The 288,358-nt window shown below is 42.5% G+C and overlaps 7 protein-coding genes and 1 long non-coding RNA gene across 12 annotated transcripts; 4 read left to right on the forward strand and 4 right to left on the reverse strand.

Moving 5' to 3' along the window:
• Positions 1-2,982: 2,982 nt before the first annotated feature.
• Positions 2,983-32,224, reverse strand: TBK1 (TANK binding kinase 1). Its single transcript, XM_080971079.1, has 21 exons — positions 32,069-32,224; positions 27,390-27,508; positions 25,873-26,013; positions 24,958-25,087; positions 22,920-23,101; positions 21,940-22,100; positions 19,910-20,020; positions 17,744-17,923; positions 17,364-17,560; positions 16,978-17,036; positions 16,403-16,494; positions 14,798-14,899; positions 14,125-14,203; positions 12,410-12,531; positions 12,231-12,307; positions 11,210-11,249; positions 10,439-10,540; positions 10,246-10,342; positions 8,685-8,791; positions 6,515-6,586; positions 2,983-5,567 (listed from the first exon to the last, which is right to left on the reverse strand). The coding sequence occupies exons 2-21, from the start codon at positions 27,474-27,476 to the stop codon at positions 5,516-5,518; spliced, it is 2,190 nt and encodes a 729-aa protein (XP_080827205.1). The 5' UTR covers positions 27,477-27,508; positions 32,069-32,224; the 3' UTR covers positions 2,983-5,515.
• A 2,604-nt stretch (positions 32,225-34,828) lies between these two features.
• On the reverse strand, positions 34,829-59,377 carry XPOT (exportin for tRNA). Its single transcript, XM_080972052.1, has 25 exons — positions 59,090-59,377; positions 54,693-54,823; positions 52,581-52,663; positions 51,938-51,994; positions 51,398-51,467; positions 51,037-51,255; positions 50,185-50,369; positions 49,793-49,961; positions 48,679-48,915; positions 48,085-48,123; positions 47,588-47,650; positions 46,538-46,662; positions 45,971-46,112; positions 45,764-45,883; positions 45,469-45,563; positions 44,480-44,549; positions 42,514-42,752; positions 41,587-41,872; positions 39,932-40,121; positions 39,417-39,533; positions 39,108-39,223; positions 38,451-38,498; positions 37,530-37,601; positions 36,561-36,617; positions 34,829-35,445 (listed from the first exon to the last, which is right to left on the reverse strand). Exons 2-25 carry the CDS (start codon positions 54,750-54,752, stop codon positions 35,419-35,421), a joined length of 2,886 nt encoding a protein of 961 aa, XP_080828178.1. The 5' UTR covers positions 54,753-54,823; positions 59,090-59,377; the 3' UTR covers positions 34,829-35,418.
• Positions 59,378-61,322: 1,945 nt separating this feature from the next.
• RPL18A (ribosomal protein L18a) lies at positions 61,323-67,362 on the forward strand. The gene is made up of 5 exons (XM_080972053.1): positions 61,323-61,481; positions 62,412-62,591; positions 64,752-64,881; positions 66,101-66,210; positions 67,214-67,362. Exons 1-5 carry the CDS (start codon positions 61,464-61,466, stop codon positions 67,304-67,306), a joined length of 531 nt encoding a protein of 176 aa, XP_080828179.1. The 5' UTR covers positions 61,323-61,463; the 3' UTR covers positions 67,307-67,362.
• Positions 67,363-69,253: 1,891 nt separating this feature from the next.
• On the forward strand, positions 69,254-76,149 carry KICS2 (KICSTOR subunit 2). Its single transcript, XM_081022377.1, has 3 exons — positions 69,254-69,576; positions 72,762-73,050; positions 74,844-76,149. The coding sequence occupies exons 1-3, from the start codon at positions 69,342-69,344 to the stop codon at positions 75,658-75,660; spliced, it is 1,341 nt and encodes a 446-aa protein (XP_080878503.1). The 5' UTR covers positions 69,254-69,341; the 3' UTR covers positions 75,661-76,149.
• An 8,220-nt stretch (positions 76,150-84,369) lies between these two features.
• Positions 84,370-132,173, forward strand: LOC308486086. 3 transcript variants are annotated; one of them, XR_013990934.1, is made up of 4 exons: positions 84,370-84,426; positions 120,696-120,761; positions 129,401-129,536; positions 130,765-131,734. It is a non-coding gene; the product is annotated as an uncharacterized lncRNA (long non-coding RNA). The 3 variants fall into 3 exon arrangements; XR_013990935.1 differs by lacking the exons at positions 84,370-84,426; positions 120,696-120,761; positions 130,765-131,734 and adding exons at positions 123,874-123,991; positions 131,747-132,173; XR_013990936.1 differs by lacking the exons at positions 84,370-84,426; positions 120,696-120,761 and adding an exon at positions 123,874-123,991.
• SRGAP1 (SLIT-ROBO Rho GTPase activating protein 1) lies at positions 95,606-209,787 on the reverse strand. Of its 3 annotated transcripts, XM_081022309.1 has the most exons (23): positions 209,701-209,787; positions 208,248-208,472; positions 148,195-148,390; positions 145,328-145,490; positions 137,065-137,127; positions 129,369-129,551; positions 128,849-128,977; positions 127,198-127,419; positions 123,859-123,960; positions 121,958-122,155; positions 121,767-121,851; positions 119,524-119,551; positions 118,474-118,507; positions 114,893-114,953; positions 114,203-114,280; positions 110,825-110,959; positions 109,531-109,636; positions 107,895-108,119; positions 105,330-105,409; positions 102,755-102,935; positions 101,476-101,610; positions 100,333-100,678; positions 95,606-99,109 (listed from the first exon to the last, which is right to left on the reverse strand). In XM_081022309.1, exons 2-23 carry the CDS (start codon positions 208,312-208,314, stop codon positions 98,732-98,734), a joined length of 3,195 nt encoding a protein of 1,064 aa, XP_080878435.1. In that variant the 5' UTR covers positions 208,315-208,472; positions 209,701-209,787; the 3' UTR covers positions 95,606-98,731. The 3 variants fall into 3 exon arrangements, with proteins under 3 accessions (XP_080878435.1, XP_080878434.1, XP_080878436.1); XM_081022308.1 differs by lacking the exon at positions 209,701-209,787 and having other exon boundaries at positions 208,248-209,043; XM_081022310.1 differs by lacking the exons at positions 137,065-137,127; positions 145,328-145,490; positions 148,195-148,390; positions 208,248-208,472; positions 209,701-209,787 and adding an exon at positions 132,688-132,758.
• LOC308486042 (tigger transposable element-derived protein 1-like) lies at positions 149,485-151,863 on the forward strand. Its single transcript, XM_081022350.1, has 2 exons — positions 149,485-149,499; positions 150,129-151,863. The coding sequence occupies exon 2, from the start codon at positions 150,155-150,157 to the stop codon at positions 151,856-151,858; it is 1,704 nt and encodes a 567-aa protein (XP_080878476.1). The 5' UTR covers positions 149,485-149,499; positions 150,129-150,154; the 3' UTR covers positions 151,859-151,863.
• A 19,420-nt stretch (positions 209,788-229,207) lies between the features above and the next one.
• Positions 229,208-243,030, reverse strand: RXYLT1 (ribitol xylosyltransferase 1). The gene is made up of 6 exons (XM_081022386.1): positions 242,598-243,030; positions 237,291-237,452; positions 235,873-235,975; positions 235,108-235,422; positions 232,933-233,103; positions 229,208-231,729 (listed from the first exon to the last, which is right to left on the reverse strand). The coding sequence occupies exons 1-6, from the start codon at positions 242,740-242,742 to the stop codon at positions 231,309-231,311; spliced, it is 1,317 nt and encodes a 438-aa protein (XP_080878512.1). The 5' UTR covers positions 242,743-243,030; the 3' UTR covers positions 229,208-231,308.
• Between the last annotated feature and the right edge of the window lie 45,328 nt (positions 243,031-288,358).

Genomic DNA, 288,358 nt, shown 5'->3' on the forward strand with positions numbered 1-288,358 from the left:
ACACTGAAATCCAACAAATGAATAAAATATATACAGTAGTGGCTTACTTTTGGCACCTCAAAATGAAAGTCTATAAATAAATGACATGCTTTTATATATAGATAAGAATGATGAATCTGTGCAACCGTGATGCTTATATTTTCATTGTGCTTTTAGATAATTACACTATTCTCATTAAACAAAACAGTGTCCAATTGAAAAGGATGCCCATATTTTTTACATTTGCTGCTGTTTAGAGTTTATTGCCTCCAGCTATCTCGTTTAAGTTGACATTTTCTTGGCTAAATCCAGACACAACAGCACACAAAACGTTATAGGAACAAAGATGTTGCATCAAAATTGTAAAATGACTTAAAAGCATTTGTGTAACACAGTGCATAGTACTGATGTTTCAGGAGATATTTATGTTTCACTCCTCCATACTAAAACATGTAAGATATTTAGACCCCCACTTTCAGATATTTTTAACTTACTGCCTTTTTCCAGTCTGAATCTTGATAGATTGTATTTCCTGCGTCAATGTGTCCTAGAAGATAAAGCAAACATTTCCACAGATATTCTTTTGTCTGTGTCTGTTTGAATATAAGAGACAGATATCCAACAGAAAAACTGTTTCCTAGTTTTCACTATATTGCATGGAAGCCAGAAGGAATGTCGGAGCAAAGTATTTTAATGCAACTGGGAAGCCAAGGACCACTGAAAACATAATAAAAGTTAGGGTGTTTTGTATCTCAACAGCTAGATTGTTTATTAAACTCATAAACTTCTTAGAATCCCATCATGATTTAAGATGCTGAGTATGTCCCATAATACCCTGAGTGATGTATCTTCATGTGTTGTTTATTCAATTAAGATTTTAATTCTTGGCTAGATCCATACTCTACACACTGTGAAAGCAGGATAATAGACTTGATGGGTCTTTAGTCTTATCTAGAAAAGGTGTCTTCTTATATTTTAAATTCATTATTTTAAATTAAAAATGAAATGTACACCTTTTTTAAAAATACTTTTTCAGTGATAACTTAAAACACTGGCTATCCCTTTGTTTCTTTGCAGAATATTGGAAACACAAAGGACTGGAATTTCTATGATGGAATTGGAGAGTTTAAAAATGTAGGATGTGGCAACGTTCAGGCGAACTTGTTCCCAAGACTTGTTAGGGACAAACGCTAGTTTCAGTCATATTGTAGCTGCGAGACTAAGATAAAGAACAAGTATCAGAAAATGGAATGCAGTTTGGTTGTTTTATTTTCTAGGTCACTTCTGTGTTTTCTTCACTCCTCACTTTCCTCTGTGGCCCTCTAGTCTTGTGCCATGCTCCCCCCATTTAAGTGATTTTCACCTGTGGAATATCCTGGGCCCCCCCAGGGAGCCACGTGGCCCTCAGTTGAGAAACGCTGCCCTACCAGATGCATGGTTTTATTATTTGTGGTGACCTAAGTGGGTGGCGCTGTGGGTTAAACCATAGAGCCTAGGGCTTGCTGATCAGAAGGTCGGCAGTTTGAATCCCTGTGACAGGGTGAGCTCCCGTTGCTCGGTCCCTGCTCCTGCCAACCTAGCAGTTCGAAAGCACATCAAAGTGCAAGTAAATAGGTTACGCTCTGGCAGGAAGGTAAACGGCGTTTCCATGCGCTGCTTTGGTTCGCCAGAAGCGGCTTAGTCATGCTGGCCACATGACCCGGAAGCTGTACGCCAGCTCCCTCGGCCAATAAAGCGAGATGAGCGCTGCAACCCCAGTGTCGTCCGCGACTGGACCTAACGGTCAGGGGTCCATTTACCTTTAAGCCATATTTTGGTGTGGGGCCCCGCTTACATTGAAATTTCCGCCTTCATATTTGACCATTGTTGGTAAGCACAGGAATGCCTGACTGGGCCTTGCACCCAAAGAAAGCCCTAGACTGTATGGGATCTCATGCAATCCTGTAGAGGACACTCTCCTGAACACGAGTGCATGATATGTGGTGGTACAAAGCAATATTGGAGTGGGCAACCCCAGTTCCACCCACCCCCATATTTTGGCTATTGCTGATCTGCATAAATGTGTTTCATAGTGCCATGTGCCAGCTCTAGGCCAGGTGAGATTTCAATGGCATCTTGTAGAGGACATTTTCATGGTTGTATCGGTGTATGATTTGTGGTGGAAATAGCCATATTTTGCAGTGGCCACCTTCAGTTACCTGTTTTTTTTAAAAAATGGTTGCATGATGTAATCACATATTTATGAGCATTTCACAAGCATGTTGTTGACTGAAGAAAATTACCGTTGGGCTCAAAGGAGTGTGTCCTCTGATCATGGAGATATATATCATGTAAAAGGTAAAGGTAAAGGGACTCCTGACCATTAGGTCCAGTCGCGGACGACTCTGGGGTTGCGGCGCTCATCTCGCTTTATTGGTCGAGGGAGCCGGCATACAGCTTCCAGGTCATGTGGCCAGCATGACTAAGCCGCTTCTGGCGAACCAGAGCAGCGCACGGAAACGTCGTTTACCTTCACGCCAGAGCGGTACCTATTTATCTACTTGCACTTTGACGTGCTTTCAAACTGCTAGGTGGGCAGGAGCAGGGACCGAGCAGCGGGAGCTCACGCGTCGCAGAAATTTGAACCGCTGACCTTCTGATCAGCAAGCCCCAGGCTCTGTGGTTTAGACCACAGGGCCACCTGCATCCCTATATATCATGTAGGGTATCCCAAATATTATTTTGCAATTCAGAGACATACTTTACTTCGGAGTTCAGAACATATTAACTTTTCTTCTTTTTTCAGTGTTTCAAACTTTCAACCAAATAAGGAACTGGGAACTAGCAACCAACTTCAGCGTCCTGCTCATACCTTGTTGTTTTTTTAATTATTTCTTTCAACCCATTATCTTTCACACACTCTTAACAATGTTCTATAACACTGTGAGTATCCAGTCTTGAAGTCCAATGATGTACATTGCTTACGTACCAAGATCAGCAATTCCTCATATCAAGGACAATGAATTAGAAGTGTGAAAAGAGATTTATTTCTCATGCTGCTGCCTAACTTGTGGTACATTGATTTGAAGAGAATTTTCGCAAGACCCACAGCCGCTGCCGATAGAGTTACTATACAGACTAAGAATGGTAGAGTTCCCTCTACAAATTAATATGAAAGCACAATGCAAAATATTGAACACTACAAAAAAGCAAGCTGGTATATGTCATATTGTTTACAACTTATCTTAATAATTTACATGGAGGAAGGGGGAACAGGACCTTTTTTCTCTTGAGTGCTGCGTACCCTGTAATGTAATCTGTTGGGGGCTGTAAGCAGGGGCAGAGACAAAAGCAATGTAGATTAATCCAGAATAGACTGTACTGCTTCAATTTTCACCATGGCTACCACGGATTAGAATTCTCAGTCCTATAAAGGTGTCCTCAGAAATAAGCCCCTCTGGGTTATTTGGGGTTATTTTTTATTTTAGTATAGGAGACTAATATAGGTAATTTGAAAAGCAAGTAAAAGTAATTCCTTTCTTATTTTAGTGTGCCATATGCACATAAACATATACGATAGAAAGCTATCAATTTGTTCTTGGGCAGCTGAGAGAACCCCCCCCCAAAAAAAAAGCCCAGAAGAAAAGCTTAAAAAAAGTATTTTAATCAAATAAAACACTGCCCCTCACCGTTATTCTGAAACTTCATAGAAAGACAGCAAAATCCTTTAAAATAAAATAAAATGAAACTAATAGAAAGGAAGGAACTCTGAAGGGATGGGAGAATGTGGCAGAAGTGCCTTCAGCAACATAAAAGCTGTCATCCATGATTTACACTATTTGTTTAAAACTGGTTTCAGTATATGGAAGAAAAATCGACCCTTCTCCAATTCCTCCCTTCAAAAATTATGTTATAGAGTAAACAGGATTATGCAAAATGATGATTCTGTAAAACAGAAAACGATAGCATAAAGTAAACACGTTACAGAAATATAATCTCAACATTTCAGAATAGACATTTACATACAATAAGGCAGCAAAGTTTCACATAGATTTACTACCTATGATTTCCGTAGTCCTTCCAACTAGGTTATTGGAAACTTGGTAATGAAAATAAGAGCTGCAACAGTGAAATAATATTTCTTTATCCATTTGAGACTATGTAGAGACGGGTGATTTTTATTTGTATTTTGGCATGTCAGAATGGAGGAGACAGAAGGTAGAGTTGATTAGAAATTTGATTAAAAGAAACGAAGGCCTCAACCCACAGAAATCTAGAATAGTCTCAGATCAATTGGGTCTCTCCTAGAACTTATCCAGAATACTCTGGCTTAGAACAACAGCCTTACTTTCTAGACACGTTGGAAAATAAGTTCCACTAAAGTCAGTAAGACTGAATTAGACTGGTTTTGTATGTGTGCATGTCTGTTGAATTAAAAAAATTTAAAACACAGTGTAAGGAAGGTAGCAGAAGCTCACTTCTCTACTACCTCCTCCCCATGATAGCTTATCAAATGCTGAACTAAATTTTGGGCCTCTGTGCTGAATGAGGTTGATGAGCTGTAAGGAAGATTCCCCAAAACTGGGCCAAGGCACTTTCAGTGAGTGAGGAAAGTGCCAACTCTTCAGGGATCCCCTTTTCCAAGGCAACTGCGTAAACACCTGTGCCAATGTTTTACCTCAGTGTCAAACGCTTCACAATAGCTTTAATAAAAAAAGGAAAGAATTCTCCTACTTTAGTAGAACTGACAAAGATTAGAAACCAGTATATGGGCCACACCAGGCTCAATGTTTAGCATGTAAGAAAGTAAATGCTACTTTTGAAATTGTATGGTGTTTGGTTTTTTTTTTAAATGCCAGTAAGAATTAATAACAAGGTTCACTGATTTTGAGACACACTCTATGCTAGCGAACATGTTACAGCTTTTCCGTCACCTGTTGATTTAGCAAATAGAAGATTCAATTTGTATGTGCTTTTAAATCCCAAACTGGCAGATTATACATACTCAAACTGAACATGATTACAAACTCAAAAATATTTCCTTCACCATTAGTTAAGAGAGATACTTTTTCAAGAGGTAATCATACTTTTCCCTGTCTCTTTTTTTGTACTTTGTAAGAGACATCTGCTCACAATGAAAGACAGCAGGAAACAATTTCAGAGGATCATAAATGAGGTACTGTGCATTCAGGTGACTTAAGGGGAAGCCCAATTTCCTTGACAAAAATGAAGTAGGGTTTTTCCAAGACCAGTTTCTCTAGCAACATTCACAAGTAAACAGGCAAGGACAGCATTTGAAGCAATTGCATTGTGTCGATGTGCTCATCACAATATGCAGCCGTCATTATTTCACACGGAGGAAAGTTCTGATGTTACTCCAAATGTTAAGACCACTTGTAACGTTACCAAAAGAAATATACTTTCTATTATATACATTATGTACATATTTACATGCTTTTATTAAATACTGAGGGGGAATGCCAAGTTCAGAAAACTCTTTCAATGGATATACGCTCTTTCTGTGCAAATTCAGATTGTGTTGTGGTAAATTGTCCAGCTAAATACAATCCACATTCCTTGGGCCACCATCCATCGTCAAAGCACCAAACCTAAACAAAAAAACACAATCATAGCATTTAATGCTGTCTCTGGTACACAGTATTGAGTGATTGTGCTGCAGTGCAGTGGAATGAACTCATTCTGTTGATTTCTATGGGATCAGAGTTCAACTGACTTAGCTGGATCAAGCCCACTGGCTTGAATCGAACAAGTCTTTAAGACGCACCACAAGGAGTGCACCTGGAAGTACAAAATGAGTTTTTTTTTTAAAAAAAGGTAAAGGACCCCTGGATGGTTAAGTCCAGTCAAAGGCGACTATGGGGTTGTGGCGCTCATCTTGCTTTCAGGCCGAGGGAGCCAATGTTTGTCCACAGACAGCTTTCCAGGTCATGTGGCCAGCATGACTAAACAGCTTCTGGTGCAATGGAACACTGTGACGGAAACCAGAGTGCACAGAAACGCCGTTTACCTTCCTGCCACAGAAGTACCTATTTATCTACTTGCGCTGGTGTGCTTTCGAACTGCTAGGTTGGCAGGAGCTGGGACCAAGCAACAGGAGCTCACCCTGTTGTGGGGATTCGAACTGCCGACTTTCCGATTGGCAAGCCCAAGAGGCTCAGTGGTTTAGACCACAGCACCACCCACGTTGCCTTTCACCACAAGGAGTGCATTTGTGTGAGTACAGTGGAAGGGTCCACTGTGTCGGTCATTCCTAACTCTCCTTCCTGGTGGGATGCCAATTACATGGGAAACACTCAAGCGACCAGCGTCTCTGCACAGAATTCACACGTGCGCCTCTGCAGGGTGGGAAAGCACCATGCAGAAGTGGCTCCTTTGCTTCTGGTTGCACACAAGACGCCACTTCAAAGCATGGATCTTCTGCAAGCCGTGGGCCAACCCTCTTCAGGTGCACAAGAAATTCTCAAAAGAGATGCACAGCTACGTGTTCACCGTATATGCTTGCTGCCAAACTAAGTTCCTTAAAACCCCCACTTACCTTTCCAAAAGGTGATTATTCTCGGCTAATTCTTTAACGACACCTTCCATTTCTTCTTTCAGTTTCTTCATGCTGAAAGTTTAAAAGAAAGAAAGAAAAGAAATGCACAGTGCTTAATTCTCAGTTAAAAATCTTTCTAAAACTACTGGCTATTTCTTTAATGTAAGGAAACTGGAAGTGAAACAGATTTTTCAAAAAGACACCCAAACTGTGTATAATGACTATTTAAAGAGGACGACTATTTAAAGAGGAACTTTCAGCTCGGCTCACTGACTACTAGGCTCTTCCAGGGTTCTAAATCACATGAGGAGCCTACATGCAGGGAGGATAAAAATCAATGATTTTTAAAGTGGTTTTTAAAAAAATAAATCAATTTTTTAAAATGTAAATTGGATTTTTAAAATAAAATACTTTTGGAGGGAAAATCTTTGTAAAGATAGTTTTCTATTTAAGTTACATTATAGTCCAAAGGCTATTCATCAGGAAATAAGGATTTCTTTTAAGTTTTTAATGTGTGCTAAAACTCAGTCTAAGTTTTTTTTTTTAATTGTTTAACCACATCAGTTAACAAACATAGATATATATGCTATAATGTTATTGTTATTAAGGAAATGATTATTTTCCTCCTTCCAATAAAGTACAGCAGAAAAGTTGTCCAAATATAAACAGTTAACTTATTAAACCTCACAATATTTCCATAATTATCTGTCTATATGTATTTCTAATTGTATAACCAAATCAGTAATTTTTGATATAACTGAAAAAACTACTCTGGAAATTTATTATTACAAAAATAAAACCTTCATCTGGTTGTAAATATTAATATAATACCAGCAAGAATGGGTCTTTCTGTTAAAAAAATGATTTAAATCAAATCCACCCTGCCAACTGTTAGTATTTCATGCAGTCGATGCTGCAGATGTAACTGGTGTGAATAACACGCCTGTCTGAGAAGACTGTGGGAACGGAAGACAGCCTTATCTCTCTTCCTCTGTATGTACTTTGTAATGTACTTTCATTTTTGTCGTTCTCTCGGAACTGGAGAGAACAGATACCATTATGCTGTAGTCAGTATATAGCATGTAAATAAGTCGTAGATTAGATCTACGATGTCTCACTCTTCTTACTGTGTTATGCCAGAAGATTAGTGTGCATATATCAAGCTGATATATGTTGCTGGAGCGCCCTGGAGAAGGAGGGAGATGTCTTTTCCAGTGCTGGACACATCAGAGGACGCTTGGAATTCCATGGGCTTGCAGGCGGCCCCGGGGTGTTTTCCAACACTGCTTACAGGAGTAGGAAAGGCTCCCCATGGCAGATGTTTGGAGAAGAGGGAGAGGAAGGAAACAACTGCCCTTGTCCCTACTCTACTTTATGCGATTCTTACTCCATGAAGGATTTTAAAAAACACACCAAATAGGGCTAGTGATGGCAGCACCATAAGAACAGCTGACACAAGAATAAGAAACACAAATGTTGCATGGCAATACTGTTTCTAGAACTATGCCATCTTGGTCCTCCAGATGTTGCTTGACCACTAGTACCTTCAGCCTCAGCCAGCATGTGCATGTTGAATGGTCTCTTTAAATGTGAAGGTTCATTATTGTGTATGTCTTTAAGGGCCAGAGCAAATAACGAGACCCAGTTTTACAGCTGTGAAACAGTATAGCAGGTGCTGCTAAGTTGTGTTAATTAAGCTGTGTCAGCAATTGGGTATAGTATATAAAGAGCAGCACCTAACTCTCTCAGTACCCCGGGGGATGGGTGGGTCATGCTTGTTGATATATTTAATGTAAAAGGAGTTTTTGTTATTAAAACCTTGTTAAAGTTATTTTTGAGTTCCTTGTAATGCGTGGTCTCCCCAGCAAGCTTTCTGCAGCACAACTAAACTGCAAATAGCCAACAGTGCAATGGTCAGGGATGATGGGAGTTGGACTACAACATCTGGAAGGGCACAGATTAGCCACCCCTGGGTTAAAAAAACAACTAATAAAGCTTGGTGTCAACATTCAAATGTGACTATGCCCAGAGTGGCTGGGGCAATCCAATCATATGGGTGGGGTTCAAATAATAAAAAAATAACAATCTTAACAAAAGCTTGGCATTTTTAAGTAGTTCTGTGAAAAGCAGGTTAAAAAGCATTGCATTCATCCAGGTGAGAAATTCTTACCCAAGAGTCATTTCTACCAAAGTGTTTGAACTTGGATAAACTGGGTTAATTGTATGTTTGATCCCACCGGAAGCCGCAAACATCTTATGGGGTAAATTTTCTTGTAACTGTAATAAAATACACAAAGCCCATCTTAATAAGAAAAAAACAGGAGACATATTTCTAATAAATACTCACTGGATTCAAGGGATGACATTTGGTACCCAAGAGTTGAAAAGAGCATGAGCTCTTGCTCCCAAGAGACTTAAGAAGACCAACTGCGCCTCCCCCTTCACCCCACCTTGACTAACAGTGCTACCCTGACAGCACCGCGGGACCCTCATTAGTCAGTTCCTGAAGTCTGTAGTTGCATAACTCTATTTAGTAAGTTTTCCAGATGTATAGTAAGTCTAATGTTAACAAAACAGAATTTATGGAACTGTGAAGATTGCACTAAAAAGGAGTTCTATTAGCTGGCTATCTAAACTGGGAAGGTATTTAGGCACAAAAATAACATATCATAAGGATTACCTATACAATGTTAATTTTCCTCTTGTTCTCGAAGCTTTTTTTAAAGATCTAAAGAATTGGGAAGTTTTGGGCATTCTGGTTATCAAAGAGAGTGAATTGTTCTGGACTCTGTGGCAAATAAATCCTCTCTAGCTTTTCAATGCTCCACTGGTGGACTTAATAAAAAGGGGGGGAGGGACAATGTTTTTTTGGAAAGAGATCTTATATGTTAGGGATGGGAGGCCTGTGGCCCTAGAGCAGCCTTTCTCAACCTGTGGGTCCCCACATGTTGTTGAATTACAACTCCCATCACCCCTAGCTAGCAAGGCCAGAGCTCAGGGATGATGGGAGTTGTAGTCCAACAACATCTGGGGACCCACAGGTTGAGAACCACTGCCCTAGAGCCTAATTTCAATGAACTCCAAGCAATCTTCCCCCTGTCCACAGATGATCAAAGCTGGCAGCAGAAATTGCTTGGTACATCTGGAATGGAGTCAATCTTTTCTAAATTGAAATGTTTATGATAACTGTTCTCTTCCTTAATACATTTCTCACAGTAAGACAACCACTGAGCTCTAGTAATTTTATATTGCAATCCTATGCACACTTACCCGGGAGCAAGCTCCACTGTACTCCATAGGGCTAATTCTGAATAAGCATGCATAGGATTACAGTGTTAATGGAGCAATGTTGGGAGACCTTGTGTATGCAATAAAATTTAAGGGGAAAATCTGTGCAGGTTATTACGAATTTCTGCAAAGCACTTATTCCTCTTTTGACTATCCCTCTTTAAAATACTGATACAGTCTTATCTTGGAAGTCAAACGGAATCCATTCCGGAAGTCCATTCAACTTTCATAATGTTTGGAAACCAAAGTGCGGCTTCTGATTGGCTGCAGGAAGCTCCTGCAGCCAATCGGAAGCCATGGAAGCCACGTCGGACATTTGGCTTCCAAAAATAGTTTGCAAACAGGAAGTCACTTCTGGGTTTGCGGCATTCGGGAGCCAAAACGTTAAGAGAACTAAACTGTTTGAAAACCAAGGTATGACTGTAATTAAGGAGAACACTTACATCATTTACATAGTCCTGATATTTCGACACCTCTTCCTCAATATCGAAGCAGAGTTTTCTGAGATTCATTAGCTGTTTTCTTAAAAGAAGCATCTTCCTGAAAAGGAAAACCAGTTTTAAAATCATGTTTTTGTGTCACTATGACTTGCTCTTGTAGAGAGAGTCCAATGATACACAAAACAAAAAATCTTGCCTCATCCAGTCCTCTGCCTTGTCAAAGAAAACTTCGTACTTGGTGACGCATTCTTCCTTGAACAAGGTCATGGCTTTTGTAGCATGTAGAAAAAGCTTCTGCCTGCAGCACAGAAATAAGAACCATACTGTCATATTGCTCCCAAATATTCCATTCCTCACAATCCTGGACCTTAAAAACAGTATCTCTGCACTCCAAAGAGGGAGAACGTTGTAGAAAGAGTACACAGTAAAGCACACAATTCAAAATGTTGGTGCTGACCTTTAAAGCCCTAAATGGCCTTGGTCCAGTGTACCTGAAGGAGTGTCTCCACCCCATTGTTTTGCCCAGACACTGAGGTCCAGCGCCAAGGGCCTTCTGGCGGTTCCCTCACTGCGAGAAGTGAGGTTACAGGGAACCAGGCAGAGGGCCTTCTCGGTAGTGGCACCCGTCCTGTGGAACGCCCTCCCATCAGATGTCAAGGAAATAAACAACTATCTGACTTTTAGAAGACATTTGAAGGCAGCCCTATTTAGGGAAATTTTCAATGTTTGATGTTTTATCGTGTTTTTAATATTCTGTTGGGAGCCACCCAGAGTAGCTGAGGAAACCCAGCCAGATAGGCGGAGTATAAATAAATAAATAATAATAATTATTATTATTATTATTATAGTAGAGGAATCCCACATATAGAAAATCACACATTGTTTTTTTTATTTTGTCATTTTGTGTCCACTGGTGGGATGCTGGACCTCACCCAAAATATTTATAGAATTTTAAAAAGAGACTTACTTGTCGAATTTGTGGATTTGTTCCTCGTTATATGGAAGTCCTAAAGAAAATAAATGAATAAAATGAAATCGGATAGCAAAAGTAATGCTCAGGGGGTTGTGAAGCTTTTTGGGTTCTAGGGCACACGGGCAAATTGGAGAAGCTGTCTGTGTGTGGACACAAGGACCCCAATGAGTCCTACTGCCTACAGAAGAATGATTATTTCAAGCCAAACGTCAGTGGGGGGGAGGGAAGGAGACCCAGTGAGAAACAGGGAGGACCTGCATGGGAACAAATGAGCCTCTGGGCAGCACAGTGGCAGATCAGAATTGCTTTCTCTACTCACCGTTTGAAACACAAATTGATTTTATAATCGATGACCCCCCATCAAGTCAAATACAGTCGTACCTTGGATCCCAAATGCCACAAACCCAGAAGTGAGTGTTCCGGTTTGCGAACATTCTTTGGAACCCAAATGTCTGACGGGGCTTCCGATTGGATGCAGGAGCTTCCTGCAGCCAATGAGAAGCAGCGCTTTTGTTCCTGAACATTTTGGAAGTCAAAGAGACTTCCGGGACAAATTCTGTTCAACTTCCAAGGTACGACTGTACACATATACTTAGCCATGATCATTTTAACTTTGAACATTATTATTACCAGGGCTTTTTTCTAAAAAAAAAAAAAAATGTTTAAGGGTACTCTCATTTTCCTACTCATATTGAAATACTGCCCTTCAATGAGGCCAAACTTAGATTCACGAAATGTTTAGGGGTATGTGTACCCATGTGGCCCTCCAGGAAAAAAGCACTGGTTATTACTATTACTTATTATTACTATTATTTTAATTTATTACCCACCCTTCACCCTAAGCCTAAAGTATGACAATTTAAAATAAACGCAACATTAAAAACAGTTTACAATCACAACTTACAGTCACAAAAAATAGGATGGGTCTTAAAAAATATACACCTCAGGTGGTAAAGAGGCAAATCTGCAGTACCTCATAATTTAACTCAGCTAAATATAAACTAAAATTACTTACGGCGTTCTGCTTTGTCTTTTTTGAACTGATAATAAATTTCTGTAATGGAACTCAGTAGGACTTGCAACCTTTCTGGGCTAGGAGAGAAAAAGTAAAGATATAAATCATTTAACACATGCCAGTATGCATGAACTTGAAAACGAAGCACAGTAAGAACTTTACGTGGAAATGCCACTCACTTTCTGTCTTTCGGGTGCGTGCCTTCCTGGTTGGTCCAGCCATCAGACAGCAGGCCATTCGGACAGAGTTTGCTTTTGATATCCTGAAGACTGCTCTCTATTGTTCCCCGCGAACTTGAAAGCTGAACGAATGCAAGAAATTCAGCTTTACCCAGCAAAAATTTGCTGAAAGCTGAGTTTTGGAACATATATAGAAAGAAACCTTTTTATCTTTTATAAATATAAGATAAAAGATTGTTTATGTATGCAACAACTGTGGCAAGAATTCTTTTAGCCCCAAAATGGAAACAACAAGAAGTACCAATGAAATAAGAGTGGCAGATGAAGATGATGGACTTTGCAGAACTGGCAAAGCTGACAGGAAAAATCCGAAACCAGCATGATCAAATATTCCAAAAGGACTGGAGTAAATTTAGACAATATTTGAAAGATTATTGCAAGCAATTAACATCACTAGCAGGGTTGTCTGAAGACTTGTAATGAGAAATTTTCTACCTTTATTTATTTAAATTTTGAGTCATTTTGTAATGAGTGCAATTAGAATTGGAAAACGTACAAAATGCAATGATATAAAGGTTAATTTTGAAAGCCATGAGGCAGGAGGGAAGGAAGTCAATAGGCTCTAAAGAGCCAGGGCAGTAAAGTGGATAATGATGATGTGAATGTATATAATTAAATGGAAAATAAATAATAAAAAAGTGGAACCTTGGGTTGCGAACGTGATCCATGCGGGAGGCACGTTCACAACCCGCAGCGCCGCGTCTGCACAAGTGCATGATGCGATTTGGCGCTTCTGCGCATGCGCAAAGAACGATTTGGCGCTTCTGCACATGCACCGAAACCCAGAAGTAACCCGTTCCGGAACTTCTGGGTTCGGTGCGTCCGTAACCCAAAAACGCGCAACCCACAGCGATCGCAACCTGAGGTATGACTGTATATATAGAAAGAAAGAAACCCTGGTTACTTTAGAATAGCTGAAAATGTCTCAATGACAGAAAATTGGCCAGAAACCTGCAACACCTCATAATAGCAGCAAGCCAAGCCACATTTCCTAGAATTTACAGACGTCCACCTTAACATACTTTAAGCATCCTTGCATTGGAGGAAAGAGAGACTTTCTACTGGCTGCCAAGAATCTGTGCTTACAGGCAACATCCCTACATTGCTGTCACTGTAAATATACACAAAACACCACTGACACAAAAATAGAAAGTCAACTACATTGAAAGAGATCTTTTTATTTTTGCTTTTAGGGTGTGCAATAAACTTTACTGGAATATTTCACTAGCACATTAATGCTCAACACCTGTATTAGTTTGATTTCCCTGCAGTGCTGTTGTGCAACTGGTTCAGCATCACATTTGGGGGACGTGTTTCTTCATGCGAACACCCATGCATGTGAACAAAGCATGGCTCGCTATTCTCCCCACAAGAATTCTGCCGTATGCCACTTCTACACACACACACAAATATCAAGCCAGAAATTTGAGCGATTTCCCCACGACTGTTCACATCTCTCCACATCCAAATTGGAAAGAAATAACACATACACTAAATAGATTCATATGAAGAAAATACCATCAGCTAATGAACATGCTCAACAAACATGCTAAAAAAAAAGTGGTTTTCCTTTACAGGAAAACACTAAACATACCAGGAATTTGCAGTACACCCTTATTTCAAGTACTGTAATGCTGCAATGTTAATATGCTTACCCGTAACAGCTTGGAGTGTATGTCTGAAATTTCATCCACTTCTGACGGTGCCAGGTTGTTTTGATACATATTTTGATATCTGTTCGCCAGAAGACAAGACACACAAAGTCAACCTACGTACAACAGCCCACAGATCTGTTTAGCATGATCAAATAATTGTTAACAATAAAAATAAAAAACCCTATTTGGTGATATGCCAAAATAAAATAAAAACAATTATTCTGGATCCAACAGAACAGTACATCCACAAACACCTGAAATAGGGAGACCTGGGTATACAATTGAGCACTAAATGTGCGTGGAGATATTTCTGTAGACCTTGAAAGCAGTTTTGCTGAAGGCTAGTTAAAAGTAGTTTATGTAGTTAACCTACATTTTAGGGTAACAAAAATTATTTTATTTATGTTTTATATTTATACCCCACCTTTCTTCCAAGGAGCTCAAGCTGCCATACATGCTTTGCCCACCCCCCCGTATCCCTACAACAACCTTGCGAGGTAGGTTAGATTAAGTGACTGTCCAAAATCAGCCAGTGAGCAGGGTGGAGGCATTCTGTAGCAAATGCCCATCATTGTTCAACAAGACTAAGACTGGATATTATCCAGTGACATGAGAAATGCAGACCTTCACAGCATGCAGCATTCGTTCTAAAAAAGAGCATTTATATACTCACATTTCCCCAGCTTTTTCTATGTTTCTGTTGCAAAATTCCAGCTTGATAACCACCTCTGTCTTTTTGTGTAACGTTTCATTGTAATCCTCTTTGATTATTTCGCTAGAATGAAGACCAACTGTGTCAGCACAGATATGAAAAATACCGGATATGCTAGCCGCGTGCTACAATAGAAAACGTCTGCTCTATATAAAAATTGACACACTCCCACCAACCCATGGAAAATAAATATGCATCGCTCAACTTCTTGTTGGTTGTCTTATCTGTTTTTATATGTTATTACAGTGGTACGTTTCAAACGCCGGAAACCCGGAAGTAAATGCTTCCGTTTTCAAACACGCCTCGGAAGTCAAACGGCTTCCGCTGAGGTTTTTTCAATTTTCTCTATTGAATTTGCAGGCTGCCCTTTGCGCCTCAGTTTTTGAACGTTTCGGAAGTCGAGCGGTCTTCCAGAATGGATTACATTTGAAAACTGAGGTAGCCCTGTATATTGTAAATCATTTCAGTATGCCTCATAGGAAATGATTCATAAATGAAGTAAGTGATAAGTAATGAACATCAACTTATTCCTGAAAAGGTTCTATATTCTAAGAACAGGTGGTGACCATTTTTGGCACGATTGCCGACCTGCAGGTCCTTTTGGACCCAGGAGAGGGCAGAACGGAGACAGAATGGGGCATAATGGGGCAGGGCGTGGTCTGCTGGTACGCAGGGGAGCCGGGAACGGAACCTCCATGCAAAATGGCAGCTGCATGTAAACAAAGGCCACAATTCTAAGTACTTTTAATCGGGCGATAGTCCTCTTCTGAGTAAACAAGCTTAGAACGCCATCATCCTGCATACAAGAATTGCATTTGTAGATGGAATTTGATGATTAACAGAAACTTAAGTTAATAGTTTACTGCAAGGAACAGGAAAGCCTGTCACGCTGTAACTACCTCCTATGCAGCACCAAAGGATACACCGTATTTTTCGCTCCATAAGACACACTTTTTTCCTCCTAAAAATAAGGGGAAATGTCCGTGCGTCTTATGGAGCGAATGTGTGGTCGATCGCTGGCTCCCTTTCTGGCCCTGCCCCCTTGCCCAGGACTCCATTGTTGAATGTTCTGTAGACAGAGGCTGTTTGTTTCCCCAGCAACATGTGACTGGCTGATTAGATTATCTGTCTGGAAACTGTAGAAACGGCTCCCTTTCCTTTCCTAAAGAAGCTGCAGAACCGTGAATTGAACCCCATAAAAACAGGATTTTTTCCATTGCAAAGTAAGCTCAACCACTTTGAGCTGATCCTCAAAAAAGGGGGCTTTTCCCCTTTGCAAAAGAAGCTGCACAACTGTGAGCTGATCCCCCCGAAAACAGGGCTTTCCCCCTATCCTCCTCTAAAAGCTAGGTGTGTCTTATGGTCAGGTGTGTCTTATGCAGCAAAAAATACAGTAATTCTATTACAGCTCAGGTTTGTCTATAGCTGGATGTGCATGGCAGTTGTTGGGCAGAGATCTCTCTGGGGCTTTCCACCTTTGTAACTGGCACTTGGAATACCCGGGGTCAGTAAGTGCCAGAGAAATGAATCACTCTGCCCGATCAAGCAAATCACAGCGCCACTTACATTAACCATCTGATTCCCTTCCGCATCAGTTCCTGGTACAGCAGTAAAGCATGGGCAACTCTGCAGGCGTAACAAACAACCCCTGTAACTGCCTGGAAGACCAAAGAAAGGTGTGAGCAGCATACACTACAGTTTGTCACAAGCAAACAGACTGTGATAAAACTGTAGGAGTAAAAGAAGCATATTTTTAGGAAGCTAAATCATGAAAAGGCAGGTGGGAATACTGAGCAACATACTTATCACCAAGACAGAATTAAAGTTTGAGGTTTCTAAACTTTAGTTTTACAGTTTGGACTTCCTAGACATCTGTGAGGTGCAAAAGGAGCACATACTCTTTAGATATTTTGGGATATTGGGCTGGGACAAAGGGTAACAAAGGCAGCAAGGAACTCAAGATACTACCTGGTAGGCAGGATACTGTATATTAAAGTTGGGGTAGAATATTTGGGCTGAAGGGGAGACTCCATCTAGAACAGGGGCTTATCGGGTGTTCTGCCATATCCAAGTTCAGTACCAATACATGTATTTCCCTTCTAGGAAATGGTTCCATGACACAATTATGAAGAGATACTCACTTTTGCCATGCTTGCATCAGTATCTAAGTCATAACGTTGATGGACCTTTGGAAGCAGAACTAGAACAGAAGTATTTTTTTAAAAATAAGCAAATAGTACTCAAACAAATGCAGAATATAAAAGAAAAATTATAATTAGGATTGCTTTATTTCTTACAATTTCCATTCCACCCTTCCTCACATGATTTTCCAGGACAGCAAACCAATTACTTGCTCACAGTTTTTAAAAAAGTAACTTATCTGGTCACATAGGGGGCTGATGTTCGAAACAGGATCCAACAAAGTAACGTGTTTAAAATAATAATAATAAAATCAAGTAATAACAATTCAGTTCAAATAAGTCAGCCATTAAAAAAGAAAAGAAAAAAACAAGAGACTCCATCATACTTTCGTCATAGAGTAATCCTGTGATTTTCACAGGCTCCCTGCTCACGACGATTATGGGATTTTCTTCAGTGGTTCTGGGGAAAGATTGTGCCAATCTGCTGGGCTCTAGGACTAAACGCCGGCCTTCATATATCAGTTCTTGATTAACTGAAGCTATTTTTGTCTGTTTGTATACCAAATCATGAAACATGGCAGCACTGTTTAAAAAGAAGAAGCAAAAATACGTTTTAAAAATGGCTCCTAATGCAGTAATAAAGACAGAGTGAAAGGAGAAAGAATTCAGAGTTAATAAGCAAAACTGTTCTATTCAGAGGAAACCTGATCCTATCAGTTTGAAATGTCACGTAAGAATAAAGATATGAAAATGCTGAAATACTTACTTATTATGGATGTGAATATAAATTTTGTGTGCAGTCATTTGTTGCAGAGAGAAAACATGAATAATTATTCGGTGGAGTATATCGCTCGTCTCTGCAAAAAACTGATCAAATCCCCAACACTTCTCTTGATCTGCTTCAAGAATATTTGCAAGAACGGGTGTGAGTAGTACTTGCAGGCCCCTAAAATAGAAAAATAAACACATTTGTTTTTAATTCTGAGTAAGTACGACATTCCTTCTTTTCCTTCTGCCCACTCTTGAATCTGCTGGTTTTTGTGTATGTATAACAGCACTGCCAACAGCATAAAACTCTCTAGGCTGCCTTGCCTAGGATCCGACTGGTCAATGATTACTCATATCCTCTATGAAGCAGGGAAGACATTACCCACTGAGATATTTCCTCAACGCTTGCTAGGTAAAGATCATCTAATTAATCAGTATTTTGTACAGTGCGAAGGGTGTCAACTATTTTTTGTTAGTGGTGGGACAGTTGGTGGCAGCAACAAGAGAGACGTTTGCTGAACACATGCCCATCATACTATATTATACTGCAGGATTCATGCATGAAATGCATTTGCACCTATACTGCAACAGAATATTCTTCACTTGGGTACATCATTTCTGGAATTTCTCATAGTAATTTAATAGGGGGGAGCAATGTATTGCAGAATATGCAGCGACAACCCAAAGGCAGAAAAGAAAAGGAAATCCACCAGCAGATTCAAATGTGAAAACTATAATTCTAAGGCAGCAAACCTTAGGGCACTTATTTGAAAGTAAGTTCTATTGAAATTCATAGGTTTAGTTTCCAAATAAAACTCTATGTGGACCATACATTTTGCTTTCCTGGTTAAGTGTTGCAACTAAATAGCTGAACCATGGATGAGGATGGGCCACAAGCCAGGATGTGAAACTATGGTTTGCAAGCCACAGTTTGTGCTGATTTAAGCATTTCATCTGTACCTTACAAGGCACAGATGGCTACAGCTGTTTCCCCAGCTCCTAAGCTAGAAAAAAAAGACTTCAGCTGTACAAACAGAACCTTGGCTTCACTAGTTAGGATCTTAACCAGGATTAAAGCAATGAACCATGGTTACTGCCAGACATATTGAGTCTAACCATGCTCCAAGTTGGGGCAGTGATATATCATCAACAACTGAAGCATAATGAACAAAAAGCCCCAAAACCTTGGGTTTCCAAGAAGAAGTTGTTTCTTAGCATCCTTAGCAGCAACATGAAAGAGAGATATGGTATCAGGATCATGAAGTTGAAAGAGTTATTGGAGGTGACCTAGTCCAAACCCCCTGCTCAGTGCTAGCATCTTCTTTGAAACCCCTTAGGGTAGTGATAAAGCTGGGTATCAAATCCAAACTCCTTCTTTACATCTATGTTTCACCTACACCAATTTGTCTGAGCTCTAATGTTGTTGTTGTTTAGTCGTTTAGTCGTGTCCGACTCTTCGTGACCCCATAGACCAGAGCACGCCAGGCACTCCTGTCTTCCACTGCCTCCCACAGTTTGGTCAAGCTCATGTTGGTAGCTTCGAGAACACTATCCAACCATCTCATCCTCTGTCATCTCCTTCTCCTTGTGCCCTCAATCTTTCCCAACATCAGGGTCTTTTCCAGGGAGTCTTCTCTTCTCATGAGGTGGCCAAAGTATTGGAGCCTCAGCTTCAGGATCTGTCCTTCCAGTGAGCACTCAGGGCTGATTTCCTTAAGAATGGAGAGGTTTGATCTTCTTGCAGTCCATGGGACTCTCAAGAGTCTCCTCCAGCACCATAATTCAAAAGCATCAATTCTTTGGCGATCAGCCTTCTTTATGGTCCAGCTTTCACTTCCATACATCACTACTGGGAAAACCATAGCTTTTACTATACGGACTTTTGTTGGAAAGGTGATGTCTCTGCTTTTTAAGATGCTGTCTAGGTTTGTCACTGCTTTTCTCCATCTGCAGTGATCATGGTACCTTTCTAATAACAACCTTGGGCAATAAAACAGTGGCAATAAAATAGCATGTGTGGGAAAGCAAACAAAATGCACAAAAATGGTTTCCAATACCAACACAAATGAAGTGAAATACGTCTTATATCCGCTAAGGAAAGCAGAGGGAGAAAATACACTCAGCGTCCAATTACTTAAGTGAGTCAGCAATTTGATGAACTTACTTTGAAAGACTGCAGGAAACAGGCATGTCACGACTCCATTCAATGGGGCCATTTTCTGCTTTTTGTACTCCAGATATTGCACCGGAAAGCTTTCCAGTTATAATTTTATACCTTTGGGATATTAAAAGGTAAAGTGCAGTCATTTGAAAACATAAGAATTTCTTTAAAAGCTTAATCATAATCTTAATAGGAATTATCTGTTTGTGACCTTGGACCAGATTACTGCTCAGTTAACACTGTGTTAACAGGCACATTTCCAACGCACAAGAGTTTTCCAGAATCTTTTCTCAGGAATGTGAAGTAACTTATGTTGTATAAATATCTGAGACAAATTCATATTTGGGGGGGGGGGAATAGAACATGCCTCCAGAACCAGAACTATTAGTTATTAGAAACAGCAATCAATCATTACCATTTAAATAATAATGATTATACATGATTATTGGACTAGAGGTATAGTATCTGTGTAAAACAAACAGAAGTATTTCATTAAAAATTGTGGATGAAGAAAGCTTGTGTCTTTCCTGATAAATTTTTGCAAGGTCCTTCTTCCCCAGGCAGTCCCTAATGACACCTCCCTCACTTTTCCACAGAGCCCTCTAACCCTTTGGAGCAGCTTATTGGGTGGTACATAAGGAAGGAAGACTCAGCAAGAAAAGCATACTCCAACAGGAGCATCCCTTAAGCCAAGTTCCCCTAAGCAGAACTCTGGCTCCAGTCCATTGGCTTGCTTTCTCTAACTTGCTAAAGCGAGTTGGAACTCAAAGCAGTTCAATTTGCAGATATGGCTAATGATTTACCATATTCTCTCTCATACTAAAAGACACGATAATGCGCACCGTATTTTTCGCTCTATAAGACGCACCAGACCATAAGACACACCTAGTTTTTGGAGGAGGAAAACAAGAAGAAAAATATTCTGAATCCCAGAAGCCAGAACAGCAAGAGGGATCGCTGCGCAGCGATCCCTCTTGCTGTTCTGGCTTCTGTGATAGCTGTGCAGCCTGCATTTGCTCCATAAGACGCACACACATTTCCCCTTACTTTTTAGGAGGGAAAAAGTGAGTCGTATAGAGCAAAAAATACGGTAATTCAGTGGCATGACTACTGCATAAATGTCACTCCCAGATTCTGAATGACAGGCACTGCTGATGTGAAAATCCTGCAGGGCATTAAATTATATTAAGGTTGCCATGTGAGTTGCTGCCATGAGTGACACTTTTTGGAAGTTTTCATCTGGAAGCTGAATGTATGGGTTGGATCTAGGGGTGAGGGGAAGGCCCAACCCACAAGCTGGTGGAAGATTATTACGGGACAAAAGAGAACTGAAATCCTTGGTGCGCTTACTTTTGCAACAAGGTCTAATATAGCATCTCAGGAGACACACTTGGGCTATGTCCATGTTTTACAAAGTCTCCTGCTATCTCTTCTGCAACAGGCTGCACCAAGCCAGGAACTACTACCACTTGGGATGCTACTAAGTGGATCTGCCCTAAGTTGTCTTCTTTTAATGGATGGCCACAACTTTGGAAACAAGGTAAGAATATAAGGAGAGCTTGCCTGCTGGATCAGGCCAATGGCCTATTCAGTCCAGCATCCTGTTCTCACAGTGGCCAACCAAATGCCTGTGGAAAACCGACAAGCAGGGCTGAAGCATAGGAGCACTCTCTACGTTGCCCATGTGGCTTCTAGCAAGTTATTTCCTACAGGGTATTAACACATATATTCCAAACACAGTTCTCATGCTTTGAGGAAGATGCCAAATCAAATCTGCTCTCAACACAACTAGAATAAAAAAACCCAGTTCTACATGCTTGTAAAAAAGCAAAGTAATTTGACAATAATTTAACAAATTCACTACAGCTGGTAAAGAATGAGGAAGTGGCAGTACATGTAAACCCAGTGTTAGGTATTCAAGAGTTTACCCAAATCACACAAGATTTTTCTTCCCTCAATTCTTACGTATTCGTTTTCTATTTTTTATTTGATAGCATAATTTGTGGATAAAGCATTTCCTCTAAATTACCTACATCACTTCCTTGTTTCTACGAGGCCCTTCGAAAGGTCGAAAGGGTAAACTTCCAGTTGCAGCGTGGTAAAATGTCACCCCTATGCTCCACAAATCAACCGTTGCCCCGTATTTTTTCTGATGTTCTTTTCTCAATACTGCTCGTTCGTACATATCGGGATGCTAAAGGAGTAAGGGACAAAAAGAAGCAATATTAGAATAAATTGCTTCATCAGCAAGCGGCACAACGTACTACGTGTCTGTCAGGGAACTGCCATCGACTCAGGGGCAAGAGGGGAAAAGCCAGATGGATTACAGAGAGCCCCCAAAGATCGTGGGAAGCAGCACCTCCTCAGCAGAGGAGAGTAACCACGCCTCCAGTGGAGAGGAGCTTCAGGGCTCAGAGGAGGCAAGGCAGTGCCAGGACACCTTGCCTGAGCAAAGAGGGGAGGAGAGACGTCCTCCATTACCCACGCCCTCCTTGCACAGTAGGCTTCCGCGCAGAGAGGGGAAGCACAGACTGGGCGTCAAGAAACTACTTTGCTGGGGAAGGTTTAACGACTGCCCACTCTCAGATTCTGCCAGTGAATGAGCGAGACACGGAATAGAGGCACTCTGCCTGGTGAAGGTTTTTTTGGCACCAGTAACAAGGCTTTACAACAGACCAGGGAGGCATTTGCCTGATTGCTCTCGAGCAACCCCCTGATACCCTTACAGTGTCCAAACTTTCCAATTGTTACATTCAATAAAGGTTGACATTACCCTTGAATGTGCCTTTGAATGTGTGCCATGGACAAAACTGGCCTCTGTCCCTCTTTTGTTCCCTCCCTCCTCCGACGCCCACACGCATCTCCATCACAATATGTTGCTGATCAATGAATTCACAACTCAGACTCTGCTAGCAGCCATGCAGGCTGTTGCTAAGATGTTTGCCCCAAGTATCAACAGATTACAGATTACACAAATAAGGCTAAGTAAAAAATAACATGTGTCTAGGTTTACCAAGTATTCTTCTGTACCGTAGAGGGAGACAAATTGTTCATCATCATCCAGCTCCCTAGCAGCCCCGAAATCTGTCAGTTTATAAACAGATTGACCATCTTCACCTATAACTCGCATGATATTGCCTGGCTTGATGTCACGGTGCACTATGCCATTCTCACGAAGGTGGTTCATGCCAGCCACTTAAATGCACGGGAAAATGAAGAGAAATATATGTAAATTTTAAAAGACAGTTATATTTTTATTGGATTTCTTCCTCTAAATCTGTATTTATAAGCACTGAAAGAAAGCATGCAAATATCCCGGCTGAAATTCTAAATGAGTTTCCACTGAAAGGAGCGTTCCACTGAACAGAGTTCCACTTTCGGCATTCGCTTCCCAGAAGCAGCAAGGGAGGAGAGAGTGATTTCTACTGAATCCCTTCCCACCTTTGCCCTGCAGTCCGTTGGAAATCTGCCCCGTAAGGTCGGGGAAAGCTCGGGAATAGCATGTGGTGTGGCACATGGGCAAAGAGAAATTAGCAAAAAATATCACCCTACTCCTCCTCTCCAGTGAGAGCTTCTGCTGCATCACAGCATGAATGGAAGGAGTCCTGCTTAGGGCTTCCAAGGTGATAACCAGCAACTTTGAATAAGGCATAGAATCAGACCAAAAGTCAATGAAACAATTGCACCAATTGAATAGCAGGATCCTGATAGCTGGTTCTATAGTCAATGTTCTAAATGCCCCATTTGGACCAGCTTTAGATTCCAAACATGGATCAAAAGTACGTTTCCGAGCACAATTCAAAGTGTTGGTGCTGACCTTTAAAGCCCTAAACGGCCTCAGTCCCGTATACCTGAAAGAGCGTCTCCACCCCCATTGTTCTGCCCAGACACTGAGGTCCAGCGCCGAGGGCCTTTTGGCAGTTCCCTCGCTGCGAGAAGCCAAGTTACAGGGAACCAGGCAGAGGGCCTTCTCGGTAGTGGCACCCCTCCCATCAGATGTCAAGGAAATAAACAACTATCTGACTTTTAGAAGACATTTGAAGGCAGCCCTATTTAGGGAAATTGTCAATGTTTGATGTTTTATCGTGTTTTTAATATTCTGTTGGGAGCTGCACAGAGTGGCTGGGGAAACCCAGCCAGATGGGCAGGGTATAAATAATAAAGTATTATTATTATTATTATTATTAAAGAAGCTCCATGCAGAGTGCACTGCAGTAGCCCAGTCGTGATGTAACTAAGATATGTGTCACTGTGGTCCAGTCTGTTTTCTCCAAGAAGAAATGCGACTGGCACACCAGCCTTCCTTAACGGAAGGAATCGTGAGCACTCTTGGAGGACCACTTCCTGTTAGCTTATCGACTCCACAGTCTAGTAGATGGGAGTGGCATGTGTACATTTAACAGCAAAAGTTAACCCTGTGTAGCTTAGTACACCTGCATGCGTCAAAACCAAACTTAAATGAGATTGCATCCATCCTATGGTTCCATATCTGCATGCAAACATGCTCTAACTAGGCTAAGCATTCGAAGACAGTGCCATAAACAAAGTACCGTATTTTTCACTCTATAAGACGCACCAGACCATAAGACGCACCCAGTTTTTGGAGGAGGAAAACAAGAAAAAGATTATTCTGAATCCCAGAAGCCAGAACAGCAAGAGGGATCTGGCTTCTGGGATAGCCTCTTGCTGTCTTGGCTTCTGGGATAGCCGCTCGCAGCCTCTCCTGGGCAGCGGGAGGAAGGCACCCCCAAGAGCCATGCTCCCTTTAAAGAGCGTGCGGAGCGTGTGTGAGGCTCTTGGGGGCTTTTCCCCAAGGAGGGAGAAAGGCAGCCCTTCTCCCTCCTCGGGGAAAAGCCCCCGAGCCGCACACACGCTCCACGCGGCTCTTTAAAGGGAGCGTTGAGCAGAGCCTCCCGCCTGCATTCGCTCCATAAGACGCACACACATTTCCCCATACTTTTTAGGAGGGGAAAAGTGCGTCTTATAGAGCGAAAAATACGGTAAGCCCATTATGTGACATTAAAGTACATAAGGAAACAACTTTCACCTACCAACATCTCTCAATACAATTAAGAATTCTGCTTCTGGCAACCCGTAGGCATTAGCTGGCTCTTCTAAAACTGTATATAAACTGCCACATGGGCAAAATTCCATAACAAGGACTTTATGTCTAGATGTTGTCTAGAATAGAAAAACAAGAAAGGTTTGCAAGTTAACATGCAACAAGTCCCAGTGCCAGAAAGAAAGCAAAAAAGCTTCACTACCAAAAAGTTTAGCCAGACCCCCAGTTAATCAAGAAGAAAGATGTAAGTTCCTTTCCTATGGGTTAAAAAAGAAAAGCAAATAAAATTCTCTTGAGCAGAGATAAAATCAATGTAATTTACAACTTATGGTCTTTAAAAATCAAAGAGAGAAGAAATGGAAAACTGCTAACAAGGATTTTTGTCCATTCTTTTCTCCACCACTCAAAAGTTCAGTCTTTTCGGCTGCCCAGAATATACTTGATTCCCCTTAGAAAGCAAATGATACTATGCACATTTCTTGGAAGTTTTTCTGAAACTGATGTTAGTTATTGCCATCAGATATTAGGAATGACGAGCAATTTTAAGAAGGAAAGCTTCAAGGATGAATTCCTTTATGTGTGTCTACCACACCATTATTTGGAAGCATTATTTGAAAGCAATTCTATTCTGTACTGAATGCAGTCGTTAAGGGAAGACTTTTAAAAAAGAAGGGCCATTATTAAAAATCAAACAGGTGTTTCATAATTATATACATCATATGCAATAATGCAATGCAACCTGTTCTAAGGCACATTCATAAATGTTCAAAAACATATCAGAAATCATACACTGTCCCCGTGAACCTCAAATCAAAGAAAAGGCATTCTGATCACTGGAACCCGAAATAAAATAATAAGACAATGCTCAGTAGGCTACCAGAGCAATAGAGTTTTTTAAAAATACCTCTTCTTCTATGGCAAATAATTTGACAATGTTCTTGTGATTCAATTTCTTCAACACTTCAAACTCTCTCATCTGAACATCCACGGGACGAAGGAAGCTAAAGTTATTGAACACTTTTACGGCATACAAGTCTCCTGTTTTCTGTAAAACAAATAGAGAGTATTTAAAAAAAGAAAGAAAAAGCATTTCACACAATTGACTAGGGAATAAAAACCTTGTTCCTGCATTCATTACAATACTATAAAAATGTACTATGCATATGAATAAAATAAAATAAAAACCCTCAACACAGTGGGATTTACTTCTGAATAAACATGGATGTGAGTTTGCTTTAAAAATAATGTGGGGAGGGGTTTACACTTTGAGTTGTATCCAACAAACTCAAGGCACACATGGAACAATTTCTGTGGCCACAATGGAACCTCTGCTCTCTTTCCTCAGGTAAAGGTAAAGGGACCCGTGACTATTAGGTCCCGTCGTGGCCGACTCTGGGGTTGCGACGCTCATCTCGCTTTATTGGCCAAGGGAGCTGGCGTACAGCTTCCGGGTCATGTGGCCAGCATGACTAAGCCGCTTCTGGCGAACCAGAGCAGTGCATGGAAACGCCGTTTACCTTCCTGCCTGAGGGATACCTATTTATCTACTTGCACTTGACATGCTTTCGAACTGCTAGGTTGGCAGGAGCAGGGACCGAGCAACGGGAGCTCACCCCATCGCGGGGATTCGAACCGCCAACCTTCTGATTGGCAAGTCCTAGGCTCTGTGGTTTAACCCACAGCACCACCCACATCCCCTTTCCTCAGGAGGATTGGGCAAAAACCCAGAGAAGATTTGGGGGGGGGGGGATGTGGGAAGGGGAAAAGAGAGAGAAGTGGGGAAAGGAAGTTTGGTTGTGCTTGTTTTTAAATACTTGGTAACTATGAAAGATGACAGAAAACTTCAAAATGCATGTGTTGAATCCAACGGTGTCCATACATGAGTGAATAAAATTTCCACTTGCAGAATGGGATTTCCCTTCCCTATTCCCCAAAATCTGAAGGATTTGGGGCCCTTCCAGAGCAGACTTGGTAGTGCAGGGGTTTACAGTGGGAGGAAAGAAAATCCATTCCATGTTGGATTGAACACTGTTACTTCTATACCCAAACAAAAAAAGGAAATAAATGTCATTTTCTAAAGGTTCCATTTTGAATAACTTGCTAATTACTGTACTAACTAGCACTTTACCTTCAGATTAAGAAGGGATGTGATTTCAGTTATCTCCAGTAAGATTTTCTTATACTCTACAGTATGATAAATATTTTATATTTCATGAGCCAAGCAGTTACATGGGAAAAGGGTATTATAATTAGACCCTCTTAGTCATGCCTCCTGTATTTCCAATAATTTGCACTGCTCATTGTATATTCATAAGAGAAAAAAACCCATCCCATTTAATTTTACAATGACAACAGAGACTACTTTAAGATCGTATAAAAGCCTTTCCAGCAGACAGCTAGAACTTCCGTCTCTATACAAACCTTGTGTCGTCCACGAAAAACATTTGCAGTAGCTCCTTGTCCCAGAATGTCCGAGAGAAGCCAGAGATAATTCGAAGTGCTTTGCATTTTTGCTCCTGATTGGGCAATTCTTGTTTGATCTGAATAGGGAAATAGATACTCCGGAGTTAATTGCCACAGTGCATGTGACAGTAGACAAAAGTTTCATGTTTTATTCAAAACCTAAGGGAAGTACCCTAGGAAGATTAGCCTGAATAGTTTCAGAAATTCCTTTTCACTGAAATCCTGGAAACCACAGGATGAAGTAATTCTAGTTCAAACCTATTAATGGAAATGGAGTTTGAAAGGTTTATTTCTGACTTCTGAATATGGATGCAGAATAAAATGGAGGCCAATAACAGAACTCTATGCGTTGTTTTCAGTCCCCATAGGATTTTTATCATTTTCTACATTTGTTTTCAAATTTAGTCATTTTTATCATTTTCTACACTTGTTTTCAAAATTAGTCAAGTTGTTCACGTTTAAGTGTAAAGTCTGCAAAAAGATGATACAACTGTACAAGTGACCATGGAAATTATGTTACCAATGGGATCCACAGTCCAAAACATTATCACAATATTGCTTCACAATATCAGCTTGTAAAAGTAACTGCCCATGTAAAATTCAAAGCAAGACTACATTCATATTAACTCCATTCTGATCCTTTCTTCTGCTTTCTTACCAGCTTAATTCATTTTCTGTGATATATTCACAACTAGCCTTCCATGCTAGTGCTCCTTTTATTTCTATCACTTCTGATTTTCTTTTCCAGCTTTCTGCCCATTTTGTCTTATATGCGCCAAGAATGGCACACTTATTATTTGCAAGGTGTCAAGTAGCAGACTGGGATGCTTATAGATTTAACACTTGCAGAAACCTATCAAAAGTGAGAATGGGGACAAGGCAATTCCAACATGGATCCTTCTCCCTGAATTAAGAAACACATGAGAGAATTGGCAGTGGTTCTGGCAGCTGAAGCTAGCTAATCGAACAGTCACAGCCCAGCCTGCCTCTGAAAGTCTTAAGAATGGTTACCACTGAATCAGCAATTGAGATAAGTCAGGGGTAGGCAACCTAAGGCCCAGGGGCCAGATGCGGCCCAATCACCTTCTCAATCTGGCCCGTGGATGGTCCGGGAATCAGCGTGTTTTACATGAGTAGAATGTGTCCTTTTATTTAAAATGCATCTCTGGGTTATTTGTGGGGCATAGGAATTCGTTCATTTCCCCCCCAAAAAATATAGTCCGGCCCCCCACACAGTCTGAAGGACAGTGGACCGGCCGACGGCTGGAAAAGGTTGCTGACCCCTGAGATAAGATTAAAAAAATCTACCCATGTTTGGGTAGATTGGCTTGCTTCTCCCCACCTGTCCTGTTTAGGCAGCTTAATGGTTCTCCTCCAAGTTTATTTACGTAATTCAAGTCAGTTGAAGTGTGAGCTAACATTTACCCTGAGTAATAAATCTTATGTTTTCTTTATCGCTTCAGCCCAAAGGTTTTACAAGACTATTTCTTTCTGCAAGCATGCCGCAATATATTTACCAAACTCCAACAGGGAAAAGAGGTGCAACATGTAGAACTTTGATTGATTGCTCTTTCTATTCTCCTGTAAAAGCGGCCACAGACTTTTCAGCCCTTTCTTGATCTAAAGCTTTGCATGCAATCTCCTGCTGGAGACAGGCAGGCCTTGTCCTTGCAACCATCTGTCTCTAGCAATGCAGCTTGCAGATTTCTTTTAAAAAAAGCATTTACAGAGATTTATAAATCCAAAAAGGGTTTTTCCCCTTCTTATGCGGCTTCAGTTCGAAATAGCTTAGGAACAATTGCGGTTCATTATGATACACCTCCTCCTCCTTTTTAAAATGTATTTTATCGATTTTCAAGATGCACTTCCTTCTTCATCAAAGTTGACATAATAGAAGGGTTAGCGTATTGTTACTATAAATAATCACCACCATACTACTGCCCACTTGCAAAGAACTTTACAATCTATATGGTGAAATTCTACACAGATGTGCTCAGAAGCATGCCCCTTGACATCATAGATCCAGCTTGGTATAGAAGTTAAGAGTATCAGACCATCGCTGAATACACAATGTACCTTCAAAGCACACTTTCTCCTTCAAAGAATTTCCAGCTGACGAGTTGCAATCTACCAACCTAGCCTACCTCACAAGTGTTGGACAAATCTGCCCCAGGGATCTTTCCCAGAGGGATTCAAATTTCTCTCTGAAAGAAGGAGTCTACATCACGATCAAACATAAGCAGATTTATTGTGGGTCGACAGTACTGTGGGCAAAGAACTCCCCCCCTCCAGCAGCTCCTGCTGGAAAGAGGGGATTGCACATTCCAGTTCACATCACAGATAATTTATACCCTAAGACCGTTCAATATCCCTACTACAATTCCTATTGGTTAAGAAATTGCAGTTTACAGGCTTCCCGATCCGCCTACATCATGTCTGCTCCTAAACTGAACATGTAAAACAGGTATCCCCAACAATAACATATATCCTATGTCTATTCAAATTAGCAGGTTTTTACAATAGGGGTGTGTTTTATAATATTAATGAAGCATTTGAGTATGCGTACTAGTGCTTAAACTATCATCTACTATTTCTCCTTGTTATCTCGGCTCACCTCTGAACTATAAATCTGTATGATATTTACAACTCAGGTAGTAAAACACGCTGATAAACAGTTCTGCAAAGGGGGCCTCCTTGGGGCTCCTTTGAACCTCTTTGTTCACAGAATCGGTCTTAAGGCAGGCATGGCCATCCTCACCATACCTTCCTTAAGAATAAAACTCATTTTCATTCATTTATCCCACAACAAGGAAGATAAAATGGGGCTTGGTGAGCACACAATATGCATTACCTTGAGCTCCTCGAAGGAAAGATGAGAAAGAAATTTCACATAAACATGCATGCATGTATACATACATATGTACATTATCGCAGCCTTATTCTTCCTTCCCCATTCTGTAGCCAGCTGATGAAGCAAAGTCATCATATTTACCTTTTCATGGAACATTAGCTAATTCTCATGACTACCCAATGAGCCTATCAGCACAATCATATGCATATTTATTTTGAACCCCAGGTGAATTCACATGGGGCTTACTCTCAAGTAAGGAAAAACAGGATTTAAGTCTTTGACACCAGCCCCCCGACACAAGGGGGGGGGCCTGCATCACTCCAGCTGTTTTGTGATTTTATATTGCGAATTTACATTGTGAACCACCCTGAGACCTGCAAGTATAGGCCAGTATACAAGCTGAATAAACAACAACAACAACAACTCATCAGTGCCAGGCAACGATCTGGAACAATGGGAGTTAAGAGTCCTGCAGCAACACCAGGTTCTAGATTATTTCATTAAGATATACAAAAGAAAAGTTAACATTGAGTGGCCTAAGTCTATTTGTGAGAGGGTGAAAGCTGAATCTAAGGCAACAAACCCGTCATGGAACTATGGAACGCTGGCCACAGATCTGCAAATCACCCAATGCTCCACAGCTGAGCCCATAAATGATCTTTACTGCCAAAATGTTATGATTGCACTCGGGCAACAGGAAACTTCCGCTTCCATGCGCAATCAGAGAAAGCCGCTTCTCTGTACACAAGCTCTTCAATTAGAAATATGCAAATCACACACCTCACAGTTGAGCCCATAGGGGGATCTCCACTGCTAAATATTATGTTTGCATTCCAGGAAGCCGAAAACCTTTCTGGTGATTGATCCACGGCGAATGCTGCTGCACACAAGCGATCCTGTTATAAATGTGTATCTGTGTGACTACACCCTAGTAAGTAAGTGCTAGGTCACGAGGGGCAGGAGGACAATATCTGGGGTGCTCAGTTAAGAGCTGGAGGAAGGAATTACGGAATTGTAGAGTTGGAAGGGGCCACAAGGGTCATCTAGCCCAACCCCCTGCGATGCAGGAATAATTCTTGCCCAACATGGGACTTGAAGATGAAGAGTCTGATGCTCTACGGATTGAGCTACAATGTGACACCTGCCATCTAAAGAAAATGTCAGCGGGGTGATGGGTGGAGGAGAACAAGAGGAAGGTGGCAGCAGTGCCACCGAGTCCCTGAATAGTCAAGGAGGGCCGGCTAGATGCCCAACAGAGGCTCCTGGATCTTTTATATTATTTTATTTTCCATTTTAACAATCCAATCCAATCACATTAAATATTCCAAATTATACAAATACATATCAAATAGTCCGAATATTCTGCAAAATTATAAATTTTGGCTCCTGGATCTTTTAGATATGCACACATCGGGCCTGGCTCCTCGCTGGGCACGTCGAGAAGACTGCGCAGCTCGGAGGGCGAAATGTTTAGAAGGCAAAGGAGCAAAGACGCCGGGCAGCTGCAACGAGGGAAGGCTCAGGATTCGAACCCGGCTCCCGGGTCGCTCTGCGTTGCGCGGGGTCGCCTCTGTTTTGAAGCGCCCCTCTCCGGAGGGTTGCACCAGAGCAGGGCAGTGCCGGGAAATCCCCGCTGCCGTCGGGCCTGCAGAAAGGCTGGCCGAAGCCTCGTCACTCGCTCGCCTGGGCGAAAACGAAAGCCAGGCAGCCACGTTCCCCGCCGGCTTCGCCTCTGCCCTGCGCGCGCCCCTCCCCTCCACCCGCGCCGGGGCCCGCGCCGCCTCACCTGGGTCCCCTCGACAGGCCCCTTCCGACGGCGAGCGCGGGAAGCAGCCCCCGGCCGAAGCAGCCCCGCTCTCCTCGCAATCGGCGCGGCCCGCCGAGCAGCCTCCCTCCTCCGGCTCCCGCTCGCCTGCTTCCGGCTTCCTGACGCTTCGGAGGCGGGGCAGCTCCGTGCGAAAGGACCCGGGCGAGGCGGGAAGGTCCCGGGGCTCACGCGCTTGCCTGCTTGCTGCCGGGCGAGGCAGGAAGCAGGTTTACTCGGGAGTAAGGCGCGCCCAGCCCCTGCTGCAGCCTTCGTGGAACTAGGACAGGCCCAAAAGACTCAATGGGAGGCGGAGACATTTTCACAAAGGTTGGCTCTCGGCGGTGCATCCTGGGGTCAGCCAACTTCAATTCAAAAAACGGGGTAGGGGCAGCCCTGCCCAATCTTTTTTAATTTTTTTTATTTCTTTATACATTTCACTGGTTTTACCATCATTTTGACATTTCCAAACTTGACTTCCTTCCCCCTCTTTCTGTGGTTCCTTACATTTATTTTTAATATCTTCTGCATATCCAAAATAATTTTCTTCATTTATTCATCTTCTTTAAATATGTACTCTTATGAAGCTGCAGGTTATTACAATGTTCCTGCCAATGTTTTTATCTTGTTTACAATTTATCTGTAAATATTCAATACGTAAACTGTTTCCGTTCTTTTACAAAACGTTTTGTTATCTTGATTTCTTATTCTTCCGGTAAATTTCACCATTTCTGCATATTAAGTTTTTGTATCCATTCTTCCTTTGCACAACCGATCACAAGACATGGTGCACACAAATCATTTGAATGGTAATGCCCATCCACTTGGTGCCCCCCCCAGCCCCCTCAAAAAAAAATTGGGGGGGGGGGAGGAGTGAAGAGAGCCAGTGTGGTGTAGTGGTTAAGAGCGGTAGTCTCGTAATCTGGTGAACCGGGTTCGCGTCTCCGCTCCTCCACATGCAGCTGCTGGGTGACCTTGGGCCAGTCACACTTCTCTGAAGTCTCTCAGCCCCACTCACTTCACAGAGTGTTTGTTGTGGGGGAGGAAGGGAAAGGAGATGGTTAGCCGCTTTGAGACTCCTTAAAGGGTAGTGAAAGGTGGGATATCAAGTCCAAACTCTTTTCTTCTTCTTCTGAAGGGACCTTGGCCCCTACGAGTTGGCTCCTATGCTCTCAGCCTAATCTACCTCATAGGGCTGTTGTGAGGAAAAAGGAGGCCTCATGGATGCCGTGCTGAGTTCCTTGGAGGCTTAAGGGCAGGAGATAACAACTCAGGGTTCTTGCCAAAACAATGTCTTATACGGATAAGCCTGCAAGTTAGGCCTGCAGTTGCCATAGCTTGAAAACTGCAGGGCACAGTTCAAAACGGAATTGTGCCTAAAGGAGAAATAGAAGGGGCTGGCCAGGGTGGAAGGACATAAAGTGCATATGTTGTGAGCAAGTTTTGCAAAGACCAGATATACAGGTGGATGCAAGAGACAGGCATCCCCAAACAACATTTCCAATTGTTTTAAAATGAAAGAAACTGCCAGTAAATGAGCAGGAACAGAACTATTTACCCTTCTCAAAGAAGGCAATCGTAGATTTCAGCAAATTCACCTGCCTGACGAAAACTTAGCAGGCAGCATCTGTGTGCATGTGGAATGAGCTTGCGGACTTGTTTTGTGGAAAGGCAAGCAATACGTAGAATCAATACAATTGGAAGGGACCACGAAGGTCATCTTGTCCAACTCTCTGGAATGCAGGAATCTTTTGCCCAACGTTTCAAATAGTGCTGAAATTAAACCTAGCGCTGGAGTGTATTAATGCACTTGTCCCTGCTGTTTCAAAGTTCTGAAACACGGGCAGATACAACACAAAACACTGGAATCTCAGTTCAATGCTAACTACTGATCGGGTCTCAAAAGGGCAGCTCAATGATGAAGATACAAAAAGTGTGATGACCATAACAACTTTATTTTGTAATCACCACCGACAGGGGTCAGCAAACTTTTTCAGCAGGGGGCCAGTCCACTGTCCCTTAGACCTTGTGGGGTGCTTAACCATATTTTTGGGGAAAAAATATGAACGAATTCCTGTGACCCACAAATAACCCAGAGATGCATTTTAAATAAAAGGACACATTCTACTCATGTAAAAACACGCTGATTCCTGTACCATCTGCGGGCCGGATTTAGAAGGTGATTGGGCCAGATCCGGCCCCCGGGCCTTAGTTTGCCTACCCATAACCTACTACGACATTACGACGTGGCTTTTAGGCATGGTGACTATTATGGTACATCCGTTATCAGAGATGGTGTGCCTCTGAAGATCTTGATGGCAACTCAAGGGGGAGAGGACTACTACACTCATATAATGTGGTTTGTCCTCTAAGAATCACAAGATGGGATTTTATGGAGATAAGCATGTGGCACAGTGCAGTTCACCAGCCATAGCTTATCATATACCTATCTCAGCAAGACCACTTGCCCCTAGAAGTTACTGCAGTGCCTATACTTGTGTGTGGTCAAGGGATTGTCAAGGATAATGGAAGAAAACTCCATTGAGCCCTATACTGAGACTTCCCCAGGGGTACAAGAAACTTGTAAACACCACCAAATATCTGCTCAGTCATGATTTTGGGGGGGGGGAGGGTTAAGACCCCCCCCCGAAAAGACCATTCTATGTAGTGTGTATAGCACAGACACAGCCTTCCATTATTTAACCACAGATGCCAAGAAAACAACCAATGACTCATGAGAACTTGTGGATTTCATTGAATAAAATTTATTTTTCTGTATAAAAATGTAGAACCAGATCTTCTTGTAAATCTGATCCATTAATAACTGTTTTGTAGCATACACTTCAGCATTAAGACCGCTCCAATGAAACATCTATCTACAAAACCAAGTTTGATTGCTTTATTTTATATCACCGTGCATGAACAAATGAATTTCATTTCTAATATGCAAATATCTTACTCAGTATTTAAAAATGTACACAATTTATAACCATTCCTATGGGCTTGGAAGGAATTTATACATTTTTTTAAATTTCAAAATAAAAAAGGATTTTTCTTTTTGCTGTACTAATTACAGCATACAATTATCAGAGTGTTTCTGAGTAGGCAGGCAAGACGTGTTGCCCATATGCCGCATGTGCATCAACCAACACAATGTAGGGCATTTCATTTGCACTTTTACACCAAAAGGCTAATACACATACTGATTGAAGCACAGAGCAATGTCTTCCAAAAGAAAAAGTAAGCCTGAATGGCACAGGAGTTTGCATTCATACAAATTAATATCTGGAGATCCTGATTAGGGGAAACAGTCAAAGGTTTCAGTAGATCTCTTAGGGCTTTGCTCTTTGAAAGAATACCTGTTTTTAAAAGAAAGTAAATATCGTTTTAGAGAAGAAGAAAGCACAGAAGAACAGTACCACTAAGCTAAGAATAAAAGTACATTGCCAGTAGCAGAAATCAGGTTTAAATGGGACCATTTGCAGCTAACAAAGAGACTATCAAATCTCTGGGAGGAATTCAGCGTAGCGCTACAGAAATGTGAAAGTATTGCAGCTTGCCAGTCAAGGCCATCTCCCCCCTCATTCCCACATGAACTGGGAGATACCCCCAACCTCCCAGAACCATTTTGAGGGTATGTGGGGGGAGGAAAGCCCCATTGTGCTAGTGGAAGTCCTTGAGCAAGCTTCCGCTTATGGGACTAATTTCTTAGACACCATGAAGAGCAGTAAGTAAGTTGGCAATGGAGTCTCCCACCTGGACAGGAAATAGATGCGATGCTTATATTGTGTGCTATTTGCCTTAAGGGTGGTTTCAACCCTCCAAGATAAGTTGATAAAATGCTTCAGCAACTTTTCACATGCTATTTTTAAGGCAAGTCATCAACACAGCTATCTTGGCAATAGTTAAATTGAAAAGTCATATAAAATACTGTAAGCTGCATATGAAATTAGTAATTCAACCAACGCCACCTAAAACGTTATTTAATGAAACTTACATACTGCTTGACTAAGAAAACCGCCGAGCGAAAAGAAACATTAAAACTATCAATTGAAAACACACACCTAAAATATTCAAAAGATGAGTAAAATGGAAAGGGGTGAAAAGCTACAACCTCAGCCCAGATCTGTTCAAGGATGTCGCTCAATTCCCCTTACATGGATTCCCTTCACATTATTAACGCGTGAAGGTGGTTTCTATGTTGGTATAATAATAGCTTCCTGTAGCAAGCAGTATTGTTCAGAGTTAATACTGGTTTGGAAAATCTATAGCCTCCCAGATGTTGGGACTCCCACCAGCCCCAGCCAGTAAGGTCAGGGAAGATGGGAGCTGAAGAACATCTGGAGGGCTGCAGGCCCCCGCCCTTAATTCAGAGTTTATGGTAAATGCAAGCAGATACATGCAAGACCTATTTAATCCATGACAAAATGCCTTCACCCGTGAAAGATGGAATACTGATGCAAATTTAACCTACCTTTAAGTAATTTTTAAAAACTTTAGCATCCGGCTGCTGAAGTGCTTGACAAAATTCCTATAAGAAAAACAAGAAAAGCACCATAATAATGAGCAAATAGTTTACACTGTTGTGTTGAAGTAACATGGTTATTTTTTTCAGCAACTATGAAAGTGTTCCTTTCAAAATAAGAATAAGAATAAGAATAAGAATAAGAATAAGAATAAGAATAATGAAAGATTCAACAATAAAAATGCTGTATGTGGAAACTGTTTCCATTGTACCTGGAAATTGTTTCCAATCCTAATGAAAATGTAACCATTTAGAAATGGGATCTATCTATAGATCTGTGTGTGAGGAAGCAGGTGACTATGTGTGTTTGGGCTCCTGCATGCAATGATCTCTCTGTCACCACAAGGATAACTGTGTTATCTCTGTGAAACCTTAAATTCTGGTGGTGGCTTTGTTTCTCCCTGCACAAAACCTTCTACAAGCACAGTTCTCATATAGCAAGACAATCTGTGTGCAGAAGTATCTTCTCTAGTGCATATAAAATACACCTTGCAGATACAAGTTAGTTCTCAGTCATCTTTTAGAAAGTAAATGACACTTACTGTTTAGGATAAATAGACTAATGACAAGAACAGTCATGCGCTTTTACCTCAACTATTAGATGCGCTGTGCGCCTTGAGCACCAGATTAATAATCTGCTCCAGCAAAATCATCAAACTCTCTTGCTATAACTTGCAATCATACTACAGTATGTTTTGCTTGAAAATAACAAACGTTGTTACCCACAGGAAAACCCGAACTGGATTAGCTCCAAGGATTTTTGGGATCTCCACCTTTCCCCTCAGCTTAGCATGCTACCTCATTCAACAGGATCCCACCGCCCTCGGGGGAACTGTGGAGCTGCCAGGAAGATGGGATGTAACCTTCACTAGTCCTCTTAGATCCAATCCTATGCATCAGCCAAATAATAAGTTTTACCTGTATTATTTCAGGAGCTACCTGCAGCGAAGGTAGATATTCTTGTTGGAGATACTGAATACATTCAAGGCCCTACGAAAAGGAACATCCAAGCAGTGTTTTTGCAGTTAGGTATTTCATCATTTGAACCTGTTCCACATTACAGGTTTTTATCCAGTTAATAAAATCATAGATTGGCTTTGGCCAGTGTAGCCAAAAACTGGAAGAGGGGGATCTTAAACCAAATTGATTTAAGATCCTGACTTGTTCCAAAGCTGGGAACTATAGTTTTCTATTTCAGATTAAACAGGAAACAATGGCTAATTAGAAACTTCATAGTTTAAGCATGGCTTGAGCAAAGGGGCTGCATGTGAGGGCAAAAAGCTTGTTCATATCTCAGCTTATTAAATCAAAATATGATTGTCTGAAGTGGGGCTGTATCACTTCTACATTCAAAAAGGCACCACACAGGCTAAAGAAAAGCAAACATTAAAAAAAATGTAACTGTGTAAGTTCCTATGTTAGATAACACCACACCCCTCCGATCACTTTGCATATACAGACTGTCGTAACTCTGACATATGACCATTTTGAAAAAAAGCAGGCTGCAAGAATGGCAAAACATTTTTAACTAATCAGGAGGCTCAGTATTTTTGCAGCCAGAAGGAATGCAAACTCAGCTGAAATGTGCAAGTACCCTGTTCCTGTGACTTATTTTTAAAAGCAACATTCAGGAAGTTTACTTGCAGAATTTTCTTCCTGGATTTCATACAGGAGTATGACCAAGCCAATACAGACTAGGGGGAAAACACAAGCAAAACAGGAAATCCGCCCTCCACAGAGCCTCCCTTCTACAACCTGCAAATTGTGAACTGAAACAGTGTTTTTGACAAGGTAAAAAAAGGCTATTAATAAAATAGTCACTATTTCCAAAAGCCTTACCCTTTTGAGATGAATTGTTTTTAGTGTCACTGCACACTCGGATAAAGCCTTATAAAAACGAAACAAAAATACTTCAGCACAAACATTTGAGTATTGAAATTTCGGTAGTTTGAATTACATGCTACATTTACACTTTCTGGGGCTAATAGTTCATTGTAAAAGTAACCTTTGTTAGCAGCAGAAAGGCTTCAAAATAAAGCCAGAGCTTTGCACATTCTTCAAGAGAGCTTTAAGCTTACTAGAGTGGCTAACTATTTCTACCAATGCCAGAATTCTAAGCCAGATGGAATCTGCTGCCAGATTTCAGGATTGCTGAATTCTCTTGTGGAGTTTATCAGGAGCTCTAAACAATCTACATTTGGCAGACTGAACCCAGCGGAGGCCCTGAATTCTACTACTTGTGTATGTTGGCATTCAGGGTATCAGCCATGGAGACATGATTTACCAAGAAGCCACATGGCTCCAACTGCCTCTTATGTATAGGAGTTCTTTTAAAAAGCCCCAAAGGCTTCCATATTCTGTGAACAGGCTTTCCAGATTCCTCTGAGCTCCTGCATCTTAGAAGACCTCAGGAGAGCCACCCACCGCCCAATTTGGTGTGCCTACAGGACATTTAGCCATTCACTTCCCAATGTTGTCAGGCTTCGGAATACATACCAATACTGTCTGTGCATCTGCTAAGTCAAAGGTTTGCTTTAAAGGTGCTAAGAAACATGCAGGAACAATGTGTTTGTAGACAAAGTCAGCAAAACCCACAGGTCCATCTTTGCCTCCTAAAAAAGCCAAACAAGAATATTCAGACTTTTCTCTGGTTCTCATCATCAAGGGTAAGCACCACACAGTATGAAGAAAAGGACACATCCCCACAGTGACTACGGCAACATTTGAAGGCGGAACACAAAAAACTGAAAATCATTTTTTTGTGGGTATCAAACTTAAGCCATTATGGTATGAAGGCAACCTTACCCCAGAGTTCCACTAATTTTGAAAGAATAATAAAGCATGTCTTCTGAGAAATAGGATCTGGGTAATCAACTGCTCCTTGGATGATGGTGAACAACACGTGTTCTACATTCTCTGCACCTATTGGAAGGAAATCTCAATTAAATCTTATTCAAACCAATGAAGTGGCAATAAATAACAAATTGTTCTGGTCTGTCAAGAGCAAAGTGCGAAGCTGGCCAATTTGTTTTCCATATATAAATCATGTGTTACAAGGCATTTCCCCTCCAAGGAAGACACACATAATAATTGTACAGGGTTATAGCTGACCTAAGGTGTACTCAGAAAAGATCTACTGAAATAAATGGACTTGGTTAGATACAACCCACATGCATTTTATCTAAGCAAAGCACTTTAAGAACATTCTAGAACTGAACTTCTGAACTACACAGTTCTTTCACTGCTAAAGAACCAACACTTCCATACTAGAAGAATTATATGGCTACGAAACCAGTCTCCCATCATGAGCCATGCCTTACCCTGATTGGCTATGACTTCGCTCATTCCACTACCAGTGACGGTTTGCAAAAAGGCAAAGTAACTTCTTCGTAACATCTGCTTTTCTAATGAAGCGGATTGGTCATTTTCTTCAGCTGGGCGGTGCAGGACTTCAAAAATAGCACGCAGCAGAGGCATAAACATTTGTTGGAGAAATGGGGAGACCTGGTTCTATTGGGACAGGGAATATATAAGTTGACAAAATTAAATTTATGGATGAGCAAGAGCAAAACATACCATAAACAAAAAGGCAAGCAACTTGTCTTTAGTTTATTATACTTCCATATTAAAGATACAAAGTTCTAACGGTAAGTCTATATATCTAAATGTACAATGATTAACACTGCTTATTTCTCTCAACTCAAACTTATTAGATCAATGCAAACTTCCCAAGATAAATCCAAATTTTGTGATAACAGAGAGCATCTACATTAAGAACTTCCTCTGCCTTTTTAGCAGGGATTCCTGGAGTTGAAATACAAAAACTGCGCTTTCACATAAAAGACATTTGGGGCTTGAATGGATTTCTGCAGTACACAGAGTGCTATTTTGGATGACACCATGATGATGGCCAAACGATTCTCAAGTCTTAGTTTTAAGTTAGTTAATTTAGTTATAATTACCCATGTGGAATGGCACTTTCAGCCAGCCAAACAAGCGACACAAGATAATTTATTGCTTTATGTTCACAAGGCATTATATTAAAAATAGTGTTGAAAAGCCTATGGAAACTGCTTTACATTCCTTCCCTTTGAACCATGCAATTAACTGGATGATGCAGATCTACTCCTGTTTTACAGAGAATTAACTGCAGCCAACCCATTGGGCTGGTCCGTTGAGAACCCCATCTCTTTCCTTCCCTTGGTTTGACTAAATTCATAGCTTGCTGTTGAAACCAAACTGGGTAATGTCTGGTTTGCCCACAACCTGGGGACTAAAATATGATCTGAAATGGGCTTCAGTCCCCTATTTTGGAGCAAATTACAGTTTGCACAAGCAAGGGAGAGAATCTCATTATAAGAAGGAAGCAAGGTTTTTTAAAATGTTGAAGGCTCAACTGCACAGCATCACTGACTGTAGCTATTATATTAGAATTCTGCATCTACCACTAACACTTGAATACCCTCACTTGGATACAGTCTCTTTTTCAAATTCCTTTTCCAAAAAATCCACTTTCTAACAGAGGGATTAAAAAGAAAAGAAAAGAAAAACAGGCTTTTCTGCAATTAGACATCCTGCTTCGGAAGGTATCTTTTCAAACGTCTTGTTTCTAAAAGGTAACTGCTGCCCATCAATACAAAATATTTCCAGGGCAGCTTGCAAATACAACCGACAGGTAAAAAACAAATGACACTAAATGAATGATAAATTCTGGTGCTAGACCGATAAAATTTGTTAAGGGTCTGGAAAAAAAAAAAAAAGGGTATTTGGCACAGAAAACACACTGAAGTAGGTGCCAGGCATTCCACAATTGGGGCACCATCACCAAGAAGGCCCTTCTGACTGCCACCATCCACCTAACTTCAAATGGTAAGAACACTCAGAGCAATGCCTCCGGTGATGATCTCACTTCGTAGGCCGGCTCAAGAGACACTTAGTTTAGTTCCTCGCCTTTTACATTGAGGGAGATGCCTACCTTGAACTTAGCTGTGATCTGGTTTATGAGAGGGATGAACTCTTGAAGGTCTTTTGCCTCACAATCCTTGAGCATATGTTCAGAGGCTGATGGGATAAACGGAAGAACTTCCTCCTCTAAGCAAATAATCATTCGGTGAAGGAAGGTGCGGACACCGCTTCGGAGAACTTCCTTCTGCAAGGGGCAGCTGAGAGCCGGTAAAAAGGTTTGCAGGCAGTCCAGATACACTTCCGAGCAGCCACATTGCTTTACTGTCTGCTTGTTGCTGAAAGCTTTGCTAGTACGGCTGTGCAAAAGAAGAAGTAGTCAAGGTTTTTGCCATACACAAGCAGGCAGATCCTTAGGTTGAGCCATTTAAAAATATTTCAGCTATGCTATTCTCAAATCAGACCAGTACTAAAAGCAAATCTGATGCAACAGCTAAAACATTTTTATCATCGTTGCCATGTTTTAGTTAAGGTCACACTTAATTGCACTTTGAATTTACAGGGACTTTTCTGAAGAAATTTTGTAAATCTATGCCCAATAGGCTCTTTGGGCTACATCCTACACTATTCGAAGGCACTGATAGATAAATATTTATTAACAACACATTTAGTCATAAGTCTTTTTTTCCAGATTTGGGAGCAACAGAATTCAGTTTCCACAAGGCCTTTTTATTTTTGTAGCTCTCAGTATTTCTAGTCACAGAGGGATGTACTTTTAAGAGACTTCCTTCCACCACCAAATCAGATTCCCAAGCTTTATTCCCATAACAGGGTAGGAAATTAAGCAATATCAGGAGGGGGAACCCATCCCACAAGCTTAAGACTTTAGCAAACATGTGAACCTCTGCTAACATTGGAGTTTGCAAACAGCCGTCCGCAAACCTCTTCTTTAAACTTATACCTCTGTATGCATGTTGAATAAACTATATATTGTTCCCACCTTGCAAAGCCAACAGCATGATTCAGACAATCAGCTAATGCCATTTGTCTATCCTCATCTTGTGCCATCATAAGTTTTTCTAACAGCACTTTAAACTTCTCCATTAGAGGAGTCAAAAGATTTCTCATTAAAGCCTGCTTCCGTTCTGCAGAGTAGTCACTGTTCACTATTAGTACTCCAGCAGTCTCATAAATGAACAGTTGGTCATCACTGCTTAAAAAAGCCTGGTAGCCATTTTCCTGGAACCAGAAAACAAAGGAGAGCTTTATGTTCAGATATTTCCTGTTAAATTCTACTTGCAGAAATCTAGAATAGCTTAAAAAAAACAACACACACAAAACAACCTATTTGTACAGCAACACTCCACGCTACCTTACCCCAAACTGCTCAAATCTTTCATGAGGCTGAGTTACTACTATGGATGCTACTTATTTGGAAATAAATCACTTCTGATACTATATTCCACCTACTTTGCATGCCACAACAATGTGAAGTTGATCTCAAAAGTCTCAAACGCCTATGGGACTGTCTATGGGTCTGCAATGCAACATTCACTCTGGTCTGCACTGGAAGTTCCCAATGTAAGAGATACTAAATGGGTCCAGGAACCAATGAGAGATTTACATTCTGAAGGACTTCTTGTTAAATGAAGAAACAATTGTTTAGCTGGTCAAGTTCCATGAATTGCACATAAAATAGTGCTGAGTAATGATTCCCATCAGCGCAAGAATTTCCACTTGCACAATTGGACTCCCCCCCAAAAAAATCTGTTCTAGGGGTTCCCCCAACTTTCTGGAGCAGATTTGGGGAAGGCATGGGGTATGCCTAACGGGAGGGAATGGGAGAGGTCCCACTGCACAAATGGAAATCTCTGCATGTTAGTTGAATAATGCACATTGTACCCTATTTAGGGAATCTGTCTCAAAACAGTTAGAGATGTGAAGGCGGGGGGGGGGCGCGCGCAAAAAACCTGGGAAAATGGAGGTGGGGAAATAGTCTCCATAGGTAAAAAGGTAAAGGGACCCCTGACCATTAGGTCCAGTCATGACCGACTCTGGGGTTGCGGCGCTCATCTCACTTTATCGGCCAAGGGAGCCAGCGCACAGCTTCCAGGTCATGTGGCCAGAATGACTAAGCCACTTCCGGCGAACCAGAGCAGCGCACGGAAACGCCGTTTATGTTCCCGCCAGAGTGGTACCTATTTATCTACTTGCACTTTGACGTGCTTTCGAACTGCTAGGCTGGCAGGAACAGGGACCGAGCAACGGGAGCTCACCCCGTGGCGGGGATTCAAACTGCCGACCTTCTGATCGGCAAGTCCTAGGCTCTGTGGTTTAACCCACAGCGCCACCCGCTACTCCATAGGTAGTACTATGCTATATGATAAGAAGGGTATTGGAAAACAAAGGATGGCTCAGAAGGTTTAAGCAGCTCCAGGGTTCTAGAAACCCGGGTCATGAACAGCCATAACACCCAGTCTATAATCTGACATTGTATCTATGGAGTGCTCCAGGAAGCTTCCGACTTAGGTTTTTATCCTGCCATTTCTCCTCTAAAAAGCTTAGGGCAGTAAACATCATCAATACCACCCTTCCTTTATGTTTACAACCTCTGAAGGCTGGGAAATAACGACAAGCCCCAGGTTACCTAGTAAGCCTTGTGGTCAAATGGGAATTTGAAGAAAGCATCCGGCCAGTCCAAGACCACTAGCCCACGCTTAAGATGTGATACGGCACTTGCCACATGCCAAGATCATTTAAAGAACAACCCAAACAAGGCATACATTGGTAAGTTGCAGACTATATGCAACATGACCTAATAATCATGCAAGCAACATGTGTACATTTGCATCATCTCCTATACATCGACAGCAATTCAGAATGTATAATGTTGTCCTGCCTTCCTCCTCGCTGTTATGGGCCCAGCCTCTTTGCCCTTTTCATTCAAGACAAAAGGAAATACTTACAGGTGGAGAAAGTTCTAGCAGATCTTGTATTCTGTTCAGCACATCTTCAATAAAAGGGTTCATTTGTTTGCTGAAACATAGGAGTGGACTATGCTTACAAACATTTTACAGTAATGGATGTGTTGAATTGTGACAGTTGAACAGTATTTTTCAAAGTATCAATTTAGAAGTTATAACATCTTGTACTGCGAGAGTACAAAGGGAAAAAATAAGTACCCTAATCTTCTCTATTTATTGGAATGAGTTGTTCACCAGTAAATGCAATCTTAAGCCAAAAACGCTTAATTTGTTTATTTAGAATTAAATTTGTAACCTAATAGAAACACATTTACGGAAAACACATTACCAGAATTTTGATGTCCTGGAGTAACAGTGAACTGATTTAGAAGAGGTGGGTTAATTACTGAACTTTTCCATAAGTCTCCAGACTCAAATTTTCAGATCAGTAAACCTCACTTCTATTTTTGTTTAGAAAAGATCCTTCTGTAGTGTCCTCCAGACTCTGCCCAAAGTGCCAAGCTTATTATGACTATTTATATTCTGTTGCGCCTTGGCGTTGCTAGTGAATTATCTTATGTAAACTTTTTGATGTTGTGAGCTGCCTTGAGCATGGCTGGCCATGGAAAAGTGGTTTGCAAATACAGTGGTACCGAGGTTTATGAATTTAATCTGTTCTGAAAGTCCGTTCTCAAACCAAAACTGTTCTTAAACCGAGGCACGCTTTCCTTAATGAGGCCTCCGGCCGCCGGTGCCCTTCCACCATTTGGATTCCATTCTTAGACCGAGGTAAAGTTCTCAAATCAAGACACTATTTCCAGTTTTGCAGAGTTTGTAAACCAAATCGTTCTTAAACCGGACTGTTCTTAAACCGAGGCACCACTGTAAAGAATGATGATGCTTATGCAGCTTCATTTTCCTGGGGGGAGGGGAAATAGCTCTTTTATTTCTGAAAATATTCCCATTAAGTCTCTAGGTTTCAAGCAACTTACTTGAGGGATTTGACAAATCTGGAGAAAAGATAAGCTGCTCTGCTTCGCACTTTTGGATTACTATGGCGAAGACCTCTGTGATCCAAGAAGGCCATCTGCAATTAAAGACGGGGAGAGTTTGATCGCTTTAAGCCACACTGCATGATGGAAAAGGGTAATAAATTGGGAAAAGAGGTAAAACCATTTCCCAAACTCCTTTTACAAAAAACTGTCCGGAGGGGGAAGGGGTGTAGAAGCGTTACTGATAACCAACGCACATTAAAAAAAGAAAAGGAAGCAATTACTATGGACTTACTAAAACATTTGGAATGTGCTGAGGTTCAATGGAGAAAAACTTTTCATATCTGACCACAGTCTCAAAGAATTCCAGGGTTACTGATGTATGCTGATAGGTGCTAATACCCGATGTAACCAGCTGCAAGAGGGAGAAAAGGATGATTCACCTTGACTGAAGAAAGGCTTGCTCAAAAGGAAAACTGTCTTGAGTTCATTTTGTACTTACAGTCCGCATCATGTCCTGCAAAGCCCCGGCTTTTGTATCACCTGAAAAGTGAGCCCCGTGAGATACTGGAAGAGCTTCAGCCAGCATATACAGCAGCCTGATTGCGACTTCCACTTCCATAAACGGCTTAGTTTGCCAATTCCTATAAAACAGAATAGAATAGGCCCAAGTAAGGCATATGCATGCATACACACACACACACACACACACACACACACATATATTTAAAAAGAACCCAAAATAGCTACAATCAATCTTATAGTGAATGACTTATTCGTCCCACACAGATTGGAACAGACTGATAGAAACACAATGGCCAAATTAAGAACCAACGAATGAATCCTGACTTACCAGGTGTTAATAAGATTATATTGGATACCAGAGACTAGAAGCTCCAAAGGAGCATACAAAGATTCAAGTATTTTCTCTGTATCATTTAATGTGGACGAGACAAGTAATCTCTGGGGTTCTTAAATGTCAACATAAATTTTTGATGCTTAAAAAAAAAAGCAACAAATGACCAGGATGGACTAGAGAAAAACTTAACAAAGCCAACACAAAACTTACTGCAATGTAGTGTTAAAAACCCTCCGTACGGAAACCAGGAGTAATTCAGGCGAAACCTGTGCAAGTCTGTCCAACAACAGCTTAAGTTGCTTCCGATATTCTACAAACATCGCTTCATCTTCACCCTGTCAACGTGTGTATTGGCATGAACAGGACCAAAGGTGTTACTTTTTATTCTTTGAAATAAGAACAGATAAAACACAAACATACGTCTGATCTTTTTGACTGCAGGGACGTAAAATTTCTTTGTGTAACAATGAAGTGTTTAGCTAACTAACTTGTGATAATATTCTCTCACACTGGCAAGAGTCATTCATTCCGAATCATGGAAGTTTGCAAGAGTTGAGTTAGTACTTTTGTCAAGCTGCACACACCACCGTCAAGTGGTCACATGGAAACTAACCAGAAGTTAAGTCTTTGAACCATCACCCCACTGCAAAATCCAAAGAGCCCTTATTTGGTTTCACACTGCTTTTGGTCTTTATGAAGACCACCAAACTGGATGGGCCTTCTCAACATAAAGAAAGGAAATGGGCAGTAGCTGTTTATCCTCAAGTTTCTTCAGGGGGTTAGCATAGTATTAGGGGAAAGTGTGGCTCCATAAAGGTAGGAGTTTCACTTCAACTGAATCTACTCAAGAAGGCATTTGTACAAAGAAAAGAGCTATGCCTTAGAATGAACAAAGGCCCTTCCTCACTGCTTTGGCTTCTTATGCCTGCCTGACACAAGGAGAAGAAGCACAAAAAGCTCACCCACTCCTCATTTCTACCAGGGTTTGATAAAAATAAGATTTCTGCTTCACATGTAGATGAGGACGCATGCAGAGAGCTTCAAACACATGCATTTAAGAACACATGTCCATGTTTGCTGCTTGGCACTGTGGTCCCTAGAAACTAAAGTGTCCCCTTCTCCCTGTCCTATATGGAATGTTTACATTGGCACGTATTTGAATACTAAAACAATTCCTCAAGAGTTACCAAGACATTACTGAACCACTTCTCGAAAAGCTAAACCATGAAAAGCTAAAACCTGCCAAATGTGACAGCTAACCTCATTTTCAAAGTTGTATTCTTCATCGTAGGTTAGTTTCTTCATAACAGCCAACATAATTGCCTGTAGTAATGGAAAACAGTTGATCAGCTAGCATCAAACTCTCGACTTAAAAAAAGAAGAAGTATGCATTGCATCATCTCTTTTAAAAAGCAAAGAAGTCAATTCAAAGGGTTGTGTCCAACAAAGCAATCCCATTAATGCAAGGACTTCCTTCCACCTATGCAACAAAACTTCCTCTCCCTGTCTACTCTCTCCAAAATCTGCTTCACAGGGTATGGGGAACGTCCAGAACAGAAATATAGAGGGATACAAGGAGCATGGTGAGGAGAGGAGGTGCTGTTGTGCAGGCACAAGTCCTTGCAGCAACAGGATGACGTCACTGAATAGAGCCCAATACATTTTAGTCATAATGAGGTTTTGGGGGATAGAGGACAGAAGAGATCTTTCTTTTCAGTTATAAGCTGGGGGGGGGGGGATATTTTAATCACTCTTACCTCTACATTAGCTTTTTGCTGTTCTGAAAGCATAGGAAGCTGCAAAAAAAAAAAAAAAAAGAACAAACTTTACTTTTGAAGTGTCTCAAGCTATTTATTAATCATAACAACAACAACAACAACAACAACAACAACAACTTTGGGCGGCTTCCAACAAAATATTTAAATACAATAGTCCTTCAGATATTAAAAGCTTCCCTAAACAGGGCTGCCTTCAGATGTCTTCTAAAAATCTGGTAGTTATTTCCTTGACATCTAGTGGGAGGGCGTTCCACAGGGCGGGTGCCACAACCGAGAAGCCCCCCTGCCTGGTTCCGTGTAACTTCACTTCTCGCAGTCAGGGAACCGCCACAAGGCCCTCGGCACTGGACCTCAGTTTCCGGGCTGAACAATGGGGGTGGAGACGCTCCTTCAGGTATACTGGACTGAGGCCGTTTCTGCATATTAACACTGGTCATTGGTTTCAGAAAGAAAGCATAGCGATGTGTTTGGTTTTTTAAAAATCAGATATTTCAGAGAACAAGATTTCACCAGGCTGCATCTCCTTCAAAATGAAGCTCTAGTGTTAGCCTTCATGCAAGAAGAGCAATTTACCTGCTTCAGTATATGCAGATAGTCGTAACAAAACCCAATAATATTAGAAGAAATATCATCATCCTCATGAACCAGAAGCTGCAACATTAGGGCCACTTTTGCTTCAATAGCTTGCAGAGTATCCTGGGCATTCTTCATATCTCCAATTTTCACAAGTTTAGTCCAACTAGCTATCAGTGCTTGTCCCATCCCATTCACCAGTTTGGAGAACCTGGCTAGAAAGTCCACATCTTCTTCCTGTCAAGTTGGTTAATCAAATTATTATTAAAATTTTAGTTTATGTCACCAAAGCAACTAATCTACCTGAACCTCTAATGACATCAACCAAAATGGCATACACATGGATACGGTTATGATAGACTTATAATTGCATTTATTATATTTACTTATGCTGCAATCCTAAACACACTTCTAGAGAGCAAGCTCCATTGAGCTTAGTGGGATTTCTGAGGAATTATGTGCAGGGAAGGTATCAGAAAATGCCAAACATGTTTCCTGAGGATCAGAGGCAGAATATCCCTACATATCACTTGCCGGGGAACGATGGCAGGAGACTATTGTCCTCACTTCCTGCTTGTGGACCTACCATAGACATCTTGGTGGCTGCTGTGGGAAACAGGATGCTAAGGAGGCCTTTGGTCTTGTCTAGCAGGGCTTTCCTTATGTTCCTGCCAGATGGAAGCATCCTATTCAGCCCTGCAGCAGCTGGAGCTCAGCTAATGATGCAAGCAACTTAACACAGTTTGCACGGAAGCCCTGAAACTACCAACCCAGTAGGACTTTCTGTCTCACCCTCTGTGCACATTTGCTAGCATATTTATATGACTAGCATCAGATATAATTGCCAATCTCTACATAAGTAGGACTAGGTGCGACTGGGGTGGTGAGAATCAGTTCAGAAACAAGACAGAAATAAGAGTTTGGGATGGGAGGGAAGAGAAGCAAATTATACTGGCATAAGGGGAAGAACCACCAGCAGCATACTAAACATCTGATGGCATTGGCAAAGAAATAAATGTTACCTATTTCTTATGCACACAGCAGCTGCCGACGCTATCACACCACAGGCCTATCAACACAAGCTTTTTCTCTCTCTTTACGGAAGGCAACTCACCTGGTCAACACTGAAGAGGCCAGCCGACTGTAACACTTGACACAACGTCTCCACCAGCTTCGTTTTATCAATTGGGTCCATTCCTTTATTTACAATTTCAAACAAGCAGTCACACGCTTCTTCCCGTAGAACCTCTACAGACATGTGACCTAGCAGCATGTTTATAAATCTAAAAGGGATACACAAAAGTTTTACTCGGTAGATGCAAACATCTGAGTGTTATTTACCAATTTGCTATTGCTTGTTTTGGACAGGAAATAATATAACCCAGCTATAATGCCCAAAGAACTTCAAGACTGTTGCTTCTGGAATTGTGTTTGGTTTTTTAAAACCAAATTTTATTTAAGAAATTGAGTTTAGTCTGTGCGTTCCTAATTCAAAAGAAATGTTACCTTTCATTGGCGATCAGGCTCAATTCTATCCAAGAGACGTAAGCTCCAACTACTTCAAGGCACTGACATGTCAACTCTGAATTTGTGTACTGATACGTTTGTAAAATTTGGTACCATGATTCCACCAAACTTGGAATGCATTGCTCCCTCATAGCATCTTTTAATAAGGTATTTCGGCGGGCTTCCTGTAAATGTAAGAAGTTTGTCAGTCTTGGAAGGGAAAATGCTGGTGTCAGTCTAGACACTAACATTTAAGATTTTAAAAAGGAATATCAAATGCCAACTTTGGGGGTAACACCCTCACTGCTTTCTTATACACCAAAAAATGGAGGTAGTGGCTGCAAGAATGCCAAAAGGTTGTTTTTAAAAAGTGTTAAGTGGAAAAGCTGGCTGGCAAAGAATCTCTGCTTTGAAATGTCTGTCTAAATAACACGGTTTTTAGAAGGTGTCTAAAAACAAGCAGCCATGACTTCTGCTTGAAAACTCTATTGGCGAGGCATTCCACAAGACCTGCCACACTGAAGGCTTGGCCCCTGGTAAAGGCCAGCTGGCCCTCAGGGGCATGCGGGACCACCAAAAGTGTCTCATCAGAAGGCCTCTGTGTTTGAAGAGGAGCAAAAGGAGTCAGGCAGTAGCTGGGACTGTCCTATTGAACTCAGTAGGACTTAATTCTGACTAGACATGTGTAAGATTGCACTGTGAGTTTACTTAAACTGCAGACAGAAACTTCAGAACAGAAAACACCATGAGAGCAGAAATCATTTTTTTAGAAATGCTTTTCACAGGCAAGGCAAGTTAGGAAAAGAGGACTTACAGAACAGGGTACATTTGAATTGTAAGAAGGGAACTTACCTCTGATGTATGAACAACATCCCTATCGACCAGTTCGGCATCGACTGCCATAAGGATTCGAAGGTACAAGTCCACACCTCGAGGATTGAGACCCACCACAGACAGGATATCAAAGAAAAACTTGGGCCATTTCGTGAGATATTCAGTGACAAACAGCAACGCGAAGACTTGCGCAGCTTTGTTCCGTATAAATGTTTTCTCCGATTGAGAATTCACCATCTGAAAGGAACCAGCATTTTATAGTAACATTTCAAGATGCGGTAGGTTCAAAATATGCAAGAATATATTGGAAAAATTTTGGGAACAGCGGCAAGCAGATATTTGCATACAATATTAATAGCCAAATTGTGAAGAAACCTACCTGGGCCTGTAGCCATGCTATGAGTGTTTCCCTAATTAGCTGATGTTGTACCTCAGTCAACTGGGAATACCTGAAACACAGGACAAAACAACATTCAACTTGCATATGTATATTTTAAACCCTGGAACCTGAAGCCCATCAGCATCATCTGTGCCGTAGCTGCTGTGTGCTGGCTGATGTTCAGTTAGTGGGATGTACCATGCGCTAAGAAACCACACAAGGATTAATATACACCCTCCAGGAAAATATGCAAGCATCAGGAACCACCCCAATTGTCAGGGAGCCCCAAAGGTTTCTCATCAAACCGTCCAGCACAAAACCTCAGTAGCCCTTTGGATGGCACAAAGTGAACCTTTGGCTGTTTCAGTGCAGCTAAATTAGACAACTGAGAGTGAAATAAATGCATTAAATCGGGGGTTTCAATATTCAAGGAAGAAAATAAATGAGACACATGAACTACTAGAAACGCAAGCAGTTATAATTTCTCTACATTTACTTTCCGTTTGCTGCAATTCTATAAATGTAAAGATGCCGCCTCACTTGTATTTAATTTGATGTTCCAGGACTTGAAAGCAGAAGAACTTGATGTGATCGTCGCTGAAACAAAGAAGAACGGTACAATCAATGCACAATCAAACAATGTATGTAATAGTCACCCGGCGTGAAAAGTGGATTCTGAAAACTGGATACAAGCACCAAGGTTTTGTGGGTAGATTCCATTTGGTATCATGGCAGAAAACTAAACCCTTGGGGTGGGGACACAGTGATTCCAGTTTCAGTGGGCTGTGTATTCTAGGGCTACACTGAACAAACCTAAAATTCAGTATTTAGCATCCTGAGCACCTGCGCTTTCACTCACAAAATCATTCCTTTTTAGAGAGCTGCAAGTTGTATGAAGTCTAGGGGAGCTGGGCATGTGGAAAGTGGAAGCTGATACCTGATAGTTCTGCTCTTAGCTACCAGCTGTGCATATTTTGTGGTGGGTCTAGCTGTAGCCGTTAAGCTGGAGCAACAAGCCACCCATCAAATTCATCTGGTCTAGTGACCTCCCTGAAATTGCTTGGTTCTTTAAACAGAGACATGTGAATCATCAAAAAAATAAAAAATAAATCTTATGTCAAGGTGATGTAACTTCAGAACATTCTCAGATTAAATGTAAAAAACAAAACTATTTATTATCTACCTGTAGATTCTTTGGGCTAAAGCTTCAGCACACACTTGCCAAGCATCTGGAGAGATCTTCAGCTGTTCAAAATAGGCCAATGCCTAAAATGAATGAATAAATAAATAAATAAATTCCTTTATACTGTAAAGTTTCCAGAAACTGTAAAGAAAGTTGCTAGAGTAGCCACTTGAGGAATCATCTCCAAAATAATGTAAACATATGGGGTTGAACTCAATGAAGTCTTCCCATTAGTGCATGGACTATAAGACTCTCCCTCCCTCTCTCTCTCTCTGCCTCTTACCCCAATCTGGGGTGGGAGAGTCCTCTGGAGCAGATGAAGTGGAAATGCGGGGGGCATGTGAAGAGAGGAGAGAGAGAGAAGTCTTGTTGCACAGGTAATTCTGGGCACTGGGCAAGGGACAACTTTCCTGGACACAACCCTGAATACATTAAGTTTCTCTGTAACTTTAAATCAAGCAAGGTGGGGTACGGGGGAGGAGAAAAATAGTGATGACATTATGCCAGTTTTGCAAGTACAGTGGTACCTCGGGTTACATATGCTTCAGGTTACAGCCTCCACTAACCCAGAAATAGTGCTTCAGGTTAAGAACTTTGCTTCAGGATGAGAACAGAAATTGGACTCCAGCGGCGCGGCAGCAGCAGGAGGCCCCATTAGCTAAAGTGGTGCTTCAGGTTAAGAACAGTTTCAGGTTAAGTACAGACCTCCGGAACGAATTAAGTACTTAACCCGAGGTACCACTGTACAGGGTTGCCGATGGAAAGGGAAACAAAGGGGACAACTACTAAGAAAAAGGAATTGGAGGGAAGGATGAGAGGAGGAAGCAACTGAGAAAAATGAATTGGGGGGCAAGGCACAGGAGGTAGAGCAGGCATAGGCAAACTCGGCCCTCCAGATGTTTTGGGACTACAATTCCCACTGTCCCTGACCACTGGTCCTGTTAGCTAGGGATGATGGGAGTTGTGGTCCCAAAAGGGCCGAGTTTGCCTATGCCTGAGGGAGAGAGTTGAGAAAGAGAGACCAATATGAAAGGGGAAGGGGTGGGGAGGAATCCCTTGGCCTTGTGTGAGGTTAATAGCCAGTATGTCACTACAATAACTAGAGAAAAGAAGGCCTAGGTTACAAGAAAAATAAGGAGCCAAGAAAAGTGAGGAGGGATAGTACATTGGTGAACAGACAATAAGACTGGGGTCTACTAGCTGATCACTGGATGAACTGCATAGATTGGCAAGAGATTCTGAGTCCCAGCAGCTTAATAACAGCAGCAATGAAAAGGTTACACGCACACAAATTGGTCTATTAGGGTCCCTGGTTGGCAGTTAATGTGGATATGTATTTGTTCTTATATATTCAGGTTATCCCAGTGTATGGCTCACGAGGTGCAGAAGGTAGCTGATTCCATCTTCTGAACACCAATCTAAAGGTAAAGGGACCCCTGACCATTAGGTCCAGTCGTGACTGACTCTGGGGTTGCGGCGCTCATCTCGCTTTACTGGCTGAGGGAGCCGGCGTACAGCTTCCGGGTCATGTGGCCAGCATGACTAAGCCGCTTCTGGCGAACCAGGACAGCGCATGGAAACGCTGTTTACCTTTCCGCCGGAGCAATACCTATTTATCTACTTGCACTTTGACATGCTTTTGAACTGTTAGGTTGGCAGGAGCAGGGACTGAGCAACGGAAGCTCGCCCCGTCACGGGGATTCGAACCGCCAACCTTCTGATTGGCAAGTCCTAGGCTCTGTGGTTTAACCCACAGCGCCACCCGCATCCCTTTCGAACACCAATCTACATCTGGCTATATTTCCCAAGTCACTATTTTGCACCCAAGCCCAGTTGGTGAACCTCAGATGTCTAGAACAAAGTAGATCCTAGACACCTGGAATCTGCCCACACCCGTGATAACATGGATAATGCTTCTCAAAAAAAAACAAAAAAACAAGGTACCAACAGAAGGTGGAAGCCTCAAAAAACATCTCATACACTTTCAAACCAGTGGAATCTTCGACTGCGGGTCTGAACTATTTACTCTAAGCTGAAATCAACATCCTGTTCATGTCCAGTGAGCTACCTGTTGTCACATAGATTATGAGAAAAAAGTATAATTAAACTTACTCGTTGCCTGAAATCTAAGTCAGCATTCGGGTTTAATCCCAGAAGAGCTTGTTCATCCATTTCTGCTATGCTCCAGCTTCCCTATTTTTAACAGGATTATCCCATTCACTCACAGCAGAAGCTGCATACATCTGCAGAGAAAACAAATCAAGAAAACAAGGAGTCTGAATCACTGGCGCTGATCAATACAATTACTTATTTTCTCATATCAGGTGCTGAAGCCTAACCATGTGAAATGCAACTGCCCTGTTTATTAGAACAGGAGAGAGGGACCTGTGGCTCTCCCGATGCTGTTGAACACCAACTCTGATTAGTCCTCGCCAGCATGGCCAATGATCCAGGGCAATGGGAACTGAAATCCAGCAACATCCACAGGGCCACAGGATCCCCACTCCTGTTGTAGAACTTCTTGTATATAAACTCAACAACCACATGAAAGCTTGAACTACAATGGGAGAGATGAAGGCTCTGGGGCAAGGAGGGCGGTTAGAGATCATAAACACAGCAACTGTGTTCTATATTAAATAATACAGTTGTACCTTGGAAGTCGAATGGAATCCGTTCCGGAATTTCGTTCGACTTCCAAAGGTTTGAAAACCAAAGTGCAGCTTCTGATTGGCTGTTGGGTGTTCAGCAAACTGGAGCAGTCACTTTCAGGAGTCAAAACATTTGGGAACTAAGCTGTTTGACTTCCAAGGTACGACTGTATGCAATTTAGCCCAGAAAGAATAAAGAATGAAGACTTGCTGCCATATTGTTGCCACAGAAATCTTTAAAGGGTTACCAAACCTCCTTGTACAATTCTCTTCCTGAATAAAATAAAATAAAAATGAAGGTATGGCCTGGCTGCCAGGTTCAGATTTTTACTCAGGCAACAATGGGCTGTGTGGTTTGTCTGTGCAGTGCATATGAACTGAAAGGTGCAGAGATGAATAAAAGGTTTGTATTATCGGGGGAGCAGTTCATTGTTCCACTGCTGCAGGATCTTCAACCAACTCATCAGGTTTCCTAAAGGACACTCTGGTCCCAAGGCAGCAAGCCGAAGAACAATTGTTAATCACACCCTTGCTTGGTGCTAGTTTACGGGCTTTGGAAAAGTTATATTTAGAGTGGGATGGCCTTTAATGTTCATTTGAAGTGTCACAGAGATGATCATTTAAAACAAGTCCTGCCACTTGCTAGGTCTGTGGCGTCCTGGGGCCAGATTCTTTGAGGCTCAAATGGGGAAGTATGGGAAATCACCAGAGCTCAGAAGCTCAACTACAAGTGTGTGCCTGGAATTGCGACCTGGTCTACATCAAGCACTGCATGCAGATGAGATACTTCAGCCTGCATATCAAACTTTGGGGTTGGGAACGTTTCCAAAAAGCAAAATCATTATATCAGCCCATTTCAGCTTACAAAAACATATACTTCAATGTGCCAATATCTGGATACCCATGTGAGCAAGACATTTTTTGCACAGTTTTATTTGGAATGTAACAAAGCAATCTAGTTGCTTCACAATTTCATTAGACGTTTATACCACTGCATTAGAAACTACTCGTTGCTCCCCAATATAAAACGCACTTGACCTACATCTTTTGGATTTTGTGAAGTTGACATCTGTTTTAAATCCTTACATTATGTTGGCCCCTGCCCATCAAGTACCAGTCAGTAGGACCAGTGGTCAGGAATAATTGGATTTGTAATCCAACAGCATCAAAGAATTCCACAGGTTAGCCATCCGGAGATAAAGATTTATCACAAGAAAGCTTTCTGCCCTTCATAGAGATTCGACGAAATGAGCAATGTATTCCTCTACATGTTTATCCAAAAGTTTGACTCAGTTCAGCAAGTAAATGCGTATGGAGTTGTATTCCAAGTTGTTTTCATTTTACAGTACTTCCATTTTTTAAGAAGATATAGTGACCCAGTATCCTGTACTGGAGTTAAGTTTTTGATCTGATGGATTTCCACCCTCTAGAGCGGGGCTAGGAAACCTTTAGTCCTTCAGCTGCTAGCTACAATTCCTATAATTCCCTATCCATTGGCTGTGCTATCTGGGACCGAAAGGAACCAGCAGTCTGGCATGACTAGTGAAAGAAGACACATTTTCATTTTAGTGCTAGAATGTTCCTTGAGTAAGCACACCGAAGTTGAATGGGGCAAGAACTAGGCCTCCCGATGTTATTGTAGGAAAGAAGGAACACTGGTCTCTACCTCCTGGGGCATCTCATGTTTGCAAAAGACAGTATGACACTGTGCTGAAATTCTTGCAGCACACAGGATTTTATGCAATATGTAATTTTACTCCCTCTACAGACTTAAGGGGAGGAAAGAGCCCTACTCCTATACAAAGCCCTGGTAAAGACTACAAGACCTTAAAGGATTGAATAATTTGAACATGCACCTCAGTAGTAGTGTGAATTATCCACCTTATTTATACCAAAAAGTTCAAAGATTTCTAGTGAAAAACAAGGTTTTAACTCCTGGACTCATAAGTGACACCCCTTTTAAAAAATACAGTACAAAAAACATCTATTTTAGACAGACTCAAGACACAGCCATTTTAATTCAGGAGCAAATCTGTGCCAACAACATCAAATATATCTATTCCCACACAGATAAATAAAGCGGGACACAAGACCTTCCATTAAAAGCGAGGATTGCCAACATGTGCCCACTGAGATCTTCCCAGTCACTTACATGGTCCCCTTCTCTCATTGGAATAAGGCTTGAAAGAAGCATTATACCCTAGCCAATAGAATAGGTCGCAATGTGTGCTTGGTTGGGGTGAGTGTGTGGTGTCTGTGTGGGTTTCTCCTAATTGCAGATGTACTCAAGGGCCCAAAACAGCTGTCACCCCCTGCACTGAAGCAACTTTAACCGTCATACAGAAAGAGATCAAAGCAACAAATTTTAATTTCCCCTTTATTTAAACTGACCTAGGGAAAAAGAAAAGAAACAGTGAACCAAAAGCCTAAAGAGTTGTTCACAATCAGTCTGACAGCACAATCCTGTACTTGTTTCCTTAGAAGTAATTCCAGATGGACGGGGTATAAATAATAAATTGTTATTATTATATTCCTCCTGTAGTCAATGGGCCTTACACAGTAGCAACTGTTTTGGGATTGGAGGGTGGGGGAAAGTGTCAGCCTACATCTGGTTGCTGCTTCCTGCTACCTTATTAGTGTCTTTTGGGTCCTGTTTGCTGTTATTATCCAAACAACCAAACTCACAGGCTTTCCCTCTGCATTATTTATTTACAACATCATGGATTAGACTAGAAATAAATGAATCATTTAAAAAGTGAAAATGCTGTCATTCATTACTACAGTATTCAGCTTTCCCAAGGTGGCTATATTAAGGGATGGTGAATTAATGTCACACATGCTCCTATGTAATGTGACATCACTTTCAACACTTGATCAGGGTGTGTGTGTGTGTGTGTGTGTGTGTGTATAGGTGTGAACTGTCACCACTATAAACTGCTGTAGTCAAGGAGATATGGCGCTTCTATCTATGGTGATTCCTACACATGCAAATATTACTAATTTAGGGCTATCAGTGAGCAAAGAGGTGTTTTAAGGGTGTGTTCAGAACACTAACAGGCTTATCTTAGGTGTACTGTTCAGTGTACTGCAGTTTTTTAATTTCAATCCATTGCAGCCCACTTGACTGACTCCTATCCCTAGGAGCACATTCACAGCTCAACTGCACCATCACGCAATGACTCGCACGTTATGATGCACAACAAAGGGGGGGAAAGTTTGGCGTCAACTGAAGTATTGCTTTTGGATGGCTGTAAAGTTATGAAACATCAAGCAACGGATGGGCATGTGTGAACCAATTCTTAATGCAAATTAATTACCCCTTTTTTTAAAAAAAAAGACGATTCCTGCCCTTGATGCTTCTCACTAGCTACCAACCAGTCGATCGGGCTAAGAAACCGGCCCGAGCCCCACTCCGTACCAACCCAGCAGCTGCTGCGCAACGGGTTCATGTGCAAGAGGCCTTCGGGCGCAGCATTGCTTTTATTTCTTATTTAAACCATCCTCTCCCCTTCACGCTAAAAAGAGGAGATTAGCCCCCCCCCCCGCAACACGTTCCCTAGTAGGCACGACCATTGGCCAAGTGGGGATTTGCGAGAGCAGGATCACCCACCCCGAGGGCGAGGAATGGGGTCCACAGGGATCCCTCAAGCGGGGTCCCAGCTACTTTCGCCCCCGAGGGAAGAGCAGCGCAACCCCCGAACCTGCCCGACGGGTCGACCCCGCCACCACCCACCGAGGGGCCTGCCGGGGCCAAGCGCACCCCTTTGCTGGCCCACCCCCCCACCCCAGCCCCGCGCCCCCTGGGGGCCACCAGGTGGGCCACGCGGGAACGAGCACGCGCCCCGCGCCCCCTTTCGTTACCTTCCCAGCTAGTCCATCAGGGAGGGGTGGCGTCGTCGTTCGGCACTCCCGAGAGGCCGCCACAACCGCAGGGGAGCCGGGCAGAGGAAGAGCAGCCCGCTGCAGAGTGTGCGAGGTCCGCCGCCGCGGGGCCACTTGCGCGCCTTGGCTGGGTTGCGGGGAGACGCCGCGTAGCCCACCTCCCCCTTTCCGCCCGGGAAACTGCCACAAGCCCAGCGAGACTACAGCTCCCAGCCTGCCCCGCGGCAAACCCTTTGAACAGGCACGCGGTGCGCCCTGTAATAACCCAGAGCAAGGGAAAGCCCTGAACCCAGGAACAGGTTTTTCCCGACGCTTGCTTTGGCTCCTACCAATCAGGGCGGTAGGCCGGGGTGGGGCGGGGAATGCTTTCTCCGGGGCGCAGTGCATGCTGGGACTTGTAGTCATCGCGCAGAGATCGAGAGCGCCGCATGTCCTGTAGGTTTTAGGCTGGTTTTTTTGTCCGTAAAAGAGACAGTCATCGCCACAAATAACCTGAAGCTCCGACTGGGATCAGTGGCTATTTTGGTTTCGTGTGTGAGATCCACAAGTCATTTAAACAGACTACCACCCGCTTAAGCCTGTCCGGTTGCATTACTTCCTCTCGACCGCATGCGAGCTGACAACCGGGGACGCTCTCCGGGTATGCCAGCGCTGCACACATTTCTGTTTAGCTATCATGGCTCCCCCCCCCAAAGGGACGCTGGGAACTGTAGTTCTGTAAATGAGATTCATTTACTGTAATACATTCTGAAGATCCTCAGCTAAACACTGTGGAAGGAAAAACACAACAGTGCAGCCTATGTTTACGTAAAGAAGACCCACTGATTTCAACGGGGCTTTATTTCCAAACAAGAAGCTACAGTGTTTTAATCTTAAAACTTGTATAAAAGCGGATTCTTCTCTGGACTGTGGTTGGAAAGCAAGTGAATGAAAAGTTGGGGCAAATATTAATGGGAGAGTTCACTGCAGGGTAATCCAGAGGGTTTACTGTTGTTGTTACTGTTTCTGAGTCTCTGGGCTTCTGAAAGACATGCTGTCACATTGCTAATTCCTGTGTTGATCAATTACTGCTTATCCAAACAATGGACTAGGATCTAGTCGCTAGATTCTAGTTACATCATCAGTGGGTGGCAAGTTCTAAACACTCAAACTCCCTCCCCCCCAAAAAATTAGTTGACAATTCTACCCATCCTTCCTAAACCCTCTAAATTGTGTGAGAAGCTGCCTTCTGGATGTGCTCCTTAATCTCTCTGTCTTCTGCAGCTGTGTTTAAAAATTTTACTTACTCAAAATATTTTTACTTACCTTTTACCTACCGCTTTTGGACTCTCTATGTATTTATGAAGGCTGTTAATTCTTGGGCAGATTAAGCCTTAAAATGTAGAGAAGCATATTCATGGTAATACTTGCAAGCCATGCAGCTGCGTTTTCGATAGCAGTGATTACCCTATGCTACCATCTTCCCAGTCAGTAGTGAAAATTCAGGAGAAGCGCCACAGATTTGAAGTCAAATCCAATTGAGCATATACATTTCAAATGAGGGAAGGTGGGAGGTGCAAAGTGCCTTGCAATTTGGACTGCGTAGAGATTATAACATCTCTAATCCAGGAAAAGGGGAATGTATGTTTCAATTAGTTCTAGGTCAAACAGAAGTATATCACTTTGAATTTTGTTGATGGAGGACTGAGAATGCATTTTCACTAGGCCAATCTCTAACGAGGTGGTTGTTGATTCCTGCTGGGTGCTGGATAATTTTCTGCTCCATCATGTGACGATCCTCAAAAGATCTCTGGGAATACAAGACCTATGGCATCTTCCTCTCCGAAACGTGTGAGAATAACTGTTGCTGGCTGGAGTGGAGGGGGAAGAAGATCCAGCATCGGAATTGATGCTTTTCTCATGCCATAATTTACAGATTATGGCATGAGTGGCAGCTGCCCTGCCTTGAACACAGGCTACTGGTGGACTGTAAATTTGCTAAGCATAGCAACGCCATCATTTTATCCTTTCAGAATGACAGAAGCACCCGAATTTAAACTTTCAGCTGCCTTATTTGCAGCGACGTGCCTATGAGAGACCTACGCCATTCACGTAGATTTTGTCGCGCAACGAACCACAAGCTATACCCCACCTTGAGGCCGTTCACGTCAATTCCGTTGGAAAACTGACCAATAAGCGACGTGGTTCGTCTCGAGACGGACGTTTCTCGCGCCCATTCAGAAGGCCTTCCGCGTGAAACCAATAGCGGGCGGCAGCTCCCCCGGAAAGGCGGGGCGTCGCGTCGGGTTGGTGACGTGCGGGTGTCGCGCATGCGGGCCTTCCTTTTCTGGGTGGCCGCGAGAGAGGCAGCACCATGAAGGCGTCGGGCACCGTAAGCGAAGCGCCGGTCTCGCGGGCTTGCGGGCGTCTCGGGCAGACGCTTCTAATAAGGCGAAGCGGGCGGGGGGTGGGGGGAAAGCGGCTGAGGGTGGCGGGAGCGACGCAGGGAGGCGGCGGCTCTCCGTGGGTCTTTCCTCGGCCTTGTCTGGCTCAGGCCACGAGCGAGCGCCCAATATGGCGGCCCTGGCGCCGTCAGCTCCTCGCAGCGTGGAGCCTCCGGGAGACGCGCTTGGCTGAGAAGCCCCGCCTAAGGCGGATGGTTCCCCCCCACTCCAAGGCCGTGGAATAGGGAGGCTTCCCCTTTATATCAGGCCTACTCCTCTCGCCTCCATTCCACCCTCATGGGAACATGCAGTTTCCAATCGGGGCTGGTCTTTCTGCATCTTTTGAACTGGGCAAACTACTGATCGTTGAAATATACTTTCCCTGTATGTCAGGGATGGGCCGATGTGTGTGCGCACAATGTACAGAGCTCAGTATGATTAACGTCAAGATAGCGTTGCACAGGTGGCGCTGTGGGTTAAACCACAGAGCCTAGGACTTGCTGATCAGAAGGTTGGCGGTTCGAATCTCTGCAGTGGGGTGAGCTCCCGTTGCTCGGTCCCTGCTCCTGCCAGCCTAGCAGTTATAAAGCACGTCAAAGTGCAAGTAGATAAATAGGTACCGCTCCAGCAGGAAGGTAAACAGTGTTTCCGTGCTGGCCACATGACCAGCACTGTACGCCGGCTCCCTCGGCCAGTAAAGCGAGATAAGCGCTGCAACCCCAGAGTCGGTCACGACTGGACCTAATGGTCAGGGATCCCTTTACCTTTACCGTTGCACAAGTAATTCATTTTTTACAATCATCTTGCAGGTAAAAACACCCTGGCTCTAAAAGCAGTATGGATTTTTCATGTTTGTTTTATCTTTTTCTTTCTTTCAGCTGAGGGAGTACAAAGTTGTTGGGAGATGCCTCCCCACTCCTAAGTGCCCAACACCACCTCTCTATCGTATGCGCATCTTTGCTCCTAATCATGTTGTTGCAAAGTCCCGTTTCTGGTACTTTGTCTCTCAGCTGAAGAAGATGAAGAAATCTTCTGGGGAAATTGTGTACTGTGGACAGGTAAGACCACGAACAAACTTAAATCTTAAAGACCTGTTTAATTTTGTTGTTGGAATGCTTGCTTATTTGCTTAACCCAACATTCCCAGGTACCTAGCTTGTATATATCACCTGTGGGAAACTTCTGTCCCTCCAGATGTTGCTGCATTACAACTCCTATGTCAATTGGCCATGCTGGTTCAGCAGCCTTTGGAGGGCCAAAGGTTCCACATACATATATTTGACCAATGCTTTATTAATAATTTTCAGAATGTCTGTCTCCTATCTTTTTTGGCTTCCTCAAAAGTATTAAAGTGCTGTAGTTGGCTCAAAATGTTTCACTGCTCATTGTCAGTGTACTAACAATGCTTACTCAGAAGTAACTCCTATTGAATGCAGTAGGGTTTACTTCCAGGTAGGTGGGAGTTAGGATTGCATCTTGAAATGCTTTCCCTCCATTTTGAAAACACTTAAAATTAATGTTACTGTGTTTCTCTGTAACATGCTACTACTTCTTTGAAAAATCTAATTTGTGTAGTGTGTGGATTTGGCAGGATATTCTGTATTACTGTAATGTTTTGGGCATTTTACAGTTTTAAAAGGGGTAGACATAGGACAAGGACATAGAAAAATATTCCTTATAAATTTCCAAAGTATTCTCTTGATTTCAGCGGAATTTACATAGGGTAGTCGAATCCCAGGTGGTCAGGTTTTTGGGAGTTTTTGTCCAACAATATCTGGGAACCCAAGATTGAGAAAGCCTGGTCTAGAGATTGTTTCTAATTTAAAAGAATCCAAATTAGCCTGGAGGGGTTGAGATTGAAAATTGGTTATAAAATTCTAATTCGCATGGAGAGATTTCTTTCTTAAAATACTATAATTTGAGTTCACCCAGTAGAGCTTATTGGCAATAAGCTCGAGTCAAATGAAAGAAAGTGAAACTTAACACTTAATCTGCAGCTAATTTACCATCACAAGATGTGTTGATGACCGCTAGTATAGTTACATTAAATGGTTATGATTACTAAATGAGTCTTTCATGCTACAAGACAGTATACTTCTGAAAATCAGATACTAACCTTCGTATTTATATACTATTTTGAGCTTCTGAAAGCATCTTCTGGCATTCTGTCCACAGTAGTTTTTAGATTAATTCTGCAATCATAAGCACACTTACAATATAAGCCCTTCTAAATGCAGTGGGGCTTCTGAAAAAACATGCATAGGATTACACCAGGATCTCTGAAACTGGTACCATCTGGATTTCAGAACTGTATCTCTCATCAGCATTTGACAATACTTGATGGGACTGATGAGAGATGGAGTCCATAGGAGTTGACGAGCCACAAATTAGTCTGTCCTGCTGCAGATGGACATCGGATTGCTGTACCAAGGAAATTTTACATTCTTACTAGGTTGTTTTGTGATGCCTGCATATTCGTTCCAGGCATGATCCACATACAGTACTTAAAGCAGTACTTTGTACTCAGCAGCATTTTGTAGTAATGAAAGCCATATATACCATATAACAGAGGTGAGGAATCTGTTTCCCTCTAGATGTTGCTGAAATAAAACTCCCATCATCCTAGTGTTAGAAACTGAGATATGGAAGCCAGGAGCTAAATGGCACCTTAAACCTTGGTTATGAGCACAACAACAGAATGTCTAGGCATGCTTTTTTTAATAACTGTACAGTGCTGAAAATGAATGAACAGCTAAAATATTATGTTCATTTTTCACATGGTCTAGTCCTTCCCCTGCCCACCCCCCTGATACTCTTAAGAGGGTCTCTTCTCCAGTCTTCAGAGAGTAGCTGGAAAAGGGGAGGCAGAAAAATGTCCTCCTTTGCTTCCACTCTGCAGTTTTAATGTGAAATCTTAGGTGCTGTACTGTGCACAGAGCTCAGAAACTGCTCGCACTAATGAAATTTGCTGCCTCAAAATGTGCCTAGAACAATGGGAGTTTCGAACAGTCCATCATCCTGAAACATTGACCATGAAGGCTGATGGGAGTTGTAGTCTAAAACATCTGGAAGTTAATAGGTTCCCTATTCCTGCCATATAAATTTAACAGCAATGAAATCTCTCCATTCTGATCCATTTGTTGATGCTTTCACTTGTTATATAAAGCACTGATAGTCTGTAATGTGATTTTTCTGACAATGTTATTAATGCAATCATAGGTTTTTGAGAAGTCTCCGTTGAAGGTGAAAAATTTCGGTATCTGGCTGCGCTATGATTCTCGTAGTGGAACGCATAACATGTACAGGGAGTACAGAGATTTGACAACTGCTGGAGCTGTTACACAGTGCTGTAAGTAGAGACCCTTTGGAATGTTTGGTTTCCTTTCGATACCACTATTGAAAGATAATGAAAAAGAGGAAATAATTCAAAGTTTTTATCGTGTCATCCATTTCATTATACATTTATTTTGATTAGTTATGCGATCCAAATTGACAAAGCATTTTATATGAAGCCAGGTTATAGTTGGCTGCAACCTATATTTCTGTGACTTAAGAGTTGTGGTAGTTTTGCTCCACCCATGCAGATTCTTTAATCATTAAAGGTTGTTTCCAACAAATGCCCTACCACAGACTTCTATGTGTGCAAAAGAACTTTCTCTCCTGACCCTCCCCTGACCCTCCTAGCACCTCCTGTTCCCTCAAAATTATCTGCTGATGGTTGGGAGACCCCCGCTCAGGGCAGATTTTTTTTTGGGTGTGCACTGGGGGGAGAATAAACAAGTCCCGCACAAGTGGAATTTTGTTCATGCAGTGTTGGATACAACTCTTAAGGTTTTTTGAAAAATAAGTTGCAGCTTTGTGTGCTCTAGTCATAAACAAGTTTGGGACTGATGCACATTCCATTGTTCTTGATGGGTCTTAGTTATGGATAATGTGTCTGGCATTCTTTTCATTGACCCAAGCCAGGTCAAGATAAGTTTCATTCTTTTAATCTGTTCATAGCCAGACTTATCTTGACCTAGTTTGGGTCAACGAAGAGGCTAGCATGGCTCAAAACCAACCTGCTGTTGTCGGACTTCAACTCCCATCACCCCTATCTCCAGGACCAGTGATCAGGGATGATGGGAGTTGTAGTCCAACAAAAGCTGGGGGCCAAAGTTTGAGAAACACTGTATAAACTGTACTCTGTCACCTAATTCATGTGATTTGTGGTGTGAAAATTACTTTTAACTTTTTTTTTGTCAATTGGGAACTTTGGCTGTCCTTTAGTACTATCCACATGTACAGTTTACATGATGGAAGAGCCACAAATTGTTACTGGTGTTGAAATTTAAAACTGCATACAAACCCAAAGAACATTGTTTATAATAAAATGTTCTTGCCGTGTGTGCAGATATTAAATGTACCTTGTCGCCTTTCAAGAGCTGCTGTGCCTTTGAAAGTGAAATTGAAGGTCCTACAAATAAATACAGCAAGATTGTGTATTTGTGTATGTATAGATATCTAGTTACAGGGCTCAACCTTGTTTATGTTATTAGAATAGTTCATAATTGTCTGGCATATTACAGATCGCGATATGGGAGCCCGTCATAGAGCTCGTGCTCACTCAATTCAGATCATGAAAGTTGAAGAGATCGCTGCTAACAAGTGCCGCAGACCAGCTGTCAAGCAGTTCCATGTAAGTAGATTAAATGCGTACTTTTGACATCTCTACAAAGTTGAGAATGGAACAGTCTTCATCAAAGTGATGTCAATAAAAAATAACTTTAGGGGATGGATCATGAGCTGCATATTTGTCCTGGACCTTAGTATCTGGTGTGTTTTGAGCCCCCCAGTTCTTACATCAGAACTACAGTACTAAACCAGATCAAATTTTAATCATGTAAAATTGCCTATACTGGGTCTGCATGAGCAGATCTTCACTCAAGAGAATCCCCCATCCTCCTAGAGCAATTTCTGGGACAAGAGGGGGTGCAGATTGTAGATGAGGGAGGGAAAACGCATTATAGTCATGCATGGACCCATTTTCTTTTACTGTAAAAATACTTTTGTGTTATATAACATGAAACAACATGCTTTTATTTAATAAGAGAAACCTATTTCTCCTCTTGCTGCTTAGTTTCAAATTTATAGTATTATGTATACACACCTTGTTTTGTTCTTTAAAATGTTCATTTGCAAAATGTCCTCTAAGCATTCAGTCTTTGTTTCTTCTTTGCTGATTAAAACATACAGATGTTTGTTTGGTTTTGGCTTATTATAAAAAAATCATATAATTTTAGTGCAGTGCAGTGTGTCCCCCAGCTGTTTTTTTACCACAATGCAGATTCTGGTGCAGATATGTAAGTGGTACCATAATATTACTGGGAAAAATGGATTTATATATTTTTGTAGTCCCATCAGAAAGGGTATGGAGCCTGAAACGTATCTGATATTGAAGGACACCTAAAGACATTTTGCACTAGTGACTTTTTAGCAGCTTTGGGATGCTGCCTTTATTACATGTGCGTGGGGATTAGAAAGGTGCATCCCTGTTGCTATTAACATCCAAGATGTTAATTTATTTTTACTAACTCTATTTTTCTTGTGTAGTAATGTCAATTATTAAAACATAGTAGCCATGAATTAATTTTACTAGTTAGTGTCTAATGAACATTTATTAATGCTTTGTTTTCCTACAGGATTCCAAAATCAAGTTCCCTCTGCCACATAGAGTTCTGCGTCGTCAACATAAGCCGCGCTTCACCACCAAGAGACCAAACACGTTCTTCTAAATGCAGACTTGGTTCATTTGCTCTGAGTTTCAATAAAGTTCTTTTTGAACTTCTGATTATTTTTGTTAGGTTTGGAACATAATTGTCCTAACTTTGCAAATACAATGTTGAGAGAAATTGCACATCTGCCTGTCATCCTCTTCCCACCTCTCTGCTGTGCATCTGTGGAAGGACAAGGGAGTTGATGGACCTAGAGTATCATTCACAGAACAGGATGCTCTCTGATAGACCCATACACAGACTGGCTTCGTCACCTTATCACAAAGAGCCTTGCTTTTAAGTTTAGAAAAGAGAAGAGCAAGGTTTCTCAGGTTGCTGAGGAACAGGTAATTGTTATTGCCACAAGTAGTCATTTGCTACCTTAAATTGCTAGGCACACGACTGTGGCAGATACAGAAACTACATATAGAAAGTTATATTTTGTACTTTTTATTATACCTGTCACTTTCCTTAACATGTAAACAGACTCCAACTCAACAAAACTAGCAAAGAAGAACACACAATACTTCCATTATGAACACAGGAAAATGCTAGGTTGGTGTAGCCTACACATATTTATTGCTCCAATGTGTAAACTGTGTACAAAGAAAAGCAGTCTTGCCTTGTTCTTAGGAACAGCAGATGAGGTACAGAGGCTGGAGGTACCAGTTGGCTGCAAGTAGGTGGGTGGAATGCCAGGCTTAGTGGATCCTGCCAGGACATAGAGGCCTCCCCAAATTGTCCACTATGCCGGGTGCTGAAAGTGTCCCTGCCTATTTGCACCAGAGTTTGTGTGGCCTATGTCAGAGTTGAATACAGTCGTACCTCGGGTTACATATGCTTCAGATTACAGACTCCGCTAACCCAGAAATATTACCTCAGGTTAAGAACTTTGCTTCAGGATGAGAACAGAAATTGTGCAGTGGTGGCACAGCGGGAGGCCCCATTAGCTAAAGTGGTGCTTCAGGTTAAGAACAGTTTCAAGTTAAGAACAGACCTCCAGAACGAATTAAGTTCTTAACCCGAGGTACCACTGTATTTTGACTTGACAGACTCACTATAAAAATAGTTGAAAACATTGGGAAGGGTAATGTGAGGCGCAAAAGTTGTGGCTATAGCAGGTGTGGAGAACTTTTGGCTGACGCTACACAAAATGCCAGATACGGGGCAGGTGGCGTTACAGCTGACTGACTTAAAGGCAACCAGACAGGCAATGCTGATACCATGATAGTCATCTTTCGCCTGATGTTTCTACTTTTAAGTTTGGAAAATTTCTCCAGAGTTTAAAAAACAAAACCTGGGGTCGGGGGCTCTATGTCTTTCCTATTAGTTCTTTCTCAGAATCCAAACACAGGAAGCAAGGACAAATTGACCAATAATCTTGATATTAACAGAAAAATATAGGACGACTAAGAAAGCTGCAAAACAGACTGGTGGCATGTCTTTTGGTAAAGAACTGGGTGCTGAGTTGTGTAAGTGTGTAGCATGGAAAAAGGAAGCCTGATACAGTCTTGGGCATCGGTGGCCAATCCCCAGCCTGACTGGGCCCCAAACCTGGCCATTATCAGTGGATGAGTAGAGAAGGAACGAGTTTCAACCCCATCGACGATGTGCCTGAACATGCAGCTGTACAAGGTTGGCGACTGCAGCCTTCGGGCCGCCGCTCTAGGACTTGAGCCCTTCTGTCCTCGCTGCGCTCCTATGGAAATAAATTTGTCCCCGCCCCGCCGATTGTTGGATTCAATAACCAATAGGATTCGTTTCCCTGATTCCTCGTCCCCGCCCCTCACCAGCCTCGCTCGGGTTCCCCCGCCCTTTGGCTTCCCTGATAGATCACGTGGCGCTGCACCTTCCCTACAGCCCGATTGGCTCTTGAATAGGGAAGGGGCGGGCGCGCGGGGGGGGTTATGATGGCCGCCCTCCGGCTCACGTGACTTGTCCTGTAGGTGTATATGTCTGGCGCGCGCGCGCGCGTGTGTTTGTGGATGTCTCCGCGGCGGGGCGCGGGAGAGGTGGCTGCCGTGCGCGTGGCGGCGGCGGCGGCGGCGGCGGGCGAATGGGGGAGTCTACCCCTCTGGGCGCGCCGGTGCCGGTGGAGCAGGCGGTGCTGGAGACCTTCTTCTCGCACCTGGGCATCTTCTCCTACGACAAGGCCAAGGACAATGTGGAGAAGGAGCGCGAGGCCAACAAGAGCGCGGGCGCCAGCTGGCTCTCGCTGCTGGCCGGCTTGGCCCACCTGGCCGCGGCCGAGAAGGCCTATCACAGCATGACCTTCCTGGGCCAGAAACTAGGTACCGACCGGGCCGCTGATGCTGCTTTGGGGCCGCTTTTCTTCTCTCCTCCCCCCACCCCCGCCGCCCCATCCCACTGAGGCGCAGGTCTCCCCTTGACAGAGAAGGGCAGTTCTTCCTTGACGTGCGGAACTTCTCCTCAGGCCCGCCAGCAGTTGGTCCCGAGGTGTAGATGTTGAGTGAGGGCAGGGGTGCCAACTTGAATAAAATATCTGGGTGGGGGGCAGATATTATGTGAACTGCCCTGAGACCCCCAGCTATAGGTAAAGGTAAAGGGACCCCTGACCATTAGGTCCAGTTGTGACTGACTCTGGGGTTGCGGCGCTCATCTCGCTTTATTGGCCGAGGGAGCCGGCGTACAGCTTCCGGGTCATGTGGCCAGCATGACTAAGCTGCTTCTGGCGAACCAGAGCAGCGCACAGAAACGCCATTTACCTTCCTGCCAGAGCGGTACCTATTTATCTACTTGCACTTTGATGTGCTTTCGAACTGCCAGGTTGGCAGGAGCAGGGACCGAGCAACGGGAGCTCACCCCGTCGCGGGGATTCGAACCGCTGACTTTCTGATCGGCAAGTCCTAGGCTCTGTGGTTTAACCCATAAGAATAATAAGCCGCATCCCCGCCATAGCTGTCAACTTTCAGATTTGAGAATAAGGGATCAGCAGCCTCGAAAATAAGGGATCAGCAGCTTCACCTGTCCCTAGGGACAGTCTACCGGATATCTAACAATCCGGGATAGCAGCGGGAAGCAGTGGGAAATGGCGCTGGAATAAGGGAATTTCCCATAAAAAAAGGGAAGGTTGACAGCTATGATCCCCGCATAAACAAGGTGTGGCGCACGCACCTCATTTGAATGGCAACACCCATCAACTTTGGCTGCCCCCCCCCAGTTCCCTCAGGTATTTTATTTGGGGGGGGCAAAGGGACCTCGGCCCCTAGGAGTTGGCTCCTCTGCTGAGGGGTTGGGCCCATGTCATCCCCCTTCTGCACTTCACTCACCCCCCCCACACCTTTCCAGACATCCATATCCATGACAGCCTTGGGATGTTCAGCAGAACAAACAAAAGCTAGGGACAGCTCAAAGGTATATTTGCAGGCAAAGGTGTACATGTTTCATGGAAGAGTTGCTTCAGACTCCCAGTGTTCATCACAAGCAATACATCCTGTCATCCTGCCTTTATAGTTCCCGTTTCTTCTCTGGCAGAAACTGAATTCAATAATAACAATATTGAGGGCCCCCTTTTTTAACACAATACATCGGCTTTTTGTTCCGATGCAGCCTGATAGTGAAAGCAAGTGCTGGAGCAACTGCTTTGCAGGCAGTTAGAGCTGAGGTTCAGTTGGAAACACTGGTGTGGAGATGTTGCCAGTTAATGTAGGCCAGTGGTGTCCAAATTTTTTTCAAAGAGGGCCAGATTTGATGAAGTGAAGGGCCGTGAGAGCTGGCCAAAGGACCAACCAAAGTTGTTGAGCTTTTTTTAAGTTGGTGAGCTTTTTTTAGGCAATACTACTGAGCTAGCTAGAACAGAAATCTGATTAATGCAAGGTGCAAGGCAGTCTGTTGCCGAATGGAAACTAATAGGCAGGAATCATTTTGGGTGCTGGAATGGCCATTTAAATGTGATAGAAAGAGTCCCAGTTAATAGACTTGGGAAGGAGAGGGTGGTGAATGGGTCCTTCATGGCATGTGATGAAATTGGGTACAGGCTGCAGATTAACTTTCAAATCACTGAGCAACTTAAACGTTTGTTCAGATTTATAAAGCTACTCTAAAACAGCATTCTTTGACATGGCACTGGCAGTCCAGGTAATGTGCTGATATCAGTAACCTGTTAGGGCTTTCTGGTTCTTCTAATGCTCATGTTTGCAGAACTAGGTTGTCACATGGAACTGTCAGCAACACCAGTTTAATAAAATCACCCAATAGGCACTGTCCAAAAACAGAAAAGCATAAGTCCTTCCTGAAGTCTCATATTCTGAAAAAAGCCGTGAGACAAAAGGAGAGAAGAGTTGCAGAGGAACTTTGCACTTGCTGGAGTGGGAAAAATAAAAGCATGAAAAGAGTTAAAGAATTTTGGAGGGATTTTTAGTCCTTGCTTTCAAAATCACAGCTGGTTACAAATAAGAATTATATTACTCTCATGCACTATGTTCTTTGCATTTGATTACTTAACTCTGCTTCCTTCCCTTAATGGGTCTTGTGACTCCCTTGAGGTGTGATGTGGCTCTTGGGAAAATACATGCTTAAGCTTTCTTAATCTTAAATAATTTAAAATGTACTTGCTTGTGTGCTTTTAAGGACTAATGAGCAGGTCTTTGAGTTCATCTGTTCTCTTTGAGTTCTGATTTGCAGTTAGAATGTTGGTATATTCATGACTGTACGTTTCACGTTTCAGGGTTTAAAAAACTTAAAAGTGTTTCGTGTTGTTTGGTCAAAAACACATTCAAAAGTCTAGCTATTAATAGCAGCATGAGTTATTAACATTTAATGATGACAATGCTGTGTAAAATCCTTAGAGAAGAGGTTACTTCTAGGTTGACTATATTCTTCCCAGCAAACTTAGAAGTAGTATCTAGACCTTTCTGAAAACAAGGCATGGACAGTGAAGCAATGTGGCAGAAGGCCCCTGATGAAAAATTAATTTGGAACAAGTAGAGGTTAAACTGGGACGCAGGTGGCGCTGTGGGTTAAACCACAGAGCCTAGGGCCTGCCAATCAAAAGGTTGGCGGTTTGAATCCCCGCGACGGGGTGAGCTCCCGTTGCTCGGTCCCTGTTCCTGCCAACCTAGCAGTTCAAAAGCACATCAAAGTGCAAGTAGATAAATAGGTACCGCTCCGGCAGGAAGGTAAACGGCGTTTCCGTGCGCTGCTCTGGTTCGCCAGAAGCGGCTTAGTCATGCTGGCCACATGACCCGGAAGCTGTATGCCGGCTCCCTTGGCCAATAAAGCGAGATGAGCGCCGCAACCCCAGAGTCAGTCACAAATGGACCTAATGGTCAGGGGTCCCTTTACCTTTAGAGGTTAAACTTGCTAAAATGCAAACTTCTATTACGTAATAATGAAATCTCTTACAAGTCATTGTTGCTGCTGAACATGCAATTGCTAATTAACTACGGAGGCATATTGTTGTGCATTTTTCATCCATAGTATCGGTAATATATACTTCTTTTCAAAAAAAATACAGGTGGACAGTCTTTCTTCAGCCGAAAAGACTCTATACGAACCATATATACATCTCTGCATAATGAACTGAAGAAGGTGGTGGCAACGGGTCGGAATGCATTGGGGGGAACAGCCCCCCACCTAGAAGAATTGCTTTCTCACCTGTCTGAGCAGCTCTGTTATTTTGTTCAGGCTCGAATGGAAATTGCTGATTTCTATGAAAAAATGTATAGCTTTAGCACCCAAAAGTTTATCAACTCCGAGGAACTGGTAAACATCTTGGAATCCATCCTTAAAAAGTACAGCTCAAGGTCAGTGTGTCCTTTTAATGTCATTGAGGTTTTTATTTTAAGCAGAAGGATTGAAAATTTGCATTATAGCTTTGTCAATGTAAAAGCAGTCCGGAATCCAAATGGTTTAGTCTTTATACCATTTTACATATTAGCAAAAAATGAGTTTAACATATATGAACAATGCCAACAAAGTGTCTGCAATTCCCCCCAACCCCGGTGTTTCATATGACCAGCTGTTGGAACAGGGATCTGGCAGTTTCTATCATGTTTGCTATCCAACAATTTCATTAACTTTCATCTTCCCCTACCCCTTAATTTTTTTTTGATGGGCTCAGGAAGCCTGCAAATTTATACATAGTGTCTAAATTTAAGAACATAATCCCAGATTTAGGGTTGGTACAAAATTGTATCAGCCTTATCATCATGATTTTTCTAAACTGCAACATCTAATTAATTTTAAATAGTTCCCCATAATTTAATTTTTTTAAAAAATATGGTTTCATATCTGTATTTCTTAATTGTCACTGTCAGGAGTAGACATTTTTGTGTGTGTAGAAAGCAGGTGTGGAAACGACATTGTAATGGTGTCTGTGGTAAGGCTTTTAATTAGTACACATTTCTGAGACAGTGTAAGTTTTGTCATTTAGCCGCCTTCTTCATCATCATCATTCAGTTGGCAATTTTCTGGAATTACAGTTTTTCACTAGATGTCCCCGACAAGGCTTGCATTCAGTTTAAATTCTGCTTCATTTAAACTTGGTTAGCTGAGAGTCTTATATGGTGGACTGAAGGCACATTGTCTCCAAGTAGGCAACGTTTTTTCAGACACAATATCAGGAATGTTCCTCTCATTAGGAAACAATTTGAGCACTGGTCTGTGCTTTTTCTTCGTTATCTAGTTTGCAGTAACAATAAAATGGCTGTTGACCTGGTCGTTGGAACCAACTGGAGCTGAAATTTTGTAAAAATGAGTAGTGGGTCACTTTCAAGTGGATGTTTATATAATTTAATTAGTATAACTTATTCTGACCAAAGTTTTCTGCTGCATCCAAATGTGAAGCATTCTATGGTGAGTTGGAGGGGCTTTGTTTTTTTTTGCAGAATTTGGGAATAAATCATATATTATCCAACACTTGGAAGTATTGGCCCACTTCACATGTATGCTATAATTAATGGTTTACCTTGAACATACATTTCTGGTGTGTTTATGTCCTCTCCACTACTGTGTGGAGGAAACAAACCATGATCTCTGGCTTAATGTTCTGAACTCTGCTTTGTTTTGCTCCCAACAACCATAATCAGTAAGCCAAGAATAAACCTTGGCTAAGATTATGGTTTGTTAGGAGCGAAACAAACCATGGTTCCTTGTTCAAATACAACGCCTAGCTGGGGATTATGGTTTGCTTTCTGCTGATGTGATCCAAGAGGAGTGAAGCAGGCATAATTTATTATGGTTGATGGCTTCTTCTGATGTGTGAATGCGGCTGTTGTGCCCCTTGGAGACAAGCATAGAAATTACTCAACTTGGATACATTGGTGAGTGGAACATGGGTGAATTGCTTATTCGGTGTACCTGGTACATGATTGTAACATGCAGAGTTGCCAAGATCTTACAATGATTGTAACATGCAGAGTTGCCAAGATCTTACAATCCTATTAGAAGTAGTGACAAAGCTCTTCCATTCTGTTTTGTACCATGGTGGCAAGCATGCTCTAGAACTGTACACTCTCTCTGGATTCTTGGCTGATTGAGAGAATAGCTTTTCTGTGTAATGCGTCTCATGCATCTCGAAATGTCTTCCCTTCTCTAGATTTCATCATCCAATCCTTAGTCCTCTGGAAAGTAGCTTCCAGTTAGAAGCGGATGTGCTTACCCATCTTTTGAAGGCTCAGGCACAGATCTCAGAGTGGAAATTCCTCCCATCCTTGGTGCATTTGCACAATGCTCACACAAAGCTGCAGACCTGGGGACAGATTTTCGAGAAGCAACGAGAAACCAAGAAACACCTGTTTGGTGGCCAGTCTCAGAAGGCTGTGCAACCGCCACACCTTTTCCTGTGGCTCATGAAACTCAGGAATATCCTCCTTGCCAAATTTAGCTTTTACTTTCATGAGGCACTTAGTCGGCAAACGACGCCATCTGAAATGAAGACATTGACTGCAAAAGCCAATCCTGATTATTTTGGGAAAATTTCCAGCTTTATCAGGAAATACGATGCTGTTAACGTTTCCTTAATCTTTGACAACCGTGGATCGGAGAGCTTTCAGGGACATGGTTACCATCATCCCCATTCCTACAGAGAAGCCCCCAAAGGTGTTGATCAGTATCCTGCAGTAGTATCTCTGCCCAGTGACAGGCCTGTTATGCACTGGCCCAATGTCATCATGATTATGTCTGACAAGGCTTCTGACCTCAACAGTTTGGAAAAGGTGGTCCATTTCTATGATGACAAAGTTCAAAGCACATACTTTTTGACTCGCCCCGAACCTCATTTTACCATTGTAGTTATTTTTGAATCCAAGAAGTCTGAGAGAGACTCTCATTTTATCTCTTTTCTCAATGAAACTTCCTATTCCCTTAAGAACTCAAAAGCATTCGCAAGTCTGAAGCCTGGATCCAAAGGATAAAAGGATTTGCTATTAAAATTGTTTATTGGACTGCAAGGAAACTGGCTTTTAAGGCTTCTAGAAATGCCTGTTTGTGTATGTTGGTCATTTTTTAAAATATAGAAGCTATTTTAATATTAAGTATTTAATGTTTAATATTAATATTCAGCATTTTTGGAATGAATAGCTTGAATGATATAAAATTGAATTGGAAGGTGGCAAACTCCTCAAATGTAGTGCACTAAAACTATCAGGATGGTGTTTTGCTCAACTGCTGTATTTTTTTTTAAGTCTATATGACACTTGTTTGCCTTTACCTAAATGCACTTTATCTGTTGCTGGTCTGTCACTTAGCATTTGCTGGAAACAGATTTGAATAGGAATACGGAGTGTGAATCCCACCACCAAAAGCAATTGCCTATATTAAAAGTATTATTTGGTCATATTCACTGGAAAATGTTGGAACTTGAAGCAAATAATTGCAATAAATTAAATGCATAATGGAAAAAATACCTTTCTTTCTCAGCTCTGTAAAACCTTGGTGTGGAATTCCATAACCCACATATAAGGCCCCATTTCATCATCTTGTGGTAGTGTCTTTACAGATCCCTTTCTCTCTAACTCTTATGCTTAGTTGTTATGCTATAGGAAGGTGTATATACTTGTTATTATTTATTAAAAAAAATTATATCCCATATCTTTCCTTGAAAGCGCTCAAGGTGGCTAATAGTAAAAATAGCTCATGGTTTGTATCCAGTAGTGCCACCTACATCAGCTCTGGAAGGTTTGGGGGCTCCAGAGCAGGTTCAGGGAGAGTGCTAGGGCAGAGGAATACATTTCAAGGGGGGACAAGATGAAGAAGTCCTATTGTACTTGCAGAACTCAGCTTTTACAACCTTCGATCCAAACTCAAATACAGCAATTTAAACCATCATGCTAATACAGATACATGAAAGCATTAAAACGTCACCAGGAAACAACAACTGCAGTGAAATGAAAATTAATCAGCCTTGGGCATTTAAGGATAAGCAAATTTCTTAAACTTATTTTCCAAGTCAGCTATGTACCTAACCAAGGACCTTAGCTTTTATAGAGGTATTGTTAACTGGTTTTTCTTTTCTGGCATGCTGCCACATGCTGCCATTCTTCAGCTACTATTCAAAACAATGTACCGATACTCAAAATGTTTTTTTTCCCTTCTAGAAATGAAAAGGTCCCAACATTTGCAAAAGATGCAGAATGGATCCTCAGTATTATCATTTGTATGGCACCACCCCACTTTCTGGGCGGGGGCTTGTGCGGTGTGGTTTTGGAGATAGCTGCTTCATGCCACTCCCTCTGACCAGTGCAAGCTGTCAGTTTGCGAACTATTCAGAGACATGATGTCAGCTTAGTGAAGGGAGTTCAGGGATCAGCTGTAGCTCAGGCAGACACAGAGAGTTCCTCCTGTCTAACCTTTTATAATTTGTTAGAATTCCAGAATACAAGGTATTACAGTGGTACCTTTGGTTAAGTACTTAATTCATTCCGGAGGTCCGTTCTTAACCTGAAACTGTTCTTAACCTGAAGCACCACTTTAGCTAATGGGGCCTCCCGCTGCTGCCGCGCCGCCGGAGCATGATTTCTGTTCTCATCCTGAAGCAAAGTACTTAACCTGAAACACTATTTCTGGGTTAGTGGAGTCTGTAACCTGAAGCGTATGTAACCCGAGGTACCACTGTATATACCAAAAAATCCAAAGAAAACTTGCAAGTGCTATCTCCATGCACATGCTTAGAAATCCTACGTTTACTGGCTGGCAGGACACAAGGGAAGGGAAGGTGAGGGGTGTGACTACAACCACAGACCTTTTCTCAGTTTGGGTGCAACCTGCCATTAGTGTGGGAGGAGGAAAAAGGCACTCGCTTTGTAAAAACAGCAACCATGTGACAAAAGGTGTAGAATATCAGCTCCAAATGCACTTAAAAATGGATCCAACCGCAGCTATAGCACCATACATGGCAAGTGTGGAAAAGCCCTGACTAATGCATGACTTTTTTATTTTCTTCTCTTTGGAGAGGTTAATCATACTTCTCTCTCGTGAAGAGATAATAACACTGTGCAAACCACCGGCATGACTCTGTTGGCCACTTTGGAATATTTGGGTATGGAGGGAGATTTTAGGAACAATTTACTTTTTTTTTTTCCTCTTAGAAGATGAGCCATTTTGTATGGTTGGATGCTATCCAGACCCAGTGTTTTGCCAGTTTTAATGTCAGTAAGGCCTAGGAAGTTGTCTCTTGTCACCACCATTTGCCTGAGTTCCTCAAAACTCATTTTCTGTGAAAGGGATCTGCCTTACACCCTCTGCTGTGAAGACAAAAGCAATGCATTCAACTTCTCTGCAATCTCCTTTGGTTGAGATGGAAGTACATTCATTCATTTTTTGCAGCGCAACAGTGCCAGGAAAAGATAAATGTTCCAGTATGGGAAGAAAGAGCATATATCTTTCAGAGAAAATTAACAATAAAATAAAGACACAGTATGACTAGAGGGGGAATTTTGTTATTGATACCATGGGATCTATTGGTAGGTTTCTATGACACCCCTGCAACCACCGTCCACGCACCACCTCAAATTGCAAAAGCCTCACTGGCTGTGGATTTAATTGCATTTTCCCAATGGTGATATATTGCAGCTAAGTGCTGCAATAATTCAATATCCTGAACAGAAGCCCTTTCTTGAAGGAAAGACAGTTGCGTCCTGCAGAACAAATGAACAGCTGTGCTACATTTGTTCTTTGAAAAACTGGTTGTCTGGGAAGATCCTTGGGGACCGGAGAATATAGTGTGCAGGTATTGTCAGGTGTGCGTGCAGGAGACAAGCCCCGTGACCAATAGGACTTTGCAGGACTGGGGCCTTCCTAAGTTTGTTCTGAAGAGGCAAGGCACAGCCTCACAGGTGAGGCCGATTGGTAACTCACAGCACCTGGTGGCAAGAGCTGGGAAGGGATAGAAGGTCAGCATTTCCGTTCAGCTCTTTGCTACAACAACACGCTTCCTGCCTTGCTGCATTTGACTTCTTGCTTCCTGATCCCTGAACCTCAGCTTCTTGATTCCCTGCTTCTTGATCCTTGGACCCCTGACTTCGTGATTCCTTGCTTCCTGACCCTCAGACCCTTGGCTTCTTGACTCCCGGCTCTCTGACCCTCGGACTCTTGGCTCCCGACTCCTGGCTTCTGGACCCCTGTCCCTGCTCCCACCCTGCCATCTTGCCCCCGGTCCTGACGTCCCCTGCCGGGACTTCGATCACCCGTGAACCGGACCGTGACAGGTATGGTTTAAGTGTTGTGGTCTCCAACTCTCTTTACTCGCCGTTACAGCTACGCATATTACACTGATGGCATTAGCAATAGCCTTTAGAACAATATAAATGGAAGGTTAAAGTAATAGACCTTGCACTGGCATTTAAAATCACTGTCCGTTTTCAAAAGAGCAGTTGAAAGTACACCTGTGTACACTTTGGGTATGGTATAAAAATAAAATGGGTTTTAAAATAATTTTGGTTTGAGTGACCTGGGAGCTTCATTAAAAAGCATCACATACTTTTATTTACAACTTTACAATGGCAAAAGAACTGTGGTAACGTTTATTACCGAAAGAACTACTTTTGGTTGTGTCACTAGGTGCAATTCAGCTGCATTAATTGTAAGCACTTTGATGTAGCTTTCGAGACGATTGCACTGACAGTCTCCGGTGCAGTTAAATGCACAGGGCTTTTTGTCAGCTAGAACTCTTCTGCACTTCTTGGCTGGCTCCAGAAGTGGGGTGGGGGGTGGGTGAGACCTGACCAGCCTCAGCAAAGCCATGCTACACATCCAGCTCATGAGAGACCCTCCCCAAAGCCCAAAGGACACCCTCTATGGTCTCTTCGCAAGCTGGATACACAGTGGGGCTTTGCTGAGGCTGGTCAGCCTCCCAGCTAATAGCTGACGCAGAGGAAGGCTGCACCTCAACTGAGCAAGCTCCCGGCTGAGAGGTGTGCAGGTGTCAAGGCTCAGGGACTACTATCCCTCCCCCGGTGGCAGCCAAGAAAAAGCAGATAACACAAGGAGTCCTTGCCACATAATTTATTCAGTATTCACAGAGAGCAAAAGGATGTAGTCTCTGCAATGATGGTGTTGTTCTCCCCTAATCTACGTCAGTCCCGCGGCCGCTAATCTGAGCCTTCTGCCGCTGAGCTCTCTGTTCTACTACTCTCAACGCCCGTCTGGTCCTGGGAGAAGCAGGGTCAGGAACGCTTTCCAAGGACACTGAGTCTGTCAGCTGTCTCTCCCCTGGTGCTTCTTCCTGCTGTTCCACTTCCAATATTTCCCAGCTTCTGCCCTCTGCAGCCTCTGAACTATGCCCTTCTGCAAACCACTGATCTAAATCTATACTGTCCTCCTGTTCTCAGGAAGGGCCAGGAGGAGGAGGGCGGTCCCCACCATTCCTCCTCAGTCCAGCCCCTGACAGCAGGGTGTGCATTTGTACTTGTTAAGCTGCTCAGCTGAGGTTTGGAAGGCTCCGCTTTGTTGCCTCAACTGAGCAGCCTCAACAAGCCTCTGGTTAGTGAGGAGACACCCTCCACAACCCCGAAATAGATCCTCTTTCTGCTCTGGGATGGGTCTTCTGAGGGAGGTGCGTTCCAGCACCTTTTTGTCTAGAAAAAAAAGCACTGGGTACACTATATTTTCAAAGCATTTAGATCCGATGTGTGTACAACTGGATAGTGAAGCAATAAAACCTTTGTCTCTTAGCAACATGCTCAGGTCCTGCCTCCTAGATATGTTTTCATCAATGCACACTTTTCTGTTTTATATCTTATAAATAAGCCACTGAACCTCACAGAAAACTAAAAGCAAATACTACATTCCGACTGGCAATAAACCTGTATATTAGCTAGAATTCCTCTTCAGAATTCTACAGAATTCATATGTAGTCCCACTCCTTCAAATTATTGCGAGAAAGCAAAACTACTTAGCTGGAATGGAAGCTAGAAGAGTCCAGCTATCAAAATAGAAGTTACCACTTGTTTAGTTTTGGAAAAGATCTTAAGGCTTGACCCTAACATACGCTGATCCAAGGCGTTTTTGGTCAGTGCCTTGATTTTGATATCAGGAAAATAATAAAAGAAGGGTTTAGGCAACAAAAGTGCATTTGTGTTGCCTCAAAGTGACAGCCGGTCTTGATGTAGTGCAGTGACTAGCAGTGAAAGGCAGTGATGAGGATGCTATCGATCTTCAAAGTTTGTGCATCTGATGACATTTTGAGCGCAGCAGCTTAGAAAGGATAATGCAGCAAAAAGGCAGGATTATCAGGCAAGGCAGAACAAGGTCTACTAAAACACATTACAATCTGGAAGAAATCTGCCAGTTGTCATGAGAGTATAAAAAGTCCTGTTGGATCAACCCAAAAGCTAGCACAGCACCCTTTTCTCCCTGTGGCCAGTTAGATGCCTGTGGGAAGCTGGCAAGCAGCAGCTGAGTACAACTGGCCTTGTTGCTCATCTAATGCTCTTCAAAATTTGGTGACCATCACTACATCTTGTAGGAGTGAATTCCATAATTTATCATTTTGTTTGTCCTGAATCGTCCAACATTCAGCTTCAGTTCTAGTATTAAGAGACCAGGGTGGGCTGGTGGACTTTCCCCCCATCCACTTTCTCCACCTAGGATGGCCAGGCCACACCGACCAATAATAATAATAATAATAATAATAATAATAATAATAATAATAAAAATAAATAAATTTTATTATTTATTTGTACATACATACATACATACCCCGCCCTCCCCAGCCAAGACCGGGCTCAGGGCGGCTAACAACCAATAATAAAAACAAGTTGATTAAAATACAATTTAAAAAACAAGATTAAAATCTAACATTAAAACATTAGGATGCAGCCTCTTCACTGGAGGAGAAAGGGAAAAAGAAAGAGGGGGAGGGAATCAAACTGATTCTAAGCCAAAGGCCAGGTGGAACAACTCTGTCTTACTGGCCCTGCGGAAAGAAATCAGATCCCGCAGGGCCCTGGTCTCATGAGACAGAGCGTTCCACCAGGCTGGAGCCAGAGTTGAAAAGGCCCTGGCTCTGGTTGAGGCTAATCTAACTTGCTTAGGGCCCAGCACCTCTAGGGTGTTGCTATTTATGGACCTTAAGATCCTCCGTGGGGCATACCAGAAGAGGCGGTCCCGTAGGTATGAGGGTCCTAGGCCTTGAAGGGCTTTAAAGGTCAAAACCAGCACCTTAAATCTGACCCTGTACTCCACAGTATCTATGTAGCTATCTAAACCTACCTATGTATCTACCCGGGTGTTGGTTTAATAAGGGAATTAGTCAATACATAGTGGGGGGGGGGATAATTGGCTTAGTCTGGAAAAAGTTCAGCCTTTGCAGTTTTTACATTCAAGAACCATTGCCCTCTGTATCACAGTCCCAGACTTTGGTGCCTCTCGTTAAAAATACCTGGGAGACAAGCTAGAGAAGCCCTCTAAAACTGATGATTCATTGATAGGATGGATCATTGGGCTGACAGGTCCAAGCCAGCTCCCTATATCTATATATAAAGCTCCGACCTGCTCTATAATCACTTCAGTTGCTCAGAATAGCAACCTAAAAGCTTTTCACATTTCAAATTCCATAATCTTGTCACTTTAGTTAAAGGCCTGCCTTCAAGATGGAGTAGATTTTTCTACCAGAAGTACACTTGCAACTCTTACATTTTTAATACTCTTCTCACTTTCAGTGTTTTCCCCTTAAAACACACACACATCACTGCCCCAACTTTGAAAACATAAAAGTTCTGAAAGTTGAGCAGCAAATATATGATACACAGTGTGCTTTAGGAGCATTTGTTAAGCATGCCGTGTTATAGGGTCACAGTCATGGCCCTCTGTTGAGATGAGTCTGAACCACATGCCACCACTATAATGAGATATCTGGTGGAGGAAGAACTGGCTTATAGTTAGACAATGGTTCAGTTGGCTGATTTGAAACTTGGCGGTTTGGGGAAGGTAGGTTGGAGGATGGCCCACTTTGAATTTGGGGTAGAAAGGATAAGAAATGGCTAATTTTACAAACGTTGAATGGATGCTTCAGCAAGTGGTGGGCACCAGGGCAACATCTAGTATGGCCTTGGGAGCCAAATGGGGCCTTTCAGGACTCTCTCTGTGACAGGCGATGAGGTTCTTTGAAGATTTATTTCCAGCAAGCCTTCAAATAGGAGTTTCCTCCATATTTTATTTTAGCACTCTTGTTGATACAAACTACTTCTTGTTCCTGGGGCAAGACACACTCCTATCATCTGTCAGTGGGTGGCTGCCTTGCTGCAGCAAAGCAATGATCGGGAGCTCACTTTAAGCTCCTGGTTGTTCCTTTGAACTCATGTCAGTACCTCCCCACACCTACTGTCAGGTGTGGAGCAGGTGGGCTTGGTTTTCTAGGCCAAACTGGTGCTTCAGCTGGGCCATATTTGACCCACTGGCCAGAAGTTCCTCACCCCTGACTTACAGATTTCTATACAATGCAATAAGCAAAACTACAGTCAGAGTGGATATCAAGTTGAACATGTGCGCTTTGAGAGCTGAGAACCTAATTTTAAGTGAATTGCTAATGAATCCTACATATATTTTGAAGGCCATGAAGCTTGAACTAAGACTTACCTACAGTCCCCAACTGTAATCACTTTAAAATAGACCCAAGATTTTAGAAACAATTTTATTCAAACCTTAGCTAGGAAATCCTTGGTCCAACAACTAATTTTTTTCTGGCATTTTTGGGATCAGTTCTATTCTCTATCATTTAGGCTGAAACGATTTTGTCCCAAATTAGCATTTTGAAAGTGCAGCCTATCTGCACTTCTTCTGTGGCTCAGGGCTGCAGAGATAAAATATTTAATGGTGCTAAATTTTTGAGACTATGCTGAGTGCACCATTTGCTCATGAAGTACTGAGGATTTTCTATGCAGCATGAAAAATAACTGCACTGTTTACTGAAAAAAAAGTCTATTAAATATTTGAGCTGTTTATGAGAAGTAGCAGATAAAAGTGACACAGAATCATCTGACTTCATTACATAACCTGCTAGCTAAATGTCAAAAGTGATAGGCAGGTGATGAAGAGCTCCAGTTCTTACTGCTTCCCTGTCAGCCTTCATGGGCTTCAAGGGTTAATTCGAAAATGGATAGCCTTCTTTTAAGGTATATAGTTTTCAAAGTGTTTTATTATATTGAATCCTATGGCCCTCCAGATGTTGTTGGACTGAAAACCTTTGTTATCTATAACCACTGTGTGGGATAACCAGCCTCATATAACCAACATGCTTAAGTTTAATTAATGCATGAAGGGGTTAAGATCAGACATACCCAAACTTGACCCTCCAGATGTTTTTTGGGACTACAATTCCCATCATCCCTGCCCGCTGGTCCTGTTAGCTAGGGATGATGGGAGTTGTAGTCCCAAAACATCAGGAGGGCCGAGTTTGGGGATGCCTGTCATAGAGTAAGCAGTCCCGCCAGGTTTAACTTGTCTTGGGAAGGACTAGGTAATCAAGTCTTTGTTTTCCTCCAGTCTGCCTAAGAAGTTCAGTGTATGAAGAGGCTAAGCTTGTTGCTCCAGCATAACCCCATGGCTTTCACAAGCCACTTGAGTTCCTGTACTAATAATTTAGGAACTTTCAGCACTGTAACTTAGCCAAGTTTTATTTCTTGTGCAGCTTTTTCTGAAGACTGCATGGAAAAGGACATGAATCTAACTTAGCTGGAGAGTTTGTAAGTAAACCATTTAAAACTTATGAAACGTGGATTCTCCAATGCTGGGGGAAGAAGGGCTACTTTGGAACTTCCTTGAACATTTTTAATGTTTTAATCTATATTTCTATTATTTCCTTTGCTGCATATTTTGCGATTTTAAACCTCACCTGGGGTTCTCTCACCAAAGAGTACCTGTATTAAGTCTGAATCTTGGCAGCCAGAGACTTCTCCTTTTATACCTATTTTTTCCTTGTGACCAGCACATTGGCCATGCTGGCTAGAGCCAATGAAGCTCCACAACATTTGCAGCACCACAGGTTCCCTATCCTGACAGAGAGACTAAAATTCATGCCCTTTGATTGTCAATGGACTGTATTTTACTGCCAGCGGTTTCTGTGCTGCTACCCACAGGCAAGAGATTGATAAAGCAGATTGGAGTCCTCTTGTTGCTTGCTTTGCCTTACCAGTGTGGCACCCATGGCCAGTACCTCCTTTGGCACTCATGAAAGGTGGCATTAAACATCCGCTTAAAAAATCCACAATGCATGAAAGGCTGATTGTTCTTCCTCCTCAGTTCTTTCAACTGGCTCAGCCTCGCCTACTTTGAAGCCATTATGCCACACCCCTGTGGCAGCCATTTTGTGATAGGCCACACCCCCACTGCCCTATATCAGAATTCCACATGTGCTCACTGGCCCCCAAAGGTTGGGGGCCCCTGCTTTACAGGCTCTCTTCTAGAGCTGAATTCCTTATATCAGATCAGATTATTTATCCACCTACCCTGGTATTGTCTACTCTGTCCATCAGTCGCTCTAGGGTCTCAGATGGGTTTTTCTCATTGCCTGCTACCTGGTCCTTTTTTAAAGCGGGAGAGACCAAGTACCAAGGCTTTCTACAGGCAAAGAATGTGCTCTATCACATGGGTAGGCAAACTAAGGCCCGGAGGTTGGATCCGGCCCAATCGTCTTCGAAATCCGGCCCGCATGGATTTTACATGAGTAGAATGTGTGCTTTTATTTAAAACGCATCTCTGGGTTATTTGTGGGGCATAAGAATTCGTTCATTTTTTATTCCCCCCCCCAAAAAAAATAGTCTGCCCCCCCCCAAGGTCTGAGGGACAGTGGACCGGCCCCCTGCTGAAAAACTTTGCTGACCCCTGCCTATCATATTCTCTCTGATGGCAAATTTCTTCACACCATGAGCCCCTCCAGACATCATATTAAAGGGCTTTTTTAGGGCTGATTATTTGTGCTTAGGATGGTATCAGGGTGGTTATACATGATCCCAATTTCAATGTCATTTGTGTCTGCATAAGTTTTCCCCATTCACTTTCTCGATGGTAATGAGATTAGGGTGGTGTACATTGTTTTCTGCCTCCCAATTGTATTGTTACAACACTTATGTTAGGCTGGGAGGCAATGACTTGCCCAAAGTCACTCAGTGAACTAGGATCTGAACTCAGGTCTTAAGTCCAACATTTTAACCACTGCATTCCTTGGCTGAAAAACCTAACCTCCACCCATGCAGGTATCAGCATGCTTGCAGAAGTACCTTTGGGGGGGGGGAGGAAGCCTCAGGGCAATGTCCCCCTAAAAACAGAGTCCAGTAAGGACCAAGAATAGTGGGTGAGGGATGGCGTGGGGAATGGAAAGCCAGCAGAGGGCAGAATGGAATGGAGAGACTGGAATCCTGGAGAACAACACTCTATGCTGCAACATTTTATTGCAGGTATCTCTCATTCCTCTCCTAATTCCAGTGTAGCTTTACTACTCCCAGGCTGCAGCTGTATGACTTTGTGTAAGGATTCCTGCATGTTCACCTGTGGAGCAGATTATTGGATCTGTGTTGGGGAGCCGCAGAGAATATAGTTTAGGGCTGGATGGGACGAATCCCAGTGTTTATGTGTTTTAAAGAAAGCACAGCACTAGGCTGACTGTGTGAATGAAAGCAAGCCACTAGGGGGAGATTCTGGATTAGAAACCTTAAAAAAATCACAATGCATCCAGTTGTGAGGCACACCACACTGTCTAGCTCTCGCTATAAAAGCCCAGAATGCAGTATAAGGCTCTTCACATGAATAGGGTTGATCCATGTGATGACACACATTATTGTCACTGCATGCAAGTTTGCCTGGACTGATGGGGAAACTCTATAAATAGCTTTAGGGATGTACACAATATAGTATTCCCCTGTCTCCATTTTTGAATTAAGTAAAAGATTTAAAGGTGTGTGTGTGTGTGTGTGTGTGTGTGCTCACAGAGTGGATCTCCATTCCCTCTCTTATAAAGCAACCTGGTGGGATGGAAAGTTAGATTCTGGTGCTGATCAGAGTAGAGGTGCTGGGAGAGGAGTCCTTAAGCCTCCTGTCTGTACAGTGGTGCCTCGCAAGACGAAATTAATTCGTTCCGCGAGTTTTGTCGTCTTGCGATTTTTTTCGTCTTGCGAAGCACGGTGTTGGGAAAGTTTTGGAAAAGCTTCAAAAATCACCAAAGTCTTTAAAAACCTCAAAAAAGGCTACCACACCACGTTTTATGAGTTGTTCCTCGAAGTCAAGTCGCAACTGTATTAACGGTGTTAAGAAAAAGGAAACAAACTTGCAAGACGTTTCCATCTTGCGAAGCAAGCCCATAGGGAAAATCGTCTTGCGAAGCAGCTCAAAAAACAAAAAACCCTTTCATAGAATCATAGAATCATAGAATCATAGAGTTGGAAGAGACCACAAGGGCCATCGAGTCCAACCCCCTGCCAAGCAGGAAACCCCATCAGAGCACTCCTGACATATGGTTGTCAAGCCTCTGCTTAAAGACCTCCAAAGAAGGAGACTCCACCACACTCCTTGGCAGCAAATTCCACTGTTGAACAGCTCTTACTGTCAGGAAGTTCTTCCTAATGTTTAGGTGGAATCTTCTTTCTTGTAGTTTGAATCCATTGCTCCGTGTCCGCTTCTCTGGAGCAGCAGAAAACAACCTTTCTCCCTCCTCTATGTGACATCCTTTTATATATTTGAACATGGCTATCATATCACCCCTTAACCTCCTCTTCTCCAGGCTAAACATGCCCAGCTCCCTTAGCCGTTCCTCATAAGGCATCGTTTCCAGGCCTTTGACCATTTTGGTTGCCCTCCTCTGGACACGTTCCAGTTTGTCAGTGTCCTTCTTGAATTGTGGTGCCCAGAACTGGACACAGTACTCCAGGTGAGGTCTGACCAGAGCAGAATACAGTGGCACTATTACTTCCCTTGATCTAGATGCTATACTCCTATTGATGCAGCCCAGAATTGCATTGGCTTTTTTAGCTGCCGCGTCACACTGTTGGCTCATGTCAAGTTTGTGGTCAACCTAGACTCCTAGATCCTTTTCACATGTACTGCTCTCAAGCCAGGTGTCACCCATCTTGTATTTGTGCCTCTCATTTTTTTTGCCCAAGTGCAATACTTTACATTTCTCCCTGTTAAAATTCATCTTGTTTGTTTTGGCCCAGTTCTCTAATCTGTCAAGGTCGTTTTGAAGTGTGATCCTGTCCTCTGGGGTGTTAGCCACCCCTCCCAGTTTGGTGTCATCTGCAAATTTGATCAGGATGCTCTTGAGTCCATCATCCAAGTCGTTGATAAAGATGTTGAATAAGACCGGACCCAAGACAGAACCCTGTGGCACCCCACTAGTCACTCTTCTCCAGGATGAAGAGGAACCATTGATGAGCACCCTTTGGGTTCGGTCAGTCAGCCAGTTACAAATCCACTGAGTGGTAGCATAGTCAAGACCGCATTTTACCAGCTTCTTTACAAGAATATCATGGGGCACCTTGTCAAATGCCTTACTGAAATCAAGGTAGGCTATATCCACTGCGTTCCCTTCATCTACCAGGCTTGTAATTCTGTCAAAAAACGAGATCAGGTTAGTCTGACATGACTTATTTTTCAGAAATCCATGCTGACTATTGGTGATCACAGCATTTCGTCTAGCGAGTTTTTTGTCTTGCGAGGCATTCGTCTTGCGAGGTACCACTGTACTCCCTTCCTGATTGTCATTTCCGCACTCTGCTTTTAGCTCTGATGGGAGTAAAAAAAAAAGGGCAAGTTGCTGAACAAAGGTGTTTTTCCTCATGTGGATGGAATTTAATAGTTACTTATGATAGGGGAGGGAATTGATTTACATCAGGGAAATTACATTGGAGCGTTAACCCACCAGACTGCTTCAAGAGAGCAAATCACAAGCCTCCCAGGGCTGTTTTAGCCCATCGTCATTTGTGTAAGCCCGGGTTGGGGAATTGGTGACAGGGTAAAGCTAAAGGGACCCCTGACCATTAGGTCCAGTTGTGGCCAACTCTGGGGTTGCGGTGCTCATCTCGCTTTATTGGCCAATGGAGCCGGTGTACAGCTTCCGGCTCACGTGGCCAGCATGACTAAGCCGCTTCTGGCGAACCAGAGCATCGCACGGAAACGCTGTTTACCTTCCCGCTGGAGTGGTACCTATTTATCTACTTGCACTTTGACGTGCTTTCGAACTGCTAGGTTGGCAGGAGCAGGGACCGAGCAACGGAAGCTCACCCCGTTGCAGGGATTTGAACCGCCGACCTTCTGATTGGCAAGTCCTAGGCTCTGTGGTTTAACCCACAGTGCCACCCGCGTCCCTTGGTGACAGGGTGGTAGTTGCTAAATACTATTAGGTCCAAGGTGGCTTTTTCCCCCAGCTGTCACATCTTCCAAGGTGGTTAGAGCCACCCACTCATGCGAAGACTCATTCATCACACCCTGAACCCACCCAGTCTTGCTAAAGGTAGCTATGGCTACCTTTAATCAGCCATGAAGGTCGAGCATCCAAGCGCCATGTTATTGGGTGCAAGTTCACAAATACTCTTGTCAATGCCAGCAGGCTGCAAAGCTGAAGCTGGTCCTACAAAGCCTGGCTTGACGGGGCATTAGAAAGCTCACTCAAGACGGCATCAATCGTGGCATCTTGCTTGCAGTGGAGATGACTGATTTTTGTCCTCAAAGCACCCAACTCTTCGAGGTTTCTGAGGTGTCCTGGTCTCCCTCCCTCAATGTAAGGCTCGACAGCTTATGGATCACGCTTAATAATTCCATGGGCCAATTTATCAAGGACAGAATGCAAACCGTGAAGTAGGTCCTCTTCTGCCAGCCTGGTCTTGACACAGGGATAGATCAAGAAAGCAATCTTCCTACTTAAGTGTTACTGTTGTTAATCAGAAATATTGGACCGTCATAGTAAATGGGGAAATTATGACTGCTCACTTTCAGAGAGCTGGTCTGTTCAGGATTTTTTTCTTACGGTATCACTCAACCAGTACTTGCTGTAGAAGGTAATGATATTCAACTGGTTACTATGGTAATGATGCACTAGTTGCCATGGTGCACAAGTACTGTGTATATATCTATTTATCAATTTATTTGAAGGCAGCAAACGGCGGGCAATTTTTCAATGTAATCAAATATGTCATAGGTAGTCTAGGGATAAAATGTAGATATGTACCAATTGCGCAAAGAAATGGAGGGACCCCAGAGATAAATTCAACACTTCTTGGCACTCCACATTTACATAGTTGCTAAATATGGGTGTGTGTGTCCCCCACAACTTTGTGGAAATTCTTTTTTTTTTTTAAATGATATTTATTGAAAAATTTTTAGAATTACAGAAATGAACACAGCAGAAAAAGAAAAAAAAGAAAACAAAGAGAAAACAAACCACATCAAACAATGTAAATTCAAAAAAACAAAAATACACCACAAACAGATAAAAACAAATCCATCATTCTCTAATCCTCAACTTTCATTACCTTCTTTCTTTGACCTCCTCCTTCTCCCTTTTTTTGTATCCTAGTTATTAATTATCGCAGCAATTCCTTTCCATATTTCATAATATTCTGTCATTACATTACCTTAATCTATTTTCATTTTATCTTATAGAAAACCTTAAAACTTAAAACTTAACTCTTATTTTTACCAACTTCTCATAACCATAATATTCTTACCTAATTCTTTAGACATTTTTGCTAGAGCCAAGTAATTTCGTTCCAACATTTTTCTAACATTAATCAATTTTATAAAACAATCCTAGTAATAAAAAGAAAGAAATAAAAACAATCCAATCTTCATCCAGTGTCCCTTCCTCCTGGTCCCGGGTTTTGTCAGTCCTCTTTATCCCATTGATCTAGCGCATTAACCTGGTAACCTTATATCCGAGGCCCTTAAGTCTCTTCCATGTCCCTTCCGCAGCTCTTCTTCATATTCTCCTTTCACACATGGGAAATCCAGCTTGGTAATGTTTTTGACCCTTTTCAACAAATCAGCCCCTTTTCCAAAGTCCAGACTAAACTCCATGTGGTATTTAAAAACATGTTTCAGAATCTCTCCAAGATTAAGAGCCCCCACAGCCCCAAACATCTCACGGCCCATTGCCAGACTTGGAAAGTCCAAACATCCCTGCATAGGGGGGGTCTATCCAACCCCCCATTTCCAAACCAGTCCAAACCTTATCTTTCCAAATCTGGCTTTTTCCAAGTTCATTTGTCAAATCCAAAAGCTCATGTTCCTGCAGGGCCACAGCTCCCTCCATCTCTGGCGCCCAAGATTCAGCAACATCCTCTTCTCTCATCTGTTCTGTCAGGGCACACTCCTGGTTTAATTCCTGGGTGGGCTCCATATAGTTTCCCACTGCCTGTTCAAAAATTCTGACCGCATTAGTCATCAAATCCGTATTCTCATTTAACGGTTCCAGTAGGGCATTTGTTTTACAGAGAGCACACAACAGAGCTTCTGAATACATTGTCCTACAAGGTCACAAGTCTATTTCCCACGACTGTAATCTGTAACAGCTGCAAGCTCCCTGGAATTAGTTACAGTTTCACAGTCTCCCTCTAGGGGGAAAACTTCTATTTGTTCTTTCTTTTAAGGACGAATCTAGCAACAAAGTTTCCTTTTTGAGATATTTTGTCAATATTTGTTCCTTTAAAATGCGAAAGGGAACAGTGGAATCACTATGTTTCTCTTCTTTTAGCTATCTGTCAAAAGCGTTTGTCTCTGGTCAATGAGCTTCAAACGTCAGTCCTGACACCCCGCTCCAGGATCAGGACGGTGGAAATTCACTTTACTTTAAACTCACTTCTGCAGGTTTAAACAGTCCGAAAAAGATCCCCCTTCTTCTCCTGCTTCCGAAGGGGGGTTCAACAATTTTAAATGATGAAAGTTAATCTTTTCGAGGCGATTTTCTGAGCTCTAGTTTACGTTGTCTTTGCTTTATTCTGTCTACAAAGAAACGGAAGGCTGACTTCCTGTTTAGACCTTCCCGTTTCAGTGCCAAATTGAAGTAAATTTTTAAGTCCAATTCCTTTCTGCTCGCAAGTCCTTATTTAAAGTCCAATTGTCCGAAATTTAAGTACTCACGGGTGATTATTTTAGAAGCCAAATTGTCCCAGGAAAAAGGCAGCGGTCTCCGGCAACGGCTATGCGGCTTCGCTCCACGGAAAAAGCAGTTGACTCTCAGCACCGCGCCACTTCCCCCTCTTCGCTTCGGAGACTGTTAGTGGGTTCCTTTGCGGGTTGGGGGGGCGCTAAGGGTGCCCGCCGAGTCCCATGGTCACAGGCTTCATCCGCCTGTGATTTTTAAAAGGGTCCCCGCTTCGCCGTAGCAGAAAAGACCTGTTTCGCACGGAGCTAGTCCCTCCAGATCAGAGGGAGTCCGCCATTGCCGATGGCGCCACCCCGGAAGTCCAACTTAGTGGAAATTCAACCCTTCCTTCCTGCCCCTTTGTCTAAAATATTCATTCATCTTCACTAGTGCCTGTTGGGACTGGGGTGGGGACAGAAGTCAGCAGTAGGTGGAGCCAACTAATTCTATTTTTTGAAATATTTTTTTTTTTACTTTGTTTTGTAAAAGAGCATGACATTACGTTTCCCCTTCCTGTCCCACTCCCCCAGAGCACAGACTCCTATGAGAAATCGTTGTTCCAAAGTTTCAAATGTATCTAATGCTCCTGCTGCCTTGCAAGAGATCTTTGTGAGAAGCGAAGGCTAAGGAATATACCTTACACAAATCTGGAGTGGAGTCCCCAAGAAGGTTGGATGGTGCCTTGTATGTCTCCTTCCAGTAACTCCTGCAGCCAAGCTCTAGTGCCAGATATATTGCTCTGCTTTCCTTTGGACCACATCAGCAAGGCAGAGAGGGAGGTCTTGTCGCCTGGGTAGCCTAGGAGCTCCATACGCACTGCAGAGGCTTGCATCCCTGAGAGGTCACTAGTGCAACCTCCTGCAATGTAGGAATCTCAGTTAAAGCATCCATGACAGATGGCCATCCAAGCTCTGCTTAAAAACCTCCAAGGAACTGTCAGACAGTTTTTTTCGAAAGTTTATTCGGGATCTCCTTTCTTGTAACTTGAAGCCGTTGCTTCAAGTCCTACCGTCCAGAGCAGGAGAAAACAAGCGTGCTACCTCTTCCACGTGACAGCCCTTAAGAACTGTGACAATTCTATGATTTTATGATCACCATGGAGAAACGCTTCTTTTTTTGTGTGGCCCAGCTTCTTGGCCAACAGGATCGTGGTGCCCCAAGAAGGGAGAAGTCAGGTCAAAGCATCACTCCTCTCTCCCTTAACCAGGATTTGACCCCAGGTCATGGCAGTTATCTGCTGAATCCTCACTACCTTAAACAACTGAACAACCTTCTCAGGTCTCAGCTTATCATCTCTATAGAATGAGTCAGTTGGCGTGTGCCGTGTTATTTGTGATGGCAAGATATCCCAAGCAGACTTTCCAAAGTTTGCTCCAAGTTAAGTAGGTGTAAATCAGCTGAGCAGGGATATATTTTCCTTTAACAAAACCATTTCAGAGGGATTCCTTATTCATACCCTACCTAACATTTTCCTGACGCTGTTGCATCCGTAATAAGGAACATTTGTATTAGTTAAATATTGAAGCAGGTTTCTTGTTAAGGTACAAAAAGGGAAGTGATGGAGATAAAACAAGACAGGCAGGAGATGAATGGGTTGTGTCTTTGTGACATCAAGATTTACCAGTGGTAAAAGTAGGGTGGATATGCAGCTACCTCCCTTTGTAACTCTGTCGTGCTGAAGAGGCTAATTCTGGAGACACAGCTCCATGCAAAATGCATGATTTGGCATCAATGTTATATAAAAAAAATATGCAAGGAATGCAATGCAGTGCATGGAGTTTTCTCCCTTAGCATTCCGTATCTGCTTCATGCATATAGTTTTCCTGCATTATTTCCTTCCAGAAGATGCAAATAATTCAAACTTGGTATATCCCTGTTCAGTCTTACTGGTGTTTTATTGCAGCTGCATTCTGCGACATGTTCTTGACACAATAATAGTGCTTTAGTTAGTGGTGGATTTATTCTGCTGAGTTTGTACTGTTTTTCTTCTCCAATGATACCATATTATTGCTGTCCTGAGGGGATATGGCCCAACCAAAGCGGGACAAAATAAACTAGTACATTTGGGCTATAAAAAAAGGTACGGGATTTCAGCATGAAGTTACAGGATATGCAGCGATTGACACAGCAGAACCACTCCAAAACTTGCTGTCACAAGCAGGGTTGAAAGTGGGATTGTGGGTAACCACCCAATAGCATCATGAACACAAATCATAATGAACGCAGAATAAAAAGGATGTTTGCAGGGCCCCTAGAAGGTATGATTTCCCCCTTAATATTCCAGTGAAAGTCAGAAAATTATTGGCTCATAGCTGTTTTGAAGGGAAAAACAACCTTCAGGTTGGGATTTTTTGTGGAGTGCCTTTTATGCTTGGTTGACATACCTCGAAGGCACTCCTTGCAGCTCCACCCCTCCCTGGGTGAGGGCCTTGGATGGCAGATAGCTTGGGTGAGAGCCAGATGTCCTGGTGTTATAGACAGTAATCTGCGTGATCTATGGGTAGGAATTTGTTTATATATTTTTATGGTTCTGCCAGTGAATATTTGGTCTCCCACTGTTTCTGCAGCTTGTTTTTTGTAGAGCAAAAATGGTGCTAGAGTTGGAGTGAATGTGTACAAATAGAATAGGGCAAGTAATATTGGATGACTACTGTGTATTGTACGGTTTGTGTAGATGTGAAAGAATGTGCCTTGGACAAGAGGTGAGAAGGGAAGGGGTTCTTTATTTTTTAAATGTGCTGCTATCTTAATGTTTTGGGCTTGTTATTGTTTTATATTGCAGTTTTTCAGTTTCATTCTTTATTATAGTTCTTTGTTATTTTTGTGAACCGATTAGAAGTTGTGTTATTAAGCAGTATATAAGTAAATGAATCTACCATACATTTTGGAAAATGGCTTGCCCATTTGTTCCCTATAGTTTTGGCTGCCTCTTCAGAGAGTGTTGCCAAGCTTGACACAAGAGTTTCCATAGTGGAGGCAGCCATCTTTGGGAATTTTGGGGCCCTAGCTGCCCTTTTGAAACAAGATGGTGGACCAAAGCATGACTCTGGTGTAACTTCACCCTTTTTTTTTTTTTTTGGCATAGGTTTACCACCTATCGAAAATTGTCATCAAACAGGGGTTCCTGAGGTGGAGCAAATTTGATCACTGTTAGGATGCCAGGTGAAATTTTGAATCAAGATGTCAGACATCACTTTGGTGTGACTTCACATGACTTTACATGATATTTGGCATGACAAGCCCTAACTCACAAATCACACTATTTAGAAGCCACAGTATATTTTGCTTTCTAAAAAATACCTGGGCAGTGCAAGACACTCCTCACTTAGATAAATATAAATGGAGTCATCTGTGTTCTTTGTCTACCATTTCCACTATGCATCTTTGAATGCGTTACAGTTGCTTTCATGAGCTGGAATTGAAAGAGGAGAGTTTGTTTGGTTTGAATCTGGACAAGGAAAGAAACGAGTTCTGAGCCTTTTTTTAAATGGCTGGTAGAAGTGGTCTTTGTACTTTGTGGCTGTCTGGGTTTGCTGTTGGCTTTGGGTACAGCACTACCTTCATATGAATGACTGCTTGCTTACCTGCTCGCCTTGTACACTTGTAAATAAATGAGATATTTCCAAGCACCATAAGACTCCCAGGCTGCCTCCACTAAAGGTAAATATGACCCTATAAATGTATTGGAACTTAGGGAATTGGGCCTCATTAACACTGAGCCTAAAAAAGGCATATGCAACGATACACATGCGTAGAAATATGTTGATAATTAGACATCATTAAAACAAAACAAACACAGACAAAACTACCCTTATTTATTATATAAAGTTACACTATGAGAAACAAATCTGAATGTATATTGAAGCCTGTAATGGTACATGCCAAAATGTACAGTACTATACATAAAAGTGCATTGTCACAACAGCTTAACAGTACGTTTTCTTCTTTTAAAACTGTGCAATTGTAACTCTCCTGTTGTCTGAGAATGGAAGGAATGCAATGGGAATGCAGCAGAACATGAAATGGAACTGCAACAATACAAGAGCAAAGTTAAAGCTCCTCTAAAAATGTAAAGGCACTTTCACATGTACATACTACAGATGTACATTGACACAATTAGGTAACAGTCAACAAGCAGGAAGCTACCAGCACTGCAATCTATCAAACTGACAGTCAAGGACAATACTGATTTGATTAGGTACACAGGCTATACAGCCTGTAGCTGTATCAGTCTTTCCTGTTAAATATCCATTCACTATACTTCAAGTAGCTATAACAAACCATCAAACTACACACATTTAACTCGCGTGAATGTTCTAAGCAGAAGCAATCACTGGATGCACTGTTTCTAATATTTTTTCCCTTCTCCACTAAACAATCTCTAATATAAGCAGTATGGAGGCCGGTACAGTTATTCAGACGTACAGAGTTTCCCTATGCAATTTCATGATACAGGCACCCACCTTAAGTTTTGCCACACAACCTATTAATAATAATACAAAGTCACTAGGCTATAATGCACTTAAAGGAACGGCAACGCTTCCGTTTGTCCCATAGGTCCTAGATTTGGGCTCGTTACAAAAATAATTCCTTGCAGGGGCCACGGCAACACTTCACTATGATTAGCATTAGCTAAAAGCTCACTACAGAGTCCAGGATCTTAGTTAAGCTTCCAGGGTGCAGTCTAGGGATATGGGATCGAGTTCCTTTCTAGATAGTGGCAGCTTTGGTGAATGTAACATTTCCTATGGTCTACTGTGGCAAACAAAATCATTATATATACTGTAGCGTCATGTGAATTCTTTGTCATCTTGTTTTTCAGATTCATGAATTCCACCCAGATCTGGTTTCCAATTTAGGTTTGTAAATAGCCCCCAGCTTCATCAACTGAGATGAAAATGTTTGTCTCTCCCCCCATTTTTGGGCACAAATAACTAACAGAGATGTGTGAGCAGGGCTGGCTCACAGATGTTCATGTGGGCAACTTCTTTGCAAAGCTACTTAGGTCTTTGCCACGTCCATGCTACGTGTGATTTGGCAATACCATTCAGCTAAATATAATTAGTAAACAAACTGCAATGGGAGTAACTCAGTCCCAAAAACAATGGTAGCTACGATGTCCTTAGGCAATTCTTTCTGCTTAACAACTAGTCTGCTCCTGTTTGATTCCGCATAGTGCGAAGGACCCAAATGAAAACATTCATTTTGAAGAATGACGAGTTCCTAATGTGACAAGTTCAATGCCAAAAGAAACCCCTTATTTTGATCAAGCTTTTCATATGTAGACAAGTATCAGCTGAATCAATTCCTTCCCCCAACTCCAGTCTAGTACTTATAGTTTTTAGTTAAGTGTTTGCCTGATTAGTAACATACGATAAATTCTCCTGTGGAGTGAGGTGGTGACCTTGTAAAAACATTCATGGAAATGATATAGCTTACTGTTAAGTTTGTGCAAAACACTTGTTAGTTCATATGTAACAATAACAACAAAGATGAAGCACTATGCAGGTTGATAGCTTCACTCACACATAAACACACATGGAAAAAGTAATGACATGTTAATTGGGGGGGTGGGGTGGTTCTGATACATTTTGCTCAGATTCTAGAGTAGAAAATGAGATTTTTGCCCTGTGAACAACCTCTCGCCTCAAAAGGAGTTATTCCAGTTTAGAAATCAAAATTCACCTGAATAAATACACTCGAGAAACAGAACACTCTTTTGTACACAGTAGCCCCTTTCGCATGCCACAAGGAGCAATAAAACCATGACTTACTATGAACGAGCCTTATACCAGTGCATGCTGTTCAATCTGTCCTACTCTTCTCGGAGCCAGGAGTAACAAACCACAAAACTTGGCTTTGTCTTACTTATTAACCCGCACTGGTTTGTTTCTTGCAAACAAACAGCTAGTGGCAAGCTACAAACAAATTGCAAGAACTAGCTACCATTTGTTCCTGGCTTACCGCTCATGGTTTGTTTGTTGCTCGAGTCAAGCCTTGTGGTTTGTTTCTTCTAGGAGTTAGCACACTGCTTGTTCACACAAAGCAATAAGCCATGTCTTACTGTGACGTGCAGGCCAATGTGTTTCATAATCAGAAGGATACAGCAGCTTTAAAGTGTAGGTTTTCTAGGAATGTTTTGTTACAAATAATTGATTAGCTAAGACTATCTGCAGAGACATCTAAACCATCGGCTCATAGGAATGTAAACATATTTTTTGTAGTGATTTGTTTGTGTGAACAGTTATCTGAAAGAACTGGTGGCTAAAAATCTACCTTTATTGCAGTGCAGCAAGCCTGAGTGCAACCGTTAGAAACTATTCTATATAGCATTTATGACAACAGGCTTTAACTTTGATTTAGAGAGCTGCCATCTACGTCGGTGTGAGATGCAAATACATTCTCCATATGCAGTACTAACCCTACCAACACACATACAAAGTATTTTGAAGGAAATGTCTTTCCTGATTCACTTCTTAGCAATTCTCAAGATACAAACTTTTAGCCCATATAAAAAATCTGATCTATACTGGAGCCAATTACAATATAGAAGTAAACAAATCCATTAACTAATCCCTTTCAAATGACCACTCATAAGTCTAAAAACTAGAGTAAGTGTAACTTATTGAACCTCACGGGATGCTGGTTGTGACCTGTGATGCTTTTATTAGAAAAGGTGCAGCGTGGAGTTTTCAAGTAAAAGCACGTATTCCTGTTGTTTTAAAATGACACACAATTAAATTGGACCCATGTTAGCGTAGGTAGCTTGGAGACATTACACTAAAAAAAACATTTTTAAAAAAATGAAACCTCTCCCATTATAAATTAGAAACGAATGGTGTGATGGAACACAAGACATTGATCAGCGCTCCATCCTTTTGGTAGTTCACTCCACGCTTGTCACACAAACTGCTTGGTTTTCACATTGTGCAAGACTTGTCTGCTGGACCTTGGGAAGGAGAGGAAGGGCCCACGGTTGGGTTTGTTTTTGGAAGAACGATGGGCTTTGGCCTAAGGGCAGGCGGTTTCAGTTGCACCCCCATCCTGGGTGCCACCATGGGCTTGAAGGTACTCATAGTATCACTGGAAGAGCTGGTGCTACGCCGAATCTGAGGCTCGGTGCTTCTTAAGAGGACACTGTGGAGAGGGCTCAGGGATTCCGTGGAGGCGGTGCTGGAGGGGGAGTTTTTCATTTGTTCCAAGGTATCCAGCACTACATCTGGGGCATGTTTTGCAGAGCTTTGACGTTCCAGTTCCCGGAGTTCATTCAGAGCTGTGTTCATTGTTTCTTCAATATCCTGTTCCAAAGGAAGAAGCAAGTTTGTTCAAGGTTAATGAAATACCGAACACCAAAGATGGCACGGGGGATTGCGTTGCGCCTCCTCCCTACACCATGGTGGAAACCAAATCTCTCTCTCTCTCGTGTGAGAGTAAACATATTAACCAAGCACCAGTATTATTGAGGCGTAGGAATGCCTCAATAGATAACTACATGTTTAGAAAATACCAAGAACACCATGTGTAGAACTATTCAGTCACAGCAAGGTGCAAGCAAGAACAATACCAGGTGTTTCCTGCTTATCTGAAGCACAATACCTATTTTTCAGATAATAATAAAAAATACTCATGTTTTTATCCTTAGCACTATACTTGGGGCTAGATGAATGAGTGCTACAGTGCTTCTCCTGGGCAACAGAGAAGTGGACACACTGCAAGAAATATGTGTCATTTGGGATTTGCTGTGCAGACTTGCTACTTTTCAAACTTTAAAAAATAGTTTAAGAAATACTGATATTATATAAATGCTTTTCGCCATGAAGGCAAACCGGTTGGAATTCAATGCTGGGCCTATTCATGAGTACACCCACTGAAGGTAATAAACATGAAAAACTTAGGTTCATTGGGTCTATTTCAAATAGGACTTAGCTGAATAGAATCCCCAAGGTTCAAAAAGGGATGAGAAAACATGTATGTTTTGTAGTTGATTTTTAAGGAGTGGAAGAGACTGGACCACGTGAGTATCTCTGATTTCCAAATGTAAGGTGCAAACAGCTTGAATTTAACATTAATATGACAATAAAAGGAAAGGTAGTGCAAAGATCATATAATGGACAAGGAAGATTAGATGAAATGCAGAGTGAAGAACAAATATCAGTAGTTTAACATGAAATTTAGGAATACCAACAAAAAAGGCACTGAAGTAATCAAGTATGGATGAAATAAGAGAATTAGTAAGAGTCTCAGTGCTAACTTCTATCTTGCTCACCTTTATCATTAAATATATCCAGCCATCATGTAAAGCACAGAATTAACTCAGAGGTGAGGCATCCCTTTTTGTGTACTTGCACACATTACCAAGCTGATATGAACACAACACAATCAAGGAACTAGAAATAAACACTAATAGCACAGCCACCAGGACACCAGGTTGAGGTTATAGGCTTATTTATCTCAAAAGTTCACACTAACATTCCCTGTAGTAGAGAAAGCAACAACTCCTATGTTAACTCTCAAGACACACCTGAGCAATTGCCTCTGGGTCAAGTGGTTTGTGATCATTGAAAACTGGGTATTGGCCAGATGATGTTGATCTTCTAATGGGTGGGCTGTCAATTTTCTTCAGGGATTCGTGCCTACTAATATTGGTGAGGCTGCCATGACCAGGCCTTCGTCTCCTTTCTGGGCTATCCGTATTGAGGCTGCGGTTTTGAAGGGCAGCACGAGAAGCACTGTGGCTTGTCATACTGGGGGAACCCAACTCCAGCGATGAATTGGCAAGGCTGTGTGGTTGATGAACTGGACAGTGTCCGTCGCTGGTTCTGCCAGGGCGTCTGCCGGAAAGCGAGAGTTCAGCTCTCTTGCGCTGCCTGCACAGAGAGGCAAAGTGAAGACACAGGAAATGAAACGAAGAACTTACGAATCATACCTGTCAATACATGTTGCCCAACAAAATGTGTTGGTGTGATGAGTGTGAGTCCACCAGTTCAAATATCTCACCTATGAAGGTCTAGATCAGTGTTTCCCAGAGTGAGCGATACTGCCCCCTGGAGGGTGCTGGATCAATCGGGGGCGGGCGGTAGTAGCCTCAGGTGCAATTGGGGTGGAGCGTTGAATAATAATAAAGGGGCAGTGGAAGCATAAAGAAAGAAGCTAATAAAATTTTGAAAAACCATTTGTATAGGTTTCATCTGTTGTGTTATGACATTGGCCACTAGGTCGGGCACTGTTGTGAGATGGAGGTAATGCCTCCCCCTGGATCTGGCGGTCGTGTTGGAGTTGGGGGGCTTTCCCGGGTTTGGGTGAACCCTTTTCAGCTGCACCCAGTCCCAGGAAGTGGATCACAGCTTGCCTACCTATTTGGCCAATGGCAGGCGGGCTGTGGCACCGCCCCTGCCCCTGGGGCAGATTGGATTGAGCCAGCAGGGGGGCGCTGAGTAATTTTTTTTCTGAAAAGGGGCTGGTAGGTCAAATAAGTCTGGGAAGCTGTGGTCTAGATGATCTTTGTCAAGACACTATATTTTATGCCTCAAACCCCCATGAACGAAAAATCTACACAGTTGTTTCACAGATTGCCAAAATAATACACGTGCTGTGCTTTTAACATTCTCTAGTGCAATATAAACGCCACGTATTTAGTTGATGCTGAGTGCTCAGTTCAATTTACCTTCCGGAATATATTTCGGGTTGGCGATCTGTCGGTGAGTTCATATCCTTAGAGGAGGATTTGTCCTCTGTTACTGGTCCACTGCTGGCTTCACTATCTGCTTTCTGGCTCAGTGTGTCTGAAAATGTATCATCCCTGAGCAGAAAAGACAGGTGACAATTCTTGAGAAACCAATATTATTGGGTGGAAAGAGTAAGAGTGGTTCATGATCTTCCCCCTCTCCATTTTCAGTCATCTCATTCTCGTTAACAACCACTATAACCATTATATTCAAAGGCATTAGGCAGATATATAATCAAACGTCGGCCAATAGCAGGAATGCAATTGAAAAATTAGGAAGCTCTGCGGGGCAAGAAGAATATCCCCAGCTGAGCTTCTCTTTATAATTTGCCTTCTAGCTTCAGCTTTGTAGATGCTCCTAAGTGACATTTTGCCTTCCAAATGGCAACTGAGAAGGTATCATAGTAAGGAAGCAAGCAATGTATCTTACAATTAGCCTAACAACAGTGTTGATACTTTTAGGAGATGGAAAGCACGATTTTTCAAAGAGGGAGCTGTATTTTTATTCAAACAGAATTCTGAGAAAAGCAGAGAAACAGGAAAAGTGCAATCATATACACATTTTAAAAAATCTGTGGGCTGCAAATGACATAGAATTTGATCTTGAGAAGTGAGGATGGTTTCAGTTTAAGACTAAGAATTCTCACCATACAGGATTTGGCAGCCCTCTTCCATTATTACAGCTGCTGAAAGCAGTGTTTCTGCTTATTTAAGTTATTTCTATACTGCTCTTCATATAAATATACTTCGCGATATTTAGTGCTTTTTGTGTTTGATGATATTCACCAGTAAGAGGAACAGTCATTCCTCTTTTTTTGCTGCCTATGGCGGCCATTTTATGCAGCCAGCTACAGCACTTTAAGTTATGAGTACCAGCAACAACAAAAAAGCACTGTCAGGACGGTTCACAATAAGAAATTACAGTAAAGTATATCCCTATATGCTACCAGAGGAGAGAGGGAGAGAATGAAGAGATAAAGGAGGAAATGATGCTCAAACATTGATTGGCTCTTGGCAGCATGAAATTGTCCTAGGGTCCCAGCTTCCACATGCACTCCTGCCCCCTATCTGGAACCCCACTCCAGGGGCTCTGCCCCACAGCTTTGGTTTATAGGGCCTGCATAATGTCTACAAATCAACCATCGGTACTTGACTAGACTGGTCTGATTTGGCACATGACAACTTCTAGGATACTTTGCACCACTTAGCTGTTCCTTACATATCTTGAACCACTATGTATTGGTGAGGTACAAGGCCATCAATTCCATTGTGTCTTCCTTCCCACCAGTCATCAGAAGCTCGATGATATAAGAGCAGGGAGGCCCCTTTTTTAAAAGACAGCTCTCGTGCAGATCTTCCAACATAGTCAAACTTGGCAATAGCTTCTATTGGTTCACATTCTGTGGAGGAAAGATGAAGCACCATGTATTAGACCGGGGTGGGGTGGGGGGTGGGGACAGTACTCAGGAGGAAGAATTTCTCATAAAGAACACATAATGGATGCAAGCAAAGGTGAAGAGAGAAAGACTTTTATCTAGAAATGACATACTGTTGATCAAGAAAATAAGCCCCCATAGAATTTGTGGAGCTCATTTTCTTGCCCTTACAATATTTCAAGTGACAGGGACAAAGAGACGACTTGGGATCTGTAAGAAACTTAAGATTTTTGGAATGGTCAGTCGCACAATGAACAAGTGCTGTTTTCTATCAGCTGTTTACAATGATGCCAACAATCCTGCATGAGACTTTTATGGGCTGCCTTCAGAGTTTTGATTCCCTGAAAGAAGCCGTTTTAGAAACTAACTTCAGATCCAGATAATACTGTCATCAAGTTGTGGGATAATGATTCTATGATGAATCAGCCTCATGTAGCCAATACCCTTAACTCTAATTAAAGCATGAAGGGGTTAAGACCATAGAGTAAGCTGTGTTTACAAAAAACACCAACACAAGTTACAAAACCGTTTTACAGAGATTTGATAAAATAGGTCTTGTGAGCTTCAGTCAGTGTGAATACGGTTATACCAAGGAACAAAATAGTTCCACCTTTGCAGCTCCTTTGAAATTACAATGACAGAACTACTTCCTTGACCCGTTTTTTATTTCCTTCACCTATCTATAAATACAGAGGAGATAGCATGGTATTCCAACAAAAACATTGCATTTCTTTTGTGTGAATTCTACATCAGCCATGATCCATCTGTTTCGGGCTTCCTCAGGAAATTCACTCAGATTTCCTCTGGAAACGGATACTGTAAACTATTCTATTCGATGCGAATTAGAGCAAAATAAATTCTACAATGCCTCAGATATTGCTGGTAATATATATATTTATATCTAGTTCGGAGGCTGCCAGTATGGTGACTGTTAAGTACTGATGTGTTTGCAGAGTACTTCCCTGGTATCCACAGGGTCCTCTCTCCCAACCCTTCCCCCTGCTGAAATTAGACTTGAAAAAAGCACTCTTTTGCAGCCAATAGAATAAGCTAAACCTTGTGATGTGTGAGTGGTGCCCACAACAGATTCTTAGTTGGGGGGGGGTTGAGGGGTCCAGCTGACCCCCCTCCCAGCTGCTATTAAGCCAAAGCAAAATGCACAAATGGCACCTTCCTTCCCAGGACTAATACTAGCTCCCAAGGGGGAGTTTCAACAGTAACACACACGCCACGCCACCCCACCCCACCCCACCCCACCCCAGAATCTGAAGCCAGGCTTTCAATTGATGGCTCAAAAAGAGGTGAGTCCCTGACCAGAAAGACGACTTTGGGTAAACCCCACAGTAAAGCCAGTAAGGAAACTTAGGTGAAAAGAACCCTGACCAGAGAGAGGACTTCAAGTGAAGTTCTCTGTATGGCCTGTGAATTATCTAAGATTAATGGTCTTTCTACTGGGATGCGGGTGGTGCTGTGGTCTAAACCACTGAGCCTCTTGGGCTTGCCAATCAGAAGGTTGGCGGTTCGAATCCCCGCGATGGGGTGAGTTCCTGTTGCTCGGTCCCAGCTCCTGCCAACCTATCAGTTCGAAAACACGCCAGTGCAAGTAGATAAATAGGTACCACCGTGATGGGAAGGTAAACAGCGTTTCTGTGCGCTGCTCTGGTTCGCCAGAAGCGGCTTCGTCATGCTGGCCACATGACCTGGAAAAACTGTCTGCGGACAAACGTCGGCTCCCTCGGTCAGTAAAGCGAGATGAGTACTGCAACCCCAGAGTCGTCTGCGACTGGACTTAACTGTCAGGGATCCTTTACCTTTACCTTTTTTAATGGTCTTTCTGTAAATAGTGGAGGGGCAGAAAGATGAGTGCGAAGGTCTGGGTCCATGGCACGATGGAACAAGCCAAGGCGTGAGTGCTCATGAACACCTGGAGCCAGGTGAGCTAATGCCGGAGGAAACGGGCCTCTAGAGACCCTGCTGACTTCCTCCCCCCCGCCCGCATTTACTTAAAAGCAGCAACGCAAACCACAGCACTGTGCACAAAAGAGTTTAAAATGGCACTTAGAACGTGACACCGAGCCAGAAATTTGTGCTGAAATGCAGAATTCTTTCACTTGACCTTCCTTCTAACTGTGTTACGCAGGAAAGCAGCAAGGAAACAGCTGGCCAATGACAGGCAGATCAGTGTTAACAACAAAAACAAGAAATACACAAAAAAAAAAGAAAGAAAAAAGAAATGAGACACTGTGCCAGAGATTCTTCATTTAAAAGGAGAGGTGATGAGGAAAACAGCATTTCCTTCATCAATTACATATACATGGAAGGGGGAGGGGGGAAAGGCAAACAGCACAAGGCGCCTACCATCTTCACTGGTGTGTGGTCCTGTACCAGCATCTAAGTCCACTTCTTCTAAGGTACCATGTTCACTATAAGGACTATCACTGTTGAGACAGTACCATATGGATTAATACCTTATGAATGGACACATTTATCATTAAAAAATCAATTAAGCTGCCGTATTATTAGCCTCCTGCTCCTGCAAACACTACTTAACGTATTCAGTTAAGACAAAGCACTCCTAGAATCTTAAAACACTTTTATTACCTCTTTTCTTTTTTAATCTAGATGTCAGATAATCTCCTTAGTATTATTTCTCTCTCTCTCTCTCTCTCTCTCTCTCTCTCTCTCAACATCTTCTTCTTCTTTTTAAATTGGATAGTGTTATGTAACCTGGACAGTGTTTTACCCACATGAAGGGTCAAAAGGTTGCCTTAATGGAATGCTGCCTAAAGAGACAAACTAGAAGTCCTTCTAGTTACAGGCAAACCTGTGTGATATTAGTCTGGGTTTAAAATCCAAAAGCAGTCTCCAAAGAAGGCAACTGGGAGCAGAAAAGAGGTTGTAGGGAAAGGAGGAAGCAAAGAGATCTTTAATCCGTTCCCTGATGGTCATTTTCCTACTCCAAAACAGCTGTTTCTGTACTCTCCTTCCTCAAGATACTATAGATTTTTTTTAAAAAAGAAAAAAGACTGTCAAGATAATGTTACAAGCATCTGTGTGTAACATCTAGTTTGACCCTGAATACTGGCGCCTGGTGTCCTGATCTCAACACTCTTCAGTGACAGAAAATCACAATGGAAAAAGAATCAATTTTGCTCTGTGGCATCAATTTCATGTTCAAAGCCACAAGGGATGAACTGATGACACTTTAAAAACGTGTAAGGCCAACTGCACCAGAAAAAGCTCCAATATGGAAATGGTATGGGTCACAAAGTATTACTCTTATTTGATGTATTTTCAGCTATTCTCATTTTAAAGCCCACCACCTTCTTTTAAGTGACAGGCCTTTAAGCGACAGGGATAGGGTTAGCTGTCTGAATTTATCAGGAAAAGAATGAATTGATGATGTTTTGCCGTTTCAGAGATTGCATCTTGAAAACGAAGTACCCTAAAAACTTACTAATTGTTTTCAGATAGATGGGAGAAATTTTATTTTAACTATCACTAGATAGGCCAACTGGGAGTAGCTGATGTTCAATAAAACCAGCCAAAAGATCTTACTTATTTTTAATGGAAATAACAATCATGCTAAATCTGTTCAGTCCTAAAGGACACTTTGTAGGCATCTTTCCCACAAATTGGTCCTCAATGCAGCTTGCAATAAAATAATTAAAGACAGAATAACAGCAGCATAAGCACTAAATTTTTAAAAAATAATGAAATGGTGCTAAAACTAAGGAAGAGATAACAAGGCAGTTTGCTTCCAAATGACTTCCTGGAACGCACAAAACCTGACCAAACTGGCATGCTTTTACTAAAGGCACAAACATCTGCTTTTATGTAACATGGCCATTTATGCTGAACCATTTCCCTGTCAAGTAGACCTTAATCAACTGGCTTTTAAAACCACTATAATGATATTAGGCATAATTTCACGTAGCTGACAGACTGGAAAACACGTGGGCCACAAACAGACATGCTCAACCTGACAAGTTTTATTTTAGAGAAAAAACAGCTGTGGGTCATCAAGTCAGAATATGTTTTAGGTCTGGACCCCAATGCCAGTTTTCTGCTGAAAAATACGGTTTATTTTTATTTTAACCATTTTTTAAAAAAATATTTTATTTATTTCATAAAATTTATATACTGCCTGGTTGTCAAAAGCCTCCATGCAGTTCACAAAAACCGCTTACTTTTAAGACAGCTTACTAACAATAGATCTTGAAGTAGTTTCCACGTAAAAAAGTAAATAATATACAGGCATGCAAATATCTGATAACTGTGTTGTATATTTATGTACTTGGATTTCCTTTTTACTTAAGTATACCATAAATATACAACGCAGCACAATATCCATTTGAGCAACAAAAATCCTATCCAGATAAAATTCTTAAAAAGTAAAAGAAAAGCACATTATCACTTGTTTCCTCCTGACTGCTTGTTGCCCCTGGAAGTACAGTGGTACCTCGGGTTACATACGCTTCAGGTTACACACTCCACTAAGCCAGAAATAGTGCTTTAGGTTAAGAACTTTGCTTCAGGATGAGAACAGAAATCGTGCTCCGGCGGCGTGGCGACAGCAGGAGGCCTCATTAGCTAAAATGGCGCTTCAGGTTAAGAACAGTTTCAGGTTAAGTACGGACCTCCAGAACGAATTAAGTACTTAACCCGAGGTACCACTGTACTGTTTACTGCAAAAAGGAGGAATCTGGAGCCAGGCAGGGGGCAAATTTCAGTAAAAGACTGGTGTGGGCCCTGACCTGGTTAAACAAGTGACTAATGTCACACGTAGTTTGGCCCAGAGTTACAGGCATCTATAGCTTTTTTTAAAAAAAATGGTAAACAGGGGTGAAACTTTTCACAAACTAAAAGTCATTCATACGAAACTGAAGCAATCCGACCTGGGCAAAATAATGAAGAGCTTACCAGTATTCATCACCAGCCATACATTTCTCATAAACGGGGCCATCCAGCTCCTTAGAATCTGGAAAAATGGTTTCGTGGTGAATGATGATAGTTTTGATTATTTCGTTCACGTGAGCCTGACACGACACTTGCTCTTGAATGTCTGGAACAGGCATCAACGTTGGGCCAAAACAAATGGCCAGGTTATACGGATCCATCATATTTTCATCGCTGTACTGCGAAAGGCTGTTTTTAAAAAGGGGAAAGAAGAAGAAGAGGGTTCTGGGATCGTTATGTGACCTTCCGAAACAAAAACGCATGCTTAAGCTGCATACACAATATTACTCAACCCACCCGCCACAAGCAGGTTGCTTCATAGCTGTCAACTTACAAATTTGAAAATAAGGGACCAGCAGCCTCAAAAATAAGGGATCAGCAGCAAAAATAAGGGATTTTCCAAGCACAGGTATGTTCAACTTCTGAGCCCCTCCAAGCCAAAGGCAGAAAGCCCAGCCAGCAGCCAAACAAAGCCTCAAGCGGTGGTTCCCACAGCGCAGCAACCCGGCAAAGGGGATGCAGCAAGGAAAACCACCGTCACCTCTCCGCTGTGAAGCGCTGAGCAAAGGCGAGTCCTCAGGCAACGTGGCCGATTTGATCGGCACAAGGCATGCAAGCTCCACCCCCCAGTCATTCTTACGACTCCTTATTGAGTGAGCAACGCAGCCAAGCAACACAGTTGGATCCTCCCTGGCCGGCAGGGAGGGAGGGAGGGAGAGGAGCTGCTTCCTTTGAAACCCGGGAAATTTAAGGTACATAATCAATAAGGGACAGCAGAGGGACACAGCACTGGGATAAGGGACTTTCCTGCCAAATAAGGGTCGGTTGACAGCTATGGGTTGCTTAATCTTGCACTGGAACGCCGTAAGAGCAATTTAATTAAAAGATCTTTTTGTGACAGGCTGACATGAAGATATATGGGTTACTTGAATCACTGAGAATAATCGGTGAGAAGATGCATGGGTAACACTACACTGGGGCAGCAGATCTAAAGCTGAGATCATCAGATGGGATGCCCAATGTTGAGAGGTGATAGGAGCTGCAGCTCAACAGTATTTGAACAGAACAGTTACAGCTCGAAGATAAAACTTGCAGAAATGTAACAGGCGCAACAGGTTTTCTAGCCCTGAAAACCTTGCACCTGGTGCTGCCAAGGACACAGGAGTTGAACCAAAACTGCCTTGAAACCAAACTACATTTTGTTCATGTAAATATAGCCTGACACTCTCAAGGGCTATTTCAAACTTTCAGTTTTCAATCTCCTTTCTATAGTGATGGAAATGAGAATTCATATATTGCTATATCATCCTAAAGCAGCTGTTGAGGATAACTTGAGTGTTTATTACAACTGAAGCTTCAAATAATTATTATTATTATTCTCGTCAATTATGCAAATATTTTGGGCAGTTCATTTTACATTTGCACAACTGCTGCATTCAAGTCATTCCTATTACAGTGAGATCTCTCAGTTCAGGGTAAAAATTATTCCAGTTTGTTTGGAAATCATGGCTTTGCTGCCAACTGAAATATTCTCCTCTGTTAAAATGAAGGAGAATTAAAGATCAATAGAGTGCTTCTGATCGGAAGTTAATGTACTTACTGATTGAGGAAAGCAAAAAGATATCTTAGCACTATAAGGACTGATCTGGGCAAAGTCAGGAGGAGTTTTCGTATGTGAAGAGCTCTCTCATAGAGATTTTCTATTCCTGCAACATACAAGTAGACAACATACAAGTAAAATCATTGGCTATGTGACGGTACAGTATACAGCACTATGAAGAAGAAGAGTTTGGATTTGATATCCCACTTTATCACTACCCTAAGGAGTCTCAAAGCGGCTAACATTCTCCTTTCCCTTCCTCCCCCACAACAAACACTCTGTGAGGTGAGTGGGGCTGAGAGACTTCAGAGAAGTGTGACTAGCCCAAGGTCACCCAGCAGCTGCATGTGGAGGAGCGGAGAAGCGAACCCGGCTCCCCAGATTACGAATCTACCGCTCTTAACCACTACACCACACTGGCTCATTTCTAGGGCATCATTTCTAACATTTCCTACTACAGTGGTACCTCTGGTTACGTACTTAATTCGTTCTGGAGGTCCGTTCTTAATCTGAAACTGTTCTTAACCTGAAGCACCACTTTAGCTAATGGGGCCTCCTGCTGCCGCCACGCCGCCGGAGCCCGATTTCTGTTCTCATCCTGAAGCAAAGTTCTTAACCCGAGGTACTATTTCTGGGTTAGTGGAGTCTGTAACCTGAAGCATATGTAACCTTTAGCGCATGTAACCCGAGGTACCACTGTAATATTGCAGATCTCATCAAGCTGATAGCAAATGGCCAATTAAACTCTTTAGCGTATTTTGCCCATATCCGGAATAAGTCTAAACTGGGGGAGTAAACTCTGCTTTCCTTCTGACCTGAACATCTTGTCACTCAAAGGAACCGCCATTCCCTTTTTCTGCAGGTACATAGGATTCTCAAACACCTTGGCTATGGTCACTTACAAGCCTGTTAAGATGATTTATTCACCTTAAATCTGGTCCAGTTCCTCCCCTCACATGCCCTCCATTGGCTTGTGGGGGAGTCAGGATGCATGCAGGGGGAGAGGAGGGAAAATTTTTCCATTGGGCAAGCAGAAAAAGTTGCACAGACAAAACGTTTGTAGCAGGGCAGCACTGAATTTCACTATACCTCCTGTGTTCTGGAAAGGCGGTGTGCCTGCTACAATGATGTCAACGGTACATTGAGAGCAGATTCAGAAATATGTATGAATGCACATATATTAACTGCAGAGGATAGCAAACTGTCTTACAGAAATTGGTTGGCGGGACATCTGAGGTGCTAGTGCATTTATTAGTAAGTAACTTTACAAGCTGTTAAAACAAATTTAACTTACTGACACAAGAAATAAGATCATTAAATCTTTCCTTAGGAAAGACAGGGTTCTCCAGCCCTCGGAAATAGAGCTTCAGTACTCCAGCAACTGAGTTAATGTCATGATTACTTTGGTCATCTGCCAAAGGATTTTCACCTGCAAAAATAAATCAAGTTAAATACTTAATATAGGCATTCTAGCTGAACAGCATTTTACTACCTAGTCGGATCATGAGCTGTATTAAATAAATAATAACTGGTTTAGTTAAGTCCAATCTTCGATTAAAGTGAATGTAAGAGAGTAAATTAAACATTCCTCTTAATTGCATAGGCTAGGCATGCCTTGAGTCATCAGCTGAGAATAAAAGTTTATTGGGTCAGAGATGCAATACTCAATCCATATGGTCTATTTATGGTCTAATGCACCTACTCAAAACTAGTCCCACTGAAATAAAGATCTAATAAACTTGAGAAAAATGGTCTGAGGATTGCAGAATGCATCAAGTAAGTCTTTGCAACCATTTGTTCAGTCAAGTCACATACCAAGCAAATATAGATGTCTTCAAGGTGCACATCTTTCTTAGCGCCGAAAAAAGTAATTAAAGAGATTTCAAGAACATGCGGACTGCTGTGTATTGTGATGAGAAAAATGGATTCTAAATGCCATCCCTCAGTGGAAAAGATCGAGATTTCAGACCGTAAAATGTGTTTAAAAGGGGGGTGCTAGTAGTTGAAAGGTTGTTGGTTGGGTAACTGTTTTCAGTTTAGTTAGCTTTAAAAACTAAAGCAAGATGCTTAGCACTTCACTGCAGCTGATATTTGAGAAAGTCAACAATTTATATTGATTTAATACCTAGATTATTTTTTTTTTAAAGCGACAAACGCTGTAATATTTCCTCATAGGTACTTAGGTAGGTGCCTTATGTGTATTCTTTATATGTAAATAAAGTTGACAAGTACCGTATTTTTCGCTCTATAACACGCACCCGACCATAACACGCACGTAGTTTTTAGAGGAGGAAAATCCATAGGCATGCCACCCATAGGCATTCCCTCCATAACACGCACAGACATTTCCCCTTACTTTCTAGGAGGAAAAAAGTGAGTGTTATGGTGCAAAAAATATGGTATTTTAACCTGTAATTTCAGTCTATTATGTATATTTTTAAACCGCTGTTTCTTCGTATTTTAATTTTGTTTTTTATTGACAATTTAGAGTCAACGTATATTTTGGATTACCTGCAAACCACATAGCGGTTTTATTTCATGGTAAAAGCTGCATATGCGTTTCATTAGAGTAAACATCTAAAGTTTTGTTCGATTAAATAAATAAAAACATGTAAGCTCCTCCACTCCCTCGATCTTTTTTATTGCTCCTTTTCTGTATCTTTTCGAGCTCTACAATATTTTTGAGGCGAGGCAACAGGAATTGCGCATAGTTTCTCCAAGAGTGGTCGCAATGCTACGACACGAGCAGTTTTGTTTCTGATCTCTTTCCTAAGGTAAAGGGACCCCTGACCATTAGGTCCAGTCATGACAGACTCTGAGGTTGCGACGCTCATCGCACTTTATTGGCCGAGGGAGCTGGCGTACAGCTTCCGGGTCATGTAGCTAGCATGACTAAGCCGCTTCTGGTGAACCAGAGGAGCACACGGAAACGCTGTTTACCTTCCCGCTGGAGTGGTATCTATTTATCTACTTGCACTTTGGCGTGCTTTCAAACTGCTAGGTTGACAGGAGCAGGGACCGAGCAATGGGAGCTCACCCTGTCGTGGAGATTCGAACCACCGACCTTCTGATCAGCAAGTGCTAGGCTCTGTGGTTTAACCCACAGCGCCACCCGCGTCCCTGATCTCTTTCCTAATGATTCTTTTAACACGGAATGTTTCAGTGGGAACTGTTCGAATGAGAAATGAAGGCGGTCACTTGCTTTGGCTGGGGGGGGGGGGAAAGTAGCTGCCTTAAGTGCATGACCTGAAGCTTCAGCAGTGAAAAAGAGGCATACGTGCATGAAAGGAGAGAGTAGCTAGAAGTGAAAAGAATAAAGTGGTATTAATATTAATGTGCAAAAGAAGAACTGCGTAGGAAAGAAGTGGCATGGAAGCTACAACACAAGTAAGGTTTTGTGGGTGACAATTTTACAGAGATTTACCCATGCCACTTAACATGTAAGGTACTGGAAGCAATTATTACTAAAGTCTTTGGCTGCTCACATGACATAGTAATAATTTAAAATGTACAAGGACTTCCACTTGCACGATGGAAGCCACCCCTCCTTCTTGCTGCATATTTCCTGAATCTATTTGGGGAATCTGAAGAAAGATTTGGGGAATGGAGAGAGGAAGGAGAGGCAGTTTAAGTCCACTGAAAAAGTGGGAAGTCCTTGTGCAAGTGGGACAACTTCATTTCATATAACCCTTAATAATAAGGAGGGCTTAGCCAAATTCATTAATTTAAAAAAATGGTTGCGCAAAAACAATCCACAAATAAGTGTTTCAGCATGATTTAATTCTTGTGTACTCCTGATTTGGAGACCTGAACTGATCCCCCCACCCCACTCATTTTATTTAAAGGACTGACTTTTCTCCATGGATCTACTTGAATGAAAAAACAATCTGTAAGTGTCTGGCTGTAAATTAAAATGTGGGCAGCCATATCCCCAAAGAGGGCACAAGTTATTATACTTTTAAGTAACTTTCACAGTTCTATCAGTATCTAAGATAATTGCTGGAGCCCAGAGGTTCAAATCCTGATGTGGTCACACACTTAAATTTCCATGTTGACTTTCACAATCGATATTATCATTTCAGTATGCATACATATGGGAGATAAAATTCCTGAAGCCCTTCTCGCTATTGTTGAAAGCTCCTTGTTCCTGAAAAGCTGGAAAGGTTCTAGCTAAGTCCTAGGAAGAGTGTACCATATGCTGAATTTATGAATGGGATCATTTTTTATTCTAGTAAAAGTCATGTCTGGAAAGCCCCTTTGTGGGACTTAACCCTAGTCCTAAGCAGAGTGTGAAAGACATTAAGAGAAAGTCCATACCTTGCCCATGGCTGGCTTTGGATCTGCTGAACCAGTACACTAAACTGCTGCCACCTGAATGTGTTGCACCCATGAATTGCTTACAGTCCTTCTGCAGTAATCTGCACGTTACCCTAAGGTATTACAGCATCTGTATTGCTGAAACAGCCCCACACAAGGACAGAGATGCAGAATCTGTCAAACGGGCCGCCGTCCGACATATTTGCTTATCAGGACACACCACTGTGTGCATTAACGATTAAGTTTCAAGGAACGGAAGCATTTCTGTGTGGTTAAAAGGTTTAGAACTCTGGCTCTCATGTTACCGAAATGGAACAAAATACAATTATGTATGCATGGCAGAAAATATAATTACCTCTCTCAAATGAATTTTTAATATCATTGACTTCCACCTGGGAGCCAGATACTCTGAAAATGCCCTGGTGCTGGAGACCTGAAAAACAAGAGCAAGAAAGAAATATGCGTCATTAAATTGGGTACCAAGTTATTTCAAATAAGGAGGAAATACTGACTTGTTACTGATTTATTAGACATATAATCTGTTTTGTTTCTTGTTTGTTTTTTTTTAAAGCAGTTTACACCATTTTGAGACACAATTCTGACTTCTAATGCCACAATTCTCACCATGTCTACTGAGAAGTAAGTCCTATTGAATTCAGATGTGGAGTTAGGACTGCAGCCGTACCCTCCTCCTCTCTCCCAACCTCCTCTCTTAGCTTGCTCCTGACACTTTTTCCCTGCCCATTCTTCGCTTCTGCCATTATATTGTGTACATTCCATTCATACTTCCATTATTTTTGCTGCCTTTCCACAGCCTCACTGTCCCTGTTGTTTTATGAATGTGTTGTTCCACACTAGGCTTTATTCTAGAGCTCCTCACACTGCCATACTGTGAGCCTCCTTAATGCTGGATTAAAGCTTTACGACCTCCCTAGCTGTAATTAGAAAGTGACTTCAACATCAGAAAAAAGCATAATTATTAATAAGCACAATATTCTGAAGAAACAACAACTAGGATTAAGTAAAATTGAATTTTGGAACTCACCATACAAGTTGATAAACCGGATGCAGCTTTCTACAATGAGGGGAATTACTTGCCCGGAGTCCTATGAAGGAAGAAAAATCACCCAAAATATACCACAAATAATATAAGAGATTATCTCTGCAAATAGGAATTATCACTATTAGGAATCAGCCTCAAACTCATAATGATCTGTAAACACAAACCTCACTAGAACCATACTCGTTCCAGTAATGCATTTGAGAATCAAAGGCTTTATCTTAAAAAAATAAAATATTTCCAAACTGAATTATCTTCCTCAGTTTGTCAGGAGCAGAAAGTAATGCACAGCCTTTATAAGTATGCATTCTGTATGTTTTTCTTGAAGGCAGCTGACCAAATGTGATAGCAAGTACCTTAAAAAAACTGGACTCTTTGCTAACACTGACAAGGAAACCAAATTGAAAATAGAGAATCCTGACTTGGGAGCATGAAGAGTTGTCAGCATCTTTTTCAGAACTCCAGTTCAGATGTAACAACCTTGATCTAATAAATCTTACCAAGAATTAATGTGCTTCTGTGCCCTCCTTTTTCTTTCTTCTTTTGCTTGTGTATTTCTAGGGTTTCTTAAACCACAGTTTAAGGACCACAGTTTCCTGTTACACCTGAGCTGGGAAACTGTGGCTTGACCCCTGTTTATTAATCAGAATATAAAACCAGGAGCAAGAAAGATGTATGGAATCTTCAAAGATGAAGAGTATGTAGGCACTAGTAAAGGGACCCCTGACCATTAGGTCCAGTCGTGGCAGACTCTGGGGTTGCGGCGCTCATCTCACTTTATTGGCCAAGGGAACCAGTGTCATGGGTCATGTGGCCAGCATGACTAAGCCGCTTCTGGCGAACCAGAGCAGCGCATGGAAACGCCATTTACCTTCCGCCGGAGCGGTACCTATTTATCTACTTGCACTTTGACGTGCTTTTGAACTGCTAGGCTGGCAGGAGCAGGGACCGAACAATGGGAGTTCACCCCGTCGTGGGGATTCGAACCACCGACCTTCTGATCGGCAAGTCCTAGGCTCTGTGGTTTAACCCACAGCGGCACCACTCAGCCTAATACAGTCGTACCTTGGAAGTCGAACGGAATCCGTTCTGGAAGTCTATTCGACTTCCAAAACATTCGGAAACCAAAGCGTGGCTTCTGATTGGCTGCAGGAAGCTCCTGCCACCAACCAGAAGCTGCTGAAGCCCCATCGGACGTTCGGGTTCCAAAGAACGTTCACAAGTCAGAATACTCACTTCCAGGGTTGCGGTTTTCGGGAGCCAAAATGTCCGAATGCTAAGGCATTCTGGATCCAAGGTACGACTGTGAACCATAGTTTATTAGGTTATTACACTTGAACTCATCCTATGTATTAGATTACAAATGTAGTGCCTTATGCCTTGTATTAGTTTTATGCCTTAGTATAATTTATGATGATGCTATACTGCTATGACATATGGCCCAAATAAATAATAACAGAAAAATTTACTCGTAATTAATTAAGCAACTGCTTTGGCCACTGGGCCCCTGTAGCCTAGGGCTGCCCTCGCTTCAACATCCTTGCAGCCCTAAAAGCATCTTCATTAAGCTATTCAAGGGAAATCAACAGCAATGGTATAGTTTTACAAAATTAATAAATGCATATATAGAGAGAGGGAGGGAGGGAGGGAGGAAACTTCTATAAACCACATTCACCTTTGCAAAGCTGAAATATGCAAGGAATGTAAAGCAACCCCAAGGGTACTGTTTGCAGTAAGAAATTTCAAGATTAAAATGAATGCATCGTTAAATGCATTTCCATGGCATTATGAAATGGTTTGCTAAAATTTCACATTTACCTAATTCAATGCAATCACAAAAGCTGTCATAGATTTTTTCAGTCCCTTTACAGGAAATAACTACAAGAAGGAATCCATTACTCAAGGTTACTATGGGATGACATGAACCGAAATAATGCATTTACCATTTTGTTAATGAGAAAAATGTTCTCACGGGTGATCCCTGGGGTTTTTCCACCACCCCTGGAAAGCCCGGTGTGCTTTTTTAAGGAAGTACTAAGCACCACCCCCTTCCCCAATCACTATGAGTTCACCCCAAATTTCAGCTTCCCACAGCCGATTTTGTTATCCAAGCAAAGAAGCAAACAAGATGCAGGAGGGTCTGCCCAGACATAATTTGGCCTCAATTTGTCAGAGTATTACTACAGCTGTTCTCCTGCCGCTGCTATGAAAACTACATAGTTAGTATTCTGAAGGCATATCTGTGTTCTGTCACTAGCTCTATGGGGGAAAGCAATTATCCTCTCTCTTTTTCTGATTAATAGTTTTCGCATCCATTGTCTCCTAATGTTTTTTACAATGTTTGGATTTTGACTTTAGTACAAGAAGGCCAGGATAATTTTACCTCCTGGGTATTAGAGACTAGTCATATGCCTGCTGTTATGCTTCCGTCTATGCTTTAGTTGAAATTCCTGCATTGCAGGGGGTTGGACTAGATGACCCTCAGGATCTCTTCCAATTATATGATTCTGATGGCTAGCATGTTTATAGAGTGCCTGTACCTTGTACAGACCCCAAAGGGAGCAGACAATGAATCTCTGGGTGAAAAGAAGCCCTGCACATTAATCCTAGGGTCTTTGTAAACAGAGGCCAAATCACTCAGAGTAATTAATGAACACAGGCTCATTTCCTTTACTACAGACACTTCCAGGTGCTACAACTAGCAGATAAATAGAACCAAACTGGAAATAAGAGAAGTGACACTAGGAAGGAGCAAACTACTTTGGAGTTGCCATCACAAGTTTTTGCATGATGCCTTCTGATCCTGCCAGCTTGTTTGGACTAGCATTAGTTGGTTAAGAAATCAGTACAGTCCCTGTGTGAATGACAGGTGTATGTGGCATGCTGATGAGCCACAAAGCTGATTGGAAGAACGGCTACGGTCAAGTTCAGCACCTACTGAGAGCAATGGATCTTAAAAGTTCAACAGGGTATGCCTTTATTTCAAAAGGATCCCATATTATTCGGAAAGATGACCTCCCATTTGTCCATCATGCTGCCATGACAAAGGGATAAAAAGAACACATGGGCCAGAAAGCACATAGTAAATGCATACCCTGGATCCAATCGCAGCTGTGAATGATGTATGATGAAAAATATATAGCTTATTTTATAAACTGCGAGAAGATCCATATACAAAGCATGGCCTTTGTTTGCTTATTCTAAGTAGCAGTGCTTTATGTGTTACTACAAGCTGCTTGTAAGTCTTTACTGGGTTTAAAAAGCAAGTTACTGTGCTGTGCTGGGAGGACAGGTAGGCAGATCTGGCATTTAGGAAATTGTAACAAAAGCCAGCCTGCATCTGTCAACTTCCTGCACACCTGCAAAAGAGGTACTATGGATCTGGGAGGTTTCACCTTTTATTGCATAAAGTGGATTCCATCAAGACATTAGGGATAGCTAATTTCTCTAATTTAGAGACCCACTAGAAAAACACCAGGAAAGTGTGACATGCCCCTCTCATTTCTTAATGCAGACAGTCCCCAATAATCAAGAGATGGTAAATGTTCGATTTAATAGACTTATACCTGATGCCTTGTGTGGGAGTTCCTTCGCCCTCGGCTATAAGCGTTATCAGAACAGGGGGGGAAACACAGGATGAAGACGTAAATACAGCAGTCAAAAAATAAACAGAACAGTACTTTAAGTAGCATAAGGAATTACTGAAAACAATACAAGCATTGGGTTTTCCAAACCAGCATGTTGTAACATAGTCTTTTGAGTCAATCTGAGCAACACGTTAATCAGAAAATGTTGCATACCGACAAAAATTTTTTACCTTCTTTTAATAGACTGAAAATGCTAATCATCCTCAGAATTCTGGCATTCCTTCATAACTGTGTATATATTGTGGGTATATCTGTCCTGACTCCAAGAAGCATTATACTGAGCAGCTAGGAAATAAGACCCCCAGGACATCTCTGCCTCAGCATAGTATAACAGACCTTGGCCATTATGGCAAGGTGTTGAAATGAGTTGCTCAGGGAGCAAGGTCAACGATCCCAAATCGCCATTAAACAAATTGCATTTCTGAGATTTAGACGGAAGACTTTGTGGTCTGAGAGAAGGGAATATATTTATTAAGCAAAAGATAAATAGTAACAAAGAAGAGAAGAAGAGTTTGGATTTGATATCCCGCTTTATCACTACCCGAAGGATTCTCAAAGCGGCTAACATTCTCCTTTCCCTTCCTCCCCCACAACAAACACTCTGTGGGCTGAGAGGCTTCAGAGAAGTGTGACTGGCCCAAGGTCACCCAGCAGCTGCATGTGGAGGAGCGGAGACACGTACCCGGTTCACCAGATTACGAGACTACCACTCTTAACCACTACACCACACTGGCACAAAATCTGAGAGGATGTTAAGGAATTCAATAAGATTTGCATATTAATATTCATGGTGGGTGTAACAAGAATGCAACAAAGCTGCTAACATTAATAGTGCAAATTTATTTTTTAAAAACGTATGGAACAACATTGCACTCATCATCCACAACATTTATTTCCCCTGCTTGTGAACGTTATTATCATTACAGCTTTTTGTAATACAAACCACGTAAAAAAGTTTCATTGTCTTACCTTGTAGTCATATATTCTGCTCTATGACCTAAAAGATAAGGGAACAATAACCTGAAAACGAATGGAACTAAAAGTGGATTTTCTATGAAACTATACATATACCATCTAGTTCCTCTTCAATCTTCAATTATTTTTAACTGCGCAAGAGTTATACTTGCATGCCAAGGGAACTGTTTTCCCACTTCCAGCGTTAAAATGTTCGAAAAGCAAAGCCGGTATGTGAAGCTGCTGTACTAAAGCTTCTGTCTTATGGGAGTAAAGAGTTTGTTTGTTTGCTTGCTTGCTTGCAAGTAAAACGGAACAAAATTTCAAGCAATCTTGAAGGCTTGCATATTTTAATGAGCTCGTCAAAGTTTACATAAAAAGAAAGGGCTGGCAAGGCTGGAAGGCATATTGCCAAAGGCCGTAGAGTTTAAAAATGCATCGTCCTTAGATGTAGATATAGTTATGAGAGCAAATATTTAAATGTGTGCTGCATAAGAATGCATAACTGCATATTGCGTAATATAAACACCTGGTGCACATCTGCCCAACACGGTTACTATGCTCCTTCATGCATTTCAGGGGCCGCAGCACAGCAGTTCCGCAGCACTACCACTCATGAAACAAATGGAGGATGCACAGCAGAAGAAAATGTTGGCTTGCCCCTAGGACAGGAAGTTCAATCACACATGCATAAAACAGATATGTAGTTCAATGCATTCTCCTTTACCAAACAGATGCTAGTTCTATATTATTCTCAACAAGCACAATCAAGGCATGTGGGTGGCAGAACATTTAAAGTATCAATTTTCACTCTTGCATTTGCTGCAGTTTCTGCCAGAAAAAGTTTAGCACATGTGTTATGAAACGGTGTGTTATGAAAACATGTGTTATGAAAACAGAAACCTATCTGTGCTTTTGAGGGATGGGATGGTTCTAGTTGCACTAAAACTCAACTCGACCCACTTTTGAAATAAAGGCTTCCATTAGCGTGCAAAGTTGCTAATTGGGCTCAGAAACAACTATCCAGCCAGTTTCATAACATTTATGATTTCATATAAAGGGAAATGTCACCACTTTCTCAAAAGCGCGGTATTATCTGCAAGGGGGTGGGAGAGGAAAATAAAGCACAGAACCAAGCAAAGGGGATGGCCTTAAAAGCTGCTAATATATATTTGTGATTCTTACAGCCTGATCCTGAGCTCTGCTACGGAGAAAGCCAGAGGATATGACTATGCAGAGGGCAGAAAATATAGGTAGGCGCGTATTACATTCTGTGGGTAGCAGATATTTATAAACTTGTTTTTGCAAGCCTGCAACAGCCTGATTATTAATCCCACTGAAAAGTATGAAAGAGAGATATTCTGTGATTCATGATAATACAGGAAATCCCACTGTTACAAGAATTACTCTACAAGGAGCACGTTTTAAAATGCAAGGCACATTTTCTCAATAATATAATGAACAAACTGATAATACCATGCTGGTGCATAGAAAGTTTATAATGCATTCTGTTCATAATGAGGCACTATTTCAGCCTACAGGGAAGTAGTTAATAAATTCGGCAGCAGAAGATGCAAGGTAATGCTATTAAGAGACAGAGATACCCAGACTCTTAGGAGTTATAATTTAGAATGTTTCGCACACAAAATAGGTCACATATGACCTTGCACAGTGGGCTGTCTAATTCTGCCAAAGAAAGATTTCTCCATTTTCTGTTCTATTCACCCTGCCTGGGGTTTTTTGTTTCGTTTGTTTTTTAACAATGCCATGTACTCCCCCAACCCACCAAAAATACAAGCCAAATTGAGACAATCCAGTACATAAAATAAACAGGCTTTCAGGTCTCTGTCTGAGGTTTTATATTTTGCTTTGCTTTTGTTTACTGGAAAAGGAACCAGAATATTTCCTAACAGAAGTATAGATTCTGTGATTAATCTACTATGGTTTTAGGACAAGCCAGGTTCTGAAACCATCATTTGATTCTGGCTTGTTTATACTAACCATAGTTTAAACAAGTCATCGTTTCCTGAGTTTAGATATCATGGGGACCTGTCGTTAGTTTAAAAAAAGGAAGCGGATGCATTCAATCTCTTTCCCATATTTGCTAAAGAGGAAGAGGGGCAGGGAGTATGTGAGCCTCATGATCATTCACATAGCTTAAAATCATGGCTTCTGGCTACATCTGAACCATGGGTTTAAATATACGCATTGTAAATATTTTAGAAGATTTATTCTGAGGTTTATTCCGATTCATTTACCTTCTCCAAGTGTTCGCTGCAGTAAATCATGCTTTGCTTGGAGCTTTGTGATGAGATTACTTCCCTCCAGATACTCTCTGAATTTCTGCAAAGACACAGATCAATGCATTTCGCATCTGAAGAAGTGCTATCTACATTTCAAGAACGTTGGGGTTGGGGAGAGCGTATCACATGGAAAGCAGGCAACACACCATGAAATAGAACTGTTCCGTCTCCTGCTGGTTCGCTCTTCTCTTCGCAATGCTAGGCTTGCTCAAGTAGGTCTCAGAAACTGTTGACTTCACAGACTCTGTTGAACGACTGTGCTGGAAACATTCAGAAACGTCGTAGTCCTCAATGGTGACCATATCTTGTATTGTCTGTAAAGTAGCTTCAGTTGTCTTCTTAACCTGGAGTTAAAAAGGTGCACTTCATAGTATCAAGCAGAAAAACAGACCAATTACGTTCCACCATCAGTAGGAATAAGGGAGCTGCTGAGTGTACTTGTTACAGGTGCTACATAATACTGGTTTGCATTAGTAAGAAATCTGTATTTTACTATGGCAGTGCCAAAACATGTAATGCCTATTGACATAAGGCAGCCCCCTTCACTTCACTGTTCAGGCAAGCCCACCCGGAGATTTAGATTGCCGACATGTGTTTTATTCTCCTTTTTAGCTTATCGTCCATTTTAATTATTTTTATTGAGTGTTTTAAACAGCTGCTTTCAACTGTTTTTATTGATAATGTTATTGTGTTGCCATTTTTTTCATGAGGCTTTTTTTTCTTGCAATCAAGTAGTTCAATGCATTTTATGAGATAAGTGCAAAAACTAAACAAACTACCGTATTTTTCGCACCATAGGGCGCACCGGACCATAGGGCGCACCCAGTTTTTAGGGGGGGAAATCAAGAAAAAAAATATTTTTTTTCCCTTGCCGGGAGACGCTGCGCAGGGCTAAAGAAGCCATAGCCCCGTGCAGCCTCTCCCTGCCAGAGGGGTTGCGTGCGGCTATGGCACAAGCCTGCATTCGCTCCATAGGACGCACACACATTTCCCCTCAATTTTTGGAGGGGAAAAACTGCGTCCAATAGAGCGAAAAATACGGTAGTTCCTGACAGCCCTTATTTGCCTGTGCTCAGCGGGCCCTGGGCAATTTCCCCTTTGAGACTCCCCAAACCACCCTGGCAGCACCTCCTCCGTGTGTCTTCCTGGTGGTCTGGCCCTCCCTGCCGCTTGTGAGCTTTCTGGGAAGGCTGCTGAAGGAAGAAGCAGAAGGAGAGGCCTACTACGGAGCTGCCAAGCGCTTCTCCTTTTCGCTCTGGGTCCTATGAAAAGGAGGAAAGGGAAACGGCGCTGGTCTAGTGGGATCACCCAGGCCTGCAAGACTTCCACCCCCTTTCTTAAAAAAACTGGCCCTGAAAGGAGAAGTGCAGGGCCAGGTGTCTCTGAAGGGCCCAACTGGGCCTGCCAGGCAATCTGGCCTCTCTCAGGGCTACAGCAGCCTCCCTCTGAGTGTTCTGGGTGGCAGGGCAAGCAGCCATCTGCTGAAACAAAAGCTGATTCAGAGCCACCTGATCCAGCGCATCCCCTTTCAGGGCTGTTTCCTTGAAAGAAAAAGGTCATGTCAGCCTGGGCAGTACCCTTGCCTAAGTGAGTGTTACTTTATTCCCCCTGTGGTGAGGCGGACATGCCACCTGCATCTTCTTTCCTCCAATGGCATCTGGCCCCCAACAAAGCATGTTTTGGGCACAGCACTAAAGTTGCTTCAACCTTCCATGCCAGTGTTTTGTTTTGTCTCCCCCCCGGGAAGAACAGTGGCTCAATGGATGAACATCCACTTTGCACGCAAAAGATCACAGGTTCGATACTGGCAGCTCCAGGTAAGGCTGGGGAGGTCCCTTGCCTGAAACCCTGGAGAGCCACTGCCAGTCAGAGCAGGGAGTACTGAGCTGTATGGAACAACGGTCTGCCTCTCTGTATATGTTCTCATTTTTGGTGCCAAATATAATATTTTCAAAAATTTTGGAGTCATGGCTAATAGGCCCTGATATTTGTCAAGACACTATGTGGAGTGTCAATGCTACGCCTGACAAACTGCAGTCCATCTTACCTCCTCATTTTCAATTTTCAATGTGGCCAGTCGTGACTGAAGCTGCTGATACCTAAGCATGAGTTCCCCTTGGACTGGCTGCTGGACACTGACCTGAGAAACCTGAATATGAAATATCAAACGAAGAGATTAGGTAAAAATTGGGGGGTGGGGCGGGGGTGGGGAGTTCACCAACACATGTATCTATGATTCTGCTTGCATTTAATGGATCACTTCAGCAATTGTCAGGACAAAATAAGTGATGCAAATTATGCTGCCTTACTTAAAGGCAATAAATATTCAAACCAAACTAATGGAACCTGCAACGTAATGTTGCAGTGTGAAGTTCTCCCTGTTCAGGGAGCCACTGCATTTCACTTCCCACCTGGTGTTTCTTTACTCCCTCAGCAGCCAGTCAGCACTGAGCATGCTTAGTCTTCACGGGGTTGTTCTGTCCAGTCAAGTGGTTTTGTTCCATGTATTATTATTATTATTATTATTTATTATTATTTACTGAATTTATATACTACGCTATACCTGGAGGCCTCAGGGAGGTTCACAGAATAAAATCAAAATATAAAACCACAAAATACAGAAATCCAATACCCCCCCCCAAAAAAACCCTGCACGTATTTAAAGGGCATAGGATGTCAATCAAATCAACCAAACACCTGGTTAAAAAGGAACGTTTTTGCCTGGCACCTAAACGTGTATAATGAAGGTGCTAGGTGAACTTCTCTTGGGAGAGCACTCTATAGACGGGGAGCCATTACAAAGAAGGCCCGTTCTTGTGTTGCTCCCTCTGGACCTCTTGAGGAGGAGGCACATGAATAAGGGCCTCAGAAGATGATTTCAGGGTCCAGGTAGGTTCATACGGAAAGAGGCAGTCCTTGAGGTATTGCAGTCCTGAGCTGCTTAAGGCTTTATAGGTCAAAACTAGCACTCTGAATTGAATTGGTAGCCAGTGTTGTCGGACCAGGATAGGTGTAACATGCTCACACCATCTTGCTCCGGTGAGCAACCTGGCCCCTGAATTCTACACTAGCTGAAGTTTCTAAACCATCTCCAGAGGCAGCCCTACATATAACACATTGCAGTAACCTAACCTTGAGGTTACCAGAGCATAGAAAACAGTAGTCAAGCTATCCCTGTCGAGATAGGGGTGTAGCTGGGCCACCAGCCAAAGCTGATGGAAGGAACTCTGGGCCACTGAGGCCACCGGAGCCTCGAGCGACAACAAAGGATCCAGGAGTAGCCCCAAGTGACGAATCTGCTCCTTCAGAGGAAGTGTAACTCATCAAGAGCAGGCGATCTCCCACCCATCCGGTCTAGGGAACCACCCACTGACAGTGCCTCAGTCTTATCTGGATTGAGTTTCAGTTTGTTGGCTCTCATCCAGTCCATTACTGAGGCAAGACACTGGTCCAGCACTTCCACTGCCTCACCTGCAGATGTACAGGAGAAATAGAGCTACGTATCATCAGCATACTGTAGACAACGTACTCCAAACCTCCAGATAACGCCACCCAGCGGTTTCATGTAGATGTTAAACAACATAGGGTAATAGGATTGAGCCATGTGGAACCCCACATTGAAGGTTCCATGGGGCTGAAAAGTATTCCCCAAGCAACACCCTCTGGGAACAACCATCCAAGTAGAATTGGAACCACTGCAAAGCGGTGCCAACCACCCCTAGTTCAGACAGTCGCTCCAGAAGGATACCATTGCTGATGGTATCAAAAGCCGCTGAAAGGTTGTGAAGAATTAACAGGGACATGTTTCTCTTGTCAGGGACAAAGGTCTCTCGACAAAAGGTCATCATACAGGACGACCAAAGCAGTTTCTGTGCCAAAACTGGGCCTAAACCCCAACTGAAATGGATCTAGAAAATCAGATTCTTCCAAAAGCACCTGGATCTGGTCTGTGACCACTCACTCCAGAACCTTGCTCAGGAAAGGGAGATTAGCAACTGATCAGTAGGTAGTTAGGTTTTCCAAATCCAGGGAAGGTTTCTTAAGGAGTGGTTTTACCACTGCCTCCTTCAAGCAGGTAGGGACCACCCCCTCTCGTAAAGAGGCATTGATCACCTCCCTGGCCCAGCCAGCTGTTCCCTCCATGCTGGTTTTTATCAGCTAAGAGTGGCAAGGATCTAGAGCACAAGCAGTCGCCCTGACGGATTCGAGCACCTTGTCCACATCCTTGAGCCTTACCAACTGAAACTTATCCAACATAACAGGACCAGACTGTGCTCTGGACAACCCATGAGATTCATCTGCTATAACAGCAGTCAAGGTCTTGGTGGATGCAAGCAATTTTATCCTCAAAATGCTTTGCAAACAAGTCACAGCGAGCTACCGTTGGTTCTACCACCTCCTTTGGGCCAGCCTGTAAAAGGCCCCGTACAACCTGGAAAAGCTCTGCAGACGTCATAATGAGGATGCAATGGAGGCAGCAAAGTATGCCTTCAGACTCTCAGCAGAGTGGCTCCCGCTGGGATGTATGGTTGTTACTGTGTGTTTATGTGTTAGTTTGTACATATGTTTATGAGAAATCCATGTAAGAAAAAGAAATAGCGGGAATGACGGCAATCATATGGATGTGTAAAATGGAACTGTTTTAGGCATGTGTATTTGAGGCACAGATGGGGAGTTAACAGTAATAATCACCATGGACACATAGGCAACACCCAACAGAGCCACATATTTACACATCTATAACAGAAATCAGGATAAAGTTCTGGATATTGGTTTCATCTTTTTCCCAGCATCGCTTGACGTGGCATGGAAATTTGCAGGTATAGAGTCTGACTAAAGGCCATGGGAAGACACAAAAAATGAACATGTGTACTGTAGGAAGATGGTTCTAATACCGTCTCCAAGTTTCCAAAAAGCTGTATGTTAATAGCCAGTGTCTCACCATATTTTTGAAGATGTTCAGGGATGCTCTAGAGAAACACGAGCAGCATAAGAATGCTATAAAAACAACTTTCCTCTTGCTCTGTTTGTATGCCGAAAGCTACTTGGCCAAGCTGCAGAGAGTTTACCCATGTTGTGGCAGATTTCAATGCGCAGTAATGAAGGGTTCATTTGGCATGGGATTTGTTTAGAGCAGCTGGCAAATTAAGTTCTACACAAAACATTCTCTTGGTGTAGTTTGTTTGCTGATCTTCTTGCGTCTGTATGAATAATGTTGGCTCTCGTTTTACCCTAGCTAGACCCTTTGTTTGAGTGGATAAAAGCTAGACATGAACAAAAAGGAAATCAAAGTTCACAACAGAGGGAAGTGCTCATCCAGGCACAAACAAAAATTTTGTTTGGATTTTTATCCTTTTCTGTCTATGAAAAGTCAACAGCTACTGACCTCATCACCCATATGGGGCTGGAACTCAAATCTCATTGGAGGGCAAAAGGCTGTCGGATACATTTCCATGAATCTCTGCTTGTCACTTCGTGGTTCCAAATTGTCAACAGCATTTTCAATGATGTCCAGACCCTCGTGTCGAGAGGTTTCAAGGTTATACTCTGCAGAGAGATATGTTCTTAAGGCTCTGTTCAGGCTTGCATGATATCCAAGATCGCAACACTAACAGAATATGAAGGAGAAGAAGTTGTGTTTTTTAAAAAAGCAGAAAGCAAATTTCAGCAGTACTATCTAATGAACAGACAAGCACTTAATAAGAGAAACCATCCATAGTAAAATTCTTTATCTTTCAATGGGCTTGACAAATGTTATTTAATCTTTATCACAGTACAATTTATTCTACCATTTTGAAGACAGAAAAGTTGGATCACATGGAACTGTGCACTACAATTGTTTGTTTATTTGATCATTACATTATTCCAACTTTACCTTATGCTTCTAAACAGTTTTTTTATTTAAAAAAACACAATTCTTGTATAAGGAATGAGAATATTTAATGAAAATGGGCTACCCATCGTATATTGCATGCCTATTATCACAAGAAAAACTTTAGGAGATATGGTCAACCTATTCATAACTGTGAGTTAGCATATAGACCTGCAGTGCCTGTGCATAAGGGAAATGTTTACAAAACACTGTGTGTTTCCCACACAAATGGTAATATTCATTGAATATAATAATAACAAGAATTTATTATTTATACCCCGCCCATCTGGCTGGGTCCCCCCAGCCATTTTGGGCGGCTCCCAACAGAATATTAAAAACGCGATAAAAGATCAAACATTAAAAACTTCCCTAAACGGGGTTGCCTTCAGATGTCTTCTAAAAGTCAGATAGTTGTTTATTTCTTTGACATCTGATGGGAGGGCATTCCACAGGGCAGGTGCCACTACCGAGAAGGCTCTCTGCCTGGTTCCCTGTAACTTGGCTTCTCGCAGTGAGGGAACTGCCAAAAGGCCCTCGGCGCTGAACGATGGGGGTGGAGACACTCCTTCAGGTATATTGGGCCGAGGCCGTTTAGGGCTTTAAAGGCTGGCACCAACACTCTGACTTGTGCTCGGAAACGTACTGGGAGCCAATGTAGGTCTCGATAATAATCTAATGGAGCTTTAGTTAGTTTGTACAGATGTTAAGGGATGCCCTTCAGCAACAAACAACTGCTTCTCAAAAAAAATTGGCTTGCTTCCCAACACAGCATGAAGAAGCACCTGCAATTTCAGCAGTGTGCACCCGCATGCTGTATGTTCACATTTAAACTGTAATTTAGTGTAACTCTGCTTTAAAGTGATGTGTGAATCCGGCCACTGTCTTATGTCCTTCCAAACCCCTGGCTCTAACCAGAGCAGGATACTTTAGCGTCAAACATTTTTTTAGGCCCATGGGCACCTCTGGATTTTTGCACACACACACGTACACAACTGTTTTCAAGGGATCTGTGTTCAAGTTAGATCCAGCAGAATTAATGTGAGCTTTTTCAAGGGAGAAAAGGGAAACCATCCTAACCATGTCAAGGCCAAGGGGGCAGTGAGTAGGGGGCTTAGAGGCTTTGTGACCCCTTCATGTAAGAATTGCATGAATACCAGCTACTTACATCAATCAGATCTGAAAGGTCATGAATGTAATACTTGAACACAGTGCCGTTTGTTGCTTCAAGGGTTAGCAGATACTCATTTCTGGCTTTAATGGATTTCAGCTTGTTTTCAGAATATTTTGCTTGACGCTGAGGGGGAAAGAATAGCATTAAAATATGGTAAAAATGCACCAGTTATCTCACTTAGCAAATTCTAAATGAATGAGTGTTGTTCAAAAAGTAACAGCAAATTGACTACATGGTCAGTATGTATTAAATTGCTGCTGCTTTCCAAAATATGCCTGTATGTTGCTATTTTCAAGTCTCCACTGTGTACGCTTAGCTTCATTCTGCCTTAGATTTAAGATTTAATCATAATATAAAACAACAAAAGCACTAATGGGAGTTCCAATCCCCTTTCAAGTCCACCTCCTGTTGACTGGCCATCCTTACAACAGATCTATGCCCCCAGCTCAGAAGAATATTGGAACTACAATTCATTAACTTCAAATGATTAAGTGGTATTAATGGATAAATATACTTTTTCCTTCATCTTTTCAATTTTCTTCACAGAGCTGCGTCTCTGGTGTCTGTCCTCCATCCGAATGTGAAAAACAGGATCTCCCGACCTCCCAATTTGCTTCTCTTCCTGTTTTTCAGCTTCCTTTAGTTTGCTTTCTGCACTGATGCTTTCTGTATGATACATATGGTAAGTTTTCATGACCTATGACAGAAGAAGTTAAAGGTGAGCTTAGAGAAAATGAATTATTACCTGTTTTAGTCTTTGGACTCTGGGCAGGCTATAAAAATTTTTTAAAAAATCCAAATGATAAATAAAATCTCTAAATGTGCACAAGCTCAAACACCTGAAGCTTATGAGGAAATAATCTAATAATGGTGGGGCTCAGAGATATCTTCACTATCTACCTTGATCAGCAAGGCACACATGGTTGATCGCAAGAACTGCATAGCTATGACCAGGTTAACAGGGATGAGTTACACGCCATTCACGTCTGTTACTCTGAAGCTAGTATTTTTCTAAGTTTACAGAGGTGAGTAGTTTTCCCTCCGCTCCTGAACATTATGTTGTTCCCTTCTAGTAGAGACTCATTACCCCAGACTGCTTAAATAAGAAGGACACTTTGCCCCATAATTTGAAATGCCCAGGCAAGTATAATAACCCATACAAAATTGCACTTATGAAAATTGCCTCTGGGAGCTTTTTGGCCAAAGAGAGAGACAAAACTGTGTAAATAAGTAAAATAAGGCAGCTGGTAGAGACATGACTAAAAGAAAAAAAACACCTGACAGATAAGGAGCACACTGAAAGGAAATGAAAGTACCTGCTGTATTTAATTTGTTAATTATACAATAAAACTCAATATTTTATCCTTTTCAGAAAATGTTTTGAAATCTTAAAAGTAGGAACGGCTACATCAAAAGCGTGGAAATGCAAGGCCTTACTTTAAAAGATAAAAAGAAAGTCTATAAAATACACTCCAGTACATTTATGGGCATGATTTATTCAGGAAAAGCAGTTGCATCGTTTCCAGACCTTGGGTGATAAATACAATTTTAACAAATGAGACTTCCAACAAAATCCTGCAGGGTCTCCACACCTCCTAGCAGGAGTGTTCTCGTTCAGGGTTTCTGCAACCACACATGCCCACCTGCAAGTATTGTAAGCAAAAGGAGACCAACTACAAAATACAACATCTCTTTCCATTGTCCTCCGGTTATCTGTTTTTCTTTTCCAATTAACGGTCAAGCATTCTGTAGCTACTCAGCATGATCAATCCACATTGGGCAGGGTTTTTTTTGTGCATGTTCTGCCACATTAATATGAATAGTAGTAGTAGTAGTAGTAGTAGTAGTAGTAGTTCTGCATATCTTGGAGGTCTCCTAAGTATGTTGATTTATCCCTATTATTTTTGCAGTGGTCCCATCCTGGCTCCATTTTCTGTCTGCTCCCAACACATGAGTTTGCTCCTAGAGGAAGCCATGGTTGCTTTCTGGATTGGTTTTCCCCATCCCCAAAAACCACACGGCCTTTTGTGTAACTGCTACAGGCCAGGCTTATTCGCTGCTGTTTGTTCACTGTCTCAAGCCTGATCATAGGTCAAAGCAGTAAAACTAAATGCATTTAAATGAAAATAAAATCCATTGAAATACGTCTTGCCTAGTTACTATGCACTGTGCTTGGCTTCATGTTGTAGCTCTGCTTTCACAAGTTCAAATAAATCCCCCAAACTGAAGTGTTTTCCTATTGAATGAATAAGCAAGACGACAGTGAGATGGACTTGAAGAACATACATATCAGAGTGTATGCTTGAACACAGATATAAACAGAGTAGCCTTTCAAATCAATTGTGTCAAGGGACACAGTTCACTTTTTAGAATACTAAAATCCTGCAGAAGGCCTGTGGGCCTTTTGCAGTTTTTTAAAAATATTCTTAGGAAGAGGTGGATTTTGGAGATACTTTTCATTCCATTTGCATGCTTCACATGCTATTTAGCTTTTTACTTTTGTACTGAACATGCTGCAAGATCACTTTGTAGTCCATCTCAAAGGATGGGGTTTTTGAGCTTCAGAGAGACGCAAGACTTTCAACTGCGTAAAGAACCCTTCAGCAAAAGGGAGATATTTTTCAAAATCAAAAAAGGCTTTTCATGCTCCAAAACCATGTCTACAGGAGGTGGGAAACACACCAGACTCCAGTGACCTCGTCTCCTTTAACCTGTTCTTTTTTTCTTAAACATATGACATCCATTATCTACTGACTGCACGTGTGTTACTAAATTCTCATGTCAGTGATATGACAATTCATTATCTAATAATGAGGTGACTAAAAATGAGCTGCTGGCATGGGGAAGTAGTCAACGCATGACCCATTAAAATGGCTTTTCTTCAACTTTCAGTCTGCACTGAGGCAAGGGGAACTATTAGGCAGCTGTCAGGATCACCATTGTGCTGGTGGGACTGTGGGGGGCATGGATCTCACTGTCATGTGTGCAGTTGTGCCAATGTCTTGGAAACAAAATCTTGGAAACAAGTAATTACAGAAATCAGTATACTTACAGGTAAGAATGTGATCCTGGACACTACACTATGTATTTTGTCTATTACCGATAAAGGCACTGCAGTTAATCATATATATTCTGGAAGTTACTTGATTAGAAATCACTCAGGGCTGAAAAGAATATTTATATTATACCTTACATCAGTGTTTCCCAACCTTTTCCTGACTGTGATCCCCTTCCGACCTTGTTTCCTTCCTGTGCCCCCCCCATGGGTGTAGCCAAGGGTGGCAGCTGCCCCCCAGTAAGTAAAAATCAATACAAATCTGAGGTTCTGACCCCCCCCCAAACAAAAGCCTGCTGCCCTAACAAAAATCCCGGCTATGTCCATACGCCCCTTTCTACCAGCAGAATGGTAGCTATTTAAATGATTTGCTTTTAAATGGAACATGTTTTATCTGTAACTTATACAATTTATACAAAATACAAATACATAAAATAATAAGAGCATAATGAAATATTGTTGAATCAGAAGAACATAGAATCACAGAGCTGGAAGGGACCTCAAGGGTCATCTTTCTAGTGCAACCCCCTGCAATGTAGGAAACTCAGCTAAAGCATCTATGACAGATGGTCATTCAGTCTCTGCTTAAAAACCTCCAAGGAAGGAGAGTCCAGAACCTCCCAAGGGAGATCCATCTTCCATGTATTATAAAAAGTAAACACTTATTTGACCCCAGTTATCTGATGCAGAGGGGGAAAGCTACAGAAGCAGTCCAAAAGGTGCACAGGGAGTTCAGTATATATGTGAGAATTTTAAAAAGCAAGCGGTCCTTACTGACCTGGTGCAAAAAGATCTTGTCATCCAGAGGATTCCTGGCTGCCTAGATAAAATATTACAGCCCCACACATCCTTACCTGGGAGTAAGGCCCACTGAACTCAGCACGGCTTTCTTCTGAGTAGACACTTAGTTATTTGCTAGATGCAAGTCAGCAGCACCAGATGACCCCACTCGGCTAGGCCTGGGGTGGATTTCATTCCATGCCTTGCAGAGCTGGGCCAATGCTGCCAATGGGCCCTGCGCCCCTCGGCAACATCCAAAGGCCCTGATCCACTAGGCGCTGGGGTGGATTGCACTCTGAGCCTTGCAAAGTCTGGCCCAGGCTGCCCCTGGGCCCAGCACTGGTGGCAGCAACAGCCAGCTACGGCTCGCCCAGCCCTACCCATTGCCATCCCACCACTGCACTTTCCTGACCTGGGGGATCGCAGGCTCAACCGGTCAAAATGTGAGCCTCAGCGATCGCCCTCTCCCATCAGAAACTGTTGCAAGAAAACGCACGTGGCAAAAAGTGTTAGGCCCTGGTGGACTGCCTCCTTACCCACTTGTGATTGGTCAAGCCGATAGCCAGCCAATCAGGATTTATTTTAAAAATGATTGCTCCCCCCTTCACTTCTCACTTCCCTTACCAATTTAATAATATTGCCTATTGACCTTTTTTTGGGTGTGGTGGGTGGAAGCTTTTGTTTGATTTATAAATTCTGAAGTCATATTGTTAGCAATATTCTCATATTCCGCAGATGGACAAATGGACTGGTTCACACATGTCACTAAGCCATGTTTTGTTCATCAAGCTACTATGAGTTGTTGTCCCACAGACAAACTAACCAACTATGGCTTGATTCTCAAATGAAAATGGAAAAAAAACAACCTGGCACAAAGGGAAATGCACACAGTCTAAAGAACATAGTGCAATTTTTAAAGCAGTGAGTTGTTAATAGTCCAAATAGCAACAACAACAAGTGGAGCAAGAAGCAATTAGTACCACTTGCAATATAACACTGTGCCACAAATTAACAGGATTCGAATGAGCTGCACTAAATACTAAAAGGTAGATCTCTATAGGTAGTAGTGAAATTCAACTAGTAAGTATTAGACTGAAATATGGACACTGCTTGTGTTTAAGCTGAAATCCACGCAATATATATCTGTCTGAGAGAATCCATTTTGCAAATTTGGTCCCCATTAAATAATTCAACCAAGACTCTTACAAGCTATTTTATCTGCACGCTGGCCTGACTTCTCTTCAGATTTTAAGTCCCCTTGTAATTTACTTTCCAAATAGTGGTGCATAATGGTGTCTGCTGCCCCTGGGCAGAATAAATTTGCTGCTTCCATTTGTCCACTCCTTCCTCCAGATCCCAGCTCTTCAAAATGTGCAGGGTCTCTTGACTTAACTCCAACCACACACACTGTTAAGTCACAGTGGACTCCACAAGGCTGCCTGGAAAGAAAGGAGGGTGGGCATGACTTGTGCCCAAGCAACCACCAAGCAGGAGGTGGAGGAAGTGAAAGCACACCCAGGATGCCAATCATGTCAGCAGGCTTGCGGCCACAAGAGGTCAGTCAGTGCTGAATTTTGATGCTCTGTCACCTGCTCCCCAGGCTTCTTCCTCTCTCTCTTGGTAAGGCCATTGCATAGGTAACAAACAGACCTCAAGGTGATGGCGTGGCCGCCCATCATTGTCCTGTTCTGAAGCTCCAGAAGAGTCCATGCAGCTCTGATGCATTGGCATGGTTGAGCCAGGAGAATAATAATGGCCGAGGTGCAATTCTGGGTTGAGTGATGCTAAGCCTTGGAAGACTTTATCCCCTGCTCCTGGTTGTGTGAAGAGGGAACCCCCAGCCACAGATGTACCCTATTTAGGCAACTCTAATGTGCCATCAAATCTAATGCACATCCTAATTTTTGCAATGTAATTTGGCCAAAAAAGGTGCGCATGACATTTGAGTAAATATGGTATTTATGTGACAGCAAATCAGCTTGTTCCCTCCTCAGATTTGCCATTCTGGGCAACTGCCCCAGTTTGCCCTCCCATAAATATATTCCTATTTCAAATTGGTATATTCTTCTATCTACTTTCAAGTGGAGTAACTTTTTAATGTCATAGAAATGCTTACTTTTACAGATACCTTTGAACAAAATAATCCACTATACTATGGCAGCACTGAGATTAAAAATCTCTCCTCCTCACTCTGTTGCTGTAGATTTAAAACTTTAATCCTTTTTTTCCACCAAGTGACTCCACAGTTCTATGGCACACCTGAATGCTAATCAGGAACCAGTCATTTAAATTTTAAAATAGGTCCTTTTGGGAACTGTTCATTTCATCAAACAAGTACAAGAAACTGGGCAAACCACTGGGGCCACGTACTGCAGAAACAGATATTCACCTTTCATTTACTTGAAACTAATTTCTATTTCTACAAAGGCACGGTGCCAACAGAGCTCTGTGTGTTTTCTGGCTTTTGTTACCAATATCCATGGGCTGCAGCCAATGCTAGGCACACTTGAGAGTAGACCCACTGGAATTAATGGATGTGACTTAGGTACATTCACTTCAATGTGCCTAGTCCAAGTAGAACTTAGGTGGATACAACCCTTTATCAACAACAGACACTGCTTGGTAGATATATGCCTACACAGAATGTCTCAAAACGCACAAATTAATAGCTGCTGGAGTTTTATTTTACTGTTCATTTTAGCTTTACATCAATTTGCCTCCAAATGTTCAGACGAGGTAAAACATATTTACGTATTTAAAGTAAAGTAAAACCAGTTAAAAATAAAATGCATTGTCAAAAGGATCCCATCTCTGGGCTCCAACACTTAAATTTCTAGGCGAAGGAAGAGTGGTATTTTAGGCATGGGTATTCTAGAAGCACCCACTTGTTGCTTTGCTGTTTCGGACCACTGATGGAATAGCAAACTCTGCTGTCCTACCTGGTAGACAGGTGGGCAGTCTCCTTTACCTGCCCAAATGGTGGTGGTGGCAAAACTTGAAAGAACATCAGACCTACCTACTCACAGGTTTATGTTAGGACAAATATAGAATTTTAGTATGCAAATAGTTAATCTTTTTCTCTGTTTTATTCAGCTGCGAATAACGGCAGGCTTATTTCGACTTGTATTTCATTATACCTGTTACCCACAAACCACAGAAGCCACTCTACATTACACAGCTAGCCTTGATTTTGCACTGTTTACAAACATTCTTATTTACATTATAAAAACAATAAAAAGGGGAGTCAATACTAAATTATCTAAAGGAACGGGGCTGCAGCATCTAATTACTCCGAACTCTACTAAAGGGCTAATATAATATGCTTTATGGAACAAAACATTAAATTATCCTTTCCTGTCGAAATAACACAATTTTATTTATAAACTGTTTACAACTTTTCTTTTGAACTATTTAAGGAGGGGGGATTGTTATGAGACATGGGATGGCCCATAGCTTAGAGGTAGAGCTCCTGCCTTGCATGCAGATGGCCTCAGGTTCAAATCTCAGCATCTCCAGAGAACCTGGAGAGCCATGGCCAGGCAGGGTAGACAATCCTGAGCTAGATGGGCCTCAAAAAGGTCTGACTCTGTATAAGGCAGCTTCCTAAGTCTGGAGTGAGCAAGGCTTAGGACAGCGAGCATCTATGAGACCACAAGTGAAGCAGCACCCCCAACAATGGCATGTGTTTTATTTATTTTTCCACTTGTTGAACATGGGTCTTGCTCAGAATTTTCATACAAATTCATGTACTACGTTTACCGTAAAATGCTCTGTTTTTTCCATGAGATTAGGACATATAACAATTAGAAGCCAGTGAGCACGAGTACACCAACCTCAGAGGCTTAAGCTTAGCTCTTCATATCAAAAAGTCCCCTCTCAAGAGTAGTAACTGGGGTGAGGGCAATAAAGGAATTTGCTCCCATGCAAGAAGGACAGAGGCAACCATATTATGCATCCATGTATGTCAGTGAAAAGCTCTGACTGACATAGCACTGTTTCAGGTGGGAGGGTGGGAGGAGACGCGAGGTTAAGTCCAGGAGCACTTAGAAACCATAGTTCATGACATTGATGGAAAGGTGAAATTACAAGGAATCACCTAAGTGCACTAAGCATACCTAGGGAACTCAAGACACCATCCAAAGTCCAGTTAAGTATATGGCAGATTTCAAAGGAACAGCGAGTCTTGAAGATGATTAGACCCCCATAAGAATGTCTCTTTTGAGACCACCTCAACAGCCTTATTTGTCAAGATGTCACCAAATGAAACACACAGTATTCTTCTACGACGTGTCAGCTCAATTAAAAACATTCAAACATGTTACAATGGATTTTCGATGAACAATTCTTTCAAGCAAAGCCAAATCAATATGCTTACCGTATAAAGCTCATTAAGAACCCTCATTAAATCCTCATGAAGCTGGAATGCAATCTCTTTGCTCTGTAATTAAAAATAAATTATTAGGAAGAATCACTTAAAACTAGAACCAAATCAAGAGGGTTGGGGAGGTACTTTTTTTACTGAAGTTTTTCAGGGAACAAAATTTGAGCATACACACACACACACACAAGCTTTTTATGCCTCCTTGAGAAAGGGAGCGAAGTTGTTCTTCAGGCAGGTGTAAGGGAAGAGAATACATACCGGCTAGAAAGACAACTGAGCCAACAGTCTTCATTTTGCTACTCTGCGGCAAATAAATCTACTGCATACAGCCCTGCAAAACAGCCCAGTGTTGGCAGCACTGGCTCAACAATGGGCTGCCATTTCTTTTTGCTGAAGCTGATTCAGGGTGAAGGCATTGAGGCTTTGTTTGGGCCCTGGTGACATCACCCTGTAGGCTAAACCTGATTGCCTATGTGGCACTGTGATACCATTACATCTCTAAGCAATCTCTAAAAAGGCTGCAATCACTCAGGGGAGCCAGGAACACTAGAGGAAAAAAACTAAGCAGCAACCCAGAGAGGAATCAGTAGCTGAGCTGTCAACAGTCATAGCAAGGGAGAAGATGCTGCCCCCCCCCCAAAAAAAAAATTTTTGGAAATGTTTCAGGATGAAAATGTGGTGCAGGCAGTGCTTTTTTCCCAGGTGTGGCACTGACTTCATTGTGAGTACCGACACCTTTCTAGAAAAAAAAGCACTGGGTGCAACCATACTTCAAACCCAATCAAAATTTGCTCTTGTGCCTTTTTATACCATTCACTCATATTATCTGAAGGGCTGTGCAGTGGAGAGCTTGGCATTTTCTCTTGACAGCATTTCAGTTTCCAAATATTAATGATTCAGTGATGCATTGGCAGACAACAGCTGGAGAAAAAATGCTCTCACACAGCTGAACAGGATAATTAGAAGACAGGGGCCAAACTGAAGGGCTAAAGTTCAGGATGTAATAAGCCTTTTGAAAATTAAAAATACGCTGTATTAGACAGAATGATTGTGCATCTAACAGATTCACAGGTGATTCCATTTTATAGTCAAACCTGCTTTTATCTATGAGTAGTACTAAATGTTAGCCAATGGAACTCACACACTATCTACTAAGATGGTAGTGGGCTCCCTGCAGTTTTGTGTAAACTACTTAAAATAAGGACAAAACCTAGACTGCTTGTGTTCCATCAGCCTCAGGATCTCTTATCCGTCAGAATTAACCATTCTGTGTTATGTGATCCTGAGAAGTCACTCTTGCCTAAGAACATAGGGATACCTTGATGGACCAGACCAAGGCCTACCAAACCTGGCATCTTTAACAAGACTCTCAGATTTGTGTAGTCAACTAGAAACTGGCCAGTGCTCCACTAGTGGACCCTGGTCTACTTTCTAACCACCTTCATATTAAGGTAAAGGACCCCTGGACAGTTAACTCCAGTCAAAGGCAACTATGGGGTTGCGGCTCCCATCTCGCTTTCAGGCCGAGGCAACTGGCATTTGTCCACAGACAAGGTCATATGGCCAGCAAGACTAAACCACTTCTGGCGCAACGGAACACCGTGACTGAAACAAGAGCACACAGAAATGCCATTTACCTTCCCGCCGCAGCGGTACCTGTTGATCTACTTGCACTGGCGTGCTTTCAAACTGCTAGGTTGGCAGAAGCTGGGACAGAGCAATGGGAGCTCACCCCGTCACGGGGATTTGAACCGCCCACCTTCTCATCGGCAAGCCCAAGAAGCTCAGTGGTTTAGACCACAGCGCCACTCGTGTCCCATCTTCATATTAAGGCCTAAAGCAATACATGTAACGCTTTCAAGAACGTAATGTTATTTATGATAAACATGTGCAGCCTTGCATACTTGAGGTTTTTGACATGTGGGTGGCAGCAGGGGCACTTATGAACACACCGCCCCCAACAACCCTGTGCACAGCATACTCCCCATAGTCTCTGTGTTGCTCCAGGAAGACCCACAGGCAGCTGCTATTTGCATCTGCTGGAAAACACAAAGCCATGTCCCTGAGCACACCGGGGTGTCTACCTGCATTCAGGTGAAGGCGAATGCAAGTCCCCTGCTGATTTTCACTGTGCTATGTAGCATGACATTCACAAGGATGTTGGGGGGTGAGGCTTACATGTGGAATCCCGCCCCTGTCTGCACACAGAGCATTTGTGTGTTCAGGCAAATGCCTGAAAATGTAAACAAACTTGCTGATGACTTCTAGTTTAGCAAGTTGCACAAAGTGCTTAAGTTCTTTCGCCGAAGAATGCTGACTTTCAGGTCAGCAGCAGAGTGTTCTGAGAGTGTCCTGGAATCAGTGGAAGGGCATTTAAATCTCCTAGGACACTCTGCTGCTGCCTGAAAATACACCATTCTTCAACATTGTTCCTAAACCTGGCTCTCCATGATCTTAGAAATTAGCTGCTTTACAATCCTCTCACACTCTCCGCTCTCTAGTCTTGTTGCTGTGCCCCTCCACCACACTGCATTGAACTGCTTTTCCATCCGTACTGGCAGTTTTAAGTCAATTCAACATGCAGGGGCTAGCAGGGTCTAACTTATAAACGCTACATATTTTTGTGCTATTAATTGGAGACCCAGCTGTCACCTTATAAAGAATTAAACAATTTCTCACTCTCATTATCTCCACTTAATCTTTTGGAAACAAGCAATTCTCATTTGCATGTGCAATCAAATTAATGATTACATCTTTGATTGTGTGGGTTTCTCTATTTGCAGCCTGCTAGCATGTACAAAGGTTAGAAAGGTTGCCGAGAAGCCTGGCTTGAGACCAGTGCCAAAGCATACAAAGAGGGGGCCAAAAGAAGCCGTCTGCATTATCCTGACTTTCAGTGTAATTCTCTCCTTTTTTAAGCTTTCATTCCTTTTTGCCCTAACTTTGCGTTTTTATACCTGTAGCCCAGAAACCTGCACCTATACTTTTTAGTACTTCCCACAGGCAAGCCAACTGATTTTACATTAAACTTGGTCCTGTTTTTTTAAAACAGAAATGGGCAGTATCCAATTATTAAATAGTTCCATTGTGCATATGTGGAGAACACCCAGCCCTCTGACATTTTTGTTCAAGGCCACTGAAAGTCTGCTGATCAAAATAGTTCAAACACCACAAAAAGTGCTTAGTAGACGAATACATACTTGTAGGAACTATGACGACGTACATTTGTGCTGAAATTGTAGGATTTGGTGTTATATTTTATTGGTGTGCCATAGTCCATAGGGCTGTTGGCTACAGCTCCCTGCAGGATGTGTGCATGTAAGGAAATGACTGTTTTCCTTTGGCAAATATGTGACAAGACTCTATGAGGTACTCAGTGTGTTTTTAGAAAGAAAGAAAAACCTTGCTGATATAGAATGTCTACTTGTATTGATAATTTCACTAATGAATACATTTAAGGATTTAACAGAGATGACTCGTATTAAAACTTCATTGAAGGAGATTAAACCAATCTTCTTGTGTTAAATTAAGGCCACTATATTCTTCCTAATTAATTTTCCCAGAGTTTACACTATTTTATTAATCTGTTTTAATAATGTATTTCTTTTAAAAAATATCTAGTAATAAAAAAAATACACATTTCCTGTCAATACAGTAACTGGCTTCGTTTATTAATGCACTGAGGAGTTTGAGTGCAAACTGATACTTGGTAAATTAAGTGGAATGACATTGCTTCTTAATCATGTCTACTCATAAGTAAGTCCTATTAAAATTCAACAGGTAAGTGGGGTAGGACTGCAGTCTAAGATCTTCTGTCATTATAATACTAGAATGACCAGCTGGCACATTTCAGGGATGGGTGGAGCCTGATGGAGCTGGTCTTTCAGCAAATCTGATGGAGGGAGCCCTGCTTCCCATCTCTCCTACGGAAGTAGTCTGATGAAATTGCTGTCCCCAGCTTGCATGTGAGAAGAGAGGAAGCCCGAGATGCAAAGTAATGTTTATGTGTACCTTTCTGACGCTCTGCCTCCCTGCCTCTTTCGAACAAGGGCACCAGGCAGCAGCCATGCCACCTGCACAGTGACCCACTCCCAGTGTCTTCCAACACCCTGGTCACCCTCAGTGAGCAAAGCAAGTGGTAGCAGCTAAGACCATATTGTGCCCCCAATTCACTAGCTGTTGCTGAGTATATCTAAACTCTGGAGAGTCACTTCAATTCGAAGGCACTAGTACAGCAAAATGGGAAATCTGGGAATCCAGGCGTCTAATATTGGAAGACTTTCTCCTGTCTGTGACAGTAGAAAAAAAGACTACACATAGTGGATTAATCTAGGCCACTGTGACCTAAACCAGGCATAGGCAAACTCAGCCCTCCAGATGTTTTGAGACTAGAAGAGTTTGGATTTGATATCCCGCTTTATCACTACCCTAAGGAGTCTCAAAGCAGCTAACATTTTCCTTTACCTTCCTCCCTCACAACAAACACTCTGTGAGGTGAGTGAGGCTGAGAAACTGGTCCTGTTAGGTAGGGATGATGGGAGTTGTAGTCCCAAAACATCTGGAGGGCCGAGTTTGCCTATGCCTGACCTAAACAGTAAAAGCTATTCTTGGATGTTTTTTTTACAGCATCTTCAATACAGATACAAGTTCTCTGAATACGACTCTGAACAGCACCTATCTTTAAGCTTGGCATATCAAAAGATGCACCACTGATCCTGTGCCCTGCTGACAAGACAGTTTTAACTCTGAGCATCATCTACCCTTTTCCTTCTCTGCTTTTCTTTTTGTAGGTGTATTTCAATTCTACCCAATGAAATCAAGTTCCTGGGCCCAGTAATCTTAAACACTACCCACAGCATAGATTCAAAAGATCACATGCATTGTACTGTAACACTGCCTTTGAGTTAAGATCTCCTTGAGCGTGTACATGACCTAAAAGCTGAAGGAGAAATTGAGTTAAAAAAAAATAATTATTGACTTTTAGATGGCCTAAAAAGCTTTCACAAATACCTACTTGGCATTCATGATGAAAAACAAAGGCCAGTGTTTCCAGCTAACTGGATCCAATAGCCACTGTACACCTCACATCATTCCTGGCAAGACAGCAAATGGAACGAACGTCTCTTCCCCCTGATCCTAATCAGAGAGTAGAGACAGATTTAATCTAATTAATCCTTTAAAAAAAGAGAGAGAGAGAGAAATGTTTATCACTGACATAGAATTAATAGTGCAACTGTGGTAAACATCTTAATTGAAAGGAGAGCTTATTCTAATTAAATTAAATGTGAAGTGATTATATAGCTGTTTTATCTTCCATGCCAAGGAACACTATTAGATGCCTTAACAGGCAAATAAGCAGCATTAAGTGTGAACTAAAAGCTATTCTGCAATGCAACTTTTTGTCTGATTTATACCACAATCCTATGCATGCTTACTCAGAAGTAAATCCCACTGAGTGCCCTGATGTTTAATGTATAGTACTGCAGCCCTTGACATGTAAATATTATTTTGCATTGGATTACATATTCCAAATGCTGTTAGGAAACTGTAATCAAGAAGGCAAGAAACGTGGAGTACAGACAGATGGTGCATGCAATGTAAGTCTGACTTTCAGCTATGGAGTAATTTACATGTAGCTGAAGCAGGGTGGATTTTTAAAAGGCTACTCTTCTGACAGCTGGAAAGCCCACTGGAAATGCCCAATCAGTGCTTGCCTCTGCCATCTCTTCTGTATAAAAATGGAAAGCCAAAAATATCTTCAAAAACTAGGCTATAGTTATATGGCTGATGGACATGCCATCATCTAAAAATACTTCTTTAGTTTGCAGAGAAAACAGAATAATATAAAAGGCAATATGCTGGAAGGCATCTAAGCTTGTGATATGGTGAACAGAGGTTCCTCTGACCTTGCTGCAAGTTTTGCAATAAACACAATTAATAGCTAACTAATTATAACACAGAAATAAAATAAAATAAAATGCCCCAATTCAGAGAGGCTGGGCACATATGTGTCTTCTTCTTCTTTCTTTGGAATACAAAGAAGAGTGTTGTACTTAACTATGTTGTGTAGCTGCAATAGAGCACAGAACTGAAGATCCCCATTTTAGAGCAATTCATTCTCTTTGCCTCAGGCATTTCACTCTGCCACATAATTTTATTATATTTTTATCCCTCTTTTCAGACCAGTATTGTCTCCCAAAGTGGCTCTCGGCAATGAGGGAGGGGGTACATTCTTCAAGCAGCAGGATTATGTTGATATAAGAGAGTGTTCACACCCATCCAGCACATGGTCCATTTAGTGAAAAATGGACACACACACCCTCAATCCATTTTATAATCAAATCAGAAAATGTGTATTTACCATCTGGTCTGGTCTGGCCCTGACATATACAGACTGTAGAAAACCCCTAATAGTTTAATATATTGTCATCTGGACAATAAAGAGCAGCTGAAGCTTGTAGTAGTAGTAGTAGTAGTAGTAGTAGTAGTAGTAAGGTAAAGGTAAAGGTAAAGGGACCCCTGACTGTTAGGTCCAGTCGTGGCCGACTCTGGGGTTGCGGCGCTCATCTAGCTTTACTGGCCGAGGGACCAGCTTCCAGGTCATGTGGCCAGAATGACTAAGCCACTTCCGGCGAACCAGAGCAGCGCACGGAAACGCCGTTTACCTTCCCACCGCAGCGGTACCTATTTATCTACTTGCACTTTGATGTGCTTTCGAACTGCTAGGTTGGCAGGAGCAGGGACCGAGCAACGGGAGCTCACCCCGTCGCGGGGATTCAAACTGCCAACCTTCTGATCGGCAAGTCCTAGGCTCTGTGGTTTAACCCACAGCGCCACCCGCGTCCCTAGTAGTAGTAGTAATAATAATAGTAATAATAATAATAATAATAATTTGCACCCCGCCCATCTGACTGGGTTGCCCCAGCCAGTAAGCTTATAGCACAGCATGGAGGTTTCTTGCTTCAACCAGTTTTTTCTCAATTCTCTACAAATGGAATCTCTTTCAAGTAGTTTAAGAAGAATAGAGTATTATTCTACTTTGGTAGGTTCAATCTATGAACTTCCCTCCCTATTGTGAAGACGACAAATACGTCTCTTAATAACAAAGTGTAGGGCTTATTTTTAACCCTTCCTGTATTTAAGAAAAACCTTCATCACGAAAAGCACTTTATGGTCTACATTTACAGTAAGAAATGCTGTCAGTGAGACAGTAATATCCTAATGGATATTATATATTCATTGAAAAATTATGTATTTTATGCTGCAATCCCACACACGCTTACCTAGGATTAAGTCTCACTCAACTCAGAAGGGCTTACTTCTGAGGAAACATGTATAGAATTGCTTTAGGGCACAGCACTCTTAAACTGGGGGGGGGGGGGGGAAGAGAGTGAAGTAGTGGATGGTTTCCTAAGCCCTGTCAGCTAACACCAGCCACACATTTCTTTTTTAGACAGTAAGTTTTGCCTATCTTTTTGCAGTGGGTTTTTTAAAAAAGTATGGTAGATTCAGGTTGGGCTTTGCAGGAAACGAAGGAGGTTTGGATAAGCTAATAGCAGTAGATAGCTCGTAAGACAGAGTTGTTCCGCCTGGCCTTTGGCTTGGAATCAACTTGATCCCCTCCCCTCTTTCCTCTTTCCTTTTTCCTTTCTCCTTCTGTGATGGAACTCCTATTTGGGGACTTCCCTGGCTTTTTTCTGGCCCACGTAGGACCAGTCTGGATAGTTGGCCTTGGTGAAGATTTGACGTTTTCATCCCCAAATAGTTTTTGATTTCAGTTTCTACTGAAATGAGGCTGCATTTTAATGTTGTACTTAATCTTGTTTTTAAGTTGTATTTTAATCAATTGGTTTTACCTGGTGTTAGGCGCCCTGAGCCCGGTCTTGGCTGGGGAGGGCGGGGTATTAATAAAATATTATTATTATTATTATTATTATTATTATTAATCTGTGCCTGTGGAACTTTCTTTCCATGGGTGTAAATGTGGCCTCTAGAATAGAAGCACCCAGCTACTCACAGGCTCCACCCCATGCTGATTCCCTCCAGCTGGGATCTAGGGGCCAGGATTGCTCTCATAAACTACCTGGATAGCTCAGTTGGTTACAGCATGGTGCTGACAACACCAAGGTTACAGATTCGATGGGACAGCTGCATATTCCTGCATTGCAGGTGGTTGGACTGGATGATCCTCGAGTTCCCATCCAACTTTACAATTCTATGATTTCAAGGTGAAACCCGAGTGATCAAAATACAATACCTTCTTGAACATCCTTGTGGAATCTTCACTTATCTGCATAAATCGCATGATGACATTGTTCAGGTAGATATCACTCAAGGTTGCATGATCTTTGCTTTCCCGTCTCACTTGGTTGAGGAGCAAATACCAGCAATTTACTGGAGACAGCAGATTCTGGTCTTTCCTGTTGAGTACAGATATTTTACATCATTTGTATTTACTACCAGTATCAATAAGAACATTACAACTATTTATCTGTATAAGTACATTAAGGAATGGGTAACTTAAGGAAACATATCCAGAATTGTATTACTATATGCAGTAATAATTTCTTAACACTCTTTAAGCAACCACTAACAGTGAACATCAGGGCGACTGCAGGATTGCAAAAGGGATTATTACAATGCATATTTAAGGGTGGTGGAGATTCTAATCTTTCATGGTTGTCCTCAACCAGGAAATGTTAAGAATCTCAGATTTACTTGACAGGGGTTGTCTATTACATTAGTAATAAAACAAAAGTACCGTACTTTTCGCACCATAGGACGCACTGGACAATAGGATGCACCTTGTTTTAGAGGGGTGAGAACAAGGAAAAAAAAAATCTCCCCCTCTCTGCCCAGCGCCCCTTCAGAGAATTTCCCCCCTCTTGTTTTCCCCCTCTAAAACAAGGTGCCGTTTAAGGTGCATTCAGTCGCCTTCAGGCGGCTACCTTGGAAGCCCGGTGAGCGAGAGGGGTCGGTGCGCAATAGGACAATAGGACGCACCTTGTTTTAGAGGGGGGAGAACAAGAAAAAAAAAATCTCCCCCTCTCTGCCCAGCGCCCCTTCAGTCGCCTTCAGGCGGCTACCTTGGAAGCCTGGAGAGCGAGAGGGGTCGGTGCGCACCAACCCCTCTTGCTCTCCAGGCTTCAGGTTCCTTTCGACCTGCTCTTTGGGGCTGGTGGGGGGAAGCCCACCACCAGCCCCAAAGAGCAGGTCGGGGAGCAGCGGAAAGCTTCTATGGCTGCTTTAGCCCCGCGCACACTCTCCCGGCTGGAGAGGTGGTGTGCGGCTAAAGAGGTTCCTGCCATAGCCGAGCTTCACCTCTCCAGCAGGGAGAGGGTCGCGGGGCTATGGAGTCTTCGCTCCATAGGACGCACACACATTTCCCCTTCAAAATACGGTATGTATTTTTAAAGATATAACCATTTAAATGACACTCCATTTGCCAGCATCATTCATATTCATGCAGAAAGTCACCAAACAACAAAGTACGATGCTTTCAGTTGAACGTTGTAGCGTGCAACTGGAAACAAGGACATATCTCGGGGACAGGATGTCACCACGCTTCTTTGTGGAAAGCAGGTCACATCAGGTGGAAAGACTAATAGTATGAATGAAAAGGAGCACAAAAAGACACACGATTGTTTCATGCTTCTGCTTTCTACACTCTGATTTCATGGAGGGAAATAATGGTCCATCCACTACACCACTTCCCAACAACCTGGCTATAGAATTACTGCAGAAATAGTGCTTTGGTTAATGGAAATGTTGTAAATTTATGTACTACCTAAATTACAGCCAGCAGATACAGCTAGCACAGTCAATTAGATGGTGTTTAGGATGCAATCTAAACTTAAACCCATGACCCCTGCCAGGGCTTTATGAGAGTGACAGGGCCACTGCCACATTTGCTGAAGTAGAAGCAGTAACATAGCTGCCCCGGCCTTGAGCTGCTGCCGTGATCAGGCCCAGATCGGCCATCATGCCACTGAATAACGGCAGCGTGACTGACTTGAGAGCCAACCATCCCAGACCAGATCAGTTCCACCTATGAAACACCCTGTTTCGGCACCTTCCGCTGACTATTGCTGTCAGGCATCCTGCTGATGGCACTCCTGCCCTGCCCACATGTTCGATGGTGGAAAGATGTGTGTGATGAAGTGGATTTTTGCATTACTGCATTGGTGGTGAGCTGCCCAATCTACCCCCTTGCCCAGCTTAGTGCAAGAGATGGTTGGGTGCATTTGGCTGACAGGAACCTTGGGGATTCGGTATTTGTATCATTGTTTAGTGATCATAAACAATTGTCTCAAATGACAATCACAGATAACCCCCAGAGTTAACAGGAGGACCAACCAATACTATGGTAATCGCACACGTTAAAAATCAGAATACAAATGAATGCATACTGCTGTTTTTAATACTATATAAAACTGACTCCTCCCTCCCAACAAAAAACAACAACTGATCCCCAAGTAATTTCCTTTTAAGAAAAAAGCACTTAAACTACATTGAAATATCATGGAAATATCCAATTGGACTAAGTATAGGTCACATGCCTGCACACTTCCTCCTTGCCTGCCTGGTTTTACCCAACAGATTTTGGTTTCTTTAACCAGTTTCCTGTGACACTGGTTTAAAGTCTCCCTCCAAACTAGGATATGTAACCAGAATACAGTCTTCGTTTCACATTGGAAGGAGTCCTTTAAACAGTTCCCTCATTTGGAGATTCCAACTAAACATTAGGAAGAACATTTTCACAGCAAGAGCTGTTTGGTAATAGAACGAACAACTACCTCAGATAGTGGTGGCCTCTCCTTCACTTAAGGTTTTTAAACAGAGGTTAGATGGCCATCTGTCAGAGATTATTTAGTTATGATTCCTGCATTGCAGGGGGTTGGACTAGAGGATCCTCTGGGTCCTTTCCAACTTTACAATTCTATGATTCTATGACATCATGGGAAACTAATTTTTTTAGGAAACCAGGAGATATTTGCCCAAGCCAGGTGGGCAGGAAGGTGGGCAGGCACATAGCTCGTTCCTACTCCAATGAACCACGGCTTATCAGACTAAGATTACAATAGCTGAACTGGGCTACTGAGTGTATAAGGTTTCTTGGCTCACTTGTATTGTTGATGGTCCTTAGTACTTCTTGTTTTCGCCATAAACCTTTCTGCTAATTTTTCTAAATTGCGAGAATATTCAGTCTCTATTTCCGCTTTTTTGCGAAAGAAATCTTGCAGGTCTTGAAGAAGTTGCACCCTCATCTCCGTCTGCTGCTCCAGACATTTCTGTTGCTCTATTAGCTGAGCTCGAATCTCTGGAAAGAAACACACAGAAGGTGACAAGTTAAGTATAAATGCAACAACCCTCCCTGCAAATAATATTTTATAAAATCATGAAGGCACTGCATTATACTTTTACCACACTGTACATTACACCATTGAGCAAGAATCACATTATAATATGCTAGCACACTCAGAATATGGCCTCAAAAAAAAACAACACAAACAAACAAAAAAAACAAACCCAAAGTTAACTGGGGCTGGTCATAGGAAACATGTCGCATTTGTGTTAGAAAGACCTCACTGGTTCCCAGTTAGTTCCCAGGCATGAATTAAAAGTGCTGGTTTTAAACTTTAAGGAACATCTTTTAAATGAACATAAACTCCCTTGTGTGTTCTGGTCACCCCCAAAAGTCCAGTTTTGAGTACCATAGCCAATTAAGTTTGTTTGGTGGCTATGAGGAACAGTATTTGTTCTCCCAATTTGTGGAGAGCCCTCCCAGAGGATTTTTATTGAGCTTACTCTTATTTTTATCCCACAGGAGATTGGTTTCATTCTAGAATGGTTTCAAGTGAGTTCACTTCTCAAGCTTTATTCATGTTTTAATAGGTCTGGAAATCTCTTACTTTTGATGGGGGAGATTATGGTTGTTATTTTTATTTTTTCTTTGTCAGCTTTCAAAGGAAATTTCAGATTCTATTTTTATGTAGTTTTTAGTGCTTTTGAGCTATACCTTTTGAGTCCTAACATGGAAAAAAGACCAGGTTAAAATGAAAATAAACAAACGGTGAGTGGCTTATGGTCTTAAGAAAAATGGGTTGGTACTGAAGAAGTACAGTGGTGCCCCGCAAGACGAACGCCTTGCAAGACGAAAAACTCGCAAGACGAAAGATTTTTTCGTTTTCGAGTTGCTTCGCAAGACGAATTTCCCTATGGGCTTGCTTCGCAAGACGAAAACGTCTTGCAAGTTTGTTTCCTTTTTCGTAAAACCGTTAATACCCAGGGTGCATTGCTTGAAGAGGTGCAGTTGCGACTTGACTTCGAGGAGCAACACATTGCACGCGGTGTGGTGGCCTTTTTGAGCTTTTTAAAGAGTTTGCTGAATTTTTGAAGCTTTTCCAAAACTTCTTTTGCAGCTGTTTGGTACGTTAAACTTTTAAAACTTTTTTGGGGGTTTTTGGATTTTGGGTTGGGGTGTTTAGAATTCAAGGACTTGGTGTTGGGGAGAGGTTTGCAAGAATCTGGGAGCTTGTGTGGTTTTTTTCTGCATTTTTATGATTTTCTGTGACCATTGGGCCATGTTTTTTTTTAATAAAAAAAAAATTCTGGGTTTGAATTTCTGTGTGCTGGGTGGATGGGGGAACAGTTGAGGAGGGGTTTGCAAGAATCTGGGAGCTTGTGTGGTTTTTTCTGAATTTTTATGGTTTTCTGTGACCATTGGGCCATTTTATTTTATTTTTTTGAAAAAAAATTCTGGGTTTTGAATTTCTGTGTGCTGGGTGGCTGGGGGAACAGTTGGGGAGGGGTTTGCAACAGTTGGGGAGGGGCTGGGGGAACAGTTGAGGTTTTTGAAGACTTTGGTGATTTTTAAAGCTTTCCCAAAACTTCTTTTGCAGCCATTTGAGGATTTTGAAGACTTTGGTGATTTGCAGCCATTTCATAAGTTAAACTTTTAAAACTTTTTTTGGGGTTTTTGGATTTTGGGTTGGGTGTTTGGAATTTAAGGACTTGGTTCTGGGTTTGAATTGCTGATTTTTTTTTTTTTTTCTGAGTTTACGAAGGTAAGAGCTGTGCTGCCATGGGACCCAAGAAGACTGCTGCTGCTGCGGAGGCCGGCGAGAGGAAGAAGGAGAAGGTGACGCTGGAAATGAAGAAGGAGATCATCTGGAAGCACGACGGTGGAATGCGTGTGACGGACCTCGCCAGGGAGTACGGCAGGAACCCATCAACCATCGGGACCATCCTGAAGATGAGGGAGAAGATCCTTGCGACTGATGCAGCCAAGGGAGTCACCAGGATCGTGAAGAACCGCCCAGCTGTTCTGGAGGAGGTCGAGAAGTTGCTCCTCATCTGGTTAGAAGAGAAGCAGCGTGCAGGGGACACAGTGACTGAGGCCGTGATTTGTGAGAAGGCCAAGGCCTTGCACGCAGACCTCATCCGGGAACAGCCAGGAACTTCAGGCGAGCCAGAAGTCTTCAAGGCAAGCAGAGGCTGGTTTGACCGGTTCAAGGCAAGATCTGGAATCCACAGCGTGGTCAGGCATGGAGAGGCTGCCAGTTCTGATGTTCCTGCAGCTGAAGACTTTGCCTTGGAGTTCCTGGAGGTTGTGAAGACGGAGGGCTACGTTCCACAGCAGGTCTTCAACTGCGACGAGACCGGGCTGTTTTGGAAGAGGATGCCCAAAAGGACTTTCATCACACAGGAGGAGGCCAAGTTGCCTGGCCACAAGCCCATGAAGGACCGTCTGACCCTGCTCTTCTGTGCCAACGCAAGCGGCGACCTGAAGATCAAGCCCCTGCTGGTGTACCACTCGGAGAACCCACGGGCCTTCAAGAAACACAAGGTCGACAAGGAGCGGCTGAGTGTCATGTGGCGATCCAACAGCAAGGCTTGGGTCACACGTGTGCTGTTTGTGGACTGGGTCAATCTTGCTTTTGGCCCTGCTGTCAAACAGTACCTGCTGGACAACGACCTGCCACTGAAGGCTTTGCTTCTGATGGACAATGCTCCTGCTCATCCTAAAGGCCTTGAGGTGGACTTGTTGGAGGAGTTCAGCTTCATCAACATCATGTTCCTGCCGCCTAACACCACGCCACTGCTCCAGCCGATGGATCAGCAGGTCATCGCCAATTTCAAAAAACTCTACACCAAGGAGCTTTTCAGGCGATGCTTTGAGGTGACTGATTGCACCACCATCACCCTGCGGGAATTCTGGAAGGACCACTTCGACATCGTCACCTGCTTGAAGATGATCACCACGGCCTGGAAGGGGATCAGCCAGAGAAATTTGAATTGCGCTTGGCGCAGCCTGTGGCCGGACTGTGTGGCACCAAGTGACTCTGATGCACCAGAGTCAACAGTGGTGCAGGACACTGTTGCCTTGGGGAGGACCATGGGCCTGGAGGTCACAGAGGAGGACGTCAGCGAACTGGTGGAGGAGCACGACCACGAGCTGACCACCCAGGAGCTGGTTGAACTGCAGGCAGAGGTTGCGCAGGAGCAGGCCTCGCTGGAAGAGGAGGAAGCAACTGAGGAACGGCTGTCCTCCAAAGAACTGAGGGACATTTGCCAGAAGTGGAAGGAGGTGCAGGCTTTTGCAGAGCGGCACCACCCGAACAAGCACGTGGCACATGACCAAGCGAACACTTTTGATACGACGGTCATGTTGCCTCTCAGGGAGCTGCTGAAAAGACGGATGAAGCAACAGACCATGGACAGGTTCCTCAGCAAGAAGCAAAGAGTGGAAGAGGAACCTTCTTCGAGTGGTCCCCGGGAGTCTTAGAAAATGTATGTACAGTACACTTTGTTGATTTTTAAATGTTTTTCTGTCATGTTTAGAAACTTAATTTATTGTTCCTTCAATTTTTGAAATGCTCTTTAAAGTATGTGTGACTTTAAAGAGCAGTTAATAAACTATTGTTGTACCAAATTTGGCTTTGTTTGGACTTTTTTTGACCATAGGAACGCATTAATTGAATTTCAATGCAGTCCTATGGGAAACCGTGCTTCGCAAGACGAAAAATTCGCTAGACGAAAAAACTCGCGGAACGAATTAATTTCGTCTTGCGAGGCACCACTGTACAAGCAAGTGCCAAAAATGGGTTGGTACTGAAGAAGTACAAGCAAGTGCCAACTAGATGTTTTAAGAGACACAGATCTAATAATGCTGCTCCACATCTCTTCTCCCTCACTTCCTTATAACATCTAACACAAACAACATGTGGCATGTCATTGTACTGCATGTTTCCTTTCCTCATATCATTTGCAGAGGAGGGCAGAGGAATGCATAGTGCAATGAATGTCACATGCTGTTTGTAATTACGTACAAGGAAGCAAGAGAAACGAGACACGAAGCAGGTGGCAGCTCCAATCTAGTTGGCCTGGAAGTGCATGAAATACATATACAGTGGTACCTCGGGTTACATACGCTTCAGGTTACATACGCTTCAGGTTGCAGACTCCGCTAACCCAGAAATAGTGTTTCAGGTTAAGAACTTTGCTTCAGGATGAGAACAGAAATCGTGCTCTGGCGGCACAGCGGTAGCAGGAGGCCCCATTAGCTAAAGTGGTGCTTCAGGTTAAGAACAGTTTCAGGCTAAGAATGGACTTCCAGAATGAATTAAGTACTTAACCCGAGGTACCACTGTAGTAGGAGAACTTTATGGATTTATCCCTTTTATACAGACTGGAAAGGGGTAAAAACAAACACGTGCTTTGCATTTCCCACTACAGTTTCATCCTGCAATCTGGCACACAAACACACATTAGCATCTGGGAACCTTTATTTAGCACTCATATTTCTGTAGCAACCGAGTGCTAAGTATGTCTTTGATTACACGAGACCACCTAAAATTAAACCATTTGGAATGCTGTTGCCATAAAACATATTTTATTTTTCATTTCTTTTCAAACACAATTGAAACACCCAACAGGGTAGAGGAGAAATTATAAAACTAAAGACTCAAATCATTTTCCTCCATCTCTCCCCCCCCCCCCCACTCTATTGTTGTCAAGCTCTGTGGATACTGGCCTCATTGGTCCAAACTTAATTATATGTTTATAATATATATACACAAATACATACCCCACCCATATGGCTGGGTTTCCCCAGCCACTCTGGGCGGCTCCCAACAGAATATTAAAAACACGATAAAACATCAAACATTAAAAACTTCCCTAAACAGGACTGCCTTCAGATATCTTCTAAAAGTCAGATAGTTGTTTTATTTCCTTGACATCTGAAGGGACGGTGTTCCACAGGGCGGGCACCACTACCAAGAAGGCCCTCTGCCTGGTTCCCTGTAACCTCACTTCTCGCAGTGAGGGAACCGCCAGAAGGCCCTCAGAGTTGGACCTTAGAGTGAATTGAGTGAACTGGGATTAGAGTGAATTGAGATGTGCATGTTGCAATGACTGAAGCACAAAGACACCAAGCAGTCACACTTCCAGGAGCAAAGCAGCTCGTAGTTCCAAAGTCTAGAGAGCTTTCCCATATCACCTGCCATCACCTGAAGCACAATATTTCTCTGTGGAGGCAGCTGACACAATTCAGCTGTAAGTCACTTAGTGATGAAACACAGAGTAACACTCATTAATGTATTAATCAACAGCGTGCGCAGAAACAGATCCAGCTCCTCCCCTGCTTATCCCTAGCTTGGCACCTGCCCTTGATACTTCTGCCTACTCTCAGCTTTCAACACTGCATGCCTGTCTTGCGTGTATCCTTATTGTTCTGATTTATCTTTGGCTTTCTGAATCTTAAGTCAGAATTTTCCGCAGGCAGCTCCTTCAGCACTCTCGTTTTAGGTTATTTGAGCAGACTGGTTGCTCAGCAGGTGCTGAAAGCATTGTTTATAACCTGCAGTGCACCTGGAGAAAGACATTCCTATGGGAGTATTACAGTAATCCCTCGGTTTCTCTTCTCTTATATCCCCTATTGCATTAGGAACTGGGAGACCAGTGTCCAAAAATCCCAATTCTGCCATGAAGTTCACCAGGTGGCAGTCAACTAAGTTTTACTTAGACCTACTGAATTTAACAGAGCTAACTTAACCATGCACATTAATTTCAAGGATTATACTTGAGTAAAATTAGTTGGAGACCACTCATTGTCTCTCCGCCTATCCTACCTCACAGGGTTGTTGTAAGGATAAAATGAGGAAGGAAATAACCATGTACTGCATGCCACCTTCAGGTCCTTACAGGGAAGATGGAGTATAAATGTAATCAAATAAAAATAAAAAGAAATGGTTGCAGAATGTTAAACTAGCTTACAAAAACATATACCAGCTGAAATAATGTGACTTTTTTTGGGGTGGGGTGGGGTCTGACAACCTGTTTTTCTTTAAATGCTGACACAACAAAAGGCAAACTACAGAGCCCTGTCATTACTAACGGTAAACACCAAATTACTGCAAATTACTATGGGGATTTTATGGGCCCAGAATTATGTTTAACTCCACCAAGACGACTGTATTCCCATCAACCAGTCCACTTACCAGCAAAACAAAATCCTATGAGTATTCCTACCCTCTAAGAGCCTGAAAGCAACAGAAGCTTGTTGTGAGTGGTTGTTTACATAGTAATTATCATCTATGACTAGGTGCTCTCCAAGAGCTGTGTGATGCACCTGAATCTCCTTTTATTGTGCTACCCCAACGGATCTGTCAAAAGATTTTGTAATAGCAGAGTCATTTGTCATCTGGTAAGCAGCAGCGGGTGGCGCTGTGGGTAAAACCTCAGCGCCTAGGACTTGCCGATCGCATGGTTGGCGGTTCGAATCCCTGCGGCGGGGTGAGCTCCCGTCACTTTGTCCCAGCGCCTGCCAACCTAGCAGTTCGAAAGCACCCCCGGGTGCAAGTAGATAGTGACCGCTTACCAGCGGGAAGGTAAACGGCGTTTCCGTGTGCTGCGCTGGCTCGCCAGATGCAGCTTGTCACACTGGCCACGTGACCCGGAAGTGTCTGCGGACAGCGCTGGCTCCCGGCCTATAGAGTGAGATGAGAGCACAACCCTAGAGTCTGTCAAGACTGGCCCGTACGGGCAGGGGTACCTTTACCTTTACCTTAAGCAGCAGTAAAGTGTGCTCACTCATTCATCGTACATACAAGCTCAGTCCAGTCTAGCCTGACACACATTCTGCCTCTAGGACCTTAACATTTATGCTGCAACCCTATACACACTTATAGACACTTAATCTGGGAGTGACACTGAACACAATGGGCATCACTCCTGAGTAAACATGAACAGAAATGCATGGTTAGTTTGTGTGTGTGTGTAGATTAAATTCTGTTACATTCATTTGCCAGATTGTCTCATGTGGTGGCAAAAACTAAAACTTATTAGCTGAATATTAGCTTACACATCTATTTAAACACAAGTGGCTTCAGTCCTGCAATGAATTACACATATGGAATAGGGACTGCTGGAAGTCAATCAGACTTGATAATTCTGAGGCAAAGATGGTTATCATGTTCGATGGTGTGAAAGCAGTCAGCACACAAACTAAGCATGGAGTATTCTAGGCATGGAGTTTCCCAACCTGGTGCCCTCCAGATGTTATAGCACCAGATTGCTAGCTCCTAAACATCTAGAAGACACCAGTTTCGGGAAGGCTGAACCACTTTCCTGCTGGTCTTGGTTGTTTGAAGACTTACTTTGTCTCTAGTTGTGGCCTACATCTTCAGGCCGCAGCTAGTAGTGGTAGTGGTATTCACCAACTTCACCTTGTGGCAAAGATTCAAATTCTTGTCCTGGGTTTGGATCCAGCAACCATCAAACTTGCCTTTATAATAAATGGTCCAGGAAACTTCAGGGCCTGTAAGCACTAACAAGTCAGACACCATTTCTGAGGGGCTGTATAAGGATTATTGGTGGCTTTCTCGCTTCAAAAAGTTTCTTAGCTGAATGTGGTACACCTACTGTGCTTAGTACTCCTGAAACAGACTGCTACATTATCTTTCTTTCTAATTTTGATAACTTGGTTTTCAACCCATATTTACATTGGCCTAATAAGGCCACAAAAGTTACTAGCCTGCAAAAAAGAAAAGAAGGCAGGGAAGGAGGAGGAAGTATTGTCCTGCTGGAGGCTGCAAAAGAAGGAATGGACAACTTCATTGCTCAATGCAGCAGCTCCTTGCATTTCTATTCTGGGCATGGCAAGGGCTTCCCTCCTCTGGTAGCCCACTTGGTTTCTATGCTGTGCCCAGAGGCGAACAAAGTGATCCATCCCTTCTCTGCCAGCTCACTCACTCACTCACTCACTCACCTGCATGCAGTTTCTTGTCGCCTTGGGCTACCAGGTGTGTGCTGAAATATGAGGTTGAGTTATATATACTGTACCACCATACACATACTTATCTTCTCAACCCATTTCATGCATCTATTATGTAGAGTCGGCCATGGCCTATGAAAGGAATTGCCCAAGTAAATCAGTCAGTCGCTGGAGGTCCACAGAACTACTTTCATTTTTGTTGCTGCAGACAAATGCAGCTACTCTTCTGAATTAAATATGGATCTTGTATCCCACAAAACCAACTGGATCCTGGCACACAAAATCCAAAATGGTTGCCTAGACTATATTTAGATGCTACTCACTAAGGTATATTAGGAGTGCCAAAATGCTCAATGTAGCTGCAGGAACCTTTGGGGGTTTTTTATTGTTGTTGTTCTTGGCTATTCATAATTACAGCTGATAGTCATTTGGCTGCCTACACCCAGAGGCATCTGAATTGATGGCACGCTGCCTGCCCACAAGTTGGTAGGCCTGAAACATCACAGCAGCTATGCTGAGTTACAATTTGGGAACCATCCCCCCTGCAGAAACTGGCCATCTGTGCCAGCAATTAAGTGCTGGCATTACATCTGTCCTTCATGTTGATCACACAGAAAAGTCTGTATTCTGCTCTCTGGCTGGTGGGGTCTGGGAACTTGAGGTCAAATCAAGGGAAGGAACAGAGTCTTCTCTTGCACTGTCTTGATTTCAAAGTGTCACTGCCCAAACAAAGCAGAGATGCATTCTAATATCCTTTCATATTTATCTTCAAATTCTCAGCTTGAGGTAAGAGCTTGGGTATCAACAAAGAGCAACGTTTTTGCTCTCTTGCATTCACACTGGAAATGAAACTGGAGTAGGTGAGATGGAATAATGCTGCATGGAGAGACCCTTTCATAGTCACTGCTTCCATGCCAGTTAACAAACTCTGTTCCCTCCTTAATCTCACAATGGCTGCACTGCACTCAGGTAGGTACGATATAATGCACTATCAGCAATGTTCAGAGACATAGTGGACTAGAATGTAGCCTCCTGTTTTGTCTAGTGAAGATATACTTTTGGATATGACGAACACATAAGAGCACAATCCTCCGGAGATATCTTAGGCTCCCGTCAAGGTCAGCACTATCAGAACTCTTGACAACTGTTGGAAGGAAAACTGAAAAAGTAGAGCTACTACAGTATTATAATCAAGTCCCTGTAGAAACCTCTGCCTACAGCTAACTTGGCTGAATTGCAATAGATGCCTTGCAAACACAGGAGAGCAGTCAAAAAGTACTTGACAATCTGCTTTCAGTTGTGAGGTGCTTTAGAATTAATATCTATCTATCTATCACCCCTCTTATGCTCTGAGAGTTCTAAAAGCAGGAGAGAAAATTACTTCAATAACTCTCCTTCAAATGACTCTTCGCCCCCCCCTCCTTTTTTTGTAGCACTGTTAAAAATACCAAGCACTTGGAAATCTTTTGACAAGAGCATTTTGGAGGACAATCTTCCACTCCTCTGCAGTGGTGTGCCGTAAGATTGATTTACATTTATTAAAATATTTAACATATTTTGCTGCTGGTTCTATTCTCTCCAAGGGATAGATACTAAATCCTCTGCATTTGAGGCACACTGCCAAAGACAATTAAAATAAAAAGGGTAAATAATGGCAAAGAGACGAGACAAACCATACTGCATAAAGCAGTCTTAATGACAGAGCAATGACACTAGGTATAAAATAAATTACCAGGGAAGCTAAGAAATTATTAAAGTCACTATAAAGCACCAGTGAGACCAAATTTGCAAAACTCCCCTAAGCACTTCAGTCAGGGTTGTTTTAATCAGTGCTTGAGGTGGCAAGCATATGCAGCCTTAAAGCCCAATTAAACACAGTGGGACTTGCACCTCGTGTTGGATTATCAGACTGCAACCTTTAACCACAACCTGTAGGACCAGCTTCCAAGTAAAATGTGTTTAGGGTCATGATCTTTTTTTTAATCAGGAGCCTAAGGCTGCAATACTAAGCATGCTTACCTGGGATGAATGCCAATCAATTCTATGAGCGAGCTGCTCTGAGGCTTTACAATATGGGGGCGGGCAGTTCCAATTGCCTCCCCCTACAGTGCCTCCACCACATCCCATAGTATTCTAGAGGGTCTCCAAGAGTGGCTTTGGAGGGAGCATAGGGCCAGTGTTAGACATGAGCTATAAGGCCTGCCTAACTGGTATCTGAAACATGGTGCTGTTATCATCAGATTTCTTTAAGTTCAGCATGGAATGTCAACCCATTTGCTAGAAAAGCTACTCTTTGTGGACCATAAGGCAGAATAATGTATCGGGTTTTGTTCACACTAGTAGCTTGAAACTCTGCAAGGTGGTGAGTTTCCAAGTTGCTTTTTCTCCTGCCACATCATAACAGGAGCAGGGATGCCTTCACCCAGTGATTTCTTCTGAGTAAAGCTTTCATTTGCACATGTGCTGTTCCCACCACAACAGAATCACGGCTTCCATTTTCAAATCAGATGGAAGCTGGTTTAAGGGGAAGTATTTCATGAAAAGCCACAAGATACAGAGGGACATTCTCCCTTGAGGGAAAAGCCTTCTCTGGCAAGAAACAATATCTAAGGCGCAGAAGAAGGTCCTAGGTCAACAGTCCTAGGTATTTTTGAAATTTCATGAATCCTTTTATATGAAAGAAGCAAGACAGCTCTTGAACATGATGCAGGATTGCTTCATTGCCAGGATTTGGGACAGGGATGAAGGCAGACATCTGATGTATCATATGGGCAAGATTGTATTAACTTGTTTTTTTCTGTTGCTACAGCCTAAGGTCCTAGTGTGGGGTGCAGCATTAAAACACAACAGTAAGATAAAGAAAACAAAACAATTTAATGCACCATCTCTATCTCATTAATCCAAAAGTATAGCTTTTGCATTGGGTTGGACTTGTGCATCTTATCTCCCTCCCCGGTTCCTTCTTGTTCAAATTATGTTTTTCCCAGGACATGGGACCTGGACTAAACCTTCAAATATGCAGAAATGCATACTGAATTCCATGCACACATGGATGGGTATGTTGGATTGAAGGTTTCTTTTATCATGGGATGACAATCTCCTAGCCTAAAGCCCTGCAAATGGTTCTGCCAGACACACTGTTAGAGACTTCCCCCTATGATTATCTTACAGACACAAATCCAACATCAGAAGCAGCAATATTCAAAAACTAGTAGGGCAGCATTTCAACCACCCAGGATGCTTTGCTAGTGACCATAAGATGGACATCCCAGAACAAAGGAACTTCAAAGGGAGACTGCATTGTGAAACTGCTGATTTACAATTTATCATGAAGTTTAATTCTACTGACTGTGGTTTGAATCAGGAGAACAGGTTTTTTACTCACTACATGTGATAATTAGTTTACCAATGTCTGTGAATAGTCACTGTCAAGCTCTAATGTAATTGTCTCTGTACTTTCCCCCCCTTTTTTACTGACTCTACTGCTTACAGTTCCCCCCCATACCCACCCATGCGCAAACATACCTGCCACTTAGGGTAACACTCCATGCATCTGATGAAGTGGACTTCAGCCCATAAATGTTTGTGCCACAAACACACACGCTTAACTTTTATTGATGTAAGAAATGAGAACTGGGGGACTCAGTCATTGAGCTGACCTCATTATAGTTGTGCATACCACCAGCTTTGCATTTAAAAAGCCTGTGGCAGGAGCAGTGGCGGAGCAAGCTGATCGGGCACCTGGGGCAAAGTGCGTGCCCTGTAACATGGGGTGGGGCCAGCCGGGGCAGGACGCTCCGTGGGGCCTACAAGGAGTCTGCCTGCCTCCTCCTACTCAGCCACCCTAAAGCTGAGGGAGAGGTGGTAGGCAGACCGTTTGGGGCAGTGAGGAGCCTACGGGAGTCCAAGCCACCGCGTTACTCCCAGGAGAGATGTGTGGCTCAGGCACACTGAGTGCCACCCGGCATTTTGTCACCCCCCTCCGTGGTGACACCCGGGGAGACCCGCACCCCACTTCCTCCACCCCTGGGCAGGAGAACAATTAAGATCGCCTCATGGAAGAAATCAGAATCTTTTAGAAATGTTGTTTTGTTTTGGGGACTGGAAATATGTACAGTGGTACCTCAGGTTACATACGCTTCAGGTTACAGACTCCATTAACCCAGAAATAGTGCTTCAGGTTAAGAACTTTGCTTCAGGATGAGAACAGAAATTGTGCTCCGGCAGTGCGGCGGCAGCAGGAGGCCCCATTAGCTAAAGTGGTGCTTCAGGTTAAGAACAGTTTCAGGTTAAAAATGGACCTCCGGAACGAATTAAGTACTTAACCCGAGGTACCACTGTAACCAAGTTAAAATAAAACAAAACACCACAATGTAACTGCTTCCTTGGAAACCAATAATAAGTTCTGCCCCAGCAAAGCAGAAAGCTGTACACAATTTGGATAATACAGTACAAGTATAGGAGCCACGTTACAGCAGAAACTAGTGGCTTCTAGATGCTCATTGCTGTTTATGAGAACTGTAGTGTTGTTTTTAAAGAATAAAGAACCCCTGTGATATTACAGTTTGCTTGCTAAGTTTGAAAGCACAACTGAACTGTAGCACACATTTAGAAGGCAATAACAAACCTAACTGCAATTGAGATGTATTTTATTTTAAACTTCCTCACAAATCCCTTCCTCAGAAATCCCAGTAACTGTAGTGAGATTTGCTTAGGAAGAAATCAGCATAAAACCATGCCCTTCTCTAATTATTTTAAGTATGTAGGGCTGACAAATCTGCCATGCTTTCAGAATTATAAAATACTATATTTTTATTAACTTAATAAAGATGTTGCAAGACTTGAGTGGTTTCTGAGTCAGAAAGCCAGGTTCTGAACTCATTTAGAGTCTAAAATGAAACATGAAGGGTAGGTTTGGACAGTCCAAAAATGGCTGCTGACAGGATAAAGGAGCTGGTGAGAGGATGAAACACTTTTGATTATTGTTGGGAAGGTGCTTAATTCTAGCTTCCCACTGCTAGGGAGCTTAAATTGGATTGAGGAGCCTATTTAATTAAATGTAGCTTTCATTGTTATAAGGGAAGGAGAGGATGTCCCCCTTGGGTGCTGGAGTTAATGGCATACACAGGAAAAGAAAGATTTAGTATCCAGAGCTTTAGTTTTTATGACACTGGATGCCCAAAGTAGAGGTCAACAGGCTGCCCCCTTATTGTCTCATACCAGTGACCTAAATAAGGTATTGTTCATGTGTAGTTTGCAATAATATTTTTTAAAAGAATCAGCTAAAAGATGTTAAATGTCAATGCAAAACTAATGGAATATTAAGAGGAATAAACTATGCCAGTGGGGTGTAGTGGTTAAGAGCAGTGGACTCGTAATCAGGTGAACCGGGTTCGAATCTCTGCTCCTCCACATGCAGCTGCTGGGTGACCTTGGGCTAGTCACACTTCTCTGAAGTCTCTCAGCCCCACTCACCTCACAGAGTGTTTGTTGTGGGGGAGGAAGGGAAAGGAGACTGTTAGCCGCTTTGAGACTCCTTCAGGTAGTGATAAAGCGGGATATCAAATCCAAACTCCTCCACCTCTTCTTCTCAATCATCTCACACACATCACATCTTTTTCTTCAAAGAGGCATACTGCACTAACCATCCCACTCTCTTTCCTAGGTAGGTAATTGCCAACCTGAATTCTTTTCTTGAAATGGCAACCCTGTTCAGCCTCCGTACACAGCACAGAATATATGAAAGCACGGAGTCCAAGTTGGAACAATATAAATCACTCCTGTCCCTGTTAACAAATGACACTATGATTAATTTTTTTAAAACGTAAGGTGCTACATAATGAGACTCTTCGTTTTGCTTTATTAAAACATTTTAAATTTGTTTTATACCTAGAAAGAAATACAAAAGTCACCATTTGCAACCCAAGGAACAATAAAACGATGCAGGAATGAATAGGAAAGCAGTAGCACACTTGGTTTTATTTGCATGTTCAACTAGCTGGAGTGCCATTCCTCCCACATATGCAACAACTGAATTATTCAAGCAAGAGACATCATATTCGACAAAGAATTGGACATGGGAAAAGGTTAACATACTCTCACCCTGCATTAGAAGCCAGATTGATAAAGGACAACATACTTCCCTGTCTGTCAGGTGCTGAATGAAAGCAAGCCTTGTCATATGCAATACTCCTTAATCAAAGGCAAGTTTATCATATAATTGTATCACCTCAGATGCTTGTATGAATGGGCCCTTAGCCACACCACACACTCTTTATTCTTTATTCTTTATTAAATGACTGTTAAATTTCCAAGTCACCTTCCTCAAGACTGATGCAATCGATGTGAATTCTGATTTGCAGGCACCCTGCATTTATAATTAAAGTGCACCTATGAGCATGTATGAACTGAAACAGGCATCTTTATTGAAGGTGTCCTTGGTATTCTGACTACTCCGGAGAGATCACCTAGCCAGAAGGATCGTTCTGCTCCCTGTCATTTCCAACCTTGCATAGCACAGACATATTTTGTGATGCAGACTCTGTTTCAGGTTACGTGCAACTCATATCCTCATAAATTATTGGAAACCTGCACAGCTAAAATTCTTCTACTGAATGTTAAAAATAAAACGTGCCTTTGAAGGGGATTTAGATTATCCAAGCATAAAATGCAATGAACATTGACTGCATACACCTTTCTTTAAGCCAGGGATAGGAGATGAACAATGAGATGAGAAAAGAAGAATATATTTGTGTCCTGCTAATATCTGTCAGCTTCTCCACTGACAAGAGAGAAAGCGTCAAAGGTTCAAAGGAGGGCTAAGCGTGTGCGTGTACACACACACACACACACACAAATAAAAAAGAAAAATGTGTGGGAAAGCAGCAAGAAGCCATATGACCCCATCTCCAACACCTGTGCATTTAGCATTAGACTGAAAGGGTTCTACACAAGTAGTTGTGTGTTGGGCTCCTCCAATTGCACGTGTATGCATGTATGTAGTAGGTCCCTTTTACATGGACACTAAAATGTGGAGATGTAATATGTGTGGCCCGCTTCCCCCTCCATACATTCAGTGAGCATGTGAGGGTTTGGAAATATGTATGCAGTTCTAAAGTTTACCCTTGTATATGAGGAAGGAGAGGTTGCCCACTCCAAGCAGTAGGTTTCAGAGTACAATTAAAAGTGGGGGGTTGTGAATCAGTTTGCTTATTGCCATATCTTTACTCTCACACAGTCACCATTTAGACATCTTCAGCATCATGTTCCAAAAAACACATTGAATCATCTCTGGGATTAAAACACGCATTAACCAGTGTGATTGGTTCACCAATGAAACATCATGATTTTACACATTTTTAAAACCATGGATTTTATTGAATCTGTTGCAAATAATTTCCCAAACCACTAACAGTCTTTACTACCTAGCTGCCGGGGGGGGGGGGGACGGGGACGGGGGAGGGAGAAACCAACCAGTACCCTCATAAAATATCCTCACAATATCACCCATTTTGAAATACTTTAATTTTAACAGACTAAAATAATCAGCAATTACTTAGAAAAGCACTTAGACTGGCTGATTGCCCAATATAGATCTCGTTGAATTTTCATTATCTAAAATTCAATGCTACAAACAGCAAGCCAAAGACATGTAACTATTAAGCCAAGTGAGGAGACCTCCTTAAAGAGGCAGTCATTTTAGTGCTCGGTGCAGAGAGTGCTTATAAACCTGTCACTGCTCCTAGGCATTTCTTGATCTTTTCCATCTGCATTTTTTTTAAGTCGAATGATTTGTTTCACAGAACGAAGGAAACCACCCCCTTGTTTTTCGAACTGTCATTCACCCTGTGTTTAATCATTCCAAAGTGCTCTGCCATATCTCAGGCACTAAAGCCTGAGTATTTGCACTTGTTCTTCCTTTTAAGTGTGTGAGAGAGAACACAGCTTGGCAGCTGCTTAGTTAGAATGCCAAATTTCTGTTCACTTGCTGGTTGTAATTCACCCACGGTCACGTTTCATCTGGATTACCGTAAGAGCCATTTGCTTAGGTAATGTACTTATTTAAAATGCCACAAAGCGATAAGGGGCATGTATTACATTATTCAGGCTGAAAGCCAAGGCCTGCAGTGCAGGAGGGCCCAAAGATTCGGGGGGGGGGGGGGCACCAAACCCAGAAAGCTTTTTAAAACAATCATATACAATACTTTACTTGTATGCAACAGTTATAGGACAATTCCAGTTTGCTTTTATTTATTTTTCTGTCACAGAAATGTACCAGAGAGACCTGCTGTGGGAATTTATAATATTCGAATTTAACTTTGTCATTTCAATTAATATTATGTATAAAGATGCGTATTTCTTCTTCTCAAAATCATCTTTCATATCCAATCAGAAAATATGTACAGTGGTACCTCTGGATACGAATGGGATCCGTTCCGAAGCCCCGTTCGTATCTAGAAGCAAACGTAACTAGTGACAGCACGTCTGCGCGCATCGCTTCTCGCCACTTCTGCGCATGACGTCATTTTGAGTGTCTGCGCATGCGCAAGCGTCAAAACCAGGAAGTAATGCACTCCGTTACTTCTGGGTTGCAGCAGAGCGCAACTCGAACGCGCTCAACCCGAAGCACATTCAACCCGAGGTATGACTGTAACTGGTTACTTGGTGTATAATCAAAATAAAGTGGGACATATCCCCCCCCCCCGCAAAACAGGTGGGAGGGAAGGAAAGGAGGACAGCGGCCAGTATTGCCCGTGGCACCCTTGACTATCATTCAAGACACTGCAGGGTGCCCCAGCACACTGGTTGAAAACCACTGCTCTAGAGCATTGCAAAACAAGCTTTATACATGTGATATTTGAAGATGGCTGGGGCTTGGTCACTGGGTGAACAGAAAAGTCAAGCCACAGTGGTCACCCGAATCGCTGCTGATCTCAATGTTTCTTCACTTGAACAATCTTCCCGCTTCCCCTTCCAGTTCTCTTTCCTACCGAACTTTCAACAAGGCTCCATACTTCAGTGGTAGAGCATCTGCTTGGCATGATGAAGGTCCCGTGGGAGTGGGAATGTCTCCTGTCCGAAACCCTGGAAAGCTGGTGCCAGTCAGCAAGGACAATATTACCTAGATGGGCCAATGGTCTGACTCAGCACAAGGCAGTTTCCTATGTTCCTATGAACTACCAGATGCCTCCTAATATGATTTTCCCTGCATGTTTCTGGGATCCCTTTAACCACTCAACCAGATTTCCCTGAGAGGCAGATCCTACCACGCTCCTTGCCAACTTCCATAACTCCCTGCAGAGACAACATCTTCATGTAGCTGCCTTAGAAAGAGAACGTTTCAGCCAGCAGAGAACCCTTGGAACTGTCCAAGGTTCTGCTCTTGTCTGCCCTCTGATTGTGACCTGCCTTGGCTTCACTGGACACTAATCCTTATGCCCTTGTGGAACTGGATAGCTTACGCAGCTAGGCTTCCTCCTTCCTAAAAAACACACCAAAAAAACTCTCATAAAAACGCTATATCTTTTAATATCCATGCAAGAGTATTGGTTTTCCTACCCGAACTTGAACTCTCGTAAGTTCTCCATGCAACCTGTCTCTCGATAGTGTAGGGCTACAGGAACAACCGTTCTTCCTACCCTTTGTGTTTGCCAGTCATATGCTTTCTTCTGGTTATGCTCCCCAGAAAATTAAAACTCCTGTCTGTTAGGGACTGGGAGTTGTCAGCTGTGGGCTCTTGCAGACTCTGCCATTGTCATACGTACTTGTGGTACTAGGTTGTGTTTTGTTTGCGTACGGCGTTGGATCACATCACGGGGCTGTTTTGTTTTTCGTTAAGTCTTTCCATGCACAACATTGTAATTGAGCATTTGTCAGTGTCTGTGTTAATATGTCATTTCTTCTTTAAAAAGGTTTCATTTTGCCACCTACTTTGTGGCTGGGAGTATGCAGGATGTAGCCAACGAGAAACATGCCGGATGTGCCAGTTGTTAAAAACTACAGCCTCCATGCCCAGTGTCCATGCTGGCCAAGGTCAATGGGAATTGTAGTCCACAATGTATGGAGGGTACCGCTTTGAATACTGTCCTGATCCAGCCCATATTCAGCAGAGCTTAGCATCTGCCTCGTATCACGAGACCCCCTAAGGACTGCTGCAATTCACTGTCCCATTTTGTTTGAAACCAGTGCAACGGGATAAGCATCAGAAAGTACAATCTGAGACTTGGACAATAAATGGTTAAGACAGAAACCTGCTGTTTTGGGAGGCTAATAGGATAGCTGGTTGGGGGAGGAAAGAGAGGAAAAATAACAGAATTGTAGAATTGGAAGGGACCACAAGGATCATCTAGTCCAGGCATCCCCAACCTTCGGCCCTCCAGATGTTTTGGACTACAATTCCCATCATCCCTGACCACTGGTCCTGTTAGCTAGGGATTATGGGAGTTGTAGGCCAAAACATCTGGAAGGTCACAGGTTGGGGATGCCTGATCTAGTCCAATCCCCTGCAATGCAGGAATCTTTTGCCCAATGTGGGGCTTGAACCCACAGCCTTGAGATTATGAGTCTCATGCTCTACTGACTGAAGAAGGCACTAAGCAGGTTCTGTAGAGCTGAAATTAGAGTTCCAATGCCCTGAATCTCACTAAAATTGGAGGTTAAAGTGAATGCTGCACAGTAAAATAAAACGATTCATTGTCACAATAGGTATCAGATCCTGATTGTGCAGAGTCTCTTTGTGTTGCTCAATTTTCTACAGAACAAACTTCCCCACTTTTATTTTCAGTGCTATGTGGCTGAGCAAGCTGTCACACAGTGTATGTGCCTCCTGTATCGATTTTTTTTTAAGGTGCAAAGAAATAAGCGTCTCTGTAAAAAATGTTTTGTCTTGTGCTGCTAGAAAACAACCCGCAGAGAGGCCCAGCAGCTGTCATTGGGATTAAGTACTGAGGAAAAGCACAATCATATGAAAAAAAAAAGCTGTAAAAAGCAAAAGCAAAAAAACCCAGCACCACTGTAAGGGAGGAAGAGGCATGGTCACATTTGATTTCTCTCTTCTTGTGTTAGGAAGAGGAGTATGTAATAGTAATCCGCTGAATTATGAGTCATTGAGGAAAAGGGTTTTCTTTTCTTTTTTAAAAAAGTGTCTTAATTTATAACAAAATATAATAAGGAAACAAAAGCAATAGGGAATCAAACTAGGCATTCATAGGCAGAATTAAATGAAGTGTGAAATATGTATTAATATGTTTCAGCAAAACCCAACCACTTTAAGTTATGCACTTTGAAGACCTATTTGTTTCAATGAGTATTAAGCACAAGCTAAATTTTGTCTCTATTCATATATAACGCCAAACCACTGTTTGCGCTTCTGCATTGCTTTCAGCCTAGCTTCCTGTTTAGCAGAAACCACTGTCTTTACTCCTGAACAGGCAAATTATGGTCACCAACCCAGAACTGGAAAACACATTTCGATTTGTGGTTTCCAGTTGTGGCTAAAAGGGCAAACCACTTTTTCCTAACAGAAAACTATGGCTTGCACTCCATAGTAAGTCAGGGAGAGACTCAAAGCACATATGTGGATAAGGGAATGAGAGGAAAAGTGAGTGTTCAGACTGTCTCACTCAAGTAAGAGGTAAATGTACCCCTGACCATTAGTTCCAGTTGCGAACGACTCTGGGGTTGTGTGCTCATCTTGCTCTATAGACCGAGTGAGCCGACATTTCCAGGTCATGTGGCCAGCATGACTAAGCTGCTTCTGGCGAACTAGAGCAGCACACGGAAACACCGTATACATTCCCGCCAGAGCGGTACCTATTTATCTACTTGCACTTTGACATGCTTTCGAGCTGCTAGGTTGGCAGGAGCAGGGACCGAGCCATCGCCCTGTCGCCGGCATTCGAACCACCGACCTTCTGATCGAAAAGCCCTAGGATCTGTGGTTTAAACCACAGCGCCACCCACGTCCTGTCTTAACTACTTACATTAAATGTCACGGCTAAAAATTGGCCACTGTTTCTTTAATGCTCAAAGAACTAAGTCAGCATGAGTGAGCGGCCTACAATGACTCATGCAACCTTTCACCTAATTGTACCTGTATATATAGAGTGGTCTGAGGGACGCGGGTGGCCCTGTGGGTTAAACCACAGAGCCTAGGACTTGCCGATCAGAAGGTCGGCGGTTTGAATCCCCGCGACGGGATGAGCTCCCGTTGCTCGGTCGCAGCTCCTGCCAACCTAGCAGTTCCAAAGCACGTCAAAGTGCAAGTAGATAAATAGGTACCGCTCCGGTGGGAAGGTAAACGGCATTTCTGTGCGCTGCCCTGGTTCACCAGAAGTGGCTTAGTCATGCTGGCCACATGACCCGGAAGCTGTACGCCGGCTCCCTCGGCCAATAAAGCGAGATGAGCGCCGCAACCCCAGAGTCAGCCACGACTGGACCTAATGGTCAGGGGTCCCTTTATCTTTATATAGAGAGATCAATGTTGGTGTGGTGGTGGGTTGGTTGGTTAGTGAAAGCTGGTAGTGTTGATGTGTGTACAGTTGGTCGGTCGTTTTGCAGATGAAGACTTTTAAGAATAAAAGCAGAAAGTACTCTGCAAGGACACTCTTCTCGTGGACTCTTTTGGGTCCGAGGACCAGGCTGAGGAGACAAAGGAAGTCAGAACCTTTTCTTTTTCAAACACTGACATTAAATGTGAACAGAGTCTCTGCCACTGAAATCTAGGGTACAAAGAGGTGCTTAACTTTAGCTAGGTCACGGCCTGCCTTCTTTCTAAAAATGGTACTTGTGAGAAGAATCAACTGCATAGGCATCCATGACATGCCCTTGTTTTGGAGAAGTATTGATTTGAATGTCCTTTAGATACCACCCAGGGTTGAAGATTGAGTAGATGCCCATTTACTGGATACCTCCTCAAAAGCAACATGCCCTCTTACATATTTTTTAACACATACATTCCAAAATACAGCACAGTCACAAGAACTAGTACTACTGATTGAGCCATAGTTCAATACTTAGAAAACAAAAGATAGGGTAAATGATCTGCAAAACACATTTTCAAGTGCTTCTACTGTTCTACAAACACATTTTCAAGATCTAGCGTTACCTGTTTACATTGTTCTTCTCTTTCAAGAGAGAACACGGGAAGCCTTTCCGCTTATGCACTCAAACTGACTGTCACAGGGACAGATGAAAACTGTCCTTGATGCTTCCTTTAGTTTAACAAACAACAAACATCTTCTGGCTCTTGAGAGCTGCATTGTCTAAACTTTAAAAGGCAGGAGTTTCTGGCAGCTGTCTACACCTGCACACTCAGAAACTGCACTCTCAACAACTGAGATGATAAGGTTATTACACAGAACAAGAGTGTCTGTTGTGAACAGAAATAAAGAAAGGCTGCTTTAAATATCAAATGAGTCATTCTGGACACATGTATAGGGTTGCATTCAATCATGTCCTTCTTGGAGCAGACCCACTGAAATTAATGTACCTAAGTTAGTAAGGTTCATTCACTGCAATGGGTCTACTTTGAATACAACTAATGTTGGACAGTCTGTAAAATGATTTTGTTGCTTGTTTGAAAATAAAATAACTCAATAAAATATGTATCGGCTGGTTTTAAGAACTTTCTACAGCTGTTTTTTATTTGTAAACAACATTTGTTCCCCAAATTGTCACCCAGAGACCTCGAGTTTAAAAATCTATTTGTGATTATTATATCAAGATGCTGAATTATTTCCACATAACTTTGCATTTTCAGTGTTACTGACTCCAAGCCAGAAACAGTGGTTTCTAACCTGATAAAGAGTAATTGTTTATCCTGTAACACAAGACGGAAGTGAATGCAGTGCTAACAAGGCTTGAATTGGGTGCTTTATGACCCTCCATATGTTGTTGGACTCTTAATTCTCATCCGCCCATTCCAGCATGACCAATGGTCAGGTATGGTGGCAGCTGTTGTCTAGGAACATCTGGAAAGCCACATGTTACTTTCCCTCCTTTGTAGCCAGATGTGCATCTCAATGCAAACACATTTCTAACCTAGTTAAAGATGTTCTCCACAAATTTGGTCAAAATGTCTGGAGCTTTCAAAGGCTGATAGGTATTCAAAATGCTACGGAATCATGGCTGGACTTGCCACCAACTTCTAAACACACATTAGGACAAAGGTGAGAAAAGGCTGTGCGACTGTAAGCCCTATATTTATGACAGGAAATCCTGTGGAGGAAGAAGTCGGGGACAGCCATGATCTTGCTGCCCTTCCACATAATGACTAAATACTTGGAAAAGAATGACAGCATAGAGCTTCTGATCCCCATCTGCATCTGATATGCATATGTGCGTTCGCATCCTGAAAAACAAACTGCATAGGGATCTATTTCCCCTTATTTATTCGCCTTGCACAGGAAAGCTTCTTGATAGATTGTGCATAGGCTTTTAAATCCTATGGAATATTCAAGTTAACTACCTTTTTATCACATTCCAGCGCATTTTCACAAATCCTCATCTGTTTCATCAGATGACTGTGTTTGCCTCATATCTCAGGTCAACACTAATTCCCATAATGATTACGGCTCCCCTCCCCCTCCAAAAAAACATCCAGTCAACAGAAATACCCAACACTATTTGCCTTTGTACATATGCGTGACTTCATTCCAAAAATCATACTAATCTAAGCTACTACGAATCTGCACCAAATTTTATTTGTGCTGACACAGATGCTACCCAATTCGGGTTGTTCTTGTTGGAACATTTTGAACGGTTTGCAGGAAACTTTTCCTTTTCCCCAGTCGCCCTTTATTTCCAAGTGCCATATTCAACATGTGAAGAGTGTGATGCTATAAAAGAATTCACTTTGTGGATCTGCACAAGGAAGTTCTTAGGCAGCAAAGGGGAAAGCAGAGGGCTTTGGAAGTGAAAACCTCAATGCTGAATTACAGAGCAGAATTGCTAAAAGTCAGGCACCTGGTGTGACAATCACATATTTGATGGCCTGTCCAACTCACCCCACATCAGAAACTTGTATATCTCAAACTGCAGCAGAGGAAACAGCAGTCATTCCTTCAAGTCACCACTGTCCTTGCATACGTTTACTGTATAAAACGTAACCACCGCGACAAATAGAAGTAGCTGCAATGACCTATGCTTTGAACATGGACAAGCAGAACTGACTACTCAATCAATCAGTTTGGTAACTGGACCTATATTCATACGAATGAATACAATGGTGTTTGAGCTCAAAACATTTTTGGGATTAATATTTTTGGGATTCATATACTTTTCATATATTCTATCTTTCCCCATTCCTTATTTGCTTCCAGTTCCTCAGAGTTCAGCAGTAAGAATAGCCATATTAATAGAAAGAGAAAACCCTCTAAACTGGAATACATTTGGGAATTTTAGTATTAATTCAGCGCTGAAAATATTCTTATCTTCTTCCAGTGTCACATTAGGAAAACCCACCATCTTCCAACACACTCTCAGGACTATAGAGGTATTTCAGAAGCTCAGCTGCACTAGAATTTCAGAACTAATTTTAAAACAATACATAAAACAAAAACAATTAAACTGGGTAAATGAGTTGTTGCATTTAATAACAAACACAAGAATGCACACATTACAAATATGTAATCACCCATTATGAAATGAACAATGTAAACTATTATTCTCCAGGGCTATAAAACCTACTCCATAAACAAACTTATTCAAATATTTCAGGATTACAGATAAACAAACATTTTATTAAAAAGTGAAAACTTGATTTAAGAACACTCAGTTCTTCATTTAAAAAGGCCATTCCTAACAATAATCAGCAAATGAAAACTTGCATGATTAAAAGCTCCCCATCTGGATTGCAGTTTTAGTTATATTATAACTATAGGCTTTAACACAGATTGAAAATAACCCCCCCCCCAAAAAAATCAGGAAAACAATACAACAAAAAAATATTTTTAACACTGCAACTTTAAAAAAATGCAACGTTTAATCTTCAAAAATGTATCCCAACCTTTCCATGAACTGTGCTCAAAGCTAAAGGATATTAAAAAAAACACTACCTAATCTTTCAGACATTAAATATTCATATGAAATATTAGCTATGCATTTGGAGGCTACCATCAGTCTTGATCTATGGCGAAGCTTCTTTATCTAGACATGTAAAAGCAATATATAACTACTGCTATGATAACAGGTCTAATCATTCCCTCCATACTCTTGCTATTCACCATATGCCGAATGTGCATAATTCATAGGTTAGACCAGATGCTGTCTTAAGGAAGCACCCTTTAAAAACATTCGCTGTGCTACTAAAGACACGCCACTGTTAATTAGACGCCACAAAAATACGATTCCACAAAACTACAGCCTCCTAAATACTACACAGATGTTCTGATCCTCAAGTCATACTATCAAGTCCCCCATGTAGGCCATTAAGCTAATACACCAGCAGTCCAATTTGCCTATTGGATGCATTCGACTTTATTTTATTTATTTTTTAAAAGGTAAATCAAGTCATCTCTAAAGTTAAGGAAGCCAGTTCGAAAGCACAGTCAATGGAGGCTTGAGGAGACTTTGAACAAAGTATGAGCTAATGAGAAAGTAGCCACACAGAAATTAAGGTTTGGTCTGGAGGATCTGTTTGATGATAGAAGTAGACAAGAATACTGAGCTACAGATGGGCCAATGGTCTGACTCACTAGAAGTCAGATTACTATGTTGTATTATCGCTTTCTGCTCACTAGACTGTATTCTACCAAACAATTATGTCCATTACTCTGCTCTGCATAAACAAATGGATTGTGGGGGGTGGGGGGGTGGAGTTAAGTGCCTACATTTCAATGTGCTTAAGCAAGCATAACTTAAGTGTTAAAGATTTAGGCCAGGGTATTTTGCAACTGAAAACAAAATGGTCCATGAGTCAAAAGGAAACAGCATTGTCCTTAACAAAAAAAAAACAACAAGCTTGTGTACCATCAGGAAGGATAATGAAAGGGGGTGGGGTAAGACAGGGGGTAGCAAAATAAGAATATAACATATTGCAAACTTCATTTTTATTTTCTTTATGTGTTCATTATGAAGTATTAGACAAGAATCGACAATCAGACATCATGATAAACCATTATGGGGATGAGAATGAGACTGTGGGAGTCTTGGGCTTGCACGCTTCCCCTTCCTTTCCCTCCTTCATTGCAAACATGAAGATTGGAAGCTTTCATTTCCATTTTTTTATTAACCATATTTAGCATTACATACACGCACCAAACGGTGGCTTGTTGAAACATTGCAGCTTCATAACAGCCCAGTTCACACATCACAGCATAATAAAAAAAAGTAAGGTCTTATATATATATTATAATCTTCATAAATGTACCAACCAAGCACGTACATAGATATGTGGACCACATGTCTGGAGCAGCACAGGAAGACCGTTCTGAAACTATTTTGACTCCCAAATGTTTTCTCTGCAAGGTGGGAGCAGGTGAGGGAACCTTCCCAGTGTCTCAGGAATTGGGTAATCACCATCTCAAGAGAATGGCCAGACTACCAGAAAAGGCAATCAGATAAGGCATTATCAGATAACCTGGCAGACAGGAAAAACAACATTCAGATTTCTGTTGTAGACTGCCTTTTCTGTAGGTATAATGTTTGTGGGAGGTGTCTTGGGTTACAGCCCTTCTCTGATGTATGTATGATGTATGGAGGGGTAGTCTTGAGCTCCAGGGCAGGGAATTTAAAATGTCTATATAAGGGCAGGCACACCTTTGTTCTGGGTCCTCTTCCATCCTCCTGCGTGTGAGGGGAGCACCCTGTTGCAACAGCTTTAATAAAGATCAGGCTTGCTAGCTGCTTTGCTTCTCAGTATTCTTTGGTTGGCCTCTGTTATTTTCTCCTACCAATAGGGAACCCACTTAAGGACTCTATACAGGCTCTTGGATACCCCATAAGGGAAGAAGGACAGATATTGTTTACAACAACAGCAAACCAGAATTCCATAGTGTTTTATACATTAAACAAGCCAATCTGGGTTCACTTGCTCTTGGGTCTGCTAAAGCATGAAAGAAAGAAACCATGATCCCTGGCAGTGTGTTATGGCCAAACGAGGGTATGTGATTTCTTTTGTCTAACAAACCATAACCAGTAATCCAGGAACAAACCTTGGCTACAGACTGTGGTGTTGGGAGTGAAGCAATTCACCATTCCCAGTTCAGACATAATCCTAAAGCAAGTGATTGTACTTTGTTTCCTTTTCATGCTAACAGGGAGGAGCAAAATGGCCAAGACTGGTGCACTAATGGTAAACCTCTCAAACTTAAGGTTAACTGCAGTTTATCATGATGGGCCAACAATATCAATCCATGGTTTTATGTTTCATTATGTGAAACAAATCATAGTTAAGATTGACGACAGTTTAGAAGGTTCTGATCACACAACAAGCCACAGATGATAAAAAAAATGAAAGTGAAAATTGCTTTTCACAGCAACATCAGTAAAGACAGAGGTGGGCATTCAGCCTCAAATATTGCCTTGAGGTCAATGAATAATATATTCATTTTATTCTTCCAATTTAGTGCCTGAAAAACTGGGAATATTAGAAGTAAAACTGCATAACTGCGGATAAATCCATTATCACCTGGAACTCTTCTCACCAAGCTTTGCAACTCACAGCTGGTAAGTTTCTGATTTTGGGAATCTCTGCCCTCAAGAGCACTGCAGTGGGGAAAAAACCCAAGATTATACAAATTGTTTCAGGTTAACAAAAAAAAAAGCAAAAAAAAGAAAGACCTTTCACCTTTCTGAGCATAGCCCACTTGCAAGTCTTAGCTTTTCACACACACAGTTTGCTACCTTACAGAGATAAGCTTATAAGAAATGGCAGACCATATCTATTTTTAACCAAAACACATTTTACAGTACCCATAGACAACAGCTGTGGGGCTACTTTTAGCTAGTGAAAGCTTCATGCAAAGAAAAGAGCAAAATTAATGGCAAAGCCACCCTGAGTTGCAATAACTTCCGTGCTCTAGGCAAAGTATAGCCCCAGATAACCTTAATTCTATTCCTCCTTCAATCAGAGGAATAATTTACACTTCTGTAACCTAACTTCCTGTTTGGATTTTCCTCTCACTCTTTAAACTGCTATGCCAATATCGTTTCAATGTTATTATCAACTCATTACTTGATGCCTTGGTGACTCACCAGCGGTACAATCCAAGTTGTATGATTGCCTCATTAAATTCCTGTCTCACTTCCATTAGCATTTTATAAGTTCCATGGGATTTTGGTACGTTGTAGTCCAGCTCCAGCTCCATGTGGTTAAAGTTTTCTTTTCCTTGAATGGCTTATTTTAATGATTACTTATGTCCTTTTATTGGAAATGATAGAAACAATTTGCTCTAAGAGGTATGTCATTAACGAAGCTAAAAGAAGATTGCTTCTTGCCTTTGGACATAAATTTGTAATACAAGCTTGATCCTTTTAGCCATAAAACACACACTATGTGTTTTCATATTGCTAAAGCTCATAATGTGTTATGAGTCCCAGTGTGATGTTGCATCAGGCCTCTGGAGGAATATAGCTGAATAGATATATATTAGTTCCAGAAGATATATGTAACCGTCTCAGAAGACAAAACACATATGAGCACAATTCTTCACTTAGGAAGGCTTCTCTGTTCACATCAATTGACAAGGCGGCTTGTTTATGACCTCTGGTAAAATAGACCTCTGCAGATGTTACTAGTGCTCCTTCATCTACTAAATACAATACTCTGGACAGGCAAAGGCTTCATCCCATATGCATGTTCTTTTACATGTCTGCAATGTGTGTAGATGCTCTGCAGATGTGTTTAGGAATCAACACACAGTAGGGTTCAGAACCTGCCGCTGTGATAGCAGAATCTGCTCTATGTGTATTGTTTGCATACATTATGCAGAACTGGGTGTGGCAGACTTGAGGAAGTAAAATTCAGATGCATACCACCACATGCTGCAGGTAAGATGTCATACATGCAATGCCCCCATGAATCATTTTAACATAAAAAGGCACTCCTGACCTGAAGACTAAAATAGTGCACACAAGAATTCTACCCACCTGCTTCTGCATGGAAACTCTAAAACAAAGGTCAATTGGATGCTTAAAAGACAAGAATATGGTCTTCTGTATATGCAAAGGAAGCAAAACTATTGGGTAACAGGAATTAATTTTCATGTATGCATTATTCAAAGCACAACCACAGAATAAGCCACATTGTGGATGTGGTTTATAATACACTTTACCCACGAGATTATAACAAAAATAGGTATGTTTCCTACTGCATTGTGGGTAAGTGGCAAAAACTGTAATTGTCTTAAAACGGTTGCGCAATGTGTTAAGTGCTTGGGGAATAGGTATGGAATGAAATATGGGACTTGGTTAAGTTTAAAGTTTAATGTAAGTTAAAGCTAAACTGCAACATTCTCTGAAATAGTATGATGGGAAGTAATAGAAGTCATTCGAGTGTTCTTGAAGCTACCAGCATGAGTTTGACCAAGCTGCGGGAGGCAGTGGAAGACAGGACTGACTTGAATACTCTGGTCCATGGGGTCAGGAAGAGTCAGACACGACTAAACGACTAAACAACAACAACAATAGAAGTCATTATAGAATCACAGAATTCTAGAGTTGGGCCCTGAGGATCATCTAGTTCAACTCCCTGCAATGCAGGAATATGCATCCCTCCCATTTGCGGATTGAACCTGCAAACTTGGCATTATCAGCACCATGTTCTAACCCACTGAGCCATCCATCATTGTTATCAAGTTATTATGTTCAACAGACCAGAATAAAGACCAAAACTGTATCATGATTATAAGTAGTACAGGGCAAAGTAAAAAAGCAAGGTATCAACATAAATGCCTTTGGCTTAAGTCGACATAGATGCAAGATAGCAAATGCCCCTAAGGAGCTTCCCAAAATGATCCTTCCAGTTCGAGATGCTTAACTGCCTCCTTGTTCTCACTTCCACTGATAAAATTTGGCTGCTACTAATGACACCCATGGGATTTTATCTCCCAGCAAATATTTAACATACGAAGAAGAGGACCTTTGTGGTAGCTTGGCTAAGGGGCAATCATTTGCTGACAAGCTGTAGTGTAACGAATTACAAAACAAATGAACATATCCCACAGATTCCAGTTCCTGGAGTTACAAGGACAGACCCTCAAGGAGACAGGAACACCAGCATTATCTATGCCAAAGCAATGGTGAGAAGGCAACACATTAAATCTGGACTGAGTAAAAGCCCTGTGATACATGCAAATTTGTAAAATAAGCAGCTAACTTAAAAGGATTATCATAAGAAATGCTTTCTTCGTAACATTTCCTGGCAAATAAAAATTGATAAATGACATGATACGAAGTCTTTAAACATGCCACAAATCCTATAAATTTAGGAGAAGAACAATAATCCAATGAGTCATAATGCTATAGAACTCAAGTCTAGAATACCAAATGAGTATCGGCCTTCACAAGGACACTGGGTTGGCAAAGGCTGGCTTAGATGGAGCAAAAGCGCTTGCAAATTAAGCTCCAATATTTCCTTCAAAAGAAACAGCTCAATAGCAGCATGTTTTATAAAAAAAATATAATGGGACAACTATGACCATCCTCTTAATACACTGATGCAGAAATCCAAATCAGGTCATATAACGGTGCAGGTATATCTAAATGGGTATGGCTACGCCAGCTGTGGCAGATGTGCACATTTCTAAAAGACAGGTACCTACCCATGTTGAGACTCAGGAAAGCACCCGTGATAATGAGGGTAAGGAAAACGAGAGGAAGTCAATGTGACTTAAACATAAGATATAGAATCATACAATTGTAGAGTTGGAAGGGACCCCAATGGGTGATCTAGTCCAATCCCCTGCAATGCAGGAATCTCAACTAAAGCATCCATGACAGATGGTCATCCAACTTCTGCATGTGAAGCTCACCGAATGACCTTGAGCCAGTCACTAAGCTCAACCTACCATGCTTTGGTTCTTTTGAGGATAAAGGGTGGTAGGTATAAGAAACTCAGTGGTGAAAGAATGGCATAATGGTTAGTGTGTTGGTCTAGGACCTGAGAAAGCAGAGTTCAAGTCCTTAGCTGTGAAGCTCACTGGGCGATTTTGGGCCAGTGACCATCTCTTAGCCTAACCTGCCTCTCCAAGTTGTTGTGAGGATGAAATGGGGGTAAAGAACCATATACAGCACCTTGAGATCTTTGGAAGATAAAAGTGGTATATAAATGTAATAGCTAAATAAATAATAAAGTATATGTTACACAATTTATACCAGGCATAGGCAAACTCGGCCCTCCGGATGTTTTGAGACTACAACTTCCATCATCCCTGACCACTGGTCCTGTTAGCTAGGGATGATGGGAGTTGTAGTCCCAGAACACCTGGAGGGCCAAGTTTGCCTATGCCTGATTTATACCATGCTGTTTCCTTCTAGGACATTTCTCATGACACACATATATGCCACCCATCCCTAATCAGGAGCTGCTCTCCCTGGCCCCAAATAACTTCGCTACCTCTAAGGCAGGGATGAATGGTAGCTCTGCAGACATGTGGCTGGACTTCATCAGGCCCAATCCACATGACCATTCATCAGAGATGATGTCACAAGTTCCCCATCTCTGTCTTAAAAGGAAGTACCGCAAGTGTGTCCATGGACCTGAGCCTCTCTCTGGCTCACTCTTATTTCTAAGTCCAGAAACTAGCAGAACACCTACAGCAGCAGCATTCAAAGCTAACCTGAGCACCGTGACTGACACACTTTTCATTTCCCCCCCCTTAAAAAAGCAACATCCCTAACACATCACACTATTATTCCAATGTGAGCTAAAGATGACTGAAGAGGAGATCAGGCACTGTGCACGAATTCTGTTGGAATGACTTCAGGTGACAGAAAGGCCAGAGATATTGTGCTTTTTGCAGACTCAGTGGAGAAATGAGAGAAGAGGGCTGGGCTATTTCTGCCAGAGCCAAGGCAATAGGGCTATGGGTGGGCAGTCAAAGGAGATTATCAAAAGCGCAAGAATGGAAAGATTTGTTAGACATGCCAGTCGCAGCATGAGAACCGTGGGAGGATTTGATAGCCTGCAATCAGCTAAACATTAAGATTTAAGAATTCACAAGCATTTATTTTTATAGCATCTGCCACATAACCAAGGTCAAATGAAAGAGCTGTGAACATTCATCTGTTTGTATTGTTTATTTTGATTTATTTTGACTGACTAATTAGCATGCTAACTCAGCAGTACTATGCAAAGTCCTCATCTTGTCTGGTATGTAAAATAATAATCTCCAACATAATTCCATACATGCATTATATGAATGCTGCACTTAATAGTTCAATTTAGTAAAGGTAAAGGGACCCTGACCTATTGTAATAGATGGCACGTAACTTTATTAAGGGGCTTAAATATTCAGGAAAAGCATATGCACTGATCATCTTTTGTCTACAAAGAAACAAAACAAAGCTGTATAAAACATTTTCCAGTTGTTGAAATTATGTTTGTATACAGTGGTACCTTGGTTTACAACCATAATCCGTTCTGGAGGTCCGTTTGTAAACCAAAACAGGTTGTAACCCAAGGTGCACTTTCACCAATGGGGCCTCAAAAAAAAAAATGTTCGTAATCCAAAAAGAAAAGAAAAAAAGGGTTGTAATCCCAAAAAAGGTTGCAAACTGGGACATGCACTTCCGGGTTTTATGTGTTTGTAATCCAAAATGTACCGTATTTTTCGCCCTATAGGACGCACTTTTTCCCCTCCAAAAATGAAGGGGAAATGTGTGTGCGTCCCATGGGGCAAATGCAGGCTTTCGCTGAAGCCTGGAGAACGAGGGGGGTCGGTGCGCACCGAACCCTCTCGCTCTCCAGGCTTCAGGAAGCTATCCGCTAGCCGTGGGAGACCCAGCTCTCCCAGGCCTAGCGGAGAGCTTGCCTGCACCCAGAAGCTTGGGGCGCACTGAGCTCCGCACGCCGCAAGCTTCGGGATTAGCGCAGAGCTCCGCTAACCGTGGGAGAGCCGCGCAAAGTCACGCGGCTCTCCCATGGCTAGCGGAGACCTTGCCGGCACCCAGAAGCTTGGGGCGCGCCGAACTCCACACGCCCCAAGCTTCGGGATTAGCGCAGTGCACCTGGGGGGGAAATAATTTCCCCCCCTTTATTTCCCCCCAAAAAAACTAGGTGCGTCCTATGGGCTGGTGCGTCCTATGGGGCGAAAAATACAGTATGCAAACCAAGACATATGCAAACCAAGGTACCACTGTATTTAAATCTAACTTCATTTCTTGCTTTGAAGGCAGACACCCGGTTTTCAATTTTTGTAGGAATTATTCTGAGGATGCACAACCCTATACTTGCATTATGCTATATCTGAAGAAGCCCCACTGTTATCTTAGTGGGATGGCAACCAAATTCAACGTGTGCTCAGCCCAGGAAAATGCACTCACCAAAGGGCAGAGTAATGAGAGGGACACTCAAAGCATCCCTGCAAACACTTCCACAGCACACCAAACAGTCTGCACCAGTGATGCCACCCCCAAATACCATCCCCACGCGGAGGCAACCAATGAACTCATGACACAGCAGCCCCTTGCATTACGACACACACAACAATGCCAGAGAACCACAACTCTGTCAGCTGCACTGGCTAAGCCAGGCGTCAGGAATTCCTCCAAAGGGTTCAAGTGCCATGATACCACACCTCAAGGGAAGGAATGGGAAGACACACATCACAACACCCACATTGTTTCCTGGGCACAGTGTTCACACACAGCCCTTGGGGGGAGGGAAGATGGACAACAAGGTTCAAGACTGACCCTGGAAGAAAAATATCTTTTTGCCAAACAGCCAAGGGAGGGGACAACCAGGACAAGAAACAAGGGTGGCCAGAGAGAGAGAGAGAGAGAGAGAGAGAGAGAGTAGCAGCAGCAGCAGCAGCAGCAGCAGCAGCAGCAGCAGCAGCAGACTCCATTGGCTCAAGGCAGCTGTGGACTATAGTCTTTCAAATTTCAGTGGTGCACACACCAGAGTTGCAATGCCCCGCTGCAACCCACTCGGCTTGTCACCCAGTGCGGGGGAACCAGTTGTGCTGCCTAACTCTGCATCTATTCAAGCCACACAGCACATGGTTGCGAAGTAGGGAATGGATGTTCACGCCTCACAAGGGCAAAGGGTAGAGAGAAATTTAGCCACACAAACCTTTTCCAAAAGAGAGGGAGCTCCTGGAACGCAAACCCCACATTGAAAGGTCCCTGGCCAGCCAACCACAGCAGCAGACAGCTATTGGACACATCATGGGCCTTTCCCCATCCCAGAGGAACTCATGAATGCCAGCAGCACCGCAAGGAGCCCTAGCCAAGTAAAAAGGCCATGTTTCACATGCAGGGGGACCCTGGTCAGAATAAAAGGTAAAGGTACCCCTGCCCATACGGGCCAGTCGTGTCCGACTCTGGGGTTGCGCGCCCATCTCGCTTAAGAGGCTGGGGGCCAGCGCTGTCCGGAGAGACTTCCGGGTCACGTGGCCAGTGTGACGAAGCTGCTCTGGCGAGCCAGCACCAGCGCAGCACACGGAAACGCCGTTTACCTTCCCGCTATAAAGCGGTACCTATTTATCTACTTGCACTTAAGGGTGCTTTCGAACTGCTAGGTGGGCAGGAGCTGGGGCCGAACGATGGGAGCTCACCCTGCCGCAGGGATTCGAACCACCGACCATGCAATCGGCAAGTCCTAGGTGCTGAGGTTTTAGCCACAGCAGAGTAGAAAATCCCATCAGAGAGAAGGCCCCGGTTACGCAGGTATATCTGGGCCAATAAAGAGGAGTACTTGTGGACAAATTGCTTGGTTCCTGCATGTACCAGCCAGTGCTTTGGGCTCACAGCTTCCCTTGGCAAACCTCTCAAGCTTCCCAATAGGCCAGCGCTGCAAAGAGGCACACCAACAGACCTAAACGCCTATCCTATGCCTCTTTGTCCCTCCTTCTCCCCCCTCACATCAACCAACTGCCTCATTCTCTATTACAGCAGCACCCATGCCTCTCGCATACCCAGAGAGGCCTGCACCCTTCAACATCCTGGGAACCTAAGCAAGGAGAGAGGAGAGGCCACTGCCCCAGAGCCCATCCAATCTCCCCATTCGGTCTACCAACTACATTCACTGGCAGGAATGGGTCCACCCGTGGAGTCTTGCAGAATATGCTGTGGGACTTCCACGGCTGCATCTAGCTCGGTTGGTAAGAGCATGGTGCTGATAATGCCAAGGTTGCAGGTTCAATCCCTGTATGGGACAGCTGCATATTCCCGCATTGCAGGGGGTTGGACTAGATGATCCTCAGGGTCCCTTCCAACCCTACAATTCTATGATCTGTCATGCCAGCTGCATATCTCAAGTTCCATTGGCATTACCAGAACCAAGACTCTCGGTCAGCAAATCTTTTCTACGAGGATTGTGCCCTATTTCAGCAATCCTGTCCTGAAAAGACTGATAGATCTTGAGGCAATACAAAGAAGACGGAATCTCTCTCATTGTTCTTGCCAGGCCTTTGCATTTTTGCAGTCTCATTTGTTTCCCTGGCAATAGTTGCTAAGATCACTTTCAGTGCTCAGACCGTAGCTGTCCTGCAGGACAACCTCAAGCCTCACCCCCTACAATGCTGCTGTCTGGAAAATAAATCACATAATTCTTGTGTTTTTCATTAGATTTAGCACCAGGAAGCTGAATTTGTGCCAGTATTTCAACATGGCTGTTAAAACTCTTATTTGTTTCCAATGCATTCTGTAAAAACATTCTGATTTACTGTCTGGTTTATAGGTCTGATTCATCATATACAGCCACCTTGCACTGCTGAAACTGAAGGCGTTTACACAAGCTCGGGATTAGTTTGTGTGCTTGTCAAGACTACCCATCAAAATTCCTGATCTTAATCCTATAGAACCCGATGGGATTATTTATTTCAGTTAACTTGTTGAAACTAGTTCCATACCAACATCAGCCTCTTGAACCTTCATTGTTCTCAGGGCAGATTCTCAAACAGGGGGACAGGAGTTGTTCAAGTGATAAGTGATCATCACTTAGATAAAATAGTTTCTCCATTGATGGTCACATTTGGATACCTATTCGAGATAGGTATCTGTGATAGCTATTTCACACAGTCAAGCTTTTGTGTGAAAGTTGCAGTTATCACTTGATAAATATCACCTCTCAGAAACTGAAGCACTGATATGTAGAATTTGTTTGCCTTTAGTTTGGTTTTTCAGAGACCTGATGTCTTATAACTATTGACCATTAACTGTTAGGAGGGTTGAAATATACTAAATAAAAGAATATACCTACTGGTAAACAGAAGCAACAGCTGCCAATGCCTGAGAGTTTGAAACCCAAAACATCTAAAAAGGGGGAAGGGACTGTACTTTCAAAAGGGTGACACTCTTATTATTTTTAAATGCAGGAAGGCTCAGCAAGGAAACAAGCATTTTGTCCAAAATAAATAGTACAGCCCAATCCTAAAATTTGGGTGCAAGTCCTGTTTATTTTAATGGGACTGACCCCCAAACAAGTGTTCATAAAACCACACTCAAAATTTAAATTGAATTTCAGATGGACATGCAGGTAGCGAAAAACAAAAAACTCAATTTTGCCAAAGTTAGCCAGTTTTGTCTCTCAAATGACATCTGAAATGAAAGCATTCATTCGGAACACAAACATAGCTTGGGTTTTCACAGATTTTTCACGGAACTGCAATAAAGAGTCTAAGCAGACAACCATTTGTGTGTCAAGCTGTCGATGCTCATATGTTTGTATCTGGATTAAGGAATTTCCCTTGATTGAAACAGACTAAGTGCTAGGGAAAGTTGAATTACTCTGTGGTTATTTGAATAGGATCAGCAAGCCAAAGGCTGCACAGGGCAAAAGAGGTAAAGGAATACTAAGCTCTGTCATTCCACACTGTAACCTTCTTTTTTTAACCTCCTGAAAAACAGGGCTTGAAAGGATGCCAGGTGATACTGAATTTATGAGAAACAAAAATGTGGCTTTAATTTAAATGTTGCTTTACTATCATGTAAAGCCCCCACATGTGGGGGGGGGGATTAAGATTATAGACTAGGCAGTACACAAACCTCTTACTACAGACCATGCAAGCAAGTCAGGGGGGGAAATGAATTTCCCATTTCACTAGAATAAAGGATTCCAACCTCCACCCAAGCCCTCCGTATTTATGCCAAGATCTGTTTCCCTAAGAACACAGGAAGAGGCATGGGGAAAATACCCAGAGACTTAATTAAACTATAGCAGGGCTTGTAATAAATACAGTTGTGTCAAAGAAGAACCAAACCATGTCATTTCCCCATTTTTTACAAGGTAGATGAGTCGTAAAGTTTGTTCAAGGATATCATTCTTGTACCTTGATAGAAAACAGCCTTCACCCTCTTGCCTGTCTTTCATTTGAGCTGCCAAACAGAGAAAGAAATGCTTGTTTCCTTTAAGGAATCTTTTGTGCTTCCTCTACCACTAGTTTCAAAGTGTTTCTTTCACTATTTGCTGCACAGAAAGCATCTCCATAACTAATGTGATTTTCTTATTTTTAAAGAAGCCTATAAAGGGGAATAAACAAAGGCTACTAGGTCTACTTTCCCCTATGGTGCTAGCAAATAATTTCTTTCTATTGTTTTAAAAACAAGTAAACACTAGGCAGTTTCCCCCCCTAGAATTAATAATTAAGGAAAAGGTCAGGGAGAAAACAGTGAATGAATAATTGCTTTGTTTAAAAGCACATCTTTAAGAAGTACCACACAAGTATCCCCAAACCATCTAGGAAACATCACTCAACAAAGCATCACTGGGGTCGGGGAGGAATACACTTTCACAGCTACTAAAAGGTAAAAGGTAAAGGACCCCTGGACAGTTAAGTCCAGTCAAAGGCGACTATGGGGTTGCGGTGCTCATCTCGCTTTCAGGCCGAGGGAGCCAGCGTTTGTTCACACACAGCTTTCCACTACTGGCACAACGAAACACCATGACGCAAACCAGAGCACACGGAAACGCAGTTTACCTTCCTGCCACAGTGGTACCTATTTATCTACTTGCATTGCCATGCTTTCAAACGACTAGGTTGGCAGGAGCTGGGACAGAGCAATGGGAGCTCACCACGTCGCAGAGGTTTGAACCACCGAACTTCTGATCGGCAAGCCCAAGAGGCTCAGTGGTTTAGAGCCAGCGTGGTGTAGTGGTTAAGAGCGGTGGACTTGTAATCTGGTGAACCAGGTTTGCTTCCCCGCTCCTCCACATGCAGCTGCTGGATGACCTTGGGCTAGTCACACTTCTCTGAAGTCTCTCAGCCTCACTCACCTCACAGAGTGTTTGTTGTGGGGGAGGAAGGGAAAGGAGATTGATTGTTAGCTGCTTTGAGACTCCATAAGGGGAGTGAAAGGCGAGATATCAAGTCCAAACTCTTCTTCTTCTTGTGACCACAGCGCCACAGCTATTACACCCAGCCAGTGACTGTGTCTTATGGAGCTGCAGTGGGAAACCCCTGATGTTAGACAGAGAGATCTTGCACCACCAGAGTGTAATATCCCTCCCTACAACAGTCAGGTAATCCCCGCTCCCACAGCAGCCCCATAGGACACAGCCCACAACGTTTTCTGGCCCAAAGGCATGGGAAGCTACAGATGAGGAGGAAAGCACAGAAAATACTTTTTGTGCAAGCTGCCTTCCACTTGAGAGCTGGGGGATGTGTTGTATCTCAGTGGAAGAACATCTCCAGCATCTCTAAGTTGGACTGGCAATGTCCCTTCTAAAACCCAAGAAAGCCACTGAGTTGGATGGACCAATGGACTCAGTAGAAAGCAGATTCCCATGTTATATGTGGACAGCTGTACAAGTTCTTGTTAAATCTCTAAGGCAGTAGGATCCAACACAGGAGTGAAAAATACAAGGACATGCCTATGAATGAAACAGAAAGGCAGAAGGGATGGAGGCAGGACACAACAAATAGAAAAGGAAGCAGACAAACACAAGAGCAGGCCCTCCAGCTGTTTTGGGACTACAACTCCCATGATCCCTAGCTAACAGGACCAGTGGTCAGGGATGATGGGAACTGTAGTCCTAAAACAGCTGGAGGGCCGAGTTTGGGGATACCTGCACCAAAGAGAGAGGCTAGGAAGTCCACGTTAATTGGAGTCCCCTTCTAGGTCAGGGTGGATTGGAAGGTCGCAAAGGGACCAGAGACTGGTATACAGTTAGGATTCCTAATCACGATCCTCTCTCTCAAGTTCACCATTGACTTGCTACGGCTAGTGCTACTAAATAATGCTAGGACGAAAGATGGAATGGAAAGCTTTTACCAAGCCAGGAAAATAATTTAATCTATGAAGGCTCTTAGTTATTTGCTTTTAAAACTGTGCCCATATGGCTATAAAGCACTCTTCTCTTGTTCTTCCAAGTTAGATGGACTGCCAAAGTATGAAAAAGTTGCAGATTACTGTAGTCTTCTAAACACAAAATTAATCATGCTTGCCTAATAAAAGAAATGGTTCCCTTAATTTAATTCAAACTTACTACCCTTTCATGATATAAAATCACAGTTTAGGGGTATTGCTATTCCCTGCTGTTGAGTAGAGAAAGGACAGCGATCTTGTTAACAGTGCGGAATGCATCGCTCTTTCTCTCTGTGATACAGGGGAAAGGGTTATGTACTTGTGTTTGTGCAGCCCCTTGAGCCACCAATGTTTGTGCTCTGCCTCTCCAAAAAGGTTACCCAGCCCCGCTATAAATGTTAGGAGGAGGAAGTCACAAATGATTTTTGGTTTCCAGGCAGTATCAAGGGTTCAGCTCTGTAGCACTGCGTGTAAGACATGCAGAAATCTATACGGCTTTTGATACACAATAGGGTGTTTGTTTCTTTGCTGACCACAGGTGCACCCTGAACGAACACACCCAAGATTTGCATTACAAATGGCATTTCTGCGCAGCCTTTTCCACAGGACAGACATGAAGCAACACAGCTGAACAAATTTTATAAGTTATCTACCTCTATTCATCTACACAATATATTTACAGTCCTCAGCCCAACAGAGAGTATTCCTTTACAAAAAGTTTTGGGTTTGGTTCTTTTAGAAAAGCAGTAATAATGCAAATTGCAGCAGCTCTATTATATATATATATATATATATATATATATATATATATATATATATATATACACCGGTATATAACAATACTCTCTTGCAATCCTGCTGGTGTCACATTGCATCTATTAGCAATTGATGAATTAAGCTTTTAGTAGCAACAGTAGCCACATCCATTCATGCTGCTGACCTCTGCTTTTCTGAATGAATTAAGAGGAGGAAAAGAAAAATGTGACTTCCACAAAGCTTCCCTTCCAACACAGGAAATCCTGTGTAGTTAGACACAGTATGTGTCATGCACCGGGTTTTCATTCTATTCCCATTTAAATGCCCACATTAGTAGCATGTCACAGGAAATTATTCCTTATTTTCAGTAGTTCCAGAACAGGGCTTCTTTGGATACAAGGTCAGCATGAATACATCACTGCCTCCTTATCATTGCAAAGCAGCTGTGCAGAGGATGCAAGACACAATATAGCCTCACGTTGCTGAATACCTCTTTTCATAGAGCTTAGGCACCAGTTTTGGGTTCCTTTGTGTCTTCTGAATCCCCCCTTCCCATCAAGCCATATCCAGAAAAAAACCATTAAAACAGAGTAGTCAATGGTATGCAGAAGAAGGATCCAAATCTAAGACACAGTAGCATTTAGAAAGAAATAGTGACAGGCGGTCATCAGTGAGCTGAGAAACAGGAAGGGAAATTTACAAACACAGTGAAAATAAGGTTCAATCTCTGTGGGAAAATATGTCTTCCTTCTCCTGGAAAGAGAAGGCCTGAACAAAAATTCTGTAGCCATGAAAGACCTTCCACCTTGTACTGCAGCATGTTTAATTCCCAAAAGCCACAGATGAAGCCTCCTGTGCAGATAAACTAAAACAATATTTTGGCACTGTTTTGTTTATGGCTACCGTCAGAAGAGCTTTTGTGCAAGTGCAGAGAAAAATAAAAATGCATTTGTTGAAAGAAAATGACCCTCTACGTCACTTGGTATCCAGTTAGCACCAAAAAAACAACAAACCCATAGTCATTGGAAGCTTTACTTAAGTAAACAGTAAAAGAAAATTATCAAAACGCTGCAGAAACAGCACACTGGCTACTGCCCAAGCCACTTACAGTACTTGCAAATATCTGGCAGATTGACCTTGCGAGATGTCAATCTTGAACTTGGAAACCTGTAATAAGGATTAGTACTGAAGGAATTGTTTCTATCACAGCCTGTTCACATATGCATGTTCATCACTTAAATTGCATGTATGAATGAGTCATCACAAGTCAAAGGCCACTAACAGAACTTTCATACTCTCTCACCTCACTTAAAAAAAACAATGGTTTTCGGTTCAATCAGCTTTCACATCCAGCCAAAACCAACGCATGTGCAAATCAGCCTTCACGGGGTCCACACCAGCGTATATCCGTTACAGATTCTTTACTGACTTGCATGTAGCCATTTTGGGGTACAGCTGTTTTTAAATACAGTGGACGCTCGGGTTGCGAACGGGATCCGTGCAGGATGCACGTTCGCAACCCGTGTCTGCGCACACGCGGGTTGCAATTTGGCATTTCTGCACATGCGCAAAGCATGATTTAGCACTTCTGTGCATGAGTGACTGCCAAAACCCGGAAGTAACCCATTCCGGTACTTCCAGGTTTCGGCAGTCCGCAACCCAAAAAAACACAACCTGAAGCGGATGCAACATGAGGTATGACTGTACTTTGGTTTTATGTTGTTAATTTTGGTGCTGTTAATGTACTAACTCTCCTGAGCCCACACAATATCATGTAAGGCTTCATTAAATGCCAATAAAAAAATACATAATGATGCAAGTTTAGTCACCATTTGAAATAATCATTCAAATAACAAGACGTGCATGACAAAGAACCCGAACAACTGTAAATGTATATCTCATGAAAAGTTTTCCTTTGATGAGTTTTCAAGAACAGATATACATTCTGTTTTAAGCTATGAAAGAAACATATCTTAGCCAGACATATCTTAGTATAACAGTCATCTCCGCTCTGAATGAGAAAGACTGCCACACAGCCACTGCACACTTAGAAAGTATTATTCACCTCAGGAGGAACTCTGCATTTAGAAATAAGCATGCATTTGTCAAAAAGCCATTTTTCCCAGGCACAAAGTCTTTAACAATGTTGGCTACACGGCAAATAGACTTATTCCAATTTTAGGTCAAATAAATATCCTTTCCTGTCATAGGTTTTGTTTTACTTGAATGGCAGTTTTGGTAGCAAGCTGGGTGGGGGGACAATTGCTGTGGCCATCTGTGACTCCAGAATATATTCTTGCAGCTTCTATAATAAATTTGAATTCAATGCCACCACATTCTTTCCTGCTGAGACTTTCAGGCCCTTTGAAAATGTAAAGAAAACAGATATATTCAGGACATGAAAGAGAGAGGGGGCTCCTCAGGCCTGACCCTGAATTTAAGCAACAGCAGACATCATTGTAACAGCATGGCAGATGTTAGTCTTTACTAACTTTCATCTCCAGACAGATTTGTACAATCTCTGGTTCCATCCTGTTTGCCTGTCTCACATGTGCAAGTCTTAACAGAATATACAAAAGTTTCAACTTTTATTTATGCTACCAGATTACAGAAAATTGTATAATTTTTATGCAGAGCATTTCATTATAGATTTGATTGTGAGCAAACGAGCCTACGGAATCTTTTGAATTCCCAAACTTTGCAAAGTCGGTATCTTTAGTTACTCTTTTAGAGTGACAGCCTTAGGATGGAGAGTTATACTTTAAACAGTTAAATGTCATATTAAATATTTATTTATTCAAGTAAAAGATTCATACCCAGCCTTTATATTTCAATACTGCAAAAAAAAACCCACACAACCCACCAAATAAAAAAGTAAAAAAAATACAACCGCACAAAAGCAATAGATACAGAAAGTTTTTTTTAAAAAAAACATAAAATATAGTGGAATATAGTTCAAGTTTAGTGTTCATTTCTGTGTTATTTGCTTCCAGAAAAATTCTGTTGAAATGACTCTTAAATGAAAATGACTCTTAAATGTGCATGATATTCCACTGTATTTCTGGAAGGGGTTTTTATGACATGTGAAAGCTCAAATATAATGCAAAGATTAACGGCTAGGGAAACCTCAGGAAAACAGAATAAACTGCTGAGTGAATTTAGCCTATGTCTACTGGCATTACAGTGGTACCTAGGGTTATATACGCTTCAGGTTACATTCGCTTCAGGTTACAGACTCTGCTAACCCAGAAATAGTACCTCGGGTTAAGAACATTGCTTCAGGGTGAGAACAGAAATCGTGCTCCGGCGGCGTGGCAGCAGCAGGAGGCCCCATTAGCTAAAGTGGTGCTTCAGGTTAAGAGCAGTTTCAAGTTAAGAATGGACCTCCAGAACGAATTAAGTACTTAACCTGAGGTACCACTGTATACATTTAGTTTAGGCAACCAATCTCATAGAAAAAACCTTATTTTAAGTTACAGATTCTTGTGCATGTTTCATCATAATAAAATCTAGCAAAGTAACTACAGTGGTATCTTGGTTCTCAAACGGCTTAGTTGTCGAACAAATCGGCTCCCGAACGTTGCAAACCCGGAAGTAAATGTTCCGGTTTGCAAATGTTTTTTGGAAGCCAAATGTACAACGCGGCTTCCGCTTGAGTGCAGGAAGCTCCTGCAGCCAATCGGAAGCTGTGCCTTGGTTTCTGAACATTTTCGGGAGTTGAACGGACTTCCGAAATGAATTAAGTTCTAGAACCAAGGTACCACTGTATTCAAGTTTAGGACCTCAAATGTGCAGACTTCCTGTACTTGGCTGGGCTTCTAAAATATTCATTTTAAAATAAATCAGAACCCAGCTACTGCAAAAGCTGATCCCATGCAAGTTTAGTCATAAAGGGGCTTACTCATCTCCTTTCACTTGCTGACGTGCATCATCTCATGATGACACACCAGTGCTCTTTTAACCCTAAACCTGATGCCCTCTAAAGCAGGAGCTCCCAAACTGTGGTTCATGAACCAGCAGTGGTCCGTGAGCTTTATTCAGGTGGTTCGTGGCATGTCTGCATTAAATATTCCATATTGCCACTTAATTGTATTTTTATTGCTTCCTTATTTCTTAAACTGCATGGAATGCGAACTGCAATTCAATAATAAAAGATAATAAATAATAGAAGCAATAAAAATATACTTAAAAATCATAGCACAGCACATTACAATTGCTACGACAGGTAGAAAAATCATTAGGTGGTCTGTGAAGACCCTTAGTCAAGTGGGGGGAAATTTTGGGAACCATTTCTCCATGGAGCTACTAATCTTGACTCTATCCCAATATCACTGCTAATCCAAAGCAGAGGATGGCCACTTTCTCAATAGCGTTCTGAGCTTTCAAGGTGGAAAAATATTGGGGCTGAAAGGCCAAGGAAGTGTGGGAGCATGGAGACTATGTTGTAAGTGAGAAAATAGAGCAATTTAAGAATATGCCTGCTGCTAACATAAAATGAAAGTTAAGCTTGGGTATCTTACAATTTCCATACTTTTTAGTGCATGAGTGAATTTGCAATTCTAAGTGCCTTAACTCTTTCTGTAAGCCAAATATGTTTTCTACTTTTTTGAATATTAAAGAAGCAGAAGGAAATGAAGTAATGTACTCTTCAAGGCTGTCAATCTGTACTAAACCTCTGGCTATAGTGCCCAAACAAGAGAAATACAGTGATGGAAAAGTTACATCCCTTGCACGTAAAAAAAGGAATTGAAGATTACAGTATACTTGTTACCCATCTCAGGTAAATGACATTAAAACCAGTGCAATTAACATCAAGAAAACTGAATGGAAAGGGTTGTTTAATTCATTAGCTGGTTATTTATGAAATTTCTACAGTGGAGAAAAATGTACCAATGGGTTGCTGGCTTTTGGGAAAGTGAAAACCACAATTCCCAACCTTTAGACAAAATGCAAGCATTTTGCAGGACATGATCAAGACTTTCCTGAGGCACCTGAATCAAGAAAAGGCTAACTAAACTTCTGTTGTTTAGTTGACACAGTAATCTATAAGCTAAATACATTTTATCAAAGAGCTCATTGCTGACATCCTTGCCAAAATGAAACATTTCTAGCATTGTGAAAGCTAACCTGTCTCTTATCACCATATTTCCAAATTACGGCACTATACCAACAATACCCAAGGAATTATGGCATCAAAGACAGATAGCCCAGTTCAAGGGGTTAAGATTGAGTATCAAATATGTGGAAACAGAACAGATTCCAAATCTTATGTACAGAGAATGAGACCATTGGTCCAGGGTTTCCCAAACATGGATCTCCAGCTGTTTTTGGACTACAATTCTGATCAACCCTGACTACTGGTCCTGCTAGCTAGAACTCATAGGAGCCAACTCCTAGGGGATGTTGAGACCAAGGCTCCCACAATAAAATATTTGAGGGGGCTGGGCCCCACAAAGTTTGTGGGCATTCCCATTCAAATGATGTGTGTGCACTGTGTCATGTGATCGATTATGCAGGGTGGGGCTTACCTGGGCCCCCACAATATTTTATTCAAGATGGCAACCCTGCTAGGAATGATGGGAGTTGTAGTCCAAAAACATCTAGAGACGAACGTTTGGGAAACCCTGATCTAACCCAATACTGTCTACACTGGCTGGTAGCAGCTCTCAAGGGTTTCAGATAGGAGTTTTTGGGTTTTTTCAGTCCTACTGAGAAATGCTGAGAATTGAATGAGGGATATTCTGCCTGCATCACAGTTCCTCCACCACTGAGCTACAGCCCTTCCCCAAATATACACAACCATGGACTGTTTTGACAATATCTGCAGTCATATAATGCACTGATTAGCTATATGAAGTCACGGATATATTTCCATTAATGAGCACGACGTATTTTTAAATTTCCATATTTGTCCTTTTTGTTTCATAAAACTTTTCTGCATCACATTCATTGTTGCACATTTTTGTTCTGGCCGTATTGACATTTCATGTGTTAATGGAGCCATAAGCATTCCGATTATGCAATAAAGACAGTCAACGCAGCTGACAGAATGTTGTTAACATTTGCAGACAGCAGCTGGAAAGGAATGGCCATGTGTTTGTTTATGTAATAGACCACTATGCTCCATGCAGTTTAAGCTTTTATCTGTAACCATTTTATAGCGCTGTTCTTGAAGCAGTGAAAAACCTTCCAGTAAATGCAAAAGTAAGTCTCTTGATGTTACATAGGTTTTAAAAGATTAAAATGTCAAGATGTCAGCCTTTTTTGGTTGGTTCGTAGGTTTGCATTTTATACGAACAGTTATGTGCAGATAAGCAAAACGGTTTTCCCACGTTTCATCTTCCTTACTGTAGTTCAGCTTAAAAACTTGTATGGCTAGGCCCGTCACAGAAATCTTTTGCTCTATTTAGTATTTCATTAAAAGTCACAAAATGTAACGTGACACATTTCAAGGGAACACCATGCTTCAGCCAATATGGAAATCACACAATTGCTTTGTAGTGTTTCACTACAGGAGGCTGAATGGGATTTCCATGGCTAGGGGGGAAAGAACAGCACTGGTTGGTGTGGGTAGGTACAACCATGTTTCTTGAGAAGGAAAGAAAGCAGGAAAAGCAAAGCTGGATCTTGAGGCAAACGGCCTGGTGTGGGAAACCCAACCAGATGACATTGGTGGTAGGTAAGTCTTCTTCAGCCTCCTTCTGAGGTCAGGGTTAGAAAGGGCAACGCATATTCTGCACCTTATATAACTTGTGTAGAATCACATGAAATATGCAACTGAAATTTGCAATTGATTTCCCTTGTCAAGAGGATGAGCACACACAAAAAAACTATGTAAGGAATTATACTCTACATAGGTGCATATAGGGAATTAAGGCAATGAAGTTTACTGGGGTGGCAAGCAGCAAATTTAAATGTCTCCTCTTAAATGGCAGCAAGGCAGATTCCATCTGGATGTTGTAGTTGGAGAGGGTGCGAATATCTTCCAGCATCTTGCCAACAGAGATCAGCCTGTTTGGTCATGGGGAATGCCTTCTTTATCTTCAAGGTCTTGGCCCTGATGCCCTCAGTGGTGTCACCTCCTTCCACTGGAAGACTGCTTATGTTACTTCATGAGGAAACATCTGTAAACTTTCAGGCATATATATAGATATATATATGCGCAAGTATGATGTAGCTGGGGATGACAGCAAAGCAGTTTGGCTTCTTGCCCACGCCAGCTGTATGGAATGAAGTCCAGGTGTGCTGAAGGAGTGTGGGGGTGGAAGAATATAGAGACACGGGAGGGGCTGTTTATATGCAGCAAAGAAATCACTAGGCAAACTGAAGAGAGAAGAAAGGATTAACGAAGTTAAGAGCGTGAGAATGGTTAACGGGTGTTTAGAAGGGGTAAAGGTAAAGGTAAAGGGACCCCTGACCATTAGGTCCAGTCATGACCGACTCTGGGGTTGCGGCACTCATCTTGCAGGGATAGGCTGTGCTACCTGATGAGTTGTGGTTCTTAAGCCCAAGAGCAGAGACCACAGGTGGCTGAGAACAGTCTGACAGCTGGGATCTTGTGAAGAACATAGTAGCAAGCCTACAGACTAGAAACTTGTTTACACATATGGAAGTAGAATGTTCATACCTGTATGCTGCGATAGAAGCAGAACTGAGACGTAACCCACAATCTCTTGTGGGTGCAAAATGGCAAAAGAGAACAGACTGTAGGACTGAGCAGGGCCTTTGTCTCCGCATGATAGTAAATGCTGTTTAAATATTGTGAAAACAGATCTATGGGAACAGATTATGCAATATTCTGGAAGATTCAGTGTCTCTATGTTTAGGATCTCTATGAAGCCACTAAGTAAGATAATCTGAAGCATTGAGTGAAATGTCATCAGAGTCCGGATGAAACTTGGTTCTGTGCTTTTCATTAAATAAGCATTCAGAAGCAAATGACAAATCTAGATCAGCGGATGAAGTTAAACTGAAATTGGATCATTAAGATGGTGGCAACGCTGATGGGCAATTCCAATGCTCAGAAAGAAAATATTATTGTCTAGTGTTTGAAATGAGGTGGTAGTAATCGCCCCATCTGACTATAGTGTGGAACTTGGGGATGGCTCCTGAATCCTGCTCAGATCAGAGTGGGTATGGTTTTGGGGCACCTTTTACCACTTGCTGGAGGAGACTCTTGAGAGTCCCATGGACTGCAAGAAGATCAAACGCACCCATTCTTAAGGAAATTAGCCCTGAGTGCTCACTGGAAGGACAGATCGTGAAGCTGAGGCTCCAATACTTTGGCCACCTCATGAGAAGAGAAGACTCCCTGGAAAAGACCCTGATGTTGGGAAAGATGGAGGGCACAAGGAGAAGGGGACGACAGAGGACGAGATGGTTGGACAGTGTACTCGAAGCCACAAACATGAGTCTGACCAAACTGCGGGAGGCAGTGGAAGACAGGAGTGCCTGGCATGCACTGGTCCATGGGGTCACGAAGAGTCAGACACGACTAAACGACTAAACAACAATTACCACTTGCATTTGTATTACCAACAGAGATCTTGACACACTGATCTTATCCATGCTACCGTAACATCAAGGATCGAATACAGCAATATTCTTGACATGAGGCTCCCCTTGAAGATGACTTACAATCTCCAAGTGGTACAGAATGCTAAATCTCACATACTGGAAGGAGATTATTATTCTGTCACTTGTGTAGCAGCTGCATTAGTCGCCTGCGATGTGAAATTCTGGGCCCAATTCAAGGTGCATGTTTTTACCCGTTTAAAGCAATCCATAGTCTGCATACAACATTCCTTAGATACAATCTCTCCCCACACATTATGATAATTTGATGAGGACATGCTCTGTATATCTTTGTTACAGGAGTTTAAATAAGTCTGCTTTTAGGGGCCAGGCCTCGATTGCAATTGCCTCAAGCCTCTGGAATAATTGCCCAGTCGCTCGAGTGAGAGCTGTAAATCCCACTTAATTCATGGGTGGCTTTTTGGCAACGTAATTGAAGAGCTGTTCTGATTAATTTAATGTAAGAACCAGGACTTGTTAACCACCAGCTATTCACAGTTCTCTTAACTGCCAGGCATGAGCCGTGGGCAGTAGCCTAGGTGAGTCAAGAACCATGAGACAGCTTGGAACGGAAAAGCAATTCTGATTAGAAGGAGCAATGGAAACCACAGGTCTATAGAAGGAAGATGCACTTTCAATACCCATCAGCTGATGGGCAACAGAAGCATGCCTTCCTAGTGTAGGAACAATCAGGAGCTTTCCTTTGTAGCCACATTGGTACCTGCCCCATACCTGACATCACATATGGCATCAGGTGTGGGGCAGCTGTGTGTGATTTAGGGGAAATAGCCTGGTGGGACAAATGGGGAGACATGGTAGGCCCAGCTTGACCCATGCAGCAGAGGTTCCCCACCCTTCACTGGAGCTTAAGCAAGGCTCAATTGAAACAAGAAAGTACTTGTGTTTTCCTGCCTGCCCAGAAGCAGCCATGTTGCGACCCGAAAGTTCTGTCCTGATAACTTTCCCACATGGAGCAATAGTCAGTAGTTCATGACACCTACATTCAAATAACGTATAAAAATAAGTGTATTTTGTGATAAGCTGTTCTGGAAGGCATGTTTAAATGCTAATTTTAACTATTTTTCTTAATCATAGGAATAGGACAGAACAGACTTAAGAAGAAAATATGCAGAAGTGACAATGACTGCTCAATCCATTTCTAACCGTAAACCAGTCTTTGCTGTCCCATCTTTGTATCTGGAACACAAATTTGCAGATGTATCTACAAATAGAAGCCCATTATCCACTTGGTTCATAAGCCTTCTGTTCTCAATATACTTGCTTTGCAAGTATATACATGAATGCATAACCCTCTACTCATCCAGCCGGAGGGATTGATCATTATTCTACCATAGCAATGTACATATGGGCACTGTGAACAATAAAAACTTGCCTGGGATACTGGAGCGCAGAAAGAGACGACTATGAAAGCCAATGCAAAACCATAAACCTGTAAAATACAACTGTGAAATCCTGTGATACAGTGAGCCTCTGATCTATTACTGACCTAAGCAAGACTCTAGTTGGCAGCCTTTAGCCTATATATTCCATGTCCCGTCACTAATCTCCCCCAAGCCGTTCTGGAACTATCTTATTAGCATTCTGCTGCACAGTCCATAAGGGAATTAAAGATTTAGAGAATTCTCGTTTACCAAATGTTTCACTGACTTTAACCTTCTGACCCACTGTGGCTACATTGACCCATTAACATTATTAAAATCAATTGCAAGGGCAAAAGGTCTCGCAGAGCAAGTTCCCTCTTTGTACAGGGCAGGAACTACCCTACTCCGGGTAGCTGAAGTCAGGACACTCAGCTATGCACATGCTGTGCTAGATAACCAGCTCTTTAATTAGCAGAACAGCTGTGCTAAAAAAATGGTGTTTGAACTGTGGTAGCTTTCTGTAAGCTATGCAATACATAAATACAAATGTGATCAGCTTGAAAGAGTATGTAAACACATTTCTAGATGAGCTGCAGGAACTTAATATATAATAAAGACATTGGTAAGTGAAAGGGAATTTAAGCTTGTTAATTCACAGGCTTTCAGGCTAATAATCATTCATGATGAAACGTCAGCATGCACTGGCTCAGCCAGTTTCTGCTAGGCAGAAATTCTAAACTAATGCCACACAAGAAATATATATTTATATGTGTGTGTGCGCTGCTCCACTGGGAGACACTCTAGGTTCGAAATGTATCATTTCTTTATCATCTCTAATGCTCTTGCTCACATAGCATAAAAATATAAGCTTTCTTGATCTGTTAAACCACAAGTGTGTGACAGCAGTCTTTTGAAAGTGTGTCAAATCTCAAATTAAGAAGGAAACAGAGGAAAAATGCGAAAACTCAAGACAATTTTAGTATAGGCTCTAGAGTGCCCATTATCTACATTCTGAAACACTCGAATGCTGCTATAGTTCAGCTAGCTGCGGATCTCCTGTGGAGCCTGATGTTCCTATAACTCTTTCCCAAACAAGCTGCCATTATAATCATACAGTATTTCTAATGCTCTGGTATATGCATCTATACACGACATCCCACAATGCACTGGCTGAGGCTGGAAGGAGTCACAGTCAAAAAGAAGCCTTTTGAGGGCACCAGGTTGGTAAGGCCTGTTCTATCTTATACCCTTTCTAATATGTTTTTAAGAAGAGTTGCAGATTCCATGAAGGCCTTTACCAGTCTTGAAAGACCTACACTGGCTCCCAGTACGTTTCCAAGCACAATTCAAAGTGTTGGTGCTGACCTTTAAAGCCCTAAATGGTCTCGGTCCAGGATACCTGAAGGAGGGTCTCCACCTCCATCGTTCTGCCCGGACACTGAGGTCCAGCGTCAAGGGCCTTCTGGCGGTTCCCTCACTGCAAGAAGCCAAGTTACAGGGAACCAGGCAGAGGGCCTTCTCGATAGTGGCGCCCGCCCTGTGGAATGCCCTCCCACCAGATGTCAAAGAGAAAAATAACTACCAAACTTTTAGAAGACATCTAAAGGCAGCCCTGTTTAGGGAAGCTTTTAATGTTAAATAGGTTATTGTATTTTAGTGTTTTGTTGGATGCCGCCCAGAGTGGTTGGGGGGACCCAGCCAGATGGGCGGGGTATAAATAATAATAATTATTTTTATTATTACATGCATAACCGTATACATGAAGGTGTCCCTGGAACATATGCTTTCATTGTATGTCCAAATACCAAGGAAGGAGCCTGTAATGTCCATTCTCAGGGATACTCACGAGTCATATGCAGAGATGTCAAGGAAGGAATGCACAACAACAGGGGTGGGGCTGTTCATGAACCTAAGTCGCTCGACATGGGAGCAAAGAATGCTGAAACAGGGTTGAGGTGTATGAAACGCAAGTTCCAAGAGAAACTTATTTGGAAATGTTTACATAGTAGGCGCACAGGCAGGGCTTACTCTATTGGTTTGTGCAATGCTTACAATATAGAACTTGCATTATTAAATTACAAGAGTAATTTATAGTGAAGGTAATAGATAAACTTCTAAAGCATTGTGTTTAGGATCCAGGTATGAGAGAGAGAACATAATAAATATGTATTAAGCCAGAATATATGGCATTATCTTTGGTGAACAGTGATTTGGAAGCATATATACATGCTGTCAAAGTAGCAAGACTCCCAACTCAATGCTCTCTGCTAATAGATATTATATGCAGTGCTTTAGAAGAAAGACTGCATCTGCTTAAGAGCCCGGAGATACAATATTCATGGATCCACTGTACTCCCGTTATTTCCCCACTGTGGCCAAATGTAAACAGTTACAATTATTACTTCATGGAAATCATCTTCTGGCAAATCTGACGGTGTTTGTAGTAATTCCAAACATGGTTTACAAGAACTGCCACATCATAAAGAGTTCAATTACAGCATACTTCTTGTAAACTACTACTTCTGCCTTCCATGCAACAATTTTATAGAGGGCATCTTTAAATTCTCTTTTAATCACTGCGCTCAGTAGCACCGCTTCTTCTCTACCCACCCACAACATAAAGTGCATGCAATTGCAATTAGCAATGTTTGTGGGCAAAAGCAAAGGATCCCGCCGGCTAGAAACAGGAATGGCATGCATCGTAACTTAGTTCCAAAATTCTCATTAATACGTCTATAAAGTGTGATGTGTGTCAGCTATAGTGAGGAAATAGAGGCCCAATTCAGATTTAATGGGGAAACATGACTTCCTACCTTCTGAATAAACTATGGCAAGACTTGGGTGCTCAAACTTCCCATCTTCTCTTGCACACCCAGGATGGAAGCATCCACTTTCTGTTTTAAAGTTAGGAAACTGCACTTTAAGTGCAGTCCAAGAACAGTTTAGGATATGGAATCATTGATTCAGATACTGGCTTGTTCTCAAATGGTAATTTACAGTTTCCCAAGTCTAGATGTCGCAGAGGACCTGTTGCTTCTGAAAGAGGAAGAGAGTGGAAGGTTGAACATGTGAGCCTTGGTGCACTGTGACTTGTTCACCAGGAAATATTTCTAATTTGAAACCTCTGAACTGGAACCAAGCGCTCTTTTTATACACCAAACTGGCCACATTCTACACGTAGATGGCAGTTCAACTGCTTATAGCGAAACATGATGGATCAGTATGGCTGGGTGATAGCAGCATCACCCAGATTTTTCCAGAGCTGCCCAGCATATCCACTGCTTCCCCAGTATTTCTCAACCATATGACACCATTATATCCACTACGTGTGAATATAATAACATTTTCCCACTCTCTTTCACTATGGCATGAATAACAACTAGGAGACTCAGGGACAATGTAGATTGGTCATGTAATGCGTGATTCAAATGGGTCTACTGTGGTTTATGTGGCAAAATGCTAGCATGATAGCCAAATGCTAATTTTGTCTTGGGGTGCTCCAGAAGTTAAAATATTTACCTTCCCTTCCAAAAAAAGGGGAAGATTATTAAAATGTAAGTTTTGCTTAATCATGTTTGAAGATGCCATTCATTTTCATCTTACAAACAATTAAGGAAAGATTTGTCCTCATTCGTATTTCTTGCCACAATACTACCCACAGAATCAAGTTGGTTATTCTTGGTTACAATTTTGTGCCAAACCAAAACTGTCACCTAGAGATCCTAAATATATTGGGACAAATTTATCTGAAAACAAAGCACAATTTTATTGCTGCAAAAAAGCCAGAGACTCTGGACGTCTGAGACAGCAGCTGTGTCTCTCACCCAAACACAGCCATAAAGGAATTCACAGCTCTCCCTTTCACACTTCTGCAATAAGTGTTAGCAAATGTTCTCCCTACAATATGTGTTTACTTCTGAGAAGCAAGCTTAAGAAGTATAATATAAAGCAAGTGTGAAATATCAGCACTGCCTTTTAAACAATCAAAAGTAAGAATAGGGAAAGATAGCTTCTGTGTTTGATGTCTGACCAGTGGCTGTGGCTACACACAACACTAATTGTACAGTGGTACCTTGGTTCTCGAACGGCTTAGTTGTCTTTACAAATCAACTCCCAAACGCCACAAACCCGGAAGTAAATGTTCCAGTTTGCAAACGTTTTTTGGAAGCCGAACATCTGACGCGGCTTCCGCTTGAGTGCAGGAAGCTTCTGCAGCCAATCTGAAGCCATGCCTTGGTTTTCAAACGGTTTTGGGAGTTGAACAGACTCCCCGAATGGATTAAGTTCAGGAACCAAGGTACCACTGTATAGTGTAACATGCATGAGCATAACAGACCCTAAGCAAAAATTCAGGCTCTCATTCCCGTTCCCACCTCCGAGTTTTCTGCTGCACAGCCAGGAGGAGGACTTTGTTCACATTTAATTTCTCTTTCCACAAATTCTGGCTTGGTGTGTCCTATGAACCACAGATCATTGTTTAAAACTGACTCAGAACAATGGGTTAAATGGCTTGCTTTGCTTAACTAACTAGTTTGGTTTAAACCAGGATTTCCAGATCATACAGCACAACAACCATGGAAGCTAAGAACTGGTGACGTCCTTTTGCTGGCCACATGGGGGTTGTAAGGAGGAGTACGCAGACCCAAGGCTTTGGTTAGGCTTCTTCTTAGTCATGCATGTAGGGTCAAACCATGGTTTAGCATCACAGAAGAACAAGGCCAGTGTGCTATTTTGAAATGCGGCACACAAACATCTTTTGGAGCCTAAATGAATGGGCACATTACTTAATACAATTCAGTGGGACAAGCAGAAACAAACTCCTGCACCTCATTGAATAGAGAAAATTTGCAGGTTTTCTCAAGGTTGCATGTGAAACTGTCCATTGCAAACTTAAGTGGATTTTTTCTGCCTTCTCACACATGATACATTTGACCAAATTTAACTGTACCACAATTTTCTTCCCTGAAAAAATGACAGCTCTCTTCTAGTTTAAACAAATTTTCATCTTCTTTGAGATTCTTGGAAGAAGACAGTTACATAGCATGGATTTTGTATACTTTGTTCTGCTAAAACTTCTTTCCTAAACAGCTGCTAATACAAAATCTTTTTAAAAGTAGGGCACGGAAGATTCAAGTAAATATTAATTATTACACTGAGGCTTAGGCAAATACTAAATGTTCCAAGATCAGAAAAAGCAATATACTTTAATGTCACTTCCATAATTTTCAGAACTGTGCAATGCAGCTTTTGAATGTCATCATTTAGCAGTAGGTGTTTTGTGTTTGAGAGAACTATCACGGTGCAATGACTAGAATATTAGGTTTGTATATAGAAGCTCAAGTCCGTTCAGATAATCAATGGCCCGCAATTCATTGGGTGACAAAATGGGCAAATCACTCTCTCTCTTGTTTCACAACACTATATCCTGAAGTGGCCTGGCAATGATGGCACAATTACAAGCAACTTATCTGGAGAAAATCCAGAAAAAGAAACATCTGCACCGCACACCTCTGACCTAAGAACCTGGCCATTGTTGTTAGACAAACTCCAGCTATTTAAACAAATTCATTTAATGGTGCATATGATAATGTGCCTTATTTCTTGGGCTCCATGATCACTGCAGATGGTGACAGCAGTCATGAAATTAAAAGACGCCTGCTTCTTGGGAGAAAAGCAATGACAAACCTAGGCAGCATCTTAAAAAGCAGAGACATCACCTTGCCAACAAAGGCCCATATAGTTAAAGCTATGGTTTTCCCAGTGGTGATGTATGGAAGTGAGAACTGGACCATAAAGAAGGCTGATCGCCGAAGAATTGATGCTTTTGAATTATGGTGCTGGAGGAGACTCTTGAGAGTCCCATGGACTGCAAGAAGAACAAACCTATCCATTCTTAAGGAAATCAGCCCTGAGTGCTCACTGGAAGGACAGATCCTGAAGCTGAGGCTCCAATACTTTGGCCACCTCATGAGAAGAGAAGACTCCCTAGAAAAAACCCTGATGTTGGGAAGGATTGAGGGCACAAGGAGAAGGGGACGACAGAGGACGAGATGGTTGGACAGTGTTCTTGAAGCTACCAGCATGAGTTTGACCAAACTGCGGGAGGCAGTGGAGGACAGGAGTACCTGGCGTGCTCTGGTCTACAAAGAGTCGGACACGACTAAAAGACTAAACAACAACAATAATGATAATGTTCCATCCCTCCCGGTCCATGTTGTGTTGAGTCTACACTGCCTCCTGTACCATCTGCACTGTGACTGGAATGGATACCGGATGGCTTACAATGGCAAGTGCAGACTGCATGGTCAGAAAGTATTTCTAAACTGCACTGCTCCTGTTTCTTCCAGATAATTCCTGTTTCTTCAGGAAGTACAGGAAACTGCTATGCAGAAGCAGTATTATAATCTTGGGATGTTTTGTACATTATATGGTCACTGATACTGCCTTGAACAGAGGTTACCAAATGTGAAATACAGCGTTTCACCATGTAGACTTAACAATATTCACTACAAACTTTTCTTTTTCAGGAAGTTTGCAGTGACCTGGAGAAGACTGCCAAATCAGCACCTCGAATTACTGAATAAATAGAGCTTGTTATATGCCAACAGCTGCCACATGGAGTAATCTGAAACGTCTTTCAAATGGCAGCTGTAATGCATAAATTGGCCTTCAGAAGTATAATTGCTGGGTTCCTGTAAAGATTAATAGATAAAAGTTTGTACTCCATAGGTTAGGCTAGGCCTCAATCGGCAGTTAAAGCCGAAGATTTTTTTAAAAAAATACTAATAAAACACCAGTGACCTATGACATTTCCTTGTACTCAGTCCTCCAACTGAAGCATCTCACTAAATTATCCAACTAGTTTTAATGGAATGCAAGGCACATTCTCTCAACGTGTCATGCTAATTATTTTGGTGTTTCTTCAATAAGTCAAAAGACAAGACTTGAACGAAGTCAAGCTCCAGCAGCCCCTGTAGAACACTGTGGGACACAGATAATCTTTTACATATTCTAATACTAGTAGATCTCATACACAATGACTGACTTTGACTCTGTTTATATATTATTAAGGTTAAATATCATTAAATTGTTACATGTTAACAATGGTTCCATGCTGTTCTTCTTGAAGTATTCTTCCAAGTTTTACCAGGACATGGAAAAACACAGATGACTGACTTGAAGCAGAGTGGCAAAATGCACTTGGTAAACTACCAGTCTCATCGCCCATTCGGATGCAGAGTTCAGCACGCCATACCTAATTCTGCATACAACGGCAGCCTTGTATACTTTGGCTTAGACCCAGCTACAGTCATGCACATCTAAGCCAAAGACAATCAACGGCTCCAGGATGTGGGCATCCATCCCCAAAGCACACCCCTACATATCCAACTGGTCCAACAGGGGCTAGCGCAACCATGGATTACGATACACATTTCTACCTGCCTTAGCTGAAGGCACAGAAACATATTCCTGTACACATCTCACTTGCCAGATATGGCATTTATCATCATAGTCCTTTATTAACAAAGGGTAGTTCTACAAACTGAACACTTCATTTTGTGACGAAAACAGTCTATGTGCACTAGAGTAGCATGTCTATTTTCTTGTGACCAGATATAAGAAAAAATAAACTAGACTGCCATGTTAACATGCTACAGCCATGTGAGTGGAGTTTATTCTTCATGTGTTTTGTAAGGAAAATAACTGAGGAAAAATAGGATAATTATTTCCACTGGGATAAACTACACATTTGAGACTGTTGTTGTTTATTAAAAGTGTACTGCAAAGAACAGCCCCAGCAACCACTTAATTGGCCCAATTTATTTACCATGTTTGTTCTTATTCCTGAATTCAACAATATAGCCAGTTATCTAAAAACATGACACCCCAAATCCTCTTCCTTGTATGGTTATTTTATTATTATTTATTCCTACTTTGGGAGGAAGGTTGGTATATTAATGTATTAAACATATACATACATTCCTAGACCACCCTTTGGCCCAAGGCAACACACAATATTTCCAATAAAATTTGTAACATATTAAAACCATTCTAATACAAAATTGTCAACCACAGACCAACAGCCCTTGGGTCAAACTCTCCCCATAAGCCGGCAGGGGAAGAAATGTCTTCTTCTGACTTCACAAGCCTGGAAATGATGACACAACTGTGCCTTCAATGGAAAGGAGTTCCACAATGAGAGTTCCACAACAGAGAAGGCCTAGTTTCTCATCATCATAAACAAATCATGGCCATTGATGGGAGCACAGATAGGGCTCCCCTGCAGATCTTAGGAGCTCAGGCTAGTAGATGCTGGGAGAGGTGCTCTATCAAGTACTTGGGACCCAAGTTGCGTAGGACTTTATGTGCCAAGTCAACATGAAGTCTGGTATTGCTCATAACAGAATATTTTCTTTAAAAAAATTGCCCAGTGATCTGTTCAATCTAGTATGCTCACAGAATCCACAAGCCAAAAATCATTTGGTGGTATAGGTAGTTTGGTGTTGTTACTAGTTGTCAGAGAATTTAGTACCTCTGTAGCCGTTTTCTTCTTTCCCATGTTTAGCAAATGCAAAAACAAAACCCATTAAACTGTACATAAGTTTGTTTCATCTGGATAACGTATACTTTCCCCACTAAATTTTTACTTTGTTTTCAACACAATACACACAACCATTTAAATTATTTGTATTCTAGTACTGCTACTTTGTATCTGTGTTCTAATAGTTGTCCCATATATCCCTGCCCAGCAACTGAATTCCTCAGATGGTACACTGCTGAGAGTATAGTTATGTCCCAGAGGTGCACTTGGTTTGTACAAGAACTCCCAGGCAGTTTGTGTTACAGAGTTCCCTAGGAAAAGAGATTGATGGTTAAACCACTCTGCAAGGGGTAGAACAGTATCCTAACAACGCTGAGCATCCTTAAACTACAGTACCAGAGTCTTTGGGGGAAAGGCACGACTGTTGAAGCAATATAATAGTGTTTTAAATACATAGTGTGGAAGTGGCCTCGATTCAATTACCAGCTGAAACTAGATAGGCTCCTAGCGTTGCGATATTTAGCCACCTATTGAAACTTTTTGTTTAAGGCGGCTTTCCTTCGAGATCTGATTCAGTAATCTGTGCAGCAATTGCATATCTGAAGATAGTGGGGTTTTCATACCCCCATACTCTGGAGGCACCAGCTAGGAACTCATCCTTCAAGCTGAACACAGTCACGTAAGATTCTGAGACAGTTCTGGCAAAGAATTGGAAGGCCAGTCATGCATTTCAAAGCCACGTGTGACTGTACGGTAGACAAAGCATGCCTGGTCTTTTTCTGGCTGCTGCTCCACATTAAAAAGCTAGTAGGGTGGAACTATAGCCATAGGTACCCAGTTGCTTGTCTGGGAACCCTTAGTGTAGAGATCAAAGTTTCCCAAACTTGGGTCTCCAGCTGTTTTTGGACTACAACTCCCATCATCCCTAGTTAGCAGGACCTGTGGTCAAGGATGATGGGAACTGTAGTCCAAAAACAGCTGGAGACCCTTTTGGGAAACCCTGGTGTAGATGAACAGAGCTCTCTCAAAGCCAACAGGACACTATGTGAAACGGAGTTCCTGATGACATCACACGTTGGATTTGCATATGCAAAGAGTATTTCATTACTATGGACAAACTCAAAATTACAATATAAACTTTTATTATGTACGCACGCCGGAGCAAATTAATCTGTATGCTCCAATATAGCCCACATTAGTTTTCGACCAATGAAGTGAAGAACTTAAATCAGCACATACAAGGAACGTGAACTAGCATATTTCTAGAAGGAAGATCTTGTTTGTTTCCAAGAGACATTTTATTCAAAAGCTGCCAAGTGCTAGAAAACAGAAGCTGCAGATATAATGAAGCTACAGAACAGGAAAGTGAAACTCTTAAAATATTATGTATGATTGTATAAACACTGTCTTCCGCTGTGACATTAAAATAAAAAAGCAATCATGGAGAAACAGAACTGATGTACAATATAGGCAGGGAGGATGTTGTAGCATTGTTTCTACTGTTAAAAGACTGCTTTTTAAAAGGCTACCGAACATTTGTAACTGATTAAATAGAAGGTGCATGGTCTAAGCCAGCCATTCCAGATACATGGAGCTGTCAATCAGTTACAACCCTCCCTTTGCCAAATCAAAGGGCATCCTGGAAGTAAATTAAGTGTAGCAATTGCAATCTACGCTGTTAAAACTGTGCAATCAAGCAATATTTTTAAAAAGAAAAAAAGAAAAGAGTCCTCACTTCCAGGTTAACTGTGGCTGGGAAACAGAGGGGCTGGAGAAGACTATTCAAATCCCAGCCTCCCTCTTGCTGTGCAAGCCCATTTCCCTTTCCACACTGGATACTGTGACTCTATTAACCAGATGACTCTGTGATGAGTCTTCAGCTGGAAGCTGGGGCACTTATCACCTAAAATGGTTTAAGCTTATCCCCCATGACACACACTCGCCTACCAATTTATCACACTCTCAAATCAGCGAGTGGCCTGAGCAGTACAAAGGTGGACTTTCCCCCACCCTTTCAAACCCCTTTCGATTGGGAGGGTCGGATTTAGCCAGGATTATAACCCCCGTTATAATCTGAGGATGCCAGTTTTTTGGGGGGGTGATTACTCAGAATGGAAAGATGTGCGCTCTCCTCCTTGCATTGGTGAGTTAAGGCAGGGTAAAAACCAAGGGGAGAGTCAGAAAAGAGAAGGAGGCTTCCCTGTCCCACCCCGACGGCCACCTCAAGACTTCTTACCTTTCACTTGACTTTCATATTCGGCCACGATCTCCTTGTCCTTCTTGAATCTGCTCGGGGTTGACATATTATCCGCCCGGTTCTTCTTTCAGAGAGAGGGTAGGGAATCACTTGGCAGAGTTTCGCGCGGCACAATTTGTAATTGCGGCGCTTACAGCAGAGATCTTCCTCGAGGTGGGAAGGACTTCGCTGCGCGTCCCAAGCTAGATCTGCCGGCGATCGTAGCTGGAAAGGCGAGAGAGAGAAAGAGGGGACTTTTAGGCTAATCCCGGAGCAGGCACCATCTCCGGGGCGCGGCAGCAGCAGCAGCAACCAAAGGCTGGGCGTCGAAGCGGCCGGGACCAGCCCTTCCCCTCGAGGCTCGACAAATCCCTCGCTATTTTCTTCCTGCGGCCGCTGCCTTTCACTCAGTCCGCGCCAGAGCCGGGACGGCGGCCCGCAGCATCGCGGGACCGAGGCGGCGAAATTTCGCCTGCGGACCAGAAATTTCGCCCGCGGCTACGAGCGCGGCGAGAGCCAAGCAGGCGGGACTCGGGCAGGGGGCGCCTCAGAGCTCCGAAACAAAAGTTCTCTCTCCCCCCTAATGGCTTCTCCGCCTTCCCGCTCTCTCCGGAGCCAAGCCCCTCGCGCCGCCGCCGCCGCTGCTGCTACCACGCCTTCGCCGCCTCAGCCGCCCTCTCCTCCTCTTGTCCGCAGCTGCTGGCCTGGGAATGCAGGCGAAGGCGCGCAGCCCACCCGAAGCCGCCGCGCGCAGGCAAGAGACTAAGCCGCCAGCCCCGGAGCTTCCCAGCGCCTCGCGGGTTCTCCTTCTGCCGCCCCTCCCCTGCGCCGAGCCGACACCCCTCGCGGCCAATGGGGGCCGCGCCGCCTCTGCCGCTGCCCAATGACAGGAGGGCGGAGGGCGGGGCTTAGCGGGCCAGGCTGCCCGGATGCCTCCCGGGGTGAGAGAGGAGCGGACCCTGCCCAGGCTCGCGCCTAAAGCGCCCGCTTTGCCGGGCGAGATGCCGCTAGGAAGGAGAAGGGAGGGTTATTGCTAGCAGCTGCAAAAGGGGAAGCGGCGCGGCGAGAGGAGGAGGAGGAGGAGGAGGAGGAGGAGGGTGGGGTGGGGGTTCTCCTCCTCCTCCTCCCGGTTTCTCGCCCCAGGAGCATATGGTGAGCAGGGCTTTGCTAGGGAAAAGGGGTGCGAGGCAGAGATAAGGTGTTGCAAGAGCCCTTGATCCTGGCGTGGAAAGTTCAATCCTGGCTGGAAGTGGGAGGGGGAAGGCTGCTTAGTTTGGGGATCACGCTTTTGCAACCTTGCCGCGCGACCGCCGGAGCATTGTTTCTGTTCTACAGGATTAGCTTGGAAGCCCCAGTTCCTCAGGCTGGTTCCTGCTTGCATCGCTTGCCACCAAGACGTTTCGTTGAAACTGCTAGAAGGCGATAGCGGGGCTCAAGGGTTAATCGCACCCACCCATCTTCGCTCCCTCTATATAACCTGAGATGCGGGCAGCTTGCCTTCTGATGTGACCACAGTCTGGATGCGAAGTGACCACACCCATCTTTGTGGAGGCGACACACACACACACACACACACACACACACACACACACACAGTCTCGGTAGACTGAAATCTGAATAGGAGGCGAGGCCCTTCTTGCCTGTGGATCTCAAAAGTGTGTATTTTAAGCAGCACGGACCAACATAAAGCAGCTGGGATTTTGCTATTGTTGCTCAGTAAGAAGCAAAATCAACCAAGCCTTTCATAACATTTTTATTCAGGCTGGCTCTGGCAGTGACTGAACATCAGGTCAATAATTGTTCTTTTTTTGCAGGGGAGAGGAGTATTTTTTAGTTTTTCTCTCACTATGTATTTTTGTATTTCATTTTTATCCTGCATTTGCTCCAGGCAGCTTCCAAGGGCAAACATCTGCCTCCCCCTCTCTTTTATTCTCACAACAGCCCTTGGTTAGACTGAGAGATATAGCAACTCGCCCAAGGTCAGTGAGCTGAGTGGGGAAGTGGACCCAGGCCTGCTAGTCTGACACTCTTAATTTACTAGACCTCAAGGGTTCCCTAATATAAACAAAGCATTGTAATTCCATAGAAAGTTTAGGAGTCAGATATGGGCCAGCCCAGGACGTACAGTGGTACCTCGGGTTACATACGCTTCAGGTTACATACGCTTCAGGTTACAGACTCGGCTAACCCAGAAATAGTACCTCGGGTTAAGAACTTTGCTTCAGGATGAGAACAGAAATTGTGCTCTGGCGGTGCAGCGGCAGCAGGAGGCCCCATTAGCTAAAGTGCTTCAGGTTAAGAATGGACCTCTGGAACGAATTAAGTACTTAACCCGAGGTACCACTGTATTGTCATTTCAAGCAAAACAAAAAACGCTGCACCTGCCTTCTCCTCTTCCTCAGTCTGCCATGGCTGCCACCACCTCCCATCCCAGAGGGCTCAGTGGTGGGAAGAAATCTGGGTTCAGAGAAGTCAGGAGTGAGCTTTGCCTGGTGCTTCCACCAGGAACCCCATCGCATGCTTTGAGTCACCCCCCCGGTCCATATAATTTAAAGCAGTGGTTCCCAATCAGTGGTTCACGGACCCCAGGAGTCAACGTAACTCACCTAGGGGGGGTGTGCACCATTCACATAACAAAAACTAGCATAGACATAACATTTCCTAAAAAGTAAGCAGTCTACACACTGGTGGAGGAACGGGAGTGCAGAGGGAGTAGACTGCCCCGGCACCACTATTCCGGTAGGGTGCTATCGCGGCAGCCCCCCCCCGACACTCGCTGTGCGCCGTGCACCACGCCCCCACAGGCAGAATGCCACGCCCCCAGAACATGCACCACACCCCTGCGAGTGGCACGCCATGCCCTCACGGGAGGCGTACCACGCCCCCGGGATGCGCATCACGCCCCCACCTATACACCCTATACACCCCCCCGGTAGCGGAGCATGCAGCTTCGCCACTGAGTCCACAGCTTGACCCTAGAAAAGCAGTGGGTCTGCAATACTTGGCTAATTGAGAACCACTGATTTAAAGCAGAAGAAGATTCATTTATTTATTTCAAAGTTCCATCCCTCAGAGAGGAGTGGCAAACCAAGCTAATGGACTATGTCGAGACTGCAAAACTGAATGGAAAACTCAGAAATCAGGAGGACAATAACTTTATAAAAAAATGGGGAAAATTTCTAAGTTACTTAGGAGAGCACTGTAAGCAGATGGAAACATTAGCAAGATTTTGATCTCACTTATAGTGTAACAATTACCATGGATAATATGGTTTGATATAAAAATCGGAGTATGGAAGTATAAAGGTAAAGGGACCCCTGACCATTAGGTCCAGTCGTGCCCGACTCTGGGGTTGTGGCACTCATCTCACTTTACTGGCCAAGGGAGCCGGCATACAGCTTCCGGGTCATGTGGCCAGCATGACTAAGCCGCTTCTGGCGAACCAGAGCAGCGCACGGAAATGCCGTTTACCTTCCCACCGGAGCGGTACCTATTTATCTACTTGCACTTTGACGTGCTTTCAGACTGCTAGGTTGGCAGGAGCTGGGACGGAGCAACGGGAGCTCACCCCGTCGTCGTGGGGATTCAAACCACCTTCTGATCAGCAAGTCCTAGGCTCTGTGGTTTAACCCACAGCGCCACCCGCGTCCCAGTATGGAATAATATGCAGTAATAAATGTTTTAAATGGGACTCCATGGAGGAGGTGGAAGAAAGTCCTGAAATTTGGAAGAATCTCTTTATATGGGTATGTTTTTCTTTTCTTTTTTGTATATAACTTTGTACTTGTAAAACCAAATAAAAATGATTTTTTAAAATTGTCTATGACAACAGAAATTTGACAGCCATTCTGGGATCTCTTGCTTGCTTTCCTGCCTGATGGCTACTTAACTGTGCAATACTTTCAGCAGAGTTCCTCGTGTGTTACAGCGGAAGCCACGTTCCATATATGGCCATTAGGGTGACGTATACATTCATGTTTCACAGTAGGCTTGGGAACATGCCAGAGGTCGAAGCTTTCTTTGAGCAACAGAGATAAATGTTAGTTTCTGGATTATATCTGGACTCTAGGGCAGCTTGGCTGAATTAACCACAGTAACCATTTCCCTCCCCTCTCTTAAGGATTGCAGAAGGATTGTACATTATTACATTGGTGTAATCTTCTTCCAAGATGTTTGAAGGAGTCAATAAGCTCAGGGCTTCAGACTAAAGTCGTCTCTGACTTACATGCCACGCAATCACATTGCGGTGGCTTGGATCACAGAGAGTAAGTCCCGGGAGCATTTAGGCTTTTAAATACCAGAGGCAAAGATGGGAAGAACTTCTAAGGACACATGCAAGATTATTGCAGAAAACCTATTTTTACATACGCTGGATCAGGAAGGGACTTCATTAATGCTTTCCTTTAAACACACTGAGAGAGAGAATATTGTTGTGTTTTGGTTCCACCCACACCCAGGTTGGTCTTGAAGCCTCACTAGTTAAACTTTGTTTTTTGATAGCATTTTTGGTCCAGCATCAGACAATGCAAATCTCTTCATTTGCCCCTGAATCCTGCTTACTTAACAAGTAACAAAGGGAAGTCCATCTGCCAGCAGGCAAAATCTAGAGCAGGATAGTCTGTGCCTAGTCATTGAGGCAAATCACATAAACACACCATAATGGGAATGAATGAGGCTGCAAGAGATAATGAGGCAATAATTATCTAAAACTGGACAGCAGGACTTCTTAAGTTTCCTCCTAGAGTAAGTGTCACAGTCTGTCACATCTCATGGGCTAGTTTCCTTTTTACTAACTGCAGTCTTTCTTTATACATGCTGTATCCTGTTCAGAATATAGAACATAGTATATAGTGGTTCATTTACTTATTAAACCCTTCTGCCGTATAAAAAGAATAGAAACCAAACAGAAGCTTATTTTCTAAGATGCAATACTCGGTACCCAGAGATAACTTATTTCTTCTACATTTTTGTGACATCACATGTAGCACAACTTACCCAATCTAAGAAATAGATCTGTTGTGATTTATACGGTGTTCACCCTTTTGAAGTTAACACTCGTATTGGGATATGGTTGTCAGTATGTAAATATATGTTAAATATGAATACTGTAGTAGTATTTGTAAGACTGGTACTTAGTGACATTTTTGCCAACACATACTTGTATATTGTTGTGATATCACTGTAATCTTGTGTCTAGTTTCCAACTACTTGTGGGCTGGCACAGTATGGCTTATGGCTAGGCTGTAAATTACTGTGGAGTCTTAATGGTTAGCTATTTAGATAGCACAGTAAAAAGGAAAGATAATCGAGACTGCAGTCCTATCCCTAGCTGAACTCCATGGGACTTACTTTTGAGTAATTTGGATTACACTGTACAAGGCAGAATGGGTTTTGCAATAACAATAGCAAAGGATTTGTTAGTGGTTTGAAATACTCAGCACATACACAAAGGGCACTTGGTACTGCTGTGTTGTGGATATATGTTGCATTTATTATCTGAGGGCACCTAGATTTGGGAGTGTTTCAATGCAATGACTTGAGTTTAAACATATATATTTTATACATCTATGCAAAAGAATAACATCCCGATGGTACTTAACACTAATATATGTTCTCATTAATTGTTGGAATAGTTGATCACCGATTCTACTTATAAAAAGACACCCTCTAGCTGAGTGCTTTTCCTGGAATATCACTGAGAGACGAAGCATCCAGCATAATGAATCCTATCAGCCTCCTTGAATGAGAAAGCCAGACACTAATTTTTCAAGGAATGGGCAGATGACAGCAATAAATTCATTAAGCCTTGTGAAAATCTTTAATAAATTATCTGCTGGCTGTATGTAGCCTGCATAAAACACTCTTCCTCTTTTAAAAAGCAAGACCTTTTATTAGTATATCAAATAAGAGGAATCCAATAATTGTCAGCGTTATGAAATGCATCCCATGTGCAATGCCAACAGCATTGATAGATGTACTGTATCTTTAGAGCGTGGCTATTTATTTAAAAGGTGTTACTTAATGTACAAGTGCATTCTTTGTTGCAGTTGCTGTTCCACTGTGCATAAATCTCACAGTTACCAAAAGAAAAGCTGAAAGATTTGGGTGTAAGTAAATAATAATGCCACATCACTAAATTCTGACTTGATAGTTTTTTTCAGTGTGTACAGCAAATCTGATTAATGCACCTAGAAATCTTTTAAAATCTCGTTTTCTTTCATCTCCCCTCTATACTTGTGTGACTATAGAGGAAGTACACGGAAAAGAACTGGTCATTTTGGCAGGGGGAATCTTTCAGAAATCACTATCTAGAGCCCTGTTTTAATCTGAAGTGGGCTTTCAGAATAAAAATGGAAAGCCCATCTATCTTACTCATTGAGTGTTTTTAGAACAGTAGCTTGAATCCATATTCTTATTAACTATTAATAAGACAAAAGTCTATATGAAAAATGAATCACTTCATGCTACTGAGGGCTAAGTGCATTTTTAGTAAGCCAACCAGTGAACACATTACTGTTTCAATGGAAGATGCATGCTTGCAACCTATGGTTGTATTGTTATAATGGGCAAACACCACTGGCTGCATTTTCCAGCACAGGTTCCCTAGATGACTCCATTCAAACATGGGGTTTATTATGTTAGTTTTACTGGTTATAATGCTACCCCTTCTGTCCCAATTTCTGATGTTCCTTTTACACGGCAGTACATATTGAGTAATGGGATGGTGACTTTTTGAACAATATACTACCATGTAGTGCTAACTTTTAAATACCAATATCCGGAAGCTGTCTGCGGTCAAACGCTGGCTCCCTCGGCCTATAGAGCGAGATGAGTCCCACAACCCCAGAGTCATCTGCAACTGGACCTAATGGTCAGGGGTCCCTTTACCTTTACCTTTAACATGCTGGGAGGAAAATGGAAATTATTGTGTTAGTAGTTTTTTCTCTTGTTTTCAGCATATTGGTCTTAATGCTTCTAGAACTTCAAAATTACTGAACCTCCTATGTTCTATTTAGGTAAAGGTAAAGGGACCCCTGACCGTTAGGTCCAGTCGCAGATGACTCTGGGGTTGCAGCGCTCATCTTGCTTTATTGGCCGAGGGAGCCTGCGTACAGCTTCCGGGTCATGTGGCCAGCATGACTAAGCCACTTCTGGCGAACTAGAGCAGCACACGGAAACACCGTTTACCTTCCCACCGGAGCGGTACCTATTTACTTGCACTTTGACTATTTAATTTGACTATTTAAAAGAGTGCAAATCAATTTACTGGCATAGATAACTAAATCTATTTGCATCACAAAAAATTTAATGACCATCCTAAAACCTTTAAATATTACTAATAGCAGATCCATTCTCCAGGTGTAGATTCTTAGACAGCTAATTGTACCACCCACCTAAAGGAGGGGAGGTATTAACAGGCTTGGGGGAAGCAGCCTAGTGAGGACTGAAAGTAGGGAAATGGGCAGGCCTCCTTGTCTCTGCAAGAAAGACTCAATCTGCAACTTATTTACTTACTTGTCCTTCCAAACCGGTAGCAGAGACAAGCTGTTGTAGTTCATGAATGGGGCAGATCCATGGTTTAAGTAAAAATTCACGGCCACTACAGTTCAAATTATAAATTGAAAGGTTTATTTAAGATCAGTAACAGACCATGGATTAAACAGAGGTGGCAAACAATGCAAACGAACATTTCTGATCTCTTATCTTTAGAGAGACTAGTAATTACACAGCATCAGACTTGCTAGACGCAAGGAACTCAATAATCTTTTGATGATTCTTGAGAGACATAATGGGAAAACTTCATTTTATGCTGAATGAACAGTTGGGTGGGGAGAAGGCATCCAAACAGTTTGGGTCCCAGAGCTTGCCAGGTCCAACTTATGCAGAGAGATAACACCGGTTAGCACCTTGCTTAGACCATGGAGGCAGTTTATTTAGATTTAGAAGGTGTAAATTAGAGGGGAGGTCCTTTCTTTCCCAGCAGACAAAGTGTGTGCATTTGAGAGGCCTCCCAGGGCATGACTTGAGAAGACTCATGGCATGGAGAAGCCATTCTTGTGGCCCAGATAAAGATATTCTAAAGTGACAGGCCTCACCATGGCATGATCACAGCATATGGACAAGGACCAGGGTCTGTAAAAATATGCCACTTTTGATACAGTGTAAACAGATACACGTCTCCAGCATTTTAAGTTTTGTTGATTTCAAGCAAGTGTCTCTGCCATCTAAATCAAAGCGCTTAATTCTCACTGGATGAAGGCACCCCTTAATTCACTTATCTGCATTTTCAGATACCACAGCTCCCTCATGTGGCTCGCAGAAAGAGAGATGCCCTTTCTGATTATCAGAAAAGTGTAAAATAAATAAATAAATAAATAAATACATCTCTCTTCATATTCCCACACACCCAACCGTTAAATGTATATTTTAAGAGACAATAACAAGTGACAAGGGTTACCTGAGAAGCTGCCTTCTTCCATCTGCTGACATCATCAGAGGAGGTCTTCGTTACTGACATCATTAGAGGAGAAGGCCTTCACAGGGGTGCCACATGCCCATGAAATTAATCTTGGGTCTTCCTGGAGTCATGCCTCTCCTGCCACCTGGAACATTCTTCCTCCTGAAATAAGGCCTGCACCGAATATCTTTTGTTTGTTCTTCAGACTAGTTGTCAAGTCTGCTCCTCTCCCGCTGGGCTTTTATATCATTTGGCATATTTAGGAGAAATATCAGCTTATGTCCTTCGCTGTGTCCACGAACCCATCTCACATTGCTGACACATAGGCTTATTTCTTCATGCTGCACTGAGGCATCAGCATTTTGAATTCCAGGAGGTAACCAGCTTACCCCTTGAGATGAGAGGACTGGGACAAATTGACGGAGCCAAGATGAGAGGACTAGGGCAACTAGGATGGGCTAGAACGAAACACAGGTTTCAGATCATCAACATCTGTAAATCAGCATGACTTCTAATTCTACACTGCCCTATGTTATTTTCTTGCTTTCCTATCTATGTTTCCTGCTGTGCCCTCATTTTATCTCACCGCATTCCTTACTTGTCTCACAGTTTATAAACACTCATCCACTCATCCACATTTCACACATGTACACTAATGTACATGTACATATTACCTGATGTTGGTTTTGGTCTCAACTTCAGATACCTATTCAGACAAGGCTACAGATATGTAGAAAAGCTCTTCATTTAGGCCCTGGAGATGTGTGAGGCTAAACTATGCTAAACTGTAGATGTATATAAACTACACATTTAAAGCAAGCTTTCCCCAGCCCTGCCAAAAATTCCTGGGAATTGTAATTTATTAAGGATTTTGGGTATTGTAGCTCTCTGAGGGCCAAACTACAGCTCCCAGGATTCTTGAGGGGTTTGTGCTTTAAATGTGTGGTATGAAAAACCTTCCTATCAGGCATTTACGCTGATAGTGCCTTTTTCAGCAAACTGCACCCTTTACTTCACCCTGTGGTGATCAAATCTTTAACAAGTGAATTTGAGGGAAAGTAATTTCATGAGTAGGTGGAGCTGACTCTCAAGCAGAGGAGACAATTCTATGTGGCAACAGGCGCTCTCAACCATTTCAAATACTATACTTTGTGGTATATGTAGCAAGAAAAGCTGCTATCTCGCCCTCAGTCAACCTTTTCAAGTTTCACTGGGTAAGATAAGAGTGGTATGTTATCAGGTTGAAGGGTGCAGGGACCTTTTATTTTTAGTCCTTTTCAAAACCACAGTGAAAAGTGTGCCCAAGCCCTCTTCTTCTGTGCCTAAAACAATGTTTCCAGCAGATACCTCAAGGCCCATGAAGAGGTCTGAAGCTGCAGGAGTGTCTTTCACAAACATACCTTCTCTTCTCACACAAAGAGGTCACAAAAGGGATTTGAGCTAAATTAGGCAAACCTGGCAAGAGTAGAATTAGGTAAAGGTAAAGGGACCCCTGACCATTTGGTCCAGTCGTGGCCGACTCTGGGGTTGTGGCGCTCATCTCGCTTTACTGGCCAAGGGAGCCGGCGTACAGCTTCCAGGTCATGTGGCCAGCATGACTAAGCCGCTTCTGGCGAACCAGAGCAGTGCACGGAAACGCCGTTTACCTTCCTGCCGGAGCGGTACCTATTTATCTACTTGCACTTTGACGTGCTTTCGAACTGCTAGGTTGGCAGGAGCAGGGACCAAGCAACGGGAGCTCACCTCGTCGTGGGGATTCAAACCACCGACCTTCTGATCGGCAAGTCCTAGGCTCTGTGGTTTAACCCACTGCGCCCCCCTGCATCAAAGAGTACAATTACATCATACCAAAATAAAAAAGCATGTGTCAACTTTCTGTTAAGGTAGTAACTGATCTGTAGGCGAGTTAATATACAGAGCTGGCATCACCATTAGGCACGCTGAGGTAATTGCCTCACGCAATTGAATCCCACCGGGACCTAGAGGTGGAAAATCCCGCTACTGTGCCTGCCTGCCGCTGAGGCCACCCATTCCTACTCTTGCGGGAGAAGTGAGGAGAAGCAGCAGCAGCCAGGTCCCGTGAGCTCTTGCTGCTGGTGGCTCGCCTCCCTTTCCAGCAACGGCTCCCAAGTTCTGCAGACGCCTCTCCTCCTGCCAGACAAGCAAGGAGAGGTGGCAGCAACAGGACCCCGACTTCTGTGGGGTAAGGGATGGGGAGGCAGCAACTTCCTATTTTCCCTCAGGTGGCAAAATGGGCCGGGCCACCCCTGCCTACTTAACATGAAAACACGTCACCAAGTTCAATATTGAAAATCGTGGGGAGACTCTTCATACGCATTTCATAGCTAGCACTTGCAGATTCAACAGAATCTCCTGCACAGCGCATCCAAAGTGGCCATAATATTATGTCTCTTATTCACTTCAGGTTCAGTGCACTTGTGAGCATTCCATGTCTGTGTGCCACTTAAATGAATGGATGTTGCACTGAAGAATAAATGTGATATTTAATTCCCCCACCATGGGTTATTTCATAGGTTTTGGCGGGTGACGTTTGTAGGTTAACATTTTGTGCAGGCTGCTGGGGCTCCTGGGAATTGGAGATCATCAATATCTAGAAGGACATAGATTTCTCATTTCTCCATATATTTATGGAGTTGTGAAATGTTTCTGTACTAAAGACTCAGAAAACAGGAGGAAATAAAGGCTTCTTCCAATATATATTGTCTGATGATTGACTGAAAAGTGCCATATACTGTATTGGCCTGAATATAAGCTTCACTTTCCCCCCAAATTCCGACCATGAAAAGTTAAAGTGTGGCTTATATTCTCAACCTTTTGGCTTATATTCGGGCCAATGCGGGAAATTATGACATGGTATTGTGATGCTTAGAAATATGTATAATGAGACTTAGAACATCTTTAATTGTTTAAATAATCAAATTTAATATGGCATGACTGTAATGAAACATGAGTTGAAAAAGGAATCCAGGATATACTATTTTTCTAGAAAGGGAAAAGGTATGCTAATTTTTAAAAATTACAGGGTTACAGCTTTGCTTCCAGTACTGCTGACAAAGCAGTTATACAACATTGCGAGGCGTAGTTAGTGCTTTGCACTCTGTAATTTTCTCAAAATGAAGGGGTATTTCAAAACTTCCTGATGATAACTTGTTAAAGGGCAGGAGGGGATTCTGAAAACCTCAGGATTGCCTGAGGCTGCATTATGCAGACGAACTCTGTTATAGTCAGTTAAAACAAACAAGGCCTCAAAGACGCTTTCACCTAAAACACACATCAAAAGAATTTGCTATCATGAATATTTGATATTTCACTTACTTCATCCTCTCATATGTTGTATGAAATATGAACACATACAGCGTTTCATTGAGAAGGCAGGTGATGGTAAAACGTTACATGGTTGATTTCAAGGCAATCTATAAATCCTGTACAGAACAACTGAAACACCTGATTCACCATGCTGGAGGGGGTCCGGATGGGGCAGAGATGACCTGTTACCCAGCCCTGGCCAGATCTGTTGGCCTTTGCTACTGAGGGAGTTCCACAGTCAGCAAGGAAATCTCATTCGTGAGGAGCACCCCAGTGCACCCAACCAACCAATTTGTGGGCAGGCAGAAGCTACAGCTGGCAGTGCCCCCACCAGTGATAACCAGTGATGGGGCATTTTGCGGGAGTGGGCTATTCTGGCACAGGATTTGATGGATCCTGTGCCCACCTTGTTGCTGTCACGCAACAGCAATGAGCACACTCTGGGCCTCTTTGCTATGCCAGCCTAGGAGATAGTACAACAAATGAGTCTTCCCTTCCTCGTTCCACCCCTGACCAGTGTGAGGGGCAGGACCATGGAAGCATTGATCGATACACCATTCCATCAAGCCCTCGCCACTGCCAGTCAGGGCTTTGGACTGAATCCTAAGTCTACTAGAAGTTTAGATTACGCTTCTATGCCTAAACAAACTAATTAGCATTGAAGAAGGAAGAAATATTGCAATAGATAGATGGTGCCATGTATCGCAGTAGAAGATGAGCAGATGAACGAACCCTGTTGTTGTGGATGGCGTTATAAAGTCCTACAATAGTCTTGCCAGAGTAGACCTGGGGACAGAGTTCGCATCTGGGTCTGCCACAGGATCTAGTCTCTATGTCTGTACAGTGGTACCTCGGGTTAAGTACTTAATTCGTTCCGGAGGCCCGTTCTTAACCTGAAACTGTTCTTAACCTGAAGCACCACTTTAGCTAATGGGGCCTCCCACTGCTGCCACGCCACCGCAGCACAATTTCTGTTCTCATCCTGAAGCAAAGTTCTTAACCCGAGGTACTATTTATGGGTTAGCGGAGTCTGTAACCTGAAGCGTTTGTAACCTGAAGCATATGTAACCCGAGGTACCACTGTATATTTATTGTGTGACCCGTTGACTCTGATGAGTACCTGTCTTAGGTTGTGGGGTTGTCTGTAAGTTAAGTGCAGGCCTACCACAGACCCCCCAAGTATCTCTATTTTCTAGGGACACCCCTAATTTAGATCAGTTTTCTGATTTGATCCTGGAATGCCCCGCTTTTCCTTAGTATGTCCCTTTTTTCACTGGAGAAATGTTGGAGGTATGGAGGTGGCTTGGACTGGACAGCCTTTCAGATGGAGGATTATTTCAATCAGTGGACTGTCCTCTGTAAACTAGAATATACAGCCATCCTAGTTGGGTCCGGTAAATATAAGGTAATAAAGGAGCAACTAAAGAAGCAGGAAGAGGCAGCTGGAGCTATATCTAGGCCTATTGGAAAGGCTGGACCAGAAAACTAATCATGGGCCACGCTAGGTTTGAAGACAAGTTCACCTTGGCCCAGACACAACTTCAGCTGCAGAGTGATGGATGTGATTGACACATTTGGAATGTTTAAATAGCTGATCCTTACTTGTTTTTAAGCATCATGGCAGATGGGGTCTTTCTTTAGCTAAACAAGGATACACTTCGGTTATAATAGTGCCTTAGAAGTTGATTGATTTCTCCTTCCTCTCTACCCTCAAGTCTCTCAGAAGCCCTGCTGAGCGAGAATTGACTTTGAAAATCTGTAAGCTGCTCAGTGAAAATCTCTCCACCTTTTCGTTTACAGAACATGTTAGTAACTAGCACTAACGAGGGAACAAACAAAACCCATTTGGGCTTGCTAAAACATACCCAGATACATGGAAGCATTATGTGGAGTGGTGGCAAAATTAATTGGGCCATATTTAACTAAGGAGGGAGGAAATAACTTCTTCTAGATAAATACATTAATCCATGCTTCTCCGACCTGTCAAAAAGCAGCTATAAGGATATGCACATCCAAAACACCATCTGTGGATTTATGAAGCTGAAGTGGCCTGTTAAACAGAAATGAAAATCATGTCTTCCCTCCAGCATGGAAAACCAAAGTCTTTCCTGTTCCTTTTGATGTACAGCTGTGCTAACATAATCCCATATGCCTCTTGTAGGATGTGATAATATGCATGCCGTGGGAGCAATAACGTGACCTTGGAGCAATAATAATTTCCCCCTCAAAAAAGAAACACAGCAAATCATGATAATTATCCTTTAGTTTATTAAGGGGAAAGAACTGGGCATTTATTGCACCACCAAAGAGATTATCAGCAGACTTTTTAGTGCTGACATTCCCTGATTAGAGGGACTGGCTCCAGACTCCACACGGAGTCTGAAAAGCTGATGGGCAGTGTCAGAGCTGGCATCATCTCTGATTGGTGGATGTAATCCTTGAAGGAGTGCAGAAAATTATAATTTGAGAAGCGCCTGTTTAATAGAAAAGCATAGCATGGGGCTGGCATACACCCGAATTATCCCAGACATTAATGGAATTTCAAAGGTAGAATTGATGTCCGGTGGGGACTTCTGGAAGATGGTGCTTTGTCCTGAATCTTAGGCGAGTCATCATTTTTGGGGTCTTCCTAAAAAAGCTTTTTGAAATATGGCAACCCTAGTATAGAAGCAAAGTAGCTAATGGGAGTCCAAGCTCGGCCAAAATTCCAAGTTCACTTATTCAGCTCTAGGTTATTTGTCTGTAACCATTCAGGAAAAAGGAGTTTGAAGTCATAATGTGAAGTTCAGTAAAATGTTAGCTGTGTCAGTCATATAGTCGACATTAACCCATGTGATTGCAACAGCAGGGATAACAGAATTGTTTTATGTTGAAATCATCTGTGTCAAATTTAGATTGTAAACTCTTTGGGGCAGCAACTTGCCCTTTCATACTTTGTGTTGTTGGTGTGTGTGGCAATTTACAATCTAAATGATAAGTGACAGCACCCTAGCCATATTAGCAAAATGCAAATATATAAATATATATACCGTATTTTTCGCCCTATAGGACGCACTTTTCCCCCTCCAAAAATGAAGGGGAAATCTGTGTGCATCCTATGGGGTGAATACAGGCTTTCGCTGAAGCTTGGAGAGCGAGAGGGGTCGGTGTGCACCGACCCCTCTCGCTCTCCAGGCTTCAGGAAGCTATCAGCAAGCCTGGGGAGCCCGCGGGAGTTCCCGCAGGGCTCCCCACGCTGCGGATAGCAGCCTGCCACCCGGTGCGCAGGGCACCCTGAAGCAGAGCGCCCCTCGCGCCGGGCAGACATCTGCAGCGTGGGGAGCCCTGCAGGAGTTCCCGTAGGGCTCCCCACACTGTGGATAGCAGCCTGCTGCCCAGCGCGCGGGGCGCCCTGAAACAGAGCGCCCCTCGCGCCGGGCAGACATTGGCCAGCCCCACAAGCTCGGGGGACAGCGGGGAGGCGCAGCGCTGCCATCCCGCTGTTCCCCGACCTGGTTTTGGGGGGGAAATAAAGGAAATTTCCCCCCCTTTATTTCCCCCCCAAAAAACTAGGTGCGTCCTATGGGACGGAGCATCCTATGGGATGAAAAATACGGTATATATATAGAGAGAGTGTGAGAGTGAGTCTTTTGGCTACAACTGTAGTACCCTAGCTTTCTCTAAATTCAGACTAACCAAGATTACATCATCCTGCCCTCGTGGAAATCACATTCCAGGAAACAGCAAGAGGTTTCCCCAGGGGTATTGTCTCACATCCCTTAAGATTTTAGCAAATCAGGTTGGAGCAAACTCATTCTTCAACTCAAGTTACTGTGGAGTTAAGATTTATTTGATTTCTCAGCAAAGATAATTTGGGAATTGTCTCCTGGTTCTGTGTTGTACCTGGGAATTGTAGTTGTCAGCCGCCGCCATGGCTCACAGCTGCCACAAAGACTTGCAGGAGAACAAGCAGGGAATTTTAGATATGGTGGGGAAAGCAACTGCAACCACAAAATCTATTGTGAAGGGACAACTGAAATAATGGACTGAAACAGAGAGAAGATATTCACAAGATTGCTGTTGGGTTGTGTGTTCTGGTCATGTGGTTCACAGCAATCAGCCAGAATTTAATCATGAGAAAGGCTTTCAACAGGAAGATCTTTGGTGTACTCATCCGTAGAGCAGCCAGGTCAGCCTGAATGCTGACCTCAGACATGCACAACTTTGCTTTGAGTCCTCAACCAGAGTAGGTCTTCTGGAAGAAATGATACTCAGTTTGCAATAAAACCAAGCATGGCACATTGGACAAATTCATATTCCAAATCAGGATATGATGAACTTCAGCAACTTTGCTATAATGTTCTCTCTAAAGCATCAACTGATCAATGTCTGGTAACTGGTGATAGCCAAGGAAGATCTACGGTACATCCTGATAGTTATATTTTCTTGATCTCACCCATCTTCAACCAGGAAGGCCTGTTTCAAAGGCCTGGTCCAAATTTGCAAGTGGTCACTAAGCTATGACTCTCAGGTCTGATCAGTATGAGAGTCCCAGAGGATAATTTTACCTCCCAGAAGCCTTGGTTTGAAAAAAGAGAGAGAGAGAGAGAGAGAGAGAGAGAGAGAGAGAGAGGTGTTTATGGGTTGCGATGAGGTATGTAAGACAAAGCCCATCTTCATATGCAGGTTTCTGAGCACTCGCAATTTATTATGAATTAGGAACACCAAAAATGCAGAGCTAGAGTAAATGCCTATATTGTGTTATATCTCAAATTGCCTATTTTGTTGGTCCCTATTCTCATAACACACACACACACACACACGACAAACCAGCTCAGCTAGATACCCCATTTGCCTCCACATACTCTGTGTCTTAATGTTATAAGAGGTGAAAAGGCCCCACACATATGGATGCCAACAAAAGGCTTTGCTGGTATTTTGGTTTTTTTAAAAATGACCAATTTCCATTTGATAGGATTAATGTGACCATAAAACTTCCACCTCATCAGGTAGATAGGCTTGGTTTGGCTTGGCTTGACCAGCATATGACGTGAAATTAATATAGTGTTGTGTACTTCACAGATTACAGATGGTGTCCCTGGGACTTGGGCTTGTGATATCTTTCTATACATAGCTTTTTCTACCACTGTTTTGCCGTCTAAAAAAAATCAAACCTCCCTTCCCTTTGAATCCATTTTGATGACGTCTCCTGTAGGAGACTGTAGGGGAACTGCCATCAGCTCAGAGGCGAGAGGTGGAAGGACAGTTGTGTTATAGGGAACCTCCAAAAATCTTGCGAAGCAGTTCCTCCTCTGGCGAGGAGGAAAGCCCCACCTCCAGTGGAGAGGAGGTGCAGGGACCAGGAGATGCTAGGGAGAGCCTCAACACCGAGCCTGAGCAAACCGGAGAGGAGGGAAGTATCCCTTTGCCAGCGCCCATTCTGCGCAGTAGGTTTTGGCGCAGGGAGGGGAGGAAAAGGCTGGGGGTCACGCGACTGTTATGCTGGGGGAGGTACAAGGACAGACCACTCCCAGATTCTGCTAGCGACTGAGCCAGACATGAACTTACGACGCTCTTCACTGTAAATAGTTTGCACTAAGAATAAAGCCTGGAAAAGACAGGTCGGAGTCTTGCCTGTTTGCTCTCGAGCAACCACACCACCACCTGACCACAACATCTTTATTCTAGGAAGAAAATTATGCCTAAAACACCACTCGTACAATTTTAAGAGCTACTTTTTAAACTCACCTTGTAAGTTATAGATAAATTCCATTTCAGGCCTGCAATATTATTAAAAAATAAATATATATATATAAATGACTATTTAAAGCTGAAACCTCTATGAAATGTCTTAGACTGGAGGAAAGATGATGGAAATTGCTTACAAGCCCAAGTACTCAAAACCCAAGAGACCTGATTAGAGACTTAGGATTTTACATTACTAAATGTAATTAGTAGAGAGAAATCACTGGAACAAACAAGCATGAATGGCTGCAGGCAGAAGAAGCTTCAAGGCATGTGCTGCACTCATCAACAGGGAAAGCATAACATCATTTGATATTTAAAGCTGCCTTGTGGGAATCATTCTACAAAGGTAAAAAAATACAAACACAACCATCAGCAACCACTATGTTTTCATTCTTGATATGTGAAAGAGCAGGTACCTTCAAGAGACATGAGGACCACTTGGAAAGGATCTGCCATCTTATTGCTGTACGGAGACAACACAATGAACCAGCCACTGGGCAGTATTTGAAGGACAGGCAGAGAACAAAGGTCCTATTCTTGTCCTTATGGCCCAACATTTGTGTTTTTTTCATTTTCATGTAGCATTAAACCTGATACTTGCCTGTCTTGGATATACAGCTTTCCACTGTGTCTCTGTCCAAGAAATTAAATAAAATAAAGCTTCCATATGGTTGCCTGCTTAAATGTTTTTTTATTGACTGCTTTTAACATTTGAGACAGGCCAAACTTCAGCATGCCACATTTCCCCCTGCATGTACATGCAGCGATGGGCAACAGCTTAATCTGTTGTTTTCCTTGTGCAACTCGAAGACCTGTTGAGCCCAGATGGGGAAGAAACCTTGGGAGCCCTAATCCACTGCAGCCATGTAGTAAATGGAAATGTACGAAGGCATGAGTAGAATAAATATTTTGAAAGCAGCAACTTTAAAACAGATCAGGAATTCAGTGAATGAACATTGTACACCAAAATGAACACACTATTTAAATGCATTTCATTAGCTGAAGCCGTTTCCTTGGTAACAAAAAACAGAAACCAAGGGAAAAGCTTGCATCCATCAGATAATGAAAATGTTGAAAATGAACCTGCTATTGTAAAAAATAAATTGACAAAGCGTTCTACTGTATTGTGGTAGTAAGAGGGGGCGGGGAACCAAGACCAGCACCCACCTCCTCTGTTCCTGATCTAGTATTTCTTACGATTCCTTCAAGATTAATTTTCTTGTGATCTCCAGGCAACTCTTGACTGGCAAGAGCATGACTTTCAAGTGGGGTTTAGCCGCATCTAATTTCACTTTACAGTGTTGGTGGGCCAACGTAGAGTACATTGGGAGTGGTTTTGCACCCAGTTGACTGAGTTGCATATTGTACTATATGCAGAACCTTTTGTTAAATTTCTGAACGCTGTATTTTGTTTTCTGGGGAAATGCTATTTGCAGTTCAATGCTGGGCATTCCCAGCATTTTGGACAGATAATAATAAATGCCCCCCAAATTCAGGGGACCTCCCTGAATACCAACTGTGCTAGGCTATGTTGTACAGCTGCCCTACACAAGGGCCGCCCACGTACCAGCTGCCTCCTTTTAAAAGAAAACAGCTGCCTTGTGGCTAGCTTTCTGCAAAAGCCAATAAAGAGCACCACTGAAGAGGCCATATGCAATGTTTTATTTTGTCAGATTCCCACTTTTTCATTCATTAATGGTTTGGGGTTTGGTTTTTTTTTTTTTTTGCTTGTTCCATATTGCTATGGGTGGATGGAAAAATTTATTAGAAGATGCAAAATCCTTGTTATGAAAAACTTGGGATTGAAGATGGTATTCGGGGAATGTGTGGAAACAGCTATGCTCAGAAAACATGAAAAACAAAGAGAACTCCAGAGAAAGCAAGAGGTACAGCACCAAGGAGCATAAGGAAGTATGATTTAGGGTTGTATCCAGCTAAGTTCTGCTTAGAGTAGACACACTGAAATTAATGGACCTATGATAGTCAAGTCCATTAATTTCATTGGACTGCTATGAATATGAGTAGCATTGGATACAACCCTTTCAACTCAGAAATAAACTAGACTCCATGGCACAATGTCCAGACTGGACAGCATACTGCTCAGACAAGGCTTAGCCCCCTTGTTTGAGTCAATGAACATAGGTAACATCAAAATCACAGACCACACCCCAGTAGAAGCTACCCTTAAAATACGAACCACGAACCACCCCAACATGGCCTTTGAGTCCCATCCTAAGCACAAACAAATTAATCAGAGAGTCTCATGAAAACTTTCCAGAACTACTTCAAAGAAAATGACGCAGACAATATTACAACTTCGCTCCTTTGGGACACAATGAAAGCAGTCACCAGAGGAGCCTGCATAAAAGAGAAAGCATCCCTTAAAAAACAAACCTCCTCAAAAATTAGCAAAATAGAACAAGACATCACAGACCTCTCATCACGCTACAAACAGGAGCTAAAAGACTCCTTAAACTTATAGGACAAAAAAGAAGGGAAATAGACTCACTAGAAATCAACAAAACAATGATCAACATCCTATATTCAAAAAAACGCTTCTATGAGTAAGGAGGGAAAAACTCCAGACTATTAGCAAACAGGTGTAGGAAAAGAAATCACTCAAAACAAGAATAAATTGCATCACCAAAAATGATGGCAGCAAATCAATATTCTCCAAAGAAATAACCTTAGAATTTGCAAAAAAAAAAAAAAAAAAAAATCCTCCTACCTCCCACAACTCATCTGAGAAGGAAATCAGAAAATTTCTAGCAGGACTGACCATGCTAACCTTAACCACTGAAGAGCAAGAATTAATGGACAGTCCTATCACCCTGGAGGAAATAGATATGGTCCTCAAAAACCTGAAACCACACAAAGCCTTATGTAAAAGAACATATGCTTTACCACCCCCCACCCTCTCCCTTCTCTCCCCTTCTTTTCTTCCCAACCTGTGATGGGACGATGAGCTGCTTGTGCGTAAAATCCAAGTCCCTCAGAGTTTGGTCAAGTTTGCAAACCTCTGTCTGTAATGGAGCCCCTTAAACATGGCTCTGTCAGTCGCTTGCAGATTCCGACAGTGGTTGCTTTCGGAATCGCTTCCAACATAAAAGCTCCTTAACGGAAACACGTCTTCTGGACTCTCTGCGTGACAGTTTCCGGCGAGGAGTGGGTGTCCCTACAGGAGGTCCTGAAACCTCCCCACTGTTTTCGCTGGAAGTGTCTCGGAGCCATCCCTCCTGCTCACTTTCCCTCAGCTCAGCTCTTCTCCCCCTACTGGTTCCCTCTTCAGCTGCTGAGTCTCTCCTAACCTGTGTGAGCCCTTCCACCTCCCTTCCTTCCGATGGCAGTTCCCTGACACAACCCTACACTACATATAACACCAATGTTTCACAACAAATGTAACTGATGTGTAGAAAACACAGCCTGAAGAGAGAGACAATGCATGTGCTTTTGTAAACAAGGAAAATCTTTAATCAATATTTTTTTTAAAAAAAGAAATAAACTGGACTATATTCAACTTACTTGTAGGGGAAAGTATGTATACAATTGCAACACAACTTTTTTTTTTAATACTTTAAGTTCATCTTTTTAAAAACAGATTGATTTTAAACAGCATGTACGCTGTAGAACCCATAGTATTGTGGAGTGTGCAAACACCTGCCTACACATATATGAGTGCCCTTCCACCCTGACCTGCAAGACCTTAGCCCCATTCATATATATGTGATTGGTGACATGGCAGCCAAAGATGCAATCACACAGAAGCTGCTCCTTGCAGCAAGCTGTTTGGCTGAAGTGATTCCCCCATGCATTGGCAATGATTTTTAACCATCCTATGAGTATGCATTCTCAAGGTTAAAAAATAACAGACCCTCACTGGAATACACTTCATACAAATGGCACCTGGACTCCACAGTCATTATGTAGTTGTGGTGGTTGTCCCCACCCCCCGTAGCTATTACTGCAAAATTACCACTCAGAGTGGATGGCAACCCAGTCAGATGAGCGGGATACAAATAATAAAATTATTATTAGTAGCAGTTTGCATGAATTGGGCCTTGCTAATAGAGGAGGGCTCTGCTATGACCTTGATTTTGATATTGTGTTTAAGTAATTTGTATACCACTTTATGAACACAGAAAGTCTTTTAACACACAACCATAAAACAAGTTGTAAGGAAAAATGAAATACAAGAATAAAACAGCTAGTCAGCAGAACAAAGACCCTCAAATCAACAGCAAGAAAGAAGTCTTAACTTGCCTCCCGAAAGATGACAGGGAAGAAGTCAACACGGCTCGACCACGGTAGATCAAATTCCAAACTACGAGGTTACAAACAGGGAAGGCCAGTTTAGTGTGCGGAGGTCAATATGACCTTCACAAAAAAGCAGAAGCAAGTCATTTTTTAATGCTGATGGGGGGCAGCGGGAGATTGCTGTATTTTTCATACTAGAAAAGAGGCAATCAGGATCTGAGTTCTCCAAGGAAACAGATTGGTAGCCAATGCAGGAGTCTCAAAAGAGCTATTACAGGATGGTGCCTACTTGTACATGTCAACAGCCAAGTGGAAACATTTCACACTAGCAGAAGCTCCTGAACCATATTCAAATACAGCTCTACATAGATTGCAATACGGTACTCCCATCTGAAAGTCACCACACACCTGTCTCTATGTCAAAAGTGGTGAATTCCTGTTACGAACCCCACCTTCAGATAGCAGTGGTAAAGTGTCTTGTTTGTGGGGGGACAAGAGCTCATCTGCTGTGGAAGAAATAGACTGAAACTTCCTGCCCACCAGCAGCTTACAGAGTTTTATTAATTCTCTTTGCTGGAAAAAGATTAGTTTGGATAATTTTATTCTGCTCACTGAACCTGTTTTATTCCACACTCAAACAAGCTAATTAAAACCCCACTGTGTTTTTAATCCTATTTTCAGAAAGTCAGGAAAACAATGAAATACCTCCATCGTTTTCCTAAGCTTGTCCATCCTGTTGCACTGATGATCTTTGTTGCCGGTGTTATTTTGCAGCTGGTTTTGTCGTTGCTTAAATTTAACATACATTTCATTATGTGTTCTATGCTTTAAATTTTTACTGACGAACCGCTCAAGGAACTTTAGTTATTGGGTGGTAACTAAATATTGAAAATAAACAAATAAACTTATTGACGTGATTTGAGGCAGATTCTTCAGTGACAAGACTTTCTTTCTTTCTTTTTTTTGTAAACTGAGTTCTTAATTAATTTTCAGGCCGTTAGGCAACATCTAACACTATACAAGCAGACTTCTGCTCATGCAAAATGACGTCCTTTCCTCTTTTTCTCCCTGCAGTCTCCCACCAAATTTGCTCGGAGAGTTCCATAGTGGATGGGACTGCAAGGTGGCCTGCGAATCCATTTCGTCAACACTGACAGCTGGTATTCATGCAGGATCCTTATATTGTGGACATGCATTTATGTTTACATTTTTATTTCGTTGGGGAAAAACCAATGTGGGAAGCAGCTCTGGCTTCCAACGATCCGCATTACACTATAGTCTATTCAGAGTAACAATTAACCTCCTCCGTCCTTAGCTAAAAAGGAATTTTCCAGTGCGCTAATAAATTTTTGTCTCATTTGTGCTTTGAATTGCCGATACCATTCCATAAGCTGTTTCCTCCTCTGAATCTTTTGTTGCAAAGTCATATTTTGCTCTTTTTCTAAAAGGGCAGGCAGTTCTTTCCAGTTTTTAATAAAGATAAAGGGAGCTCCCGTGGTCTTTAGTAATTGCAGTGGGGCACTGTGGGACACAGATGAATTTCCGCAATTGCCTGGTGTCATTACATCTTCTACAACAGGAACGGAGCCAAATGAGCATGCCTCATAAACCCTGTAGCATTCTGTATTTACTCCCACTGGGCATAACGTGAGATCACTCTGTAGCAATGCGTCGTGGTAGTTTCGAAGGCTCTCGTTTGTTTCCTGAGGCCACCACCTAGAAAAAAAAGACAAAAGGATGCTGAAAGTGCATACTTCGTCAACAACAAATTTTGCGGAAAACAAAAGATTCACACCACATTTTTAGTGCAGCCGTTCGGTGTAGCAGCCACAGCCACAACAGTAATATCTAAGAACTGGGGAGTGGATAGTTTACATCACTGTTTCCCCATTGCCTTCATCAATCATTACTGCCTTGTTTTAAAGAGCTTAATGGCTTGGATCCTAAGATAAGTTAACGTAAGGAAGTTCACAGAAGGAATGTTTCCTGTCCTCTCCTCCATCTCAGTAGCCTCCTGACTCTCATCCCACATTGTTCAGGAGACTATTAGGGGGCAAAGGGGGCTTTTGGGGGACACACACGGATGGAACAGACCCAAGTCATTATGTTGATTTTCACTTATTTGTGAGGTTGATCAGAAAGAAAGAGTGCATATTTTAAACGATTTATAAAATAACAAACTGGAATAATCAAGAGAATGAACAACAGTGCTTTGACCTTGAGTGCTGCACATCTCAAACTATTTCTAAAGAATTTCCATTCAAATTCTATGCATTCATACACACAGCTCAAAAATAGAAAGTGGGCAGGGATGATGGGAGTTGTAGTCTAAAAACATCTGGAGGGCTGAGTTTGCCTGTGCCTGCCCTAAATGGCCTCAGCCCAGTATATCTGAAGCAGCGTTTCCACCCCCATTGTTCAGCCCGGATACTGAGGTCCAGCTCCGAGGGCCTTCTGACAGTTCCCTCCCTGCGAGAAGTAAGGTTACAAGGAACCAGGCAGAGGGCCTTCTCGGTAGTGACGCCTGCCCTGTGGAACGGCCTCCCACCAGATGTCAAGGAAATAAACAACTATCTGACTTTTAGAAGACAGCTGAAAGCAGCCCTGTTTAGGGAAGTTTTTAATGTTTGAAGTTTTATTCTGTTTTTAGTGTTCTGTTGCCAAATGGGTGGATCATCATCATCATCATCTTGGAACTCTACCTGCACATCACGATGCATATAGCAGTTTTATAAAGTGCTGGTATGGTATTTGAACCCTTATCATAAAGCCATCATCCAACAATTTTGGCATTTCAAAATACCCCCCCCCCATGCGGGCAATTATTGCAAATTGGTATCAAAATCCTGATGCAGTCAACATAAAACATTGGTATTTTTAACTGTTAATATTTTTGCTGTTATAGACTATAGTTCTTACTCTTCTCTGGCTGAAATCCAACAAAGCTTATCGAGTCCATTTTGCTTCAGGACGTCCACTAGGATCTCTCTTGTTGAATTCTTATAAACAGTTCCTAAGAAATTACACTGGTACGGTCTTGGCGTGTGGAGCATTGACCAACTCGGTTCAACTACAGGAAAGTATCTGTAGCTGTAATGAAAATAAAACATGTCTCTGTGTATGAAGCAGTTGTCGGGGGGGGGGGGGAACCACGAATGCAAGGATTTGGAACTATTCGTTTATGAAGGTTGCAATCCACAGCGTACTTACGGGACTGTAAATCACATTTCATTATGCCTACTTCAGACTGTAATCCTACACATGCTTTCCTTGGAGGAAGTCTCATTACATTCAGAGGGACTTATGTCTTAGTAGACATGCATAGGAATCTGTTTAGCAGTCAAACTTATCTATCTGTCTCCAACTCTGCTCACAGCCTTTTCCATGCTAGTCTGCCCCTTCATTTTATTCAGAACTTTCTATTCCTGATCTACATCTACTTTCTTGCCAGCAGAAGTGACTGGCTTCTTTAAAATTGACACCCCTAATTGTTTATTTGGTTACGTGAGCCTGTTGAGAAGATGCAGAATGTAAAGCGCCGTTCTTTTCCCCCTAATAAATGGTGCATCAATTCAAAGGCTCTTTCATTTGGCTTCATTCTTTCATTTCTATGTCAGCCATTCACAAAAGTGAAAGGTATGTCCTTTCCCCTCTTTCCATCTTAGTACAGCATTCACGACCACATTTACAGCAATGGAGTACAACCTTCGCACGCAAGAACTCTCCTTGCTTTTTTCGTCTCTGTGATATTTTTATCAATCTTTGATCCAAGGAAGGACAGCCTGTGATCCCCCAGATGTTACTGGATGACTGTTTGTGGCCACTGACCATGCTGGTTGATCCCATCTGTAGGCCATGGGATCACTATTCCTGCTTTAGCCAATTTTTAACACAGCACAATCTACTGAGCTCCTGAACAAATGGACCAGCAATGCATTCACAATCCAAAACTTCTTCTTATTATTATCCATTTGACAAGTTATTCCATTTCATTCTAAGATTTAGGCTGCAAGGGAAAACCCCATGGTGAAACTCTTTTATAAGCATCTCCCATAGGATATACTGGTGATGGGAGGAGCCCCTCTTCTTGCCCCAAATCTGCTAACATTAATGGAGCAACAGGACAGTGGCACATGCTATAGTTATTTCCATCCCACCAAGAGTGTGGTCTGGGGGGCCCAAATACCTGCAAAACCATGTTTCATTCAATTCTGTTGTGTTCAGATCCACTATATCACCGATATAGTTATGCAACTACCCCTCAGTGAGAAAAAGCAGTATACAAATATAAAATCAGATCTCTTTAATTTAAATACAATCCTAACTTTTTAAAAAAAGAGTCTCAATGTAAATGCTGGTATATATTAGCTGAAAGAATGCAACCTGTGAAGACATCACAGCAATTGGCTCAGTATACCTGAAGGAGCGTCTCCACCCCCATTGTTCAGCAGGTCCAGCTCCGAGGGCCTTCTGGTGGGTCCCTCCCAGCGAGAAGTAAGGTTACAGGGAACCAGACAGAAGGCCTTCTCGGTAGTGGTGCCCGCCCTGTGGAACCCCCTCCCACCAGATGTCAAGGAAATAAACAACTCTCTGATTTTTAGAAGACATCTGAAGGCAGCCCTGTATAGGGAAGTTTTTAAGGACTGATATTTTATCGTGTTTTTAATATTCTGTTGGGAGCTGCCTAGAGTGGCTGGGGAGACCCAGCCAGATGGGCGGGGTAAAGTAATAAATTATTACAGTATTGTTGTTGTTGTTGTTATTTACAAGTTGACTCAGAAGGAAGGGCCAATGTGCCCAGTGGAGTTTTCTTCCAAGGAACTGTGTTCACAATTGAATTCCCACCCACTTAAAACTGTAGTTTAATCAACAAATCATTTCTGATTCTTAAACACAATAATCCTAATCCAAAAGTGAAAACTAGCACTATCAACAATAGGAAAATGCTATTTTTGCTTAATACAGCTATTCTACAAAGCATTATGTATTCAACGTATATCCCACCTTAATTAACTGTTATACACGTAAATACATAGGACATTTTTAGGCATATGCAAAATTAAAAATATTTTCCTGAATGTATTCAGGACTTACGTAGCAACTCCCAAAGGCCAGTGGAAAATATCTTCTTCGTTCACTAAGGGGCTGTCGTATATTACGAAGAGCAGGTCCACAAACCCTCCATATCTTTTTAAGTAAGGGGAAATCCATTCATTTTTGCACTGTTCACTTCCAAGCAACACAACAGCAACATGCTGCAGCTTGTGAGTTTGTACTAATGTTTGTGCATAATGCAGCCACTGAGTGGCGTAGGAGATCTTTCCTTCCTCTCGGCCATTCAGCACTAGAACCACATTGTCAGCTTCTACTGAGAAGTAGCCGGGGACTACAGCTGGACCTGTAATGAAGCTGTGAATGACAAAAGACAGGCACTGCAAGGTTTACAGGTATTACAAATAATGCAATATAACACACCAGATTGACATTTTAAATAATAGTTATCACTGATGCTCAAAGGATTTTGCTCTATCGTTTTTGTAATGGAATGAAGAGGAACTGTGCAATTTCTCCCAAGAAATTAAGACCACCATAAGGCTTTGTCCTGCACTGTCTTTGCTGCCAACTCTTCATGGCCTGACCCCAAGGCTTGTTGTACCAGCAGTAGGTATATATTTACACACACACACACGGTGAGCTGTACCAACCAATGTGCAGGCAAGTAGCACATTATTCATTGTTGAATAAACATTCTGTTTGAACAATTTCACTAACTAATGCACAAAATTACGTTAAGCATGTTCACTGGGCTAAGAAATACTGCCACAACTAAACTTAAAAGAGGTATCATACAATCGGTACCTGAAGAATGATTTCCCTGCTGTGACGCTTCCTTCTCTCCACTGGGCCGACACATCAGCAGGCTCAAGAAGACCTTCAAAGATATGCTGCCACAGGTAAAGGCCTATGAAAACATGATTTATAGTTTGGACAATATGGGACGCATCTGAACTCCTAGATACCTTAACGAGAAATGAAGATAAAAAGAAGCAAAGCAGGCCAACTCCAATAAAGCAACACAACTTGGCAAGGTAAATAAAGGTCTGCAATAAGTAAGAGCAATGAAGGGTGCTTTAGGGAGGGGATCTAAGCAGACGAGAAAACAAGAAACCTACAGGAGTGCTGATGCATGCAAGGTGCACTTATATCTGCAATGTGATATAAGGCTTTGGGATATTTGGCATGGAGAGAAGCCCTGGCCCACCAGGAGGAAAACCTGAGAGCAGAGCTGCCTTTGACATATCCCACTCTCAGGCTAACATTCCACCCCGTTCAGTATTGAAAAAAGACACCCTCAGAGACCTTAGAAGCATCATAGAGAGTGTCCGTCCATTTACCACTGCAAAGGGCTTTACACCATCAAGGTGTGAAATCAATGAGAGGAATACAGAAAACTAGGAAAGGTGTCAGGGACTGGAAGGGCTCCAAGGAATGGGTGGAAGAAGAAATGGGGCCAAAGGCTAATCCAGCAGAAGGGGGGAGAGATTTATGGAGGTTTGTGCCTTCCACAAGGCAGGAGCCAGAGCTGAAGAAGGAGTCTCAGCAAGGTAGCAGGAATGGACTTTTCCTTGGGGTTTACTCCCGAAGCCTTTCGCATGATGAATGAGCATAGCCGCAAGGCAGCGGAGTTTTAGGATCAGGGTTTTCCTTCTCCTATGGGCTACCTTCCTAGGTTGATGAGCCCCATCTGCCCCTGTACATTCAGAAACTTTTAACATCTGTAGTCAAATTAATTTTTTAGTCACTGGGCAGGAAATGTTATGCTCCATTTTACAAGATATGATCCTAATAATATCTACTAGGAAGTTAATCCAATGGAAGTTAACAAGGCTTGCTATCAGCAAAGTGGGCTTGGAATCCTGCCTACAGTGGTACCTCGGGTTACATACGCTTCAGGTTACGGACTCCGCTAACCCAGTAATATTGCTTCAGGTTAAGAACTTTGCTTCAGGATGAGAACAGAAATTGTGCTCCGGTGGCGTGGCAGGAGCAGGAGGCCCCATTAGCTAAAGTGGTGCTTCAGGCTAAGAACAGTTTCAGGTTAAGTACGGACCTCCGGAACGAATTAAGTACCCGAGGTACCACTGTAATCCTAAACTCAGTTACAAGGAAATCCACTGAATGCAATAGTTCAGTAATGAAATGTTAAGGATCGAACCGAAGGAGTGAAGCAATATTATTTAGAAACAGCAATCACATTGCTAATGACAAGCGCTTACCAATAGCAGCTTTCCCCCAAATTTGTACCCTCAGGTCTGTTTGTTCCTGTTGCACTTGCATCTTTTTTAACAGTTGAAGACTATTTGCAGACTTCCGCTGCAAATCGTTTTTCTCATCAACTTCCCAAGGATTCCATTCTTCAGTTCCCAAAACAGCATCTTCTAAGTATAAAAAATGTAAACAACGTGAACCATAACATCAGAACTTTGTTGAATGTGTTGTTACAGGCCCATGCTGTACATATACTAAAACTGTGACACCTGAAGTGCATAAATACTTTTTTATATAATAAAAAACATCATGGAAACCTAACTCAGCATATGCTTTCTATGCAAATAGTCTGTCGTGACCCCAAAGTCCAGCAATGATCAGGAAACCAAGCAGAAGGCTACAACATCACTGGTTAAGAAACCAGATTTTGTTCCTGACTGTGATCCTAATGCTGGTAATCAGGGGACCACTGAATCCAAGACTGGCAGGAGGGAGCCACTGAACCAAATGCCACAGCATCAGACCCCATAGATTGGAGCCAGGATCCTTGGAGATACCTTCACTTGAATCAAGGGTCCCAATAGTACCTGTCCAGTTCAACAGGTCAGTAGAATACAGTAGAAATATCCATTCCCATGCCACAGGGTTGACCCTTTAAGAGACTATTTCTCCCAAAGGGGGAAGAGCCTGGGAAATGTGGATTGGAGGCAGAGACTCAAAAGGCCTCAGTTCACTTCCAACCCTTGTTTAGAACAAGTGGCTTATTAGGAGCTTTCCATGGTGCTGAAATTATTCTGGGGGCTCCTTTGTGAAACCAGAACAATACATGGTCCCAGCTTCTAACCCTGGCTGCAAAAGATTTCTGTCTGAAACACTGGAGATCCTCTGCTGGTCAATGCATATAATGTTGGGTTAGATAGACCAATGGTCTAACTTGGAATAAGGCAGCTATCAAGGAGTCAGTTATAACTCTTTGTGATGTGCTTCTTTCAGTGTTGCCTCTCATGACTCACAGAGACACAACTGTCAGAACCATCTTCAGGACCCAACTACGGGGCATGGTATTGCCACCTCCTTTGGTTCAGATGACTCGTGCATGGTGCCCTTGTCTCCTCAGTTCCACAGGAGCAAAAATGGCAGAATAAGGTAAGAGCCATTTAACAGGCTGGCATGCAACTACTTGTCAAGAAAACAGTTCACAAAGCTATGTTAGAACTCTGGGAGCTCTCCAAGGTCCTGTAGGTGCTCTGTATGCCTTGAACTCTTGATGGGACACAGGTGTGAACCTCAGGTGTGTACTGTCCCACCCCTCTCCAACCCCCCATCCCCACCAGGCTTGCCCATTCATTTTCCCTTTCCTCCATCCTAATTGAGCAGTTCTTCCAGGAGGGTGTTTCACTTGGCTCAGCTGGTAAGGCTGCCTCTCGTTGGCTTTTCTACCTTCTTTATGAACGTGTGTACATTTTTGATCCAGTCATTTAACTTCATAGAATCAATAACTAACAGCAGCATACACAAGAGCTCAGTAAAGTCACAGCAGCTAACCTATTAGCCTTAATCCCTCTTGAATTTTGGAAGAAGGGAGAGATTCTCTCAGGTAGCTGCTTACGTTATTATGGAGAATGTAATAAATCACCCATTGCATGCCTGCCTGCCTGGCTACTTTATGTGGCATGCAAACTGCCTTCCTTAAAAGACTGAGCCATGGAAAAGCAATAGGTAAAGGTAAAGGGACCCCTGACCGTTAGGTCCAGTAGTGGCCGACTCTGGGGTTGCGGCGCTCATCTCGCTTTATTGGCCGAGGGAGCCGGCGTACAGCTTCCGGGTCATGTGGCCAGCATAACTAAGCCACTTCTGGCGAACCAGAGCAGCGCACAGAAACACCGTTTACCTTCCCGCTGGAGCAGTACCTACTTATCTACTTGCACTCTGATGTGCTTTCGAACTGCTAAGTTGGTAGGAGCTAGGTTGGTAGTGAGCAACGGGAGCTCACCCCGTTGTGGGGATTCGAACTGCCGACCTTCTGATCAGCAAGTCCTAGACTCTGTGGTTTAACTCACAGCGCCACCCGTGTCCCTGGAAAAGCAATACCACCCAAGAAAATATGATGAGCACTTTTACTGGGGTAGTGGTAATGGCTACCCAACAGGCCAACACAATTTAAACCTGAAGCTCTTTCCTTCTTCCACTTTACACACACAAGATAATGGAAAAATGTAAAATGTGGTAAACTGCCCATTATTAGAGAAACTAAATCCCAAAGTGCACTATGGCAACATGCATGTGAGAGTTTCCTTCACCATGCACACACTGATCTTACAAAGCAGGAGAGAACTATTGTAAGCTTCAACCATGTTAGAAACACGACAGTTGAGGTGTTTGCTCAATATTAGTAGGCCTTGTGGCTCCAGCTTGGCTGAAGCAGGAACTCAGAAACAGACAAACTAGATAGCTGTTTCACTAAGCAGTGTTATTCGTACCTATGCACACCAGAGGGCAGATGAGCTTGTGTAGGAACTGCGAGCCTATATTGGATGAATGAAGAAAGGATTGTTTCTTTGCACTTCTCCTTTCAACAGAGCACGCATCCAAAGGAAAGCAAAAAATTGCTAATAAATTATATCTGTGCTCAGGTGCACATTTAGATTGATCCTACCTAAAGTGCTTTTAGGAGTTTGGAAGAATTTTCCTGCAAACCTTGGTTGTTTCACAAACTGTAGAGACCCTCTCCACAGTCTTGTCCTGTCCTTCATTTTGGTTGCCATACATAATAGGAGTGATCGTGATAGTAGCTTGGAGAAAACTGAAGTGACTGGCTTGGATTCAGGAAAAAAAGGCCCAACTTTTATTACAAAGCTTGTAATTTCCAAACTCCGCAGTGCTTCGACCACTTGGAAACTGCAAAGGGTTTGGCAGACCACTTAATGAATTTTCTGCACTAGGTGCTAAAGTATTTTGGAATTCAAATTTCAACGTACAATAAGTAATGAAAGACGTTATAAAAAAAATACGGTTAAAATCAATATGACTATTTCAGTGTGATGGATATGTCTGTTGTGCTAAACGAATTTATTTCTTACTGTTTCCACTTCCATATGTATTAACTCTCCATTCATCTTCAGTGCCTTATCTGTCTCTTTTCCCCATTTGGGTTCTTCCTTTGTTTTGATGCCAGCCCTGAATTTATTCCTGTGAGGAAGTCAGAGCCTCTCTGCCCCTCATTTCTGGCCCATCCCATCCATCTTCCAGGCAGACTTCTGGGTTCAAAGAAAGACAGAACAACCCCTGTGCTTACGCACAAAGCATTCTTCACACATACCTCCACTGCTCCACCGAGCTGCCACCAGAGACTTGAAGCTCACAGATCACTGGAGGTCCGTGGACCACACTTTGGGAACCCCTGGTTTACTCAACCTGCAATTCAGTACCAACTGTTTCCAAGCAATACAAAGTAATACTAACAATGACACAAAATATGATAGACAATCTACACCACTTTCTTCCTATGCTACCACCTTAATGAAAATATAATGAATATAATGAATACTTATGCTGGAAGCTGCTGACTTTACTCCAAAAAGTGAAATTCTTGTTCTAAGGCCTAATACATAGTCTACACCAGGCACAGGCAAACTCGGCCCTCCAGATGTTTTGGGACTACAACTCCCATCATCCCTAGCTAACAGGACCAGTGGTCAGAGATGATGGGAATAGTAGTCCCAAAAAATCTGGAGGGCCGAGTTTGACTATGCCTGGTCTACACCAGCCTTTGCTAACCTCCAGATGGCTACTAGCCAAGGCTACAGCTACTCGCCATGATGGCTCAGCTCTGCTCCACAGACAGAGGAGCTGATTGAAACCACAGAAGGAGAGAGTGCTCTTGTGCTCAGGTCTTGCTTGTGGGTTTCCTGCAGGCATCTGGTCGGCCACTGTGAGAACAGGATGCTGAGCTACATGGGCCACTGGCTTGATGCAGCATGCTCCATGTATGTTCTTAGATGTTGTTGGACTACAATTCACATCATCCCATCATTGGCCATGCTAGCCAGAGTTGATGGGAGTTGCGTTGCAAAACATCCATACGGCATTCCGTTGGTCTATTATACTATGAAGTAATCACCTGATAAGGGATGTGGGTGGCGCTGTGGGTTAAACCACAGAGCCTAGGACTTGCTGATCAGAAGGTTGGCGGTTCGAATCCCCGCGACGGGGTGAGCTCCCGTTGCTCGGTCCCTGCTCCTGCCAACCTAGCAGTTCAAAAGCACGTCAAAGTGCAAGTAGATCAATAGGTACCGCTCCGGCGGGAAGGTAAACGGCATTTCCGTGCGCTGCTCTGGTTCGCCAGAAGCGGCTTAGTCATGCTGGCCACATGAACCGGAAGCTGTCTGCGGACAAAAGCCAGCTCCCTCGGCCAATAAAGCGAGATGAGCGCCACAACCCCAGAGTCGGCCACGACTGGACCTAACGGTCAGGGGTCCCTTTACCTTTACCTTTAATCACCTGATATTAACATCTGCTTCAACAGTTAAATACCAGTTTGTGACATCTGCTTGTAATAGATTTGCTTAATGAAAAACAGTGGTGGCAACCTTAACCTCACACCGTTCCAATCTCTGCATGAATCTCGTTTCCTATACTTTGTTACCATTTTCTACCACAATCAAGCCCAAAAGAATCTACAACAATATATACCTATCCCTCTCTCTTCTTAAAAGCACTTTGGAGTTCTTGGGAAGCGCCTGATGGTACAAGACTGTGGACTCTCAGAATCTGGCCAGCAGGGATGCCAACTTGAATAAAATAATGGGGGGTGGGGGTGGGAAAACAGGTAAGCCCTGCCCCCACATAATGGATCACAAGACGGGCATACACACCATTAGACTGGCAATGCCCATCCACTTTGAGGGTCAGTCCCTTCAAATATTTTTGGGGCCCCCCGGAAGTGACCTCGGCCCCTAGAAGTCTGCCCCCAATGCTGGCCAGTCCCCTGGATACATCACTTGAAGCACCATATAGGAACAGAATAGGACTTGTATGTGCCTGTCCTGTCTTGCAAACATTGCATTTCCCTATAAACTCTGTAAATGCAAATCCTGCTGTAACGGGGAGTGCAGAGAGTCGGCCTCTCAAGGAGCCAAGACTGCAATCCTTATACACACCTAAAACTAAATACTACTAATAATACAGTAATAAATGACTGTGGAGATGCTTGTCACACAGAGAGCAACAGGGCAGGTGGTGGGGCGGCAGAATTAGAGGAGGAGACGGCGGCGTTGTTGTTGTTGGGAAGGAAGGAAGGAAGGAGTCCCCTTTACCTCGCCCCTGCTTCTCCCTCGGGGCGGCAGCTCGCGAGGCGGCCGGGCGGCGGGGCTTCAGGAAGACGCTGTAAGCCGCGTAGAGGGAGAAGAGCAAGTAAGCGGCCAGCAGCGCGGAGCACAGCCGCTTCCGAGTGAGCCGCATCTTTCACGGCCCCGCGGGCGCCGCCATCTTGCCCGGGAAGTGACGCGCTGAGGGAGGCTTTGCTGCCCTCGCCTGCCCGCCAAGAGACGGGCGGAGAGAGAGGCGGGCGGGCGGGTGCGCCCGGAGGATTCGGGACACGCGCGTCCCGGACGGACCCAGGGGGGCTCCGTGGGTCACGCGCGCTTGGCTTGGGGCTGGTTCTCCCGGGGAGTCTCGACAGCAACGAGACCAAGGAGGGGAGCCTGCCTGTTTGCGCAACCCTCCCGGAGAAGGCGAGGGTCTCATCCTCCGTGCGTGGTTTCAGTCCGCATCGTCCTCAGATAGGGCTGGGAAAATCTCTTCCCAAAAAACCCAGAAGAACCTTTATTGCCACAGGCTGCATGCATTACGCGGCATATAGCCAAAGCATGGGCGTAGCGGGTGGGGTGGGGTTGGGCAGCAGCCGCCCCTAAATCAATCAAAATGAATACAAATCTGAGGTTCCCAACAAAAATCCTGCCTACACCCATGATTCAAAGCACACCCACCTGGGAGCCTGCAGTTTAGCCATCACAGAACTACAGTTCCCAGCACCCTTAAGAAACTATCGTTCCCAGGATTTTCTTTTTCCCCCTGAGGTGGGTTTGCTTTAAATGTATGCACATGCAGCACATACCGTCCAACATTTCCCCAATGAAAATAGGGACATCTTATTCCAGGGTCAGCAAATTTTTTCAGCAGATGGCCGTTCCACTGTCCCTCAGACCTTGGTGGGGGGCAATCTATATTTTTTGGGGGGGGAATGAACGAATTCCTGTGCCCCACAAATAACCCAGAGATGCATTTTAAATAAAAGCACACATTCTACTCATGTAAAAATACCAGGCAGGCCCCACAAATAACTCAGAGATGCATTTAAATAAAAGCACACATTCTACTCATGTAAAAACACCAGGCAGGCCCCACAAACAACCCAGAGATGCATTTTAAATGAAAGCACACATTCTACTCATGTAAAAACACGCTGATTCCCGGACCGTCCGCGGACAGGATTGAGAAGGTGATTGGGCCGCATCCGGCCCGGGACTTAGGTTGCCTACCCATGACTTCCATGGCAGCAGCAGCAGCAGCAGCAACAATATTATTTATATCCCACACATCTGACTGGTTTGCCCCAGCCACTCTTGGCAGCTTCCAACATATATAAAAACATTAAACATTAAAAAAAACCACTTCCCTGTACAGGGCTGCCTTCAGATGTCTTCTAAAGGTTGTATGGCTATTTATCTCCTTTGGGGGTGCATAGCTCTATACCCTCCAACATTTCTCCAGTGAAAATAGGGAGGACATTCCGGGATCAAATCAGGAACTGGGACTGCTTCTGTAAATCTGGGGTTGTCCCTGGAAAATAGGGACACTTGGAGACCAGTGGTTCTCAAAACTTTCCCCATGAACTACTAGAAGATTCTCTAGGGTCACAGCAGCACGCTTAATAAACTTAGGGCATAGCCACACTTTCCTCTGCTTTTTCCAGGCACAGTCTGTGATTAAAAGCTTTATGTCCAAGTGCCCCTCCACACACACCCTTTTTTGCTATGGAGCTTTCCCTGCGAAAACCTCTTTGCAGCTTAATCAGAGCAAATGTCAATTTGCAGAAAACCCGGATTGACGTTTGCTCCGACTCAGCTTTATAGAGCAGGTTTTCAGGGGGAAAGCTTGAGGCAAAAAACCAACAACACTCAGACAGTGAATCATAGAACTGTAGAGTTTGAAGGTACCCCAAGGGTCATCTAGTCCAACCCCCTGCAATGCAGGAATCTCAGCTAAAGCATCCAGCTAAAGCACAGACCTCTGCCTGAGCGGGGTGGAAGGTAAACTTTGAGGAGGTTGTACAAGTCAAAGCACATATCTCTCAGTCCTATCTCCCCCCACTCCTTCAGTGCCTTCATCATAATCAAAGTGAGGGCCCAATTGAAATATCAGGACCTAAGCCAGCTTGCTGAGAAGAGTCCTTCTAATTTCAAAGATAAAAAATACTGGACTACATCAGCACTGTACTCTATTATAAAAATCACAGGCACCAGGTGAGATACTTGTTAGCTTAAAGATCTGGCCCTAATCAAAATGTGACCGGCCTCCCAAAAGTTAATCAAATGCAGGTCTGAAAACTGTACAGATATTCTTGATTGCTTCACAGCTTTCTGGCAGGTGACGTAAATAAAGCCTGTGAATCACATTTTGAAAACCTTTGCTGTAACACTGCACTGGACTCGATGGGGCAACTTGATATAAAACAGCTCTTTTCATTTTGGAGACCCTTGATTAATCATATCCATGCCATCAGTTTTCCTCTTGACCATCTGAAGCTGAGGTACTTTTGCATCCACACTTCTCTTCCTTGTTGTCACCCTGCCTGCATGACTAGATCCTGGCCTATAGGTTAGACTCAAATTTGACAGACTTCTCTCTGCAGAACAACAGTTTAAGGAAGGCTGACTTTGGGAAGAGCTCAAAACAAGAGATGGGAATGGAACTCCCTTCTGGACAGCACTATTCTATCTGCTTTGTTTTTTTATTCCATTTATATCCCACCTTTCCTCCAATGGGTGGAGCACATGGTTCTTACCCCTTTTTTTATCCTTATAACAACCCTGTGAGGTAGGTCTGACTGAGAGACTATAATTTGCCAAGGTCACCCAGAGAGCTTCATGGTTGAGTGTGGATTTTGAATCCTGTTCTCTCAGATGCTCCTCCAATTCTCTAACCAAACTGACTGTGTCCTCATTGCAATGTTTTGTTACAATTATTTTCCCCAAACTAGTCTAGTGTAGGTATGCCTAGGCATAACCATTTAGGCTTGTCATCAACAATTTAGGCCTGTTGGAAAGAAGGAAAGAGTGTGGTTTGCTCCCACCTTGATTTTGTGATTGTCTGTGTTCCCCAGCATTGAGTGACAGGTCCTTTTAAATGCCACCTGCAATCCAAGATGAGCCTCTATTCAAATGTTATTCAGCCAGATGTTTGACTACAATTCCCATCATCCTTGAGTACTGTCCTGGCTACGCTGGCTAGGGATGATGGGAGTTTTGGTTCAAGATCATCTGGGGCTCCAGGGTTGAAGCACAGATGACTGACAGCAGTTGCTTTATAATTATGGGACTTAATTTATTTGGAATAAACTTTTGGGAGTAGTATAAAGTCAGTATCTAGAACAGAGTAGATAAGGTGTTACCGGAAAATCCGAGGGCTCCCTTGGACGAAAACAAAGACACCAACCAGAGCAAATTGGAAGCAAATCAGCAGCCAGTAGGCTTGGTCTTTATTGAAGAAAAGGACTGTCGCGACAGGACTCCCACCGCCCACGAGGTGAAGCAAGATGGAAGCCCAGAACAAAAGAAGACCCCAACTTTTATTAGCTCCTAATCCCCTAAATTACACCCCTAGAAATGCATCATATTTACATCATGACTACATTAAGAACAGGAGGAGTCAGGGGAGGGGTCGCACAGGTAATCCGAGTATCCTGACACCTGGCGGGGGCCCCCTCCCTTTCTCCCCATAAGTCTTTCCAGAAGACAAAGGGAAAGGTGCAGTTTCCTGCCCCCTGAGGGGAATCCGGTCACAATCCCTTTGTCATAGTCCGTGTTGAATACACTAGTGTATGCAGTTCATTGTGTCTTTGATAGTCCTTCGTCTGAGCCCATCAAGATGACTATCAAGGTTGCTGTGTCAACTGGGGAAGGGCTGCAGAGTACGTGCCTGCTCGGTCAAGGGATTATGGCTGACTGACATCAAACCACCCCCCTTTGACAGTCCTTGTAATATGGAGTAAAATAAAAATGGAACAGTGCAAATCCGATGTATGGTTGATTTTTCTATGAATTTATAACAGAAGTGTGGCATATGTAGTGTGTGAGTGTGAGTGTGTGAAGTTTGTACAAACTGAATGATTGGGGTGGGGGGTTCCTGCTACAAAGGGATTATTCTTAGTCTAGAACTTTGCAGTTGGTTTATGGTTGTTGCCTTGAATTTATTAAGCCCTTTAGTTGAAAATCTACTTTTGTGGATTCTTTTCTTTTCTTTTCCACTTTGCAGCAAAAACAATCATGGTGAGGCTTCCAAATTTATGCGTGCTGTCCTTTGCTGTTGGATAGCCTCTTTATCTGCTGTTTACTGTTTTAAGTTTCTTAAGGCCAAAGTAATTGGTCATTGTGCTGTGTTGATACATGGTTTCAATTATGCTGAGAAGAATGTATTCACTGATGGAATTTCAAGATATGATACCTTTGATAAAAGTTCTTTGGAAATCTTTTTAGACTAAAAGAACACCACATATTAAAAGTTTTCCAAAGTATCTCTGTATGTAATTCCACAAATCCCTTGCCGATTGTTGGAGGGTGAAATATGTTTATTTAAGATGGAACAAAATATTTTTCATTTTGAAATGAGCAGGTGGGAGGAATGGTGAAATAAATATTGCCACTTGGGAGTGGTTTAAAAATAAGTTAGAGAACAACAAGTAAGCACTAAATTATAACTCTGTTGATGGCTGTATTTCTTGAAATAAGGGACAGGGAAAAAAACATTTTACGGTAATTGATTTTAAAGTGTTGTCATTGGTTTTTGTGATTGAGGATAGCGAGCAATGATACCCCATTTATGAAGTATGTGTGTTTTAAGTTTTTCAGAGGCAATGCTTTTGCAGCCATGCAGAAGAATCAATTATTCAGGTTTTATTAAAACTATACAGAAATGAAAGGCAAGGCTCCTTTATGCTACGTGAGCTTTAATACATAGGAAATATATAATGGAATCACAGTAAATAAAACCCCAAGAAATAGCAGCTCAGCAGAATACTGTTATTAAAAAGGCAGCCTGACAGATATTTGTCTGCAGATACCCAGCTGAACGAAATAAGGTGCAGCAGTCCTATTATGCCTGTTGAACAGCCCTAGGAAGTGTGGCAGTAGCTGCTCCATTGGCATATTTGTGACCCAGCATTCCACCAAAAATATATTCAGAAAAAAGGAACCCATATAGGAGTATGACTAGGTTCTCCCTCTCTCTCTCTCTCTCTCTCTCTCTCTCTCTCTCTCTCTCTGTGGCACGCATAGCATTCGTGCACAATTTTTATTTTTTTTTGCTTTTTTGCATTTTCTGTTATAAACATTCGTTTATTTCACCATAATATTCTATTAGCTCTTTTGATACAACAACAACTGATACAACATCTAACGGTGATAGTAATTATCTATTACAACCGTAAGACATATCTAGTTATTTCCTGTCATGAGCAGAGGTGTAGCAAAGCCAGGTGGTACCCAGTGCGAAAAGCTTTTTGTCACCCCCCCAATTGCAATTTGGGGGGGTGCCAGTGCCGCCCACCGCCCGTGAAAATCCGACCGCCGATCGCGTAAAACCGTCCGCCGGGGATGCAATTGCTGCGGGCGGATTTTGGCGATTGGCCTGATCGTCGTTGTGAAAATTGCCGCTGTGAAAATCCGTCTGCTGATCACACAAATACGCCCGGCCACAATCGGCGGGTGGCACTGGCACCCCCAGCAGGAGATGGGCCTAAAGTCTTTGGGATTTAGTATATCTTTCTCAGATTTGGGGATTAGTGTTATAAACACCTTCTTCCAAGTTTCAGGTATACCACCCCCTTTTTAGAGCTCCATTCATTACTTCTTTCTTGAAACGTTTTATATTAAATAGATGTGAGTCCATCTTGTCCTGGCGATTTTCCTATTTTTGCTTGTTGTATGGCAATAGTTATCTCTTCCGCTGATATTGGTTCATTGAGGTAATTTGTTAGCCAAGGTAGGTCACTTTCTGTAATGTACCGTATAATGAATTGGAAAAAAATGTTAAAAATAACTTTTGTAAAAACAAACAAACCCAGAAGCCTTTTATTAGGAATTGTAGGTACCGACATTCCAAAGGAACAGAAAAGACTTTTCATATATGTGACAACAGCAATGCGGATGCTGCTAGCCCAGAGATGGAAAGAAGACAAAGTCCCTGCCAGAGAGGAATGGCAAACCAAGCTGTTGGACTATGCTGAAATGACAAAACTGACTGGAAGGCTCAGGAACCAAGAAGACCAAAACTTCAATGAAGAATGGGAAAAAATTATAATTTATCTAGGAGACCACTGTAAGCAGATTAAAACCTTAGCAGGATTTTAATAACACTTGTAATGTAGCGAATATTATGGATAATATGGAAAGATATAAAATATGGACTATGAAATAATATATAGTTGAGAAGGTGGACAATAGGATCCATGGAGGGGAAGGTGGGGCGTCCAGAGATTTGGATAAATCTCTAAACAGGGATATGTAAGTTGGATTGTTATAATTCTGTATTTGTAAAATCAAATAAAAATTATTATATATGTAAAAAGGGAGGTTTGGGTGATGGTGAGTTATGCATTGGGTCACCCCAAATTCTCCATCAGATCACATAGCATGTCCATGGCTACAGCCTGCACCAAAAACAACAACCAAAAATGCATCTACTGTTTCGTGGGGCCGCAATGGTGCAAAAATGTGGTTACAAAGCACGGATCCACATGGATCCTCAGGATTTTTGCATTGGGCTACCCCAAACTCACCATCAAATCACATATCATGTCTGTGGCCACAGCATGAACCACAAAAATTGTACATCCACTGTTTTGTCCAGCTGCAATGGTGGAAAAACGTGGCTACAAAGCACGGATCCACATAGACCCTCAGGATTTTTGCATTGGGCTACCCCAAACTCATCATCAAATCACATATCATGTCTGTGGCCACAGCATGTACCACAAAAATCATACATCCACTGTTTCGTTCAGAATATCTTTTTTTCTTGTTTTCCTCCTCTAAAAACTAGGTGCATCTTATGGAGCAAAAAATACGGTATGTGTCCATTTTCTCTTCATCTTCTTTTCCTTTTTCATAGAGTTTACTTGAGGACTTTTGGAATTCTTTACAAATGTCATTGGGATTAGAGATTATTCTATCTTCCACTGCAATTTTGTTTAAGGTATTTGGTTTTCTTCCTATTTTCAATTGCCATGCCAGTAATTTCCCAGGTTTGTTTGCCCATTCAAATTGTTTCTGTTTCAGTGATCTAATTTTTTGCTGTAACTCATCTTGCATTATCACAAAGAACTGTGTTTGTAGGACTTTCAATTATTTTTCAGTTGTTGAATCCACTGGTTTATCTATAAGTTTATTTTCATACATAAGCATTTCTTCCATTAATTTTCTTTCCCCTTCTTCTCCCCCCCCCCGCCCCCGTGGTATACATTCTGTTGTATGAAGAAGCCTCTTACTACCATCTTGCTTGCATTCCAGACTGTCTTTAAATCTGTCTCATTGTTTAGATTGTACTGGAATTATTCATTTAGTATTTGTGAACATTTCTTGATTACCTCTTCATTTCCTAAGATATTTTCATTTAATATCCATCTTAACCACGTCTTCCCTCTATTCCGCAAAGTCATTTTTATTGGATTATGATCCGATAGTGCACAATTTGTTACTGGCCACGGATTTCAGCAAATATGAAGTACTTCAAGGCTGAATAAGAATGGGTCATTGGTAACATGTAATGCATATTACATTGCAAAGTATTACATTGTTTAGAAGATAAAACCATGGTTGCCATTTCTTTTTAAAACAAAACTAGTAGACACATTTTTAAAAGATGAACAGAAATGATCAACACCTGCTTTTGTAAACTGTGTATAATCTCTACGACAAGGGCCTCCTCCTAGGAAGATAGTACTGTGCTATCTGCCTTCTTAAATGTAGCCCCTTGAGATTTCATCTCCCTGTCAAGTACTTGGCATGAAAAACCAGAACATTCCTCCCTCCCCAAGACAGGGTCCTGCTGTAGAGACTGACAAGTTGTTGGTGTGCAGAATTTAATGAAATCTATTAGAGACAAGCAGAGTAAATAAAGCATCCTCTTCGTCTAATAAATTTTCTCCCTTCGGTTCGTAACAGAGCAAGATTCTTTCTTTGAACTGCAGGCAAAAATCAGGAGAGACTACATTGGGTTTCTGCTTTTTCATATTACCCATAAGCAAACAACTTGATCACCGCAGAAAGTTTTCTGTTACATAGATTTCTGCTATTACATTTCCAACACAAATTGCAAGTCATCTGACAATTGAAAGGAATTGGTAGCCAATGTGGTGAAACTTCAGGTGTTGTTGGACTACAATTCCATCATTCCTGACCATATGCCATGCTGGCTGCGGTTGATGGGACCTAGATTTCGACATATGAAGGCATCATGTTGGCTACTCCTTCTTCTGGTTCTCGCTGGATGAAGAACTGGAACTCGGATTACAGTTTCTGCCAAAAACTTTAATGCACAAATCTGTACAGTACATAAGCAAGGGTTAGAGGCAAAGGAGGAGATATGCATGGCATGTCCCCTGGACTTCTGCTTTAAAGGAACAGGGTGGGCAGAGCTTTAGCATAGCAAGCAAGAAATACCTTTGGACTGGGCAAGCAAGCAGGCACTCCTTCGAGTGGGTCGGGCTGTTAGCTGCCTCCCTGGATCATCAAAGTCCAACTCTTTGAGCATCTCCCACCCTTCTTCCTGTTTTGACCATTCCTTAAGGATGTTTCCATAGGGCTCATGACATTCACCCAAACTTTTTTTGGGTGGAGTAGGTTGTGGCGTTTACCCTCCTAGGTGGGTCATAAGGAAAGGGTTAAATGAGTGTGAAGTGATTGGCCAGTGGGAATGCAAGGGGAGGAGTTAGAGTTAGAGTTGGAGTTGTTGGGAAGTCAGTTGGGAGTTGGAGAAGGAAGAGGGAGAATAAGTCTGTGGGTTGGTCGAGTTGTGTTGTGAGAGAGTGAGAGAAACTGATAGGAGGAGTCAGATAGACAGTTGGGATAATCATTTAGCAGTTATTAGGAAAGGTATAGGCCGGTAAAGAAACAAGAAACTAAGATTAAGAAACTGACAAGAAAAATTATCTGAAACCATAAACTTGTTAATGCTTATAAAATAAACTTGCTTATTTGATTTAATGTTAACAACTGTCTGGACTCTGTGTGTACCCGAGAGAAATGGGTTGGTGGCAGCAGGGAAACAATCACAGTGGTGGCACAGGGATCAATAGACCGTCAAACGTCCGGGGACCCTGTGTGATCATCACATAGGTAACCACCCTTGCCTCCTCATGACAAAGGGGTGAGTGGGAAGTCAGAGGTTTAGCAGGCACTGAGGACAATCCTCAAGGGCGTCATTGCATGCATGGGTACAATGTTGGTGACCTCAGGTCCAGGAGTCAGAATCTGAAACCTGCACTTGAAATGAGAAACCCTTAATTTCAGCAGTCAAAAGGATGATGAAGAAAATCTATTTTGATTCTGTTAGATCATGAAAAAGTATTGGCCAATATGGGCGAAAGGACTAAAAAATAGGATTTGAAATTTCAGACGTGTCCTGAGCCTTGAATTTGGAACCAAGGTGTTACCTTACTGTGCCATTGTCATAACAGGCGTATTTCTTTCAAGCACGGGGAATGCAATTTGGTGTATCATCGCAGTTTGCATGTAAGCAGGTACGTCTCATCTTGTAACATGATCCCACCAACTGGTGGTGAGAACTTTACCACACTCACTGGGAAACCTGGGAATCCTGTTGTAACAGGATATTATAGGTGAGTTACCTACTTTGAAGTCAGTGTGCTAAAGCTGGGATGGGAAGCCTGTAGTGCTTCAGATGTTGTCAGACTTCAGCTCCCATCATTCCCTATTGCTGGCCTTATCACCTAGGGCTGATGGGAGTTGACGTCCAACAATCTGGAGGGCTACAGGTTGTGCTATGGATTTAGGAGTATTGCTTAAAAACTTATTTTCTCAATTGTACTCTGCTTTTCCATCATGTGAGCTAACGAGCCTCTACTGAAACGTTCTTCCATCATACATTCACAGCTATATAGGTAATAAATGAAAATTCCTAAAGAATTTCCCAGTGGATTCAAGCAACATATACTAGGACCCAACAGCAGCTGAGTAGATTCTTTGATCTTAATGCGTGGCATCAGTTGTTAATTATTTTGTTTGAACAGAGATGCCTTCCACATTATCAGTCCAAACACTTGCAGGTGTTTGCCCCTGTTTTAATTACCTGTAATTTGTCTTGAATTGATAAAATGAACACTATGTTTATTTTTACGTTGGCAAATAAAAAGGGGCATTCTTATGCTTGGAGTCTGGTTATGTGATAATATTGTGTGCAATTTGTAAGTTTTTTTCCCTGTGTGTGCGTTTTACAATATGGTAAGATTAATTATAATGAGTGATATTGTGATCCTACTATGCCAGTCAGTTGCTACACTGGGATTAATGCTGGCATAAAGACCTATGAACCTAATGCTCCACTGGCAGCAGCTGCAGTACTGCATCATCAATAAAGCCCTAAATGGCCTTGTCCCAGTGTACCTGAAGGAGCGTCTCCACCCCCATCGTTCAGCCTGGACACTGAGGTCCAGCTCTGAGGGCCTTCTGGCATTTCCCTCACTGTGAGAAGTGAGGTTACAGGGAACCAGGCAGAGGGCCTTCTCTCTCTTATTTGGTTAAATATATTCTTATTGTTTTTCACAATTAATTCCACATTAACATCAATAAAAAAGAACATTTTTACTCCCCAATCCCCATGTGTAGCAATATCTTTTCAAAACCTTTTTTTTGAAATTCCAAGAATCTCCGGACTTTCCTCCATCCCCTCTTCTGGTTCTTTAACAAAATTCTCTTACATTTCCATATCCATTTACCCAATTTTCTAATAATTACACATAGTTAATTAAAACTTACACGCAGGTGGCGCTGTGGTCTAAACCACTGAGCCTCTTGGGCTTGCCGATCAGAAGGTTGGCAGTTTGAATTCCCGCGATGGGGTGAGCTCCCGTTGCTCAGTCCGAGCTCCTGCCAACCTAGCAGTTCGAAAGCATGTCAAAGTGCAAGTAGATAAATAGGTACCGCTCTGGTGGGAAGGTAAACGGTGTTTCCGTGCACTGCTGGTTCGCCAGAAGTGGCTTAGTCATGCTGGCCACATGGCCTGGAAGCTGTAAGCTGGCTCACTCGGCCAATAAAGCGAGATGAGCGCCGCAACCCCAGAGTTGGCCACGAATGGACCTAATGGTCAGGGGTCCCTTTACCTTTAACTTTAACACTTCAAATCATTTCCCATTATTTAACACAGATATCATTTAAGCAGTGGCGTAGCGTGGGGGGTGCAGGGGGGGCCGGCCGCACCGGGCGCAACATCTGGGGGGGGCGCTCGCACTCGCAGCTCTCTGCCCCTACCTGGCTCACTCACTCTCTCTCACTGCAGTGCTGGCTGTGCGAATCCGATCCGAGCCGCTGGGTCGCTGCCCACTGTGGAGGGGGTGGGTGCCAGGCGTGCGGTGCGGAGAGAGAGCGAGGGACTATCTGGGGGAGGGATAGTGCAGCGGCTGCCCAGCGCAGCGCTGAGCGCGGGAGAGAACCACACCAGACCAGCCCAGGCAGCAACAAGAAGAAGCTGGCAGCGGCGGCAGGTTAGGGGTTAGGGGGCGCAAATTACTTGCCTTGCCCCGGGTGCTGACAACCCACGCTATGCCGCTGCATTTAAGCATCTAGAATATTATTTAAAACAACTTCTGCATTTCACATCTGTGCTTAACTATTATTTACACAATTTTCTAATAATTACCCATAGTTAATCAAAACTTACTAACACTTCAAATAATTTACCATTATTTAACACATGCCATTTAAGCATCTAGAATATAATTTAATACAACTTTCTGCATTCCACATCTGTGCTAAACTATTATTTCTTCTTCTAATTTTATCCCCATCTCTACTAATTGCAAGTGTTTAATCAAAGGCTGCTAATGTACCAATATCTAGCATATTTTACACATAAGCAATAACCATTTCCAGGACTGTTTCCCATTCTTTTCCCTAACTTTAGCATACTCAAATTTCATCAGAAGGCATCTGTCAGTTGAGGCAAGTTCTAGATCCAGCTCACAGAGGGCCTTCTTGGTAGTAGCTCCCACCCTGTGGAACGCCCTCCCATCAGAGGAAATAAACAACTATCTGACTTTTAGAAGACATCTGAAGGCAGCCCTGTTTAGGGAAGTTTTTAATGTTTGATGTTTTATTGTGTTTTTAATATTCTGTTGAGAGCCGCCCAGAGTGGCTGGGGAAACCCAGCCAGATGGGTGGGGTATAAATAACAATATTATTATTATTATTATTATTATTATTATTATTATTATTATCAACAGCTGTGGAACCAAATGCAAGTTTTTGCAACACCAACAGGCATGCCCACAGCATCCCTTGCGAGCAAACATGATGTCCCTCCTTAATTATGCATCCCCGCCGGCCATTCAAAGAAGAAACCAATCACGATCCTATGCACCAGTTATGCCTCCCATTTTAAGGAAGCATCATTCAATGTAGAGCAATGGCTGGATGATCCCAGACACAAAGATGGCGGCACTGATCAAAGCTCCCTTGCTAGTGCAGACTATCACTGCACAGCACCCAGGAGTATTCAGTTGCTAACTGCAAGGCTCTCCACCTGAAAGATCCTAACAGAGGCACCAGGTGAACTTATCTGAAGGAAGCTGCAAGACTGGGTGCCACCACTGAGGAGGCCATTTCTCTAGTCATCACCCACCTTGGTTCACTAGATGAGGAATCTGGAGAAGGACTTCAGATGAATATCTTAAGGTCCAGGAAGTGATTTGCTGGGACTACTGGCCTAAAGATGTGATAAGAATGAGACTTCTTGCAAGAGAGAGTCACACACACACACACACACACACACACACGGAAGAGCAGAATATCACAAAAGGAAACCTCACAGGGAGCAACACAACAAACCACCTGCTAGCTCAGTGGGAGAAAGGACTGAAATAGAAAACCAGCGGGGTGGGTTTAAGTGTTGCCATGGAAACATGTTGACATGACCTCCACACAACATCCTTTCCCTTTTCTGCCAGCAACAACGATTTTAGGGCTAAAGAGCATTTGACATTAGTTATACTGCTTCATTATGGAGGGCTTTTTTTATTTGTCTGTTTCTGTCTTGGGGAAATAGCTGGCATGGTCGTCCCCCCAAGTTAAATACCACACACAGGTCACCCGTTGTCATCCCTGTACCCCAATTTGGAACCCAGTGTTCAAAGAGTGGAGATTTAAACCTTCCCTCACCAGCCATGAATTCCAAAGACCCCCCCCCTTCCTGTGCTGCAATTAGAAGGGGTAAAAGCTCCCAGTTGTAAAAGCTTCCCCCCACCCAAAGTTGTGGGTAAGTTTTGGGTCAAGACTGGCAAGGAAAGGGTAAAATCTCATTTCTTTGCATGCTGTGGTCCTGAGGATAATCAAGCCATCCTCTAACTAGCATTAATTCATTTGTTGTTGTTGTTATTTAAAAAGCCAGATGTAGTTGTTAATCACAATGTTAATATCTGCTTTGGCCCTGGCTTTCCAGTGACTATTAACATAACAGATGGGACACAGAGCCTTATGAATCATACTGCTTAGCATTTGTATCGCACCACTGTTAACACAGCATTCAGAAAACTTCACACACACACACACACACACACACACACAATAATCTTCACAACCACCAGGTAAGATAGGCCTATGAAGGACAGAAGGTGACTTGTCTAGGACTGCCTATCAATTTGAGTTGGGCGTAGCCAAGGGGGGGCAGCTGCCCCCCAAATCAATAAAAACCAATACAAATCAATACAAAACTGAGGTTCTGCCCCTTAACAAAAGCCTGCCCCCCCCAACAAATGCCTGCCCACCCGCCAGCAAAAATCCTGGCTATGCCCATGCTGAGGTGAGATTTAAGCTGATAATATCTCAGTTCTCACCCTCTCACCTCTCAGATGTATATTTGGAAAAATATACACTTCTAGATTAGATGATCAAGTGGTAACTTTTCTGTTCCATTTTGGAGTTGAAAGAAATCTCAAGTGGCCAGACTACAATCAGAAATGTCAAATTGCAGGAACCAGTGATACAAAGCTCTTCAGGTAATATCTTTCAGTAGCTAAAAGTAATTTCAAGGGTACCTGTAATGAAATGGGATTGCAAATGGCAATAAAATCATTTTCACGTAAAGTTTCGGCCCATAGATACAGAAAAGGCAGTTGAGTCACCAAAATAAGCAACGCCATACAAGTTGTACTACAAAGATGATTTTATAAGCAGATATGCCAAAAGCAAAACCGGAAAAAAATGATAACCCCTCTGTATTTTCCACATTGCTTGATCTCCCCCCCTCCCTGCATTAGGATTTGTTTATTTATACTTATATCCTACAAGGAACTTGTAATGGTATTCATGGTTCTTCCCTGATTCACTTTTTCTCCTCACAACAATCCTTTGAAGTAGGTTAGGCTGAGAGAAAGAGAGTGATGGACCCAAGGTCACCCAGAATGGAATGCCACACAAAACAGAAGGTATATATTTATTATAAGCTTTCCAACCAAAATTGACTTATGTGCACATCTGAATATAAAAAGAAATGTTTCTTTTTTAGACACATGATCTTATTAAGCTAGCATTTTAAAGCAACTTTCTTTACTCTGTCACGTTATTCTTACAATAAAAAGGGATGCCAAGAAAGCACCTGTTCACAACCATACTGTATATTTTTGACACCAGCATACAGAACACTGGCATATGCCTATCTGGATAAATGACCGTTGATTCTTCAACATCAGCTTTGTTGGACTGGCCATGTTGTGCCTGATTATCATCTTCCAAAGCAACTACTCTACTCCGAACTTAAAAATGGTAAGCGTAATGCTGGTGGTCAACAAAAGAGGTTCAAAGACTCTCTTCAAGGCAAATCTAAAAAAATGTAGTATAAACTCTGACAACTGGGAAACACTGGCCTGTGAGTGCTCCAACTGGAGAACACCTTTACTAAAGGTGTCATGGACTTTGACGTCAATCAAACTCAGCATGAAAGAGAGAAACAATGTAAAAGGAAGACATGCTTGGCAAGCCCTCACCATGATCAACTCCCACCTGGAACCTATGTCCCCACTATGGAAGGACGTGTGGATCCAGAATTGGCCTCCACTGTCAATTTTTAAAAGACTCTGCAGACTCATTTTTAAAAGCATGTTTATGGAAGATAGTCTTACTTGGTTACAGAAGAAGAAGAAGAAGAAGAAGAAGAAGACGAAGAAGTAGTTTGTGACACCAGCATACAGAACACTGTTATATGCGTATTTGGATAAATGAATAGAGTGCAAATTCTTCCCACAGTAGACTTGATGAGTACTGCAAGAGCAAATAACTGTTTTGAAAGAGACTTGCTCATGATACAATAGAATATAGTGGACATGATCTGAGAATCATGGTTGTAAGGTATGTTTCTTTTCTTACTTTCTCAGCAGAGACTGCTAATGATCATCCTATTTACCAGCGTCATGTTATGAGCCTAACCTTTCTGAAACCACTGGGCAATTAAAGTGCTCTCAGTTAGCAAAAATGATCTATAATAGGTGTACATTTACACATTGCTTCTAATGATAGCTTGCATGTGTGAAAATGCAATCAGAGTGAACAAGCAGGACTCTTATCATAAAATGAAATCAAGATGTTATTATTATACAGCCACAGACCTGGTAAAACTATCATCGTCATTATAATTCCCTCTGTTCCAGTTGTCTTCCTGTGATAGTGGCTGATGTAGCCAAAACCAGAGCAAGTGAGGATTGCAGGAGTACAAGGGGAAAGAAAAGTCACAGGACTTTTTAGTATAGAGAAAAAGTGAATAAGAGGTGACATTATAGAAGTTTACAAAATTATCATGCATGGCATGGAGAAAGTGGATAGAAGAAAGGTTTTTCCCCCCTCTCTCTTAAAACTCCACAACTCATGGACTTCCAAAGAAATTGAATGTGGGAAGATTCAGGGCAGATTTCTTCATGCAGCACATAGTTTAAACTCCCACAGGAGGCCGGGATGGTCACCAACTTGGATGGCTTTAAAAGAGGATTGATCAAATTCATGCCAGATAAGGCTATTTGTGGTTTCTAGCCATGATGTCTATGCTCCGCTTCCAGGGCCAGAGACAGAAGTGCTTCTGAATAACCATAGCTACAGGAGGCGAGAGTGCTTGGATCCTGCTTAAGGGTTTCCCACAGGCATTTGGTAGGCCACTGTGAGAACAGGATGCTGAACATTGACCTGACCCGGCAAGCTGTTCTTATGTACTCACCTGTGTTATGTACTGAAGTTCTCACCCTGGGCCAGCAGGGGGAGACTGTAGATAGTTTTTACTCAGGTCCACATATGCAAATAAGGGATTGAAAGTGACGTTCAGTGCTTGGAAAGTAGTTACTGTTGCGTTGTAGTGGAGCTCTATATAAGCAGGCTGGCTGAACCCTTCAGTTCAGTTCTGTTCTGGCCTGTGAATAAACAAGAGCTGTTTGAAGAATCGCTGTGTCGTCTGATATGTTCACCCACAACTTAACAACCTGCACACTTTTCTGTTACAGATAGGTAGCCGTGTTGGTCTGCCATAGTCAAAATAAAAAAATCCTTCCAGTAGCACCTTTAAGACCAACTAAGTTAGTTCTTGGTATGAGCTTTCGTGTGCAAGCACACTTCTTCAGATACACTGAAACAGAAGTTGCCAGATCCTTCTATATAGTGAGAAGGTGGGGAGGGGTATTACTCAGAAGGGTGGTGGGAATGGGAGATTGGCAGATAGCTGAGATGAGCCTGCTGACGACTCTTAACGACTGTAATAGGTCTTACAGGAAAAGGCAAGGGGTGAGAAGGTGAGAAATGGCTTAGTCATGTATAATGGGATAAGAATCCAATGTCTTTGTTCAAACCAGGTGTCTCCATGGTTTTAAGTTTGGTAATGAGTTGCAATTCAGCAGCTTCTCTTTCCAGTCTATTTCAAAGGAATTTCAGAAATAGACTGGAAAGAGAAGCTGCTGAATTGCAACTCATTACCAAACTTAAAACCATGGAGACACCTGGTTTGAACAAAGACATTGGATTCTTATCCCATTATACATGACTAAGCCATTTCTCACCTTCTCACCCCTTGCCTTTTCCTGTAAGACCTATTACAGTCGTTAAGAGTCGTCAGCAGGCTCATCTCAGCTATCTGCCAATCTCCCATTCCCACCACCCTTCTGAGTAATACCCCTCCCCACCTTCTCACTATATAGAAGGATCTGGCAACTTCTGTTTCAGTGTATCTGAAGAAGTGTGCTTGCACACGAAAGCTCATACCAAGAACTAACTTAGTTGGTCTTAAAGGTGCTACTGGAAGGATTTTTTTATTTTGCACACTTTTCTGTAGGTTATAGGGGACGTACAAGCTCCCCAAGAAGAATGAGCTATTCTCTGTGCTACGTCTACGCTTGGAAAGGAAACACTTTTGATGTAGCTGGTAGCTCAGCACCAGAACAGGAGAGGTTTTCCCCTTCCCCCTTTGCAGTAATGTCAGTCGTCTCAGTTAAATACACTAGAAACGGTTTTTACATTTATTTTTCTATAGCAAGCTAGCCAAAACACCACACTGACTGCAGGTGTGCCTCAGACTTGCTAATGTTTCTATAATTGCAGACCCTCCCTTGTTCTCAATATGTGGCAATGGAGCGAGTCATAATCATATTTAGTATTTATCTAGAACACCTGTGCAATCCATTTTTCCGGAAGGACCAAACTGAGCTGTTCCTATTCTGATTGACATTTCCTAATCATGCCTTGCTTATTATGCAAAGCTTGAATAGCTTTCATTTTGGTAAAAAAGATACTATTTCTGTTCCACTCAGTGCAAGCTTCTGAGTGATTGCAAGTTGTGTTATTTATGCAGGGCCACACCCCGGTGCATTATTGAAAAATGTATGAGTTGATTTATTTAACAATTGAACATGCACATTATCTCTAAATTTGCTGGTTGTGGTTCGAGGACCCGACCCCCGCGATGTGAAATGAATACACAAGGACACGTGATATAAGGTTAATGGGCATGGAAAGGCCACAACTTTATTGATTACAGCAGTGAAAAGGTATTGGCTTAGGCATTGGATCTCTAAAACACGTGGGTTTATTCACCAGTAGGTGGAGCCTGTTGATGCTAATCCAACTATAGGCCCCCCCCTGATGTCACCGAGGGTCGTGCCATGGCCTCCCGCCAAGCAGGCATCGGACAGAACACACGACCGCCAGATTCCTTTAACGGAATACCCAAAAATTGAAGGCATAGGCGACGAGACGACGGCGAAGAATGAGGCCAGGGAGAGGCTGGCACCGCAGCATAAGGCTGCTGAACACGCCCCCCCGAGGCACCTGGTTGGATGCCTGCAGAGGGGGCGTGGGCGCCAGCCAGGTGAGGTGGAGGCAGGGGGCAACCGCCCCCTGCTAGGGGTGGTGCTCGGGCTCCCGCCCACAACCACTCCCCTCTCTTCCAGGGAGGAGAGTCTTTGTAAAACCTGGTACACTCATAAAGAACTGTCTGGTAGTTTGACAAAAGGAATAAAATAGATGTAGTCCAAGTTCTTCCAGAAATTTTCTAAAAAGAAGGGGTGATGTATCATTGCTTAGCTTGCAGTTCCTTCATATGCATTTCCAAGACTCGTGGCAATATCCTTTCCCCTAAAAGCCTGGACGTGGGGTGAGCTGTCTCTCCAGTGTATGTGTAAAACAGAGAAGTCTAATACGACTCAGCATTCATCATGACCAAAAATGATTCAGCATTTCAGAATCAAAACTCCAGAAGCCTTTGCCCAAGATTCCAGATTCTATAGGCTATGCAAGATCAATCAAACAAACATACAAAAGAGGAAGCCATAATTAAACTTGCAGAATTACAGTACAAATGCAAAAAAAACACTAGTGATAAATATTTGTAGGGCCACAGGCAAGAAAACAATACACTTCATGCGACAAACACCTGGATACATAGCAATGTCTTTAACCTTTGCTTGAAAATTTAAGCTGCAGCATAAAGACTGGCTGCTGCCTGGCATGGGGGGGGGGGTTACATAAACAAAGTGCCACCACCAAGAACATGCTGCCACATGTCCCCACATTTAAAACATTATGAATTTTGTAATTTTAGAGCAACATGATATTATGTAGCAATCAAAAATCACTTACTGAGCAACCGATGTGTGAAAATGGAATTTCAGGCAATAAGAAAAGTATTAATGTATGCACTAATATTTATATAAAGAAAATGGTTTTTTTTGGGGGGGTAAGGTATTCCTTGCCCTGGAATGGACTTATCCATTTTAAGGTGAGGGTTGTCATTCTGCAAACGCCTTGTTCACCGGGTGTAAAAAGGTTGTACTTATTTTGCTCTGCTTGGCACGGGAGAGTATTAAAACAGGACTTTGTAAACATCAACCACAGACTGAGCATCATCATTCAAACTACAGTGGTACCTCAGGTTAAGTACTTAATTCGTTCCAGAGGTCCGTTCTTAACCTGAAACTGTACTTAACCTGAAGCACCACTTTAGCTAATGGGGCCTCCCGCTGCTGCGCAATTTCACATCCTGAAGCAAAGTTCTTAACCCGAGGTACTATTTCTGGGTTAGCGGAGTCTGTAACCTGAAGCGTATGTAACATGAAGCGTATGTAAGCCGAGGTACCACTGTAGTAGTTAAGGACACAAGTTATCAGAACTGAATGTACCTCATCCTAGTGATGCCTGCATAATTTTAGAAACTCATTTCCCACCACTGCTGTTGTTATATCTTGATTGTTCTAGCCATATACCTAACAGCAGAACAGAATGTAAATCTCCCCTAGGAGAGTGTACCGCAAAGGAAGTGGACTTCAGAACATCCTGAAGAAAATGCAGTATCACATCTGACCCCAATGCCATCCTAGAGACTTAAGGAATTCTATTCCCCAGTTGGGACTGCAATAAACTATAGCAGAGTGCAGAAGGTCAGCTTACTCAAGATGATTCATATCAGAGACTCCACTTCCTGAATAGTTATGGAATATCCCAAGGTAGTTCTGCAAAGTTTGCTGAACAGTAGATGACCTCTTTTGCACAAGCTTGCCCTCTATAGGGAAGTTTTTAATGTTTGATGCTTTATTGTGCTTTTATATTTGTTGGAAGCTGCCCAGAGTGGTTGGGGCGACCCAGTCAGATGGGCAGGGTACAAATGTTGTTGTTGTTGTTGTTGTTGTTGTTATATATCAGGGGTCAGCAACCTTTTTCAGCTGTGGGCCGGTCCACCATCCCTCAGACCTTGTGGGGGGCCGGACTATATTCTGAAAAATATATTTGAATGAATTCCTATGCCCCACAATTAACCCAGAGATGCATTTTAAATAAAAGGACACATTCTACTCATGTAAAAACATGCTGATTCCTGGCCCGGCCTGCAGGCCTTAGGTTACCTACCGCTGTTATATATGACCCACCTTTATGCTCACAACAATTCTGTGAGGTAGTTTAGATTGACAGATAAGTGACTGGCCCAATGTTACCCAGTAAACTTTGTGGATGAGCTAGGATCCAAACCCAGATCTGATAGCACACTGGCTTTCAGAGTTGGAAGCTGTTTTCCCCTCAGTAAGTGGTATTATTATTATTATTATTATTATTATTATTATTATTATTCCCCGCCCATCTGACTGGGTTGCCCCAGCCTCTGGGCGGCTTCCAACACATACACAAACATAATAAAACATCAAGCATTTAAAACTTCCCTGTACAGGGCTGCCTTCAGATGTCTTCTAGAACTTGTAGTTTTTAATCTCCTTGACATGTGATTGGAGGGTCACAGGAACGGTGCCACTACCATGGAAGCTCTCCGCCTGATTCCCTGCAGTGAGGGAGCCACCAGAAGGCCCTTGGAGGTGGAAGTCAGTGTCTGGACTGAACAATGGGGGCGGGGACACTCCTTCATTTAGGGCTTTAAAGGTCAACACCACCCAAAGGCTTTACCTAATGGCCTTTATTTCATGTCAATGGGTGGACTGTATAACTGCAACGAACCAAAGTTGCATTTTCACACAACAGCACATTAGGAAAAAACTGAATATAAGCTCTTAACCTGGTGTCACAAGTAACTTTTTGTCAGCCTTTCACAGAATGTTATCCTTTTCTATAAATTGCTACTTGAAATTATGATTTCGTAGTTCAATATTGTTAATAATCTAATTAAATCACAATAGCCCGCTTATGGCAAGAAAGTTAACTCTCATAAAGAAATAAAATAGACTGTATTTCTAATGAATGGATAACCAGATTTTGCATGTTACAGCTAGCAAAATTCAACAGTCTGTTCTTACCACGAGAATCCTACTTCAGTTTCTAGGATTATGTTGTTACTGTGTGACTTGTTGAACCTTTGACTACTGATTCAGTCCTCACCACACAGGTGCTTAGATTATCTCAGGTTTGTTAGGGTTACATAGCTCACTGGCAGGGTCCTAAACATAAGCTCACAGCTGGGGTATCTTCCACTCCAGGGGAGGGGAACTTACAAAGGGCTTGTGAAGACAAAATAGGAAAATCTCATGGAAGACATTCCGAGATCTTTGTGGGAAGGGGGCTCAAACTGTGGTATAAATTATTATTATCTCTCCCCAAATTGCGCATTGTCAGTCTTACAGAAAGGGTGGGTAGCATTAAGTTTTTGTCAGTGAATGCCTTCTGAATAGTGTTCTTGTTCCCAAGCAATTTGTAAGGTAAATGAAAATATAAAATTGTCGCTTCGTGACAAAAGGTGGGGGGGGGGGAGATGCCATTGAATGTTTTGAGCCAATTTTATGAGCATTTTCTGAACACCTGGAAAATTGGCTCAAATGCACAGTTATGTTACCTCTCATCAACCTCACTCCTTCAGAAAAGAAAGAAAGAAACAGCACACGTCTGTTAGAAAATAAGAGATCTATTTGGAAATTGACCATATTCTGTCAGTGTTACCTTCCAAACAGAACAGTGTGTTGCTGTCAGTGACTTCCTTTAATTAAGGAAAGTAGCTATTACCAATATCCAAATGGACAGTTTTCTGAGTTTCTGTGGTAAAGTTATTCAGCAAGGAGAACCACTGATTTTTAAATTCTTGACCTTGTAAGACCTTCCCTCCTGAATATGCCCCTTTAATGTTAATGTCAAAAACAGGCATAGACAAACTCGGCCCTCCAGATATTTTTGGGACTACAATTCCCATCACCCCTGACCACTGGTCCTGTTAGCTAGCGATCATGGGAGTTGTAGTCCCAAAACATCTGGAGGGCCGAGTTTGCCTATGCCTGGTCAAAAACTTCTTGCTGAACTGACATTAGCATTGTACAGTGGTACCTGGGTACAGTGGGTTACAAACAAGGCTTCAGGTTACATACTCCACTAACCCATATACAGCACATCTACCCATGTACATCTAAGGGCTGAAGCATCTTAGTATCTTAATAGTAATTTTAATTGCAATCTTGCATTTATAGATAAATAAACATGGTTTTGATCAGGGCTTTTTTTGAGCTGGAACTTGCTGGAACTCAGATGGGTGCTATTGCCATTACAGTGGTACCTTGGTTTGCATACGTCTTGGATTGCACATGTTTTTTTCTTTTTTAATAATATTTATTATTTTTCCAAAAACACTAAAAAAGAGAAGAAGAAAAAAAGAAAAAGAAAAACAATACAATACAACACATCAAATTAACAAAACAGACAAAGACAATAAAATAAAACAAATTTCATTCAATATCTTATATTTCATTCACTTATTTCCACAACTTCCTCACACCTCCCTTTTTGTATTCCACTTCTGTTAATTATTTCAGCAATTCCTTTCCATCTTCCTCTGTTTTCTGTCCTATAATTATCTTAACTCATTCTAACCTTATTTTTTCCTTTAATACTCTATTAACCTATCTGTACCTAATTCCTTATAATATTTCTACTAAAGCCATATAACTTCATTTCAACATTTTTCTAACATTCATTAATTTTACAATATTTCCATAGATAGTCTTTAAACTTTTTCCAATCTTCTTCCACCGACTCCTCTCCCTGGTCTCGGATTCTGCCAGTCATTTCCGCCAGTTCCATGTAGTCCATCAACTTCATCTGCCATTCTTCCCGAGTGGGCAAATCTTGTGTCTTCCAATACTTCGCGATGAGTATTCTTGCTGCTGTTGTTGCGTGCATAAAAAAAGTTCTATCCTTCTTTGGCACCAATTGGCCGACCATGCCCAGGAGAAAGGCCTCTGGTTTCTTCAAGAAGGTATATTTAAATACCTTTTTCATTTCATTATAAATCATCTCCCAGAATGTCTTAATCCTTGGGCACGTCCACCAAAGGTGAAAGAATGTGCCTTCAGTCTCATTACATTTCCAACATTTATTTTCAGACAAATGGTAAATTTTTGCAAGCTTGACTGGTGTCATGTACCACCTATAAATCATTTTCATTAAGTTTTCTCTTAGGGCATTACATGCCGTAAATTTCATACCTGTGGTCCATAACTGTTCCCAGTCAGCCATCATTATATTATGTCCAACATCTTGTGCCCATTTAATCATAGCTGATTTCACCGTTTCATCCTGAGTGTTCCATTTCAACAGCAAGTTATACATTTTTGACAAATTCTTAATTTTGGAATCTAACAATTCTGTTTCCAATTTTGATTTTTCCACCTGGAAACCAACTTTTTTGTCCAAATTATATGCCTCCATTATTTGATAATAATGGAGCCAATCTCGCACTTTATTTTTCTATTTTTCAAAGCTCTGCAATTTTAGTCTGTCTCCCTCTTGTTCCAGAATTTCCCAATATTTTGCACACGTTTTGGATTACAAACATGTCAAACCCGGAAGTGCGTGTCTCAGTTTGCAACCTTTTTTTGGATTACAACCCTTTTTTTGGGGGGGATTACGAAAATTTTTGGGGGGAGGCCCCATTGGTGAAAGTGCGCCTTGGGTTACAACCTGTTTGGGTTTACAAACGGACCTCCGGAACGGATTATGGTTGTAAACTAAGGTACCACTGTATAAGAGAACAGCGGAAGCATTCATGGTGTGGTTCCAGCACCTCTTTTTCTACGAAAGTTGCAGTGGCTTTGATATTCCCATACTGGCAACAGGATGCCTAGCTTTCTGGAAAAAATACCAATGGATTTCTTTCATGGCAATTTTTCCTGCAGCTGCACTGCTAGGTTAAATTTAGCAAACCACATTATGTAGCTATGGAATTTCTTGTGCTGAAATAATTGCCTATCTGCCATCCTTATCCTTTTTAGTATAACACAACAATTTGACTGTAATTGGATTCAGGTTTCCACAAATCAGCATTCTGGGCATGGCTATCTGGCTTGTAGATCTTCAATTCCTGCTAATTGTGCTGGCTTCCAACAACTACATTTGGCTACTTTACTGCATTACACATAAAAATAGATATAATATTCAGTGCGCTATTGAGTAAACTCAGTGATTTGCCATTTCTAGTTAAGCCCATTATTACAATATACTATAGGAATGCATCCCCTTGTTATTAAGACAATTGCTACTTCTCCTGCTATCCATGATTAGCATTTTTCAGAAAGAATTTCTCTCTCTTTCTCTCTGTTTAGGTTTCCCTATCATCAAAGTTCTCTGGCTTTCAGTGGTTTACAGGGATTAAAACACAATAACAATAAAGGAAAATATAAAATCACAAGTTGCATTAAAGCAGGAAGTTTGCACCAACAAACTGGTTTAAAACTGAGGGCAGAGGAATACAACTGACAGAGCTAAACCAGTATAAATCTGTAACTTCATTTAGGAGGCCTGGGGAAATGAAAAGGTGTTCTCCTGGTGCAGAAAGATATTAAAGGGGGCATCAGATGAGCCTCTCTGGAAAGGACATTCCAAAATCAAAAAGCCACCAATGAAAAGACCTTTTCAGGGTGGGAGCACTTGGTGGGGCTCATCCAGACAACCTGATTGTTGAGCTACAATCCTGATTTGCTTGCAGAAAACTTGTGTGGAGATATATCTGGTCTTTATTGACCATTTATTAAGTTTTGCCTGTGGGGAGGTTACATGGCAATGAATATTCATCGTGAATTGCTTGCAGGGTGTCTATATATTTTCCCAGTGCTTTTTTTCTGGAGAAATGAAGGAGTACTCATACCCCTAAACATTTTGTGAATCTAATAGGAGAAGAAACTAATTTAAAAAACAAAACAAAACAAAACACCCCAACACAACACGTTTCTTCTTAGCAGGGTGAATCGCTAGTTCCATTGAATAGCATGGTGAATCGTCAGTTCCGTTGCTACCCCCGATGGCGGCCTCATTTCCTGTCACAGTGTTTCCCGAGTCTCAGTCAGAATAAGAATACCCCTAAACATTTTTAAAGGAAAAAATGCACTGTATTTTCCCATTAATCATTTCCCACACTTTTTGATTCATTTCTAAACCACAAATAGTCTTTATCGTTTTTTTTAAAGTGCATTTGTTGCACTTGGGCAACAGAGCCCATTAATCCACTTATTGCAGAAACCTAAAACTCCTGTATGCACTTGAATTTCTCCTGCAAAATAGTGATAGTCTGGCAGCACCTCAAGGCATCTTTTCAACTGCCACACACTCTTTCCTTACTTGATGCCCATTCTACAGTACACATGTGTATAACAAGAAGGCTGATCACCAAATAATTGATGCCTTTGAATTAGGGTGCTGGAGGAGACTCTTGAGAGTCCCATGGACTGCAAGAAGATCAAACCTATCCATTCTTAAGGAAATCAGCCCCAAGTGCTCACTGGAAGGGCAGATCCTGAAGCTGAGGCTCCAATACTTTGGCCACCTCATGAGAAGCGAAGACTCCCTGGAAAAGACCCTGATTTTGGGAAAGATTGAGGACACAAGGAGAAGGGGACGACAGAGGACGAGATGGCTGGACAGTGTTCTCGAAGCTACCAGCATGAGTTTGACCAACCTGTGGGAGGCATGGAGTCATGAAGAGTCGGACATGAGTAAATGACTAAACAACAACAACAACAGCCTCAGTCCAGGTTCACAGGGCGGCCCAACTTTTCATACCAAGTGTGAAAAGTCCTGTGGGTTGCATACTACTTTTGACCCTCACACCTCCTCCCCCAAAGCCCAGCACCTCACTTACCTGACTTTGGAAAGGCAGTGTGAGCGTGGGTGTGTATGTGTGCATCAAATGTTGCCAAGGGCCACACGCGGCCCTCAGGCAGCATGTTGAATCACTCTGGTCTAGGCGCATGTTGCTATAGGATGCTGTGTGTTGCTGATCCTTAATTATGGTGCCCTCTCATTCACACACTCCTATACAGATAGCTTTTTTATTAAAGGAAATACAACAAAATACACAGTTATTTTTCACTTCACATTTGAAACAAATGAAAAACAAATTCTGAGTATAAACAATAATAATCTGAAAGGATCATATTAATGATACCTGAAAATAGCGTACCGCCAGAGAGGTAGTAATTATTTATTACTCATTCCTGTTTTATTTCTATAGGGAACTGGGGGGCAGTTTGGGGTTATATTTTAACAGTTCACACATTGCTAAGAAAATGAAGAGCTGAATGTGTGTTGCTTTTGATATTTATGTAGAAAAACCAAGTATTGCCATGTCTAAATATTTATACATATATATATTTCTTCATTTGGTCTCTGTGTAAACATAGTTTTTTAGTCAGGTTGGTTTTTTGTTTTGCTTTTCAATGGACCATATTTTATCTACCATCCTTCTTTTGTTACCCTCTCTATGTGTTTCCAAAATCTTGTAATGATAATTACTGCAGTTGTTGAGCAAGTGTTTTGTTAGGTTGTGGCTCGTCCTTGTTTGGTTCATCCCATATACCCAAAAAGGATAACTTGGCAACTGGTACTAAATTTCGTTTTGCAATCTGTTTAATTACAACAAATGCAACCTCCCAAAATTGTGCAGTCCCACTAGAGATGGAAGTAGGTGCTTTTTGCTTTTTTGTATCTCCAGCAGAGAGGGGAGAGGTTTTTTGTTTGTTGGTGTACAATAGCTTTACAGTGGTGCCTCGCAAGACGAAATTAATTCGTTCTGCGAGTTTTTTCGTCTTGCGATTTTTTTCGTCTTGCGAAGCACGGTTTCCCAAAGTCTTCAAAATCACCAAAGTCTTCAAAAACCTCAAAAAAGGCTACCACACCGCGTGCTATGAGTTGCTCCTCGAAGTCACCCTGGGTATTAACAGTTTTAAGAAAAAGGAAACAAACTTGCAAGACGTTTTCATTTTTTTCGTTTTTTGTCTTGCGAAGCAAGCCCATAGGGAAATCCGTCTTGCAAAGCAACTCAAAAAACGAAAAACTCTTTCGTCTTGCGAGTTTTTCGTCTTCCGAGGCATTCGTCTTGCGAGGTACCACTGTACATGCAAGAGAGCCAGTGTGGTGTAGTGGTTAAGAGCAGTAGTCTCGTAATCTGGGGAACCGGGTTCGCGTCTCCACTCCTCCACGTGCAGCTGCTGGGTGACCTTGGGCCAGTCACACTTCTTTGAAGTCTCTCAGCCCCACTCACCTCACAGAGTGTTTGTTGTGGGGGAGGAAGGGAAAGGAGAATGTTAGCCGCTTTGAGACTCCTGAAGGGGAGTGAAAGGTGGGATATCAAATCCAAACTCTTCCTTCTTCTTCTTCTACCACCTAAACACAATTTGTAACATTGATTCCTTAATCGGGCTGAGACTGGATCAACTGACATTGCGGACCAGAGTTTCCTCTTGTAAATAGTTTTTTCCAGCAGGCTTATAGACCTTTCGGGTCACCTAATTCCAGTCCAGCTAATATTTTGTTCAGTTGAGCTATCTGTCCACTGGTATTTGCATAAAATGTTAAAAACAAACGCTGAAAAGCAGTTATTATTATTTATTAAATCTGTATACTACCCTAAACTGGAGATCTCAGGGCGGTTCTCAACAACAACAAAAGACCCCCTTTTGCTTGCTGTAGTATGTGGTCCTTCGTTATCATAATGTGCTTAATATCCAACCAGTTATGGCTCACACTCACTATAACATGCAGCTTCATTACAATCCATGAATGTAAAAGTCACAGAGTCCCTTAGCTGAGCAATTCAAGAAGCCTACTGACCTGCTTTTACTTTAAAAAAAAATGGGTGAAAAAGTCTGAAGGTTCCTTTGGGAAGAAGGGTGGGATAGAAAGCCCCCCCCCCCCGGAATTCACTATACACCCAATCCATATTTTTTAGGCTCTTCTCAAGGAACAAAGCACTCCATTCCATGACTCCTTTTCAATACTGACCCAGTTTTTTGTGCTATCCTGTTTAAATATCAGGAGCATTTTGCACAGCTGGTCTGTCACAACAATGTACCCAGATAGTTGGGGTACCCCAACCACTGTCCCCTTTAAAAAGGTAAAGGTACCCCTGCCCGTACGGGCCAGTCATGTCTGACTCTAGGGTTGTGCGCCCATCTCACTTAAGAGGCCGGGGGCCAGCGCTGTCCGGAGACACTTCCGGGTCACGTGGCCAGAATGACGAAGCTGCTCTGGCGAGCCGGCACCAGCGCAGCACATGGAAACGCCGTTTACCTTCCCGCTATAAAGCGGTACCTATTTATCTACTTGCACTTAAGGGTGCTTTCGAACTGCTAGGTGGGCAGGAGCTGGGACCGAAAGACAGGAGCTCACCCCGCCACGGGGATTCGAACCGCCGACCATGCGATTGGCAAGCCCTAGGCACTGAGGTTTTACCCACAGCGCCACCCGCGTCCCTACTGTCCTCTTTAGTTCTATGGGGACAGTAGGGACGCGGGTGGCGCTGTGGGTAAAACCTCAGTGCCTATTTCTTAACTGAGCTCAGCCCCTGAAAACCTCCCTTGATTAATTTTTCTGAGGGTGGTAATATTTTAGATGGATTGGGGTTGGCAAAATGTAGAATAATGATAAAAGAGCAGGCACGCCTGACTTAACATTTTCATAGCCACCATTTCCCCAAGTAATGAGAAGTTAAATCTATTCCATTATGTCAGATTTTTATTTTTTAAAAAATGTATATCAAAGGCAAGCCTGGAATGGTTTGTTTACGTTCTTTGCTACATTAACTCCTAAATAACAGAAGTGCTTGGCATCTGATAGGAAACTTAGATCATTTTTACTTACACTTTGAAATTTAGGGTTGAGATTAAACATCATTATACTGCATTTGGAGTTTTTTTATTTCAAGGCCTGCAACATTTTAATTTTTCTCAAATTCATGTTGCAGATGGGAGGTGTCGGTTAAAAGGTCTGATGGCATGGCGGCCATGTTGTCTGTGAAGAAGAGATTTATTAGGTGTTATTTTCCATTTATCGCAAACTCTTTCATGTTATCACCATGGAAAGCAGCTCTAAGACCAAAACAAATAATATGGGGAGTAGGGTACATCCCTGTTTCTCCCTCTGGATATGATGATAGGATTAGAGCCATAGCCATTAATTCTGATTAATGATGTGGAGGGTTGATATGTAGGTTGGATCGCATGGGTCAGTTTGGTGCCTAGATTTAGGTTAGTAATCTGCAAAAGAAATCTCCATTCCATACAAAGGCCTTAAAATTCCAAGCAGAGCTATTTTTCTAGAGAAAGAGGGGCCGGAACTCACCATGAACACTTCTCTTGTTCTCTTATAATGGCAATGGCGCCTACCTGACAGAACTGAGTTCTGGCAAGTTCCGGCTTAAAAAAAAAAAAAAGCCCTGATACCAAGGGATACTCCATTTTCCTTGTGGTGGTGGATTACATTTAAAATAAATGTAATCTAACCGGAGCTGCAATAGTTCTACCCAGCATTCCCCCCCCCCGGGGGTACACAGGGGTACGCATACCCCTAAACATTTTGTGAATCTAAGTTTGGCCTCATTGAGGGGCAGTATTTCAATATGAATAGGAAAATGAGAGTACTCCTAAACATATTTTTTTTAAAGCACTAGTTCTACCTAGCAGAAGGCTGGACTGATCTTGATCAATATATTGAGGAATGAAAATTGTAAGCCTATCAACTATAAAAGGCAGCCAAAAAATTATAGCCTACATTAAGCAATGCAATCTAGTTGTTCAATATCTGTATCAGGTTTAGTGATTAAAAACTATTCTAGCCAATTTTTCATCAGTGGAGTCTCTCCCGCCAAACTGTGACTCTTCCCCAGCAGTAAGTGCTCATATTTTAGCAATAAGTCTTAGTCCTGGATTCACGGCAGTTTTAGCTATGTCATCGACTGTGGAGATTAAATAAGCATTTTGTTGTGGTTATTTCAAGGGTTTGAAAGGCTTGTCCCATTTTTCTGTGAGCGCTGCAATGAGCTGTTGGAAGTGTGCCATAAAACCTTGCACACTGAGGGGCCCTCCTCTAAGGACTGAGGAGTTTTTGAGGGAGAAGTAAGCACCATTTTTGAATGAGTACCTACTTCCCCATCTTCCTTTGCTTAGGCTTAAGCAGGGGTCAGTAAGGTTTATCTTGCCTGGGCCAGATCGGTTCCGCAGAGATCCCTCTGTGGGCCGGATCACGCGATCGCCTGTGATTTCCGTCATCTGAGTTTGCGCAGATGCAATTTCTGGCGCCACGGAAGCGAGTCCCCGCACCACACTGTGCCGCGCTGGTTTAGTGCAGCGCGTGAGCAGGCAACTTGGTTCGGGGACGGCTCATGGGCCAATAAAACAACCTCCGTGGGCTGCTTCTGGCCCATGGGCCTTAGGTTGCTGACCCCTGGCCTAAAGTAAGCAGAACAGCAAGTTGCCTTTCTTGGTTTGCTATAGGACCAGGGTTACTTCCACATTGCTCCTACTTGATTTGGGAGCATTTTAAATTGTGGGTGGTAGGTTCCAAGGTCTGTTTCCCCCCCCCCCCACTGGTTTCTGAGACCTGGGATTAAGCCTCTGTTTTCTTGTTCCTCATGATGACAAAGATAGGTATGCAGATAATTCGTAGAGAATAATATCCTATTACAGTGGTACCTCGGGTTACATACGCTTCAGGTTACAAACGCTTCAGGTTACAGACTCCGCTAACCCAGAAATATTACCTCGGGTTAAGAACTTTGCTTCAGGATGAGAACAGAAATCGTGCTCCGGTGGCGCAGTGGCAGCAGGAGACCCCATTAGCTAAAGTGGTGTTTCAGGTTAAGAACAGTTTCAGGTTAAGAACGGACCTCCGGAACGAATTAAGTACTTAACGCGAGGTACCACTGTACTTTCTTACATCTGCATGACAATAATATGTGATGTGTATGTCTAGTTTGTGTGTGTGTGTGTGTGTGTGTGTGTGGCTGCTGCCTCCCTCAAGGAAAGATCCTGTAGGGAAATGCACAGAACAAAAGAGAGCCAAAAACTGTGAACGCTTGTGCAATGTTTGGCTGTGTATCTATAGGTTATATCCACGGAACATGCTTCCCCTGAATAATCCTGTGAATTTACAGAGTTGTGCGAGCAGAGAAAGATCCTGAGTCTGAAATGCAAAGCTGTTAACTTTGCAGATTAAAAGTTGTGCTTTATGCCAGTCTTCCTTCTGTAATATTTATTATTGGACCCAAAATCATTACACATATACTAGTGGAGCCATAAACACCAGTAAAGGAAGCAATGTTTTTGTCAATATAGAGTCTGGAGAGAAGCGTAAGTGCCTTGCAGGGTTCACCTTCATTGAGTGTAGGATTAAAGGCAAACTGAAACATAGGTTCAGGCTTGTTGAGATGGTAGTTCGTGGATATTGGATGTACCTGCAAGGATATAAAGTTTTTCAAATGGTTTTGGGTTGTCCTTAGGCTTTATTTTTATTTTTTAGTCAATTATACATTTCTGTTCAAAAGACCACTATGGAAATTAAGTAAATTTTCACATCCATTAAGTAAATAAGCAAATAGGCTTTTAAGCTGTTATGCATTTATTTCTTTTTAATTCTCCCTTTCCCCATGGGCAGATATAAGCGAGGAGAAAAATCAATATGTTATAAGCAGAAAGCAGCACAATGTCAGGCAAAGATATATTGGAAGAAGTTTCAAGTGCTTTGTGAGGCAATGTATTGATCATTATAATAATAAACCAGACTATAATATCAGTGGAGGCCCATGGCTGATTGTTTCGAATTGGTGGGTAAAACTGGTAAGAAGATACCTACTGAGTAGTAGCAATGTGGTGCTTTGCTGAGGGACTGTGAAATCTGGAGCCAGCCCTATTGCTTTAGCTGTTTCCCTCCACTATAGCCATAACTTGTTAACTCAATTTGTGCAGGGAATCCAGATAGTTAAGGGTAGCTTGTGGGTGTTGCTGTTGCTGTTGTTTGCCAATTAAATGGGCAGATATGATATTCAAGGTAAAGAGGTAATGGCATAGCTGTCAACTGTCCCTTATTTGGCGGGAAAGTCCCTTATCCCAGCGCTGTGTCCCGCTGCTGTCCTTTATTGATGATGTCCCTTAAATTTCCCGGGTTTCAAAGGAAGCAGCTCCTTTCCCTCCCTGCCTGCCGGCCAGGGAGGAGGAAGGCTCCAACTGTGTTGCTTGGCTGCGTTGCTCACCCAATAAGGAGTCTAAGAACGACTCGGGGTTGGAGCTTGCATGCCTTGTGCCCGGCCGCGTTGCCTGGGGACTTGCCTTTGCTCAGCGCTTCCCAGTGGAGAGGTGACGGTAGTTTTCCTTGCTGCATCCCCTTTGCCAGGTTGCTGCACTGTGGGAACCACCGCTTGAGGCTTCGTTTGGCTGCTGGCTGGGCTTTCTGCCTTTGGCTCGGAGGGGCTCAGAAGCTGAACATAGCTGTGTTCAGAAAATCCCTTATTTTGGCTGCTGATCCCTTATTTTCGAGGCTGCTGGTCCCTTATTTTCAAATCTGTAAGTTGACAGCTATGGGTAATGGGTTGAAAGTTACTTAAGTCTGCAATCCAGTACACACTTACTCAGGGCAAGCCCCCTTTGAATATAACATCTCATTCTAATTGTTCAGTGCAAGGAACTTGATGAATTACCTAATTCGGGACATTAAGCAATACAGTATAGTCAAGCTGTTACCACTGCAGGCTATCATGATTACCATATGCAGATGTTATTTATCTGAAACATTAGGCCTCAAATGATCATTCCCTTTCTTGAATTATGGAGATACAAAACGCAAAAGAGAATGCTTCTATTGTTAATTCTAATATCAGTACTTTCATTTTCACTTAAATAGCAAAACTTTGCATTTATATAGCACTTTTGAGTGTTCGGTGCTTCACATGTTATGCCAGTATGATTTGTGTTATGGAAATGAACCACCAATCTTCATGACCAGAATGTTTCTATTTCTCAGTTTTTGCCAGAATATGAGGACTGAAAATTCATTCAGGGGGAAAAAATGGGACCTGCAACAAAATATTACAGTGCCGAGGAACCGGTTCTAGGTTCAAGCCTGCCAGATAAACCTTCTTCCAGAATGTTCCATTGCATTCCCACTTCCAAGAACATGCATCAATTTGAAATGAAGCAGTAAGTCCATCCCAAAGCTTTATCAGTTATATTGAAACTGGGTTCACATATAGCCACCCTAAAACCATCATGAACACATAATCATTCCAAACAATCAGTCACATTTCTGTATTCCAGATTCCTAGCTGTTCCTCCAGAAGCCAGAATGATACCCCACAATCCTTTTCTTTACCTCTATCTTCCCCTTATTGGAAGATAGCTCCCACCTGACAATCACCAGGTGTCATTCTACAAAAACCTGGTAAAAGATGGTAGCCAAAACAAGTAATATTTTTGGTTGAAGTAAATGGGGAAATTTATGGATGAAATTGCACAACATCTCACTGCCTCAAGGCATTCCACCCAGCGTTCCTTCAAGACCATGAAAGAACACGGAGAGATGGAACTTTGTTTCTTCCAGTCACCAAAATGCCAAATATGTCTGCACTTAGGAAGCATAGGAGAAACACGCACACAAAAAGACCCTCTGATATATGCAGGGTCAATTTATTCATATTCAATGAAGCTGATGTGTTTCAAGCAACTGCAGCCTCACTACCCAGGGAAAATGAAAAGGAATATAAAATAGCACACTTGTTATATATAACATCCCAAAAGAGACACAGAGGTGCTTATGGCTCACAAAGAAGGAATAGCAAATGCAAAGCTTTAGCTGCCTGCTTCTTTTTTAAAAAAATGTGGAAGGGAGATGCTATTCCCATCCCACTGAATCTTCTTTTAATGACTCATGGTCAGATTAATATTTTTCTCACATTTGAATCTGCCATAAAAACACACACACACACACACACACACACACAACCTAATTGCTATTACTACTCTGGATAGTGTTCAGCAAAGAACAATCTATCATTTGCCTTCAGAAATAACTGGATTTTGGTTGCACCCCGGGGAATGTTGTTTCAGAGTCTTAAAGTGCAATGCCTTTAAACTGGTTTATGTGACCTTCTTTTTATCTTAAGAATATTCTTATTGAGGATGTTTTGAAAGGGCATACAGCTGTGATTGTACCTGTGTGCTCCATGGGAAGCTTCATTGCAGGCTAATGTTCTTCTAAAATAACAAGACTAAATCCAGTTCTTTTTTGTTTATTGACAATCTTGAAGGAGTAATTTGCAAAATAAATGTGCCATTCGGGTGCAACCCTATGGAGAAGATCTTGGCTGGAGGTCTCTTGCATCCAACAGATAGTCTGCTATGCTGCTGGACCTTGAGATGTGCTGTCATTATTTAGGCAATATTGGCGTGGCTAGGTAAGTGTATAGCCATGCCAAATCCTATACCCCTTCAATGCACACCCATCTACACTGGTGGACTATTGCACCAGTCCTAGGCTTGGTGAAAGAGCCCTGCCTCCCAGCTGCCTTAAATTGTCTTAATTTTTTTAATTACAAAAAAATAGCTGCCCCCACCTTCTGTGATGCCCACATTGTGATGGTAAGGCATAGCATATGGTACCCACCCAATTGCCTAGCACCCACCCAATTGCAGCAGAGCACCACAGATCTATCAACCCCACAAATGAGGACCAGAAGCCATATAACAGGGTATTCGGCTTAGGGCTCTTTTGCCCTGGCCTCATGTTGTCCACAATTGCAGTTCACAAAGGGTGATGGGAAACAGGAGAAAAAGGTAGGTAGCTGTGTTGGTCTGCCATAGTCGAAACGAAATAAAAAAATAAATCCGTCCAGTAGCACCTTAGAGACCAACTACATTTGTTGTTGGTATGAGCTTTCGTGTGCATGCACGTTATCTGAAGAAGTGTGCATGCACACAAAAGCTCATACCCAGAACAAACTTAGTTGGTCTCTAAGGTGCTACTGGGAGGAATTTTTTTATTTTGTTTCGAGGAGAAAGAGAACTTTGCACATGAAAGGGGCACTTCACACATAACAGCCTGGCTTCACAACACACGTGGGATCTTGAGCTCATGGCCAACACTTCTGTGTCTACCTCCCTAATGCAGACTCTCCAAGTTCCCCTATTTTCCAGGGACAGTCCCAGATTTACATAAGCCATCCTGGTTTCTGGTTTGATCCTGGAATGCCCTGCTTTACATTAGGACACCCCTATTTTCATTGGAGAAATGTTGAAGGGTATGGAATAGGACATCCCCGAGGCTCCCCCCCCCCAGCTAGAACTCACCAGAACTCACTTCTGGCACCTCTCAGGTGGGCACCATTGCCATTCTAAGAAAATGAGGGAGGTGTTCATAGTAAGTTCTGGTACCTCTTTTTCTAGAAAAATAGCACTATCCACCTCTATTTTTCATCAAAGAGATGTTGGAGGGTACAGATAGGATGTCCCTATTTTCATTGGGACTACAAACACAAGCACCCAATGCCACTGGAGGAGTGCCAGGATGGAGCAGCCAACATAGGTAAACATGGAGAGAACCTGCTCTCCCCCCACCGCCCCCTTTGGCATGTATGAATATTGTGTCTTTTCTGAATTCTATTGCTCCAACACTGATCCCTTCCAACAGTGGGGAGAAGGGTTCTGCACACACAAGGGAGGTCCACACACAAACAAGCTCTCCCTTGGCAAAGGCCAGGCACTCCAACCCAACCATCTCCACCGCTGGCCCAACATTGCATTGGCAGCAACTCCACTCTCCTAGCAGTGAGATAGATTAGGCTATGCCCAAAGCAAAGTCCAGAATGGTTTGGCTTAGTTATGAATCTAAAATAATACCCTGCATGCCTTGGTACAGGTTTGTTTGTTTTTTAAAGAAAAAACCCTACAGTGGAAATGGTTGCGAGAAATCATGCATTACTTCAGGTTCAAAGACATGACGGAATAATTCTGACCAAAAGAAAATTGCACTGGGAGATGTTTGGGCAACAGTAAAATCATTATGATCTGAACATCTGTCAAATTATTATTATTCGTATCTGTAGAGCTTCAAGCGTACAAATTTATTTTCAACTGCAATTCCCTCCCAATGAAATGTGTGAGGTGGTATAGCAGCAAGCAAATAATTTGAGTACTCAGAGGCAGTTTAGGAGTGGCCCTAAAGTCCTGTTGGGGCATTATCCTTCATATAATCTTATGTGGAGAAATAGAGCAGAGCCGTAGGCACTGGATTCCCCCAATGGGCCATGCATTGGGTGGGCCTGAAAAGAGGGCTTTCTGTTCTCTGTGCATAAGATATGTCCTGCGATTCAGAACCATGCACAATCAGCATTCCACATCATGACGGGAAGCCAACATGCACAGGGCAGGTGTCCCCACCCCCAACACTTAAATGATTGGGGCAGGCCGGGTAAGGATAATGTCCAAACAGAAATATAGTCTACCATCTCTTCAAACTATGCAGAAAACAAGAGGAGGAGGATCATGTGTCTGAAGACCATATAAGATGGAGAAATGATATTTTTCAATGAAGTCAACAAGGGTTCCAAGGAGGAGGAGGAGAAGGGGAAGAAGAAGAAGAAGAAGGAGGAGGAGGAGGAGGAGGAGGAGGAGGAGGAGGAGGAGACGACTTTCCTATCAGGCCATACCTTGATCACAAGAACCTGAAGAGTGGGCCTCTTCCTGACTTTCCTCAATACCCATCTACCCATTACATGTGAATCCACCATACGATGGGAATAGAATCTTCTGTGTGGACAGTAAAGTTTGGGGCCCTCCAGGATATCCTGGGGCTTCAAAGCTCCTGCTTTGAATCCTTCAGATAACTGCCAGATATGTGATTCAGTAATTTTCTAGGCTCTAGTGGCTTAAGCATGATCAAAATGGTTGACAGTACTGATGAGTTCCAAGTCTAATGTCACAAAGATTCAAATGAGGTGCAAGGACATCCACTCTTGTCACATTTTAGAAATCAAATCCTTGTTTCCTCAAGGAGAAAAGGCTTGGAAACACAGCGGTGAGAAATACAGGGATGAGGATAAATCTGTTGAGTTTTGCTTTCTGTCCTATTACAGGCCCATTGAAATAGGACTGCTGGGAAAGACTGCAAAATTCCACCATTTAAGCTGTAATAAAGCAACACAGTTCTGTTTCTTAAGTTTCTGATTCTTTTTCTATCAAGTAGCAGTACACAATGTAATTTTGTTTGCATGCCCTCCTGAAAGTTATATTTTTAGAACTCATTTCTTAAGGTTCCTGATTTATCGAAAAGGTCTTCAATTTGTCTTTTGTGGAACTGTGGAGCAAAACAAGAGTCTCAAGGGTCTAAAACAACCCTTTTGTCAAATGGCAATAAATCTTCCTTACGTGCACCACTGTGTAAAACAAATATGAAGCCTCTGCTTGAAAATTGATAGTAATCTGGTGTGTTAGCAATCTTCCGCTTCTAAGTTGATTACTGCCAGTTTCTCCCTCTTTCTTAAAAACAAGTTTGCATGGATAATTCCGTCTGTTCCTATCAGTTTTCTGTGCATCAGCAGATGTCCTATATGGCTAAGACCTGCTTATGGTGCAGAATACATTCTACTTATAGGGGTGAGATCTTTCACATAGCCTGTTCTGGCCCAAGATGTTTGGGTGGCTTTTACATTTGGGGGTCACCATGTTGGTATGGAAGTGAGAGCTGGACCATAAAGAAGGCTGATCGCTGAAGAATTGGTGCTTTGGAATTATGGTGCTGGAGGAGACTCTTGAGAGTCCCATGGACTGCAAGAAGATCAAACCTATCCATTCTGAAGGAAATCAGCCCTGAGTGCTCACTGGAAGGACAGATCCTGAAGCTGAGGCTCCAATACTTTGGCTACCTCATGAGAAGAGAGGACTCCCTGGAAAAGACCCTGATGTTGGGAAGGATTGAGGGCACAAGAAGAAGGGGATGACAGAGGACGAGATGGTTGGACAGTGTTCTCGAAGCTACAAACATGAGTCTGACCAAACTGCGGGAGGCAGTGGAAGACAGGAGTGCCTGGCGTGCTCTGGTCCATGGGGTCACGAAGAGTCGGACAACAATGTTGCCCTCCACTGGGCTAGAGGGTTAAGCACAAGTCTGTCCCAGATGGGCTTCTTCGTGCAGCATTTGTAGTATTATTTGTAGTATCAGAGTCATACTTTGCAATGGAAGGCAATGCCGCAATATAGGGCACATGGCTGAGTGACAGATAGTGAGCATGACAATGCTGAACAAACAATGAACAGAGAAAACTGTTTCATCCCTCACTCCCCATCCTGAGTAGAGGGTGTTTTCATGTTGGCCATCACGAGCTTCTCTTCCTCATGATGTCTTTTAGATATGGATAATATATTCTTTGGGTGAGGAGGAAAGACACATGAAGTGCGTATTTAGAGTTGCTTCGGTAGAGTCTGCTATTCTGCTCATTAGTCATGAGACGTCTGAAGTGTCGGGTCTCAAGTTTGACTTTTTGCATAAGAGGGAGGAAGAATAGAAGGAACATCATTACCAGAATTAAATAAATGCTGTGCCGTGAAAGAAAAAAATGATGCGTATCACATCTTCCCTACTATTAGTTTTATTGCAGTCAGAACTGCTTCATTGTTTGAAATTACCACAAAGCATGTTCTCCGAAGAAGCTCCCAGTGCTTTAAAATTATATTTTGAAATAGACCTTCCAAGGCTTAGCTACGACTTTGTGCTGTAAGTCACTTACACATTTTTTTGCAACTATCCAATACAATTCACCAATTGAGAAGTAACTGGAGGTAATCTCAGTGGTGTCAGTAAGAGGGCACAGAGTCTTCTCAGCCATTTTATTACAGTGGTACCTCAGGTTGAGAACTTAATTCGTTCTGGAGGTCCGTTCTTAAGCTGAAACTGTTCTTAACCTGAGGTACCACTTTAGCTAATGGGGCCTCCTGCTGCCACCGCGCCACCACATGATTTGTGTTCTCATCCTGAAGCAAAGTTCTTAACCTGAGGTACTATTTCTGGGTTAGCGGAGTCTGTAACCTGAAGCATCTGTAACCTGGGGTACCACAGTATTAGTATTATTCCTACCCCCCGAGAAGAATTTCAAAATGGCAGAAAAGATTTCTGTCATTCCACAGTATAATCTAATATCTTAACAGATGATGTTCTGAAAAAAATATTCTACCCTCTAGCCCTTTTTTGGTAGAACATATCTTTGTGAACCAAACCCTAAGCTCACAAATTAAGTAAACAAGTGTTTGTACCATCCTCACAGAATGGAATCCTCGCCGCAGTTGCTGAAATCCTATTACATCTGCTGTGCATGAACATCATTCACAGCAGCATTCTCCTAGCTTGGTGCCTTCGTGTTTTGGATTGTCTCCCATGATCCCTGACTATAGGCCATGCTGGTTATAGCTGAAAGGGTTGTAGCCCAACCTCTGGCAGACTTTTCCTCTTGAACCCCCTGGCTGTTTTCCTCTGTTGGAGATCATAGCTATGTGTGCCCCACACCCACACGCACACCCCTAAACTCACCTGCTGCCTTCAGGTACACTGGAAGATGTTATCCATTGTTGAATCAACTGGCAGTCCAGTCAGTTTATGTTCATGGAATCGGGTGATGGAGGCAAATCTTGTCCTTTGACCGAAGCAGCAAAATATCTTTGGCCAGCACTGGCGCTAGAGTTGTTGTTGTTTAGTCGTTTAGTCGTGTCCAACTCTTCGTGACCCCATGGACCAAAGCACACCAGGCACTCCTGTCTTCCACTGCCTCCCGCAGTTTGGTCAGACTCATGCCGGTAGCTTCGAGAACACTGTCCAACCATCTCGTCCTCTGTCGTCCCCTTCTCCTTGTGCCCTCAATCTTTCCCAACATCAGGGTCTTTTCCAGGGAGTTTTCTCTTCTCATGAGGTGGCCAAAGTATTAGAGCCTCAGCTTCACGATCTGTCCTTCCAGTGAGCACTCAGGGCTGATTTCCCTAAGAATGGAGGGGTTTGATCTTCTTGCAGTCCATGGGACTCTCAAGAGTCTCCTCCAGCACCATAATTCAAAAGCATCAATTCTTCGGCGCTAGAGTAGGGAAGGCCAATCAAGAGAAACTCCTTTTGGTATGCTTAAGCATTTTGAAAAATAGCCATACCCACCACTATGTGTAGCCACAAACTGATTTTAAAACTTTCACATGTAGTCCAGTTGAATTATAAGCTATTGGTTATAAAGCTGGAAATTAGTCTACAGAGAGAGTAAAGGACCAACACTTTTACACACACAAAAATCCCGCCAAATGTCTATGGAGTTCCCACAACTATTCCATTTGATGAGACCAGAGGGTGTGGTGCCCACAGCACTTGCTCAAAAATCCAAAAGTTTCCATGGGCCTGAAAAGGCTGGTGACTCCTTGGGATAAGTCACTGACTGGATGATCTGATGCATTGACAAAACAAGCAAAATTAAAAAGGTGATAACCTTAAATAAGCATCAATTAAAGTTCATTGAATTGCCCAATGCATTTAATAAAATCACAACTATATTTGGTGGGGAAATCATTTTATTTATAAATTCTGGTGGTGAAGATTCCAGGAAAATTTGATCCATGCCACCGTGCCATTTATAGATACATTTCTAATGATCTGAACAATTTGGTCTCATGCATGTAACACTTATATTGCATTAGTTTTTCATGTACAATGGTACCTTGGGTTACATACGCTTCAGGTTACATACGCTTCAGGTTACAGACTCTGCTAACCCAGAAATAGTGCTTCAGGTTAAGAACTTTGCTTCAGGATGAGAACAGAAATCGTGTTCCGGTGGCACGGCGACAGCAGGAGGCCCCATTAGCTAAAGTGGTGCTTCAGGTTAAGAACCGTTTCAGGTTAAGTACGGACCTCTGGAACAAATTAAGTACTTAACCCGAGGTACCACTGTACTGAGGTATGGAGACCACTTGCTGGAATAGTCCTGTGACTAGCAAATATATATGGATCAACCCTAAGATTCTCTCCCCATGCTTCTTGCTATGCAGATACAGTATCTACATATCACTTGACTTTGCCATGGTCCTGTTGGGAGCTGCCAGACTCTCTTTGTGGCCTTAACTTACCCCACGTTGTTACCTGAACTTAAGCCAGCTGAGCTTTTACTAACATGCGTAGAGGACTATAAACTACATCTTAGAAGCTATGAAATAGCTGCGTAACTATATACAGGACTTTAAAACTTTAAGAGCCATTTGGCTGACAGCTGTGTTTGTTGCTGTTCAAATAGTGCAGTCTACTAAAGTAGTTTTTATGCCCCTTTCCCCTGTTAAGCGAGTGGGTGTGTTTAAAATTACCAACTTTAGTGTTTATCATTTGTTTTGGACTATTATTTTGAAAGCGACCTGGATATTTGTGTTGCCTACCACTTACAGAATGTGTGGGGTGTGTGAGACAGAGAGTAGACATTAAACAGAGAGTGTATTTTTCTAATCCAAAACAAGGCAGGGTAAACATTATTCTTCCAGCTCTCTGTTCATGCACAATTTCAAACTTGTGCAGCGTCATGCCAAAAGCAAATAAAACATTGAAAATGGAGATTAATTCTTGTTGCCTTAACATCTCAAGCAGAACAAACTTGTTTCAAGAAACCAGACCTGTCTGATAAAGAAATGAATGAATAAGGTAAATGACCCCTGGATGGTTAAGTCCAGTCAAAGGTGACTATGGGGTTGTGGCACTCATCTCGCTTTCAGGCCGAGGTAGACGGTGTTTGTTCACAGACAGCTTTCCGGGTCATGTGGCCAGCATGACTAAACCACTTCTGGAGCAATGAAACACTGTGACGGAAACCAGAGTGCACGGAAACGCCGTTTACCTTTCTGCCTCGGCGGTACCTATTTATCTACTTGCACTTTGACGTGCTTTCGAACTGCTGTGTTGGCAGGAGCAGGGACCAAGCAACGGGAACTCACCCCGTCGTGGGGATTTGAACCGCTAACCTTCTGATCGGCAAGTCCTAGGCTCTGTGGTTTAACCCACAGCGCCACCCGCGTCCCTCTACTCTTAAAGTGGTGTTTTTTTCTGGCATCACGAGGTCAGTCTGCAATGTCAACCTGATGTCTCTTCTATTCTGTGCAGTACTTTTGGATAGTTCTTTTCATACTGGTTTGACATGAACATCCCTTTCCTTTTCTATTCATAATTGTCTGACTGCAGCTTTTCAGCACCAGAACCGGAGAAGATAAGAAAGCGCTGACTATACACAAGTTTTGTGTTGTATTCTGGCAGAGTGAATTAATGTTCTTTTCAGTACAAGCCAGCCTACAGACTCTCATTTCTCCTTCCTGTGGGACAGCATTATGGGTCAATTTTATAGAACCCTGCTAACAAATCTGTTTACTTATTACTACCTGCATGGAACCTGAATTTAATAGATAAGGTTCAATGGGCACCCCCAAAATCTCTAGCAGTTAAGTGAAGTGCTAGATATTTTCATGAGTTCAAGCCACAGCCACTGGGTAGTGGTTATTTACTTGTATAAAATAAGTGTGTTTTGCTCATATTTAGAGCAGGATTGCCAGGTCAAAATCCTTGTCGGCCTCACAATTCCTTCATGACTTTTGCTTTGGCTCTCAAACTTGTCTTTAAAGGTCTCTGCTCAGAACCTTCCTATTCAATAGGGTTCTCAGTTTTGTTTTTAGCCATAGTAGCAGGACTCCTACATGTTGCTCAGACTGAGCAGGCAAATGTATTCTGATCACAGCATCTAATATATCAGGGGGAAAGAGTTCAGCACTTTCAAGATGGAGATGAAGGATACATCAATGCTCAACTTGTGCTCAACTTGAATATTTTATGGAACTCTTTTGTCAACATCAGAGACAAATGGATAGCCAGCTCTTAAACGCATTTGTGAAAACTGCTGTAATATTAGCTTTGATCACGTTGTGTAATGTAACTTATAACACATTGCAAAATGGCTTTCTTGGTTCTGCAGTCTGTTAAGAATCCAAAGCTGTAAGGTTCAATCAATTCATTTACAATCACTGTATTTCCCCGTTCTCAGCTGTCATGCTTCTAATTTGAAAAGCATTATTTCCAGTGATGAAAGCAGTTTTATTATCTAAAAGGTACAGAAGGGGGGGAATGAGGCCCCCAGAATATTAAATGAATCACTATATTGCTGGCCTCCTTTGTCAGAGAATGAATTCGTGAAACCAACGACTATAGAACTGTAATCATTAACATTCATCTTGAATAATAGAGGGACAAGTTAAAGATCCCATTTTCACTTCCTATTTCATGGAGAATCAAAATTCTTTTCATAAGCAATAACAGTGGGAAAGGAAGAAAAGAAGGTTGTATAAATTTCTCAAGCAAGAAGTTATAGCTGAGCTGAGCTTATCCTTAATGCTATATGACATTTGGAAATGGCTGTAGCTCAGTGGTAATGGTAGAGTATCTGCTTTGAGGCAGAAGGTCCCAGGTTCTGTCCCTGACATCGCCAGACAGGTTTGGGAGGGTCCCCCATCTGAAACCCTACCAGTCAGTATAAACCAGGGTTTCCCAAACTTGGATGTCCAGCTGTGTTTTGGACTACAACTCCCATCATCCCTAGCTAGCAAGACCAGTGGTTAGAGATGATGGGAATTGTAGTCCAAAAGCAGCTGGAGACCCAAGCTTGGGAAACACTGGTGTAGACAATAGTAAAGTAGAGGGATAGTTGGTCTAACTCTGCATAAATCAGCTTCCTATGCTCCTGCGGCATACAAAGCATGATTTGTGAGTGGGGGAGCAGCAGCTGAGGAGCATCAAGTGGAAGTCATGTGACAGTCATGTAACCATGAGATGGAAGGCAACTCAGAACTGGAGTGAAGTTCAGGGATTCTGCAGGAGACTCAGCTGTTGACCTGGGGTGTGGAAGAGCATGAGTTTGTTATTTAATTAAATCTCCCATATTCTTCCAGGAGTGACAAAAGGCAAGCATATCTGGGGAAATGCAAGCAACCTTTTGTAAAACAGGTGTAAAAATCGGCTTGCCGTATGTCAGGAAAATCCTGACCGGTCCCGGTTTCGGGTTTAAAAATGGCGTCAGGGAGGAATTTTGCCGAACCAGCAAAATGTCAGGAAAAACCTGGATGAAAAGGTGATAGGAGGTCCAAAACCCAACCAGCTGCTTGTTCTTAGTCACAGAAGGTTGAGCGAAAGTAGAGCCAAGAAAAAGCTACCATCACTAACCCAAGAAGTATGAGACCCTCAGGTTTCATTTCATTTTGTTTCACTTTTAATTTGCATACCGCCTTTCTATATTACTAAACACAAGGTGGTTTACAAGCCGAAGAAACAACAAAATAGACGGCAAAGATCACACACTAATAACAGCCTGATCCAATACAAAAAAGTCATAATAAAAACATAACTCTAAAATAAACAACTTCTATCAAATAAAGCAATATTCAACAATCCATTAGAGTAATAGTAAATAGTGAAATTAAATATAAGCAAATAATAATTAGAGAGTTTGCACTTAACAATTACAATAAAGAATTACTAAACTATAAACAATAAAAACGGCAAGTCACAATGCATAAAATACCACAAAGCTTAAAAAAACATGTAAAAGGATCAAATTGGGAAACAAGGACACACAACTTTATAGATAGATATAGATATAGATATAGATATAGATTAGATAGATATAGATATAGATATAGATATAGATATAGATATAGATATAGATATAGATATAGATATAGATATAGATCTCCCTTAAGGTCCTCAGAACAAAAGCATTTTACTGATACTTCCCAATATTTTCTGTCTCTGAACATACACAGCTCTCCTATGATGAGTCAGACAATTTAGCCCAGAAGAAGAAGAAGAAGAAGAAGAAGAAGAAAAAGAAGAAGAAGAAGAAGAGGAGGAGGAGTTTGGATTTGATATCCCGCTTTATCACTACCCGAAGGAGTCTCAAAGCGGCTAACATTCTCCTTTCCCTTCCTCCACCACAACAAACACTCTGTGAGGTGAGTGGGGCTGAGAGACTTCAGAGAAGTGTGACTAGCCCAAGGTCACCCAGCAGCTGCATGTGGAGGAGCGGAGACGCGAACGTGGTTCACCAGATTACAAGTCTACCGCTCTTAACCACTACACTACACTGGCTCTCACCAGAACTGGGCTAATGCCCAGTTTTCAATCTACTCTGAGTGGCAGAGACATCTTCCCCATCCCAGCTACCTGAGGCCCTTTAACTAGAGATGCTGGGGACAGAAGGGCTTCTTGCACCTCCCACCTGCAGCAGACTTATTACCTCCTTAACCTAATTGTACAAAGGACTACTGCAA

Source organism: Podarcis pityusensis (assembly GCF_964106645.2).
Source record: "Podarcis pityusensis genome assembly, chromosome: 10".
NCBI classification, from domain to species: domain Eukaryota; kingdom Metazoa; phylum Chordata; class Lepidosauria; order Squamata; family Lacertidae; genus Podarcis; species Podarcis pityusensis.

Coding starts and splice junctions, on each gene's coding strand:
- RPL18A (XM_080972053.1), top strand. Junction 64,882..66,100: donor TGGAGCTGTTACACAGTGCT/GTAAGTAGAGAC, acceptor GGCATATTACAG/ATCGCGATATGGGAGCCCGT. Junction 66,211..67,213: donor CAGCTGTCAAGCAGTTCCAT/GTAAGTAGATTA, acceptor GTTTTCCTACAG/GATTCCAAAATCAAGTTCCC.
- SRGAP1 (XM_081022309.1), bottom strand. CDS start 208,314: ATGTCAACCCCGAGCAGATTCAAGAAGGACAAGGAGATCGTGGCCGAA. Junction 137,128..145,327: donor CCACAAGGATGTTCAAGAAG/GTATTGTATTTT, acceptor TTTTAATTACAG/AGCAAAGAGATTGCATTCCA. Junction 109,637..110,824: donor TGATCTTATTTCTTGTGTCA/GTAAGTTAAATT, acceptor TGTATGTTGCAG/GAATAGAAAATCTCTATGAG.
- LOC308486042 (XM_081022350.1), top strand. CDS start 150,155: ATGGGACCCAAGAAGACTGCTGCTGCTGCGGAGGCCGGCGAGAGGAAG.
- KICS2 (XM_081022377.1), top strand. CDS start 69,342: ATGGGGGAGTCTACCCCTCTGGGCGCGCCGGTGCCGGTGGAGCAGGCG. Junction 69,577..72,761: donor CTTCCTGGGCCAGAAACTAG/GTACCGACCGGG, acceptor AAAAAAATACAG/GTGGACAGTCTTTCTTCAGC. Junction 73,051..74,843: donor CTTAAAAAGTACAGCTCAAG/GTCAGTGTGTCC, acceptor TCCCTTCTCTAG/ATTTCATCATCCAATCCTTA.
- XPOT (XM_080972052.1), bottom strand. CDS start 54,752: ATGGATGAACAAGCTCTTCTGGGATTAAACCCGAATGCTGACTTAGAT. Junction 51,468..51,937: donor GAACATCAAATTAAATACAA/GTGAGGCGGCAT, acceptor CCTGTGTTTCAG/GTATTCCCAGTTGACTGAGG. Junction 36,618..37,529: donor TAGCTCCTGAAATAATACAG/GTAAAACTTATT, acceptor TTTTTCTTATAG/GAATTTTGTCAAGCACTTCA.
- TBK1 (XM_080971079.1), bottom strand. CDS start 27,476: ATGCAAAGCACTTCGAATTATCTCTGGCTTCTCTCGGACATTCTGGGA. Junction 17,924..19,909: donor GTTTCCTGCAGTCTTTCAAA/GTAAGTTCATCA, acceptor TTTCTATTTTAG/GGGCCTGCAAGTACTACTCA. Junction 12,532..14,124: donor TACACTCCAAGCTGTTACGG/GTAAGCATATTA, acceptor GCATTCGTTCAG/CTTTCAAGTTCGCGGGGAAC.
- RXYLT1 (XM_081022386.1), bottom strand. CDS start 242,742: ATGCGGCTCACTCGGAAGCGGCTGTGCTCCGCGCTGCTGGCCGCTTAC. Junction 235,423..235,872: donor GCAGGGAAATCATTCTTCAG/GTACCGATTGTA, acceptor TGTCATTCACAG/CTTCATTACAGGTCCAGCTG. Junction 231,730..232,932: donor TGGATTTCAGCCAGAGAAGA/GTAAGAACTATA, acceptor TTTTTTTTCTAG/GTGGTGGCCTCAGGAAACAA.